We start from the raw sequence: 260,642 nt of genomic DNA, 5'->3' as shown, positions 1-260,642 counted from the left end.
TAAAAAATGAGCAGGAGAAAATGATGTAGAAGGGCCTTCAACTCCAAAATCTACAGCAGAGTTCATCATTTGTGAGAAGATAATGGAAGAGATTTGGAGTTGTGGCACAATATCCAATCTGTACTCATAAGACTGATAAAAAATGTTAAGACAGCAGTCACCATTTGAGTGCTATTGCCTCTAACAGTGGCCGCTCATAAGTGAAGCTATGGTCACTTTGCATTGCTACAGCCCTATGTCCCCATTTTCCACAGCCGGGCACTCTGCTGTTTTTCACATTAGCTAAACCAGTAAACAAATATGCCCCGATGTATTTAAAAAAGCAGCAATACATGTCAGATGCATAATTCTGAACTGTAATTCTTCAGTTATGATTAATAATGCTCTTTGTCAAAAGTGCAATTATAATTGCTGTTCTGCCTCTCCTGGCAGCTCCTTGCCTCACCTCTTAGCTCAATTTAATGTATAAATAAGCAAAGCAGTGAGTCAGTACACCTGGAATTTTGCTTTCTTTCATCCCTGCATATGTAGTAAGTAGTATTTGTTCCTTTGATTCCAGACCAACATAAAATCTAGTGATTAACAACTATTTCTTGTTGTCTTTCAGATGTTGCCAGACATAAGGAGGTTGTTTAAAAAAAGATTTAGGGCCAAGTTCATTCCTAGTGTCCAATCACGGACTCCCAATTGTTTTTCTGTTGAGGCATTTTACTGAACATTTTTCTGTGAATCCACAAAAATGTGACCCAGCTATTGTGAAAGTAAGCTTGAGTATAAAATCAGATGCCTTCTAGAATGTTTACTTATAGAAGAATTGAATAGGACACACATCATATTGATATTCCTAATTTCCAATATATCTGAACTCTATAAAATCACCATTTGGGATAGTCCTGCCACTCTCAATAAAATAAAAATAAAACATTGGTTCACTTGCAGTATAAAAAGTTTAAGACTCTTTATTCCATATAATGAAAGAAGAGAAACGGTACTACGAAAAATGGGATTTGCATATTTTGCATATCTTCACTAATATCCAAGCTGAGCATAAAGAACCTGGGTTAAGCTCTTTGCACATTTATTAATTAACATTGGTTAGTTAGCTATCCTTTAGCATTAAATAAAAAATCAACATATGAGGGTTATGTGAATCAAACAGTACACAATTTCTTCCCATCTCCCCCTCTTTTTCTCTTCTGTCTCATGTTATTTTTCAGCAGGGTTTTGTCTCTTTTTGTGTTTATTAATATATACTGTCTGTTATGATAACTTAATACCAAATAATAAACACCACAAGCATAGTAGCTAATGTGCATACATCATGCCTAGTGTTGGTTTCACCTTTCTCCTTTTGGGATGGGGATTCTGCAATCACAGATGAGGACATCATTTCTTGTTTGATTTATATGTTGATTCTTAATCCAATAAAAAGTGCGTGTTTGCAGGAGGTGGGAGGAAGGAATCCTTTACTATGTAACTGATGTAACCATTCAGTTTCTAACAGATTACAATACCGATTTCAGAGTTTTAGTAGTTTTTAATGTTCTCAGAAGAAAATGCACCAGTTGGGGCTCAAATCAGAAAGGTACTGATCACCTTCTATCCTATGAGCACCCTCATCTCCGAATGTCAGTGAGACGTGACACACCTCACATATAACATGTGCAGTAAATACTCAGCATTTGAGGGCTGAATCCTAGATTTCTATGAAAAATTAAGTACCATTATTTACCAAACCTGATAAGAGCAATAAATACAGAACTTTATATTCCACATCTAGAAAACAGAACTTTATCTACCTTAAACCTTCAACATAAATTAAGTGGTAAACATGTTGCCGAGTCTTCCTTATTTTATGGTACATGAATGTCATTTGAATACATACCACTGTTTGTTATACCACCTGGTTTTATTTTACAGGCCCAAGCTGTCCTAGGAAAACTCCTAATGAAAAAGGGCCTGCAAATATCTGGAACATAGTAGGGCAATTGTTAAACTAAAAAGCCTGGCACACTTTGGGGGAGTTTTGTGCCACAGAACAGTATTATGCTTATTGTCACAATAAGACAATAAGAGAACAGGAAATGAGCTCAACTTCACAACAATAATTTGCTTTTCCCCTCCCAGACAGGTTGTTGGATGAGCAATTCACATATTGTTGTTAGAGTTAAGGAAGACGGAATCATTACATGTTTTGACACAGATGCTGGTGCCATTGATTTCAAGAGGAACAACATCAAGCCTTTACAAATATTTTGTATACTTTTCTTTTAATTTATACATTACACAGGGAGGATTATGTCAAAGAAGCAGCTCTAGTGTCATTTTTTTTAATTACTCTTTTGAAATCATTACGCAAATATCTTTTACTATGATCCTTTTGAATGTACCTCAAACTTTAAAAGCTGGACAAAACTACCAGAATGACGTAAACAAACAAACATCTAAGGTGTTATTTTTATGTAATTTTGCTTTTTATTTTCCCAATAAGTGGAAAGAATGGCTTAAAATACTTATTTTACATGCTTCTCTATACTACTGCATTCACATGATTCAACACTACAAAATCAACATGGTCCTATATAACAGATAGTAGTCATTTAAAATCACAACAGTAGAATTAATGGGCCAGATCCTCCATTGATATAAATCAACTAATTTACAACATCTGAGGATCTGGCCCAATATATTAAACAGATTACGGGCTATAGTAAGTATACATATATCTGTTATAAAAGTTATAGAAATGATTTATTTTCAAATAGTGCTTCCCACTTGGAGTTGCATCAACTTTGTTGTATTCCTTTATCTTGTATATCTAATGCTTTTTAAAAAAACAGCTTATGTAAGATCGTTTATGCAATTCTGTTTATCTTTAATGTTTCAGTCATTAATTTTATTGTACTGAATGTTTTTCCAGGGTATATACTTTTTCATTCTCATATTTAACTGTTAAAAGTAAACTAATATATTTTGGCAAATAATGGAGACATTTTTGTAGTAAATTTTCAGAGACCAAAATTCACTCATTTTGTTCTATAATTCAACAAGAATTAGGGGTAAATTCATTAAATTCTCTAATTAAAAATAAATCTTTGCCCTTTCCTACCATCTGGGGGTGAGGGGAAGAGAAAGCTCAGATTTAGGGTCAGTGGCTGATTGAGGACACAAGAAACAAGGGACCAACTCTTGTTAGTCTATAGTTAAACTACAAAGAGAAGGCAGAAGATGCAGTACTCATCATGATGAGTGTCTAATCCTCCCACTTTAATACACATCTGTTTCATCAGCTGATTGAAATTAAGATCTACTGCAACAGAACACAGTTTTGGCATATGGGAGTTGCTTCAGCCAACACCCTTTAGTTGGGGAAGAACTTTATGCAAGATTAGCAACTTGACATCATAAACAACACAAAAAAAGAGGACCTGACATTTTGTTTATGAAAGTTCCTATCTGACGGAAGAATTTATGGCCTTGAAAAAGCCTTTAAGAAGTCTAGGTTTTTGTACCTTTTAAATTATCTTTGCAGCAGGGAATCTATCTCCATATGTGTTTGTGCATCACCTAGGACAATGAAGTCCTGATCCTAACTAGACTTTAAAATAATAAACTAATGATAGCGGATAATGTAGCATTCTCCCAGATCGAGTGACAGGTTTTGTATATGAAATCTGCAGAAGAGTCTCCTGTTTTTAACTATTTTTCCCAGCCCCAAAATACTTTAGGCCTTTCAACTTGTTTTGAGTTTCAAAAAATCAGGTGTGCTGCTGCTTGCACAGTTTGCAGATGCAATTACCACAAGTTCACATGCAAATTGGTATTTGCATGCACAGTGTAACTGCCTGCACAGAATTATTAACAGTAGTACTACTTCTGTAGCACCAAGGGCCTCCCATCAGGGCCCCATAAATGAATTGGCTGCCCTCATACCACCTTGTGACTGGAGTGCCTCTGCACTGCCCTGACCTTTATTCTGTCCTCCAGGCTCTTTTACAGATGCCACATGCTTGCTCATCCAATCACCACCCTTAGTGGGGACTGGGTTTATTAGACAAAATGAACTCAAAAGTCAGGCCATGTCTACACTACAAAATTAAGTCAACCTAACTTAGGTCAGCATACTGCCAGCACAGTAATTACTTCACTTGTGTCTACACTTTGCTCCTTGTGTTAGCCATGAGCATCCTCACCAGGAGCACTTGTATCAATTGTACTGTTAGTGTGGGGCATTGTGGGAAGGCTTTTGAAAGTCAGTAACAATCAACATAAGCAATGCAGTGTCTACACTGACAGTGCATCAACCTAACTACATTGACCTTGAATCTATGCCACTCAAGGAGGTGGAGTTAAGTTGCTGTAGCAGGGCAGTTACATCGGCAGGAGCAAAATTGAAGTGTAGACACTTCCATAGGTTGATGTAAGCTTCCTTGTGTTAACCTAACTCTGTAGCATAAACCAAGCCTAAAACTCAAAGTTTCAAAAGTCTGTCCTGGGGCATGGCTCTGACCTCAGGGCCTGGGTGAGTGAAAGAGATTCTTCACAGGCTCCTTTTATCAGTCCGTCAGAGGTGATCCATTCTGGGTTCAGCATGCAGCTGCCCTACTCAGAGCTGACTCCCTGACAGACTTCCCAGAGTCAGCCCTCTTCAAGAACTGCTTCTGCTGTCTTATAAGGTACCAGCTGCTTGAGGTTCCCTCCTTGAACGAAGTGTCTCTGGTTAACTCATTTAGCAAACCTGCTCCAAGCTTCAAGACTTCTATAGGTAGCTCCCTCACTCCCTCTGCTCTTTCATCATATGTCTACACTGCAATTAGAAGCCCATGGCTGGCCTGTGCCAGCTGACTTGGGCTCACAGGGCTCAGGCTGTGGGGCTGTTTAATAGTAGTGCTGTCTTGGCTTGTGCTGGAGCCCAGGCTCTAGAACCGTAGGAAGGGGAGGTTGTCACAGAGCTTGGGCTACAGCCCAAGCAGGAACATCTACACTACAGTTAAGCAGCCCCACAGCCAGAGCCACACAAGTCTGAGTCATCAGGCATGGGCCAGCTGCAGGTATCTAATTGCAGTGTAGACATACCCTCTCACATACTGATTCTGCTCTGCGCAGGCCTCTCAGGGAACTCACTGTGTGGCTCGCCATCTTCGTTCATCCTGGACAGAAAGTGGTTCTTGCCGGGACTATGCTCTGTATGAAAGCAATAGTGCTTGAAGGCAAGGTACATTACAGGTAACCCAGACATTTGAATTTTTCATTAACTGGAGCCATTGGAGCATTGCGTGGTAATTGACAAGAAGAAAGGAAGTCCCAAACAAATAATAGTGCAGGGCTTTCACCACCCACTGTATTTCTAGACACTCCTTCTGGAGGACCAAATACCAGGTTTCACAGTCTAGGAATTTCCTACTCATATTCAGAATAGGATGTTCTTGAATGTGGAATTACTGGGACAGTACCACCCCCAGGACCTGGTGTAGGGCATCCATTTGTAAAATAAATTCTTGTGAAAAATCACGGCTACGCAGTACTGGTTTATTACAGAGAATCCTTTCAATGTCTTGGAATGCCTGGTCACATTGGAGAGATCAAGTGACCTGCCGAGGAGCTGCTTTGTTAACAAGATCTGTAAGGGAAGCCACTAGAGATGTAAACTTGGGTACAAAATCACCAATACCACCGCGCCAGCCCCAGAAGTGCCCAAACTTGCTTTTTTGTTTTCAGAATGGATGTGTTGGCTAGGGTTGCACTTTGACGGCAAACGGTTGCACTTTATCATTTCCCAAAAGATACCTTAAGTATGTGTTAGCTTACTTCACTAATGTGCATTTCTTTTGGTTTGTTGTTAAATTGGCATCCTGTAGGGCCTAAAGGACTGTTACTAAGTCCCTGAGGTGGGTTGGCCAATCCCAACTATAGCCTACCATGTCTTCCAGGTAGGCCACTGCGTAGGATTGATGTGGCTGCAACCTGGTCCATTAGTCTTTGAAAGATGGCTGGGGCTCCACATAAACAAGAGGGCGTATTAATAAACTGAAAAAGGCTATGCGGGACAAGAAGGCTGTCTGAGCCTAGGAATTAGAGGAGAGCAGATTTGACAATAGCCCTTAGTTAAGTCTAATGCAGAGATATGTTGGCCTTAGCTGAGCTGATCAAACAGGTCATTAACTCAGGACATCTGGTAGGCACTGAAGTTAGTTTGCACTGATTTGGTGGAAGTCTATGCAGAACTGAATAGTCCCCTTCGGTTCAGGGATGAGGATCTCTGGACTACACCAGGGACTTCTCAATCCTGCAATCATGCCGAGTTTTAACATCTTCTCCTGCGTGAACTGGGACTTCAACCCCTCCAGGATTGGATGGATCTTTTAACTGGACTTGGTTCTAGGTTTTATATGAATTTGGTGGGTCACTAGGGAGGTTTGTCCTGGAAATGGGAAAAAATACATCCTGATATGCTCACACGAGGGTCTCTAATTGACCTCTCTGGCCTATGGACAGCCCCTCCCTAAGTGGGACCCCTTTATCTCCTACCTCAACCAGTTCCAGGAGTAGGGTCCCAAATCTTTGTCTTCTCCTTCTGGATGGATAAAGTTTAGGCTTTAGCAGCTTTACACAGTAGATCTGCCTTGTTCATCACTGCTTTGGGCAGTAAACACCATAATCAACTGGACCTACCCTCTGAACGACTTCACAGGAACCCCGTCACTTGGCTAGACATTTTTCTCTGAGCTAGGATGCAATAGGACAACTTGGTTACCCAGCTGGAATACCCTCATCCTAACTCCCTGATTATACAGCTAGGCCTGGCTCTATTTGGCCTGGAATAGGTTGGCGCAGACGAAGTGACCGAGACAATCCAGCCTCTCCCTCATTTGCAGGACTTATTGGAGGACATTCAATGAGTTGGTAGGCTAGGTGTCCCATGACACCTTGACCAGATTAAAATATCCTGGGGTTGTCTCCTGTAGAGAAGTTCAAAAAAGGAGAAGCCAGTAGATGCCTGCAGTACTTCTTGTACCGTAAATAAAAGGTACAGCACCAATTGATCCAGTCTCTGACTTCTGTCCTAACAAACTTTCACAGCATTGACTTAAGGGTTTTAATAAACCATTTGACTAGGCCATTGGTCTGAGGATGACAGACTGAGATCCAGAGTGGTCAAACCTTTAAGAGGAACCAGACCCGTTGAAGCAGTTGGGACAAAGTTTGCCCCCGATCAGTGATCAGTTCTGAGGGGAGACCACGTGAGGGTGGGCATGAAGGTGTTCCATAAGTAAACAGCCACTGAGTGCTTTGTGGCATAGTCAACTGGTACTAAAATAAGTGTGGCCCCAAGCACTCTTCTCAAAGGGTCCTATGATGTCAGTCCCCACTCTTTCAAGCAGGGTTGTTATGAGGGGGAGAGAAATCAAGGGACCCCGGCCTTTGTCCTTTAGGGGCTACATTCTTGCAGTCTGAGCAGGACTGGCAAAAATCTACTTCCCAAAACATTCCTAGCAAAAGGAATTGGGCCAGTAGACTCTCAAGGATCTTTGCCTTACCCCGATGTCTGGCTATCGGACAGAATGTGCTAGTCTCAACGGTTCTCGTCTAGCAGGCTTGGGAACGTGGAACTGGATTCTGACTCTTTCGCATAAGGTTGTTACTCCACCCAGTAAGTAATTTCATTGCATAACTCAAAATGGGGAAATTGTTGGGTGGAGTGTTCCAAGGTGGCTTCCCCATAGATTACAGAGACCTGCTTGAAGCATTCCTGGAGGTCTGATCCTCATACTGATCAAAGATGTCATCTGGAGCAGGGTTTCTCAATCCGTGGGTTGGGACCCAAAAATGGGTCACCAGAATGTTTCAAAGGGTCACGTGGCAGTTCCTGTGGTTCCTGTCCCATGGGGCTGGCTGGGCTCACCTCCCTGCTCCAGGTACGGGAACCTCTGGGGTCCAAGCACCACTTAGGTTTGGCTCAGCCTTTTTGATGACAGCAGTCCAGATAGGCCAAATTTTGAGTGAGTGGCACTGCAATCCCGTGAGCCAGGTCACAACTCCACTCGCAAAGTTTGGTCCAATCAGGGAGGTAGAGCCAAACCTGAGCAGCACTGTAACCCAGGAGGTTGCAATGCCTGGAGCGGAGAGCCAAGTCTCTTCTGACCCCATGGGGGCACCCCCAGCACAGGCCCAAAACAGACTCAGCCCTTGACAGTTGCCTTTTGAAAAAAATTCAAGCCTTTAAACAAATACATCAGTAGTAACAACACTGAGTCAGGTGTAACTAGTCAGTACAGGAACTTTCTGATTAAAACAGTTATTAAAAAAAAATCTCAAAATAGGGGAACAAATATAGTCCATATAAATACATTAAACAGGTTAATGTAACTATAATATGGACCATGATACTCAGACAAAACGGTTGTAATATAAACAGATATTTTAAAACAACTATGGTATACAGCAAACACTAGGATGTGATAGATAAATGAATGCTTTTTGTAAAATCTCTAGCCAAGACAAACCTCAGTGCCTAGAATTAGGCACCTAAATCCATGTATAAACCTATGGCCTGAACCAGCCCCTGCTGAGGTCAATGGAAAGAGTTCCTTTATTACTTTTTTGGAACAGAATGTTTGATTTTCAATTTCAAAATGACATTTAATTTCAATTTTTTAAAATGTATATTATGATACAATATAAAATTAGGTCAAAATCAGAATGAAATATTCTGACCAACCTGAAATACTTTTTATCTAAAAATTTGCTTCACAGAAAACATTCAAATTTGTTTTCATGCCATTCCAGAACAGAAGTTATTTTTTAAATCATTGAATTTCTCATGCGACAGAAAATCCGTTTCCTGCCCTGCTCTGCCTATTTACTATTCTTAGGTTTAGTTTGTTCATGGCAGGCTCCTGCATTTTCTGTTGCTACATCTGTGACCTTTTATTTTGCCACTCTAAACATACCAGAATTCAAGAATGAATAATGGTCAAGACAAAACTAATCCCACACCAGGTTTGGTATAAAACTAGTTATTGCCTCTGGCCATTAATTTGTATCCATTGTTAAAGATACAGCTTTATGAGGTAGGTGGAAGGCTTAAAACCCAAATACTAGCATTCTATCTTGCTTCATTTTTTCCTCAGTATCTTGCCTTCAGCATGAGCTTGTGAAAATGAAGATCAAAGGCAGGATGATTAATTACTGTAGTGACAATATCGATTAGAGATGTAAACACGTGTATCACAGAAGAAAGAATCAAAGCATCCTCAAGAGAAAGGCAAGAATCTATTCTGCTATGATACCATGTACCCAAATGTCATAAATTTGTTTTGGTGTTACCACTCTGGGAAGAGCACTAAATTTCAGAATTTATAATAAATTTTACTGGATTATCAAACCTAGTCTGTCCCAGTAACATTTCAGAAATTATGTGGAAGCCCTACATGTTATCAGAGGAGTCACCACTCTGATAGTACTGTAAACCTGACCAAGAGACAATTTGCTAAATTGAAATGTCCTCAATCTGTTCTTGAATTCTATATACTCCCTTGTAGGTCATAGAATGAAATATGTCATACACAATAGCAATACTTATTTAAGACCATAAGTGCTTGCAACTTCCCTCAGATACCTTCTTTTAAATACCTAAATTCAATCTGCTGGTAAATGATGGTCTTAAAAAAATAATCACAAAGGCATGAAGGTTTACTTTTCTATAGAACATGATATTCTATTTCCCTTTGTTAGTCCTATTTCCAAACATATTCATTCCAGTTCCCCCTGCCTCCCCATATTCAGCTGTAGAATATGAACAAAACTCACAAAGCAGTTAAAGGTTATCAGTCATGACGTTTGCCACTGTCATTTCTATTCCCTCGTTTAAAAAAAAAACTGGTTAGCAGATACATTACACATTTACTGAAGTCACTGGTAATAATATTAAACTCTGTAAATACCCATCTAAAGGGGTCTTATGTGGCAAGAGATACTTATAGTTCTGGGATTGCAACCTGACCATAATGATGATCTAATGGATATCTTATGTGCACAATACTAAAAATAAATAGTGTTGTTACTTAGGCCTGTATGAGCTGCTGCTTCTATGGCTATTTCAGATTCTACCAGACCTGCAGAGCTCCAAAATCCATTTTTTCCATATCAACAGAGATGCAGTTATTTATTTTAGATAGATAGATATTCTCTCTTCTACATTCATTTGTTTAGCTACTCCTCTTTTAGCTTCAGTTTCCCTGCTCCTTCTCTGCTCTCAGGCCCATTTCTCCATATGACTATGTTCCTGCCTAATCTCTCTTTTACAAGTATTGTATTTGTGTTTTATAATGTTCTCTGCATCCATTTTACTGCTGCTCATTTTTTAGACTTTAGAAATTTTTGCTTCAGTTTGTGTTCCTTTTTGGTCACAGATTGCATTTTCTTTACAAATTAAACTGAACGGAATTTTTAAGGACAAGGTTTAGTTATGGGACTATTTGCGATGCATGGCACTTTTTGCATACAAAAGTGAAACTAAAATGATAACTGCAACCTGAAAGGAAAGTGATGTAATTTTCTCCCTTTCTTGCCTGAGTCTGCATCAGCTCCACATGCAGAACTCCTACTACAGTACACAGGGGCAGCTTCAGAATCAAGCTCTTAGTTTTATTAGCATACACTACTTAATATGTCCTCTTGCTAAAGCCCATCACATAGAGCATTTTCATTCTGATTTTTCTAACAATGAGCCCCAAAATGGACCTTCATAAGAGATTTACAGCCTTTTCTCTCCACAACAGCAGGACATGTTACTGAGAAGGAACTGGCTAACACGCTGGCTGGTACGCCTGACCTCAAAGGTCTGCCAGTAAGAATGTGTAGCTAGCCCTATGCATCTAGCACACAAGTTGTTTCTTGCTGCTGACACTAGCTAGGAGAGCAATACTGTATGCCCCACCACACATCCCCCAAACCATCTCCTGTGAACCCTGCCAATGTGTGAAAGATCAGAACTGAATTTCCCCCTAGACTATTCATAGAATATAAAACTAGATGGGACCATTATCATCATCTAGTCTAACATCCTGCATAACACAGGTCTTTGGACTTCCCTGAATTAATTCCAGTTTGAACTACAGCATATTTTTTTTAGAAAAACATCCCATCTTGACTTAAAAATTCCCATTGAGGGAGAATCCACCATATCGCTTGGTAAATTGTTCCAAGGGTTAATTACCTTCACTGTAAAAAGTCTGCACCTTATTTCTAGTCTGAATTTATCTAGCTTCAATTTCCAGCCATTGGATCTTGCTATACATCTGCCTGCTAGAGCTAGACTGAAGAGTCAGTTATCAATTATTTGTTCCCCAAATAGGTACTTATGCACTGTGACCCTGTCACCCCTTAATCATCTTCTTGTTAAACTAAACAGATTGAGCTCCTTGAATGCATCCCTATAAGGAAAGTTTCCCCATCTTTTAATCATTCTTGTGGCTGTTCTCTGAACTCTCCCCAATTTATGAATGTATTTCTTGAATTGAGGACACCAGAACTGTACACAGTATTCCAGTAGCTGTTAAACTGGTGCCAAATACAGAGGTAATATAACATCCCTACTCCTACTTGATATTTCCCTGCTTATACATGGATGTCCAGGGAGACAGGCTGACACAAAGGCCAGGTCTACACTACAGACCTATATCAGTATAACTACATCGCTCAGGGGTGTGAAAAATCCACATCCCTAAGCAGCAGTTATACTGACTATCCCCCTGTATCGATAGCGCTATGTTGGCAGGACAGCTTCTCCCGTTGACATAGCTACCACATGTCAGGGAGGTGGATTAACTATGCTGATGGGAGCAGTTCTCCTGTCGGCGTTGGAGTGACTTCACTAAAGCGCTACAGCGGTAGGTGAAGTCAACAGAGTACACCCACTGTGGGAGGAATCTGAAGGAGCTGGGCCTTCCCAGATACAGGGAATGGTAAGCCTTAGGGAACGGCATGCACACATGTAGACTGGTTTATTGTTTTTAAGATTTGTTTTCTCTTAAATGCTTTGATTCTAACTAAGTATTTTGTTTTAAGACGACTGTTTGGTTGTTGGATACCACTGTCACAGCTTCCTGAGGGAACAGAGCTGCAGGGTCTGAGCCTAAGTCAGACCTGCGGCGATAACCACAGTTAGTACCAGGGGGAATGGGAGAATCATGATCCCATCCTAAAACAGGTGATGGCTTGAGACCTTAGGGGTGCGCTTGGAGAGACCAGGAGGGGTCAGAGGTGCAGTTAGCTGCAGTAACTAACTGACAGTGGGAAAACTCTGTTCTTAATTTACAACTTTGAAGCTAGATTTTCAGAATGTTCCAGTACGTGTTTTATCAAATTGATGTGTGATCTTGTTTTTACTAACAGTTTGAAGAATTCAGTATTACAAATGTATCATGATAACCACTCACAGCGTGTAATTAAGAGACTATAATTCTTCAATGTTATAAAATTGAACATTAAAGAATTCACATGTAAGCAGAGACAGGGTGGGCTCCACCCTGACATCTGGTGGTGAGGTGTGGCAAGTTGTGGAAAAGAACTTCAGGGGCTGATCTCATTTGCATAGGCACACCCACCCTGCCTAGAATGAGGCCATAACTGCCCAAATCGTCACTTTGGCTGCTGTGGGATCCCCAGTGTCTCTGTTATTGGGGCGGGAAGAATAAATTGTTAGTACCCTGATTATGGGAACTGTGCTTGGAACTGTACTTGGCCTTTTTGTTATGATGGAGGACTCACCATCAACTGAGTAGCACTCACTAGGCAAGGGACATGGGTTCCAAAACTCTGTGAATTGAGAGAGACTTGAGACAGGTATTAGTGCCTGGTGGTGTAGGCCCCTTTTGTGAGGGCCTGAAGCACCAATTGCACCTCTGTCTCTCTCCACTGTGGAATGTCAGAGCTAATTTTGGGTCTATTAAGAGTTTTGTTACAGGTATTGTGCTGAATTCACTTCAGCCTTATAGTGCACCAGCACTAAGGCTCCCACTACTATGAGCTGAAATCACTGAGAGCTGAAATCACTGAGCACTGTGTCAAGTAGGGGGGAGCCGGAAGTTCTAGTGTGCAGTGGAGCCGGTCGTGAGACAGCAGTGTGTTTGTGAGACGGCGAGCTGAGCGGAGCCGGTCGTGAGACAGCGGTGTGTTCGTGAGACGGCGAGCTGAGCGGAGCCGGTCGTGAGACAGCGGTGTGTTCGTGAGACGGCGAGCTGTCTGGAGCCGGTCGTGAGACAGCGGTGTGTTCGTGAGACGGCGAGCTGAGCGGAGCCGGTCGTGAGACGGTGAGCTGTGCAGAGCGGAGCCGGTCGTGGTGGAGCGGAGCAGAGCCCTGTGGGGCAGTCAGCTTCAGGACACGTAAGGTGCCCCTTACCTCTTTCCCCCACACCCAGGCACATTTTAGCCAGATTGGGGAGTAACACTCTGCAGGTGAACTTTTGAACTCCGGGGCTGGACTTTTTTTGGACTTTGGGCGATTAGTGGATTGCTGGACTCAAGAGACGTTTGGGTTCTGGGACTCAAGAGCCTGAGGGAAAGGATGTGGCCCAAATTTTCTGGGGTGGGTCAGTGTTCATGGTTTGGTTAATGAACACTAGTTGTGGTGTTTCCCCAATTTAATGCTGATGTTGTTTGCCTCATGTTATTAAAGATTCTCTACTACACCAAGACTCTGTGCTTGCGAGAGGGGAAGTATTGCCTCCTTGAGGCGCCCAGGGGGTGGTAAGATTTTCCCAGGTCACTGGGTGGGGGCTCGAGCCAGTTTTGCATTTGCTTTAATGAGAGGGAACCCCTGTGTATTGAACCCGGCCCTTGCTGCTATCAACTTGGCCTGGCAGAAGGGTTACATTTGTGGGGGCTCGTCCGGGATCGAGACTGGGTCAGTACCCCTCGCAAGCACATCTTAGGTGAGTCATTAAATTGGGAGAACCCAGAATCTGGTTGTTGTTGTTTTGATCTGTTATATTTGGGAAAGAAATTACAGTTTGTATAATGGCCCTACATTTGCTAGAGGATTGGTGCAAGGGGATGAATATTAACCCTAGGAACTGTGTCCTGGTGACCGGGGTGCCGGAGGCATTCGATGAAGGCTCAATAGAGCCTACCTTAAGGGCATCCACTGAGTACCTGAGTAAGTGTAAAATGCGTGGGCGCATATTTGTGAGGGAGGATGGAGATTTTGCTGTACTGTGTGAGCTGCCGTCGGCTGTGGACCCTCTACAGGTTCCAGGCACGATAGCAGTGGAAGATGGTGAGTGGAAGGTAATAACTACTGGGAGCCAGCCCTCACCGGCTCCTGCATCTGAAGTGGAGTTTTTAAAGAAAATGTCAGCCTTTTTGGGGAGAGAGGGGAAGACCTTGGCTGATATGCCGGGTCTGTTGGGCCTTGACCCAGGAGTCCCAACCCGGGAGGCTGCTCCATCACCTGATGAGTGGGTGAAGGCTTTGGGGCAAGCATTAGAGAAGGTCGTGCCACCCCACCCTGAGTCAAGCCCCTATCGTAAACTGAGGCTGTTTTCTGGGGGTCCCACCCCAATACCCGGGGAGGAAGCATTTGAACCCTGGCTGGAACACACCACTGAAATGCTGCAGGAGTGGGCAGTACCTGATGCTGAAAAGAGAAGGCGACTAGTAGAGTGCCTCAGGGGGCCAGCCCTAGATGTGATTCGCACCCTGAAGCTCAGTAACCCTGGGGTCAAGGTAAAGGACTGCCTAGAGGCCCTTGATCATGCCTTCGGGAGAACCGAGGGCTCAGAGGATGTTTATTGCAAGTTCCTCAATGCCAGGCAACAAAAGGGAGAGAAAGTTTCTGCCTACATACAGAGGTTGGAGAAATTATTACAGAGAGCCATCATGAGGGGAGCAGTAGCGGTTGAGCAAATGGACCGGACTAGATTGGCTCAGATTGTGAGGGGAATTCAATATCAGAACCCAATCCTTCTCCACCTTCGATTAAGGGAGCGCCAAGACAATCCACCGGGTTACTCTCGACTGATAAAAGAGGTCCGAGAGGAGGAAGAGAGGCAGGCAGCTGGTGAGGTTTGGGAGGTTCAGCCACCCCAGGCAACTGCCACAACATCCATACGAGCGCCCAAGGCGCTGATGGTGAATCCTCAAGAGGAACTTACCCAACGAGTGCAGGTCCTGACACAGAAAGTGGCTGAACTAGAGAATACCATCGATTCAGCAAAGACTTCAGCGTACAAGGAACCCCCTGTTACCACGGTCCAGAAGACTACATTTAGAACCTCTGCCCCACCCCGGCAACACGGGAAAGGGCAATCCTTCTTCTGCTACCGGTGTGGCCAGGATGGGCACATTGCTGCCAGGTGTCAGAATGCAGAGAATCCCCCGCTAGTATACCAAAAGCTGAGGACCACCTGGGGAAAGTCGGGAAACGGCCCCAGGGCCTGGGAAGGGAGCCGCCTAGGCCTGCAGGGTTCGGAGGCTCCCCTGCGAAGAACCATGCCACCCGAATCCCACCAGGATTGATAGGACCTCGAGCTGAGGTCACTGTAAAGGTTGAAGGGACAGAATGTAGAGCAGTGCTTGACACAGGATCCCAAGTGACTATCATATTCCAGTCTTTCTACCAGCAGATGCTTATGCATCTGCCTATACAGCCCTTGACAGGGCTTGGCCTGTGTGGTCTCAGCATGGATGAATACCCGTATCAGGGGTATGTCATTGTACACCTGGAATTCCCAGAAGAGATCGCTGGGGTAAGACAGGAGGTGGACACTGCAGCTTTAATATGCCCTGACCCTAAAGGTGTCTCTGATGTGTCCGTGCTGATAGGGACCAACTCCAGCCTCTTTAAGGTACTTGCAGATTACTGCAGACAGCGAGCAGGGGACCAATACCTGAATACCTTGGTGATACACACACATTGTGCTGCAGCCTACAGAAAAATTGAGGACGCAAAAAGAGTGATGCCTGATTTGCCGGTGGGAGCACTGAGGTACGCAGGCCCGGTCCCCTTAGTGGTGTCTGCAATGACAGAAAAGGAGGTGATTGTCATGAGTACCTGCCTGAAAGGCAATAAGAGAACATTAGCAGTGGTGGAGCAGCCAACTGAGGGAGGGCTCCCTGAAGGAGTGCTGGTTCTTAGTGGAGTCATAACCCTACCTGCTGAAGCCCAGGAAGAGGTGACTATACTGATTGCTAATGGGACAAGTCGTGATATTTTTGTGAGGCGACGACAAAAGATAGCAGACCTCTTTGAACCCGAGTCAATTGTAACCCCCCAGTGTGAAACGCAAGTTCCGACGATAGACCCAGCAAAGTTTGACTTTGGAGATTCACCAGTGTCCGAGGAGTGGAAAGATCGCCTGAGGAAGAAACTTTGTGAAAGATCCAAGGTGTTCTCACTGCATGAGTGGGATGTGGGATGTGCAAAAGGAGTAGAACACAATATCAGACTACATGACTCTCGACCTTTTAGGGAGAGATCTAGGAAGATTGCTCTCTCTGAGATGGAAGATGTGCGACATCATCTTCAGGAGCTGGCTGCGAATGGCATCATTACAGAGTCCCGCAGCCCATACGCCTCGCCCATTGTGGTAGTCCGTAAAAAGAATGGGAAAATCCGGATGTGTATTGACTACCGCACCCTAAACAGCCGTACTGTGGTCGACCAGTACACTATGCCTCGAGTGCAAGATGCCTTAGACTGTCTGCTGGGAAGCCAGTGGTTCTCTGTGTTGGATCTTCGAAGTGGGTACTACCAGATCCCTCTGGGAGAAGAAGATAAGGAGAAGACCGCCTTCATCTGCCCATTAGGGTTTTATCAGTTCGAACGCATGCCCCAAGGGATTTCTGGAGCACCTGCCACCTTTCAACGTCTCATGGAGAGAGTTGTGGGAGACATGAATTTACTGCAAGTGTTAGTTTATTTGGATGACCTGATTGTGTTTGGAAGAACCTTAGAGGAGCATGAAGAAAGACTTCTTAAAGTGCTTGATAGGTTGGAGGATTATGGTCTGAAGCTTTCAATTGACAAATGCCAGTTCTGCAGAACCTCAGTGAAGTATGTGGGTCACATCGTATCCCAAGAGGGTGTGAGTACTGATCCTGATAAAATAGAAGCACTCACTACATGGCCACGTCCAAGTAACTATAGAGAACTCAAGACCTTTCTTGGATTTAGTGGCTACTACCGCAGGTTTGTGAAAAACTATGCTACGATTGTAAAGCCTCTGAATGATCTTACCAGGGGACATCAGTCCAGCAAGAACAAATCTAAGACCAGGAATAAGGGGAGGTTCCCAAAGCCTCCTGTGCAGAGAAACTATGGCCCCTTTGCACCATTTGGGCCACGGTGGGATGAGAGATGTGAAAGGGCTTTTCGAGAAATCATTACTTGCCTAACTCATGCTCCAGTCCTAGTTTTTGCTGACCCAAGCAAACCATTTATCCTGCATACTGATGCCAGTTTGGAGGGTCTGGGAGCAGTCCTGTACCAGGAAGTGGAAGGCAAACATAAACCTGTAGCCTTTGCCAGCCGAGGATTGTCTGATAGTGAAACTCGTTATCCCACCCACAAGCTGGAATTCTTGGCCTTGAAATGGGCCATCACTGAGAAATTTCGAGACTACTTGTATGGTGCTCAGTTCCAGGTGTGGACAGACAACAATCCACTGACCTATGTGTTAACAAGTGCTAAGCTGGATGCTACAGGGCAGAGATGGGTGGCCGCCTTGGCTAGCTATGAGTTTAGCATTCAGTACCGATCAGGGAGAAGCAATGTAGATGCAGATGCATTGTCCAGGCGTCCGCAGGCTCCAGAAGTTGCTGTGATACCTACAGATGGAGTGAGAGCTATTTGCAGTGTGAGTCGTCGAGAGCCAGAGGCCTGTGAGAGCCTTCAGGGATGTATTGCAGAAGCTTTGGGCCTGCCCCCTGAATGCATGCCTTCTGCCTCAGTGAACTATATTGCATTGGACCAATCTCCTTTGCCCATGCTCAATGCGGCTGACTGGCAAGAAGCCCAGCGGCAAGATATTGACATTCGTGATACACTACTTGCCAAAAGGGAGGGGCGAAGCCCAGCTGCAGTTGTCCCACCTAACCCGGAGGGTAAACTACTATTGAGAGAATGGACCAAATTAAAACTGATTCAGGGAGTGCTACACCGAATGACCACCGACTCTTTACAAAAGCAACGAGCACAACTAGTACTGCCAAAAAGGTACAGAGCCCTGGCCATGAGGGCCCTGCATGATGACTTTGGGCATTTAGGGATGGAGAGGACTCTGGAACTTATTCGTAGTAGGTTCTATTGGCCCCGAATGGCTGAAGATGTTCGCAGGAAATGTGAGACTTGTGCTCGATGTGTTCAAAGGAAAACTCTGCCCACGAGGGCTGCATATCTGAAGAACATCACCAGCAACAAACCTTTGGAGTTGGTATGCATTGATTTCTTGTCTGTAGAGGTAGACAAGAGGAATGTTGGGAACATTCTAGTAGTGACTGACCATTTTACACGGTATGCACAGGCATATCCCACACGTGATCAGAGGGCCACCACCGTCGCTCGAGTATTGTGGGACAAATATTTCTCAGTCTATGGATTCCCGGCTCGGATACACTCTGATCAGGGGCGGGATTTTGAGAGTCACCTTCTGAAGGAGGTGCTGAAGATAGCAGGAATTAAAAAGTCTAGGACAACGCCTTATCACCCCCAAGGTGATCCCCAGCCAGAGAGGTTCAACCGAACCCTATTAGATATGTTGGGAACTTTGCGACCAGAGCAGAAGGCAACCTGGAGCCAGCATGTCGCATTTCTGGTGCATGCCTACAATGCCACAAAGAACGATGCTACGGGAGTCACCCCATATCTTTTGATGTTTGGGCGAGAACCAAGATTACCCATAGACTTGTGCTTTGGTGTATCAGAGGATGGAGATAGCTATGAAACTCATCAGCAATACGTATCCCGACTAAGAGAGAGGCTGCAGGATGCTTATCGCTTGGCTACCGCTGCGGCTCGGAAGAACGCAGACCGCAACAAACATCGATATGATGCTAGAGTGCGTTCGCAGGAGCTCCAGCCGGGGGACAGAGTCCTGCTGCGAAATTTGGGTATCGCTGGCAAACACAAGATAGCTGACAGATGGAAGGCAATACCTTACCTGGTGATGGAAAAGCTGGGAGATCTGCCGGTCTACAAGATCAAACCTGAAGACAGTCCAGGGCAAATAAAGACGGTGCATAGAAACCTTTTGCTCCCTGTGGGGGAATTGGTAAGCACCCCTTATGAGATGGGCCATGACAGGGCAGCCGGGCAGAACAGAAGTGCTAGACCAAAGCTGCCATCCAACACAGACAGTGAGCCTCCTGCAGCTAACTTACCCCTATTCTGCACATCTGAGAGTGAGTCTGAGGAGGAAGACACAACCCTGGTGTATCCTGGGATGGAGACAAGATTTCAGTCTCGACCAGCTGAACCGAATGAGAGTTCTCCCTTTTCCACCCTAAACCCTATGGCGGAATTATTTAGGCCCCTTTCTGACACCCCTGTGCCGCTGATGAGACCCCCGTGTGATGACACACACAGGTTATTGGCCAGTGGAGACACTCAGGTAGAGGATGTCCTGGGCACCTTGGACCCTCCCGCGTTAGAACTAGGAGTGCAGGGGCCTACGCCAGTAGCCAAGAGACCCTCAAAGGAAGCCTCTCCATCCATCAATCAAGAGGACGTTCCCCTTACCTCAGCAACAGAGATTCTCAATAGACGAGACAGGGTGATAAGACCAGTAAAACGGTTAACTTATGATGCACCTGGGGTGACTAGTGAGGAGCCAATACATTTAGCACACAGGATTGTGGAAGCCAAAGTGGGCTTTCTGAGGCCTTTTGGAGGAAATCAATGAGTTGGTATAAAGGGAGTATGATTTGTCGGGACGCCAAATTCTCGGCTGGGGGGAGGATGTAAGCAGAGACAGGGTGGGCTCCACCCTGACATCTGGTGGTGAGGTGTGGCAAGTTGTGGAAAAGAACTTCAGGGGCTGATCTCATTTGCATAGGCACACCCACCCTGCCTAGAATGAGGCCATAACTGCCCAAATCGTCACTTTGGCTGCTGTGGGATCCCCAGTGTCTCTGTTATTGGGGCGGGAAGAATAAATTGTTAGTACCCTGATTATGGGAACTGTGCTTGGAACTGTACTTGGCCTTTTTGTTATGATGGAGGACTCACCATCAACTGAGTAGCACTCACTAGGCAAGGGACATGGGTTCCAAAACTCTGTGAATTGAGAGAGACTTGAGACAGGTATTAGTGCCTGGTGGTGTAGGCCCCTTTTGTGAGGGCCTGAAGCACCAATTGCACCTCTGTCTCTCTCCACTGTGGAATGTCAGAGCTAATTTTGGGTCTATTAAGAGTTTTGTTACAGGTATTGTGCTGAATTCACTTCAGCCTTATAGTGCACCAGCACTAAGGCTCCCACTACTATGAGCTGAAATCACTGAGAGCTGAAATCACTGAGCACTGTGTCAAGTAGGGGGGAGCCGGAAGTTCTAGTGTGCAGTGGAGCCGGTCGTGAGACAGCAGTGTGTTCGTGAGACGGCGAGCTGAGCGGAGCCGGTCGTGAGACAGCAGTGTGTTTGTGAGACGGCGAGCTGAGCGGAGCCGGTCGTGAGACAGCGGTGTGTTCGTGAGACGGCGAGCTGAGCGGAGCCGGTCGTGAGACAGCGGTGTGTTCGTGAGACGGCGAGCTGTCTGGAGCCGGTCGTGAGACAGCGGTGTGTTCGTGAGACGGCGAGCTGAGCGGAGCCGGTCGTGAGACGGTGAGCTGTGCAGAGCGGAGCCGGTCGTGGTGGAGCGGAGCAGAGCCCTGTGGGGCAGTCAGCTTCAGGACACGTAAGGTGCCCCTTACCTCTTTCCCCCACACCCAGGCACATTTTAGCCAGATTGGGGAGTAACACTCTGCAGGTGAACTTTTGAACTCCGGGGCTGGACTTTTTTTGGACTTTGGGCGATTAGTGGATTGCTGGACTCAAGAGACGTTTGGGTTCTGGGACTCAAGAGCCTGAGGGAAAGGATGTGGCCCAAATTTTCTGGGGTGGGTCAGTGTTCATGGTTTGGTTAATGAACACTAGTTGTGGTGTTTCCCCAATTTAATGCTGATGTTGTTTGCCTCATGTTATTAAAGATTCTCTACTACACCAAGACTCTGTGCTTGCGAGAGGGGAAGTATTGCCTCCTTGAGGCGCCCAGGGGGTGGTAAGATTTTCCCAGGTCACTGGGTGGGGGCTCGAGCCAGTTTTGCATTTGCTTTAATGAGAGGGAACCCCTGTGTATTGAACCCGGCCCTTGCTGCTATCAACTTGGCCTGGCAGAAGGGTTACACACAAGAAAAAAGAAAGGAGTACTTGTGGCACCTTAGAGACTAACAAATAAGGTGCCGCAAGTACTCCTTTTCTTTTTACGGATACAGACTAGCACGGCTGCTACTCTGAAACCTGACAAGAAAAAGGGGAGCTGATGGGCTGAGGACTAAACTAAGGAGCATTCCCACCACATGACCCATAGGTATTGCTGATCTCAACACAATAAGGTTCCACATTCTTTCAACTGCCTCTGTCCTGACTTAACAAATATAAACATAATTCTTCACACTATAAGCACTATAACAGCACTACAAGAACATCATACAGCCTGTACTTCTCATACAAAAGGTCTTTAATCTGTGTAAGATTTGCTGGAAAATATCTATACTCAAAAGAATACAAATTTTTAAACCAGCCTACATTTGATTAGTCCAAATTTTGCTTAGTGATGCAAGTTCCAAAGAATCTGGGCCTTTGTCTACTTTCAGTTTCTTTTTCCCCACAGTTACAGACACAAATAGGTAATGCTCTCATTCAAATGTATCAGAATAAAACAGTTAAAGAGCTTCAGAAGCCTACTGCGTGTAAGATAACACTTCTTGAAATGCACTTGCAGTACTCAAAGTGAAATTTGACTCTTGAATCTTACACTCACAGAAGTTCACACACAGCTAATAAATAATAAATCTCTTAGACTTTATAAACAATCTAATTTGGTTAACCAATCCTAACTCCAACATGGAAACAAGGCAAACCCTGGTTTGACTGTTAATACCAATGTTCTGAACAGTGTTTAATCCAGTAAATAAATGATAAGGAGTATTTCAACTGACTTCGTTAAGTTTTGGATAAACCCATGTGAGCTTCTGTGCAACTTTTGGCTACAAATGTCTCAGAAGAAGGTCTGAGAGATGTCAGTATGGACAGCTAGTATTTGTTCATTGCAATAAGGAGATCATTGACCAAGAAACCAGCACCTTCTCTGTACCATATACAGGTTTTAAACCAGATTGAAAAGGATGATGTCCAAGGAAATCTGAAGACCTCAGATAATACCTGATGTGATTCACCAAAAAAGGACTGCCAGACAAGCTGATATTTGATGAGTTTATCAGTAAAAGAGAGAGCTAATTTCCTGCTCATGAAATTATCAGTTTCTCTTTTGAGAGATGCTGGGTCTTTCTTCTTCTCAAGGGAAGCAGTGGTGATCTTCAGCCATAAAGGGATTCATTCTAGAACTCTGCATGGAGATGCAAACCTATTTTGCAAACTAATCCTAGCAGCTGGACCAGGGTATGTCTCAGAGAATAAAAAAGCAGAGTGTCTGTAAAGCAGGAGCGAAGCTGGGGGGTGAAACAGCTCATTTTCCAAGAAAAACAGTTGAACAGTCATTTTAGGAGAAAGCTAAAGTCACAGGGCTAGATCTCCAGTTGGTGTAAATTGGCATAGCTCCTTCGAAGTTAATGGAGCTATGCTGATTTACATCAGCTGAGAACCTGATAAAACGTATTTAAACTAAGGTTTAAACTAAGAATACTGGAAAAGTTTGTGTCTTTAAGAATAAAGGAACAAGTTAATAATGAAATGAACACAAACAGGATGTGTGTGCGCGCGCACATGCATGTTTGCTGCATCAGTGGGACAAGGATTCCTCCCATTCCTCCTAGTTATATTTTTCCTGCCATTGACACAATTCCCAGGTTGCATGTTGATGCTCCCGAGTGATACTTGCCAAATTTCTGTTCAAAAAGAGGTCACATTACCCCTCCCTATCACAGAAGAGCAACAACAGAAACAGCCCATTCTCTGAATGTGATCAAGATTCTCCAAAAGTAGAATGAATGTTCTTCATAATGGGACACTCAACTGTATCATAGTGGAGATAATAACCTAGATTATCAACACACAGAATAGCTGATGGAGGTCTTGTAGACATTACAGCAGAGAAGAAGAAAATTTTCTCCCCTTTCACCACAGAGATGACGTATGAATCCACCAACTATTTATACTGCCATCAATCAGATTCATAGTGCCATTTCCAGCATTCTAGCCTTCATTCATGTGCCTCATTTATCAGAGGTCAGCTGAATATCCAGATGACCTATGAGGATGGCACAGAGCAACCTTTCGTCCCCACAGTTGAAGACAAAAGATGATCATGATGTTCCTCAAGCTAGTGTTAGATGGCCCATTGACTGTATAACATTAACATTTTTTCAGAGAGTTTTGAAATCCTAGTGAGTCCATCACCATCCAGGTTAAAGCATATGAGAATCAGGAAGCACATGACACAATCAACAATTGTGTTACTAAGAAGTTTTTCCAACTGTACGAGCAGGAGAAATGTAAACAGGAGTCACCAGCTCAAACTGGTTTCACAGAAACGCCACCCACTAAAGATTAAGGAATAATACTAATTTGCAATCATTATACAGACTAAGGGCCTAAACCTGATCTCAGGTATGTGATGCACGTTTCTTGATTTATATCTAGTAAACTGATTTCTCTACACCCACAAATTAGCTGAATTAACAATATAACAACACACTACTGCGTTGAAATTGAAAAGCAACTCATCTGCTGTAAGTCAGGACAATATTTGGACTGAGTAGGCCGTTTTGCATGTTGCAAACTTAACAGAATGTACTGGTATTTGTATTCCACAAAAGCTGTTCAGTAAACACAGAACAAAGACCTCTGATTTCACTGCTAATTCTGGAGTCTCAGACCTGTGATATACTCAAATATACTTAGCCACGAGAAAAAAAGAAGAAAGCTTCCTCAGTTCAGCAAAAGGTTATGACAGGCTTCATGGGTGAGAAGCTAGAGCTCTGAGGGACAGCCCTAAAATTTACATTTGGAATTAAATAATACAGGGGAAAATATACTTTAGCTCCTTAAAGTCAACAGTTTGTTTTTTTCTTTTAAAGAAGAGAGGTAGGACAGTTTTTGAGGCACAGGACTCGGAGTTAGGACACCTGGGGCTTGCTCCCTGCACTATTACAAGGTTGCTGTGTGACCCCACAGGCAAGTTACTTAACCTCTTTCTGTGTCTATTTTCCCATATGTAAAATAAAGATAATATTTCTTCGTGTCATTGTTTGTAAAATACTTTGCAATTTGTGGACAGAAGGCACTAGAGAAATTCAAAGTATTGTATTATTATTAAAACCCTCTCGGTTCTGTATGATTGCAGTGTCAGCCACTGTGTGCTATACCCAGAAACTGAATGGGAAACAAACCCGAACACAGAATAAAAATAGGTGGACTCAGATCATTGGTTTTGTCTTGATGGCTGGAGGGAATGAAAATTCAGAGCACCCTTACTCAAGGACGGGTGGAGGGGTGGGGGGAAGAGGGAGTGCAGAAGAGATGTGGTGTCTCTTAACATTGTTTCCCGCTTCCGCTAGACCGCGCCGTTAACCCCTCAGCTCTGCAGGACTTGGGATTCACATGTGGGAGACAGTATGTTGCTGCTGTTGGCACATTGCCATTCCCACTCCCGTCGAACCAAATCCTAGGAGAATTCCTTGGCTAAGAGAGTCTTGAAGTTATTAATTTAGGTACCCTCATCTGTGATGCAGACTCCCCCACATACATCTTTAGGGAGGTGCTGAGATGTGTGGATTGGATGGATTGTTTAATTGAAGCCATGTTGCAACAGAAGCAAGGGTGACTTCAGAAGCACTGCATGCCCCAAACCTCTGCACAGATGGCCTTTGCTTCTAGAGGATCCTCAAGTAGAGCTGTGCAAAGAAGAGATATTTTGGTTTGCTGGCAATTCCGATTCATGTTTTAAACTCTATTTTGTGTCGAATGAAAACTGAAATTTTTCCAAATTCTTGGTGACTCAAAAAGTGAAGACAAATTCATTTGGGGTAAATGAAATGTTTTGTTCAATCCAAAGTAAAATTCTTGTGTTCGATTTTGAGCCTTTTAAAAATTTTTTGATTGTTTTAAAAATAAAATGAAAGGAAATTTTGAAACAAGTCATTTCAAACTGAAAAATTTAAACATTTCATTTTTTTAAATATCAAAACCAAAAAGTTTCAATTTCCTTGGATTTTTTTTTTTTATAAAGATTGAAACAAGTTGGCAAACCCAGGACTAATTTACAAAATGTTTCTGTGGCACCACATCTGCATTTTTTGCTAAAAACAAAACAAAAAAAATCAAACAAAAAATTTTGCTCAGCTATACCCCCAAGTTTGATGTGAATCTCAGGAAAGCTGTGTGTCTGGTGGGCCAGATTTCTTGGTTGTTCTGTAGAGGAAATGCAGGGAATGATCCATAAACTGTAAGGGAAGCTAGTGGTGTTTCCTAGCTCCTACATGGGAAATTGGGCACTGGGCAGATTTTGCTTGCTCACTTTTTGCTCCCCTTTAACATGCTACATTCAAAGGGAAGCATTCAGACAAAACTTCTGTTTTAGAAATTGGCTCCAATTTCTTTTTTGATGGACCATAGAGAAAGCGACTATGTTTGTATTCCACATTATATTCCCCTATCTCCTTCCCCGTGATGAGAAAACACAATAGCATTTTCTGGGTGTAACCCCCAATGTTCTGAGAAGCCTGGGTTTACTATTTTCCCTTTCTAACAGATGCTGCCTGGACTCTCCACAGGGCCAGCAGTATTCATGCATACCCTTCACTAAAGGAAAACCAAGCAAACAAAGTTGCCACCAACATGAGTCCTGTTTGAATCAGTTGCTTCATGTCTCCCAGGCACATACAGGTGTGAAATGCAAGATATTTCCTTTACTTCCCCAAAGGCATAGGACTTTCTCCATGCTATGCAAAAGAGATTACAAATAATTAAAATTTACTATTGGTTTCATTGCTATGCACTGCCATAATGAAGCTCATTCTCATGAAGTACAACAGACTAGCTTATTCCTCTGGCCTTGGAAGTAGCCCTGCATTTAAAATGAAGAGTAAGAAAAGAAAACTATCAAGAGCTTTTCTGGAAATATCCTGGAAGAAAGTCTTCCTTATGAAAACATAAGTAGAGGAGGGAAAATAGATAGATAGCAGTTTTGCTGACTGAGTGAGAGGGACAGGGAAAGAGTTTCAGAACTCCTGTTCCATGTTCACACCCATACAGCTATAGTAAGATTTCTCTCTTGCTCTCACACCCATCTCTTTCAGGTGCTTTAACAGTAATGAACGAGAACAGTGTTGCTGCGGCACCAGTTAGTCTTGCCATTTCTTATCCAAGAAGAATAATTAGATACCTTTATGGATATTTAAAACAAAGCCTTTTCCTGCACCTATTGAAATTAATACGAGCAAGAGCAAGCCTATGCTCTGTGAAACTCCGTATAGTTTATAACAAAATACATCTTTCACTTACTAATGCTTATATTTAATGCTGTGCTAACCATGCTATGGCCCACATAACATTTGTCAGCCTGATCTAACTGGTGGGAGGTATACATTTACTGAAAGAGGAATGCTTTTAAAGATAAATCTTAAGAATATCATTATTATAGAACATAGAAGCCATCCCTCCAAAAGTAGTTGAGTCAGTAAAAACTTTAGTCATGCAGTAATTAATAATTTGGCATCTTTATTATAATTTCAACATTTTATAGCTCTGCTTATGTTATTGGTATAACAAAATGAACAACAAAGTATAAAAGCTGTGGATCGCAATGTTCCTTTACGCTCGCTGAACACTACAAATTACAGCTTATGCTTTATGTTCTGGGCCTTATTTCTCTCATTTGGATCAATTTTCCATTACAGTCTTCTGAAATTATCTGGCTTTGTGGTAGCTCAATATAGGGACAAAATTTTAGACAATAATAACATAATTTTTAAAAAAGATCTTCATTCAGAAGTGGTCTTATCACTTCATGTTTTTTATTGCCTATAGCTGACTTGAAGTTACAATATAAGGGGAAAGTAAGTGAACCAAGAGAAGAAATAATAGTAAAGATAAGCACTTTATACAGAAAACAGAACAGTATAATATCTGCAAAATGAGAGAATAACTCAATATGTTGAAAACTGTGTCCAACTGAATAATTTAACCAAGATATTTTAATTTAATTTTGTAATTTCAATTTTATAGCCTAATGACACTGGAATATTAACCAAGTCAAATAATTACATTTATCTTCTTGTTTCCCATGAAAGAATGTTCAATAGCAGGTTATCATGCTTCAAATGTTACTTTGGTATTAATGGTATTAATAAGTAACTAGATAATTTTGGTTTGACTCAGATTGACACAGTTCTGATATGTGGTCTTCTGTTAATTCCCCATTAATTTTGTGCAAATACTTTATAGAGTGATTTATGAGCTTAAGTCAGGAAGAGGGTGCTTTGTAAGGCGGAGCTAAACTTCATTGAAAGCAGAGCATGGCAGAGTATTCTTCTAGAGTACAGTCATCACTACACATAGCCTGAATTTGCTTTATAATTAAACAGAATATTCATTTGCAAGTATTATTATTAGAATACATTAATCAAAATAATTAAGAGGACACACCAAGGTTACACACCTAATATTCAATTTACTTTATTATATGGGAAGTCTTCTGTATTCTGAACACCAAACAAACCATTTTGGTGAGAGGTAGGGTGGTTTCCTGCCTATATAGAACAGCTCACTATGAAATGTTTCCGCTTCTGGCTTATTACCTTTCTTTAATAATGAATAAAACAGTGATGATGAGAAGAATGACATCACTTTGCATTTATACAGCACCTTTTACCCAAGGACCTCAAAGTGCTTTTTTAGAAGCAGCATTTAATTGATTAAGCCTCACAACACCATGCAAAGCTGGCATTATTACACTTTACAGATGGGCAAATTAAGCACTGGAAAGTTACGTAACTAGCCCAATGTCATAAAGCAAACATTGTAGTTGCAGATGCAGAAATGGAATTTATGGCTTTACAGTCCTGAGTCTTATTCTCTCATCACTAGACCAAGTCTCTCTTCTCCACAGACCTTGAGTGGAGTGGAAGGAACGACTAGTGGCTTACATACTGCTTTCTTCTGCATTATAATAGGATTTATTTTGTCATTCTAAAATCCACCCTTAATAAATGGGCATCTAAAATATCTACAATTCCTTTAATTAAAACCCCCTACTAGGAAGTTTTAAAAAGATGAGTAGAAGGCGACTTAGACAAGCACAGCTGCTGTGGAACTGCTGCCAACCAGAGGTCACATATGCAGGAAAACAAATCTAATAAGTACTATAGTTTAGGGTTTTGCCACATGGCCAGTGCTTTAATGGGCCAAATGGAGATCCTTTCCCATCTCCATATTTTATTTTACTTACAAAACATGTGCCTGATTTGCCCTAGGACAAAACACTACTACTATTACCAAACTCAAGCATTCAGACCTCCCCAAGAAAACTCTCATGATTTCTAAACCAATTAATAAACTTGGGGTTCTTATTATTTGCCTCTGCTTTCTGAGCCATGAAGGTGCACACACTTTATATTTTTGAGCTTTTCTGCACAACCACAAGGGCTAGAAATTTACTTTAAAAAGAAAGCTGATATTCTTAGACAATCTCTTGATTCCAGTAGGTGGGGCTTTAAGAAGAATACCGAATATCATGTAACATTATAGAGACTAGTTTAATTTCACAGAAACACTGGGGATCATAAAAATTAGAGATGGAGAAGAGCTATCACAAACCTGAAAGGCTGACCTGGGGTGGTGGTACCAGACTTCTATAGGAGGGACAGGGAAGAGGAGAGGAGCAGAGCAGCAGACACAGGAAAAAACAGGTGCACCTCACTATTCACTGCAAACATGTTGAAAGGTGTTGCTATGCTGGAGGAATCCTTAGCTATCTGTTTGAAGGAGTTTTACGTCCCTTTTTTGCATTGCTGAAGTTGTGTAAAGGGGATTGAGGCAGGGCTACAGATTTGGTCTTTCGAGAGTACATTAGCTGCATTTGAGAAGAGTGGACAATCCTTTAGGCCACTACGGGGAGTTCATGCCTTTGAAAAGAAAGGTCTGACCAGACTTCTTAAGAGGGTGAAGATAATAACTAGGATATCAATCATTAAAAGAAAACAGCCCCTGAACTTTATTGACAAACATGAAGATACAGCATAAGCAGCCTTCTGAATCCTGATAGTTACCTCACAGAGGAGAAAATTCAACCCTAGAAGCAGCAGTGAGTGCAGTCACAGTGAGTTGTATGCACATTCATCTAGACTGAATTTGGCCCAGAAAACCTACCAGAACAGTCTAAGCAGACAGGAAGCTTGCCAGTCAGTTCCAGGGTCACAAAACACCAATTAGTTCAACAACCAGTAAACATTAACTCCTAATCTTAACATTCTTCCTTCCAAAATGGTAAACTCTTATCAGAAAAGATTTTTCTCCTATAAAAGCTAATTAACATCTCCATGGACTGTTCCTGACAAGTGGAATGACAAAGATATTGTCTAGTGAGGCTGGTCTCTTGTCTTTGGGCTACTCAATCAGCCAATTATCACTAGCCCCTTCCTAATCATCTCCAGGTCATTTAGAATTATTTCCTGTTTTATTATGTGCATAACACGCACATGACACTCCATTGATAGAGAACATTTTTGCTGGATGCTATTTCTCACACTTTGCACTGATGCTGTATTTGTTAATTAGAACAAACCTATATTATTCCTGGAATTGTGCCTATAGAAACCAGTGCAGTAGTTTTTTTATGTTACATATAATTATGTGCATGGTGTAACCTGTCCACAGCCACTGCAGAACAAGTTGCAATATCAAAAACATAAATCACCCCCTCAGTTAATCATTCTGTTTGGCATACCTCCCTGTCTTTAGTGGCTAAACCTCTATAGACAGACTGGATGTACAAGGACAGATAGCTAAACTTATATTTAGGTTCCTAAGGGTATGTCTATACTGAAACAAAAGACCCACAGCACAAATGCAGCTGGCCCAGACCAGCTGACTCAGGCCAGCAGGGCTCAAGGCTATAAAATTGCAGTGTAGGCATTTGGCCTTGGGCTGGAGCCTGGGATCTGAGATCCCAGAAGGGTGGGTTGCGGTAGAGTCTGGGCTCCTGCCCAAGCCCAAACGTCTACATTGATATTTTTAGCCCTGAATCCCGAATCAATTGACCCAAGCTCTGAGACTCGGTGCCACAGGTGTTTTTATTGCAGTGTGAACATACCCTAAGTGGCCTGAGATTCAGAGTTACTGAGAGGTTTCAAACCCAGAAGAGACATTTTGCAATTCTGGCTTGGATGTAGCTAACACATCACAAGAATGTTCTCACTGAACTCAGTTAAAGATGGCAGAAAACCTGCAACAACAGATCTCATGAAATTTTGAAGAGAAAGATATATCACCTTGGATCTTCCCTGTCAATCCATTGTGAATGTATTCCTACAACTCTGGGTTTGCAGTTGACTCCTGCTCCCACATAGCTGTCAAGTTCTAAGTTGCTACATAAGTGAATTTTTTGCAGATGTGTGTGAGAAAAGTAAGCTTTTTCTGACTCAGCCTGTCTTCTCTTTTCTAATAGCTCATAAGGGTGCTTTCACCTTGCTGAGAGGTATGTCAGGATTGTCCCCATTTTACAGATGGAGTAAACTGAAGCACAGAGAGGTGAAAGTCACCTAAGATCTCACAGCAAATTGATGCAGCACCGAAAACATACAGGCCTCATTTTGGAAAGGAGGCGGTATGGGGCTTAGGTGGGAGATGTGCTGAAAAAGTGCCTCACCTGGTTAGTCACCACTAGGGAGCGCTGTGGAACCCTATTTGGAATTTAAAACTAGTCTAGGAATTTAAGACTAGGAAATGGAATTCCTAGGGGAGTGTGCCAGCAGTACTCTTGCTTTCCTTCCATGGGAGTGAATCCTCCTCTGGTGCAGAGATCCCAGTGGATGCAGGGGAGTGAGAATCACACTCCCTTGTGCCTGATGGGGTGAATGTAGTCCAGTATCAAAATATTGGAATTTAGATTTAATTTGCAGCTCACTCCTGGAACTCTCATGCAATTTTTATAAATTTAGGACTGTCTAGACTAGGCTAAAAAATACATGCTAATTACAAGTTACCTGAAAGTGTGGTGTAGACAACACTCTGTATAATTTAACAATCTCATCTAATCAAATTAAGACCTGGCTTCCCCCAGACTAGCTTAATACTTGCAGAGAGCAATGTGCATTGCCCATCTTCTTCTTATGTGGCACCTCCATTATTGGACATTTGCAACCATAGTAGCCCATTCTGTATGGTCCTCTGATAACCTCTTTGTAGATGAATAATCCTTTTGATCCATCAGCATACCACATGGTTCATCCAACATCTTCTTTTTCTGCCTCTTGTTCTTCTGCCATCGATTTTCCCTTCCAGTGCCTGTAAACATGCACTGCCCCCTAAACCTCCTAAAAAGTGCCCTGTAAATCAAATTGTTCTTTACATAAGATCCCTGACAAGCATTTGCAGAGTTACAATAATCTCTAATAATTTTTTGTTGGTTAATCAGTCTATCCAGGATATTTTCAAAATTCTGTTACAACACCATAATTTGAAATAATAGAATTCCTTTATTATCAAGTATTTGAATGTCCATATTTCACAGCTGTAACAGACCAAATATAGGACAATATAGACCAAAGGAAAATTTTCAAGAGTTGGAATTTAGTCGTCTTATTTATGTCCCTTCTCATCAGATGTTTATTTTCCAGAATGTCTCTTTTGCCCTAGCTGTTCTGGTGCTGACATCTGTATCCGATCTTCCATAATGATGCTTCCTAAGTAACAATAATTTCTCACTTGCTGAATGGCTGTGCCATTCACTGGAATCTTGCATGTTTTCCCAGGATCCTTACATACCACTACAATTTTTATCTTGTATACATTTAACTCCAGACCATATTTTTTGCCAGGTCTTCAAGAGGTCTGATAAAGTTAGTGGAGTATTGTCAGCATTAGACTTTTACAGTTTGTTAGTTAGCAGGTTAGCTAACATGTGCCAACATCACATCTTTAAATCTTAACGTCAATAAATCTTAAATGTTTCCTCTGCTTAGACCATTATGGTCTGGATTGTCATACCCTAACTCACACTTAGTACCCCACTCTTCAAAGTAGCCCCACTGAAATCAATAGTAAAATACTAATCAACATGAGTAGGGGTCAGCCTACAGTGAATTATTATGGTCAAGCTATAAACCACTGAGTGCTTAAACACTCATCTTCATTGCTTGAATGACACTCTCCTGGAAAGTGGTGCAAATATTCCTCTACTCTGTAAACATATAGGGCTAAATTCATCCCTGATGTCATTCCATTGCCAACCCTCCTCACCCCAGTGACCCGTCAGCTGGACGATGTTTTAAATGTAACGAGCTGGGGCATGTAAAGGCCAACTGCCCCAAGAACCCCAACAGATTACAGTTCATTGCACCGGAATCACACCAGAGGTCCACAGGCCCAGATACCTCCCAGATACCCTTGGAGCGGAGGGAAACTGTGAGTGTGGGCGGGAAGAAGGTCACCGCGTGGAGGGACACCGGAGCACAAGTGTCAGCTATCCATGCTTCCTTAGTGGACCCCAATTTAATCAACCCAGAGATCCAAGTGACGATTCAACCCTTCAAGTCCAACTCTTTCGATTTGCCTACAGCCAAGTTGCCTGTCTAGTACAAGGGCTGGTCAGAAATGTGGACTTTTGCAGTCTATGATGATTATCCCATCCCCATGCTGTTGGGGGAAGACTTGGCCAATCATGTGAAGCAGGCCAAGTGGGTGGGAACGGTCACCCGCAGCCAGGCTAAACAAGCCGTGAGGCCTAGCTCTGTTCCGGAAACTTCTATCAGGACCCGGTCAGAGGTGATGGACCCGGACCCCAGGCCAATGTCTGCAACAGCAGTAGTGGATCCAGTCCCAGAGACCCAGACGGAACCAGTCCCAGAACCGGAACCAGCCGAACAACCAACACCAGACCCATTGTCAGCACTGAATCCAGTACTTGCAACCTCAACACCAGAGGGCCCCACCGACCCTGAACTGGCAGCAGCCGATAACCTGACACAAGAGGCTCAGCCGGAGCCTGAATCCCAACATAGTGCACCAGCGGAGAGCGGTTCACAGTCAACAGAAACAGCTCCATCCCCTATATCGCTTCCAGAGGGACCAAGCCTAGGTCCACAATCCCATGAGGAACTGATGTCTCCAGCATCAAGGGAACAGTTCCAGACCGAACAGGAAGCAGATGAAAGCCTCCAGAGAGCTTGGACGGTGGCACGGAGCAACCCACCGCCTCTCAGCTCTTCTAATCGATCCAGGTTTGTTGTAGAAAGAGGACTTTTATACAAGGAAACTCTTTCTGGTGGACACCAGGAAGACTGGCATCCTCAGAAACAGTTGGTAGTTCCAACTAAATACCGGGCCAAGCTCTTGAGCTTAGCCCACGATCACCCTAGTGGCCATGCTGGGGTGAACAGGACCAAAGACCATTTGGGGGGGTCATTCCACTGGGAGGGAATGGGCAAGGATGTTTCTACCTATGTCCAGTCTTGTGAGGTGTGCCAAAGAGTGGGAAAGCCCCAAGACCAGGTCAAAGCCCCTCTCCAGCCACTCCCCATCATTGAAGTTCCATTTCAGCGAGTAGCTGTGGATATTCTGGGTTCTTTTCCGAAAAAGACAGCCAGAGGAAAGCAGTACATACTAACTTTCATGGATTTTGCCACCCGATGGCCGGAAGCAGTAGCTCTAAGCAACACCAGGGCTAAAAGTGTGTGCCAGGCACTAGCAGACATTTTTGCCAGGGTAGGTTGACCCTCCGACATCCTCACAGATGCAGGGACTAATTTCCTGGCAGGAACTATGGAAAACCTTTGGGACGCTCATAGGGTAAATCACTTGGTTGCCACTCCTTACCACCATCAAACAAATGGCATGGTGGAGAAGTTTAATGGAACTTTGGGGGCCATGATACGTAAATTCGTAAATGAGCACTCCAATGATTGGGACCTAGTGTTGCAGCAGTTGCTCTTTGCCTACAGAGCTGTACCACATCCCAGTTTAGGGTTTTCCCCATTTGAACTTGTATATGGCCGTGAGGTTAAGGGGCCATTGCAGTTGGTGAAGCAGCAATGGGAGGGATTTACACCTTCTCCAGGAACTAACATACTGGACTTTGTAACCAACCTACAAAACACCCTCCGAACCTCTTTAGCCCTTGCTAAAGAAAACTTACAGGATGCTCAAAAAGAGCAAAAAGCCTGGTATGATAAACATGCCAGAGAGCATTTCTTCAAAGTAGGGGACCAGGTCATGGTCTTAAAGGCACTCCAGGCCCATAAAATGGAAGCATCATGGGAAGGGCCATTCACAGTCCAGGAGCGCCTGGGAGCTGTTAATTATCTCATCGCATTCCCCACCTCCAACCGAAAGCCTAAGGTGTACCATATTAATTCTCTGAAGCCCTTTTATTTCAGAGAATTAAAGGTTTGTCAGTTTACAGCCCAGGGAGGAGACGACGCTGAGTGGCCTGAAGATGTCTACTACGAAGGGAAATGTGCTGGTGGTGTGGAAGAGGTGAACCTCTCCATGACCCTTGGGCGTATGCAGCGACAGCAGATCCAGGAGCTGTGCACTAGCTACGCGCCAACGTTCTCAGCCACCCCAGGACTGACTGAACGGGCATACTACTCCATTGACACAGGTAATGCTCACCCAATTAGAGTCCAACCTTACCGGGTGCCTCCTCAAGCTAAAACTGCTATAGAACGAGAGATCCAGGATATGTTACAGATGGGTGTAATCCGCCTCTCTGAAAGTGCATGGGCATCTCCAGTGGTTCTAGTTCCCAAACCAGATGGGGAAATACATTTTTGCGTGGACTACCGTCAGCTAAATGCTGTAACCCACCCAGACAACTATCCAATGCCACGCACAGATGAACTATTAGAGAAACTGGGACGGGTCCAGTTCATCTCTACCTTGGACTTAACCAAGGGGTACTGGCAGGTACCGCTAGATGAATCTGCCAAGGAAAGGTCAGCGTTCACCACACATCTCGGGCTGTATGAATTTAATGTACTCCCTTTCGGGCTGAGAAATGCACCCGCCACTTTCCAAAGACTTGTAGATGGTCTCCTAGCGGGATTAGGAGAATATGCAGTCGCCTACCTTGACAATGTGGCCATATTTTCGGATTCCTGGGCAGACCACCTGGAACATCTACAAAAAGTCCTTGAGCACATAAGGGAGGCAGGACTAACTGTTAAGGCTAAGAAGTGTCAAATAGGCCTAAACAGAGTGACTTACCTTGGACACCAGGTGGGTCAAGGAACTATCAGCCCCCTACAGGCCAAAGTGGATGCTATCCAAAAGTGGCCTGTCCCAAAGTCAAAGAAACAGGTTCAATCCTTCTTAGGCTTGGCCGGTTATTACAGATGATTTGTACCGCACTACAGCCAAATCGCCACCCCACTGACAGACCTAACCAAAAAGAAACAGCCAAATGCTGTTCAGTGGACCGAAAAGTGTCAGAAGGCCTTTAACAAGCTTAAAGCGACACGCATGTCTGACCCTGTACTAAGGGCCCCAGACTTTGACAAACCATTCCTAGTAACCACAGATGCTTCTGAGCGTGGTGTGGGAGCAGTTTTAATGCAGAAAGGACCTGATCAAGAATTCCACCCTGTAGTGTTTCTCAGCAAAAAACTGTCTAAGAGGGAAAGCAACTGGTCAGTCACTGAAAAAGAATGTTACGCCATTGTCTACGCTCTGGAAAAGCTACGCCCATATGTTTGGGGACAGCGTTTCCACCTGCAAACCGACCATGCTGCACTGAAGTGGCTTCACACCGTCAAGGAAACTAACAAAAAACTTCTTCGATGGAGTTTAGCTCTCCAAGATTTTGATTTCGACATCCAACACATCTCAGGAGCTTCTAACAAAGTGGCTGATGCACTCTCCCGTGAAAGTTTCCCAGAATCAACTGGTTAAAATCGTCCTTGAGATGTGGAAAATATTGGTAGTCTTTATATACTTGGTAGTATATTTAGAGATGCATGTGTCTTATTAACTCTGTTTTTCCTAGAGCTCCAGGAAGAAATCCCAGCCAGTGTTTCACCCTAGCTGAGATTTGGGGGGTGTGTCATAAATATAAAGGGAAGGGTAAAACCCTTTGAAATCCCTCCTGGCCAGGGGAAAGCTCCTCTCACCTGTAAAGGGTTAAGAAGCTAAAGGTAACCTCGCTGGCACCTGACCAAAATGACCAATGAGGAGACAAGATACTTTCAAAAGCTGGGAGGAGGGAGAGAAACAAAGGGTCTGTGTGTCTGTCTTATGCTGGTTTCTGCCGGGGATAGACCAGGAATGGAGTCTTAGAACTTTTAGTAAGTAATCTAGCTAAGTATGTGTTAGATTATGATTTCTTTAAATGGCTGAGAAAAGAATTGTGCTGAATAGAATAACTATTTCTGTCTGTGTATCTCTTTTGTAACTTAAGGTTTTGCCTAGAGGGGTTCTCTATGTTTTTGAATCTAATTACCCTGTAAGATATCTACCATCCTGATTTTACAGGGGGGATTTCTTTATTTCTATTTACTTCTATTTTTATTAAAAGTCTTCTTGTAAGAAAACTGAATGCTTTTTCATTGTTCTCAGATCCAAGGGTTTGGGTCTGTGGTCACCTATGCAAATTGGTGAGGCTTTTTATCCAACATTTCCCAGGAAATGGGGGGGGGGGGGTGTGCAAGTGTTGAGAGGATTGTTCATTGTTCTTAAGATCCAAGGGTCTGGGTCTGTAGTCACCTAGGCAAATTGGTGAGGCTTTTTACCAAACCTTGTCCAGGAAGTGGGGTGCAAGGTTTTGGGAAGTATTTTGGGGGGGAAGACGCGTCCAAACAGCTCTTCCCCAGTAACCAGTATTAGTTTGGTGTGGTAGCGGCCAATCCAAGGACAACGGGTGGAATATTTTGTACCTAAGCTGGTAAAGATAAGCTTAGGAGGTTTTTCATGCAGGTCCCCACATCTGTACCCTAGAGTTCAGAGTGGGGGAGGAACCTTGACATGGGTGCTCCTCTCCGCTCCCTCCCCTCTGTGCAACTGATGGGCAGGGCCTCAGGGGAAAGAGGCTGAGTGGGGACAGGGCTTCAGAGTGGTGCATGGGCAGGGCCTTGGGGAGAAGAGGCTGAGCATGGGAGGGGTTTGGGGTAGAGCAGCAGGTGGGGGCAGGGCTTCAAGGGGAAGAGGCCAAGCGGGGGCAGGGCCTCAGGACAGAGTGGTGGGTGGGGCCTCTGCAGGAAGAGGCTGAGAGAGTGGAGCATGTGCAGTGGGGCCACGGTCCAGGCGTCAGGGCTCACAAAAGATTAATCTGGTCTTGGGGGTGGTAAGCACCCACTATTTTTGTCAGTAGGTGCTTGAGCCCCAAAGCACCCAAAGAGTTGGTGCATATGGAGAGGACCAGGCCCTCTCAGAGGTCCAGAGAGGCCGGGGCGAATTCCAGCTTTTGAGGCCCCTAGCTATAATAAAAATAAAAAAATGACAACACATAGTCTAATCTTGTGCCATCAGAACAGATACATTTTAATAAATATTTATTAACATTAACAACTCTTTAATATGACAAAATCTATGTCAGTTAAAAAATCATGTCTTTTACCAAATCACATCTCTTATTTGATTAAATTTGCAGCTCTTAGCTGCGAGCGTGTGTCACATTTTGGTCAGATAGGGATGCGAAAAAGTTGTAAAATGAATAAAATGCCAAAAAATTAACAAGTGTCTACATTTAAGGCCCTCCTTGAGCTTGAGACCCAGGCCAAATGGCCCTCCTGGCCCCCTTCCTACTGGTCCTGGAGAATTGTAAAATTAAATGGCTTGTAAAAGTCCTTGTAAAATTAAATGACTCTTTATTAAGAGAACAATTTACAAAGGTGCTGCTACTGCAGTTAGCATTCAAGCCCTGTGCAAACAAACTAACTTTCTGGTGCCTCCTCCAAACTCTCCTGCAATCTGTACGCCTCTCTACAAGTTCCATGCAGTTGCTACAATAGTTACGGATATAATGTATCTCACTCTGAGAAACCCCTCTTATAAATCACTTTTTAAATTTCACTTTTAATGGGTATGACAACATGGTGTTCCTTTGAAAATAGCTCTCAACTTTCCCATAATTATAGTATATTCCTCACAATGACAACTTATTTAATCTTAAATATGTAGAAAAAATGTAATGTATATACTTTTCACTGGAAAAATGTATTTTTCAAAATTACTCTCAAACATAATATTGTTTGCTAACCTCCTGGGGTGTTTTGAGAATTATTTTTATAGCAATTAAAAATGTAAACACTATGTACTTGCTAAATATTTTTCTGCATATTTTAGGTATAACCAAAACTGTTGGTTTCTTTTGGCACAAATTAGGATTACAAGTAAAAGGTTCCATCTAAAAGGAAATATATTTAATTGAATGTGCAGGTCCTTATGAGGGATAGATCCATTAGTAAAATGATAATGTATATGTGATTCTTTTCCTAGGGTGAAATGGCTATATGTGATGATCCACCTCTCCCACTGAGGTTTTCATTGTTACAAATTTTAGTTTACCCAAAGGCAGACTTTGGGCTTCATTGCCTATATTTTATTGCCAAGATCAGTATTTTGTGTCAAAATGCTTTAAGGTCATATAATTATGTCTCAGGTCAAATACGCACCCTGCATGTATATATAATTCACAAAATAGACTGCAGTTAAATACATTTTCCTGAAGTATTCAAAGGTTACGATCAAAATCACTTACGCCTGGCAGAATCACACATAAAACTCTTCCCCTTATGAGTGAACCATACGGAGGCTTGTACAGCAGCATTTAGTAGTGAAATAGTGTATAGGATGTGCCATATGTTCATTTGAAAATAAATCATCTTAATTTGGCCTTGTATCGCAAGGTTTATTAAGACAGAAGGTAATTCAGGGTAATCATTCTACTTACGAATAAGTAAATAAAAGGCTGTTCCGTTGATTCTACACTTTTCATAATTATATATTAGTTTTAATAAGATGTGTTTCTGGAAGTTATTTTCTTTGATATCTTCACGACTTGTGATTCTACTGTTGATTAAAGCAAGCTAAGATTTGCTAATGAGGACAATACAAGTGTGTACAAATTTGAAACTAGTTAGGTTGGGTGTGTCTAATATCTATGAAAACAGATTTCTTGTAGTTTGCAATTAATTTTTGACCCCAAATTATCTGTAGTTAGGTCCCATATGAAATGAAATTTGTTCCATGTATAATCTGGACTTTCATGGTTTAAAAATCCATTCCATGAAGACTGTGCCGGCACTGGGGTCTCAGAGCATCAGGCAAAGTTTTATAATTTCTGAACAAAAATATCACAAGATTAAGCAGAAGTATGTCTTGACCAGGCCATGTCAATATGTTATCAAATCAGTGTCAGCTTGTCCATACCCTTGGCACAGGTAATGAATGAAGCATATAAGGAAAGTTACCTTACTCTCCTTGCACATACCATGCTAGTACTAGCAACAACATGATTTTTAAAACTTAGTGCTTGTAACTTAATTAGAAACTTTACAAAAAAAAGGCAAGAAGATATTGTAATACAAAAACATAACTACAACTCAAACTCATACATAACTAACTCAAACTGGGAGTCAATTATATTGATACATATTTAGATGGCATCGGTAAAGAAATAGAAAAAAATCTTATTAAAAACTGTTTTCTAACACCACGACCTAAAACATTCCCCTTTAACATATCTTCAAACAATTATGTCCACTTTCTTTAATTAATCTGACAGAAAAATATGCCCACTTCTGAAATAGTAACACTATATAGCAGACGTGGATGTATGTTTGCAAAAGCTGGGATTGGGTGACAGGGCATGGATCCCTTGATGATGACCTGTTCCGTTCATTCCCACTGGGGCACCTGCCATTGGCCACTGTCAGAGGACAAGATACTGGGCTTGATGGACCTTTCATCTGACCCAGTATGGCCGTTCTTATGTTATGTTCTTATATGAAAACAACAAAATAAAATACTAGCTAATTTCACATGCCTAAGTGTACCCATTTACCCACATCATGGTTGGTGCTTCCAGGAGCCAGGCTTCCAGAGCAGTAAAGACAAGAACACTTATAATACTCTTGGATCAGTCTGTCGCCTCTCTCTGAATGTCAGAATGTTCACTGGGGGAGCGGGGCTGGATGGTTCACAAGACTGGAGACAGGATATGGAGCCAATCAGATCAAACCAGTAGTAGTCACCAATAATCAAAAAATATATTATTTAATGGCTGATAATTATCTGTGTGAACTGAGCGGAGCTGTGAAAAAGATGTACCTTTTTCAGGAAATTTCAAGCTGAAATGTTTGTCCTATAACAGATCCATCCTTTCAGTTAATTTAATGCCCGTCATTTAATTCTGAATAATGGTTATTTTTCACTTCAGAACATTTAAAAATGAAAGCAGCCCTCTTTGCTTTTAATGTTATGCTTACAATATTTTGAGTACAAATAGAAATGGTACTATGTAATAACCATTTTCAGAATGTTGGCAAGGCATGGGAAGAGAAAGAGAAACGTATCACACTGCTGGATGATGCTATTGAATCTAACCCCTAACCCTGTCTACGGTTCTTCTCCCAAAGCTGATCTTGTCAGTGTTTACATGCATCACAGGGCTAGCATACATTAGAAAACGTTTGCCAGTATAGCTGCCAGCGTAGATGTAACAGGTACCGTCTTTTGCCAATATAGTTTATACCAGTTCCCATTCAGAATAAGGTATACAGGCAAAAGCATTTTTTTTGCCAGCGTAGCTGCATCTACACTAGGACTTCTACTGGGTTGAAAGTGTTGTTAAAAAAACCACCCACATTCCTAACCCAGCCTTACTATACTGGCAAAACTTTTAAGGGCAGATTTGATCTAAATCAGTGGTCTCATTATTAGCAAACATGTCTGGTGCATGTGTGCATTACCAGCATTTTTGCCAGTTCAGCATTCAGGAAGAGGACCATGGGGTGTATTGTGGAAATTAAGGTAGGCAACGAGAACACAGAAATAAATAACAGTCAACATCAATTACTAGCAGCAAGATAAAAAAAGGCAGAGTTTAAATAAGTATATTCACAACTATATGCAGAGACCATAATCACCAGCAGTAGTAGCAGAAAAGACACAGGGAACCCAAAGCATTACTGATTTATGACCAGTGCACCGGATACTGAAAGTCTTGGGAGTGATAATCCTCATCACCCATAACAGGAAGAGCAGAATGAGACCGACTTCCTGGCTTTGTTTCCTGCTAGGATCCAGTTAACGATTTAAAGTTACAGCACTACTGAATTTGACCTCTATTCTCAGTCATTGATGAGCTGTACTGAACTAACATCTTAAGTACATACTGAAGGTTGAGTAGTTTACATGCTCCACAGAGCTACTTTTATTAGTGCTGGCTTTAATATTTCCTTGCTCAATTTTGAGTTCCATACTGAAACATGATGCTGCTGAATGGCACAAATGCCAATAAAATAAATAATTTTTAATTTTCCTTTTCTCCCTGGTCCCATAGAGGCTCTCACCAGTTCTTTCAGCTTTCCATCCCTTAAAATCTCAGTGCTCTTCCAGAACTCTATGACAGATCTACCTAATGACAACTTCTGTCACCCCTCTGAGTTGTTGTCTTGTTGAGAAGGACCACTGACTGGCCTTTCTTTGGCAAATGGAAAGCCTGCTCATACTTTCAATGTTTCTCCATCTCCCCTCACCCCCCCTCCCCACACACAATCAACCCTCAAGGGCAACACCCAGTTTACAGCATGCCCTGAAAGACAACAAACTCTGCTCTGACAGGACCTATGGAGCAAGAAAATTCCAGAGCATAAAATCCCATACTGAGAATTCTCCAGACATTCAAATATAGGGGCTGTTACTAAAAGCAGTCCAGCTCAGCTCATTGTGTTGTGGACTTCTCAAGATCCTTCTACACTAGAGAGGAAAGCTGTTATTTCCATCAATTTAGGGGCCTTCAACACAGGGAAAACACTTTGGTTCATATGCTAAAGTTATTGGTTTCACAAGCATTGCCAGTCATCTTTTGAATGGATCTTTTTAGACCAAGACTTGACAATGACTCCACCTGTACTGATTCAGGTCACATTAGTGCATGTATGCACCCAAGAACAACAGTCATTGCAACTAAATAATTTCAGCTGTTCACATTCATCCTACAATACTGGGATTCATACCTTTTAGGGGCGTGCACTGTCCCTGCTGCACTCAGCAAATCCCAATTCTCTTCTCCTGCTTAAGCAGAACTGGCACCAACTAAAGCACTCAGTTGTTCAGGTCTCATCTTCAACAGTACTCTAAAAACAGATGTAATGCATGGAATGTAATATAACATAAATGTTAATAAAACATAAACGTGATAGGTAAAGAGATGATTAAAAACTCTGGCCTTGTCGTCTTCTCCAAAGGGAAAAAACAAATTATATAATATATATTAAAAAAATATTATATTAAGAACACCTCACTCAAGAAATATTTTACAAGAGGAATATAGAAGGAAAAATATAATTAATGACAAATCAACTACAAATATATATCCTAGGCCAATCTACCAATCCCCAAAAAAGAAATCTGGAACCTCAAATTTATCAGGTGATGCTCCATCCATCATTAGCTTTCACACAACTTCTGAATAACTGACAAATGTCCTGCAGGAACAACTGCCACTTACATGGCAGGGGAATGTGGAAAACTGGTTGTGTAAAGGCCCTTTCCCAGAAGGACATTTTCCTTCTGGATGCAAATTGATAGTACATAAAAATTGTGTACAATGTGTGCAAATGCAAATACTTATTTGTGTATGCAATTATCTGACTTGTAGAGCATCTGGTTAATGCATGCTTAAATTAAACACTCTTTTGCACACCTAATTTGTCTGAAAATCTAGCCTTGGTGTTTAACCAATAATCCTTGTTTCACCAGGTCACTTGGCAATCAAAGATTGTGGGAATTTCTCTGGTTTCTCTAAATCTGTGAAGTTAATATAATTCAATGTTCTAAATATGATGACACAAGCATCCACTCCCAAAGTGGTACTTTAAGTTCAACAGGAGACTAAGCATGGCCTTCAATCACTCATGGATATTAAAAGCAAAGGGACAACAAGAAGAAAACCCTTTTCTGTACAAACAATACCTTGCACATGCAACCCTTTGCAAGTTTCAGAAAGTTTGCATATTTTTATCCTGGGAAATGCATCACTAACATTTTGCTCTCACAAAATATGAGAGAGATGTGTTCAGATTTGCTCTGACAGATGTATACATCTGAATGTCAATTAGAAATAATTCATAGGGAGTTATTTTTAAATGTGATTGCAGAGTGAAACTTTATGCTGATTTTACATTTTTTGATCTTAAAGAGAATGAGAGGTACATTCATAAAGGAGAGTGGGGTGGGGAGAGATTTTTTCATGCTTTGTGTGTATAAAAAGATCTTCTACACTTTCCACAGTATGCATCCGATGAAGTGAGCTGTAGCTCACGAAAGCTTATGCTCAAATAAATTGGTTAGTCTCTAAGGTGCCACAAGTACTCCTTTTCTTTTTGCGAATACAGACTAACACGGCTGTTACTCTGAAATTCGTAAAGTGGGATTTCTATATCTGCATGTCTAGAAAATAGGTAGGAGCACAAAATCCTATATGTATGTGTTCAAAAACCATTCATATGAGAAGTGATTCCTTTCAGCAAACCACCACTTTATAACTAGGGATAAATATAATAGCAAAATATAGTTTGATGAATAAATCATAGCAGCCTGAAAGAACACTAGCATGGCATCCACTGAAAGAACTAAGCAATGATGATAATCATTTGGTAAATATGTGACTAGAATAAGTACTTCCATAAGAAATCCATTATAATACTATAGACCATTAGTGAGCTACTACAGTTGTTACTGAGTAATTCAGTGAGATACCAATATGACCTAATCTTTTGTGTTAATCTGGAATAAACTGTTTGCCATGATCAGTTACTTGTAAAGAAGAAACTATAATTTTTGTTGAATGAATTTGGAAAATTAAAGATGTAAATGATCAGTTAACAGTCATTCTGTGGAGTGACATTAACACATACTATCTATCTGATTAGAACTCATTTACCTAATCAAAAACCTCGGGCCTTTTTTAGACACCGAAGTTGCACCTGTTTAAGTGGTTTAAAAATGCTTTTGTTAAAATGGTACAAACCCATGTGGGCACTTTTACATTAGCCTAAAACTAGTTTAAATAGTTTGTACTGTAAATGTACAGATTCTGGCTACACAGATATAGGTCAGGCTGAAAAATGATTTAAGAGTGTCAACAGACTTTTACACTGGCTTAAACTAAATCAGTTTAAAAAACAGAACTTTGTAACTAGTGCAATTCTGTGTTTCGACCAGGTCTATGGAAAGGAATTGATATTTCTAATTGTGGATACACTGATAGTTGGTCCATAGTTAAAGTTACATCAATCTTTTTTGCCTTTGATGGGAACTTAAAACCTCTCTGGAGCTGAAACATTAGCTTGATTTAAAAAATGAAAATTGTAGCTACTTTTTAAGAGGCCTGAATTTTATTTTATTTTATTTTTTTTAAAGCGTATTTTGGTTACTGGCAAGTGTTCTTGGAAAACGAAGTAAATGGTCAAAAGTCACTTTTCAGAAATGTTGCATGGTGTATCTCATGAAATTTTGTATCCATTTTACACAAAAACCTAGGCCTAGGCCAGCACTGAGTACTTTTGAAAATCTCACCGTTAATCTATTTCTATTCTGTTGCCCTTAGACAAGATGGCCACTACTTCATCTACAGTGCTTGGACGTGAAAGTGATGCTCCTGCTCCTGAGATGCTATACAGCCTCTTACTGTACCCATTAGGACAGAAGCCAGGTTGCCTCCTATGCTTTCCATTAGAAAACTGAGGGAGAGAAGGAAATACAGAAAGAAGAAGGGAGAGGAGAGAATATGAGTGAGTCTGACTGAGACTGAGGGGGATCACAGAAGTTTCAGAAGTCATGAAGAGGCTGAGAAATGCAGTGGAATGTGAGGGAGGACAGACTGAGAAAGGCAGGTGAATATAAAGGTACAGGGGACAGAGTTGAGGAGAGAACAAGAGGAAATGAGGGATGGGAAATGTGGGGGTGCAAAGCAATGTTGGGAGCAAGGAAATAAGGGTGGGAGAAAGGGGAAATATAGAGGCAGGTTAAAACAGGGGCATGTAGAGGAAGAGATACTGTGGGGGGGTATCAAAAAGAATGTTAGTGGGACAATTGACTGGATAGGACAGAGAAAGAAACAAGGAGGGGAGAGAGACAAGGTAGATATAAGGAAGAGGAATATGATAGCTGACTATATAATAAGGAATAGCAAAAGATAAGCAGAGGAAGGTCTGCATTTTTGTGTATCCTTATAAAGGTTGAACTTGAACCTGAAATAATCTCACATAAATTGAGGGTGAGTGAGTGCATTCTTCCTGGAGTCTCAAAACTAAAAAAGCAGGCCAAAAATACATTTAATAAAATATGATTTTTAAGATAATCTCAGCATGATTTTTAAATGTGTAGAGTTAAAACTATTTTTTTCTTCAGTGTGCACTCACTGTAAGTGACTAGGAAGCAATCCATATTCATATAAATGAATAAAAGTTGAATCTCAGAATATATGCTAAGCATATTTGACACTTTAAACATACACTTTCAACTCATCTGCCTTCAAATATCTCTTAAAATGTAAATAATAAAACAACTGATTGTCTTTAGTTATCCTTCAAATTTTAAGAAAACAAATTATTTTTATATCTGGATATTATAGAGCATTTCTGTTCTACCATGCAAGAAGCAGAGATGTATGAGGCATCATGCTGTAATAACTCTGCAGCTAAAAGTCTACTGGATAACATTTCAGAAACTATTCAGAGAACAATTTCCGTGTGTGTAGGGGAGTGGAGTTTAAGCCCCTCCTAGAGAACATTTTTTTATTTCAATAAGTTACTGTCTATTCAAATTGTGCATTTTTCAGCAATACATAAACAATCATTTTGGTTCCAAGTTTTTAAAATAGCAACAGATAGCAAGAAAGTAAGAAAACAGCTCCCTCTGCTGTTTCTTTTTAGTGTGTTTTCAAAAAGTGCCTTTTAATAATTTTCTCTTGTATTTGCAGCTTTTGACCTAAATGTGTTCAGGGCCACAACAAAGTACTCTACATTGTTCATTTGAAATATGTTAATGGTGAAAGTATGCCTTTTTAAAGCAACAACACATTACAAACGTTCACATCTCAGGGTCATAGGTTAAAGTAAAGTTAGGAAAAAGTGATCATAAAGTGGGTTGAAAAGTGTAGGAGGGAGAAAAAAGATGAACCTCTGAGAAATGGTGAGGAGTGTGTTTGGAATGCATATGTTTATTAACATAGCATAAATAATGGAGATTCCCAGATAAGGCTTCAGTTATCTAGTTTGTATTTTATTTCATTAGTCTCAGCCTTTCCAGACTACGGTAGCCCTTTCAGGAGTCTGATTTGTTTTGTGTACCCCCAAGTTTCACCTCACTTAAAAACTACTTGTTTACAAAATCAGACAAAAATAGAAAGTGTCACAGCATTCTATTACTGAAAAATAGCTTACTTTCTCATTTTTACCATATTATAAAATAAATCAACTGGAATATAAATATTGTATTTACATTTCAGTCTATAATATATAGAGCAGTATAAACAAGTCATTGTCTGTATGAAATTTTTGTTTCTACTGAGTCAGCTAGTGCTTTTTATGTAGACTGTTATAAAACTAGGCAAATATCTAGATGAGTTGATGTAACTCCTAGAAGACCTTTGTGTACCACTAGAGGTACATGTGTGATATTACACCCCATATTCTTCATAGAAATATGGTTATGGTATAAATAGGGCATAACTAAGATATAGTTTATGCAAGATGGCTCATGTAAGGTATCATTGGAAAGGTTATGGTTTGCTAAATGTGATTATCCAATTTATATGCATGTATCATTTCTGTATCTGAAGTTAGGAATATTGACTATGTAACAATTACAACTGTGTGTGTACTTGGGGAAACGTCCACCAGACCGTAAGCAATCAGCCTTAATGGGCCATTAGAAAAAGACAGTGAGTCTTTGAAGATATGGATCTCCCATCTGCCTGGAGTTCCTTCTTATGGACATTGCAAATAAACCTAGTTTCATAGTTGCTTTGACACTGCAAGGTCAGGTGATAAGATCACCTGATACAAAACACCACCTTGGACACTGCGGTATTTTTCCTCTATATGAGAATGGGGATCAAACAAAGATTTCCCGCCGTAGGTAAATCCTTTTTAAGGCTGGAGAGGGGGTTAAATCTGGACTCTCCTCCATTGCCTACCCAAGAAGAAAGACTGCTGAAAGTACCCAAAGGGAAAAAGGAACTAACCTGCGGGGAAAGGCGGGGTGAGTTCAGACTGAAACAGGTCCAGTCTGTAAGAAGAAATAACTGGAACTCTAAGCTACTGAAACTCTGCAGCTTGCTTAAAGTAACATTTAGGATGAGAAATTACTTCTTGAAACCAGTCTCTAAGATCTGAAGCTTAGTATGCAAGTTTTGTTTTATTTGCTCAGTAATCGGCTTTGTTCTGTTTGCTATCCCTTATAATCATTAAAATCTGCCCTTTATAGTTAATACATTTGTTTTGTTTATTATTAAACCCAGTTTGTGCAATTTCTAGCGGGGGGCAAGAAGTTGTGCATCTCTCTCCTCACATTGAGGGAGAAGATGAATTTTTATGAGCTTGTGCTGTGCAGATCTTTCTGTACAGCGCAATACAGTATTATTTTGGGTTTATTCCCCAAAGGGGATGTGCATGTGCATGCTGGGTGAATCCTCTCACACAGAGCTGACTTCAGTCTGTGTCTGCAGCTGGGTGTGGCCCTACCTGTGTGTGTATGCTACAGGAGGCTGGAGAGCCTAATTCAGCAAAACAGGGAGAGGGAATCCAGGCTGGTGGAGCAGGTGGGGCTCAGTGAAACCCCAGTACCTCAGGTGGCATCCCAGATGGGAGGTCTAACCCATCACAACTTGTACCCCCTGAGAACTACTGGATTAGTGCACACCCAGCTAAACTGTTACAATGGTTAAGCACTCTCACTGCTAAAAATTTGCACCTATTTCTAGTCCAAATTTGACTGTCTTCAGATTCCAGCCATTGGATTCTATGGGTCATGTCACCATCTGTACTAGATCACCATGAAAACAATGCTCTAAGAAATAACTAGTTCAATCCCCAGCTGGGTCAGGTGGAAAAGTAGTGTTTACATTGTACCACACAAAAAATAAACCCCACTTATCAAGAGAACACAGGTAGGTGCATGTTGTAATGTTCCTAAACTGAAGATGTCAGGGTTTTTTTTGTTCTTTTTCCTAAACATTTGGAGCAAATTTTATGCCGGTGACAGGTGATGGATAGAAAACTCTGTTTTCTTTATTCATACCCAGAACAGGTATAGGTACTTCAATAGTCTGGTTAAAAAAAGTGTGTTTTGTTCGGTTTTTATTTATTTTATTTTAAATTTCACCTGCCTGAACTTGAGGTATCTCCAGGATATCTGAAATATAAGCTTTTATGGACACATTAATAGAAGCTAAGCCGTTAAGCAATCAAAAATTTTGTTTCAAATTCACAAATTCTTATGTGAATCTGAAATTATTAAATTTTGTCTGAATCCAAATCCAAATTATTAAATTGTTGGAATCCAAATTTATCAGCTAAAATTCAGCTCCTCACTTAAAAGGAAATTAAACCATTCCAAAATCTCCTATCAAAGTTATACAATAGCCTGTTCAAACAACCTTTTGTTAACCAAAACTGCCCATTAAATGAAGGATGATATCCCTTTGATAGCAGTGTTTATTACTGTGTGTTACTCCTCTGTTCATTTCAAACCTAGTTTTCCTTCAGATCTCTTTGGTTAAATAGAACTATACTATTATTAGTAACCTTCCCTTTTCCAAGCATACTGAAACACTTTTACTACTGTAAAACCACTCTGGTGGTGGTAAACTGAAAAACTGATATCACCCGGAGGAGCTAAGTTATAGAATTATGTTGCCCAGCTCAGTTCTGAACACAAACTAAAACTTAAATTTGCTAGTACAGTCTCAGAAAATTCATTCTGTTTTCAAAGAGTTAAGTGTTGTAAGCCCTGTGATGGTAGACGATATTATTCATAAATAACTGAGAGGTCCAAATATATGATTTAAGAGAAAAATCTATGCAACTTTAACTATGGAGCTACTACTGCACATAAGCAATTCAAAAAGAAATACAAACAAGTGAAAGTAATTGGTGCCTAAAGAAAGCACCAGTGAAGAATGTAGCAAGTGTCTACACCATCCAGCACTACGCTGTGCCATGGTAGCACTTGTTGTGTAGACAAACCCTAAGAAACTGGATTGTAACAGTAGCTGCTGACATTTGGGAAGAGGTTTTGGCAGAAGTTTCTCCTTCTGGGATAGCACCTTCACAGGAAGGGTTTCAGTGCTCACCTTGATTTGCTTTATTTATATAATGATCAAAATGTGGACTTGTTGGAAATATGCTGACGGGCAAACCATTTCTGATAAAATGAGAAACTTTTAAAAATATTGGTCATTTCCCTTCCGCCACTCAATACTTCACACACCATTTTTAAATACATCTGCTTGTATCAGAAACAATGAATTTCCTTGAGTGTATTTCTGCTCTCACTAAAAGCAAGTAGTTCCAGAAATCTCAAATAATATAAATCCCAGTTTTATAATCCATTGAAGTCAAAGGAAGTTTTGCCATTGACTTCAGTAAGGCCAGGATGTTATCCCAGAGGTGAAGATAGTTTAAAATAAAGTTTGGATAAAATATCACAATGCTTTGGGTGATTTTCCAAATCAAATTAAAGCTTGAAAAATAAAAAGCTTGAAAAATAAAAATTACAGCAGTAATTTCTCTCTTACTGAAAGACTAGGACATCTATATATCCCATAATCAACGTGGGGCATTTGTTCCTCAAACCAAGATTCAAACATGTAAATTCAGAAAAAACTACCCTACGCACTACTTAATTTCTTGCCTTTCCTGGTGTTAAAATGACCTAATGAAAATTATTTCACATGTAAAACTATATTTTATCTTGAATCACATAAAATATGTAAAAAGACATTCCAGAATTTTACCTGTTATGAAATGGTTTACACATTCCAAAGGGGAAAATTATGTTCCCCCGCAATGCAATTGAAGTTCCTACTCAGGAAAAATTCCCTTTGACTTCAGTGTGAGTTTATCTTGCATTTGGATGGCAGAAACGAGTTTTTAATATTTTACATGTAATGTTATTTTGGAATCCCAGTCTCCAAAGCAAAACTTTGCACATGAGATGAGACAAAAGTGAGTTTCCTAGTCAGCTATCTTCTCTCTTTCCCCCCTTTTAAAAAATGTTGCAAATCCATAAATGCTACACATGCAGGTTTTAGCTCTGAGAGATCTGTATCCAACATGCCTAGCGTGAACGCCACACTTCCATCAGCTGCAATATCTGCAATCACTCAATTATGCTACTAACTAGTACGTCATAAAAGAACAGATTTTGGTTAAACTGAAGTATAAGTATTAAGGTGACATTACTTCCACAAGTGTAAGGAGGCTGATTTTTGCTGCTCTCAATTTTCCTAAAGTAATTTTAAAAAACAAGCACAAAGTCATAGGATTTGCATTGCACATTCAAGGGTGGGAATGACTTATCTGAAGAGACGTATCGGTAGTAGTTATGTAGGTGGTTCTCATTCTGCTCGATAGAAAACTTCACCTCTGGATAGACTCCACCCACTGAAGTCAATGGTAAAACTCTCACTGATCTCAATGGGGACACAGTTAGGCCCATCCTTGATTGCTTTTGAAAATTTCACCTTTAATTTATTTCTTTACATTCAAGAAATATGTTAAAGATTTTCTTTTGCTGCTACACTTTTCCTGTTTTCTTGGCCAAGTTACACAGGGAGTGTATGTCCAATAATCTTTGGATTTATTTGTCCATGAAGCAACAGGGAATCTTTTCCAGCACCATTATGTTCAATGAGTAGCATTCTACAAACGCTTTTTTTTTGGGTCACTTCAAAGCCAGAATCAATCATTGCTGCAATAAGAGCCAAATTCCATCATCACAGGCATGCAGTTCCCACTGACCTCAATAAGAGCTGTATATGTACACCTAAGGGCAGAATTTGGCTCCATTTTGTAAAATACATCCAATACCTTTTACCTGTGATAATTACAGAGAAATCTTAGGCCTAGTCTACACTGGGCCTTTCATGGAGTTGCTAGAACCATTACAAATTCATCTTAAATACAGTTACTGAAAAAACAAAAACAAACAAAAAAACCAAAACATTTAACGCTATCCATACTGGCCAGCTAAACAGTATCAAAACCATTTAGCTGGAACTATATGTAATGTGAGCTTTAAAACAGTGTCTACATTGGTTAGTGTAGACAGTGTGAAATATTCCAGGTTGTTCCTGATCTCCCTAGTGAATTCTGCCAGGTTTTTTTTTAAGAAACTGCCATAACCATAGCAACCAGTCACTCTGATTAAGTGGGATATAATAAAGTTCTTCATGTATCCAGTAACTGGCAAATTGCAAATATAGGTCACTCATAATTAATGAATAATTATCACAACTTTTACACACTGAATTAAAATGTAAACAAACTGATCTATAAAGATTATCCAAAAAAACCCTAAATGCCTCACAAGAACTCTAAAAACTTCATAATCATCAACAAAGTTAAGCCAGCACAGAATTTGCCTCCTATCTGTAAGCCTCCATGATTTTCCATACATATAACACATATAGACTAATGTTTTCTTTCTATTTATTTTATTTCTTTGGACTTTACAGGAGAAGCCAAAAGCTACAAACAGTAATAGAGTCTAAAAGAAAAGATGGCAAAATTCTAGAAAATTCCTGTGTACTTATTCTCCTCTGTCACTGAAAGGGATGTAAAGTAAAGCAGTGGGCTTACAGTAGAAGTTAATAGTATGAGTCATAAACAATCTGTTTACTTAAGACAGGTGCTACAGAATGACCAGACTGTACAATGTATGCAGTGTTGTTGTAGCTGTGTTGGTCCCAGGATATTAGAGAGACAAAGGCGGAGGGGGCAAGATCTTTTACTGGATCAACGTCTGTGGGTGAGCGAGAAGCTCTGAAGCTTACACAAAGCTCTTCTTCAGGTGAAGACTGTACAAAAAAGTTAACATCCAGGCCTTCCCAGCAGGTGTCAGTATAAGGCAGTATAAGGCAGTGCTGGTTAACACAGGAATTAACATTAAAATTAAAATACAAACCTCTGAATCACAAAATGTTTAAAAGCTGCTTTTTGGCAACACACCATGACACTATTAAGGATACAAATGAACAGAGGCATTGCCTAACTGAAGTGGGGGAAAGGAATATAAAGAACTCCTGTAGGAGATTTGCATCTCTAAGTCAAAGATAAGTAGTACAGATCATCCAAAAGATATTGTTCCAAGGATGTATTGAGGGCCAAATTTTCAGAGGGACTCAACCCAGCCTCTATTGTTCTGTGCAGAATTCTCCAAGGAATTCAGTCAGTGAATATTTTATTTATTTTAAAAATAGGAATATGAGGCCCTGAGCACAGGAACACAATTATTAAAAACACACATTATTGGCACATGCCAGCTAAATAGACCCTAGTAATCTAAATGAATGTCACTTGCTCACAGTCAGACCCCTCTTCAGCTTCTTATCTTTGTACCAGAAAAAACAGAGGCAGTTTAGTGACTCCATTTTTGGAAATTAAAGGAGTATAAGCACTAGGCTCCGCTATCCTTGTTCTATATTATATTGCATAGAAAAATATTGAAATAAAGTTAAGCTGCAGCGTCAAGCGCTCAAAAAACAGGAAATATCAGAATGAAGGTTGTACACATGCATCGTCATTCCATCTTTAATTGCACAACCCGTATTATTTTTTCACAGTCCCCCGCCTCATTTAATGCACAGTGATGCTCAGCCAATGAGGTAGCTATTAAATACTTTTATTTTAATCCTCCTCATTCAGTGTGTGGTCCCATTCTTTATTTTCTGCAAACACATACACTGAACTCAACAGATTTAGTCATTTCCTCAGGGTCTTTTCTATGGAGCTCATCACCACATTTTCTACATGTCTCACAAATGATAATGAATCTATCTTCTCAACTCCCACTGGAGATAAAATAGCGTTGTTGTCCCCCATTTTAGAAAAGGGGAAACAAACAGAAACAAAGTGATGTGCCTGAGACCAGAGTGAATAAATTGCAGCGTTAAGATTAGGGGTCAGGATCTCCTACCTTCCAAGCCTGTGATCAACGCTCATTCCAGAAGTGCTGATCATCCATTACTCCTACTGACTTCAGCTGCAGTTTCAAGTGCTCAGCACCTCTGAAAATTCAGCACCATGCATCTTAAGTTAACCAAGAACTGTGTTCCTCTTCCTGGGTGACCACCCACCAAATTTTTGGTTTAAGTGACTTGCTCAGCTTCATATAGGAAGTCCATTGTAGAGGCAAGGCCAAGACTGAGTTCTCTTTTATCTTACCATAGTTCCCTGCCTCATTCTTTACACCCCTTCCAACTCTCAGAGTAAATAAGGCAGGGGTCCGAAAGATAACAGCCTCACTCACTACACAACCCTGATTCATTCCCTGTGCATAGTAAATCTTGTGTGCTGAATGAAACAGGAGTCCTGTGGAAAGTAATATGATCAAGTAATCATTCACAAATGGGCAGATTTAAGGTTGCCTGTGCAACTTAATGCTGGCATTTCTTAACTTTCTAAGCTCAACTATGCAACCTAAATAACTTTTGTTTAACACAATGTAATTTACTACAGGTTTGGGTTTTTCAATTAAGGAAAAAGACAATGCATGCATTATCGGCTCTGCAGCACAGGCTTCAACAACTTTAAACTACGGGACACTAACTACATTAGGAGTAGCAGAAGAAGGCTTTGAGCTTCTGTGAATCAACCACTAGAGGATACATAACACACAAATAGCGAGTAGCCCTATTTTACAATATACCCAAGGTCAAAGCTATGGGCAAGTTCTGTCTGAAAGGCAGTGGGGCTGAGTGATGCAATTTAACTCTGCTTCCCTAATCTCAGAGACCTCGGTTCTATTCCCAGCTTGAGAGAGTGAGAGGAGGCATTGCTTAATAATAAGCAATAATAGTAATGTGTAGAAAGAAAAGGAGTACTTCTGGAACCTTAGAAACTAACAAATTTATAAGAGCATAAGCTTTCGTGAGCTACAGCTCACTTCATCGGATGCATTCAGTGGAAAATACAGTGGGGAGATTTATATACATAGAGAACATGAAACAACGGGTGTTACCATACACACTGTAACGAGAGTGATCACTTAAGGTGAGCCATTACCAGTAGGAGAGCCGGGGGAAAAAAACCTTTTGTAGTGATAATCAAGGTGGGCCATTTCCAGCAGTTGACAAGAACGTCTGAGGAACAGTGGGGAGAGGGAGGGAGGGATAAACATGGGGAAATAGTTTTACTTTGTGTAATGACCCATCCACTCCCAGTCTCTATTCAAGCCCAAGTTAATTATATCCAGTTTGTAAATTAATTCCAATTCAGCAGTCTCTCATTGGAGTCTGTTTTTGAAGTTTTTTTGTTGAAGAATTGCAACTTTTAGGTCTGTAATCGAGTGACCAAAGAGATTGAAGTGTTCTCCAACTGGTTTTCGAATGTTAGAATTCTTGACATCTGATTTGTGTCCATTTATTCTTTTACGTAGAGACTGTCCAGTTTGACCAACGTACATGGCAGAGGGGCATTGCTGGCACATGATGACATATATCACATTGGTAGACATGCAGGTGAATGAGCCTCTGATAGTGCGGCTGATGTTATTAGGCCCTGTGATGGTGTCCCCTGAATAGATATGTGGACACAGTTGGCAACAGGCTTTGTTGCAAGGATAGGTTCCTGGGTTAGTGGTTCTGTTGTGTGGTTGCTGGTTAATATTTGCTTCAGGCTGGGGAGCTGTCTGTAAGCAAGGACTGACCTGTCTCCCAAGATCTGTGAGAGTGATGGGTCGTCCTTCAGAATAGGTTGTAGATCCTCGATGATGTGTTGGAGAGGTTTTAGTTGGGGGCTGAAGGTGATGGCTAGTGGCATTCTGTTATTTTCTTTGTTGGGCCTGTCCTGTAGTAGGTGACTTCTGGGTACTCTTCTGGCTCTGTCAATCTGTTTCTTCACTTCCGCAGGTGGGTATTGTAGTTGTAAGAATGTTTGATAGAGATCTTGTAGGTGTTTGTCTCTGTCTGAGGGGTTGGAGCAAACGTGGTTGTATTGTAGAGCTTGGCTGTAGACAATGGATCGTGTAGTGTGGTCTGGATGAAAGCTGGAGGCATGTAGGTAAGCATAGCGATAAGTAGGTTTCCGGTATAGGGTGGTGTTTATGTGACCATTGCTTATTAGCACCATAGTGTCCATGAAGTGGATCTCTTGTGTGGACTGGTCCAGGCTGAGGTTGATGGTGGGATGGTAATTGTTGAAATCATGGTGGAATTCCTCAAGGGCTTCTTTTCCATGGGTCCAGATGATGAAGATGTCATCAGTGTAGCGCAAGTAGAGTAGGGGCATTAGGGGACGAGAGCTGACGAAGCGTTGTTCTAAGTCAGCCATAAAAATGTTGGCATACTGTGGGGCCATGCGGGTACCCATAGCAGTGCTGCTGATTCGAAGGTATACATTGTCCCCAAATGTGAAATAGTTTTGGGTGAGGACAAAGTCACAAAGTTCAGCCACCAGGTTTGCCATGACATTATCGGGGATACTGTTCCTGACGGCTTGTAGTCCATCTTTGTGTGGAATGTTGGTGTATGATACAGAATATAACATCAGTTAGTAAAAGGAGTCAAGAAATTCACGCTTTCTTGTTTCCCTGCTATCATCATTTGCCTCGGCTCTAGGCACTCTAATTTTGTCCCTGGGAGATGAGGAGGCTTGAGCTCCATGTGATGCCTCCGCAGAGCAGCGAGATTGGTCACTGGGGCTACGTGGTGTGTCTGGGTCTCATCTGGGTTGCCTGCCAGTTCTCTCTCTTCTCCCTTCCCCAAATGCTGTAGCTGCTCAATCAACAGCTGGGCTGGCTCTACTCCTGATCCATAACAACACAGTGTATGCTGCTGATGCTGCGGTGCCAATCCAACTTTACAATGGTTCTGAGATTGACACATTACCACAATTATATTGAGAGATGCAAGTAGGAATTGGGAAACGGTGATATTCAACACCTTATAACTCAGTCAAATCTGAAAAAAAAATCATGGAACAAACAAAAAGCAAGATTCTAAGCCCCAAAGCTATCACCTCAACATATTTGAAAGGCCTGTTGCAAACCACAGAGGTCTGAGAGCTCCTCAAAGAAAAATCACAAGAATCTTTCATAATGGGAAGCATTAGGCAACCTAAATAAAGAGATTGCTACCAGGCCCCCCCATATAATCTGCTTATGAATTTCTAACCTGTCCATCATCATACCTAGGTACCATATTAAAAGGTAAGAGAAACTATTTGTTTGAAAAACAAACATACTTTCTACCCTTCCCTCATTTTATGCTGCTCTCTTAACTGGGCTCATTCTTGGTGGTTGCTTTTTAGTGTATGTCAGGCTTTTTGGCCTGAAGGAAAACGTTCCAAAAAGAAAAAAAAAAAAGAGGCCTAAAGAATTAATAGAAACACACAAATAAGTTATCATCATCTGTCTTTTTTTACCCAAGGCTATGGCCTAAAGTAACTCCCTTACTTGGAACCTGCTCCGTGTTGGGTGAGAGGAGGGTGAAGTACAGAAAGTTGCTTTTCACTACCTGAAAATTTTTGAGAGCAACGCTAGACATTTTTAAAATGAAACAGAACTGAAAACAACAGACATTTCAAAAGGCATCCAGCAGGTTTTGCTACAATGGATGTTCAGTTCAACTAGGGTGACCAGATGTCCTGATAAAATCGGGACTGTCCCAATATTTAGTTGTTTGTTCCGTGTCCCGACCGATGTACAGCGGCACTCCGGCTTTTTTTTTTTTTTTGCTTGGGGCTGCAAAAAACCTAGAGCCGGCCCGGGGGGGGGGGGTGTTGAGCGAGCCTGTGGCTGCCCCCCGATGTGTCCCGATATTTTGTTCTTGTCATCTGGTCACCCTATTCAGTTCAGACGATCCTGTCCAAACCAGCAGTGCAATAATTTCCAACATTATTTGAGGAGGTGCATAGAGAGTTTTTGATCTCAAAGAATATGATTTGAGAGGTTTTTTTGTGCCCTGATTTTTTTTACTGTTAGTACCAAGTGTCGTGGTTGCAGGGCTAGCTGCACCTCTGTCCCTTTCTTGGTCCCTCTGAGTGGACCTCCTCACATGTCCAGCATCATGCATTTATCAACCTTGAGGTGGAATCAGATGATTTTCCCAGTCTTAGAACAGGTTCTGGTCTACAGTACTCTGTATATCAACTGTGCTTACCCAACAGGTCTGCCTGGGTTCAGCCTCCGTAGTGCTTTCCTTCAGCAGTCTGAGAGAACGGGTGCATACAGTGACAGACAGCCCTCTTAAAACAAAACTATTGTTTAATTTTAACAGTAGGAACAAAGCCTTTAGAGAAAAAGGATTTTACAACAAGAAACAGTCTACGCACATCTTGCCATATCTTCTTGTGATTGTGGCCTAAGCAAGTCAAACAACTGCAGACGTCCCAGCAGGTGCCTGGGTCAGTCTGGTTCCCCAGACAGCACTCAAACTATCACTTCCCCACCCTGACCTTCTTTGTTCCTGTCAGTACCCAGGCTTCAACCCCACTGCTCAAAACCAGTTCAGAACTCGAACCAGATCCTCAAAGCCAACGGTTCTTCCATTATCCCATCACCAACTTAACTGTTTGCTGAGGGGTGTCTTGAGTCAGTGTTCTGGCTTTCTGGTTGTTTCTTACAACCCTCCTATTTAACTAAACCAACGTTTTCTTGCAGTAAACATCCCAATAACCAGGTCACATTCAATATTCATAAATTATTACAGAGCAGCTCCACTTAACTTCTGTCACACCAAGTATGGAATTATTTGGCCTGACCTGATATAGCCATATTGATCTATTTATAATATTATGAGATATTGCTATTACCAACTTTACACAGCCCATTGAATTTTACTGAACTTTTACAAGTGATATGCTTTTCAAAAAGCTATTTCAGGTTTATATTAAACTTTTTACATATTATTTTGACAATATAATTTAATTAGTTCACAAATTCTGCATTCTTAAGATCTCATTATGTTCCATGTTAAGGTGATTAGCACTTTGACTAAAGGAAAATTTATTAGCAAATATTTGGAACATCATTTGTAAGCATAGTTTTTAAAATGGTAATATATTAATTATTTTTAAATGAAATCATCATGTGTGTGATGACATTTGGGAAGAAAATTATGACATAGCTGATTTTAGGTATTTTTGTGATATATATCTTTTGTACTTCTCCATGTTAAAGCTATATTTAATACATTGCTCTTGCAATATGAGATTGTGGTGGTGATATTCTAACCTTCATTTTCATGGAAGTGTTGATCATTTTTGCTGAAGCCTGTAAACAAAAATTATTTTTTTTATCTGAAACGTACAGCATATATTAATAACGAACAAAATAATAATGTAATGTTGTGCTCCTCTTTTTTCCACTTAAAAACCTAATTCTATTACTTAAAATTCAGGGCAAATTAAGTTTTACAATGTTATTTTAAATTTATGGAATATGAGCTAACATTACCCACTACTTGCCACAGGTAGCAGATGACAGAGTGAATCTAGTGACACGTTCATTCCTTTAAACCTTATAAAGAGAGCTTGGCTTCTTATTTTAAAATGCCAAGTTTTATGTAACATTTGCAATAACTTGTGTGTAACTGACTGTTTTTGGCATTATACTGCAATAAAAGTCTAGATACACGTTGTAGACCAGACTTTCAGACCAATTAGGCATGCAATTACACATGCAAAAGGCATGCACAATTGTGCAGTTAATTTGTGCATGAAATTACTGTGATTGCACATACTAATTGAGTAAATGTGTGCGCAAATGCCAGTAGTCATTTGTGCTAGCAATTATCCAATTTGCATATACAGTCATGGCACTTACATGAATAAATTAGGCATACTCTTGCACACCAAACGGACCTTGTCTGTTCATTGGTAATCCTTGTTTCATTAGGTCACTTAGCCAACAAATTTTGGGGGAATTCCTTTGATTTTTTGCTTTTCAGACAAAACAATGCAATGTTCTACATAAATGAAGCAGGTCCTTTGATTTCTTAATGAAAGGCACAGGGCAAAGAAGGAGAGAACCCTTTTCTATTATGTACAGCAGTATGGTTTTTCTGTGAATGAAGAGTAAGCTGCAGAAAGTTTGCATATTCTTCATGCTGGAGAATGCATTACTTTAATACCTCTCTCCTATAAAGCATGAGGGAAACTTCCTCAGATACACTGGGACTGAAACACTCATCTGAATATCAATTACAGAGATAATTTATAAGGAGTAGTTTTTAAAAGTGATCATGGACTGAAAAATGATCCTTATTTTACATTATTTGTCTTCATATAAACAGATTTGTGAGGCATCCATAAGGTATGATTTCCACGTTTGTATGCCTAACAGAAAATGAAGCACTTGCATCATAGTTCTCAGTATATTCTGCTTAAAGAGAACCTTTTCTACTTATGGACAACAGGTTTCAGTTAAAATTGGTAGCGGGTCAAATCCTAAACAAAGCAGTTCACAAATCATGTAAATAACGGGTTTTTTAAAAAGCATCAGTTTCTTTGATAATCCCAGCCTAAAGAGATAATGAGCAGGATGAAGAAAGTCAAAGAAGTTCAGGCAAATTAAGAAGTGAAAAGCTATCATTAATACCATACAGAGTGGCTACAGATCAGAGTCAGGAAACTTAAATAGAATTTGTTTCTATGGTAAAACAACTTCTGTTTTGTTATGGGAAAGAAAATTATAATTCTATTATGTACATCAATGGTATACCCTCCCTTGAAAATTCTGTTAAGTTCTGGTAAAAATCTCTCAACAACATACAGCAGAAACCAAAGGGGTCAAGAGAAGAGTAACAAAAATGATCAAGGTGTGAAAAGACACATATGGGGAGAGACCTAAAATAATGGGGCTGTTTGGTTTACAAAGGAAATTAATTAGGGAGGACATGATAAAGGTAGATAAAACAGTGAATGTTCGAAAGAAGGTAAATTCAGTGTTTCTATTTACCTTCTTATAATACAAGGTTGGGGGGCTGTCTGTAAGCAAGGACTGGCCTGTCTCCCAAGATCCACTAACCCAGGAATCTATCCTTGAAACAAAGCCCGTTGCCAACTGTGTCCACATATCTATTCAGGGGACACAATCATAGGGCCTAATCACATCAGCCACACTATCAGAGGCTCGTTCACCCGCACATCTACCAATGTGATATATGCCATCATGTGCCAGCAATGCCCCTCTGCCATGTACATTGGTCAAACTGGATAGTCTCTACGTAAAAGAATAAATGGACACAAATCAGACATCACAAATTATAACATTCAAAAACCAGTTGGAGAACACTTCAATCTCTCTGGTCACTCGATTACAGACCTAAAAGATGCAATTCTTCAACAAAAAAACTTCAAAAACAGACTCCAATGAGAGACTGCTGAACTGGAATTAATTTGCAAACTGGATACAATTAACTTAGGCTTGAATAGAGACTGGGAGTGGATTGGTCATTACACAAAGTAAAACTATTTCCCCATGTTTATCCCCCCCTCACACTCCCCACTGTTCCTCAGACGTTCTTGTCAACTGCTGGAAATGGCTCACCTTGATTATCACTACAAAAGGTCCACCCCCCCCGGCTCTCCTGCTGGTAATAGCTCACCTTACCTGATCACTCTCGTTACAGTGTGTATGGTAACACCCATTGTTTCATGTTCTCTATGTATATAAATCTCCCCACTGTATTTTCCACTGAATGCATCCGATGAAGTGAGCTGTAGCTCACAAAAGCTTATGCTCAGATAAATTTGTTAAGGTGCCACAAGTCCTCCTTTTCCTTTTGCGAATACAGACTAACATGGCTGCTACTCTGAAACTTAGCTAATATAGAATCCCGAAGGCTAAAGGACTCCATATTAGAGGGGAAGGGGCCCAGGTTGTGGGATCTGTGTAGTCAAAGCATCTTGACAAACCAAACAGTTACTATAAGGTAAATAATTTTTATTTCTTTGAGTATTTGTCTACATGGACCCCACTCAAAGTGACTGGCAAGCAGTTGTCTCTCTTTGGTAGTAGATGGCAGCAGTCCTATTTAAACAACTACTGTAAGATTGCCCTGCCAAACTGTCCATCACATCTAGAGGCTGTTACCAGTGAATAATGCTTTATAAAGGTATGCATGGAGCTTTAAGGTCTTGTCTATATGAAGAGTTAAGGTGAGGCAAACTGAGGTAGAAATCTACTTCACGCTAGCCTGCCAAGCACTAACTGTCCATGTGGACCCTGCTGCCATGCACTAGACATTCCCTAATGCACTTAGATCTACTCCCATTTCCAAGCGACGTAGACCAAAGTGCACTAGAAACCTTATAGTGCACAGCAGCAGAGTCATTGACTTATAGACTTTAAGGCCAGAAGGGACCATCATGATCATCTAGTCTGACCTCCTGCACGTCGCAGGCCACACAACCTCACCCACCCACTACTGTTATAGACCCATAACCTCTGGCTGAGTTACTGAAGTCCTCAAATCATGATTTAAAGACTTCAAGTTACAGAGAATTCACCATTTACACTCGTTTAAACCTGCAAGTGACCCGTGTCCATGCTGCAGAGGAAGGAAAAAAAAAAAACTCCAGGGTTTCTACCAATATGACCCAGTGGAAAATTCCTTTCCGACCCCAAATATGGCAATCAGTTAGACCCTGAGCATGTGGGCAAGACACAACAGCCACACACCCGGGAAAGAATTCTCTTTACTTACTTAGAGCTCTCGATATTTTCTGCTAGTAGTCACAGATTGGCTATATTCCACTGTAAGCAGGCCCACTATACCATCCCCTCCATAAACTTACCAAACTCAGTCTTGAAGCCAGTTAGGTTTTTTGTCCTCCTGCCCCCACTTCTCCTTGGAAGACTGTTCCAGAACTTCACTCTTCTGATGGTAAGAAATTTTCATCTTATTTCAAGCATAAACTTGAAGGCCAATTTACATCCATATGTTCTTGTGTCTCCATTGGCACTTAACTTAAATAACTCCTCCACCTCCCTGGTATTTATCCCTCCGAAGTATTTATAGAGAGCAATCGTATCTTCCCTCAGCCTTCTTTTGGTTTGGCTGAACAATCCAAGCTCTTTGAGTCTCCTCTCATAAGGTAGGTTTTCCATTCCTTGGATCATCTGAGTAGTCCTTCCACATGGACAGTTTCTGTACCAAATGACTGGAGGATAGCTAATGTAACGCCAATTTTTAAAAAGGGCTCCAGAGGTGATCCCAGCAATCACAGGCCTGACTTCAGTACTGGGCAAACTGTTTGAAACTATAGTAAAGAACAATATTGTCAGACACATAGATGAACATAATTTGTTGGAGAAGAGTCAACATGGTTTTTGTAAAGGGAAATCATGCCTCCCTAATATACTAGAATTCTTTGAGGGGGTCAACAAGCATATGGACAAGGGAATCCAGTGGATATAGTGTACTTAGATTTCCAGAAAGCCTTTGATAAAGTCCCTCATCAAAGACTCTTAAGCAAGGTAAGCTGTCATGGGATAAGAGGGAAGGTCTTCTCATGGATTGGTAACTGGTTAAAAGATAGGAAACAAAGGGTAGGAATAAATGATCAGTTTTCAGAATGGAGAGAGGTAATTAGTGGAGTCCCCCACAGATCTGTACTGGGACCAGTCCTATTTCAACATATTCATAAATTGTCTAGAAAAAGGGGTGAACAGTGAGGTGGCAAAATTTGCCCATGATACAAAATTACTTGAGATAGTTAAGTCCAAAACTCACTGCGAAGATTCCAAGGGGAGCTCCCAAAACTGGGTGCCTGGGCAACAAAATGGCAGATGAAATTCAGTGTTGATAAATGCGAAGTAATGCGCATTGGAAAACATAATCCCAACTATACATATAAAATGATGGGGTCTAAATTAGCTGTTACCACTCAAAAAAGAGATCTTGGAATCATTGTGGATAGTTCTCTGAAAACATCCATTCAATGTGCAGCGTCAGTCAAAAAAGCGAACGGAATGTTCGGAATCACTAGGAAAGGGATAGATAATAAGACAGAAAATATCATATTGCCTCTATATAAATCCATGGTACACCTACATCTTGAATACTGTATGCAGATGTGGTCGCAGCATCTCAAAAAAGATATATTGGACTTGGAAAAGGTACAGAAAAGGGCAACAGAAATTATTAGGGATACGACTTCCGTAGGAGGAGAGATTAATAAGACTGGGACTTTTCAGCTTGGAAAAGAGACTACTAAGGGGGAATATGATTGAGGTCTATAAAATCATGACTGGTGTGGAGAAAGTAAATAAGGAAGTGTTATTTACTCCTTCTCATAACACAAGAACTAGGGGGTCACCAAATGATATCAATAGACAGCAGATTTTAAACAAAGGGAAGTATTTTTTCACACAACGCACTCTGTGGAACTCTTTGCCAGAGGATATTGTGAAGGCCAAGACTAAAACAGGATTCAAAAAAAGAGCTAGATAAGTTCATGGAGGATAGGTCCATCAATGCCTATTAGCCAGAATGGGCAGGGATGGTGTCCCTAGCCTTGGTTTGCCAGAAGCTGGGAATGGGCGACAGGGGATGGATCCCTTGATGATGACCTGTTCCGTTCATTCCCTCTGGGGCACCTGCCATTGGCCACTGTCAGAGACAGGATCCTGGGCTAGATGAACCTTTGATCTGACCCAGTATGGTCGTTTTATGTGGTCCTGCCATTAGTGCTTGGATTCTCACACAGCATGCAGTGGTTACAGTCACCAAGAATGCTGTCCTAATAGACAAATGATACAAAAACCAGGAGAGATAGGAGGACCACGTTTAAGTCCCAGGAAGGGAAAAATTCTTAACAGGTGGAAAAACATATTAAGCCCCTTCAAAAATCTGGTTCCTGTAGGATGGGGAAAAGTCATGTGTCCTTGAACTGGAGGATGGAAGGCAGATATTGCTGCTAGGTGAACCTTAACAGAACTATTTGAGAGATCTGAATGCTTGAGTAATAACAGGTAATCCAGGATAGTAGGAACACATGTATCTATAGTGTGAACATTATAATGAAAAACCCATATTCAGAACAGTGTCCTGGCTCAGAATGAGAATGTTGTATACCTCAGCAGAACATCTGTCTTCCAGGCTTGCATCCAAGCTGTGATACATAGACAGATACTAGAGGTGGGTGTAGAATTAGATCATTGTCCTGCCGTATATCTGGAGTTATTGACAGCTTGATCTGTGGTTGAATTGATAGGTGCACCATCTCTGAGTACCAAACTACTGTGCCCTCTCCGGGGCTGTTAAGATGACTCAAACTCTCTCCCATCTTATTTTCCTGAGGAATCTAGGCATTAGAGGGATCAAGGGAAAAGTGCAGAGAAGATTCCTGTTCCATCAAATCAGAAATACATCTGAGAGGGAGCCTGGAATTCCTTCCATGAAGGAAAACATGAGACATTTGTGGGTTAGAATCGTCGCAAACAGGTTTATCATTGGGGGAGGGGCACTTCTGAAAAACTGTCTGAATGTTTGAGTCCTTGAGGGATTATTAGTGAAGAGAAAAGCATTTTCTGATGAGTTGAGCTTCTAAATCATTCTGAATCCAGGGTAAGTACAGGCTATTAGATTGATGTGTTGCTGAAAACATCATTCCCAGAAGAGAATAGCCTCTTGCTCTTCCCTATCTGTTGACACAGTGCATCACCATTGTGTTGTCTGTCACAACTTGAACTGTGGTGTCCGGAATTAGAGGCGGATACAGCCTGCAACCTACCCAAATGGCCCTGAGTTCTAGTATGTTTATATTTAGTTGGGATTCTGTCAGTGACCATAAACCTTGTGTCTGCAGATGAGCCAGATGTACTCCCCAGCCTTGTCTGGAGGCAACTGTAATCCAGGTGTTTGAGGGAGGTGGAGACAAATGTTTCCCTGACAGATGTTCTGAGGATCTTTTCCCCAGAGCAGTGAAGAAAGGCTGTTCCTGGGAACAACCATGGGCAGATTCATGCTGCGCCGGGCTGGCTGACTAACTTCAGCCAGCCAGGGAGAAGATGAAGGCAGAATCTGGCATGTTTTGTCACCTAAGTGCAAAGGACAAATGACTCAGCTGAGATACAAAATATAATCTTGGTCAAGTCTGTAGCTCCGATAGAAGATGACTCATGGTGTCTAATGTGTCACAAGGAAGCTATGTTCTTATTGACATTGGCTCTAGAAGCATTTCACTATGAACACTAGGAATAAGGGCTGATTCATTTTGATTTATCTACTGAGGAAAGATGAAGTATTCTCACATGCATCCGATGAAGTGAGCTGTAGCTCACAAAAGCTTATGCTCAAATAAATTTGTTAGTCTCTAAGGTGCCACAAGTACTCCTTTTCTTTTTGCGGATACAGACTAACACGGCTGCTACTCTGAAACCTCTCACTGTTTAGTGACTTATTGCAACAACTCTTCTGATATCAGCAAATTGTTGACTTAGGGATAAATGTGAAGGCCTTGCCTGTGTGGGTGAGCCGCCATGACCAAGAGCCATGTCGTGAACACCCTTGGAGCTGTAGAAAGGCCTAAGTAGAATAGTCTGAATTGATATTGAATTTTTCCCCCTACTATAAATTGCAGATTCGTCCTAGGAGATTAAATAATGGAAATAAGGAAGTATACAACCTGTAAATTGAGGGCTATAAACCAATCCATGGGATGTGGGAGGGGATTATAGAAGCATGGTTGACCATTCGGAACCAGAAATAATGAATGACGTTGTTTAGTTGTCTGAGGTCCAGGATAGATTGCCATCCACCTTTCTTCTTTGGAATAAAGAAGTGGGAATATAAACCTCTGCTCAGGAATCCTGAGGACACCTCACTATTGCACCTATATGAAGGAGAGTCTCTATCTCCCGCTGAAGAATGCTCTCATGAGTGGGGTCACCAAAAGAGATGGCAGAGACTGGAACTGACTCATGCAGTATAGGCGCTGCCTCCACTGGCAGCCAGCTCCCCCTCACGCTCCAGCACCTCCCACCTGCCAACTCCTCTCCCTCCCTCCCACCTCTTCCTGCCTGCCTCGGATCAGCTGTTCCCTGGCATGCAGGAGGTGCTGGTGGGAGGGGAAGGAGCAGGGACGCGGCACGCTCGCAGGAGAGGAGGAACTGGGCAGGAAGAGGTGGGGTGGGAAGGGGTAGAGTGGGGGCGAGGCCTGGGGCTGAGCAGGGGTTGAGCACCCCCAGAAAAAGGAAGATGTCAGCACCTTCAAAACACATATATTGAACAAGGAAGACAAGCATTTGCCAAATGGAGGGAGAAAACTGTATAGATTTGAATGAATTTGTCCAGGACTCTTGTCAATATCAAATCACAGTGGAATGCAGTATTGGGGCAACTGAAAACAGAAGATGACTGTATTGATAGACGTAGAAGTGATAGTAGTAAAGGTGGAATGGTACTGAATTGTTACCAAAGTCATCATTCGATTTAGAAGGCAGAGGCTGCCCTCAGGTAGATTTTCCCTCACTTTTTAGCTGGCGCCAGGGATAGTGATCAGTGCCAGAATAGTTTTAAAACTGTGCTCTTTCCTACTATGGGCAGCAGGAGTCACTGACAGTCCAAAGGGGATCTGTACTGGAGGATCAGCAGCGTTGACAAGATGCTAGGTCTCTTTGAACCCGAGGAGACTGGGGATCCACTAGCGACCTTGCGTGAAGGCACCCTCTCTGCTGCATCTAGAGTTACATAGAAGCTATAGGTACAAGGTCGCAAAGGACAATGACTCAGTTCCTTCTCTCACCACTCATAGCAATGAGATGGAACTAAGTGGCAGCTGGGGAGGCCTCACCATCATAGTCTGAGGGGAGGGGACTGAGGACACACAGTGCCCCAACAGACACTGCTGGTCAAAAAGAATCCAATTCTGTGCAGATGGGGCATATGAGCACCTAGAGTAGGATCCATGTGGACAAGGGGAGCCTCAGAACAACACGTTTAAAATTTCTGAGTGTCAGTTTGGAGCCTGTGTAGACAAAGACAAGTCATGTTTAACATCATGTCAAGTGGACAAGGGGGTTTATCCATAATTATGAAACATGATGTTAAACATAACTTGTCTTGGTTTATGCTGACTGCAAGGTCAGTGGCTGGGTATATCTAAACTAAGAAAATGTGTGTTTAACACGTGATAATTAAAACGTGTTTGCTATCATGTTTCAAAACACCATGTATTATTCCAGTGTACACTGCACCTTAGTTAACACTAGTCTTCATGGTCATGTTCGAACATGACCTTATTTTCTAGTGATGAGAAACCTAGTGATGGAAGCTAGTAAAAAAAAAAGGCTCCTAAATGCCACCCACCTGCCTCAATGGGTGGGGGAACTTGATGGGTCCAGCCATCGGCACTAACTCCGTGGGTGCTCCAGGGCTGGAGCACCCATGGGAAAAAATGGTGGGTGCTAAGCACCCACCAGCAGCCCCCCTCCATCAGCTTCTCCCTCTCTTCCTCAGCACCTCCCACCCACCAGTGGCCACACAGATTAGCTTCTTCCCCCTCTCTCCCAGCACCTTCCACCCACTGCGTATCAGCTGTTCCGTAGCATGCAGGAGGCGCTTTGGGGGAGGGGGAGGAGTGAGGGCGGGACACACTCAGGGGCAGAATGGGGCAGGGCTTGGGGGAAGGAGTGGAATGGGATTGGGAGAGGGGGCTTGGGCAAAGGTTGGAGTGATGGCAGGGCCTGGGGCAGAGCCTGGTGGGGGGTTGAGCACCCCTCGGCACTTTAGTGGGACATTAGGAAGGTGGTGCCTCTGGGTCCAGCAGTGAAAGGGGACAGTCCCAGCAGCAAGGGAGAGAGAGGGAGGGAGACTCACCAAGGGACATGAGAAAGCTCCTCCCCTCAGAAGTCTCTGGCACACATTGTCCAGCTGGGGGAAAGGGGTGCTGATTGGCAGGCATTCCCCAGCTATCAGGATTTAACCCAGCATGGAGGCCATATGGAACCTCTTTTGGCTCCATTCCAGCAGCCCACCCTTACCCACCTGGACTGGAAATGGGAATCTGACCTGACAGATGCTACTGGTCTAGCCAATCGTCTGTTTGAGGGTCAGGAAGGAATTTTTTCTCCCATGGGCCAAGTGGCAGAGGACCAGGGAATTTTCTGCCTTCTTCGCAGTACCTTAAAGCCACAGACTGTTAAGTAGGAATGCGCTTAGTACCTAGCTGAGATACTTGGGTGGAGTTGTTTATTCATTGCAATTGATGGCCAGTTTCCAGTGCAGTTAAAAAGGATAAAATGAACAGTTCCCAGAAGTAAAAGGCCTGGGATTGTGATGATGGGCCTTGGGCCCATGGATGAGACCTTGTGGCCTTCATAGACCAAGGTCCCCACACTTCTGCACCCTCTGTCCCACTCACAGGGAGGATGGTACTAGAACTCAGAGAGATGAGTCCTGGGGAGTAGGCTGAGGAGAGCCTACCCCATGTTATGCGTTATATGGTAAGGAGCCCTGTAACCCTCACACTTGAACCAATTAAATGCCTGGTATAGGAGCGAATGGGTGATGGGCAGGTAGTGCCCATCCCATGTTAAAGTTTAATAAAAGTTGAAGCCTGCCACTTAGTTCTATGCAAGTGTCTGCCCTCATTTTTCCACTATGTGTGCATCAAGGACAGGTTGTTCTATAACTGCCCAATGTGAGGTTTCTTGCCCCGTCCTTGGAAACATCTGGTACTGTCTATTGTTGGAGACAGTATACTGGAGATATGAACTCCTAATGTGGACAGATAAGGTAATTCTAATGGTCTGCTAGCAGTTTCCCTTCCCAGGTTATTCTATTGTACAAGTTCCCTCTTCCATTTTAGAGTTCCCTTTCTGGTCTTGGGATTTTTCTGTGACTTGCCCGGCAGAATCCAATTGTAAGATTTTTTCCTTTGAAAAGGAGATCAGAACATAAAATTTCGCTTTTGGAGCTTCCTCTATGGATGGAAGAGGATCAACAAGAGAATCTAAGAAAGATTAGGTGAGGTTAGCTTGGGTTACACTTGGACATCACAAGATCCTCACAAGACTGGATAGCAAGAATCCTAAAGTTATACCTAATTCTTGTGGCAGTTTCAGAGGGAATAACAAAGGGCAACAGATAGATTATTGTGAATTTGGTATATTCCACCATGATATAAACTATACCTTTGATCATTCACCTTTACTTTAAAGAAGATGGAGATTGATGTGAACTGAAACAAAGTCTTAATCTTCTGCATCTCTCTCACGAAATACAGAGTTTAACTAAAAAGTCCTTTTAGCATTAAGCAAATATGTAGAGTGATTAAAGAGCCTAAGAGTTCCATGTACACACAGAAAGCCTTTGCCTACATGAAATAAATATGCCACTCATCAGGACAGAGTGACTCCTTTGCCACTTGTTGACACTGAACTTCAGAATTTTGTTTTTTTCATAGCCTAGTTTAATAAAATAATGGTGACATCATGCTGGCAGCCACTGAAAAAACAGTGATCAGAATCAATTTGTTTGGTAATCAAGTGGCTGCAATAAATATTTCCAGAAGAAATCCATTATAATGCTATACACCATTAGTGAATTATTACAGTAGCTAGTGGATACTTAAATGAATTAGATACCCTAGTGGCATAATTTTGTGTTAATCTGGAATAACCATGTGTCATAATCAGTTACTTGTAAAGAGGAGACTGTCATTAAATGGATTTGGAAAGTCTGATTAGGTAGTAGTCATTCAGAGAAGTGATATTAAGATATCACTTTATATCTTAACTAAATAGTTAAAACTCAGACTTAATCACAAAGGGTTCCAGTCCTGCACCAAGTGAAGTAAAAGGGAATTTTACAATTGATTTAAATGGAAACAGGTTTGAGTTCCATGATGTCCTTCCCCTTGTACCCTCCATCCCTGCTCCTTCAAAAAAGGTTTTTATATATAAACTTAAACTCCTGATAAAAATTATTTAAAATTTGTTGAAAAGGGAAAAAAAGGGGTATGTTGCTGTCTAGTGTTTCCTTTAGATCATGCCTCAACATTTTATTCCTAAAGGAAAGGATGGCAAGGGGGGAAAAACAGCTAAAAAATAAGAATTAGCAAAATACACAAAATAATCTTTATGGACAACACTCATTTCCAGGTTCAGACAAGAACAGACCAGAAAGACTTAAAAGCCTCTCTGATCATATCCTCTTTCTTGATCTATGAACATAATAGCAGACACTACTTTTCAGGAAAGCTCATTCCAAAAAACATTTTATCCATATGAACTAAATCACACTGACTAGAAATATTTTTTCAGAAGTCAGTATATTTACCTCTATCTAAGAGAGAAAGGATTGGTGGTCTGAGTTTATTGATGGCCCATAAATATATACATCTGTTTTGCAGGCACACAGTAATTTACCTCAATTCTTTATAATTAAAGAACATATTTACAAGACTATATCTCTAAAGCAATAAATCCACAAGTATGAGGTTATAATGTGATCACACTTCCTCAAGATACAACAATATTGTTATTTAGTTGGATAGGTTTAGTTTATCCACATAAAAGACCCCAAATGAAATGATTTGTTGTGTAAATTTTATAAAAAATAAAAGAATCCGTTAATATCTTGCAGAGAGATAAGAACCTCAAGAGGAAGGATGATACAGTGGTTAGCCTGCTAGTCTGGAGACCCAGGTTCAATTCCTGGCTCTGCCATAGGTTTACTGTGTGACAGTATGCCTTAATAACCCACCTGTAAAATGTGAGTAACAGTATGCCCTACCTCACAGCATAGTCATGAGGCTATACTAAAGACTGCAAGGCACAGATCCAGTCATAATGGGAACAATGTAAGTGCTTAAGATAGATAGCAACCTCTATGCTCAGTTTTAGCCAGAAAGGGTTTCCCCCCCGAAGTTATAAATTCCTGATTTTGTAGAGAAGGCAGTGGCAGGTATGTGGATTGAGCAATGCTCTGGGAATCAGAAGATTCTGAGCCCTGATGAGGATTCCTTCTATGACCGTGGGCAAATCACAATCCCCTTGTCCAGTTCTGTAAAATGGGGATAATACTTGCCCTACGTATGGGTCGTGTGTGTACAAATTCTGTCACAGATGTGTACTAGCAATAGTGTTATTAAATGCCCTTGGACAATTTAAGGCCATGGTTTGCAACTAAGCTCCTTGGAGTGAAGGGGATATTTTGATTTTCTATGACAGATTATATATGATAGCTAAAGATGGAGGGACTGTAGTTTTGGTACTTGTTGATTTGTATGGAACTTCAGGATCTCTTGTTATTTCATTGCCTTGCATCTATCACGGCTATTCTCTTCCAGGGCAGAGAAAAATGATTCAGCAGAAATTGAACTTCCTCATTGCTATGCTGCAAGAACTCATACTCATTTTCAGGACTGTTCACAGCTTCAAAGATAGTTATTGTTAGCTTGGACCCTTCTTGAATCCTGACATGCCCTGGTGAGGACACTCCATCAACAAAATCACAGTTGTACTGGTCTCGTGTAAGTGATGCCCTGTTGTCCTCATATCCTATTAGGCTGCTCCAGGAAAATGTGTCCAGTGTCACTTATGCCTTCACACTCTGAATTTTTACTTGTCTGCTGTCTTCAGTTGTAAGAAGTCCCTCTATTTTGCAGATGGCAGTGTTCTCTATGAATAGAGAAGAAGCACCCTAAAATATTCACTCTATTGATTACATCTCCATTTTTAAGAGATAAACATTACTATAAAAAATCCCTTAAGGCTCTTGTCTCTGATTGCCTTGTCTTTTTGTTTTGATCTTTAAAGCAGCATGGCATTAGTCTCTTGGTCCAGCAGAAGTAGTTGATGATGAGAGAGGAGAGACTTTATTGCTCATCTTAGATCACAAGCGACCGGTTGGTTTTCTGCACATTGAGTACTCATACTCAGATTCCTTTTACTGAAATGATGAGCAATAGATACATCTAAAGTAAAAGAGCTCTATTCTAGTGATCATTTACAGCTACAACTGCAGTGAGCGGTTTTCCTGGGAATCTGAACTCTAAAGAGAGTCCTGATAGTTACAGATAAAAGATTTGGACTAACCCCTTAGGCTCAATCAATCTTTTGCTAGGAATTCAATCCTTTGCTTCAGTCAGAGGATACAGAGGTTCCTGCCATAAGGGAATATAGTGGGAACCTGTCATATTTAGAGGGCGGACTGCTCCTCTGTCCCCTTTGTGGTCTCTGAGTGCATCCCCCTCAGAGGTTTGTCATTGTGCCTTTATCTATCCCTGCGTGGAATTTCACTGTTCTCCCACTCCGAGACCAGGGCCTGGACTACAATACCCTGTATATTAATCATTATTAACCAGCGGTCCAACTGAGTTTGGGCACTTATGCATCTTCCCCCTGGGAGTCCGTGATCAGTAGCATGAAGTGATAAAAACAGCCTTCTTAAACATGAGTACTGTTTATTTGAAGTAGAAACAAAGCTTTTAGAGAAAGGATCTTAAAACAGTCTGAGTGTCTGTTTTACCACCCCGAGATGGTAACTTCGGTAAGCCTAACTTCTACAGGCGCTCCCAGTGGGGTCCTGTATCTTAGCATGTTCCCCCCAACCCTCCCAAAAAATGACTACCACCTTTCTCTTTAGAGAGAGTTCCTTTTAATTCTGCCAGAGTTCTTTCATTCTTCTGTGTTCACTGGTCTTTTCCTGTCCTGGCTAAAGTCACTTTTGCAGGTTGGCTGGAAAGCAGACTAAAATCATCAAAGCTAATAGTTCTGATATTGTCCCTTAATAACTGTTAAGTGTTTGCTGAGAGGGGCTATCTTGAGCCATTCCTTTCCTTTCTGATTTCCAAGACAACCCTCTACTGAATCAAACCAATATACTCATATAGTATACATCCCAAAACCAAGTATTCATAAATCATCACAGGGCAGCTTCAAATCTGTAACAGATCCCCACTACCAAATACACCAGGGGTCTCCAAACTACGGCCCGCAGGCCACATCTGGCCCGGGGCTTCCATTTGTCTGGCCCTCCAACCAACAGGGAAGAAGCGAACAGCTGAGTAGGCACGCTGAGCAGGCAGGGGGAGGGGCTGCGGGCAGCAGCTCACATGCGGCAGCTGCACAGCTGAGCTGTGCAGAGGGGCGAGTGCCCCTGGGAGCCAGTGTCCCCACAAAAGGGGAGCCAACTTAGGGGAGAGTCGTTGCTGCAGCTGAGCAGGTACAGGGAGAAGCAAACAGGCAGGCTGCAGCTGAGTAGGCATGCCGAGCAGGCAGCGGGAGGGGCTGCCAGCAGCAGCTTGTGCAGGTGGGGAGCAGGTAGCTCAGCTGAGCTGTGCAGAGGGTGAGTGCCCCTGGGAGCCAGTGTCCCCCCAAAAGGGGAGCCAACTTAGGGGAGAGTTGCTGCTGCAGCCGAGCAGGCACGGACCCCGCCTTAGAGTAAAAATACAAGACAGATGTTTAATTACATCTCCAATAAATGGAGTAAAGAAGATGGAAATTAACAATTTCATAATGGTTAAATTTTAACTACAGCACTAATAGAACCAGTCCCAACCGACTGAGTAGAGTGGTGGTGGTGGTGTTTTTTTAAACGATTTTGCATATATTTTGCATATATTTAATTGCTTTCACAGTCACTTCAGCCCGCAAAGCCCCTTCAAAAATCTAATATAGCCCTCCTCTCAAAGTTTGGAGACCCCTGAAATACACAATCACAAATTAGAAATAGAAGCTAGCAAACAAACAGAAGCTGGTACTTGCATACTATATTAATCACTGGTCAAATACCAAAATTAGGTGATAAAATCAATACATTATTTAAAAAGACAAAATGTACAGAACAATGAATAATATTTAACAAGCTTGTCATGTTGTGGCTACTCACCCCTGCGGTGCCTCCACTTGGTCATTCTGGGAATTAGCTCTTTTGACCCAGAGTGCCCTCTGCAGGCTAGTACCTCACTGCCGCTGGCCCCCATGCCCTTTTATCTGGGGTGCTGCCCCTCCAGGCAATAACCCACAGATCTGGGTCTCCTCTCCCTGGGGAACCCCCACCCTCTATCCCCACCTTGCCTCAGCCTATGGGCTACCGCCAGACACCATCTAGCCCCCTTTCACTGGGGCCGACTGCAGTCTGTACAAGCCAGTCATCATAGGCAAGGGAGGTTCTGACCTACTGCCTTTCCCTGCAGCCTAGTACCTCCAGGAGCCATGAACAGGGCCCTGCAGCCTGTGGAGTTGCCGGCCTAGAGCTCCTCTAGCCTTTCCCCAGCCCTGCTTTACTCCAGTACCCTTAGGCTTCCCAGGCAGCTAGGTCCATCCTCCTCCTCAGCTAGAGGGAGACTGTCTGCTCCTGTCCCACTGCCCTCTTATATGGGCCAGCTGGGCCCTGATTAGGGCATGGCCACAGCTGAGGCTGCTTCCCCAGCAGCAGCCCTCTCCCAGGCTGCTTTTAACCCCTCCAGGCAGGAGCAGGGTGACCACCCCGCTACAAAGCTGTAAATAGCATAGTGATAAAAATGCATTCAAAATACCATAGATTAGAGAGATTAGGTGGGATTAAAGAGAAATGTCACTATGCAAAATACCAATACGTGAAAAGGAAGTACCATTAAAAATTACAAATGACTTCCTGCTAAAAAGTGCAGAAGAAAAACTCTCTATACATTTCAGAAGTATGGAAAGGCATCAGAAACAGGCTCTCAAAAAGCAGTGGCTTGCCACAGAATCAGACACAGACAACAACTGAAATATTGGATCAACCAATAAGAACTGGACACCAATAACAAATGAAATATTGGATCAAAATCTACTTTCAGTCACTCGTGTAAATAAGAAAAGAATTTGAACCTTGATGTATTAATTCTTACTTAACTTGTACACACTCAAAGTAAGGTTATCGTAATTGAAAACAAATTCAACATACTGAGGAAACGCTGCATTATATTTTGAAACAAACCTGTTTCTCTCAACCATACATTTATCCCATTGAGCTACTATTGTTGTTTAAACCGTTTTATGCAATGAAGCAAATTTGTCGATGTGTACTCGGCACTGATGGATGCTGTTTTGGTATTGATGAATAAAATAGTGCATTTGTGTTTGAGGATTGTACAGTATTTTCCTACATTTAAAAATATTTCTTATTCATTTATCAGAATACATATGAAATTTCAGCTGAAAAATGTTGTTAGCCAAACCCCACCAAGATGCCAATAAGCATCCACACATTTTTGTCATTCCCTTTGATGAACACCATGCAGACAACATAGCCATCTGGCCAGGGAGAGAGAAATTGTGTAAAAATGAGATATGCGTGTGTAAATAAAATATGGATGAATGAAGCCCTGGAAACTGAGATGAAAGTGAAGCAGAACAGACAAGTAAATCATTCTGATACTTATGTTCGTGCTGAAATTATGTTCCTTTACTTTGTTTTTTTCTGCTGACAGCAGTGCAGGTGACAATACTTTCAATTTTGCTGCTTGACACAAGTGTTGGGGATTTGCAAACAGTTTTAGTTTTGCTGCTGAGAAAGCAAGCTTCACTCAGGAGAAAATGGAAGAAATTTTGTTACTTCCTTTTTAATTACCAAGGAGGCACTCAAATACCATGGTAATGATATCCCTGTAAGTACAAAGATGAAAAGCTTCAACTGCAGCTTCATTTACAGTGGAATATGGGATGGTTTGTGTTTGAATTGAGTGTAGTTAAAGAGAAAGAAACCAAACTTTCCTACATAACTCAAATGGACATAAACTTTTTTGAACCTCAAAAAGTTCAAGCTAACACTCCCCCTTCCCCTCCATGATGTTGCTATACTTCCTGGTCTTAGGCATGGGGAGACAACAAAGAATCTCATATTTCCAGGCTAAATAAAATCAAGAAGTAGAAATCCCACAAGAAAGCCTTATCATGCAAGATTCCGATCCCTTTTTTACATACCAAGAAGGTATGCTTGTTTCTCAATTTCCTTTTTAGGGGTAGTAGGAAAAACCTTCAAAATCCTTCTATTCTCTTCTTTTATTCCTTCTTCAAATGTCAGTTTGTCTTTTCAGCCAGTTAAGACTGACTTGAGGGAGAAGCTGTAATCAATTTTCATTTTTCCTGTAACATATTTACTGCTGTTTCTGTAACAGAAGTATAAATTCAAAGATAAAGGACGGAAAGATAGAAGAAGAACGGTATAAAATTGTATTGCGAGTTCTCTGGAGAAAAGAACGATACTTTTCCTCGACTTTTTCTGAACAGGTGGATTAACGAAGGGCAGGGTTTATTTAATGGATTGGTAGTACTTTACCAGTGGATATTGGGTTGAGATTCTTTATATGTATTTTTAAAATAAATTTATGTCCACATATAACTAGAAGAGGTAGATTTTACAAATAAAAAATTAAATACAAATAATGTAAACAAAAATGGGATTTTAACAATTGGTAATATCTAACTGTGAAATGTGAAAGTCTCCGAATATGCAGTACCACTGGGTCCATATTTCCCAAAACTCACCCCCACAATTTTCCACATGTAATATCCAAATGAAAATTACATACACAAACTGGTAGTTAGACATTGCACAAACAAGTATATGCTCAAAACTGTGGGCTTATCTATATGGCGAGTTAGAGTGCAGAAAGCCAAGGTGTGAATCTACAGTGCACTGGCTTGCTGTGCGCTAACAGGCCACATGAACCCTGCTTCCGCATTGTCTCGGTACACTGCAAGAAGGACAGGAGACTTGTTATGGGTTTTAATCAGGCCACAACTTTATTATATAGATGTCTGGGACTACCTGGCAGATAAAGTGTACAGTGCAGGCAAATCCATGCTTATTCAAATCAATCCTTCAGGGCTTCCACCAGCCCCCCTTTGTTTCCATTCAGGTCCCTCAGCCAACCCAAGGCTTGGACCTTACCATCCACCAGCCTCGTAAGAGGATTAAGGAGGGCTATGAGAAGGGGTGGGGGGGAGGGAGTTGGCTCCCAGCCGTACCAATCATAGGCGTCCCCAACCTCCTCCCACTTCTGTTCCATTATCCAGTACCTCTTTTTAAGTCCTTTACCAGGCCATTTATCTGGTCACTGGCTGCCCTCCCTAGAGAGTACCTCCACTGAACATACACCATAAGGAGGTGTCAATTTGCTTGGCTGCCTCCCCCACAACCCTGCTGGGTTCCCAAACATCTCCAAATGGTCTGTTGCCTAGCAGCCCTACTGGGGAGAAAGAACCCATTGTTCCATGTGTGATCGTCAATCACACAGCAGCTGCATTGTCCTTGACCCGGTACTGCAACAACCTCCCTCTGCGCATAGGCGACCCATTCTCTGGATCCTGGAATTGACCTTAAAAGAAAACAAAATAAACAACTTGTAAGCTGGAGCCAAAAATCCCTATTCCGCCGACCACATCACATTCCAAGGTTCCAGAGAGCCAGCGGCATCTGCTCGGGTTCACTGCTAGCCCCTGGTGCAAGTTTACGAAATCTGTCAAACTGGAAACGAGACAAGGTGTCTGCTATGCCATTATCCATGCCGGCACGTGCTTTGAAGAAGAACAAATGCTGAAGGTTAAGCATTGGAGAACAAACATCCTTACCACCTTCATAACCCTGGGCGATCTGGAAGTTTGGAGACTGATAACCTGTACCATTGCCATGTTGTCGCACCAGAAGCACACCCTTTTATTATCCAGCTCCGATCCCCAAATTGCCACTGCAACTAAAATGGGGAAAAATTCCAAGGTGGTCATGTCACGCACAACCCCGTTGTGTGTCCAAGTGGTGGGTCAGTTTGGTGCACACCATTTGCCTTGATAAAACACCCCAAAACCTATGCTGCCTGCTGCATCTGAGTGGATTTTTAATCCCCCCTTTTAATAATCATTCCTCCCTCCACAATGATACCCCATTAAATCAACTCAGAAAACTTTCCCACACCCCCAAGTCTTCCTTCATCTCTCTAGTGACTTGTATGTAATGGTGTGGACTGGCTATGCCAGCCGTTACCACAGCCAGCAGTGCACCAAACGCCCGCCACAGGGCAACAATCCTGCAAGCAAAGTTCAGGTACCCCAAAATAGACTGAGGTTTTTTTTAGCCCCCAGTGCTCTCTGGAGCAACCCCGATAGCTTCTGAAGTTTATCCTGAGGGAGTCGAGATATTCCCTCCCTGGTGTCCAGCTCAATGCCCAGGTAGGTCAATGTAGTGGAAGGGCCTTCTGTTTTCTCCTCCACTAGGGCTACCCCCAACTTTTCAGCCAGGGCTTCAAATGCGTCCAACCAGTGAACACACTCATTTGACCTGGCTTGCTCTGCGAACAAAAAATCATCCAAATAACGCACCACTTGGTTTAGTCCCGCTGACCGCACCACTGCTCAGTGCAACATTGTACTGAAGTTCTCAAAAGCTGCACAGGATACTGAACAGCCCATGGGCATAGCCTTGTCGAAATAAAATTGCCCCTCAAAACGGAAACCCAACAGGTCAAAGTCCAATGGGTCCACCAGCAGGAGTCAGAAAGCAGACCTGATATCACATTTAGCCATTAGCGCTCCAGGGCCACACACCCGAATGATACGAACAACTTCATCAATGGAGGAATAGCGTACAAAACATAGTGCCAGGTCTATCCCATCATAAGCAGAGCCACCTTGTGGGTATGACAGGTGAGGAATTAATCGGTATATCCCTGGGGTCTTCTAGGGGACCAACCCCAGAGGAAACTGTCAAATGTGCTATAGGCAATTGATTAAATGGCCCAGCTATCCTGCCCTCCTTTAATTCTTGAGCAATGTTTTTCTGAACAATATGTCCCATCCCAGCTACTGACTTTAAATTTTTTGACATCAAATGAAGGGATCCAAAATCCTGCTGTAAACCCCTTCCACAAATATGCCCCATCTGCCCTGTTAGGGTAATCCCATAGGAGAACCCTTAACACATCCGGCCTAATTGGCGTTGGTGCCCGTGCCCATTGTACCACCCTCAGCACGTCCCCCTCCCCAGCTTGTGCTCTGTGTCCCAGACCCTGTTCCACCCACGCCAAACCAGCAGTTGATGCTTGCGCCACTCCCACTCCTGTTTGCTTCCAGCGATCTTCCCTTTCTTCTCTGGCAAGAATGGGGTGAATGGGTCCCAAAACATGTTTAGCAAACATGCCTGCATCTACAGGGGTTGTGAAAACAACCATCATCATTAAATGCTCAGCAAATACTATTACGTGCCTGGGGTCCCTCCCGAGCTTGTTGCAGTATGAACAAACCACTGCCTCAGCCCACGCCGCTTCCTGCAGCCCCCATTGGCCTGGAGTGGCGAACCTCAGCCAGTGGGAGAGGTGATCAGCCGAACCTGTGGATGCGGCAGGTAAACAAACTGGCCCGGCCCGCCAGGGGCTTTCCCTGAACAAGTGGCGGCCCTAGTTTGAGAACCACTGCATTACACTATAGTTTTAGGAGGAGATTTTCAATGGCAGTAATAGGAATTAGGTGCCAACTCCACTTTCAATAGGAGTTGGGGCACCTAACTCTTTTGGGCTTTGGGGGGAAAAAAATCTCTCCCCTTCAATGTGTATGTGTTAAATGATCCATTCACCTATTAGATTATTAAACTACAGTCTCACTTGGACTTTGATCACGATGTTACAAACCAGTACCAGGAGCAAAGCTAAAAGTAGATCTGAGGGAAAAAGCCCACTGAGCAATACCACATACCAACGAAGAATAGAGTCAGTGTCCCTTGTGGTCAGGAAGAGACAGTACACTGTTGTGAACACAGAATATTCCTAATAGAGGAAACTGAAGACAGAATTGTTATCCCTGGATAACATTACTGACTTAATATAGCCTGTCACCAAACAAGGTGACTAAGTTGTTAGGAAAGGGATAGCTTTATACAATAACCAAGATAAGTATTTGCCAGTTGAAGAAATACACCAGATTTATCTGTAAGATAAATCTATGTATCAAAATATCAATGTCTTAGCTATGTAATATCAATGTATGTTCACATCTTACGTAGAGAGAGGAGACATAACTGCTAAAAAATTCTAGGTGAAGAGAGATAATTTGGCATGTTGATGGCAGGTGTTTAAAAGAAATTATGGAGATAGGTAGAAGCAATAAGAGATTTTGACAGAGTGCAAAGCAGCCATGCAGTAATAGCAGACATTTTGTATGGGAGACGAGGCCCATTTTGGGAGTTTACCAATATACTTGTTGTAGGTGGAGAATCAAATCAGGAAAGCACAATAGATGGACCATCGAACATGGCAGATGAAGTGATGGACATCAGGTGGTTTAAGATGTAGGTCAAATCCAAAACACATTCATGTGTCTCTAGAAAGTAATATGAACTTGGCTGTAGCCTGAATCAAATTGTCATCTGTGGCATTACCTATCAAAGAGAGAACATTGCATAATCCTGGAGCAGTAAAAACTAGCGATAGGAAAGTGGACCTGATGCAGTACCGTTGCTACTGATAGGAAAGCCTGGACTGCAAGGTTCAGATATGAATAAAAATGTAAGTTTAGCAGAACTTGGGAATGTTCAGATCTGGGATTTAGGCTGACTCAAAATGTAGACATGGGAGTTAACTGTTAAGTTTGCATGTGGTTGCAAAACTTTCCAGAAATTTGAAGGTGCTCTGTGCCAGGATTTTGGTTCATACCCATTTTTAGTAAGGAGAATTCTACCAGTATTAGAAGAAATAATTTAAGATTTTGGCCAGAAATTGGGAAACAAACTAAACTACTGCAAGTTAGAGATACTATGCCGTGGCTCAAAAAGATACCCAATAAATGACAAATGCCCACATGAAAGCGTGGATAATAAAATTAGATATTTAGGCATCATTGTATCACCTAGATTGGGGGAGATGTTTAACTTAAATATTGAGCCACTAATACAATTATTTACAGTAACCTAGAAAAGTAGACCTTATTGTCATTGACTTTGATGGGTAGAATTTCTGTATTTAAAATAAAAAGAAAAGGAGTATTTGTGGCACCTTAGAGACTAACAAATTTATTTGAGCATAAGCTTTCGTGAGCATCCGATGAAGTGAGCTGTAGCTCACGAAAGCTTATGCTCAAATAAATTTGTTAGTCTCTAAGGTGCCACAAGTACTCCTTTTCTTTTTGCAGATACAGACTAAGACAGCTGCTACTCTGAAACCTGTATTTAAAATGAATATCCTGCCAACGGCTTTGTATGCTATTTCTGTGATTCCCTTTACATGTCCCAAAAAATTCTTCAATAAATTAAAAAGTTAGTCAAATATTCTTATGGTCAAATCAGAAGCCAACTATCAGAACAGAATGGCTGCAACATCCAGTGCAGATGGGATGTCTGGTGCTACCAGACTTCAAGAGTTTTGTTACTATAGGGCAGCACAAATTAGAGTGGTACTGGAATGGATTGCTAATACAGAGAATCCCTCATGGATATTGATAGAACAGAAACTGGTAAACCAAATATCATTCTATAATTCTGTGCTTGATTCATACCCCCAAAAATCTGGCACCCATGAAACATCACCGGCTACATAAAACTGGTTTCATTAATTGGGCATCCATGAGGCACCTGACCAAACAAAAAGAGCAGATCCTGGTAATATAAAAATTAACAGTAGTACTTTCAAACCAGGGCTGAATAAGGAAGTCTTTAGATGTTGTGGCAAATATCATTATAAGCAGAAGAATTTCTTTAGGGATGGATAACCCTTAAAACAAACAGATGTAGCTAACCCCCAAAGAAAAGTATGCTCAATGTGAGTTTACACAGATCGCTTAATTTATTTAAAAACGCTGGAAAGGAACAAACAAAGCTATCAAGATTCCATCTAGAATGTATAATCTTGTGACTGTTTTTAAAGGACAAACTGCATAAAGCTATTAAGTTTCAGCACACAGACTGTAGATAACAGCCAAAAAATGGAATCAGACAATGCAGACAATAAATACCGGCTCCAAGACTAATTAAATAGTGCAAGTTTAGTACTATTTAGTTCACAGAATGTAGGTTTCTCCATCTTTACATAATAAAATAGATAATATTGCCCTGGATATCTGTATGAAATTTAAACAGCCAGGACATCCTTTATACGTGTGATATGGACTGCTGGATAGCAAATGAAAAAATGGAAAATTTATACTATTTATAAGTCAATTTATAATATGGATAAATACATCCTAAGATCAATGAACTTGTGTTTCATCCACTTCAGTTTACTGAATCCTCCGTGTAGATTAGCGAGGTTCAGAGAATGTATCAGTGTTTAGGGATAGGTTTGATAGTTATCAGGGAATATAAATTGACACAGGCTACTAAGCACACCTAACTCCCAAGCCATCACCTTTTTATACAGCAACTTAAATTATACACAATTAAATTTTAGGATCCACAGCTGTAAATCTTTCCACTTTTGTAGCTTCTTTTACTTGGATACTCACTAGACATCAATGTATTACATTTACAGAATGGCATATGGTTAAATTGTTTTGAAATATAGACTAGTGGACAGAATTAGTAACTTTCAAGATCTTACAATTTATAATATTGGTATATTTGTTAACAATAAGTAGAATTAATGTGATCAAAGTCACAAATGCACTGTTGCAGCAAAAATGGTGGATTCATAATAAGACTACCTGGAGGATCTCATGATTTTGTCATGAAACCATGACAAAATAATTTAATTATTTTTATGTGCCCAAATTGGACCAAGAACACCAAAAAGAAATATTGTATATATAAAGGAGGATTAACTAAGCATGTTTTCAACATAGCAATTCCAGTTGCATCCATTATAAAGTAGGTGCACTATATTACACACTTCTTGTGACAAAGCATAAACTTCAAGACTTCAATCTAGTATTTCAGTCTATCCTAACTCAAGCTATTTTTGAACCAGTCAACTGTATGCTAAAATAATTAAATTTGAAATTACTGTTGGCCTATAGGATAGCCAGTGCTCTGGATTACACACCATCTTTGCCCTGTTGAACTCTGCAGAAGCCGAGAACAAAGTGTTTAGAGTGCTTAACTATAGAGTCCACTGTGTGCACACAAATTAATAGGAATCACATTTCCTTACTGTGATATTCAGACAATGCAAAGGACTCGCATAAGACCCAGTATTAGATCTTAAATAGTGCATGTAGCCTTACTCAGGGACCTCACCACTGGAGTGAATTCCATCCTTAAATAGAATTACAGTAACTCTTAATTATGAACAGTTCCTTATGAGTCAATGAAATCACAACGTACAGAAGCTTTGCTGAATAATTTTACTCTACAGAATAGTGAATCAAAGCCATCATATCATATAACTGACACATACAGCAGATAGTTGTGGATGACATCAATAGAATGCATCTGCTGAAGTGAGCTGTAGCTCACGAAAGCTTATGCTCAAATAAATTTGTTAGTCTCTAAGGTGCCACAAGTACTCCTTTTTTTTTTATCAATAGAATTAGTTTACCAATGCGTGAAATGCCGGATCCACAAAAGAAAAATGACTTGAGCAGATGTCTGTCAGTTATTCTGTCTGCTCATTTGTATATTCTTCTTTGGATATTTGTGTATCCACAATGCTACATTACAGTAAATATCAAATATTCCTTTTTGGATGCTACATGCATATTCCATTTATACTGCAAAGTGTTACTAGAGAACACATGTAGAACATGGCAAGGTGATCATTAGAAAAGAAACTTGTGTCCTCATGAAAATTGTCATCTCAGAAATTGAGGATGGACAGCTATCAGGTGTGAGAGAAGTCTAAGCCATTTTTGTCAAAATTCTTTACTAAGTTCTTTAGTTCTTTATGTATATCTAGGACAGAGGAAGTGTGCACTCATCCACATGCTCTCCCTACCCAATGACAGACACTTGGAAAACCAAAGTGCTATACTTTGTTTCCTATTGCCTCCACAATCCTTATACATCATTTTTTTAATAAGCCTGTGAGGTAGAAGAACTAGATTCTATTCCCAGCTGTCTCTCATATTGTGAGAGAGATTTGGGCAACTGCTAATTCTCTCTGTGCTGAAGTTTCCCCATCTGTAAAAATAGGATAACGATACTTCTCTATCTCACAGGGTGTTAGGAGGATAAACTATTAGTGTTTGTAAAGTGCATCATAAAAATTATAGAATCACAGAACTGGAAGGGACCTAGGGAGGTCATCTAGTCCAGTCCCCTTCACTTATCACAGGAATAAGTATTATAGACCATCTCTGAGAGGTTCTTGTCTAACCTGCTCTTAAAAATCTCCAGCGATGGAGATTCCACAACCTCCCTAGGACATTTATTCCGGTGCTTAACAACCCTGACAGTTAGGAAGTTTTTCCTAATGTCCAACCTAAATCCTCCCTTGCTGCAATTTAAGCCCATTGCTTCTTGTCCTGTCCTCAGTGATTAAGAACAATAATTTTTCTCCCTCCTCCTTGTAACAACCTTTTATGTACTTGAAAACTGTTATGTACCCTCTCAGTCTTCTCTTTTCCAGAATAAACAAACCCAGTTGTTTCAATCTTCCCTTATCAGTCATGTTTTCTAGACCTTTAATCATTTTTGTTCCTCTTCGCTGGACTTTCGTCAGTTTGCCCACATCTTTCCTGAAATGTGGCACCCAGAACTGGACACAATACTCCAATTAAGGCCTACTCAGCGTGGAATAGAGCAGAAAAATTACTTCTTGTGTCTTGCTTACAACACTCCTGCTAATACATTCCAGAATGATGTTCAGTTTTTTTGCAACAGTGTTACACTGTTGACTCATATTTAGCTTGTGGTCCACTATGACCCCCAGATCCCTTTCTGCGGTACTCCTTCCTAGGCAGTAATTTCCCATGTTGTATGTGTGCAACTGATTGTTCCTTCCTAAGTGGAGTACTTTGCATTTGTTCTTATTGAATTTCATCCTATTTACTTCAGACCATTTCTCCAGTTTGTCCAGATCATTTTGAATTACAAATCCTATCCTCCAAAGCACTTGCAACCCCTCCCAGCTTGGTATCAGCCACAAAAATATTGTTCATTGTATATAAAAATAATTACTACAAAAGGCCTTCAAATATTCAGCAGCACTAGATGTTTACTGTGTTGGCCATCCCTGTGCTCCTTCCAGCTATGTCTCAGCATTCAGATCAGTACAGGGTCCAGCAGAGAGGCAGCCAACTTTCTAACTTCAGAAGGAAGGACAGCGCGGTCTTCTGGGGTGAACAAATTCAAGAATGTTTTAATGCGCGCTAGCACATATTCCTTCTGACCTTGGTGAAGTCAACTAACCTCCTTTCCTTGTTTTATGTGAATACTTGTGCTGACTACACGGAGGCAAATTAGATAATGATAAATGTAGACAGCAAATAGTAGCATTATTAATCTGGTAAAATGAGAAAGGAAGAGAGCACTCCCTAATACCACAAAACAGGTATAAAAAGGATCATTTCCTTAGAGAAATGAAGTGACAAGGTGTGCCCTTGGCTGGCCTGTGATTAGCTGTATGAAGAACGTAAGGCATATATTATTATTTATCACACTACCCAAAACTTTGCTGGACACTACCAAAACAGAAAAGGATATGATCCCTTCCTTGAAGAGCTCACAAGCTATTATCAGACATGATGTAAGAAAGAACTAACAAGACAGAAGGCAGGGTGAGAATGGGATTGGAATGACAGGGTAATATCCATAAAACAACAAAGTTACTTAGTGAAGGTTTGAACATAGCATGGAGGAGTAGAGAAGTCTTTTTTTCTGTTTGAAAATGAAATAAAAATAAAGTTTTAGTTGGCTAATTTATTGGTTCTGGAATGGGGGGAAAAAAAGCATAGCAGCCTTGCAAAGTAGCTCTGGAAGGGTGTTCCATGTATAGGAATCTGCATGGAAGAAAGCTCAGAGATAGTGTGGAAGAAATGGACAGAGTAGCAAGCTGCTGTCATTAGCAGAGAGGCAAGAACATGGAAAAAAAACAGAGAAGAAAGGGAAGGGAAAAGTTGCGAAGGGTCTACAAGGGAAGTATAAGTAGTTTGAACTTAATGCAGTGAAGAGCAGGAGCCAGTGGAAGGACTGAGAGAGGGTAATGATATTAGATCAATGGGCAAGGAATATGACCTGTTTTGCTTGGACTGCAGTGAGTGACCTGGGCATTGGGGAGGCCAGAGAGGAGGAAAAGGTTAAGTGATCAATCTGAGCAATGATGAGGGCACTGATATTGTTTTTTACTGTTTGGACAGAAAGAACAAGTCAGATCTAAAACTTGGAAGGAAATGTGGCCATTTTAACACATCCTGGATGTGAAGGGCAAGGTTCATGTTCATGTTCTTGTAGCACTTGAGGTCTCAGTGTGCTGGATGCTGAACAAGCATACAGAAGGACATGTGGTCACAACCCAAAACCTATTAGCATCTATGTGGGCCTACAGCTTATGAGAAGGGAAGGGTAACCACATTTCTGTATACAGAACTATAAAATCCCTCCTGGCCAGAGGCAAAACCCTTTCACCTTTAAAGTGTTAAGAAGCTAAGATAACCTCGCTGGCACCTGACCAAAATGACCAATGAGGAGACAAGATACTTTCAAAGCTGGAGCGGAGGGGGGAGACAAAGGGTCTATCTGTCTGATGCTTTTGCTGGGAACAGATCAGGAATGCAGCTCAGAACTCCTGTATGAAGTTAGTAAGTAATCTAGCTAGAAATGCATTAGATTTCTGTTGGTTCATGGCTGGTAAAATAGCTGTGCTGAATGGAATGTATATTCCTGTTTTTGTGTCTTTTTGTAACTTAAGGTTTTGCCTAGAGGGATTCTCTATGTTTTGAATCTGATTACACAATAAGATATTTACCATCCTGATTTTACAGAGGTGATTCTTTTACCTTTTCTTTAATTAAAATTCTTCTTTTAAGAACCTGATTGATTTTTCATTGTTCTTAAGATCCAAGGGTTTGGGTCTGTGTTCACCTATGCAAATTAGTGAGGATTTTTAATCAAGCCTTCCCCAGGAAAGGGGGTGTAGGGCTTGGGGGGATATTTTGGGGGGGAAGACATTTCCAAGTGGGCTCTTTCCCTGTTCTTTGTTTAACACGCTTGGTGGTGGCAGCATAGGGTTCAAGGACAAGGCAAAGTTTGTACCTTGAGGAAGTTTTTAACCTAAGCTGGTAAGAATAAGCGTACGGGGTCTTTCATGCAGGTCCCCAAATCTGTACCCTAGAATTCAGAGTGGGGAAGGAACCTTGACAGCATCTATGTGGGCCAACAGCTTATGAGCCTGAATAATTGGGAGGATGGTGATAGACAGTGAAGGGAATGCATGGAAAGGATTTTTGAAGGAAGACTTGGAATTCAGTTTTGGTCATATTAAGTCTGAGCTGATGGAAGATGTCCAGGAGCAAATATTGGAGAGACAGGCTGATATGTAAGACTGGATAGAGGAAGACAAAAAAAATTAATGGAGACTTAGCCTTTTTAAAAGTCATCATGCGATATCACATCTTGTTATAAAATCATGTACAATAGTGAGAAATATTGAAAAATGGAACCACAGTTATTTGAATCATAGGTATAACATCCCCCTCTCAAATGGTGTATGTAAAAAAAACTAGTGTAGTGAATGAGATGTAAATAAAGGACATGAAAAAGGAAGGAAAGCATGGTTTGAACAGACAAGCTGCAAACAGATTATTATTATGGGAAAAAGCATGTAGGTTATCATGGCAATAAAATATTTTAAATTTAACACTGATATGAGAAAGCAAACATGCATTTAAGTAAGCAGAAAATTTGGTCTTGTTTGCTTACTGGGATATCTTTTTCCTCCAAATAACAATTAGCTCATGTGCAAATCTTTGATGCCATAGAACTTCTCAAACCACATTTTTTTTTGTTCAAAGAGACTTTCCTTACTATTCTTTTAACTTGTGGGCAGTCATGAAAATCTGACAGAATACCTGTACGAATCAGGCCTTTCATCTCTTTAGTGTGTGAAAAGTATATAGCTATGTTTGAGGCAGAAGAGGAATGAATTAAGTCTGGTGGACTAGTGGGCAGAAGACCAAATAAGGAGATGAAATCACTGACTTTCACTTCACTGGACCAAATAACAAAAACTAAACAATTAGTCTGACACCACACATCACACTGTTAGATACATGTTTTGCTGACTTCAGGAAATTGCTCTAAATTAAAATGCATAGCTGCAAAGGAGATTGTAGAAATATAACATTTTACATTGAAAGGTTTTGTGAATTTATTTATTCTAAAAACTGAGAAGTTTGGCCTCTGCTTCCTTTCTTTCCTTCTCTTTCTTCATAGTTATTATTGCCCTATTATACAGTCATTTGTACAATGTTTTGGCAGACGTTTACTACTGCATAAATTAAACTCACTGAATCTAGTTTTGCCTACAGGTCTTTATGAAAATAACAGCAGCATTTTTATTTGAATGTCAGAGTTTGTCAACCATTAAACGGATTGATTTTTCATTATACAATTCACAGAAAAGGCAATCTCCAGTCTGTATGCAACATTACTCTGAGAAAAAATACTCATCTTTGTAAAATCCTTCCTGCTTACACTTAAAAAATTATATTCCCTTCGCAGAAGAGCTACATGTTTTTAATCTATCTTTACACATTAATTGTTCTGTTAATATGCCAGAGAAAAGAACAATCCTGTAAGTCAATGAAAATGAATGAATTCACATGGTATAGGCCGAAAATTCACTTGTCCTTTAAAATACTTTTTATGGGGTTTTAAAGGTAAAATGTCTACTGACTTCAATAGGTACAGGATCAGGCCCTTAAACTAAATATACCATTGTGCTCATAAAATGAGCCAAACTAACAGCTCCAAAGAATTATGTTCTCTCTTTTTCACAGAAACAGCATGGACATCAACAAAGTTTTCCCCTCAGTGATAGTTTGTCTCAAAATCCTGACCTGCCAAGTTGAGAAGATAATTTAAAATTCCATGTGTATTTAGTTCTCCGCCTCTTTACTGATACTGCCAATAAGGAAGGCAGTAATGGTGGTGTTTTGAGATATTGATAAAAGTCCTCTAGAAAACACACTAAGATCAAACAAATTTAACAGCTTCCTCCAAACATTCATCTGATGCCAAAAAAGTGACCACTAACTGACATCGGCCAGATTCAAGCCTCGATGCTCTTTAATGCTGCCTTGAGCTAGGCCTGACAGCAACCATGAATTTCTGGAAACAAGTTCCACATTTCTAGCTTTTTAATTGTAAGCATTTGCAAACCCACAGGAACATTTCTGGTAAGTGACATCTGTCTGTTTTTGAAATATGTCCCTTCTCTTCATGATTTAAAAAAAAGTTTTACTGTGCCAACCCTGCTACTTTCCAGCAACACTTTATGCTGCCACAAGGAGATCCACCAATGGTGTCCCAAACTCACTCCTGGCTCTCTGGAATAGAAGCATTGCAGAGGCCATACCTCACATTTAGGCCATACCTCCCACCTTGCCAGTATTTGACTGGCCTGGCCAAGTTTTTTGATGGATTTGCCAGTTGCCAGAAAAATAATTTAATCTGCGGAGTTTTTTTTTTAAACATGGATCTAAAGATTTGTATTATCACCACAATTAACTGGGATAGTTAACATTAAAAGTGTGTCCAGATAAAGACGCTGCAGTGTTCCCATTTCCACAGTTTAAGCAATAACAGATCAAAACTATTGAAAATATAGAAGCTGTCTGCCCACCAATGCACAAGCGCACCGTGCATGTATGTGAGATAGGGTTTAAGTCACACAAGAGTGAGGAGACATGCGATATTATCAATCTTATCTATAAGTGGCAGTTGCAGAGTTGCCTTGTGGTTGGGGTTGTGGTGGGCTTGCCTTTTGGGGGAGGGGGCGGTTGGATGTTTTGCATTTCAAAGGTGGTAACCCTACTCACAATGAACCTCAATAATTCTCCATGTCCAGAAGGGGCATAGACAATTTTTATATGGGAGCACGGGGGAGCAACATCTGTTCAATAACTCTGGGCTTATAACTTTCTTTTTCGTGTATAAAAGACTCAGGAGGACAAAATGAAGTAATAATGGAGGAAGAGCCTAAGGGAGTTTTATGTTTGATAAGTTCTCTCTTACCTACTGCTTTTTCATAGTTGCCTGATAAAGAACTTATGGAAACCGCGGCATATCAAGTTCAAACCTATAAATAATGTGAGAAGCTCAAGTATTCTTTAAAGTATTCCTATACTTACAAGTAAAATAAAGACTCATCTTCTGAAAAATGTGTTTCTGCACATCGTTGTGGTTGGAACTACCATAGTTCCAAAACTAAATAGCTACAAAGAAATAACCATTTTAAAACTACTAGTGGTTATCTTTTACCTGTACTTGATAGCATTCGGTAATTTCTAAAGCTACTGAAAACTGTTTTCCAATTAAACTAAAGTATCCTACATCAAAAGCTGCCATCATTTGTAAGGTTCATGTAATTTAAAGAATATTCATGGGATTTATAAATGGCAAAAAACTCATTTCAGCCAGTCTTCTACAGAGTAGGAACACATTTATTCAGAAGCAATAGTGTTTTAATCTTTATTTATGTGCTCTGATTAGGAGGTTCATGAAAAATAAAGGGAAACTGTAAAAGAGAAAGTGTGTGTAAATGTATTTCCAATACAAAAAGAACAAACTGTGCACAAGCACTTGTCAGTCTGATTTATGGATTTGAACATTTATAAGCAAGCATAGCCCAATCTAACATGTAACCATTTTTTTGTAAATTCTGCTAAGATATAGCTGTTAAATATTTGTTTCTTGGCAATACAAATAAGTTTGTATTAAGGAGAGCATGTATTACAATGAAGGGTAAAATCTGGCTACATGATCCAGTGGATAAGGTACTGCACTGGGAACCAGATCTGAGTTCTGTTCCTGGCTTGGCCACTAACCTGATGTGTCATCTTGGGCAAGTCACTTTTCCTATTTATTGTCTGTTTAGCTTGCAAGGTCTTTGGGACAGGAATGGCCTCTTACTATGTGTTTGCAGAGCACCTAAGACACTGGGATTCCATTGTCAGGGTCTCTAGATGCTACTTAAATACAAACAAATAGTTGCCATGCATACAGTTACTTGTACAAAGTCAGCTCTGTTTAAGAAACAGTGCTATATACAGCTTCTCCCCTGAAGAGTTCACAATCAAAAGGAAGGCAAAAAGAAGAAAGGAGAAGAGAAATATCTGTTAGACCTGTGCAACCCATTGGCTTAGTAAAGCAGAGTGTTAGACCTACAGTGTGCACTGCACACGTTATCTGCATGGACAAAGCAACTGTACTTTGTGAAACTCAGTGTTCATGATTTTTATTAATAAGTCTGTTCAAAGGTGCAAGACAGCAGGTATCAGTTTGTGGGCAAACTAAGCACTTTGACTGTGGGACCAGTGTCTTTGGCTGTGAAATATTTACAGAGTAAATTACTATAAAGATGGATGTCACAGCCAAAAAATGAAGAAGTCAATATGTTGTTAAGAGTTTCTCCCAGTCCTCTTCCCTTTTCCTTCCTCCCTCGTTCCCCGGCTAGTGTCTATGGAATTGCCTCTGTGACCCCAAGCAGATGAAACCATAAGTGCGCTATCCCTCACCACTCTCGAAGGTCAAACCTCTCCCTTCTCCAAACAGGGTCTCTCCCCCTACCCTCACCTTTGGCAGATTCTGCAGTTCAGTGGCAGCCCTGCTCCTGGCTTGGGTTTAGGGCATCCAGGAGCTGTGAAGCAAGCAGCAGAAAAAATGTCCAGATGGCGCTCTCCCTGTACATGCCCAGGTCACATCCCCCCTCTGCCTCTTAGCACAGGCTCTCTGAAATAAAGTCTGAAGCATTCCAGCAGCTATATTCTGCAAACTCTGAACAAAGCAGCTCACAGGCAAGACTGCTTTGCTCTGACACAACCACCACCCTATCCAAAAAATTCCCTCCTCCCTCATAGCCCCCTGCCTGAAGTCTTTTCTCTTTTCCTTTTATTCCCACCCCCCATGCTATTCCTCTCTCCTCTCGCTCCTGAAAGCTGCTCCCTCTCCCTCTTATTTCTTCCTCTCACTCTCTTCCATGAAAACTGTCTCCTCATCTCACTCCGTTCTCCCGCTCATTTTCAATTCTCCAGCTGCCTGCGTGTAGCAGAGTGCTGCTCCAAAAGCACCTAATTAGCCCCTGCTCAGCCAGCTGCAGAAGTTGGTGAGTCCTGCAGGGGGAGAGGGCACTCGGGCCCCGGGCCTCAGCCTTTGTAAGATGGCCCCAGCCAACGACCCAGATGCCTTTTGGGCACCTTCGAGTGGGTGGCCTTGGGCACAGGATGGGACAGGGCAACCTGGGCCCTGCGGCTGGCCCCCATCTGGCTGGGGAGGCACAGCCAGTGTACATGGCCCTGACGGAGGCCCAAACTAGGGACTACGATGCAGTGAAGGCAGCGATCCTGGATCGCCTCGGACTTTCGGCCGAGAAATATCGGCAAAAGTTTCAGGCAGCCCAGTGGGCGGGGTCATGCAGCCCTGGGCCTTTGCCCAAAGGTTAACAGACTGGGCAACGAGGTGGTTGAGGCCCGCTGCCCACACCGTGCTGCAGATAATGGATCAAGTGGTCCTTAAACAGTTTGTACAGCGTCTACCCGATAGCATGCGGGTTTGGGTGAGGCGACATCAGCTGGCCACCCTAGAAGCCGCCGTGTAAAGAACGGAAGAATGTGCAGAGGCCGACTTCCAGCAGAGGGAGCATCGGGCCCTGCAGGACACAGAGGGGGGCAGGAAAACCCACGAGCACCCCAGGGTGAAGCCGGTAGACAAGCGGCAGGAGGAGCCCAAAGGGACCCCTCGCTGCTCGGCGCAGCTCATATGCTGGCGGTGTGGACAGCCAGGACATAAGAGCTGGGACTGCCCGGTGATGGAATGTGGGGCTGCTGAATTTTGTGGTTTGACTAAGATTAGGGGGCGGAAAAAGAACCATGGGCTGGCCACTATCCCAGTGCAGGTTGGAAAAAGACCCCAGAGGCGTCTAGTAGATACAGCCTCCACTTGCTCCCTTATACAGCGGTGCTTAGTGAAGCCACATTGGCTTATCCCTGGGGCAATGATGCTAGTGGAATGCATCCATGGGGATAAGGAGTATTGTCCCGTGGCCCAGATACCCCTGGAGGTGCAGGGGAGGTTTGCCTGGAAGCGGGTGGAGGTAATAGGGGGGTTGGCCTACCCTGTGGTCCTGGAGGTGGACTGGAACCCTCCCCAAAGGGGAGAGGGGGCCCGAGGAGGAGATCCCCAAAACAGGAAAGAGAGAGCGCCCTGGAGACGGGGATGAGGCCTGTATGGAGGTGGGCCCTGGGAGGGCGGAGTCCCCACAACGTCCAGGGGAAGAAATTGAGACTTCTAGACAACATACCCAAGGTGGGGATCCTACGGGAGTCCCCAAGGAGGGGATGGAGCTTCCTGGGCAGGACCCATCAGGGGAGGGGATCCCGCAGATTGAGATGGAGGGGGGAAACCCAAAGGGGGGACACCCAAACTCCAAGGAGTGGAGGGCTCGATCCTGAGATTGGGGCCAGACTCAGGGTAGGGGGCTCTGACCCGTCTCCCCCACCAGAGAACAAAAGGGAGTGTCTGGGGCGGTCAGCCCAACCGTGCAACTGGTGTGAAGATCTCTGGGTGACGTAGACCTGTGGGGTGCCCCGCCCTCTACCCAATGCGCCTTTTGTGGAGGGGGCATGCCAAAACCCCACGAGACAGGGGGCTAAACCCCAGAGTAAACCCCCGGCCGAGGGAAGCGGGGTCAAGGAAGACCAGGCCTGGCATCAGCTTAAAGGGGGAGGTGTGTAGCAGGGTGCTGCTGCAAAAGCACCTTATTAGCCCTTGCTCAGTCAGCTCCAATCAAGAGAAATAGATTGGGGCTGGTGTAGCAGGCATGGATTGGCTCCACCTGTGGGCCTGACACACCAGCAGTTATAAGGGCTGGGAGCCAGTATGAAGGGGGCTGCCAGGAGAAAGTGCAGTCTCCTGGCTGTGGGCTGACTGCTAGCCAAAGAGGGAACTAACCCTGTAAGCCTTGTAAATAGCTCAACACTGGTGGTGGGAGAACTGTGTGTGTAAATAAAGCCACGGGTGCTGCATAACAGGAAGCCTCTCTGAGCTTTATTGGGGCAGTCAGCGGGCCCCAGGAAGAGGGGCGGGCAGAGTACCCTGTTACACTGCCCATTATGTGTCCTGATCCCACATAGTCTCCTGGAATTTCATATTGCAGTGAGCTCTCTTGAAATTCCTGCACTGCAGCTGAGAGGGGAATGAGGGACAGCAAGCACTTAAGTAATAAGAGAACCAGTAAAAATAATTTTGTTGAAATTTTTACTGAAGTATTATTATTTGTAGGTTGCCTGGTATCATTAGACAACCCCCTTGATCATCTTCTGTCTGAATCTGAAAAATTAAAGACTCGTGGAACACGCAATCAAAGCACATGTTTAATCAAGCTGGGTCATGTTACAATGTGTAGAAAGTAAAGTCTTAAAACAAAAATTTATTCAGGACATAAGAAATATGAATTATGAAGAGAGCTACAAAAATTTGACCACTCTGTGGGAAGAGGTCAGGAAAGTAAGGATGTCAGAGATAAACCACTATTAACAACAGGCTCCTAACAGAGCTTCAAACACCTTGTAAATTTCAGTTATTTTATTAATAGGCATATCCATCCTGCTCATGACCACAGTTACAGAGTTAGCAATGTTTTACAGCCTTCAAGATATTAGTTTAAAATACTTGCTAAAAAGAAAACAAATGATATATGCAAATAAGATGTTTACAAAGGTTACTCATTTTAAACCATGCTCAGGAAACAATTGTGTAGAAATAGTAGAAGAAAGTCCAGGCAGAATGTCTTTACAGAGATGTGCCTAAGACAGGGAACAAAGTCAGCAACAGAAGCAAACTCTGCAAGTCAATTCCAAACAGATATCCATGCTTGTAGTGCGGGATTGAATGAAGGGGCACAGATATTAATTCAGAATGCATGGTTTAGATCAGCGGTTCTCAAATGTTAGCAACCCGATTTTGATTTAAAATTTTTCGCAGACCCCCCCAGCCAGCTTTTAATTTTCCAAGGGGGGTGCTCAATGCCTGCTCAGCCTCACGCTCCACCCCTTCCCCCGCCCGGTCCCTGCCCTTCCTCTTTCCCACCTCTTTCCACCCCTCACTGCTCCTCCCTCTTCCTCCCAGCGACTCCTGTACAATGCTGAACATACAGGAGGCCTTGGGAGTGAAGGGGAGGAGTTGATCAGCAGGGCCGGTGGCCCCGGACATGACTCGCAAACCCCCTGGAGTATCTCCGCAGACCCCAGTTTGAAAACTGCTGGTTTAGATGATTAAATATTGGTTGATGGGTATTATCTGGATTTATAAGCACTATCCTAGAATAGTATGCATTGGATTAAATCCTCATTCTAGAGAACTCAATGGCAAAACTCCCACTGATTTCACTGGTGCTAGGATATTATCCTTTGGTTCTCAGTTTTCTGAGATTTCTGTGTAATGCAATCCATTTCCCTATTCTTCTTTGAGGAGAAGTTTTACAGAAATAAAAAAAAGGATTTAGTGCAAATGGCAATAATTTTCAGGAAAACATTTGGCCGCATTTAACACAGATAAAAATGAATATATCAGGTTAGAACAACTTTAATATTTTTAATTAATTTACAGTCAGAAGTTCTTGCTACAAAAAATGATTTTCTTTGTTACCTTGCCATAAGTAGGCGACTTTATGGATTATCACACAGAATGTTAATGACTTTAGCATTAAGTCGTAACTAAACAATGAAGCAATACACATTGCAATCTGTCAGCAAAATATACCCACAAGCAAGACATGTTTCAATAAGATGCCATTTTGTTACACTTAAATTACTTCTGTTTTTATTAAGCACCAAAGTAGAGTTTCAGGAGGTCAGTGAAAGCTACTATTAAGTACAGAACACGTTAATATTAGAAAATGGAACTCAGCTTGCTGAACATCTGCTATCCCATCACATAATACAGTTATATTTGATTTTCCACACAGAAAATTGTTTGCACCTGTCCTCATCTGTTTACCGTAAATATTTGCAGGATATCAATAGCACTTACTCTCCTAAACAACACTTCATGCTGTTGAATTGGTGCTGCTATTTATGTCAGAAGAAGTACTTTCTACCATTTATCACTGTTTTAGAAGAGTACATATACCCAGTGATGAGCTGCCAAAATCTTAACAATGGGTTCCCTCCTCACCCCCGCCACCCAGGATCCCTGCCCCATCCACCCCTGTCCCGACTGCCCCCAGAACCAGGCAGGAGGGTCTCGTGGACCACCGTAGTGGGTGCCCACCCCACCCCTAAGAGCCAGAAGGACCTGCCGGGGGGGCGAGGTGCGGAGTCCCGGCGGTGCTTACCTGGGGCAGCTCCCAGGAAGCATCTGGCAGGTCCCTCTGGCTCTTAGGGGCAGGGGAGTGTAGCTAGGAGGGCAGCAGCCACTCCCCCACTAATCACATCAAAAGTGGCACCTTAGGCGCCAACTCCCTGGGTGCTCCGGGGCTGGAGCACCCACGGGGAAAAACTGGTGGGTGCAGAGCACCCACCGGCAGCTCTCCGCCCCGCGCCCGGCCCCAGCTCACCTCCACTCCACCTCCTCCCCTGAACCCACCGCCCCGCTCTGCTTCTCCGCGCCCGCCCCCCACTTCCTGCGAATCAGCTGTTTGGCGGGAAGCCAGGGAGGACTGAGAAGCAGGCCACGGCTTCCTGCTCAGGCAGAGGGTGGCGGAGGTGAGCTGGGGCGGGGAGCGGTTCCCCTGCGCGCACACCTTCCCCCCCCCGGAGTTACCTGCTGCGGCGCGGGCGGCCCTCCTCGCACCCCCCCCCTCGCCCCCCGCCCGAGCTCACCTCCACTCTGCCTCCCTGGGCCTGAGTGTGAAGCCTACGCCTGCTTCTCAGCCTGCCCCGGCTTCCCATGCGAACAGCTGAAAAAAGAACAGCTTCTTTGTGGGAAGCTGGGGGGGGGGTGGAGAAGCAGAGCCGGGCGGCACATTCAGGGGAGGAGGCGGAGGCAGAGCAGAGGTGAGGTGGGGCTGGGGGTGAGGCGGGGAGCTGCCGGTGGGTGCTCTGCACCCACCAAATTTTCCCCTTGGGTGCTTCAGGGCTGGAGCACCTGTGGAGTCTGTGCCTAAGGCGCCACTTTTGGCCGGTTAAATTTAGAAGCCCTTTTAGAACCGGTTGTCCCTCGTGGAAGAACCGGTTCTAAAAGGGCTTCTAAATTTAACAACCGGTTCTCGCGAACCAGTGCGAACCGGCGCGAACTGGCTCCAGCTCACCACTGCATATACCTACGTTCAGGTATCATTCAAAAATAACATTGGAGAATGCTACCTGGACTAACTGTTGTCAGCTAGATTTTTGAATTATGCTAAGTATTGTCAACATTCTGGAGCTCACCCTGAGATCCTAACACAGCTGAATATGCCATCTGCAGATTCCCAGTCAGGAGACCTGAGGTTCTTTTTCCCACTTTTCCAGTCACTCACAGTATGATCTTGGACAAGGCACTTGAGCTATCTTGGCCCCAGTGTACCCATCTTCAAGTAAGGGTTAATGGTACTTACTCACCTTTGTAAAAACCTTGAGATCTTCAGGTCAAAGTGGAAGAAATATTGAAGTAATATTTTAAAACCTTTGTAACAAGTATAATCATGGTTTTTTTTTTCAGAAGAGACCATACAATTTCAAAAACTAGTTGTGCATTATTTTGCTTGTACAACTAATTTATTGTATCATACACATACACACACACACACGCACAATTTTCTTCTTTCACTCATTTTTAATTTGCCCCTCATGGCTCTTCTGGGTGAAATTGCCATTGCAATACAGTAATATCAGGTCATTGAACACAACAGGTTTTCAAACTCTGCACAGAAAAAAGTCTAGCATCTACAACATTATAATAATTCAGAGAGTATCATTTATGAAAGCTTTACATGGGCTTTTGGTAAGGTATTTCATTCAGAAAAAGGCTTCATTTATGCATGATTTATTGATATTATTACTATATTTTTTTCTGCTGACCTCATCTACCCAATAAATGCACAGTTTCTCCCAACTCATGATCTCAGAGGAAGGTGGCCAAAAACAGCATTCCCATTCTAAAAGGCATTTCATGCCTACTGCAAATAATTTACAAAAACAGAAGAGTAGCATTTGCAGCATACTGTTGCCTTGTGCAGCCATGCATACATTTTACTGTGGCAGGGAGAATAAGTATTGGAAGCTTCAATTTGTGTTTATGGAAGGGCTATTCTGCTGATTAGAGATTTTAAGAAGGTTGTCTTACTTCCCCTGAAGAGCTGTCATGCCTAAATGTTTACCAGATGCAGGAAGTGGATTAGATTTTCAAATTCAATCATTGCCATGATGAAACAGCAGTTCAGAAGTCACAGATTTCCATATTCTTACAAATTCTACAGAGAGACAGGTTTCAGAGTAGCAGCCGTGTTAGTCTATATCCGCAAAAAGAAAAGGAGTACTTGTGGCACCTTAGAGACTAACAAATTTATTTGAGCATAAGCTTTCGTGAGCTACAAGCTGTAGCTCACGAAAGCTTATGCTCAGATAAATTTGTTACTCTCTGAAGTGCCACAAGTACTCCTTTTCTTTTTACAGAGAGACAGTATACCATAGCCTACAAATGCCAAATCCAATTCTTCTGCTATGGCTCCTTTAATGGAAACAAACATGACCTCTATCAACCATAAAAGCATTTTCTCTACCCTTTTGTCATTAAAATTATTCAGACTATACCTAGTAAGTAAAACAATAGAATAATATTGTTTTGTACTGTGACAACCTTTAATCCCTAGCCATACATCAACAGAAAAGTAATAAGGATAATTTAGTAATAACAAAAATGTAAATTTAAAAGTTTACATTTTCCAGTTATCACCCTGGATCCCTCTTGTTATATTGGATGATATGCTTAAAAGGTGGTCATATCAGACTATTCCTACTTTTTAGCATATTACTACTGTTATCTTTAATGAAGTAAATAAACTTCCATCCATTGTAAGGGAAATCAGCCTGTGATTCTTATATAAATTTTATTTTTCTTTCAGACTGGTTTACTTTAGAAAAAGCTAAAATAAATCCGGCTGAAAGAAAAATAAAATGTATATAAGAATCACAATTTAAGCGTATAAAGGGGGAAAACCCCTAAAATGTTAATTGGTAATCAGGTCCTTAAATAAATATTAACTCCTCTCTCTTATCCAATGTCTGCTTTAAGAATTGGAGTGTCTATTTGTAGTCTCAGTCAAGCCTACAGCCTAACTTGAGTTTCCTTAGCATCGGCATGTGACCAACAAAATGTTTTCTGACACCTGCCTATTAAAACTTCTGATGCACACAGTACCATAATACAATAACTATAACAACCAATAATAAGGGAACACACAGGCAAATGAAATAGATATGTTTGTTTAACCCAAAAGTAGGAGTCCTGAGAGCTGAATTTCAGTTCAGACTCTGACACTGACTTGAAAGACACTAAGGTCTGGGCAAATCATTTAACCTTTCTCAAGTCTAGTTTCCACATTTATAGAATACATATCCACAAAGCATTTCAAGATTTTTGGAAGAAAGATGTTACGTATGGGTAAAGAATAATTACTAATGATTTCAGAAGAGGAAAGAGGGAAAGCACAAACCAAAAATATTATTAGTCATTCCCCTATTCATCCCTAAATCCTAGAATAGAAAGATCATGTAAAATGTGATGTTCAATTAAAGGGAAAACCATCCCAGATTTTCTTCTTTATTAATGTTAATTATAACAGGTACTAGAGCTGGTGGTTTAGTGCCAAAACAGAAATCACAAACATTTGTTTCTACTCCAGACCACTGTCTAGTTCCACCATTTTTTTTCCTTTTATTAGTGAGACATTTTTGTTCACACAAATGTTTGGAGAATGGCTGTTCTCCATAGGAATACTCGTATTTACATATCAAAACAATTTCTGTACAAACATTCTCTATTCATTATTTACTATATGTTTTTCCACTATTCTTTATTCATTCTATGTCTACTTAAACTTTTAAGCAGGCCAGGTACAGCAGAGAAAACAACAACACGAGAGTCAACTAACCAATCAGGTGCAACGAACAACAGTCATAGCAAACAGTCTATGATTAATCTATAGGCTAAAAATTATCTGCCCAGTCTATTCAGCAAATGCTTATGAGTACACACATCTACAGAAATAAACAGAAAATAACCTGGCTAAATTCACTGTCTAGTTTATTCACAATAAATGATTCAACCACGACTAGCAGTGATTTTCACCCTGCTGAAAAGTTCCCAGTGCCGAAAAATATGTTTAGCTACAATGATCTGTCAGCAGGCATCTCGTCATAATTAACTAGTCTTTTCCAGAGTGAAGTCAAGGAATGCTTGGGCTGGAAGCAGTACAGCATTTAAATCTTACAGTGGCCACTATGGAGCATCTAAGGCAATGGTTCTTGACATTTTGGGGCTCAGAACCCATTAGTAAACCTTGATGGCCTGTTGTGGCACAGTTAATAGCTTTAGTGCAAAAAACATTTGCCTTACTACATATTTCTTACCAACAGTATCCACATCAATGTAATAGGCACTAAATAAGTACACTGCACACTGTAGCGGGGGCTTCTGCAGCTCCTGTCCTGTGGAGCTGGCTGGGTTCAGTTTCCTGCTTTAAACATTGAGACTACCTGAGTTGCAGCACTGCTCAGGTTTGGCCTGGCTCTCCTGAGGGGGAGTTGGCCAAGCCAAATTTGTGAGAGTGGCATTCCAATTTGGCGGATGGGGACGCAGAGCTTCTTATTCAAATTTGGCCCAGTCAGCATTCCCATGACATCATGACAAAGGATGCTGCACCCTCGTGCACCAGGTTGCAATGACCGGGGCTGGGAGTCAAACCCTAGCCAGCCTCACAGGAACAGATTGCAGGATGGGTTTTGCAACACACATGCCCTAGGGCCTCCCACGCAACCCTTGGACACATTCCCATAACCCAAATTTGTGTCACAACCCAAAGGTTGAGCAACCCTCATCTGAGGGGTCATTGAGCCTAGAGAAAAGTCTAGACAGGACCAATGCAGAAATAATTACTTACCTGTAACTCTGCTTTCTGCATATGATCTCTCACAAGTTTCTCCCTCTTGGGATCTCAAATGTCCGGCACGAGACTCACCAGAACTGAGGCATCTATGCAGCAAGATAGGGACTTGACTGAGGTATTGCACCAAGTTGGCATTCTCACAGCGTAACTAGTTGACGGCCTCTGAGCATGGTCTTGAGACATCAAGGCACACAACTATCCAGATGCTCTGTCGCTGCACCAATAGGTTGTACTGAAGTGGTGGATCACAGGACACAGGGTTAGACACACAGATTGCATCTGACACTAGGGTGACCAGATGTCCCGATTTTATACGGACAGACCTGATTTTTGGGTCTTTTTCTTATATAGGCTCTTATTACCAACAACCACCTGTCCCGATTTTTCACATTTGCTGTCTGGTCACCCTGTCTGACACAGTATCATTAACTGGCCTAACTCCATGTTCAGGAAATCTAGAGTGATAGAGCAGAACATAAATGTAAATCTGTGTGATGCTCCCAGGCAACAACAAAATGAAACCTTATGTCTCTAGGGAGTTGGAGCTGCACGGACTGGAAGTCTGTAGCTGAAAAACATGCACATTCTGGCATCTGGGAAAAATTACTACCATTTGTACTAGTAAATGAAACCTGGTCTCCTGGCTCTCCCCATCCCTGCTTTAATCACTAGTCTATGCTGACTCTAATGGAAGTATTAGTTTCCGCCTATCCTTTATTTTAATAACTTTAAATAAATATTTGCATATTAAGAGAAAAACAGACCAGGTAAAAACTAGAAATCCTAATAAATTAACCAGTTTAAAAGAAATGAAATGTCTGTAAACAGTTTCTCCCAAAGATTGAGAAGGCATCTCCATAAAGTCATCATTTGAGCATCATTATAAGCACTAAGAGTCAGCCATTGTCTTGAAAAATGTTTACATAAATACATACAGTTGGGTTTGATATACATTCAGGATGATATCTTCCATCTTTTTTGTCAGTGTATGCAACTAGCTTAAAATTTGTCTGTTAGAATTATGACATGAGGAGTATTTTCTATTAAAGTCTCCTTTGATTAGTCCTCCCATGCAGTGAACAAGTGTATCTTCTTGATACTTCACTGTCAATTTTTTAAATCTCAAATGCTACTGAGATTTACAATATACTTGCAGGCTCCCCATGAAGATTTGGAAGAACCTGACCCTGTTATAAATAGGGACTGGCAGTCTGTAAATAAAAAGGATAATGGAATTGCTAACAAGCTCTACTTCCACCAAATGTAATGTTATTGCTCGATCTGAAGCTGGATTCATGAATTCCATATGGTTGACAATTTCCTACTTCTTATAATACAAGTTGGAGGTGTCTAAAATTTGTTTGCAATAAAAAAAGTTGGTTTTGAAATCTGCTCATAAATAATTGAGCATTTAGTTTCTATATCACATTTTCCCCCTGATCATTAAACCACCATTAAGAAGGGTTGGAAAATATTAACCAATTTCTCATGTTGGTCAGCCACATTTTCAGTGTCACAGATGCTCCCACTTTTCAGTAAAAAGGCCTATTACTACCTTTTTAAATGAAAACACAAACATTTTCCCACTCCAAATATATTTCACAGTTTTGGTGATGAGAAGAACTCCTTGTCTTTAAACCTTTAACAGATTGCTGCATTTTACCGATTGCGATATTTTTTCTTTAAATTATTTAATAAACTTTCATGAGGACCCAAATGATGAAAGACAAACGACTAAAACTAAAATCAGTACACATATTGATGTAAGCAGGGTCTGAATAAGTGACGAATTTGGGGAGAAGAACTGACCTTGTTTGCATAAACACATCTACTCTGCCTAGGTGCGCAGCATAATGGAGTTGCAAGTCACTTTGTTATCAGGTGCAGGGCAACTAAAGTGGTGTAATCTTTGTTGTATGAATAAAGGGCAGCAGATCTTTTCTTGGCATGGCCTGGTTGAGGAGTTCACCCTCAATTGAACTGTGCTCGCTAAGGAGGGACTTGTAGGGGTGCCAAAGTCCAGTGGAGACGAGAGAAAGTGAAGACAGGTGTTGCTATCTCATGGTGTGGGCTCTAGTAAGAGCCCTAGATGCCATTTGACCCTTCTTCCCTCTACTGTTTAATGGCAAAGCTGATTAGACTCATTTGAGAGTCTTTTGTTATGGATCACTAGAGTTGAAATCACTGGTAACTAGGGCCTTGGCTATACTTGCAAGTTAGAGCACATTAAATCAGCCCCGGGCGCCCTAACTCCTGAGGTGTCCACACTGACCAGGCACTTAGAGTGCCTGGACTCTGTGGCTGGAGCGCTCCTGGTAATCCACCTCCACGAGAAGTATAGAGCTTTCAGCGCCCTGGCTGAAATGCCGGGGTGTCAGTGTGGACGACGTGTTGCATTACTCCGCTGTGATTGGCCTCCGGAAACATCCCATAATCCCTTGAAGTCAAGTGGTTATTGTTAACCACGCTGGTTATTGTTTTGAACTCGGCTGCAGGCATGCAGATATCCCCTTTCAATGCTCCCTTTCTGACAGCCGGCTGCTTAGCTGCTCCGGGACACAAAGCAAACCATCACTGTGGGATGCTCCTGCTGCAGAGGCAGGCGTTTGTGCGTGTTGTGAGAGAGAGAGAGAGAGGCGGGGGTGGGGGCTGATGTTGGGGTTTCCCCCTTCACGCTGCCACTGTCTGAACTTACAAGAGAGCCTGCTGACACACTCTGCCCCCCAAAACAGTGCCTCTCCCCCCACATACTCACAACACACTCCGTCACACTCCGTCCCCCCTCCCCATTTGGGAAACACGCTGCAGCCACTTGCACTCTGGGATAGCTACCACAATGCACGGCTCTCGGTGTTGTCGCAAGAGCCGCTAGTGTGGCCACGCCCGTGCACTTGCAGCTGACAGCGTGAACACACGGCAGCGTTTTCCCTGCTGTGGTCTCCAAGGGCTGGTTTAACTCCCGGCGCTCTACAGCTGCAAGTGTAGCCGTGCCCTAGGTCTAAGTGCTAAGCCTTAGGCCTGCTGTGGGACAGCCTCTCTGGTGAAAAAGAATGTCCAGCCTGCACTAGCAGAGAGGCTCCCCCACGGAGAGCTGTGGTGGGACCTAAAAGCATCCCAGAGGTTGCAGTAGAGGGCAGCGGTGGAGTGAATGACAGTAGAGCAGCTGGCAGCAGAGTGCGCACCAGCGGAGCGGCCTGCGGCAAAGCAAACCGCAGCGGAACAAGAGCGAGTGACGGCAGAGACGCAGAATGAACAGCACAGCAGCCCCTGACGCACTGCTCAGTGCTCCCTCCCCAGGTTAGGAGGTGAACTCACAAGAATGCACGGTGCACCTCCAAGTCTTTGCTGACCAAGGACAACAACTGTGAGTGGGGTGGGGGGAAGGGAGAGGGGAGCGGCATGTTAAACAGACATTTGGTTTTCAGACTTTCACACCGCAAGGCAAGAGACTGAGGAAAAGAACAATGCCCACAATCCTCTAGAGTCCAAAAGCACTTGTGTAAGTCAGTCTATGAAAGCTCAAACTGTTCAGCCACCTTGGGTAGGGAATGGGTTTGAATACAACTTGGAGACAGGAAACTCTTTTGCCTCAGAGTAAGTCGACATGGGACCCTCTCCTGGGTAGTAGCCTGGATAACTCTCAGAGACTGAGGTCATTGTCAAGGGTAGAGAATGGGAATCAGGCACAACAAGAAAGGAAAAGAACCAAATGGCAAGAGGAAACAGGAGCCTCTCCTGGTAAATCCCAGAATAAATATTATCATAGCCCACAGCCAGAAGATAGATTGCAAGAGAATTGCTCATGTAAATGCATTTAAAATCCTGTGGCCAGCCCAGGACTAAGGAGAAAATCATGCAAACAGCTGAGCAGAGAGGACTGCTTGCAGCAGCACTCACACAGGGAGCTCACCTCAGCAGCAGATAGCTGCTCTCTCTGTTTGTTTCTGGATGGTATCTGGTTGTACCACTCACACGTTAGGGTTGGAATGTTCCACCTCCTGATGCTAGAGGAGAAGGTGCAGCCTTCCAGTCATCTCTAGGAAGTTGGAGTTGTGTCCTGTTTTACGTTGGAGTGAGATTGAGAACCCTGTAATAGTCTCTCTTGAAAGAGCCTGTTACTTTTTACAGGTAACAGCACACTGCCGCAGCCAGCCCCGATTAGTAACAGACAATTTCTGTTTGGATAATTAGGTATTAACAAACAAAGCGTCCTGTAAATTGCTGCATGCCAACAATGATTGAAGTCCTGGATACTCTCAGACACTTGCAAGGACAGCTCTTTCACCCACTTAGAAAAATACGATGCATTAACTCATTTTTCAATTTCCCCCATATATGCTAGTAAATCCTTCCTTCCAAGACCAAAACTTTCCAGAAAAATGCTCCTGACATGTCTTGAATGCATACCAGTACTAACAAGACGAAAGATGCAAAAATCATGAGTCAGACCCCCCCCCACCCCATCATGAATTTCTTTTCTAAAAATTATAATTTTTTTGGTAGGTTTTGTGGTTTTTGTACTCCTGCCATCTCCATGTGTATGCATGGGACAATTACTGTTGCCCACTTTCCCATATTTATTTTGTAAGGTGATTCTGACACCTGTTGCAGGAGCTCTCAGCCCCACTGTTCAACGTATAGCAAGTAATCTTAAAACTGCAAAGGAAATGGGAGAAGTTATGGTCATTAAGAATAAATAGGAGGTCTAAAAAGGACAGGTAGAAGCATGCCCATTATTACCCATTCCAGTTTTTAGTCTCTCCTTTTCAGGTAGTACTAAAATAGTCACCCAAAGAGTATAGGTTGATATATGGATTCCATACTCAGGAGGTCAAATTCGATGATCACTGTAGCCTTTTCTAGAATCTGTGACTCATCTTTCACATCCTCAGGTTAGTTCTGAGAACAACCTGTTTAAATCTGGCACCAGTTGTATTTAGGTTGTTATAAAGGTAAGAAAGCACAGGCTAGGGGTCTAGAGAGCCCAATGAAAAATCAGACTGGCCTTCTTAACACTTGTTAACATTAGACATTTTGAATGTATGCATCTTTCCTTCTATTGTAAATCCTACTTTACTAATGTGTTGCTCCATCTCAGACAGTGCATTTGAGAGCTTCTGCACATTCCTGGAATGAGCATTGGTCAGTTTGACATTGGTCACTCTCAAATTACATAAAAAAATTATGTTACTAGAATGTTATTTAGGTTGCAAAGTCAAGCACCTGAAAGTTGCCCTGTGCAAATTATTCTGCCCACTTGTGCATCTATCCTGTGGCACTGAATGAGACTAGGATCCTGTGGAAAAATAGCATGCGTTCATAAAATTAAAGACGATTACAATACATACACACAAGGGGGCAGTTTAAAGGTTGTATGGACATGCATAAAACTAGCATTTCTTAACTTTTGAGTGACTGATGATGGAACCTGAATATTATTCTTTTAATGTATTTTAATGTAATTTCTTAATATTTTTAAATGAAAAAAGGTAAAAAACAAAGTTATGTACAACTAACAGCCCCCTCCATTCACACATCGTCATCAGAGTTCAAATCCTGATCCTCCAGCACCACAGCGTAGGCTGATGCTACTTGAGCTACATGATGAACTGCTTTAGCTGGCAGCAGCAAAGGGCTATTATCCCAGAGTGGAGATTGACTGCTGGGTCCTGGTGGTGTCCTACACCTGTCAGCTCTCTCCTCCCGCAACCTGGGAGTTGTGGTAGCATTAGTTCCATGGTGTGGGGAGAGAACAACTGCTGGGTCAGGGAGGCGTTCGCAGAACGTCGATCAGACCCAGTTTCTGCTCATGTGTTATACCCAGAGAGGGTGCAGGCCATGGGGGCCAGATGCTAGATTGGAGGAGGGGAACTCAGCCCAGCTCCCTTTCGCTTCCCACACTACAGGTTCTCTGATGGCTCCCAGACATTCCCCCTACATGGCTGCTGCTGCAGGAGCAGTGGTTGTGAGCTCAGCGTTAGAATGTTGGTAATCAAGTTATTTTGGAATGGTGACAAAATTTTCCTGATGAACACAAACCAGAGAAATAGTAATTGTTAACAGTTTATATCTCAGCAAAAGCTGAACAAAATTTCATAGTAAAAGGGCACTTGTATATTTATTCCCCCTGTTGAATATGAAAGGCCTATTGTAAGCTATTTCTGTATTAGCTGAATTTCTGAAAGGAAAGATTTATATATAATAGAAAGAGTTAGGCAATCTAAATATAGGATTTGGTAGTACCTTCTCCTACAACTACTTCCTTTATGGGGGCACAATGTACCAATGACTGGAGGGCATTCACTAGCTGTTGGACCAGCTCAGAAATTCCACTTATTCCTGTGAAAACAGAAAGTCCAGGTAAGAGCCCTGATATTCCTCAGAATTAAGTAGAACACTGCAGCATGTCAAGTCTGTCTCCCCATGGCTAATGTGAAGGATATAAGAGTGTCATGGATTCCCAAAAACTATGAAAAAGCTGCAATATTTAGGAAATTACTTTTTCTTAGTTGAGGGATTCACTTATTTAAATTGTCCATTTTGTTAGCCCAGTTCCATAGCTCCACTTGCTTCCACACACACTTCTGAAATGCTGGACTAGTTGAGATACTATATCCTCTTAAAAATAAATTGTGAGCCTTGGCCTTTTATGCCTACTTAAATATAAAATCAGGTTTAAAATGTCCATATATAAAGAGACCAAATATTTTGAATAGCTAGCTCTAATTTTTTTTTCTTTTTTTTTTTTTTTTTTTTTTTAAGATCACTGCACTCCTGATCATTTGGAAAAACAAAATGGCCAAAACTTCTGTAGATTCTACAAAAACAATATTTAGTGCTCCTTGTGCTTGCTAGTCAATGGATTACTTACACACTATTCCTAAAGCTCTTTTTACACAAATGACATTGCTCAGGTACAAAGATATTTTGGCAGGATATAAAGCACCATGAAAGTTGAAGCTGTTAACTAAAACCAGGAATTTTAAGATGCATAGAACAAAATCAATGTTAGCTACATGGAAAAAAGACAAAATTGTTAGAGGAAATCTGTCAGTATGCTACAAAAGTATAACGGAAAATTAAAAGTAAACACACAACATTCGAAATTCCTTACAAGCGTCTTAATTCCCCACTTCCTACTCATGGCATTCCTCTAAGAAGGCAGAGTGGTGGCACATGTCTCAAACATAAGAACTTCATCCAGGAACTGGTAATTCTTGAACACTTCTGCATCAGCAAGTCTAATACAAAGGGGATTTCTTTTAGGGGTCAATTTTCCCATTGATACAAGAAAGATTTACATATGCAAGGACATTAGCATTAATGGGAGTTACCCACATAAATCCCCTTGCAATGATAGGAGGAAAGACCCCATAGTCTGCAAAGATCCAAGTTCTAATGATTACCTGTCAAATGGCCCTAAGCATCATCATCACCAAAAAAAGCAGACACAGCAGCTTCTTGGCGGAAAATACTTCCCAGGAAAGGGTAACTGATTGCTGTCAGAGATCAAGCAATACAACATCAGGAAGGAAAAGTGGCATCAAATTGCATGTTTGAATATTAAGGGTTAATCCAATTAACCAAAGTTAAAAAGAAAGTACTCATTAAAAAAGGAATTCAAACATATCAAAGCACTTGTTAGAAAAAAAGGTGTGAATATTGTATGAGCTCCAAGGTGCTTGAAGGATAATACAGCCACTTGTTTAAAAATTCAATTAACCTTATCTTTCTTTAACTTGATTTATTAATAATCCCATAGATAAATTGCTGGTTCTTAAAAAGTCATGTTATCTTTTGAATACGTCCTGTCTGACAAGCCGTAAAAACTACTTCAAATAAACCTAACCCTCACTTTGTAGGCTTAAATCATTTAATTTGAGAACAAACCACAGTTCAATACATGATTTCCATATAATAAAAGATCAACAGTCTCGTCTATTCCTATTCCAAGTGAGCTATTGGGTACTCAACTACCACAGGAAAAAACATTTAAGATTTCATTCACTATATGAAGACGACATGAAAAGAGTTTTTAGCCAATCAATGTAGTGGAAAATCATAGTTTATGACTTGTAAGTTGCACAGCCCTTGTTTGATCTAAAAATCAAATGTGTAACATTACAAACCTTTTACTTTACATTGACATGAATGCATGAAATATATTTATTAAATATATATTATTAAGTAAATTTCTTGGGATGTACGTAAATTTTAATCACATTACAAATAGCAATGTGACAATAAACTGACATTAACAAACAGTACAGCAAAAGTTTAGAAGCTAGCAGTAAAGTGCTTTTCTTGCACAACTGAAAGAAAATACAGAAAGAAATGCATGTGCAAGCAAACCTTTAATTTTAAAACAACAAATGTAATTTCCTTGTAAACAGAAAAGATGAAAACTCAAACATGATTCCTGTTACTGAAAGGCAAATAGAAACCAGGTTCTTGTCTTAGTTCCTTTACAGATCTGTAGATGTTAACTATAATTAACCTACATTCATGCTTTTTGGTATATACACAGCAATGGTAGCTGAGAATGAAAAGGCAGGCAGGCAGGCAATTTGTTACCATCTGTAATTAGCTGCTTAATTGCAAGCATACCAAAGATCACTATTATTTAGCAATCAAAATGGATTTCATCTACATTTTTTCTGAGGACTTTAAGATTACACAGCACGATGCCTATCTAGCAGAAACAAATGTGACAGAATGTAAACATTAACACACATTTAATAAATGCAATTTGGATATTGTATGATGATGCATGACAGAAAATAATGTTCTACATTGTGTTAGCTGTGTTGTAAAAAAATAAATAAATCGACCTTTATGGCACAAAGCCATCTCCAAGGCAGGCACATTTACTGAAAAACTGTAGAAAATCCTAGCTGTGTCAATAATTTCAGTCAATACCAGACATCAATTATTTGATGGCATTATTTGTATTGATGTACGGTATTAAAAAAACAGTACTATAATTTGCTGTATAATGGTATAATCATATCTAAGCTTATGTAGCAGTTTAAACTCTGACCGTCATCAACATTTGTTCACCATGTATATGTATAAATATTGGTGATTTATACTATATATATTTGACTTCAGGTAATTTTTTAGATTTTATGGTAAAACTTCCACCACTCAAATTTCAGTTTTTTGTAATTAAAAGTCCATATGTACTTATTTCTTTCTTTAGCTAGAGTGTATAATTTCAAAATATTATTTAGAAGAGAGGTGAGAGCCTATTTACTATCATTAACCTTTTCAAGATTTTTCTGGTTTTGTAATTCTGTACACAAACCAAGTTTATAAATACATTTACAAATTCTCTTGTATAAATATGCTTTATGATTTATCATTACAAAATGCATAATTTACAGCTATCTCACGACTTTTAGATGCATTATCTGGGATGAAGACAATTGTAATTATAACCAGTCCAACATTTTCCCTCCAAAACTATGGCCAAAATTTTCTATTTTAACTATTTAAATTTTTCAGACCCTCGTCCTGCAAATCCTTATGTATGTGCAAGTTTGGGGCCTTAATCTTGTTTAAACAAAATATTTACAGGGACTCAAAACATGCTTATTTCTGGTAGTTCTTAATTATGTAAACAAATCCAGCAGTAATTATATTTTCTTCCTGACTAGACTGTGAAAGTCACTGGCAAATATAGTTAAATTCATGACACCAATCAAAAAAGGAGTGTATTAAATGTTTATAATGTTTTAAGTCCTACTATACATGGTTTCAATTGAGACCAGTATATTTATTACATACAGTTTATTTCTGCTTACTATGAATAATGAACTTATGACACCAATTTCAAAAACTAGTATAGAATATTTTTCATAAGCAAAGTAAATGTGATATTAGCTATTCTAAAAGCAGCATTCAAATGAAAAACTTTTATGTTTGCTGATACAAGTCCATCTGCTTGAACACCCTAGAACTGTCAATACTGTCTAATGTTCCCTCCTTATATGCAATTTGGAGGGAAAGATTTTGGGGCAGATCCTCAACTGGTGTAAACTGAAGTCAATTTAGCAATTACAATTTACATCAGCGGATGATTTGTCCCATTGTCAATTATATTTAACTAACTCACAAGTTTTGTTGCTATTGATAATCTTCAAGTGTGTCTCTGTTTGTAAGGTGGAGGAATCATTACTAAAAACCAAAGTCTTCTCAAGGAAATTAAAATCAGATTTGAAAACGAAATGTTTTATTTTATGATTCTGGATCCAGCTCTCTGACAGGTTGAGTATTACTCAATTATAAGCGGTCTCACCGAAATCAAATGAGGCTACTTAAAGAGTAAGATACTTATTCAGCCTAAGTAAGGAGATCATATATAATAAATACAACTGTTTGTACTCCCCCACCACCAGGTCAGTCAAACTCTTTCACTGAAATGATAGTAATACTGGGTTCAATCTCAGTACGTTCTATTCTTCATGATGTTCTTCTGAAACTTTACAGCTATCTCCATCACTGCTTTCCTCAGGCGAGGGCTCTGTTTTTGCATTGGATGAACTACTGAATCCAGGGTCTTCTGGCTGAGTCCCATCTCCATCATAGATAATATCTTCTGGATTTGGTGGTGGTGGACAGAATTCCTCCTTAGGAAACATTTCTTGAAAAAGTGTCTCAGCCTATTCAAGGAAAACACAAAAAGTTAACTTTAGGTTGAGGTTTAATATATTGCAGAAATATTTTACTGATATTTAAGATTAAAATTCTATCATTGCAAAAAACTATAATGATCATTTGACAGAATTACTAAAAACAGATCAAAATCTGAAAGAAAACCAATTCAGATTGGTCAGATTCTGTAGTTTTTAGAGTTTCTCAGCAATTGTTGGTGCATTCTACAGTATACTGCAAATGTAGCTTTCATTTACAAAAATGTATGAATCTTTTTCCATTGAGAAGACACACGTGGTTCCAGTTCAACAACAGAAGCGGCAAAGGAAGGAAGTAATCTCTTCCCTCTCAGAAGGTATAAACTTCACAGGGCCATTGGAGCCATTAAAATGTTAACATTTAACATAGATCATCTATCCCCGAAATACCTCCTTTTTAAATTAAAAACCGCAAAAAAATCATAGCTGTATTGCTTGTATGTAGTATTTACTACTGATGTTTTTCTCATTAAAGGCATAGCTCAATATTCATTACTATTCCTGTAAAATGTACTATTTTTGTTGACAAATGTATATGTATTTTTGCATGATTTATTTTTATATTTTACAAAACCAGTTATAAATGCTTATATAGCTATAAAGTTTGTGTTTGCACGCATGTGTACCCAAACACACAGACCACTTCTCTGAAAAAGGTGTCTATATACATAATACATTATATCTGAATAAGAATAAAGTAGCTATAAGAAGTAACACATTGATTTCATTAAATAATTTATTCCAGACACTGTTAAGGTTCAGTAATTAAGCACTTAAAAGTGACAGTGTTAAGCTGAAAGAAAAGGAGTACTTGTGGCACCTTAGAGACTAACCAATTTATTTGAGCATGAGCTTTCGTGAGCTACAGCTCACTTCATCGGATGCATACCGTGGAAACTGCAGCAGACTTTATATATACACAGAGAATATGAAACAATACCTCCTCCCACCCCACTGTCCTGCTGGTAATAGCTTATCTAAAGTGATCATCAGGTTGGGCCATTTCCAGCACAAATCCAGGTTTTCTCACCCTCCACCCCCCCACACAAATTCACTCTCCTGCTGGTGATAGCCCATCCAAAGTGACAACTCTTTACACAATGTGCATGATAATCAAGTTGAGCTATTTCCTGCACAAATCCAGGTGGACACAAATCAGATGTCAAGAATTATAACATTCATAAACCAGTCGGAGAACACTTCAATCTCTCTGGTCACGCAATCACAGACATGAAGGTCGCTATCTTAAAAAAAAAAACTTCAAATCCAGACTCCAGCGAGAAACTGCTGAATTGGAATTCATTTGCAAATTGGATACTATTAATTTAGGCTTAAATAGAGACTGGGAGTGGCTAAGTCATTATGCAAGGTAGCCTATTTCCTCTTGTTTTTTCCTACCCCCCCCCCCCAGATGTTCTGGTTTAACTTGGATTTAAACTTGGAGAGTGGTCAGTTTGGATGAGCTATTACCAGCAGGAGAGTGAGTTTGTGTGTGTATGGGGGTGGGGGGGATGTGAGAAAACCTGGATTTGTGCAGGAAATAGCCCAACTTGATTATCATGCACATTGTGTAAAGAGTTGTCACTTTGGATGGGCTATCACCAGCAGGAGAGTGAATTTGTGTGGGGGGGTGGAGGGTGAGAAAACCTGGATTTGTGCTGGAAATGGCCCAACCTGATGATCACTTTAGATAAGCTATTACCAGCAGGACAGTGGGGTGGGAGGAGGTATTGTTTCATATTCTCTGTGTATATATAAAGTCTGCTGCAGTTTCCACGGTATGCATCCGATGAAGTGAGCTGTAGCTCACGAAAGCTCATGCTCAAATAAATTGGTTAGTCTCTAAGGTGCCACAAGTACTCCTTTTCTTTTTGCGAATACAGACTAACACGGCTGTTACTCTGAAACCAGTGTTAAGCTGGCGACTGTCACAGTGATTTATGTTAAAAAAATGCTTACTGTAGGACGAATCAGGACAGATGCTATTATAATGCATGGAGTACAACTGTAAATACACTACATTCTGGGTAAGCATGGAACTGCAAAGGAACAATAATTCCTGCAAATCATACATTTTGCATAGATTCAAGATCTCGGGGACCAGAGGCAAAATCCCGGATAGCCATAGCTATGTAAAGGTGTCATTACTTACCTTATTCAATTTAAACAGCTTTTCCCAAATTAAGCAATCTCCTTTTATAGGCCATTTAATGATTCTGATTTACAAGGAGAGCTAAGGAGTCTTACAGTTTGGGGATTATTACGTAGAGAACACCAAATGATACCCACTGTACAGACAAACTGAAGACAAGTTTCCTGTCCCTAAGAGCTTACACTCTAAGGCAAGTGGATCTGGAACTAGTACACAGCCCCACAGAAGTCAATGGGACTCTACAAGAGCACAGGGATCCACCTGAGTGCATCTCTTTGCAGGATCAGGGTCTAAATAAAGTCTGAAATGAGATGAGATTTGTACTCTCCACTCCCACTTCCCACCTCCACGTGTGAAATTAGGGGTACTCAAAGGAGCTGGATTTTCAGCTTGGAAATGGAGACTGAATGGGTCTATTTATTCACAGAACAGATACAGCATGGACAGCGGCAACAGAAGATTCCCCCAGTCTCTCCTTTCAATATACCTCATCCTGACGTGGAGGTATCACTTCAAGAGATTAGAGGATAAACTTAGTTTCTGTGCCCATCCAATCACTGGCATTTGCACTGGCCAACAATGAGGTCAATTAGTACCAATTGCAGACGTGGGTTTTGTGGTGGGGGTGCCTGTCCACTCAGGAACTGTTCTGAGCTTAACAAGTTCACATTAACCAAAGAGTATTCTAATGATGAACTTCACTCATCTCTGACCACCAATGAATTTGAACTGAGATTCCGAGGATGAAGGATTCCATTAGTAAGCTTCTATCGAAGTGACACAGACTCATTTCCCTATCTTTGTAAAATTCTGGTTTCCCTAATTTACATTTTTTCTCCTCTTTCAAAACTGTTTTCAGTTCCCAATCAGGAATATAGCATATCTAATACACAAATTCTATTTTACAATACAAACCATGCCTTTTCAATTTGAAAATCAGCCAAATTGATTTTTTGATTGGGGGAAGAAAGAAAAAAAGGCCCCAACTCTTTATATCAAGTCTCAAAGGAAAATTTTAAAGATAATGTAAGAAAAAAATCCCCAACATTTCTATTTTAACCCACAGCAAAATTTTATCAACAGTTACTCTGGTGACATTGCTATGATGAAGAAAATGCAATGGCATCTTACATTTAAAGAAAAGCACCATCTAAAACAGACCAACATTTGCAGTGCATCTGCCTTTGATAGTCAGTATCAAATTAGCCAGCAAATACCCACTCCAAAACTTGGTCAGATAATTATGAGATTGAACATGGACAGCATTTCTCAGTATGCTACGTAGGACAGCATGACTTTGATTGTAATTGAACAATAGTACAGAGTGCTTTCACGTCTACCAATTAAAAGTTAACCGTATTCCGTTGAAATCATGCAGAATAACCAACAATAATTTAACAGCCTCTTCATTATAACACTTTGGTATTCATGGTAAGTAACTGATATATAGTAAATAGTTTCTTTGATATTTAGTGGTTACAGGTAACAGAAATTTACAGACTGGAACGCTAAGTTAAGCGCCATACACTATTGTGTAGAGAAACTACAGAGATATTCCACTGAATGCATCCGATGAAGTAAGCTGTAGCTCACGAAAGCTTATGCTCAAATAAATTGATTAGTCTCTAAGGTGCCACAAGTACTCCTTTTCTTTTTGCGAATACAGACTAACACGGCTGCTACTCTGAAATCTACAGAGATATTGTAGTTTAACAACCATTACACTGTTTTAAAAAAAAATTAAAATGACAATGTACTTTATAGTGTTTTTCTGTATTCTGGACATCTACCTTTAATAGCTTGCACAGAAGCCATATAACCCCTTTCTATTTAACACGTATACAGAATCCTGTTGAACTAACAATCGGATGAAATACAAAATGGCCAATACATTTCATAAATCTCAATACTTCCAAATACCACCAGATAATGGGGAAAAGGCATGCAATGCCACAAATGTTGACAGGATCTTTAGTGCATACTATTAACTTGAGATGAATAATATCTTACACATTTTAAATACAGTGCAGGTATATTATACTAAATATGAAACCTTGAATTCAACCAATACACTGACGTACTACATTATAATTCATCTATAAACAGGTTATGCTGTTGAACAAATACATTTGGGAGCCAAATTCTGCCCTTGATTTAAACTCAGAGCTCCTGTTGTCTTTAGAGAGAGCTCCAAATAGCACTAATTCCTCTCTTTAGCCTTATCCCAGAGGAAATTAAAACATCACATCAGATTAAAACCCAATATGATACACTAGAAAATTAACCAATTAAAATTGAGGTTAAATAGCCTGTTTACTGGATTTTTGGCAGTAAAATCATCTGCAAAGAAACTGTGGTACTGTCCTATAGACCATACTACTAGTTATACAAAAATCAGACCACAAGATTCACAAGAACTGGTAATCCTCAAAAGTAGTGCAAGTGGAACTCATGGAAAGCAACACTAAGAGCAAACATGGAATCAATCACCTATGTTAGAGAGAGATCATCCAGATCATCACCATGCTAATATAGCATGTTCCCTACAGTAAATTTTCTAGTGGTTTTTGTCCTATGCAGTTTAAAAGTATCCTAAGTGAGGGAACTTCCACCACATTCCTAGGAAGATTAATCCATAGCCTCATTTTAAGGAAGTCTGCCTTATGTTCAGCCTACATTTTCCCAGTCTTAATTTAATCCCATTACTATTTCTAGTAACATCCCTGTGTTTCATACTAAAATGTTCCTCTCTCTCCTTGCTGTTTAAATCCTTTTTGTATTTGCGAACTATGTTCCACTGAAAGCTAGTCATTGCTTAGGTAAACTGAATATATTATTTCCCTAAATCAACCCCTCCAGCTCCTGGTCATTTCTTCGGCTCTTCCTCTGAGCTCAATGCAGTTTACAAATAGCTTTTTCAGTGGTCACTTGCCCAGAAGAGAATACATAATTTTAGCTGCAGTCATTTCAGAGCCATATAGAGAAACAACAACAATCTGAATTTTTAAATTTAAAGAACAGGAGTAGCTTCCATTTACAGTAATATCACTCATATTGAAATGAAATTGAGGGGAAAACAATGATGGTCCTAGAAAAGGTGGTGGATAAGAGGGTGTGGACAGAATGGTGTGAACATGGTATACCACAGCTCATCACTGGGTAAAAAGTGTACTGTAAATATGCCCAAAATTAACTTTTAAATGTAATTTAAGCAGCTTTTAATTTGCACTCAGTTTAAAATGGTAAAACAGTTTAAAATGATCTTTTAAACAAATCATTGACAATGTAACAGTGCTACCCTAATGTTTTTCACTATTTCTCTCTGTATAATCCTTTATCCTCATAGTTTATCATCTTGGGAAGCAAATTATTGCCTTGTAAAACAAAGTGAAGGATACTATTAGCCCTTAATTATACTGTTCTGACACTACAGTTCAGGCTGTGTCACCCATTCCATTATAAAACCCTATTTTAAGGAGTTTATGCTTGGCCATAAAAAACTGCAGCTGGATAAAAGTTTTCCACTCATGTTCTCTGGCCAGAGCCACTTAAAAAACCCTCAACTTTTAAAAAATACTATAGTCACTTAACATTATGTAGGTGTAAAAAGAGTTCATGTGTGCTAGCATTGAAAGCACTCATAACATGGTGATAAGTGCAGTATATAGGTCTGAACTGCCAACAGATCTTACTAGGGTGGATGCTTGAAGGGAACAGCAAAGAAGAGACACCTCTGAGGGTCTTTTTTTTGGGTGAGTCAGGGCCTGGACACAGTAAGATCCATTCTTCCTCTGCTGCACAGTAGTAGGGAGCGCAGACAAAGATGAACTAGGTGATATAGTAGTACTGGAGGGGCATCCTACCTGCAGCCTGGATGATTGGGCTGCTGTTTATTCCACCCATAGTTAAGGTTATTTCCACACCTCTCTGCTGCTCTGATAGGCAAGTAACTTTTTTTTGGTCTTCTCCAAAGCATTGGGAGGCCATGTCTTCAGTTGAGCATCGCTGTCTTATAGCTTTTCATAACGCAAACAGAAGTTGCATGATTACATTCCATTGTACTTTGAAAATTTACTCTGCAGTGTGAACTCTACTTTTAATTTTTCTGGCTTTTCTTGGTTAGTGTTGCTTTCTTCTCTACAAAGACACCAGAATTCACCTTATTCTCTTTATCCCCACTGCCAAAAAATTGCCTGTTCTCTGGTTATTTCCTATGTGATTAAATCTATCCTGTGTTCTTTGGTCTTCCCATCTTTCACCTGTAATATAGCCAAAAATCTTGATACTGTACAAGGATCATCCTTTTCAGTTATGTCTGCTGCCTTGATTCTATAACTTCCCTTCACCACCCCCATTAAGTTTTAACTTTCCCTCTATTGTCAATTCACATCAGAGCTCTGTCCATGTCTAAATTATGCCCCTATCTTCTGTTATAACCCAGTGTTCCACCACAGTGTCTTCTAATGATCCCTTTCTTTTTATCCCACTCCTACTTTCAAGTCTTCCATATTGCATCTTATTAGCTGACTTCTCTATGAGCCTCAAATTTTCAACTTCTTCTCTTCCAAAAAATTTCTCAACAGTCACCAGTTCTATGAAGCACATTACAGCTATATTGCCAATGCACTCTGCTCTGTTTTATAACGAACTGTTTTATACTCAGCACCAGCTGAGGTCTTTAAACTGAAAGCTCTTCAACCACAAAGTTGAAAAACAGGAGTTCCCTTACCTGTTTGACAGCATAGTCATTTCCTAATGCACAATCTGGCCCAGAACAGACATAGACGTTTGAGGGTAAACAGTCATATGAATTCCTGTCAATGCCTGAAGAATCTCTCATGTTGAAGTATACTGCCCACAGGACTCTGGGCTTTTCCAGTCCTCCTCCATTTTCGGACTCTAAATGTCAAGAAATATTTTCAGTGACCAGCATTCAAATATAATAAGAGACTTGTATAATTCAGAATAATAAAACAGTCAATTCAGTTATTAGCATGAAATTGCTGTAATAGAGTATAAATATATACATTTTAAAAGGCACTAAAGCATACTGATAGTACTTTTAATGCATTCTTATTCTAAGGTTTCAAGAAAGAAATTTCCTAATTCGCCAATTAACATTTTAAATCTTGCTGGATTATTACAATTTTTAACTTTTGAATAAAGTTTTCAGTGTTAAAGTAAAAAAATTAAGTTAATTTGCATCCAACAAGCCTTATATTGCTCCTGATAGACCCCAGCAGGGTCCTATTACAGTATGTGCTAAACTGACCACCTCATTCTGGGGTTGTGGATTTTGACGTTCAATACATTTTCCAACCCTTTTCACTAACTGGTATTACCCTCAGTGTTCCCTTTTTAATTTCAAGAACAAATCACATTAAATGTTTTTCCATGACTGGTTTAGAAAAGGGCTTCTCTGTGGGAAAAGAAGTGTAGTTATGGACTGTACATTCTCCTATGCCTAAAAACCAAAAGCCAAATTTTACATTGATATGACATGGTACATCACAAGACAGGTGTAAGTAGTAAAACAGTCTATCTAGCCACCCCCTTATTTCATCTGACCTTATAACCACCTCTTAGTTGCTTTTTCTGTTTCACTTCCCTTTTCCATCCCTTCAGTATGTATGACCGTTACACTTGTTTTGTACATCAACCAAATGCCAAATAAATGCAAATTACGCTGCTTTTCCATTTAGACCTATTGTTTTGACCAACTGATAAAGACATATCACTGATGAGTTTCATTCAGTGATTTACATAGGAAATATACATGCTTGTAGAAGCTCTGAATTTGGCTCCCAAGTGCCTTTTCACCTTACCCCATTTGTGTCCACTGACCAGGGGAATGAGAGCATGGAATTTGTTCCTGAACACAGGTCCTCTGTATAACAACCTGCTGCTATCAAGCAACAGTGTCCATCTCAAATGTTGCTTCAAAATATACATTTTATTTTGTCATTTCCCATTTAACAATGACTTAGCAGTTATACAGCCTCTTTCAGAGGATAAAAGAGAGTGTTTGACAAACCATAAAGGGTGAGATTTTTAAAAGGGACCTACAGAAATAAGGTGCCTAACTCCCAAAACAAAAGGGAGTTCTTATGAAAGAATTGGGAACAAATACAGAAAATAAACTACAACCACCATGGATAATGGAGAACAACAAAAATAATAAATACTCCAAATCAGATAGCTTAGTCATTCTATTTTTGTCTTTTTTGTTGTGTCGTTAAATGGAAACCAAAGGTGAATGTCTATTTATGTCTGCTTATCAAAGAGTGCACGTTATTCTTAATGCACGAGAAACTACCATAAACTAATTCTTCCTCATTCCACTATCTGTATCTTGTTCCTGTTACTCAGTATATGGTTTGTCAACCTGCACAAATCCAGCAACACATCTTTGAAGACGGGGGTAGCTGATTTCGATAGTGCAGCAATGCAAAACCAGAATATATAATACTGATACTGAGATTTTTTAGATGTTATTTTGTTTGGCAAATTCATTCTGTCCCTTTTTGGTATTCTACATCCTCTATAATAATTGCTGCCAGCATTATCATCCTGCATAAAACTTTACTCCTTATAAAATAATGTTAGATTTATTCTTTTTCAAAGAACCAACTGTCCTGCCAGATAATGCTGACATTCAGAAAAACATAAGCAACATAGTACTGTAAACAAAACAGCAAGAACATAAGGATAAACCTATATTATTCCATCAGCATCTATTTTTTATGACTATCAAACAATATATTTTAAAAAATAGGTGTTAACCCTACTGAATAATTTGAAAACAAATTAAATCCATCAGCCTGTGAAAGCATGAACCTTAATACAGAACAAGATGCATTTTAATATATTAAAAAGTTCATACTGCTCATAAAAGTTACTTCTTCCTTATTTAGGCAGGAAAATAAATGGAGTTCTCTTCTCCAGGTGACTTTCCCTCTTTGACCTGCCATGGCCCAGTGCTCCCTTTATCTAGTGATTCATTTTCAATAACTCCAACAGTATTTGTTCTGACATTTTAATTAAAATACGACCACTACCTCATCCTGATGATAAAAAGGCCTATGTGTCAGTGAAAACTAGCTTTTCAGTGCCTCAGTGCACCTGAGGACCCCTTCTGATCAGAGTTCTTATAGAAGAATTTCAGTCAGGTTCTAAATAATACATCATTTCAAAAATGGATCACTTTAAACATTAAGATTAATGTAAAAAAAGACACTGAACTGCAGGCTAATCATTTATTTACCATTTGATACTCTAAGAGGCATACAACACTGCTTTTTAAAATGCAAGCTACAGATATGTTTAAGCTTAGCTCTCTAGCATACAACTTTGTGGGCTTTAACTGAATGAGCACATTAGTAACAAAATATCTGATTGAAAGAAATAAAACACACAGGTAACTCCCTATTTTACACACTTGTATTTACAACCCCCCTTTTTTGTCCAAAATCTGTCTTCCAAAGTCCAATAGGTAGGTAAATGCATTTTCCTCAAATTTTACAAAAACCTGATTTTTCAACTTCTGCTGTTCTCCTTTTGTAAAAATGAGATTTGCCTGTACTGTAAACTGAAAAGAAAGAAAAAATATTTTTTGAAGATATATGTGCTCCTCAAACCAAATCAGACTTTCTGATGAAGGCAATAATAGCTTTCCCTCTTTTTATTATCAAAAAGAAAGTTTATCAATGAGCCTTGAAGTTGGAAAAGAGAAGAAACAGGAAAAGAGTGAAAAGTTAAATATCAACTAACTATTCACAAAACATGGCAAATAGGCTGTGAATCCTTAGCTACACAGTCAGCATTTTGCAAGTTAGTAGGTTATCAACAATGGCTATTAGAATGATCTTCACTAGCTAAAAGAAAAGAAGTACTTGTGGCACCTCAGAGACTAACCAATTTATTTGAGCACAAGCTTTCGTGAGCTACAGCTCACTTCACTAGCTAGTTTGTGTGTTTGGTCACAAAGTAATACTCCAGTTGACAAAAGAAGTTCCAAGGTTTTGCTATGAGAAGGCAATTCACTATAGTTGAGTACAAGTACTCCAACATTAAAAAAAGCTTTAATTCCTTCAGAACACAGCAACCACCAAGAGTACCTTACCCTGCTGCTCCACTCTCCACACTGCCTCCACATAAAATACAAGGTTAAATTCAAAATTCTGCTATTGATTTTTGAGGACCTTCATTGAACTGGCTTAAGATACCTCAGAGACCAATCCTCTCTTTGCAACAACCACTTTCTTCAACAGCTAATTCCCCAGGCACTATGAAGCTGTCCATGTCAAGGGCGAAGCTCACGAAAACATCTACCAGGGCTTTCTCAGAAATAGGGTCAAGGCTTTGGGACTCATTACTGGGAATAACAGTGACTAGAAATCTCATTATCTTCAGGATGAAGTGTACAATTCACTTCAACTTCGAGTTTGACAACTGCAGTTACAAACAGCAAACAAGAGGAGAAGTGGAGGAAAAAGATGAAGATGAGAAAGACAAGAAACAATGTAAGAGGAAGGATAAGAAAAAGGAAAAGAACACCACAAAAAAAGCACACAGCCCTGACTGCTCTCGGGAATCAGACTGGAAAAGTAAATCGTCAGCCTATTGGGATTTTATTTTATCTTGGGAGTGCCAATACTAAAATGATGTGCAGCAGTATAAGAAATAAGGAAGGATAAGAAAAAGATGGGATACAAGTAATGCATTGGTAATTGCATTCATGTTTCAGCAGTAGTGTCTAAGTGCTTTTGAACAAACGTTTCCCATGTAAGGAAACATTTGTTAGAAATGAAAACACCAGAAAATGCTTTCTGGCCTCCCATGCTTTCTTCATTGCTGGACATTTATAGCCAGTCTTATTCTGCTTATTCAGAACTGCTGGACCTAAACCATGTCTGAAGCTCTACCCAAGACCATTACATCATAGTCAAGGAAAGAGATAAGGGACCTTTATCTAATTATGTTCTCTCATTTTTTTAAAAATATATTGAATCCATTCCTTTACTTTAGAACATGGATACCCAAACAGCCGACCAAGCGGAAATCACTGTGTTTTCATCTTGATGGTGGATTCAGATGGTCTATAGAAGAAATGTTAAAATTCAAAAGGTAAACATATTTGTAAAATTTTTCCATAATACTTTTCATCTATTTTTCTTACCCCTCTCTGTTTCAGCATTTAGGGAGAACAGCTTCTGTACAACAGGCTCTAAATCTTCTTTAGCAGTTTTAGTTGATGAGCAGGTAAAATGGACCAAGTCTGTTGGAAGAGGAAACAGATTGATTATGATTATTACCACTCCCTTACATACAAATATTGATTACTTTAAAAAACTTTAAAAAAACACCAGCACCAAGAAATGACTTCTCTAAACAGATGTCACTTCTCTCAACTAAGAGAAGAGCTGCATTTTTGGAGCAGAGAAGTTCAGTTTAAAGAGTAATGATAAATTTCTGAGAAAGATCCCCAAACAAAGTGAAACTGTTTGAGGGTAGGCTACATTTTTATAAACATTACTGGAACCAGTAACTTTGCTATCCACGTCTGATCCTTACAGTGAAAAAAATTAGCTTTCTCCAATTCTTATACAGCAAGTCAATTAAACATTTAATATCTGCTTTTTAAAAACTTAAATTATACAGCATATAAAAATCTACCTTACACAACATGTACATTTCCTTTTCTAGATCTTTATGAATAATTTTCAAGCTCTTCATTCAGACAGATTGGTATTTGTACCGGAGAGCCTTTAACTCCCAATTTCCTCCCTTTCCTAAACTTAACAAAATAGCCTGCAAACTGCCTGCAAAACCTCAAAAGGAGTTCAGAGAGTGAATGTGTTTTCAAGCAATTTAATCTAAAGCCCAAGGCAATGTTTCCATTCAACACTGAACTTAAAACTATTGGATCATTTTCTTAACAAAGCAATACCGAGATAGTAGTTCACTATGCAGGTGTATGTGTAGCTCAGTCACATGTTGAACAAAGAGGTGGGACTACAATCATTAGCCCAGCACTGCCTGTAATAGGTTTAACTTGCCTCTTGAGTAACAGTCTTACCAGCATGAGTGGAAGTTGCAGACAAACAACTTTAAATATGTTTCTGATATAATAGTTTAATATCCAGAATTGTCTTAAGAGTTCTGTCTGTAGCAACCTGCAGGGAGTTTGAAGGGAGGAGCACAGGCTACAGGAGGAAAGAGCTTGCAAGAGGCACCAGACAAATCAGCCTGCATAGAAGGCTAGAACTCTACCACAAGTTGCAGCACCTCTGTAAACTATCCTCTTTAAAAAAAAAAAAAGACCACTTTCGTTTTATGATCTTGGAGTCCTTTCAAATTATTACCTAGCACATGAAACACTGTCCATTCCAAAAGAAGCCAATATTAATTTTAGAGGCAAATTCCCTCTCAGATTATGTGACATATCTGTGCACTGTAATCTGTCCTGTTTACATTCACAGATGTCATGTTCATGTCAGTAAATTCTCTGTGTATATTGGGAGAGCAGAATATCATTTGACATTCATGGGGTAGATATAGAGAAGAGATTTTACACCTACAGAAAAGGCTTCCAATATCAGGATGTGGCCACATAAAAAAAGCAGCAACAAGAAAAAGTGATGCAAATACTTGTACACAATGTCAACTATGGTGTTGCTCCAGTTACGAAAAATACATCACACCAGCTTGTAAAAGTGGAGGATGGATCAGAACATGCATCTGAAGCTTACTGAAACTTCCAGTAAAAAGATCTGTGTCAGAGTTTTCAACTTTTAGAGTAACTGATGTCAACAAAAATATATTCACAACCCAATAATTTTGGACCGGATTTTCAGAAGAGCTCACACCCCCAACAGGTTCTTTTTAAGTATCTACATAATGTTCTGTCTAAACTATTGCGTCAGGTTATATTTGAAAACACTTGCTAGCCAACACTTTAAACAAGACCTATTTCCCCTTGTCCATGACTTCAATGACTGCTTTGTCCCTATGCTTCCCAAAGAGATTACCAACAGAATATTTGGGAAGGACGTCATCAGATGTTAGTCTGCAAGTCCGAATTCCACAGATGGAGCTGCCGTTCCTCCAGGATTGAACAGCAAATCTTAGTCAGGTGAAATATCACTCCTGAAAGATGCTGCGAGGGAAAATCTATTTTAAAGTAGATTTTATGTAGGTCTTTGTTTGATTTTGTACTCCTAATGGCCCCCCAATTGAGAATAGCCATGCAAAAGACATTGCAGACAATACTCTCAGAGCTGAGGTGACTATCCAAGTTTTGTCTCAGTGAAGATCCTATTCTCTTGCCTGTGAGGTCACCACCCTGTTTGTTTGTTTTTTAAAAGCACAAAAGCATGTGAAATTAGATCTCTTCCATCTTCTTTGATTCCAGTCTGTCAGTTCAATGGCAACAATGGGGCTGAATAAAGTCTTTCCACCACTTTCTGTTTTGTACCAGCTTCATTCATCTTTAAACCTTTTTGTTCTGTGTCATTATTTACTGTGTCTATCCAACACATCCCTGGTATTCCTCTGCTTTTAGTTCCTTGCACAGTGGCATGTGTTGCTCTGTATGGTATCCTTTCTAGGTCCATTCCTGATATGTCTCCAAGCCATCACAGAGATCTTTCTTTAGTTTTCTATGACAGTGTTAATTCTTGCCTTAGACTTTTTCTTATCTCTTCAATTTTTATTTTCTGCAGTCTTGAAACTTTCGGTATTCCACTGAGCCAGTTCATTTCTGCAGTCAAAATCTTTTGTTCATTGGCTGTCTTCGTAACTCCAGCATTTCAAAAACAGTACCAGCATGAAAGTTGTCTCATTTATGTTGACTTTTGTTTTCATGAAATGTCTTATCCTTCCAGATCTTGCACTTTTCTGAACCCAGCAGCAATAAGTCTGATACTTCTTTTTATGTCATCTTCACAATTCTTATTCTTCGATAACAGTCCTCCAAGGTACACAATTTTTCCACTTGTTCTAATTATTTGCCAGAGTTTGATTTTACCTCTCATTTCTTCCAGTTGCTATAATTTGTGTCTTCTACATGCAGTTCTTCAATCAATTTTTCTGCTTTCCCATCTACATTGTCAGTTATTCTCTGTAAATCCTCATTGGTCAATGGTGTGATGTCAAAATCATCTGCAAATCTAAAGCTGTGCACTGTCCTACCACATAACGAGTCTTATGGTTTCATCTCAGTGCCACAGACATTACTTCTTCCAGTACCAAGCTGAACAAATCTGGTGACAGTGTGCATCCCTGTCTCACTCCTATGGTCATTCTGAATCATTCCATCAGCTTTCTGTCTATGATCATTGTACTTATCTTGCTACTATCATTGCTCTTGCTGTAGATTTTTTTTCTTATGAGCTTTGTCAATTCTATGGGGACACCATATATTCTCATAACTTGCCATAACCTTTGCATCAAATGCGATCACAAGCCTGTTTGAAAATTTTGTAAGTCAATTCAAGTTTAATTCTGAGGTTTGAGTCTGAGCTATCTTGCTCAAAACTCCAGCTTTAGAGTTTTCTCCTTATCTTTAGAGGCTCTGTGAGGGGACACTATCTCCCAAGAGGTTTTAAAGACTTCAAGAGGAGTTCTGAAGGCAGTGGGATAGCCTGTTTACAGGTGGTCTGGAAATTCTATTGCTTCTTTAAGAGCAAGCTGTAAGCAATCCCTGGGCAATCTCCTGAGAGAAGTGGGGCTCTATAATAGAGAAGGAGCATTACTAGGGAAACAACAAGGACAGAGGGTGACATGTATCCTGCACACCTCGTAAGTGATTTTGGGCTATGGAGAGGACTTACAGATCAGAGAGAGGCCTCTTTATGGGCACTGGTGGAATTTAGATTGTAAGTAATTCTGGGCAACTCAAATTTGAGGTGCCACATTTCAGGGTACAATCCAGACAAGTGAGGGGCTGTGTCATCACCTGCCCTGCAACCTTGGGTGCTTCACAATGTTTTGGTGCTGTAGCTCCAGCCAGGCCCACTCACAGACAACCTAACAGCATGCAGATCACATCCTGAGTGTCTGTGTATAGCTGCAGCCCTGGTCCAGCAGCACTCTAGTCACACACTGGCTTTCACCAGCTTTGGTAACTACTTGCAGGGTGACCCCAACACACTCCCAGTACTGAATTTTCCCAAAAACATATATTCTGCACTGTCCTGCCCTCTCACTGACAGTTCAGAAATTAAAGGTTCATTGCCCATGTAAAGGGTCAATAATCAACAGTTTGCTATTTTAGCTGGAGTTACCCAAACAGTTCAAGTTTAAACACAAACACTTGATTAGTTTAGATTAAAAATAAAACAAGTTTATTTAAATACCTACAGATAGATTTGAAGTGACTAGAAGCATAAGGTGTTAAAGGCAGGAATGGTTACAAGAAAAACCAAAGGTAAAAATTCATAGTAGCTAACTTCACAAGTTAGGCTAGGTTCAAGGTAAAATCTTGATCACGGGATCCCAGCAACATGGCTGACCAAATTCTCAGGTTAGGTTCTCCCGCCAGAGTCAAAGGGCTGGTTCCTAAACAGTAAAGGCGGCAACATGGAGTCAAGTGGTGAAGGACACTCCATGTTCTTTCTTCTCACCAGTGTTTGCTGAAATGCAAATGTGCTTTGTCTCCAGACATCTCATCTCCCTACTGTCTCAAGGACCTGTTTACTACTTGTATGTAAATTGAGGTAAACACAAATGCCTTTGTTTAGCATAGACCTGTTTAACAACTTTTGCCTAGTCAGAGATGGGTGGTTTTGAACATGGGCTATCATCATCACACAGGGAGACTTCATAACTTTACATATAATGTTGCTACATACATATCACCATGATATTATTGATAAGTGAGTTATTAGTTTTCAAATGATACCACACAAGGCATCTTTTGTACAAAAGTTTATTACAACAGTATGTAGGGTGTGAATACATGGGTGCTTTCAGTCACAGGAGGGAATTCATAGAAGAACACCAAACTGTTAAGGATGAGAGGAACTGGCTTTTGATTCAAGTTTACAAGAACTAAATACATACATATATGTGATTAAATATCACATATTGCACTGCAAAAATTTGCCCATTTTTTAACATGTGAGTAAAATATCATAAGTTGCCATCAATCATCATGATAAAGTGGGTGTGTGGGGACAAACAGATTTTGCTTGCAGTCTGGTAAATATTCATGACAATTTTCAAGGCTGTACTATGGGGATAGCAAGATTTCAAGTATCTAAAAAAGAGACTGTACGAAGCTCTGAGAAATACACTGTAGAAAGCTATCTGACATTGATAGTGGAAGGATTTGACTGTTAGAGATTTTTTCCCATGTGGAAAGTATATATTTATGGTCCTGTATAACTAATCAAAACAGAAAATGCTACATACTGTATGGGCGAGTCAATCTTGCTACTGAACACAAAACTATACACTTCCTGCGTGTGATCAAATTTGCAACCTTACTGTATGAATATAGGTTTAGCATTTAATTTTCTTGGTTGCTGGATATTTGTTTATGAAAAAAGGGCTGGATTTTTTCACTGATCTCCCATGGGGCAGCTATGTGGTCTCTTGCTCTGCTCCCCAGGGTCTTCTTTTTGGATGGAGCCAGGCATTGTACTATATTGTCCCTATTGGACTCCACAGATCTCTGTTCAGTATTAAAGATCTTGAAGCAAGCATTAGCTCCTGCTGGACCGGACCCCTCCACTGGTAAGCAGTTACAGGGCAACTCATGGATCACACAGTTCTCAAAGAAGCAGTGTTGTTATGACTGGAAGCCTTTTAGTGGTACAAGACTTTTGCAGCAATGGATGGAGAGGATATGCACTCTGTTCACTATCTCCAATTCTTCCTACCCAAGTGGATAGTTACCTCGAACTCTCAACCACACAGTATTTTCTGGCCCTTTTGCCCTCCCAGTTTCATCAGAGGACAGGACAATTTTTCTCAAGGTAGGATAGGGAGCAGGTGGAAAGGAAAATGCTAGTTGCAGCACTGTGGAGATGCACAACTGTGCTGTGAGCATCTCCACAGATTTTCAACTCAAACCGAATAGGTTTTCGACTTACCATTCTCATGTCACTATACATTACATACAATTTTGATCAAACAGTGCGAAAGGCAATTACTTAAAATTGAATAAAAATGCTACTGCACATACACAAACCTTATTTTAAGACATCTGTATACAGCTTTGTAATTTTAAACAGTTTTTTAAAAAACACTCATGGCACTTTTTTTTTTTTTTAAGGCTGCAGTCCAGGACAGCATTAAACTTAAGTTATTTCATTTACAAGTGTATCAAAAACATTTTCAGTGAACTCATAGCCCCACCGAAGTCAATGAGAGTTTTAAAAAAAAAAGTACATCTTTTCTTGGGTAACAAAAACCAAAAAACCCAACATTTTCTTGAATATAAAAAAATAATGTATCCTTTGGCTCAACCAAGAATGGAATCTTTCAGCCCCAAAAGACACTATATCACAAAGTAAATTAAAACATGTGGTGACAATGAAAGTCATCTTGCAACTTTAACTAAAATGTTTTACTATCTCAAATGTTGTAATACAATTAATTTTTCTAAAAAAACCCCCCAGCTATAAATCACTGAAGTTCACATCATTTACTTTCTATAAAATCATTTTTATTACCTTTGAGGTTATGGTTATGAGTCATGAAGTCTCATCAGTATACATTTTGATTATGTTTGATTTACTCAGGTATAACTGCATTAGTTACAGTGGTTGCCAACATTTGTCTTCAAGTAATTCTTCTAGTAGGAAGAACGATGAGTTTAGTTCATGATTTCATCATTACAGTCTCAATTTTTAGGGCAAGTGAAGGAGTTTGGTTCCACTCAGCTGGCAATACCGATTATGTGCCTGTCATTTATGCACTATGATCAAAGACTAGATATATTTGTATACTTATCTTAAGTAATTGTTTGAGGGAGAAATCAGTCAGGTTAAAACCCATTTACAGATAATGATGTAAAAATAAAATAAGAGATTTATGAAATGTGCTCTGCTACTAGAATTTAGCTCTACCCAAATGCCACCACGTTATTTCAACACTCTGATAAAAAAAATTACCAGTTTATCACTAATTGAGTATAAGAACAAAATAAGTAAAGTATCAAAGTGTGCAATTTAAATCCATCAAAACAAGTACATTCTGAGGAAAAGCTAAAGAAATCCTGTGTGAAGTGGAAGTAATATGGAGGGGAGAGATGGAGGAAATGGTTTAAGATTCCATCATGCTCTTGTGCTAGATTTTAGCTCAATTTAGAATATTGCTTGCATGTGGGTTTATACCCCACTCTGAACATTAAATGGTTTCTAGGTTTGACTTCCTGTTGTGTTTCATAATATATTGAAGAAACCAAGGCAAAAAATCTATCATTTAAATGAATGAGCATTAGCAACACAACTGACCTAAAGTATTCTGTTGTATAAATACATAACATGATTTTAAAATGAATTTTATTTATTCTATACTGTAAACAGTTTTAAGGGACTAGGTGGCTCAGCGGATAAGCTCACCATCCTTTCCCTTCTGAAGACCTGAGTTCAGATGTAGGTTACAGTGCATGAGCTGGTTATTATTCAGTATCATTCTACTTATCTCCTTGAAGGGTCTCAAACTGGTAAACCCTTACAACAGAATCTATAAAAGACCAATGGATTACTGAGAGATTCAATAGGAACAATTTGTTCACTTTTTCAGACCACATCAAATGTTAACAGTTCAGATATAAACCCTTGTAAATAGGAAATTTTAATGGAAACACTGGAAGGCCCCTTCTAGTCATTTAACTCACACACATATATAAAAAAATTAAAGGCTAATGCAGAAATATTTAATATAGCAATAAAATTCTGATAAAAATCTCATTTCCTTTATAATGTTATTATGATGAAAAATCCTATTATCTAATATTGGAGCTGCAATCTTTAGCTACTAAGAGAAAAACTATGTGCTGGACACAATATTTTTGCCATAGCAATTTGTCCTTTCAAGAACAAACTCCAAAAAGAGGTGACAGATGAGATTCAGATGATTAGTGCTTTATTGACTGACAGAAGGAAGTTTGTTATGCTGGATTAATTGTATATATGAAAATAAATCGAATAGAATTATATTAATTGCACAGTATACAAAGGAATAAAGGAAACAGATGGAGATCAACAGGACCACATATTTAAAAAACAACAAAGATTGTTTCCAAAATATTCTGTGAATAAAATCCCTCCTCCTAAGTATATTTGCTACTTATGCTGAAAAGCTGTGCTTATGAAATGAAATATTTGTAATCCTGTGTAGAGTACAACATATTGCAGTATAGGATGGGATTTATGTTGTTAGGCTTAAAGATAATCTAAAAGGGAAAAAAAGTTACACTTGTGCCATTCCTTGCATCTTTATGATGTATGAAGAAGCACTGAATTTCATGTCTGGTCTTCCTATTTTGCTGGAGGATTGCTTAGATGAGTCAGAAGAGGCTACCGGAAGCAGTTTCAGATTTAAAATCAAGGGTCCAGGGTGCTTAATTCTTAAAAATTTTCTTCCAAGTTTTAATTGTAATGCACACACATCTCTGGAGACTAAACCTAACTATTTGTTATTGAGTTTTAATAACAGTGTGTAAGTCTAAAGTGGCAAACAAACAGATCCATTATTCTACTAAAGATAAACTTGTATTGTTTTTATAGTTCAACTGCCCCCTTTACAATGGAAAGATGCCCCCAAAATTTTTCCTCATTTTTTCTCATCTTATTTGTTAACTCAGAAATATCAGGTTCTGACTTTCTCATTTGACAGAGGACTTTGGCAATAATTTAGCACCTTGAAAGTTACATCATAGCTTCAGGCTGAAATTGAAATGCGGCTCTCCCAACTCCAATTGGGAGCACAGTAGGTCAGAGAGCTAATTAGTGACTTTCACTGAATCGGTGACAGCAGCTGTACCCTCAATAAATTACCAAGTGCTGGAGTATGCAATGGTATTTACATTACACCATTCCTTGGTGGTGGTGGGTGCCCATTAGTGGAGGACAACTAAGTTGCAAAAGGAGCTCCCGAGCTGCATCAGTGGCAAAAGCTGAATCAACACACCCTGACCATGTCCCATCTTTGGCCAAACCTGGCCACATTTACAGCAGTGCTAGCTGGCTGTTGTGCCACTTGGGGAGCAGGAATTGCAGATGCATTACCCCAGAACACTGGCCTAGTAAAGGCTGGTTACAAAACAAAAGTCAGGACTAGAGCTTGTTGAACAGTTTGCATCGGAACGATTACCCTATTAAGGATGCCCTTTTTGCAAAACTGAAATTTTCCTTAAAAAAATTTCAGGTTTTATCCACAAGTTTGATTTTCCCTCAGTAAAAATCAAAGTGATGCCTTCCTGGCTGCCATTCTGAAAAAGCTTTTTTCAGTTTTACTTTCTGCCAGTACTCTCTGCCTCACACAGCTCCGGGGACAGAGAGGCAGAGCACCTGGGCTCTGTCTCCTGAAGCTGCGGGGGCAAGCTAAATACCAGGGAGCTCTGCTCCTCTGGCAGTCAGGCTGGAAGGCTCTCACAATTTAACAAGTAATTTGATGACAGCCTTCTCAGTGGGCAACCGGCAAGCCGCAAAATTCCATTTTGATGCTTCTGAAATGGATTTTTTTTTTTAATTCCCTTCCATGAAAAAAATTCACATTTTTGGCATTTCATCCCAATATGGGACAATTTTAAAAAAAAGCAAAATTTTTCCTTAGAAGGGGATTCCCTTTTTTCAGCCATCTCCATTCAGGACCTGATATTTCTGAGAGAGAAAAAGAAAAGTTAGGAAAAGGGGGATTTTGGGAACATCTTTATATCATGAAGTAGTCATGCAACATTTTAAATATTGTAATTTACTTTTAAAATCTCCTAGTACATAAAAGTAGAATATTTTCACTAACTGTGTTAAAGAAATAGGCAAGCACTATTTTATAATTAAACCGTCGAGGCAAAATCCTGCTTGCCTTATTCACACACCATCAGTGACATCAAACTTAGTGATAGTAATTATATGAGTCAGAAGACAAGATTTGGTCTTGAGTATTTTCTGTAGCAGAAAATACACTATAATGTACTACACTACATTTTGTTAGTTAAATGGGATAAAACAATATGTGGTCCTAACTGCAACTGGATGTGAGAACTATACCTGCCTGCTCTGCTCTCCCCAGGGACTCTTCTGGAAATAAGGAGCATTATAGCAAGACAGGTTTCAGAGGAACAGCCGTGTTAGTCTGTATTCGCAAAAAGAAAAGGAGTACTTGTGGCACCTTAGAGACTAACCAATTTATTTGAGCATGAGCTTTCGTGAGCTACAGCTCACTTCATCAGATGTTTACCGTGGAAACTGCAGCAGACTTTATATACACACAGAAATCATGAAACAATACCTCCTCCCACCCCACTGTCCTGCTGGTAATAGCTTATCTAAAGTGATCAACAGGTGGGACATTTCCAGCACAAATCCAGGTTTTCTCACCCTCCACCCCCCCACACAAATTCACTCTCCTGCTGGTGCTAGCCCATCCAAAGTGACAACTCTTTACATAATCAAGTCGGGCTATTTCCTGCATAGATCAAGGTTCTCTCACATCCCCCCCACCCCCATACACACACAAACTCACTCTCCTGCTGGTAATAGCTCATCTAAACTGACCATTCTCCAGGTTTAAATCCAAGTTAAACCAGAACATCTGGGGGGGGGGTAGGAAAAAACAAGAGGAAACAGGCTACCTTGCATAATGACTTAGCCACTCCCAGTCTCTATTTAAGCCTAAATTAATAGTATCCAATTTGCAAATGAATTCCAATTCAGCAGTTTCTCGCTGGAGTCTGGATTTGAAGTTTTTTTGTTTTAAGATAGCGACCTTCATGTCTGTGATTGCGTGACCAGAGAGATTGAAGTGTTCTCCGACTGGTTTATGAATGTTATAATTCTTGACATCTGATTTGTGTCCATTTATTCTTTTACGTAGAGACTGTCCAGTTTGACCAATGTACATGGCAGAGGGGCATTGCTGGCACATGATGGCATAGATCACATTGGTGGATGTGCAGGTGAACGAGCCTCTGATAGTGTGGCTGATGTTATTAGGCCCTGTGATGGTGTCCCCTGAATAGATATGTGGGCACAATTGGCAACGGGTTTTGTTGCAAGGATAAGTTCCTGGGTTAGTGGTTCTGTTGTGTGGTATGTGGTTGTTGGTGAGTATTTGCTTCAGGTTGCGGGGCTGTCTGTAGGCAAGGACTGGCCTGTCTCCCAAGACTTGTGAGAGTGTTGGGTCATCCTTTAGGATAGGTTGTAGATCCTTAATAATGCGTTGGAGGGGTTTTAGTTGGGGGCTGAAGGTGACGGCTAGTGGCGTTCTGTTATTTTCTTTGTTAGGCCTGTCCTGTAGTAGGTAACTTCTGGGAACTCTTCTGGCTCTATCAATCTGTTTCTTTACTTCTGCAGGTGGGTATTGTAGTTGTAAGAAAGCTTGACAGAGATCTTGTAGGTGTTTGTCTCTGTCTGAGGGGTTGGAGCAAATGCGGTTGTATCGCAGAGCTTGGCTGTAGACGATGGATCGTGTGGTGTGGTCAGGGTGAAAGCTGGAGGCATGCAGGTAGGAATAGCGGTCAGTAGGTTTACGGTATAGGGTGGTGTTTATGTGGCCATTGTTTATTAGCACTGTAGTGTCCAGGAAGTGGATCTCTTGTGTGGACTGGACCAGGCTGAGGTTGGTGGTGGGATGGAAATTGTTGAAATCATGGTGGAATTCCTCAAGGGCTTCTTTTCCATGGGTCCAGATGATGAAGATGTCATCAATATAGCGCAAGTAGAGTAGGGGCTTTAGGGGACGAGAGCTGAGGAAGCGTTGTTCTAAATCAGCCATAAAAATGTTGGCATACTGTGGGGCCATGCGGGTACCCATAGCAGTGCCGCTGATCTGAAGGTATACATTGTCCCCAAATGTGAAATAGTTATGGGTAAGGACAAAGTCACAAAGTTCAGTCACCAGGTTAGCCGTGACATTATCGGGGATAGTGTTCTTGACGGCTTGTAGTCCATCTTTGTGTGGAATGTTGGTGTAGAGGGCTTCTACATCCATAGTAGCCAGGATGGTGTTATCAGGAAGATCACCGATGGATTGAAGTTTCCTCAGGAAGTCAGTGGTGTCTCGAAGGTAGCTGGGAGTGCTGGTAGCGTAGGGCCTGAGGAGGGAGTCTACATAGCCAGACAATCCTGCTGTCAGGGTGCCAATGCCTGAGATGATGGGGCGCCCAGGATTTCCAGGTTTATGGATCTTGGGTAGTAGATAGAATATCCCAGGTCGGGGTTCCAGGGGTGTGTCTGTGCGGATTTGATCTTGTGCTTTTTCAGGAAGTTTCTTGAGCAAATGCTGTAGTTGCTTTTGGTAACTCTCAGTGGGATCATAGGGTAATGGCTTGTAGAAACTCGTGTTGGAGAGCTGCCGAGCAGCCTCTTGTTCATATTCCGACCTATTCATGATGACAACAGCACCTCCTTTGTCAGCCTTTTTGATTATGATGTCAGAGTTGTTTCTGAGGCTGTGGATGGCATTGCGTTCCGCATGGCTGAGGTTATGGGGCAAGTGATGCTGCTTTTCCACAATTTCAGCCCGTGCACGTCGGCGGAAGCACTCTATGTAGAAGTCCAGTCTGCTGTTTCGACCTTCAGGAGGAGTCCATCTAGAATCCCTCTTTCTGTAGTGTTGGCAGGGAGACCTCTGTGGATTAGTATGTTGTTCAGAGGTATTTTGGAAATATTCCTTGAGACGGAGACGTCGAAAATAGGATTCTAGGTCACCACAGAACTGTATCATGTTCGTGGGGGTGGAGGGGCAGAAGGAGAGGCCCCGAGATAGAACAGCTGCTTCTGCTGGGCTGAGAGTATAGTTGGATAGGTTAACAATATTGCTAGGTGGGGTGAGGGAACCATTGCTGTGGCCCCTTGTAGCATGTAGTAGTTTAGAAAGTTTAGTGTCTTTTTTCTTTTGTAGAGAAGCAAAGTGTGCGTTGTAAATGGCTTGTCTAGTTTTAGTAAAATCCAGCCACGAGGAAGTTTGTGTGGAAGGTTGGTTCTTTATGAGAGTATCCATTTTTGAGAGCTCATTCTTAATCTTTCCCTGTTTGCTGTAGAGGATCTTGATCAGGTGATTCCGCAGTTTCTTTGAGAGCGTGAGGCACAAGCTGTCAGCATAGTCTGTGTGGTATGTAGATTGTAATGGATTTTTGACCTTCAGTCCTTTTGGTACGATGTCCATCTGTTTGCATTTGGAAAGGAAGATGATGTCTGTCTGTATCTGTACAAGTTTCTTCATGCAGTTGATAGATTTCCACTCCATACGGCTAAATGCAGTGCCTTGCATAATGACAGGTTTCAGAGGAACAGCCGTGTTAGTCTGTATTCGCAAAAAGAAAAGGAGTACTTGTGGCACCTTAGAGACTAACCAATTTATTTGAGCATGAGCTTTCGTGAGCTACAGCTCACTTCATCAGATGTTTACCGTGGAAACTGCAGCAGACTTTATATACACACAGAAATCATGAAACAATACCTCCTCCCACCCCACTGTCCTGCTGGTAATAGCTTATCTAAAGTGATCAACAGGTGGGACATTTCCAGCACAAATCCAGGTTTTCTCACCCTCCACCCCCCCACACAAATTCACTCTCCTGCTGGTGCTAGCCCATCCAAAGTGACAACTCTTTACATAATCAAGTCGGGCTATTTCCTGCATAGATCAAGGTTCTCTCACATCCCCCCCACCCCCATACACACACAAACTCACTCTCCTGCTGGTAATAGCTCATCTAAACTGACCATTCTCCAGGTTTAAATCCAAGTTAAACCAGAACATCTGGGGGGGGGGGTAGGAAAAAACAAGAGGAAACAGGCTACCTTGCATAATGACTTAGCCACTCCCAGTCTCTATTTAAGCCTAAATTAATAGTATCCAATTTGCAAATGAATTCCAATTCAGCAGTTTCTCGCTGGAGTCTGGATTTGAAGTTTTTTTGTTTTAAGATAGCGACCTTCATGTCTGTGATTGCGTGACCAGAGAGATTGAAGTGTTCTCCGACTGGTTTATGAATGTTATAATTCTTGACATCTGATTTGTGTCCATTTATTCTTTTACGTAGAGACTGTCCAGTTTGACCAATGTACATGGCAGAGGGGCATTGCTGGCACATGATGGCATAGATCACATTGGTGGATGTGCAGGTGAACGAGCCTCTGATAGTGTGGCTGATGTTATTAGGCCCTGTGATGGTGTCCCCTGAATAGATATGTGGGCACAATTGGCAACGGGTTTTGTTGCAAGGATAAGTTCCTGGGTTAGTGGTTCTGTTGTGTGGTATGTGGTTGTTGGTGAGTATTTGCTTCAGGTTGCGGGGCTGTCTGTAGGCAAGGACTGGCCTGTCTCCCAAGACTTGTGAGAGTGTTGGGTCATCCTTTAGGATAGGTTGTAGATCCTTAATAATGCGTTGGAGGGGTTTTAGTTGGGGGCTGAAGGTGACGGCTAGTGGCGTTCTGTTATTTTCTTTGTTAGGCCTGTCCTGTAGTAGGTAACTTCTGGGAACTCTTCTGGCTCTATCAATCTGTTTCTTTACTTCTGCAGGTGGGTATTGTAGTTGTAAGAAAGCTTGACAGAGATCTTGTAGGTGTTTGTCTCTGTCTGAGGGGTTGGAGCAAATGCGGTTGTATCGCAGAGCTTGGCTGTAGACGATGGATCGTGTGGTGTGGTCAGGGTGAAAGCTGGAGGCATGCAGGTAGGAATAGCGGTCAGTAGGTTTACGGTATAGGGTGGTGTTTATGTGGCCATTGTTTATTAGCACTGTAGTGTCCAGGAAGTGGATCTCTTGTGTGGACTGGACCAGGCTGAGGTTGGTGGTGGGATGGAAATTGTTGAAATCATGGTGGAATTCCTCAAGGGCTTCTTTTCCATGGGTCCAGATGATGAAGATGTCATCAATATAGCGCAAGTAGAGTAGGGGCTTTAGGGGACGAGAGCTGAGGAAGCGTTGTTCTAAATCAGCCATAAAAATGTTGGCATACTGTGGGGCCATGCGGGTACCCATAGCAGTGCCGCTGATCTGAAGGTATACATTGTCCCCAAATGTGAAATAGTTATGGGTAAGGACAAAGTCACAAAGTTCAGTCACCAGGTTAGCCGTGACATTATCGGGGATAGTGTTCTTGACGGCTTGTAGTCCATCTTTGTGTGGAATGTTGGTGTAGAGGGCTTCTACATCCATAGTAGCCAGGATGGTGTTATCAGGAAGATCACCGATGGATTGAAGTTTCCTCAGGAAGTCAGTGGTGTCTCGAAGGTAGCTGGGAGTGCTGGTAGCGTAGGGCCTGAGGAGGGAGTCTACATAGCCAGACAATCCTGCTGTCAGGGTGCCAATGCCTGAGATGATGGGGCGCCCAGGATTTCCAGGTTTATGGATCTTGGGTAGTAGATAGAATATCCCAGGTCGGGGTTCCAGGGGTGTGTCTGTGCGGATTTGATCTTGTGCTTTTTCAGGAAGTTTCTTGAGCAAATGCTGTAGTTGCTTTTGGTAACTCTCAGTGGGATCATAGGGTAATGGCTTGTAGAAACTCGTGTTGGAGAGCTGCCGAGCAGCCTCTTGTTCATATTCCGACCTATTCATGATGACAACAGCACCTCCTTTGTCAGCCTTTTTGATTATGATGTCAGAGTTGTTTCTGAGGCTGTGGATGGCATTGCGTTCCGCATGGCTGAGGTTATGGGGCAAGTGATGCTGCTTTTCCACAATTTCAGCCCGTGCACGTCGGCGGAAGCACTCTATGTAGAAGTCCAGTCTGCTGTTTCGACCTTCAGGAGGAGTCCATCTAGAATCCCTCTTTCTGTAGTGTTGGCAGGGAGACCTCTGTGGATTAGTATGTTGTTCAGAGGTATTTTGGAAATATTCCTTGAGACGGAGACGTCGAAAATAGGATTCTAGGTCACCACAGAACTGTATCATGTTCGTGGGGGTGGAGGGGCAGAAGGAGAGGCCCCGAGATAGAACAGCTGCTTCTGCTGGGCTGAGAGTATAGTTGGATAGGTTAACAATATTGCTAGGTGGGGTGAGGGAACCATTGCTGTGGCCCCTTGTAGCATGTAGTAGTTTAGAAAGTTTAGTGTCTTTTTTCTTTTGTAGAGAAGCAAAGTGTGCGTTGTAAATGGCTTGTCTAGTTTTAGTAAAATCCAGCCACGAGGAAGTTTGTGTGGAAGGTTGGTTCTTTATGAGAGTATCCATTTTTGAGAGCTCATTCTTAATCTTTCCCTGTTTGCTGTAGAGGATCTTGATCAGGTGATTCCGCAGTTTCTTTGAGAGCGTGAGGCACAAGCTGTCAGCATAGTCTGTGTGGTATGTAGATTGTAATGGATTTTTGACCTTCAGTCCTTTTGGTACGATGTCCATCTGTTTGCATTTGGAAAGGAAGATGATGTCTGTCTGTATCTGTACAAGTTTCTTCATGCAGTTGATAGATTTCCACTCCATACGGCTAAATGCAGTGCCTTGCATAATGACAGGTTTCAGAGGAACAGCCGTGTTAGTCTGTATTCGCAAAAAGAAAAGGAGTACTTGTGGCACCTTAGAGACTAACCAATTTATTTGAGCATGAGCTTTCGTGAGCTACAGCTCACTTCATCAGATGTTTACCGTGGAAACTGCAGCAGACTTTATATACACACAGAAATCATGAAACAATACCTCCTCCCACCCCACTGTCCTGCTGGTAATAGCTTATCTAAAGTGATAGCCCGACTTGATTATGTAAAGAGTTGTCACTTTGGATGGGCTAGCACCAGCAGGAGAGTGAATTTGTGTGGGGGGGTGGAGGGTGAGAAAACCTGGATTTGTGCTGGAAATGTCCCACCTGTTGATCACTTTAGATAAGCTATTACCAGCAGGACAGTGGGGTGGGAGGAGGTATTGTTTCATGATTTCTGTGTGTATATAAAGTCTGCTGCAGTTTCCACGGTAAACATCTGATGAAGTGAGCTGTAGCTCACGAAAGCTCATGCTCAAATAAATTGGTTAGTCTCTAAGGTGCCACAAGTACTCCTTTTCTTTTTATTATAGCAAGAGTTTACATAAACAATTCTGGTACCTGAGTTTTTCAAATATATCTTTTTAGATAACTAAAAGCAGCCCACAAAAGCCCATGAAATACTAGGTACAAGGTACTGGAATAAGATACGGGTGAGTGGAATTATTTCTCTTTCCTATTGACAGCAGTGAGATATTCTAGATTATTTTGCTCAAGCAGGAATCTGATAATTGTACAACAGAAGAATGATTCAAACATTTTAACAATTTGTTTTCATAACTGATGGAAGCAAAAGAAAAAGCAGTCAAACTACAACTATTCTGTACTTACAGGTGTTTCTCATGCACGTCATGGTTGAAGAACACAACTCAATGATTCGAACTGCTGGCTGCCCTCGTTCCACTGGTGGCACTGTCAAAATGGAAATCTAACAGAAAGGAATAGAAAATTCTGAATATCAAATTATCCAAAGCAGCAATTTGATCTTTATTTCATTATTCTACATTATAATGGTGAAACTTGTCACACTGTTAACAGACTATTGACTACCTATATAAAAATGCCTACTGCCACAAGGTATCAAAGTGGGAACAAAAATCTTCAAGCACCCAAAAAAGTAAAAAAAAACAAAAAAACACCTAATATTGATATTATCATATATAACTATTTCTTTAATATATACACAACATACAATCTTGAATATATATTACATATTTTAACATTAAATATACACTTGCAAATTCTTATTCAAACCTGATGCTGTTATTGACTACCAACTTTCAAAATAACCGTATTTTCTAAAATAAGATAGCTTGATCCGAGTCCCACAAATAAGTTTTAAGAAGTTCATACTGGAGTATTTATATGGTTACAGAAAGAGCTGTTACAGACTAGTGGGTAAATAAGTATGCAATCTATCAACCCCATAAATATGTATTTATGCAATAGGCTTAGAAAGCTCCAGAGAAGCTGTTGTCAACTCCCATACACACTGTACAGGACAGATTTATTTCCTTTTATGCACTGCTTTAAAAATTCATAAACAAGTCTGTTAAAGTAGAGTAACATGAAGGATCAGACATCCCACAAAATCAAGGCAATTCCCAGTTAAGGTAAAAAGTAATTGGCGACACTTAATACAACTTTCATTTAGTTTTATTTTCTGGTGTACTCTTAAAGCTCCTTTCAGAAAGAAATCTATGAGATCAACCTTAACCTTACTCACATGTATCGTGCCAAAGACTACTTTTGCTAGTAAGGTCTGCAGGAGAAGATGTACAATAATAAAAAAATCTACACTGTAGCCATTTTTAGAAAAATGGTTCTTAACCTTTTCCCACATGGAATCCAACTAACCTAAGTATTTTCTTGCCACAACTGACATAAACACAACCCTTTGAATTTGGAAACTGCCATTGGTTCATGAGGATGGAAATAAGTGGGGAAGTCAATTGTCTAGTGGAGTCTCGATTCTATGTAGGCAGCTGTTTTCGTTTTGAGAGGAGTTGGAAGAACTGGGAGTCTATAAAATAACATGCACACAAAATGAATGATGTAGAGAAAAATGATAGAAACTTTTATTCTCCCCTTCTCATAACAGAAGAACATGTGGACATTTAACTTAATTGGAGGATAAAGGAAATGTTTTAACCACACAGTAGACAGATTGGCAGTAAATTCCACAAAGTACTTATCCATATAAATATACAGTCCTCTATTGTTCTAATAAAAATATTAGAGTTATAATAGTCAACATTTAAAAGTTTTGGAAGGGATATAAAGAAACCTTCATGCTTCATGGCCAGTCATTATTATGGATTAGAATGAGACTTCCCTGAGGGACAGATTATCCCACATCTGTCTACTGCAGGTTCTCTTTCACTTTCCTATGCAGGATTTGGTGCTGGCTGCTGTCACAAATAAGATACTGGACTCTGTGGACCTGGGTCTAATACCTATGTTCCTGTGATTGGAAGTGATAACTGGCTGTTGTGGATGCTTCTCTTCTTTCCTATATTCCACTTATGTAACACTTAACTCTGGGCAGGGCTGCTGCAAGAGACTGTGAAGCTGGCTCCACAGCTTCTAGAATTGTGCTTCACCTTCCCCAGAGCTGACCACAGTACAGGTGAGCTAAAGGCTGCACTGTGATTAGATTTGGGAACAGAGGAGCAGCAGGATGGAGGAGGGAGAAAATCACTCCTTTCTGCCTTCCATTGGGTCCTAGCTACATGGTTCTACCAATTTTGCTTCAACCCTTGGGATTTGATTCAGTGAGCATCCCAGGTGACCAAGTTGCACTCTATGGGCTGCAAGTTGCGCTTTATGGGCAGAGAAGCACTAGTATACAGCATCGGATTTAAACTAAATATATTATGCTATTTAAAATTTTTTTTCCCTTAAACATTAAGGGTATGTCTACACCGCAATTAAAAACCTATGGCTGACTCTGGCTCACAGGGCTCAGGCTGAGGAGCTATTCAAGTGCAGTGTAGACGTTCAGGCTCTAGGACCCTGCGAGGTGGGAGGGTCCTAGATCTTGGACTACAGCCCAAGCTCAAATGTCTGCACTGCAATCAAACAGCCCTGCAGCCTGAGCCCTGCAAGTCCAAGTCAGCAGGCAAAGGCTATCTGCGAGTACTTAACTGCAGTGTAAATATACCCTGAGTGAACAGATCATGAAAGGCACCAGATTAACAGTGCCAAGGACTATGCAAACTTCCTCAAACAGCTCCACAAATAAACACCACTCCTGGCCTAGAGGAACCTCTCGTAGGGATAAGCTTGCTGTTTAGTCTCAATTCTGATTCAATTCTTAGTCTCTCTCAGACTACTAACAAAAGGTGTCAGAGTGTGACTAGCAACAAACACAGAAATATGCCAGTCCCATTGCTAGCTCGTAGTTTTCAATTTTAACCGATTTTACATTTAATTTGCTACTTTAAGGAGGAAAAATGGGATTAAGACAATATCAATAGAACCAATTAACTGGAAAGCTAGATTCAAATAGAAGCAAAAATACAAATTAATTCTTCACAGAAGTTTAATTTGATCATATACAACTCTTTAAAGAGATTATAAATTCAGAATTGATATATACCTGCTGGTCTGAATCTGTCTTTAGTACGGATTGATCTGTAATGAGCACTGCTCTGGAGATCTGCCTGCAATTAAATAAAGCAATTATGGTACTTCACAAAAGAGAAAACATAGCTATTTGGATTCTGGCCTTCTGAAAATAATTTAGTTATAATATTACCACTGTGGCAAATTATTTTTGTTACTTAAATATAAGCTATCATGATTACACATCATTAATTACATATTTCATGTTACGAAGTAGGCCCACTTCTACAACCTCAATTAATGCATTATAGTCATTACCAAAATAAAAGCACTAATGTGAGTAAAAGGCTGCAAGACCAGGGCTTCAGCTTCTATTAAATGAATAAAAATGTTTTGTAACCAGAATAATAATATAGAACTCTACATTTCAGAGATTCTATAACATTCTGGTTACAAAATAAATAGCATTTTGAGGCAATTTTATATTTTTATGCACAAGCACCTATATTACTGACACATTTCATATCCATTCAGTGGGAAAAATGAAATGATCGAGTAATAAAACATTTTTAATTTTAGAAACATGCAACTCATCAAGAATCACATGGCCTCGATGAATCATATTCAATGCCTAAAAACTGTATATTTGAGACATTTCAATTTATTGCCCTTTCTGCAGCATCTGGGTCAAGCTTCCTGGCTCTTGTGCTACTTGGTCAGGCTGGTCAGCAACAAAAGCCATGGTACTTAAAGCAAAAATGGTACAAGAATAATGTTACTTTTAAACACTACACCAGGAGCACCAAAAGGTTCCACGAAACAATGTTGTGACAGAATTTTTTTTGGGGGGGAGGGAGGGAAACGATGCAACAATCATTACCAGCAAGGCTACAGTTCTCCTACTGGCTGCCAGCATCATATGAAGATGCGAGCTAAACAAGAAAAATCTCAAAAGGAAAAACAGCAACTGCATCTACAACGTATTTAGGGCAAAAAAAAACCTAAAAAAGGAAGTAACAACAAACACTGACGTTTTTAAGTTTGTAGAGAAAACTATTGGTGTTTGGATTGGAAGAGTGACCCCAGGTGGGCACTACTGCCTCAAGCTATGTTGTCAATCACTTTTTCAATTTGAAAAGCAAGTTTTCCCGCTATGAACAAACACGTGTCTGTACACAAATACAGAGATAGACATCACTGCACAGGATAGATGGTGCTCAGGGAATGAGGTATTTAATATTTATTGTCAGACTCAAAGCATGCCCCCATTCCTTATTTACTGTACACCATCCAAATGCTGCATGAAACAAAGGGCAATTATTTTTCTCATCTCCTTTCCTATAGTACTAAGTACTGTAATATGTGAGCCTAACGCACATATCTTCACACCTGTATGAGATTGGGAGAGGTTTCACAAATGGAAAACTGATCCATAGGGAAATTAAAGCCAGAATTTGCAAAAAATCTCCACTAATTTGGGGTATGTCAAAAATTATGTGCCCAATTTGAGATACATATGGCCTGATTTTCCAGAGTTCTTAGCAGGGCTGGTCAAAAACTGTCAAATATCTCCCCTCCAGAAAACAGGGTTCAGTCTACATTGTAATTTTGCCCAGGGAAATACAGTTTTTTGACAGAATTTTCCATTGGGAAAATTGAAACAAAAAGTGAAGCATGATGGCAGCTTGACCACAAGGAGAGACGACAGCACATATTGTGAGATATAGTTTGGCCAGGGAACAAGACCCACAAAGGAGAATGGGGGCATCAGAGACCTGGAACTACAATTCCCATGAAACATCATGACAGCTCAGCTGGACATAGAGACAAAACTCAAACAAACAAACAAACCTCAAACAAACCTGAGATGAAAACAAATGTCAAAATATTGGTATTTCCTGTACAACAGAATTTTTTTAATCAAGTCTCGTACTTAGCATTTTTATAGCAATTTATATGTGCAAAATATTCTAGCAAAGACTCCAGCCTAAAGAATGGTGCACTGGGCTGGGAAGCAGGAGATCATGAACTCAAGTCTTAATTCCCCTACTGATTGGTGTCAATAATTCGATATTGTACCTGATACATTTTGCCTGTACCCCATCTGGAACGGACTGAATACACAAAGGCAGTATACGTGCAAGGCTAAGAGAACTTTTTTTTTTTTTGGGGGGGGGGGGGGGGTTTAGCGGAGGTCTGACAAGAAGCCAGTAATGAACTCTGATCAGCAACATGGAAAAAAGTGATGATGTTCAACACTCATCCAAATCTGAACAACAGGCACCTCTCTAAACCAATTAATATCCCCCTAACAAATACTAAATTCCTGCTGCATGAACAGAAATGTTAAGAGTTCTTCAATAAAAACCCTTCAGAAAAAAAAATGTATAATGAAAATACGAGGGGAGCTAAATATAGGGTGCATAGTGTCCTCTATAATATGTACACATAAGAGAAAAAAAACAACACAGGATTAGGCTATATTACCATGAGGCTGACCTCTGCGTCAAGTTGTGAAGTTTCATTTGCAATGTATTTTATATATTGGAGGTTTTAAAAAATAGCACTTACTATGCTTCTTGCTCACTAATTACCTGTAGCACACATTTGTGCATGTTTTCTCTGAAAGGTAACTGTCTTCCACCACAAAATAGTTAGCACTTATTCTTTGCCCAAAATGATCGATGAGTGCTTTACATCTGTAAAAGAAGCATGACACAATAGGAAGAGATTAATTTCATAATATAATTTTTATAAGTAATTCGTTAGGCTCATGAAGTTGAACATTATTTGAGGAATTCAACTGAGTTTCCAACAATTAGTAATAAATGCTATGTATTTTACCTACAAATAGCTAGAAATGACTCCTTAACACAAATCTGATAATTTATAACAAGACCTTCCAAGAAAAGAGAAAACATGTTCTGTAGTGCATGCAATTCTTTGTTCTAAATTATACCGAAAATAGTATTAGAGCATTAGATAATGATTTCACAAACAAAAATCATGTATTACATCCACATTGCTAACCCTCTTCATGACAACTGCAGATAGTGACAACTGAAAAAGTGAAACTTAGAATGATTTCCTATAAGGAACTTCCAGTTCCTACTCCTACCGCGAGTCCAAATCTGTATCACCACGGTATGTTTTCCATTGGTACCCTTTATCAAAGCAAAGACAAGGTTACTGTAATAATAAAGCTTTAATGACAAGTTAGAAAGAAAGTTATTTTGACTGTTGTAAGGGAGTAGTCTTGAGAAATGTGGGGTTATAAGATAAACTGAGTGATCCAAGTGATCTTTTCTGGCCATACTGTCTATGATTCTACCAAGCATTTGTGATTTAACTCTTTAGTTGTATTGATTGTGTTGTTCTAAGAAAGGGGTGGGCAAACTACGACCCGTGGGCCGGATCCAGCCCGTCAGGGCTTTGGATCCGGCCTGCAGGATTGCCACTCCTGTGGCACCGCGGGCCCTGCGCCACTCCCGGAAGCAGCCGGCACCACGTCCCTGTGGCCTCAGGGACATGGTGCCGGCCGCTTCTGGGAGCGGCGTGGGGCCAGGGTGGGTAGGTGGGCGGGCAGGCATGCAGGGAGCCTGCCTGAGCCCCGCTGCGCACTGCTGCCACCCCAGAGCCGCTCAAGGTAAACAGCACCAGGATACGTGGAGCTAAACGCTGCAGTAACAAGCAGGCTGGGTCTACACTGTGGTGTGTACATGCAGCAGTGAAAGGTTCTTGTGGGGGGAAGCAGCAGGATACTACGCTGCTAAAAATAGCAGTATAGACGTGAGAGGCACTGCTGGGGCACGTAAGGTATACACCCTAAGGTTTGGCATGCCTTTAATCATCTAAGCACTGCCTTGTCATTTACACTGCTATTTATAGCTATGCTACAGGAGCCTGCAGTGTATCTACTCTGCACAGCACCCGAAGTGCGAAGTGCCTGCCACCCAGAAAAAGATGGAAAGAATTAAGCGGTATGACAATTCAGACTGTCCCTTACTATGAACATGTTCATAGCCTAGCACTATAAGTTTTGATCTTGACTGTGGCGTGTAGATGCCACTATAATATAAAAATAATGAAAAATTAAATAATAATTTACAACTAAGACCTGGGATCTCTTGGAAGGCACAACACAGATTCAGCCTCTACGAAATATGCTCTAACTACCTTTTTGCAAAATACTTCCATACTAGTTATTTTCTAGGAAATGTCATTGGTGTTATTCTTCACTCATTTACTAAGTAAAAAAAGCTGCTATCTATATAAAAAAATTGTTGGTACTATTGTCTGGCAATATCTGAGGCTATAATAATCCTTCATATCTATTTGTAAAGTATAATGCAACAAAGTCATGTTTCTTTATTTATCAAGGCTGATGATGGAGTCCAAAACCCAAAATATGTAACAAGAATACTAGCGCAGAAAGCTAAAATGGTGGGGAATATGCACTGAAGTTTAGCTATTTTATTGAGATATTATATAAGCAGAGAAAAAGGATCTGGCGCTTATGTACCCATAACTGGAGGGTTTTTGAGATGTGTCGTCGCTATCCGTGTTCCACACATGGGTACACATGCACTGCAAATGCACCACAGCTCTCCTCATGTTCCAAACTGAGCGCATACAGGCTGGTGCAGGCCACTGCCTCTTCAGTTCCCACTCTTACTGCGAGTCCAAACAATCCATGGCAGAGGGGATGGAGGGTGGGTGGAGGCATACAGATAGGGACCACGTATTGAAGAACCTCTGTTTAGAAGTAAGTAACCTCCATTTCTTCTTCGAGTGATGGTCCCTATGTATATTCCACGTGGGGGAGACTAAAAAACAGTGGTCAAACTGATGGTGAGTGCGAGAAAGCGGAAGCGACAGCTGACTGCAGTAATGCAGTCCCCACAGCTGTATACGCAGTAGACAACTGGACCCAAGCATAATGTCTTGTGAAGATATGCAAGGATCTCCAGGTAGCTGCTCTACTTACCTCTACTAAGGGTATGTCTCTCAGAGAAGCAGCACAGCCTGTTTGTGCTCTTCTGGAATGAGCCCTCATGCCCCTTGAGGGGGAATGTGATCTAGCTAGTAAAGGATAATCCAACCAGAAATCTATTTTGAAACTTGACCCTTTGATCTCTCTGCTATGGAAACACGTGGTTTAGGTATCTTTCTAATGCCTCTTGTTCTTTGTAGATAAAAGGCAAAAGCCCTTTGGACATCCAGAGAATGCAGGCTCCTCTCTTCATCTGAGGCATGCGGTTTAGGAAAAAATTCTAGTAAGTTGGTTTGACTCATAAAACTCAGACACTACTTTAGGGATTAATCTGGGGTGGGAGCAAAATCAGGCCTTTTCCTTATAAAAAAGTAGGTATATGAAAGGTCTGCCATGAGCACCCCAAGCTCACTGACACTTATGGATGATGTTATAGTGATTAGAAAGGTCACCTTCCTAGACAGATGGGCCACAGAACACATGACCAGTAGCTCAAAGGGAGGGCTGGTGAGAAACAACGGCATGAAATTAAGATCCCACTAAGGTGTGAATTTAATCAATGGTGGAAAGGATCCAAGAAGTCCCTTGAAAAAATCTAATTGTGACAGGATGACTGAAGATCACATTATACCAGGGGTGGGCAAACTTTCTGGCCTGAGGCCACATCTGGGTATAGAAATTGTATGGAGGGCCATGAATGCTCATGAAATTGGGGGTTGGGGTGCAGGAACGCTCTGGCTGGGGGTACGGGCTCTGGAGGGGGGGTGGAGATAAGGGGTTCAGAGGGCGGGAGGGGGATCAGGGCTGGGTCAGGGGGTTGGGGCACAAGAGAGTGTCCGGGTGGTGCTTACCTCAAGCAGCTCCCAGAAACAGCAGCATGTCCCCCTTCCGGCTCCTATGCGGAGGTGCGGCCAGGTGTCTCTGTGTGCTGCCCTTTCTGCAGCGCTGCCCCTGCAACTCCCATTGGCTGTGGTTCCCAGCCAATGCGAGCTGCGGCGCAGCGCTTGGGGCGGGGGCAGTGTGTGGAGCCCCCTGGCTGCCCCTACACATAGGAGCCAGAGGGGGATCATGCCGCTGCTTCTAGGAGCCGTGCGGAGTGGGGCAAGCCCCAGACACTGCTTCCCAGCAGGAACTCGAAGGCCAGATTAAAATGCCTGGAGGCTCGGATGGGGCCCTTGGGCCGTAGTTTGACCACCCCTGCACTATACTATAAAACCAGGAAAACAAACTATATACAATATATTTACAGAAATGATGCAATAGAAAGGAGCTGAGGGTACCAAAGATTCTAACTCAGACCATGCAGCAGTAAGAAGGAACTGGAGAGGTGTTCTCCTGCATCACCCTTGATGCCCTTGGTTCAGAGCACAAAGAAAGCTATGGTGCATGTATGGGTCAACGGACACTGCCTGTAAAAAAAATTCTGAACTTAAGCTCATGCATATCCAAGTGTGGAATACACATAAGTACCATCACTTGAAGAATAAAAACAAAATAGTTACACTTAGCAACTAAAGATTAAAACATTGTTAGAAACAAATTAAACATGTTTCCTAAGGGCAATAATTAAAACTTGCCACTACTGACCAGCTGACATGCTTTGAAGCCATGTTTGTTTATATTTTCTCAAAGCTGAGAAGCTGAACGTACTGGACAAGACCACAATTTCAGAGGATACCATTCTTAATGATTGCTGTTATTAGCTCAACTTCAAGTAGGATACGCATTCTACAGTTTCTTCCGTTGGGGCTTTTTTTTTTTTAAATGTCAAAAGATCTTTAAGGTTTAACCCTGGATTCTCAAAAGGATTTTTAAGGCTCTTTATAATGTCAGATCGTTTTCTGTATAAAAACATTAAACACTATTTCACTGAACTTTTTGGCTGATGTGCAAAACATCTCCCACTCAGCAGAGTGAAGCCTTTTTGAATCGGCTACCCAAATAAGTGACAACTCAGCTGCCTCAATGGAGCGCACTCCAGAATGTATTACTCATCTACCGATAAAATATCTGATTATAAATTAAGCATAAACAACATTTTCTATAACATTAGTCAGCTTTCATACAGTAAACAAACCTAAAAATCCCACAAAAGATGAAATCCTGGCCCTATTTAAATAGATGATAGACTTGGCACTGTCTTCCGTGAGACCAGGATTTCTCCCCAACTTTCTATGGAAAGTCGGTGCTTGAAATGAGAGAAAGAAGAAAAACACAGACAGAACAGACTCATGACTTAGTCGGAATGGTAGCAAGAACTTAATAGTGACAAGGGTATAAAAGAGTTGTAAAATCTAACAATATTAATTTCATAATGGACAATGTACGATTTGCATACCACCCATCTAACATTCTAACTCTGTCTACATTCAACAGCTTCAGTGCACATCATAGTCCATTTAATTTAAAAATATTAAAATTAAATATTATTTAAAATAAATGTTTAATATTTTTCTTATCAAGTTTAAACATGAAATACCATATACATATAATGTAAATCCTTCTGCTCAAAGTGAATTTCACTTGTTACTTTAATTTTTTTAAATGTGAGCTGAACTAATTTCACTCTAAAGCACTCATTTAAATATGGCTAACAAACAAGCAAGTCAAGCTGGCACAGTGCATATCTACCTATAACCTTTTGTATTGTTTATGAAACAAGTTCCCCCCATTCCCCCTAAATGTTCTGGAGGGGGAAAGGTTGATTAAATACCATGTTGCATCACTCAAAGCCAGCAAAAGCAACTATATAGGCTTTTTATTTTCCTGTTAAGTGTTGTTTTCTCTCCTTTGCTCAGGAATAGTTATCAAGTCATAGGTCTGATAAGGTTTTAAACAGAAAAAAAAGATAGTGCTTCTTTTAATATCAGTTTCCACTTCACTTCAAAGAATGATCATGAGAAGATTTCTTTCCAGTGCTGCTACCAAATAAGGAAAACACTTGTGCACTGACATTATCAGGTCTCTGTCATCTGATATGTGTTGGGACAATGAATCATACAGAACCCTCCATTGACCTTCTTTCAATGTGTCTAGATAAAAGGATGAAAATTAGAATCCATCTCCTTGCAGTGCCATGAGTTATAAATGTACTTTATAGGGCTCATTATCCAAACTAATGGACTAAGGACGACATCCTTGAAATGGACTTACCAGCACTGACAAAGCCACTATGCAATATTTCAGGAAAAATATGTAAATTACTATGTGTTTGCTATATCTTTTTATTATAGAAATATAAATTTACATTTGTCACATCTTTTCAGATTTTGGGGCCAGAATTATTTTAGTAGAAACACATTTAAAGTAGGCTCAACGTAAAGTGTTAGCGATTATTTTTAATGTAACCATACTTGATATAAATTAAAATACCTTAAATCTTATCAAATTAAGCTAAATGAGCAATCTCTACTAAGCATACAGGAATTAAAAGCAAAAAAGACAATAAAAGGATAATAGTAATGAAATTCAATTTGCATTTCCCTTAGGGCAAAAAGCATGATCCTCTTTCAGTTGCTAACACACAACACCAGAGTTGTCAAGTTTACAGTATATAGCAACATGGTAACTTTTTACTAAATTAAACCTTTTTTAAAATTGGTGATTTACATTAGGTTGCTTGTTTATGTAACCTTTTCAGCTTCTTTCCTTCCTTTCTTTGTTTATGTTTAATTGAAGCAGATTTATTTATACAACACCTGTTCAAACAAAGATACATAGCTACAGTGAAAAACCTTTTAGTTGCATTATTCAAGTCTTGGAACAACTACATCTAAAAGATTCCAGCTTTCTATAACCTCTTCTTTGCATATTATTATAATGGTTCATACACGACAAACTACATGTAAAGGGCTATATTTAACAATTACATTCAAGAAAGCCATTCTATTATTGATATGATGGTATGATATATATTGATATATAAGATATGGACAATAATCTAGTGAAGATGGAATTTCATTGGGTACTGTGGAAGGGAGTATTGATCCTTATCTGTCCTGCTCTGGTAAGATGTTAGATGTGCTTCAGAGAAGGTGGGTAGTGGCCTGAGAACTTGTTTTAGTGATAGAGAAGCTCCTCGTGTGTATCCTTAAACCACTGTGACAAACAGGACAAACTTTTATTACAAACTTTGAGCTGTTGGCCATGTCAGATGATAGCCAACCAGCAAATAAAATCACTTTATTAAACTTCAAGGACAAGTCCATTTTATTCCTTGTTCTTTGAGTGGCCACTTTGCTGGTGAACTTGCACTAATTTGTAGGGGAGGTATACAACTTCTCTTGATCAGCTTGTGGCCATTACAAAATCTGCCACACAAATCTAGTGCCTGACTATATTAGAATAAGCCACAGAGTACATTAACAGAAAATAGCTGGAAAACAAAGCTATGATGTCAATGAGCTTTAAAAATTCATTTAAAAAAAAAACGGTGTCTTCCCTAAATTGTAGAAGAATCATAACAGAGAGGTCAAATATGCACCCTGCTGGTTGGATCTAGCCTCTCTGGTGTATTTATGAGCCCTATGGGAAATATAATATTTATCAAATGATAGTTTAAGTTCTGTACAATCTGAATAAATTTCTACTACTCAGGGATGTGGATAAAGCATATGTAACCAATACACTGTCTTCCTGAGCCTGCATGTAGCATGAAACTATGGATGAAAGGTGTAAACTCTTCTGCCCCCTATTACCAACACTGGAACACTGACAGAAAGCCCAGTGATGAAACATCAATATCGACATTAACTATTCCACAGCAGATCATTTAAGTGACTAGAACAGGAAAGAGGTGAAAATGAAGCCATGGAAAAATGGGAAGTAGAGCTTCTGCACAGAAGGAAAAGCACAGTGAAGAAAAGAGGAGGCACAAAGGAAGGAAGAAAAGAAAGGACCAAAACAGTGGTGTTTCTAAAGGAAGAATGTTTTCTCACTGAGCAATACTAAATGTGACAAGAAGTTACTGAAAAGATTATTATATCATCTAAAAAAGAAAAGGAGTACTTGTGGCACCTTAGAGACTAACCAATTTATTTGAGCATAAGCTTTCGTGAGCTACAGCTCACTTCATCAGATGCATATCGTGGAAACGATATGCATCTGATGTGAGCTACAGCTCACTTCATCAGATGCATATCGTGGAAACGATATGCATCTGATGAAGTGAGCTGTAGCTCACGAAAGCTTATGCTCAAATAAATTGGTTAGTCTCTAAGGTGCCCCAAGTACTCCTTTTCTTTTTGCGAATACAGACTAACACGGCTGTTACTCTGAAATATATCATCTAAAAGTTTAGTTCCTACATAAAGGACATATTACACCCTTGATCTCTGTACTAGCTTCCTTAGTGCATCAGTAGGAGATCCGTAGTCCAAATTTATAAAACTAGCCCTCAGATCAAAATTAAATAGACTTTGGCTCTCTGCACCTAATTAGTTGGATGCCACAGCATTAGAGGAAGAAGGGTTTGGATAGTGTGCCTACAGAAGACAAAAAGAGGGGAAAATATGTAAGTGACTCTTGGACTGGATTTGTAGTTGTACTATTTAGATAGGGAACAAACAAAAATGAAGAGGAAATAATGCTGGCATGGGAATTTACATAGACAATATGGAGTATATTGATTAGTGGCTGTCTATTTGCAGCTATGACTCAGTGGAGGATATTCCCTGTGCCCTGACACCAAAAACAGTGAAGAAAAAAATTCAGGAGCTACAGGAACTAAGACCTGGCTGAAAATTAAGAGACTGTTTCTTATGTGATATACAAATTAACATGTAGACAGTTGCTTTGGTTCACATGTTGAAGGTGAAGCACTTCTGGATGTGTGCCTCAAGTGTTAGACTATACTCATTTGGATGAATACAAAGGTGTTTGTATGCTAGTACAGATGTGATCCAAAGGCAATTATTTGAAAATGAAAATACCCGTGAACTATCTGGGTATGCTTGGAATGATAGTAGACGAGAAATGCTGGTACAATACACACTGTATGTTTATATTCAGTGATACTGAAGCCCTAAACTGAACTACTAATAGCAGTGATAGGTAGCTCAAAGTGGAAGACACGTGTAACTCAAATCAAAAGAACAAAAATGCCAAATGTGAAAGTTTAACAAGGAAAAGGGAAATTTCTTGAGGGAGATTCAGAAAGAGGTCCTAGCTTTGAGAGCGGCATTCTTGTTATAGTACAATGGCTCTGTCACAAAGAAAGGCTTTGCACCATTTCCTTTAGATGGTCAGGTTCTGGATTCACCTAACTGTCCCTGGAAGTTTGTTCCATAGCTGTATTCTGCCAACCGAGAAAGCTTTGTCCCCGTCTTTTACACTGTCTCAGTCATTCATAGATTGAAATTTAGGTTTTATTTTTAATATATCCTGGACTTGGTCAACTGATGGCTTTGAAAATTAGGATGAAGACCTTAAAACTGGCATTGGAAGCAGCCTGGTAGCCAGAAAAGGGACTGGAACACGGGCTTAATGTGTTCATGATGGCCCAAACCACGGAAGATGCAGGTAGCAGAATTTTGGAAGCTGGACTTTATGCAATATTTTCATATAAAGGTTCAGATAACACACTAATTAGATAACTGTTCAAAGGTGAACTATTTCAGGAAAAAGGAGTCTGGTAAGACAGTCAGTGAAAATAGGAGCAGATGCCCTAAAATGGCATGAGTCGGCTAGTTAATTATGCAAATGGGCTAATCCAAGCACATATAGGAAGTATGAAGATTCACTGGAACTCTGATGAAGTGAATAGATTATTTATGCACGTTATTTAGGACACACCCAATGGACAAAGAGTGGTAACTTTAAGAGTCACGTTTCTAAGAAGAGTTTGCAATGCTTAGCAGTGTGATGCTGCATGGATTCTCTTTCCATGAAAAAAAAAATAATACAGAGAACAGGAAAGGTGCAACAGCAGAAATAATTGGCAAGACAAATAACTTAGAGGAATGTCGTGGCCATAACAGAGGCAAAGATGGCACCAATGGTGGATAAATTCTGATAATACATAGCATTTGAGCCATACTGGAAAGAACAAACTGCATTGTGTAAAAAGACAAGAGAGAGATGAGGAGAATATATAAAAGATGAGAGGTCAATTGGATAGGAAATGAGGGGGCAAAAATCAGAAAACCGGGAAAAAAATTACTAGGTGACCTGAGCTCAAATAAATGGGTTAAAGAAGAAAGTTTTCCATAGAATGGACCACATCTGAACAGAGGAGTGGAGCAGGAAATGTCTCCCCTCCTACTTGAAACCACATATTACATTTGTTATCACATGTTGCCCAGTCAGCTGTTCTTTGTCTCCCCTGAACACTGCTCTCCTTTTGGTGACAGAGTCATAGCCCCCCGGAGGCTTTGCTCCCCAAAACTGATTTTTGTTTCCTCTTCATTCTCTTGTTTAGCAATAGCTCTGTCAGCTTCTCCTCCTCATTTCCAGCTGCTTCTACATGCACACAAGGCTTGAAAGTTCCTGGAAGCAGGCAGAAGCATCTGGTAGCAAGGAGGAGAATCAGCACCACTGGACCAGTTAGCCCTCTGTGGATTACTAGTGGTCCATGGACTGAAGTCTGGGAACTGCTGTGTTAAGCAAATAGTACTACTGAATCAACTGTGGAGTAGTTAGCACTGAAACTGGCAATTCTGTATGTTCCTAGAATTTCAGTGGTCCACAAAGAATTGGTGTTACGTGCATATCTAAGCACAATATGGTAAGATTCAGTTTCGCTGTGAGAACCATGCAGGTAAGTGAGTTGTGTCAATTTCAATACTAAACAATTATCCTTATTAAAATATTATTGCACAAACCCATCAACATTTTCTAACATAAACAAGAACTGATTTTCAATATCCTCCTTACAGACTCTGAAATATTTGTCAACAGAAACAGAACAACAGTTTAAAAACACAGTTATAAAAGCTCACACAAAGCACCTGGAAACAAAACAAAACAAGAATTCCAAAGAATAAAAACCCCAAAACACAAAAAAACAAGAATTTCCATGTACAGCTTCTTTCATCTGAAAAGAAATCAAAACATTTTACAAACCATTTACTGGAATCACTTCAACCACCACTAAGTTACCGCACCTCTGGGTTAGAAGTCAACAGCTGTTGAATGCTGCACAGCAACTCTAAAGCAGTAACTTACACTAGTTTTTGTTTCCATTCCAATAACTTAAAAATATCCAACTTAGAAAAAATATTCTAACTTTTTTTTTGTTTTGTTTTAAAATTAAGTTCACTCTCAGAACAAGATTTAGATCATCAAGTTTCAGTTTGTGGCATATTTTGACTTTTAAATCCTTGAAAAAAAGACACATAGTGGTAACTATAAAAATTCACAGAGGTGCAACTAATGTCACGGGGGGGGGGGGGGGGGGAAATGTGGGACGATTTTTCTTCACTCAACTTTAAACCTGCCTGCAGGCCTGATACTGCTGTAAAAGAATTTATACTAGGATAAGAGGGCAGCATAGTTTATGACAACAATCTACCTAAAAACTCATTAAAGTCTTTTCTCTTGGAGTGACATGCATTATCAGCAAAGATTAATCTGATGAGTCTTTAGGTGAGCTCCATTTTTAAAAATGCAATAACAGAGGGCTTTGTTGTCATCTGATGAAAATCAATTAGAGTAGGTAAGGCCACAAGGAAAACTAACATCACTCATCACCAGCCCCCCGGCAGCTGAAATGATTTGTCTTCCAAGCTTGGGTGATCAGGAGCTGTAGTAATATCACAGGGAAATTAATTTAGTTTCTATATTCTAGACCCACTTTCCTTGTTCTGGAGGACCTATACACAAATTACTTTTAATCAAGGTTGATGTGTTCTTAATACCAAGGGGGATCTTTGAAGAATAATTTTTTAAAAATCGACTTCAGCATTTTTTAACTGTGTTTTATGTATAAGGGTTACTTGTACAGTATTACCCTTACCGTCCAGATTCTTTGTCCACTACAAGGCACTGTACTGAATGGCGAAGACAATAGATTCCACCAAATACGGCACACATCCTAGAAACATATTAGAAAAAAATAAAAGATTAATTGTGACTGATTGTAAACAACTTCTATATCGTGATAAGGGAAAGTGAATTAAGTTCAGCAATATACCAGAATTTAACATCCTGAGAAACAGAAGTTTGAACCCCAGAATCAGGGAGATCTCTCTGTACCACATGAGCCAGATCACATACTTTCAAAACTGTATTCAGAACCATGCAACTGAATTATTACTAGTGCACAGACACATTAGATCAGAGAGCAGTGTGCGCACACATGCTAGCACAGTCAAAGGGCTTGATCTAGAAGTGAAGGGTGCTAAGCACCTCTTACAACGTGGTCAAAAGTCAGACCATGTTTCAAGCTCTGCTGCAAAAGCCTTGTTTTAGAATATAAGCCATATCTTTTGTTGCGGCTGAACACTTAAAAATGAGTATCAAAAGACTATTATAAAAAAAGACAGAAAATTTAATTTAAAAGATTCCCCCCAGAAACCAGTATCCAAATCCAGATATTCTTTTGACAAACATGAACCTTCCTATCTTGGATCAGAGCACCTGCTATTCTTGAGGTTCTCTCTAGAGGACTTGGAAATGAAAGCTACAATAAAGTATTTGAAGCTGAGAAAGTCCTGGGGAGAAAAATGTTTCTTCTAAGCATTACCAAGAGCTTAATAAGGCTCTTTACAATTCTGCGGCACTCAGCAGGCTCTCTGCTATTGTTATTTAAAAGAAAAAATGCCTATTTCTCTATTATACATGACCAAAGAGTCCCTTCTTTACTGCAAAGATATACCAACTGTCATGTACTTTCTTACAGAGCAACAACAACAACAACAAAATGCTCACACTCTTGTGGTTAATTATGCTTAATCTGAATTGTATTCAATATATTAACCATATAAATTACAAAGGCCAATAAAGAGGATTACATCTTTTTTAATTAAAAGAAAGTTAACGCATATTGCTCATTATATGATAGCCGTATTTATCTTACATTTATGTCAGCTATCTGACTCATAATATGGTAAATTTTTCTCTTAACTTTATTACATTCAATGTAAAACACATTAGATCTCTGTGGGAAGGCACAATGATACTAACATAGAACAGAACTTATGTTTAACTGTTAGTAGGAACAAATGACACATTATGAGGAAAACAGAAAATTATGTAAACTTTAGTTTTGCATTTTATCCAGCCACACAATGGCACAATTTGGTGTTTACTAAGACAAAAGAGTGCCTCCAACTGAATTAACACTTCCCACCACAGACCTTTTTGACACTTTCCTTCCAAGACCCTGCCAGACCTTGCCTAACACATAACTACAAAAGGTGGCATAAATGATCATGGCAAGAATTTTCCCCAAAAGACAAACGGACCTTTTCAAGTGGCCATGGGGATCAATGATTAAATACTACAGAGTTCCAAACAATGCAGAGTTCCAAAAAAGAGGTTTTCCTTTAAAAAAAATGCTACCAATAAAAGCAAGTTAAGAAAATTAAACCACCAAAATCAAAAATATTAAACCAATATTACTAGTCCACTCTAAAACCATGAGAAGTCACAGCTTAGAGAGAAACTCAAACAATTCCAGTACATTTCTAAAAAGTTTCTTAAAATGTGAAGGTCCCAGAATAAGCCTATCTTAAAGCAATGCTCTGTAAAAACTTCAGAGCAATTTGTGATCTTACAGTATCAGTATGTGCGTGATGGAGATTTCTTTGAAGACAGTTTGATGTTACCTATGAATTAAGGTTCCAAAATAAAGAAAGGTTTTAGTTATCACTTTTGCTCATAGTGAATAAACATTTGGTATATATTTGGTATTTGCTTCACAGTAAGGTTGCAAAATATTCATATTTTAGGACGAAGTGTTCCAGGGTCTTGATCTGTGTCACAGAGGAATTAAAAATAATGACCTTTTGATCTTTGAGAGAGAAATGAGCCCCATCTGCAACTGAATTATTGACCTGCATGGCAAAAGATGTGCATACAGAGCAGATGGTGGGGAAGAGGAGACAGGACTGAGGCTTCTTCCTCTTCTTGTGTTTCAGGCAGTTTTGCTCACTCAGACTCTGGAAGCATTCAGAGCTCTAAATTACAACCGGCTATTTGGACTCACATCCTTCTTGGGATATCCAGCATTTCTTAAGAAGACTGTTAGGGCCATGATCAAGAAGCTTTATGTGAGACTGATACCTATTAGGCAGGATGATTATTCTCTTGTTTTTAATCTTCAGTTAAGAAAGAAGTAGAATTCCTTGATCTCTTAATTTGGTTTAAAGATTTGGTTTGCTAGTGTGAACAAACCGATCAATATTTACCTTCAGTAAGTCATGAATCATCTGATTTTTTTTTTTTTAAAAAAAGATCAGCAAATTTTGATATCACTGACTGCAAGGTTCTTTTGACATGCCTGGAAACCACAGCAGGAAAAGCTACATTGTGCTTATGTAGCTCAATCCTTTTCTCTCAAAGAGAACTCAAAGTAATACTGGACAATTACTCTTATGTCACATGGGCTTTCTTCTGTTATATTATTCAGCGGGTACAAAAACCTCTAAGAAAGATCAGACATTTGCATTGCAGTGCAACTGATACTTTGATGACACTCAGGGGTGGGTGGGTGGGAGTGTCAGAATGGCATAGTCAGTGGGTTTTCCCAGTGTCCAGCCTTCAACCAATTCTTGGATGATATATAATAATCTGAGGCTCAATCCAGAAAAGACCAAGAAAACATTGGTAGCATAGGGGAATAGATATTAGAAACAGAAACAACATCTTTCCCTTGATTAAAGCAGTCTGCCCAACCTTTTTGACTTAAAAATTAAAATTTGGGATTTATTAGGTCCTCTACCTCTTCTTCTATATTTCCAGAAAGCAATGGCAAAGAGCTTTCCACCCTCACCTGCTCCTGTCAGGAAAGCTGAGATGTTTCCTTTCTGATACAAGCCTCAACAACCTTACCTTTGTCACCTTCAGCCAGACTCAATTACAGTAATCTGCTTTGTTTGGGGGCAACAACTGAAGAAACATCAGTTGAGACAGAACTGCCTGCATATATAAAAGAGGGTTGGCCCTTCCCGGACAAGCCAAATTATGGGTTGAGTCTGGGGGTGGACTTACACCCCTGGGTGGATGCTGGGACTGTGTCTGACAAGCTGCTTGCCTATATATGAACAGGAGCAGACAGAAGCGGCCTTCTGCAGATTCATTGTCCACAATCACAATTTTTTCTTCTTCTTGGGTTACTGATTGCATATGATACCAATTTGTCACACAATGTGTATGGGTTGTTTGCTGTATATTGGGTTAAGAATTATGGCATTGATTGGAGTTAGGGCAAGGGGACCAGACATCTGGACTTTGTACCAATTATGTTGTTTGTATTGCATCGGCAACTTCAGACTATGAAAGGTCATCACAGCAACATGGTAGAACTCATCTGTCTTCCTCTCTTTTGATAGCTGGTCCTGGCAGTATTAGAAACAAAATTAAATGGGAGGTGGGAGGCAGGAAATTGGTATACCCAACCCCAAAGGTCAAGAGTTAGGAGTTCTCTTTTTCCTCTGAATTTGGCATCAGTCCAGCTTCACCAAGCCCCCCTGTTGCCTCCAAATTTCTAGCATAATGGCCCCTGACACACACAAGCATACAATTCTTGACCAAGAAATAGAAAAGAAAACATCTGGAAAAGCAGTCTTAAACTTGAGGGGTTTTCTATAAGCACATAGGAAACAATGCTAAAAAAAGTAACAAAGCTAAATTTGCAAAATACAGCAATCAAAGAGACAGGCAAGAAGATTAAGGTTGTGTTTCCAGCCTTAACTCTGCCATTTTGAAAGTATAAATTACAATACAGGCAAAATTACATGACCACAGGTTCTAAGTACACATGTAAGTAAGGCAGTAGAGGAAAAACTATATTACATAAGTAAAGAAAGTTTATATTATTCCCTTATTCATATGTTCTCATGACCTTCTACTGCATTACCCTTTTGTGCTGCTTGGTCTCCGACTTCAGGTGAAGTTACCTGCACACTTGGATCAAAAAAATCTTTCATCTAAAGTTTTCAAGTTATAGAAATATTTTTTAAAGAAGTCAAGTTAGTTCAGATTCCTTAATTCACATTGTGTGGTACAATTTTTATAAACAGTATTTCAGTAAAACACTATAGTCATAGCACTATAGTTAAGGTTATGCCGAGTTTCATCAGCTTCTTCTGTTAAAAAAAAAAAAGTCACCAACTCCTAATACCTTCCACTTCATATTGTCCACACCACTTTTCTGTTCTATGTTAAGTTTAATGAATTCATTGTTACACTGTATATTCTAACAATCCTACAGTAATAGTTCCCTTTCTGGAGAATGGGACAGACTGAAGACAGACATATTATATGGGGAATGTGGTATAGAGGCAAAACATTAATAAGGCATACCTAGTATAAGGGATTTGTGGAAGACATTAGTTAAAGTGATTCTCTGTTCAATAAAGGAAACGTGGTGGTTGTGTGGTCTGGTATCCACCCGAGGATTTGAATGGAAGATAAGGATACACATATCTATTAGCCAAATATTGCCTCCAGGTCTAAAGCATCTACGAAGGGGATTAGCATTTTGGCAATGACTTCCTATTCTGAAACCTGCTTTCACCTCCTTTAAAAAAGGTATTTTCTTTACGTACAGTTGAAGAGTCTTTTAAGGGTTTGAAACAAATTCAACTGCTTTCAACCTAAAGAAATACATGGAGGTCTAATTTCCTTTCATGGCTTAGAAGCTAATGCATAGGACTGGGACTCAGGATACCCACCTCTGCCAGTGGCCTATGGGATGACCTTGGGCAAGTCACTTCAACTCCCCATGCCTCATTTTCCCCATCTCTAAGATGGGGACAATGATACTTCTCTCCCTTTGTAAAGTGCTTTGGGGTCTGCAGATGGAAAGTACTATATAAGAGCTAGGTATATTATTAAGAGTCTATACTGTATATTTTCACATATGACCATGCCTACAGCTCCAAGACAGAGGCTTCAATGCCCACTTGGTCTTAAGTATCTATTCCAGCTACAGCAATAATAGCATTGGGAAATTCAAGATAGCAGGCTGCCATGTAGTGTTCTCCAACATTTCTTGGAGGATGGCATCAAACTAGGTTGCTGTTCAGTCAAATATAACTACAGTATAGTTTCAATAAATTAGATGAGTAGATTTAAAAGAATAGTATTTTTCCTTTAACAAGGTTATCGATAAAAAATGGACTACTCCATTTTCCTTTAGATCTACAATAGCCTTTATTTCCTTATTCAATTTATCTTCCTCTTTCGGAGCACCATCCTAAATTAGAATATATGTTATTGAAAAAAAGACTTTGAGATAACTATACAGACAGCATAAAGAATAATTTCTAATTGTTGAACCAACACATTTTAATCTGCTGTTAAAAGATTTCATCTGTCATAAAATCTTCCACATATGTCAAAGTGAAAACAAACTAAAGCATGAGCCTTTGCTTTTGAAATGTTGTATTTATTCTCTTTGCAAATCAAAATTTCTATCCTTCGTAAATTTCAGTATTTGATGTATGGCAGCAACTGACAATGAACAGAATGATTACTGTACGATATATAACTGTGGTTCTTTGAGATATAGTCATTGTGGACCTGAGATTTTGAATAGTTACATCCATATAGGCTACACATGCACCTCCTCATGCTTTCATATGAAGGCGTAAGGGGTGGGGTGGCATGACCCTCCCTCAGTTCCCTCACAATTCAAAGCCCATAGGTACCGAGGACTTCAAAAAGCAGGGACGGAGGGTGGGTCATGGGAGCCACACTAACTACAACATCTAAGAACCATAGTTACAGTAATAGTAAGTAAGTAGTAAGTAATAGTTCAGTCCAAGTATTTGTGTGAATCTCACAATATGGAACTTGTCAGCAGTATCCTCACTGTATGGTGGGAATGAGGCATTCTAGCTGTATTAGTCAAACAACATTTGAAAGCACAGCTCCCCCAAACTTGGCATCTGATCTAGCTGGTAAGTCAAGGGCATAATGTTGGACAAAGGCTAATGAGTTGCTTGCTCCACGTTGATGCTTGCAGATTGAAGATAATCAAAATGTTTTTGAAGGAGGCTAAAGATGTTGCCTGCCTCCTGGTGGAGTGAACCTTGACAGTCAGAAGGACAGGCCTTGCCTGCCACTTGAAAAAGATGGAAATATAGCACGTGATCCACTGAGTGATTCTTTGTGATGAGATGGCCCAGCCTTTTGAAAGGGCAGATATGGCCACAAAGAGGTGAGGAGAAAGCCTAAAGGGCTTGGTCCTGTCAAGAGCAACAGAGTGAGGCTCTGTAGATGTCCAGAGTGTGTAACTTTTCCTCTTGCAGTTTCAGGAGGATGATTAGATTGACTGGTTCTGAGGGAATTCTGAGAACTACCATAGGTTGGAACTTGAGATGCAATGGACCCAGCAACCCTGGGTCTCAATGGAAGAATATACAGGGAGGTTCAACCAGGAGGGCTTGGAGTTCATTGACCCTCCTTGCCAAGATGACAGCAATCAGAAAAAATGTTTTAATGGTTAGATGATGAAATGAGCAGCCTGAAAGTGGCTCAAAGGAGCTTTAGGAGGACAAAGCCTTCGAGGAAGTGGATACTGTCAGGCATAAGAAATGCAATTTCACCACAGTATGACATGCCAATACTGGTATAAATTGGACCCTGAGAGTTGAATGCTCAAGGGCAGCATGTAGTTGAGGATCATGGGTACTGTGAGCTCCACTGGGTCTAGATCATGTTAAGGCAGCCCATAAGGCAAACCTTTTCAATTTTGAGTAGATCTTGCAGATGGCTTTCTGATCTGTGTAAGAATTACCTCAGTATGTCAGGAGAAGTCTGCCAGTATTGTTCAAAAAGCCAACATCCTAGCAGTCAGGTGCAATGACTGTGGATGTGGGTGCAATATCTGACACGATTCTGAGATATTACGTCTGGGAGATGGATGGGGGGGGTGAATGGACATTTGCAATAAGTCTGTTGGCAAGAACTGGAGCTACGAGAATCAGTGTGCCCTTGTTCCATCTGACCTTGACCATCACTGTGGGTATTTGAGGAATAGGTGGAAAGGCACACAGGAGGCCTTGAGCCCACTATAGCAGGAAGGCGGAACAAAAATGAAAACATTTGTCATAGTCATTGGTGGTGAAAAGGGCTATTGTGGGAATCCCTCCATGAATTGAACATTGGCTCTATGGTGGATTGCTGCAGTGAGCACCATGGTTGGTTACTGCATGCCTGCTCAAGAAGTCTGCTAGATAGCTGGTAACATCTGGAAGGTATGAAGCCAGCTGGGTTCTTCTCTGTTGATGTATTCCTGTTCATAGCTTAATGGCTTCCTGGCAGAGGAGTGATAAACAAGCTCCTCCCTGTTTATGTAGTGCACTGCAGAGGTGTTGTCCATCAACATCTACATTGTGGAGTTTTGCAGGACAGGTAGGAATGCCATACAAGACACTCTTATGGCCCTGAATTCCAGGATGTTTACATGGAGTTTCAAATAGACCTGGGACCAAAACCCCTGCATCTGCAGATGGTTTTGGCCCCAGCTTGTTGCTGATGCATCTGTGAAGATTCATTGTTGGAGAAGGGGCACAGAGTTGAACCCCTTTTCATCCATTCGTAGGATCTATCCAGCAACCTAGGTCCCTCGGGACATGAAACAGTACTGTGACCTTCTTGTAGATGTGGTGTTTGGACAAAGAGTACACCAGCCTCAGCTAGAGTTGTGGAGGCCGTAGAAGTATGGTAAAGGATGTCACCTACATGCATACTGACATGTGACCTAGTTGTCCTAGGTAAGTTTGCACCATCATTGTTGGAACTTGACTTGTCATGTATCTACTACAGGATTTAAAACCAGTCCTCCAGTAGGCTTTTGCTGATTGCAATAGCGAATCCTCTGAACTACCATCTGTGATGAGATGTGATACTTTCTTGTAGTTCACAAAAAGGCCTAGTTGGGAGAATAAGGAGAGGTTGTCATGGTCTCCTGCTAGGACCTGCCTCTGACTAGCCAATTGTCCAGGGACAGATAAACATGAGTAGCTCATCTCCTCGAATATACTGCTACCACTGCGAGGCATTTTATGAAGACTCTTGATGGAGTGGATAGTAGTACACAGTACTGTTGTTTGAGCTATCTGTTGGGCTCAACTGTGAATATTAAGTACTTGCTGTGGGCTGAGTGATATCTTTGTGGAAGTATGCATCCTGTAAGTTATAGAGCTTTGAACCAGTCTTAAGCTTAAAGAGATAGTATGATCTAAGCAAGCATTACTGCCCTGAATCTGAGACAGCGTATGTATATGTTCAGAATCCTCTGGTCTAGGACAAATCCACCCTCTCTTCTTTGGAATAAGGACACAGAGTAGAAGCCTCTTACCCTGTGTTCAGGTGGTACTTCCTTGGTGGCTCCTAGACAAAGCAACAAGGCCACTTCCATTTTCAGTAGGCTCTCATGAGAAGGGTCCCTGAAGAGGAGGGAAAAGGAGGGTAGGGGGTAAAAGGATGAAATAGGATGGGGATAGCCATGAGCGATGATTTCCAGCTCCCACCTGTCCGATGTTATGATAGACCACACTTGGTGAAAAAGAGCAAGGGGATTCCCAAAGGTTACATGCTCTAAATGGACTCCTGGCAGTCCTGTCAAATTTGCTGACACTCTCCTTATGCAGGGTGAGTCGCTGAGGAGGACAATAACTGACTGACTAACTTTCCCCTTGTGTTATTCAGACCAGTGATCTGCTAGGTCACTCCGATCCTTGACTCTGGGAGCCAGCCTTACCCTGCTCTGCTGTGAGAATCCCCACTCCTGGGCTGTTCTCACATAGCCTCTGGCACGTAAGCTGCTCCTTGGATTGTGCAACTGAATGACACTAGCCAATATCTCTGGTCCCAGACAGAACTCTAGGAACCTCTGTCTTGTAGTGTCCAGTCATGCCCTCTGGACACTGCAAGCTTATATGAGTTTGTCAATTTAACAAAGAAATTGATACGTACCAGGCTTGTTATCCCAAGGGGAGTCTCTGACATGCTTCAAGTAGAACAAACAAATTTATTAACTACAAGGAGACATTTTAAGTGATTAAGTGATAGGCAAAAAGTCAAAGTGGTTACCAAAAGAAAAGAAAATATAAGCATGCAGTCTAAACTCTCAACCCTATTAGACTGGACAACATCTCGATTAAGCAGTTTTTCTCACTCCACTGGATATTGCAGTCCTTAATATACAGGTTTCTTCCTTAAACCTGGGCCAATCTCCTCTGTTGGAGTCTTTTCTTCTCAATGTCTTAGGGTATGTCTACACTACGAAATTAGGTCGAATTTATAGAAGTCAGTTTTTTAGAAATCGGTTTTATATATTCGAGTGTGTGTGTCCCCACAGAAAATGCTCTAAGTGCATTAAGTGCATTAACTCGGCGGAGCGCTTCCACAGTACCGAGGCAAGCGTCGACTTCCGGAGCGTTGCACTGTGGGTAGCTATCCCACAGTTCCCGCAGTCTCCGCTGCCCATTGGAATTCTGGGTTGAGATCCCAATGCCTAATGGGGCTAAAACATTGTCGCGGGTGGTTCTGGGTACATATCGTCAGGCCCCCGTTCCCTCCCTCCCCCCATGAAAGCAAGGGCAGACAATCATTTCGCGCCTTTTTTCCTGAGTTACCTGTGCAGACACCATACCACAGCAAGCATGGAGCCAGCTCAGGTAACCGTCACCCTATGTCTCCTGGGTGCTGGCAGACGCGGTACGGCTTTGCTGCACAGTAGCAGCAACCCATTGCCTTCTGGCAGCAGACGGTGCAATACGATTGCTAGTCGTCCTCGTCGTGTCCGAGGTGCTCCTGGCCACGTCGGCTGGGAGCGCCTGGGCAGACATGGGCGCAGGGACTAAATTTGGAGTGACTTGACCAGGTCATTCTCTTTAGTCCTGCAGTCCTATTGAACCGTCTTATGGTGAGCGGGCAGGCGATACGGACTGCTAGCAGTCGTACTGTACCATCTTCTGCCAGGCAGGCAAGAGATGAGGATTGCTAGCAGTCGTATTGTACCATCTTATGCCAGGCAGGCAAGAGATGAAGATGGCTAGCAGTCGTACTGTACCATCTTCTGCCAAGCAGCCATGAGATGTGGATGGCATGCAGTCCTTCTGCACCGTCTGCTGCCAGCCAAAGATGTAAAAGTTAGATGGAGTGGGTCAGAACAAGAAATAGACCAGATTTGTTTTGTACTCATTTGCCTCCTCCCCTGTCTAGATCACACTGCAGTCACTCACAGAGAAGGTGCAGCGAGGTAAATCTAGCCATGTATCAATCAGAGGCCAGGCTAACCTCCTTGTTCCAATAACAACGATAACTTAGGTGCACCATTTCTTATTGGAACCCTCCGTGCAGTCCTGCCTGAAATACTCCTTGATGTACAGGCACACCCTTTGTTGATTTTAGTTCCCTGAAGCCAACCCTGTAAGCCATGTCGTCAGTCGCCCCTCCCTCCGTCAGAGCAACGGCAGACAATCGTTCCGCGCCTTTTTTCTGTGCGGACACCATACCAAGGCAAGCATGGATGCCGCTGAGCTCATTTTGGCAATTAGGAGCACATTAACCACCACACGCATTATCCAGCAGTATATGCAGCACCAGAACATGGCAACGCGATACCGGGCGAGGAGGCGATGTCAGCGCGGTCCCGTGAGTGATCAGGACATGGACACAGATTTCTCTGAAAGCATGGGCCCTGACAATGCATGCATCATGGTGCTAATGGGGCAGGTTCATGCTGTGGAACGCCGATTCTGGGCTCGGGAAACAAGCACAGACTGGTGGGACCGCATAGTGTTGCGGGTCTGGGACGATCCCCAGTGGCTGCGAAACTTTCGCATGCGTAAGGGCACTTTCATGGAACTTTGTGACTTGCTTTCCCCTGCCCTGAAGCGCATGAATACCAGGATGAGAGCAGCCCTCACAGTTGAGAAGCGAGTGGCGATAGCCCTGTGGAAGCTTGCAACGCCAGACAGCTACCGGTCAGTTGGGAATCAATTTGGAGTGGGCAAATCTACTGTGGGGGCTGCTGTTATGCAAGTAGCTCACGCAATCAAAGATCTGCTGATATCAAGGGTAGTGACCCTGGGAAATGTGCAGGTCATAGTGCACATAGTCATTGCTGCAATGGGATTCCCTAACTGTGGTGGGGCTATAGACGGAACCCATATCCCTATCTTGGCACCGGAGCACCAAGCCGCCGAGTACATAAACCGCAAGGGGTACTTTTCGATAGTGCTGCAAGCTCTGGTGGATCACAAGGGACGTTTCACCAACATCAACGTGGGATGGCCGGGAAAGGTGCATGATGCTCGCATCTTCAGGAACTCTGGTCTGTTTCAAAAGCTGCAGGAAGGGACTTTATTCCCAGACCAGAAAATAACTGTTGGGGATGTTGAAATGCCTATATGTATCCTTGGGGACCCAGCCTACCCCTTAATGCCATGGCTCATGAAGCCGTACACAGGCAGCCTGGACAGTAGTCAGGAGCTGTTCAACTACAGGCTGAGCAAGTGCAGAATGGTGGTAGAATGTGCATTTGGACGTTTAAAGGCGCGCTGGCGCAGTTTACTGACTCGCTTAGACCTCAGTGAAACCAATATTCCCACTGTTATTACTGCTTGCTGTGTGCTCCACAATATCTGTGAGAGTAAGGGGGAGACGTTTATGGCGGGGTGGGAGGCTGAGGCAAATCGCCTAGCTGCTGGTTACGCGCAGCCAGACACCAGGGCGGTTAGAAGAGCACAGGAGGGCGCGGTACGCATCAGAGAAGCTTTGAAAACCAGTTTCATGACTGGCCAGGCTACGCTGTGAAAGTTCTGTTTGTTTCTCCTTGATGAAACCCCCCGCCCCTTGGTTCACTCTACTTCCCTGTAAGCTAACCACCCTCCCCTCCTCCCTTTAATCACCGCTTGCAGGGGCAATAAAGTCATTGCTGCTTCACAGTCATGCATTCGTTATTCATTCATCACACAAATAGGGAGATGACTACCAAGGTATCCCAGGAGGGGTGGTGGAGGAGGGAAGGAAAATGCCACACAGCACTTTAAGCACAGCACTTTAAAAGTTTACAACTTTAAAATTTATTGAATGACAGCCTTCTTTTTTTTGGGCAATCCTCTGTGGTGGAGTGGCTGGTTGGCCGGAGGCCCCCCCACCGCGTTCTTGGGCGTCTGGGTGTGGAGGCTATGGAACTTGGGGAGGAGGGCGGTTGGTTACAGAGGGGCAGCAGTGGCAGTCTGTGCTCCAGCTGCCTTTGCTGCAGCTCAACCATACACTGGAGCATACTGGTTTGGTCCTGCAGCAGCCTCAGCATTGAATCCTGCCTCCTCTCATCACGCTGCCGCCACATTTGAGCTTCAGCCCTGTCTTCAGCCCGCCACTTACTCTCTTCAGCCCGCCACTTACTCTCTTCAGCCCGCCACCTCTCCTCCCGGTCATTTTGTGCTTTCCTGCACTCTGACATTATTTGCCTCCACGCATTCGTCTGTGCTCTGTCAGTGTGGGAGGACAGCATGAGCTCGGAGAACATTTCATCGCAAGTGCGTTTTTTTTTCTTTCTAAGCTTCACTAGCCTCTGGGAAGGAGAAGATCCTGTGATCATTGAAACACATGCAGCTGGTGGAGAAAAAAAAAGGGACAGCGGTATTTAAAAAGACACATTTTATAAAACAGTGGCTACACTCTTTCAGGGTAAACCTTGCTGTTAACATTACATACATAGCACATGTGCTTTCGTTACAAGGTCGCATTTTGCCTCCTCCCACCGCGTGACTACCCCCTCAACCTTCCCCGCTCCCTGTGGCTAACAGCGGGGAACATTTCTGTTTAGCCACAGACAAACAGCCCAGCAGGAATGGGCTCCTCTGAGTGTCCCCTGAAGAAAAGCACTCTATTTCAACCAGGTGACCATGAATTATATCTCACTCTCCTGAGGATAACAGAGAGATAAAGAACAGATTTTGGTTGAATGCCAGCAAACATACACTGCAATGCTTTGTTCTACAGTGATTCCCGAGTACGTGTTACTGGCCTGGAGTGGTAAAGTGTCCTACCATGAAGGACGAAATAAGGCTGCCCTTCCCAGAAACCTTTTGCAAAGGCTTTAGGACTACATCTAGGAGAACCGCAAATGCTAGGGCAAAGTAATCCTTTCACATGCTTGCTTTTAAACCATGTATAGCATTTTAAAAGGTACACTCACCAGAGGTCCCTTCTCCACCTGCTGGGTCCAGGAGGCAGCCTTGGGTGGGTTCGGGGGGTACTGGCTCCAGGTCTAGGGTGAGAAACAGTTCCTGGCTGTCGGGAAAACCGGTTTCTCCGCTTGCTTGCTGTGAGCTATCTACAACCTCCTCCTCATCATCATCTTCTTCGTCCCCAAAACCTGCTTCCGTATTGCCTCCATCTCCATTGAAGGAGTCAAACAACACGGCTGGGGTAGTGGTGGCTGAACCCCCTAAAATGGCATGCAGCTCATCATAGAAGTGGCATGTTTGGGGCTCTGACCCAGAGCGGCTGTTCGCCTCTCTGGTAGGCTTGCCTCAGCTCCTTCAGTTTCACGCGGCACTGCTTCGGGTCCCTGTTATGGCCTCTGTCCTTCATGCCCTGGGAGATTTTCACAAAGGTTTTGGCATTTCGAAAACTGGAACAGAATTCTGATAGCACGGATTCCTCTCCCCAAACAGCGATCAGATCCCGTACCTCCCGTTCGGTCCATGCTGGAGCTCTTTTGCGATTCTGGGACTCCATCATGGTCACCTGTGCTGATGAGCTCTGCATGGTCACCTGCAGCTTGCCACGCTGGCCAAACAGGAAATGAGATTCAAAAGTTTGTGGTTCTTTTCCTGTCTACCTGGCCAGTGCATCTGAGTTGAGAGTGCTGTCCAGAGCGGTCAGAATGGAGCACTCTGGGATAGCTCCCGGAGGCCAATACCATCGAATTGTGTCCACAGTACCCCAAATTCGAGCCGGGAACGTCGATTTAAGCGCTAATCCACTTGTCAGGGGTGGAGTAAGGAAATCGATTTTAAGAGCCCTTTAAGTCGAAATAAAGGGCTTCACTGTGTGAACGGGTGCAGGTTTAAATCGATTTAACGCTGCTAAATTCGACCTAAAGTCCTAGTGTAGACCAGCGCTCAGTCAGTCCATGTGCTTGGGGAGCACAAGTCTAGGCATGTCTGGGGGGCATTGCAGAATCTCTCCAAGCAAGGTTGAGCAATTCCCCTGGTGTGGCCTCATGCAGGTGAGTCATTGCATTGTAGCTCCCTTGCTGGACAACGGCTGTTGATGGTTTGTTTGACACCCGGCCTGGGCATTGGTTACTTTCCTTGCTGTTCCATCTGGCTGATTCCCCAACTTATAGCATGTTTTAGTGACCACCATACAACACAATTCTCATAACTTCATATGCATTAATGACAGGTTTCAGAGTAACAGCCGTGTTAGTCTGTATTCGCAAAAAGAAAAGGAGTACTTGTGGCACCTTAGAGACTAACCAATTTATTTGAGCATAAGCTTTCGTGAGCTACAGCTCACTTCATCCACAGTATGCATCCGATGAAGTGAGCTGTAGCTCACGAAAGCTTATGCTCAAATAAATTGGTTAGTCTAAGGTGCCACAAGTACTCCTTTTCTATATGCATTAATGATACACATAAATGGATAGAGAAATGACTTTCAGCAGATCATAACCTTTCCCCGATACCTTACAAGGCATGCTTTATGGGTAAGATCACGATTATATGAAAATGAGGAATATGGGGGTTACAGTACACTCCCCCCAGGTATAGACTGTCACACTGACATCTCCTGATATGCATGGCTTTTTACTTAGAAGGATAATTGGGCTTTCTAGTGCGCTATGACTGGTTTCACCTAGGTTGGTAGTGGTATAGTTTGCAGTAATGGGCAAGGATACAGACTCCCATGAAGCGTAAGATAGCTTTTGAGTTCTTAAGGGACTGAAGAGCATTGTCACTGTACTGGCTGAACAAATCCATCCCCTCAAAAGGTAGGTTCTCTCTTGTGAGTTGTACCTCCTTGGGAATTCCTGAAACGTAAGTCACTGCGTGGCAAGCTGTCATGTTGTAAATGTAGATTCACAGCTTGCTGTGCAGTCACTTGCCATGTAGATAGGAAGAACTTTGTCAGGGCCTCTGTGCACTTTACAGGTTTCAAATAAAAAAAAGAAGAGGACACCTGAGCCTTTTCAATGACAATAGAGTTTAATCACTGAGCTGGGCAGTTTGTCATTCTTGTTTTGCCTGAACTTGGTTGGCTGAGTCTGACAGTGAAGAATGAAAGAATTCCAGCCCTAGCATCCCAAAATCCAGGTTTACATTGGAAAAAGAGTGGAGTCAGGCAGGTATCAGTAACATTACTTAGTGCTGGGCCCAAAGTACAAAACACTGGCCTTTTAGGGATCTGATTCTCAGAGGGAGTAAGTTGGGTGAAGAGACAATTTGTACCCCATATCTGTTTGGGAAGTATGCTGACTTAGCGGATACACATTGACTGAAGGATTGTAGGGACCTAGACCACTGGGTTATTAACCCTCACAAGTTTTATTTAACAGTAAAATTGCAACCAGTGACCTTTAACCACTGTAAAGCATGTGTTTTACTTTAGGGCTTTACATGGTGGAGCTTGACAATATTTCTTTCATAAAGGTTCATTTTTGAAATTAGTTACATTTTAACTTAATTAAAATAAAGCTCTCTTTGTAATAAATTACATAATTTTTTTCTTTGACTTCCACCATAACCTGAGGAGTAAAGTGTTTTTTGATAAATGCACCTTATTTTCTAAATATGGCTTGACAGAATTGTGCTGCTTGACTGCACAAAAGTGTGAATGGCTCTTATTTCCAACAGTAGTCTGCTACCCAGAGGAAAAGGACATGACCTGTTTTCAAAGCATGCAGGTGGAAGCCAAATAAAAAAAATGAAAATAGCAAGGAATTGTGTGTGTATCATATTAAACAAGTACAAAGAACTGGAATTCCTATTAAAATAGCCATGCATGAAAAATATGAATTTGGAAGCAGTCCAATATTATTTAAATACAGAAGTTAAATTAAACTAAATGAAGTCCCAATAATTTATGACAAACTCAAGTAAAAATCATCATGCCAACATTACCTTAATACAATACGCTATTCAAGATGATTTGACTATACTAGAAGTACAAGGTAACTCTTTGATACCATTAACCCTAAACGACAGACGTTTAAACTGATATTACTCTAATTAACTGGCTACTGCCTCCACCAATAATTCAAGTTTTGCTGAAAGACAGCACCAACACTGTACTCGACTTCAACTTTGCCCTGGTGACATCAAATCATATTACAGCTAAATTAACAGTTGTGAAAATTTTCGGCCTGGTAGACCCCATCATACATAGCCTTTAAATGCCATTTCAGTTCCTATCAAGGCAGGAATCAGCAGACGTAATTTTTAATACAGCTGCAAAACAATAGGACCCATTAATAGCTGAACTTTTGACAGCATATTCATGATGATTTATGAGTTTGTATATAATTTGATTATTCTATTAATTCTACTGATTACTGTTTCAGCTAATACAGTGAAGGTCACTTCCAAAATAAATCTTCATTACATTTCACAGAAAGTAACTGCCTCCAACTAGCTGTTTTCTTTAATTAAACACTAATGTAACAAGAAAGAAAATAGGCTTTAGGGTTGCTGCATCTGTTGCTACAAGAGGAGTATATTGCTTTGATGTAATGCTCCCTGATCCTAATTTTTTAAAAAATAGAAGGGCTCTTCATCTGACATCTTGATTTTCAACATAGAAATATCAAACCAACACTTACATTTACAGATTTATGTAATTTCAAAATGAACTGAAGGTAAACGACTAAGAAAAATGCAACACAAGATTGCAATGTATCCTTCACCACACAGAAAAGCTTTCATTTATAGTATATGGTCTTTTTTATTTTCTAAAATTTGTGTGTAGTGATTACACAAGAAAAGTCCTCGCCCTAACAGTTTTTCCTATAGCAGGGTACACAATTTTTTCCCTCTTCCTTAAAGATGACTACTCCGTGACCATGAGAGGGAAAGCTTTGGAGAAAGATCTAAGACAAACATGCCAAAGCCCAGAATTAACGTATTATCCTCTTTTAATTTATTTTTTACACACAGGGCAAGCTGTGTCCGGGATCTGATGTTATATTCTTCGTTTCCTCAGAGTCCCTGGAACTTCAACATTTCCTGAAGTATAGTATTATATGTTCTAAGAGAACCCTGGAAAATAGGCTATAGCCAACACAAACATAATTCAAACAAGACCATATCTCCATAAATAGATTGTCTCCATCAGAAAACTTTAGTATACAAAAGAAAACTTTAGTATGCTTACAGGACACCTGGACATTTTAAAAAAAATCTGCTCTTTCAGTGAATAATTCTCTCTAGGAAGACCATCACACCATCTGTAACTCTCTCTTTTGTCAAGGGAATTATTGGGAAGGGTAAGGTATTCAAAGATACCAATCACCTACATAGCAAGCAAATGAATGGCAGAGTCAACTATTTGTATTGTTTTTCTGATTTTTGAAGGATTATGTTGGTCTTGCCAGTAAAATTTTAACTAGGTCTTCAAGGATTGTCTCTAAAACTTGGTGTATTAGCATAAGTAGCAAAATGACAATATTTAGATTTAAAGTATAATCTTACATAACCAGCAAGTGTCAAGGTATACTCATCTGGAGGACTGCTAATTTCCAGGAGAGTGTGATGCAGGATCCACTTATCTTCATCCATCTATGTTCCTACTGCAAGTTATCTTCTTGACCTTTCACTCTCCCATGGAATCAACAAGGAGTGGGAAGCCAGAGGTATACAGATGCGACTAGGTGAAAGGGACATCCTGGCCAAGAGCCAGGAGGAAATCCGTGCTGAAGAATAAGATACTGGATGAAGAGTATTAGCCTCTTCACTCATTTTGGTTTGTGGTGGACTTTTTTTCACAGTAGGGACACAGGGCAAGGAAGAAGCTTAATAGATAGCAAAGGGGGAGAGGGGTGCAAGTTGCACGGCGGCGGGGGGGAGAAGGAGGGATGTCTGGGGGACAAAGTAAGCCAGCAAAAAGCAACACTGAGCAAATTACTACATCTATTCCTCCCCAGGATCCTAAGGGTATTATTATAATCTGATTATAATGGTTAAGAAATAACTCCTCCCCTCTATATAAAACCAAGTCTGCTATTTAGGTAAAAATATATGGTATAGTACTGTGCACTTGATTTTAATTGGGAGCAGGTATGGTTAAAACACAAACCTGGGGGTAAGGCAACTGGGTGCTATGTCTGGCTTTGTCACAGACCCCTTTGTGACAACCTCTGTGCGTCAGTTTCCGCAAGTATAAAATGTGCATAATTCCAACATACCTCCCATGGATAAAAATAATGCATTTCATATTTGTGGTTTAAGATCCTCAGATGGCACAATCTACACCAAAGTGCAACATTTCATTAGGATTTACTAGGATTAGTAAAGAATGATGTAAAATTTTTAACATTTCCAAATTTTAATAAAATGACATCAATTTTAACAGCATAAATATGAAACTCTGGCAACAAAACTGAACAGTTTAACTCCGAAACTTGGATGGCCATGAACTATTTAAATTCCATGTAACTTTTGCTTTTAATGATCAAAAATAAAGTTTTCCAGTTCATAGGATTTTGGCATATTCCTTGGCTCCAATCCTGCAATAAATTCCACACAAGTGTAGGATCTTAGGAGCTATCCCAACACCTAACATTTAGTCAGCAGAGTTGTGTAACACAATGAAAACACTTATGATAAGCTCTGTATTTAGCATCATACACTGTTAGTTCACAAGGGTAATTGAATAATATATTAGTAAGATTATTAATGTATAATGTAACTCCTGCAGAACGTGGCTGATAATTCAGAAGACTTAAGGGGGAAAACGATTAGTTGCATCCATTAGTACACAGTGCTGAAAATATAAATCCCAAAAGATAAAAAAAATCAATATGTATAACTATCCTTTAAAATAGTCATTTAATATAAAAGGTGGCATTGCAGTAACAATTTTCTATACTTAAATGTACCTATTAGGAATGCTTCATTACAAACATTTTAGAATATATTTCCCCCCCAAAATTTAAAATAATTTGATATGCCTAATACACACACGTTGCACGTAGGAAATTAACATTGCATCTGTACATTTAACAGTAACAAGTAAGGTGCAAATGTAACACAAACACTGCTAGTTCTACAGTATGCACAAACACTCATTGTGGGGTCATCTCTTTTTCCAAGTGTATGAATCTCAGCACAAATTCTTGGAAGTCAGAGACAAAATTGACAAACTAGCATCACAGTTCACAATATCACTTTGAAATGTATACAAGAGGAGTTGCTATTTTAGTTTCCTAGAGGGATGTCTGAGCAATAATGATAAGGAAGGAGGAGGGGTCCTCCTAGATTAAAAGGAGGGACAGGCCTGGGATATCCACGGGGAAGCAAGCTTCACTGCAAAAAGGAAATAAGGTCTCCCCTTCAGTAAACTGATGCTTAACCCACATGAATTATGAAAACTACCATCAGGGTGCTTTCGTGTAAATCTATCCTAAGGATTGCCCCTACCATAGGCCTAACTCTGTATGTCTTCCTCCTGAACTGTTTATCAGAAGGCACAGAATAAATGTGACATCCTAGGACTAAAACCATCTAAAGGACAGAGAAAGATGTGTGTTTCAGGATCCCTGAAAGTGATAAAACTCAGGCTCAGAAAAATACGATGACAGAAGCTTGTTCCATAGCTCTGAATACTCCACTAGCTCTGCCCCATACCTGTGAGGTATGTCCTGGAGATTGTTCAAATTATGTGTTCTGTTTTACCACAGCTGCTGTTTAGGCATATAGTAAGTCTCTCTGAAAGCTGGGGTCCAGACCATTTGGAAGCTTTGCATGTTAAATAGAGGACCCTGGTCTCAGTATGTGGCCCATGGAGAAAGTGAAGAAGTTGTGCAATATACCCTTGCTGCTCTGTCTTGCTTAGCAGACAGGCACTGCACATTATACTGGCTTTAATTTCCAAGTGGCCTTTATGGTTAATCTCCAGGTAGAATGTGTTTGAAATAGTCTCTGCAAAAGCAGAAGAGAAAGATTTCTTAATTTTCCTCACTGTTTTACAATAGAATTTATGAGGAATTCACTCAGGTACTGAAGACAATAGAGTTTTCAGACAAACATGGGACACTTAAGTTACAAAGGATTCTGAAAACTTATGGTAAAAACCTACTTGGAGTAAGTCACAAAAATTGCAAGTATTCTGTCATTTGTGTAAGTATAAAGGGATACTAATAATCTAGGCTTTACTTCAAACCAGAAATTTATTTGCATCCATAAATTGCACAGTAAATCAAAACTTGGTGCAGAGGTGACTAAATATGACAGACTCTGCAGCAGCATGAAAGGTCTTTTGAGCACATCTCAAACACCCCAGAGAAAGAATTTTGGAACTGGGCTAAAATCAGTTGTTTAGAGAACACACTGGATTTCTTGGCTGTAGAACTGTCTATCAGCCCCCAATATGAAAACTACTCAGTCTTAAAATAACTTAGGAATAAGAACTGAATTTATCCTATAATAAGGAATGGCATAAAACAGCTCTTTAGCCATTTGGGGGTCTGGACTGCCACTTTACACACCTACATTTAAAAATTCTCCAGAGGACTCCACAGTGCGAAGCACAGGGTGACTAACTCGGATTAGAAGTACACAGCACATTTGGCTGAGTTTTGGGAAAAGACCAGAAACAAATTAGAGAATGATTATTTTAGATATTAATATCTATAACATGTAACATTTTGTAACTGGAGGAAAATTAAGCAGAGTTTCAAAGCAAAAGTTGCTTAAAATAAGCTTGCTAATGGGAAAAAAGATATCCTTCCAATGCCCAAATATAATACATTACGTTCTGTATCAAAATGGATATTGGCTCTTAGATCTCTTCGAATCAGCATCTCTATCTTTAAAATGGTACAACCCTGAAAAATGTCATGACAAAGTAGATCTTTCCCAAACAATGCAAAGCCAAATGCAACAAGAAATGCATTTATTCTTGGTTTTCCTTTGCCTCTTCTGCTCATCTTGATATACCTTTCCCAAGCTCCTCCATATTCTGCTTCAGGATAATATTGTCAATAGTTAGAAAGGTGACAAATTTACTTTAGTTGCACAAATTCTTCTCTAACAGAAAATTCTATTTGGATCAAATGTAGTACTTTTGTAAGCAGATGTAACTAGTAAACTCAACAAGGTTACCCTTGCGACCCAGGGAGTCCTTCAATGCCAACTGACAGAGGGTGCACCATATCATAACTCAGGCATTGCCCCAATACACTTGTCATAATCTGTATCTAAAAGGTGTCTTGTAAGGTATCATATGCAAACCAGTAAAAAGCTGGTCATTAACATTATTGTGTAATGTATGTATGGGCAGTGTATAAAGAATTATAGATGTGTGCCAGAAATATGTTCTAAAAAGGTGTTTTGCAAGCAATGCATGAGCCCAGCCTGTCCTAGACAAAGGAATGTTGTTTCACCTGTGTCTTCAACATAAACTGAGCCAGGTAATACCTCAGAGGACAATGAAAAGCACTTCTACATACAAGGCACACAAAGTTATAAATAAGCATGGCAGAAGACTGCTTAATGATCACAATAGGGGATGGAGCCTGCATCCCTCGGAAGCCTTCCTGGATCTTGAAACAGAGACAATAGACTTTGGAAAACAGAAGCAGAAAGAGCAAGTCATTTTGGCATCCACCAACTGGGGGACAAACAGGGAGCAGTGCCCTTTGAGCTCATGAAAACCAAGAGCAGCTAGAACTGACTACAGGTGAGAAGATGTAACCCAAAGATGGTAACTTGCTGAAGTTACGTTTTAGTCACTAGAAAGCATGTTTTGTTTTACTTGTAACAATGTGTCTTCTGTTCTGTCACTTAAATATCTGTTAATAATAATAATAAAATCAATTTTTTCAGCGAACAATTCTCTCTGTGAAGACCACCACACCACTAAGCTTATTCCTGTTTTAGTATAAAACCATGCTGTGTATTAAACTGAAGGATGAAGTCCTCAACTAAAACAACAGGCTGGTGCGTACTCTGTCTCTTTGGAGGCAGTGAACTTAATTTCTGAGAGTATCCTATGAGAGGAACTGCATGCTGCGTGAGAGACTGTTTTGGAGACTCGGAACTGGAAAGGGTGTTGGTGTCACTCTTCAAAGAGTAACTTGGCTGGTGGAAGCCAAGATGAGGCCTCTGCGCTGTGAGCAGGCTGATGGTATCAGGGCTCTGAGCCAAAGCAGCACAGCACAGAAGCACCCAGGATTGCAGGGCAGACAGTGACAAAACCCCAAAGCATCATACCTTCTTCCAACAGGGATGCATTTGGCCCACTCTCTGTAGCTTGTGCGTTTGTCTGGACACATTATTCTAACTCTTGAGGTTTAATAAACCCTGGAACAAGGAATGAATGCAATGCTGGTTTAAACAAGGTTAGCCTCAAGAGGAGGTGAATATTATCTTCCATTTTCCTTTATCCTTTGAAGTCAGGAGAAACAAATATGGAGTAAAGAAAAGTATTCTGTAAAGCATTTTAAAACAGAGTGGCAAAAATATGGATGCATTCTCCCCACTTTGTCCTTAAAAGAGAATCAATGTAACAAAAAATAGGTTGCATTTTTATTAAGTTACAAGGACTAAAACAATGATATACACTATTTTCACTATGACAAACATGGAAGAGGTAAAACTGTGTTTAAATTAGAAATTAAAAAGAGGGGAAATATGGAGGTCTGTATTCCTCTCTAACTACATGCCCCATTTTCATTATGGGCTATATTAACATATTAAAGATGAAAATAAACACCTTCAAAAGTAAGATTTTCGGGAAAAATCAGAAAACATGAAGGTAAAAGTGGGAGACACTTGGAGCCCCTGACAGCACTTTACTAAACCCAGCTCCAAGAACCCCTACAACTGACTCTGATAAAACCACTACAGTAGTTGATAGCACTATTAATGACTACTAACATAACAGCTTTATCTCATGTCCATCTAGCCTCCCAATAGAGTTTAACATATTGACACACTGTATAGAAATAACTATTGTCCTTGTCAGGAACCACCTAACACTCATGATGCAGATGCTCAACTAACAGAAGCAGCCAGAGAGAGAAGGCGGCTTCACCGATTCTATCCTCCCTCCTGCCACCCTCCCTCCTCAATTGCGTGCGAGAGGGATCAGTCGCCATCCAACAATCCCTTCTAATCCCAGTGGGAAGGAAAAGGAGACACACAGAGCCCCTGGCATGGTGGAGAGAACAGGGACCCTAGTTCAGGGGAGGAGGAGGGAAAGAAGAATAAACAAGAAGGCCCTCGCATGAGGGAAGTAGTGTGGAGTTGCAGGGAGTCCCTGAACAAGAGGGGGACAGAAGGGATGCAAGGAGCTCCTGATGGATGCAATGAACTCAGCCTACAGAAGCAAAGTGTGCAACCTAGTATATTTTTATCATGTTTAATTGAATATTTCAACATTTGGTAGTAATCACAAGATTAACTTCTATGCACAGATAGATTGATGTTGACCTCATAATGGAGAATCCTTTTCCAGGATTTGACCCTTAGGCCTCAAACCTGCAAGCAGTTCTGCCCTCAAAAGGAGCTTGCATGAGTGTCCCCTTGTGGACAAGCTCTTAGTCTTTGCTAATACTATTTTAGAGCCCTATTAATCACTCCAATGGAAATGGGAGTTTTGCAATGGTACTGAATAGGGTCCTTGAAGAGGTGCTGACAAGATAAAAGTAATATTTTAAAAACAAGATAGCACTGTTAATACAAGACAGCCTTAATTATTAAATAAATTGTACTTTTTGCATTTCAGGTTCATTATTTGTATTCAGAGTGGTGAAACTATAACTATTACTATTGTCTGTTTCACTCTGCGTGTCATGCAGTAGAAATGCTATTGGTGTTTCCCATACTGTAGGGAAATATTTAAATCCTCTCTCAGTGCAATAAACTGCTTGCTTTTATTGAAAACATTTCTATTGGGTTACTAAATCTATACACTTTTAGCCTAAACCCCTTGACAACATCCTTATAACCACCCAAAGCAGGATTCCATACTGTATATTCTAGTATGCTGAAGAACACCAAGTATTCAGCCAGTGAAGTAGTTAGTAATTACTTAAATAGCATCAGTGCTTTCAAGTAACTTATTTAAACAGACATACAAATAGCACAGTTTGTGAAGAGAGTTCACTTCTAAGAGGGATACTATTATTCACAAAGGTCTTCATATACTGTACTTAGGATGTATGTTTCAACATAAAGGTTATTTCCAAATTAAAAGTTCTCCTCCTGTCCAAACCTGAGAAATAATGTGGGCAAGGACACAAAAAAGCATTTCATAGCTTTATTAACGACCATGCTCACCGATCTGTGAATAACCTGAAAAAAACGGGGATTATTGAGTTACTTTACCAATCTATCCATCCATCAAAAGAGAACAGGCCTCAAAATGATGGATTATCTCACCTCACTAATGTTTATTCCAAGGAAGACTCTCTCCTCAAGGGAAAAACAAACAGATCATACAAACAATCATGCTAACTACACTTACCCATTTTGCATCCCTATGCCAATATGAACTGTAACTAAAGAAAAATATGTCTTTTTTTTAAATTGCTATGTCGAGAGCCCCATTATTTAAATTAAATGCAAGTAAAAAGTTCAGAAAAGGGGAGCAAGATAAGTATTGTTCAGATTTAGAACTTAAAGAAAATGTGCCTAAGAATTGACTTGATTCATATTTACAGTACTTCCAAGATGAATTTTCAGGTAAAAAAAAATGAAGTTCTCTCAAAAATTGATACAAATCTATACAAATATGCAAATTAAACATTTTAAAATTTAGGACTCAACTCAGATCATAGATATGGATAACATATCCCATTATCTGATAAAATCAGCTGTCCTGTTTTCACAGATATACTCCATAGCTAATTTCACAAAGCTCAATGCTATCTTCCCACGTATCTGACACCATGTTAAGTTAACATGTCTTAATTTTCCATATTTTATTAACATGCCAACTTTTATGCTTGCAAAATTTACACAAAAACTATGCAAGTTGCTCAAATCTGGAGTCAAGGCAGTTATTCTATTCCTTTACAGCTACAAATTTAAAAAAAAAAAAAGACAACATCAAATTCGTTGCAAGTCTTGGGACGAATCCAAAAGTTCTCGGACAAAATCAATCATAAGCATTGTTCTAATCTACAGACCTTGGGAAAAATATAGGCTTTCCAGAAGACATGACACCAACACTATTGGACTCATCCTGGAAGGCTTGAACAAGTCACATGGATGTCTCAAATGCAAGAGCACAACTTCTCTTATCAATCTCTGAACCTTTGGTTTCTTACAAGAAGTTTCTAGATCCATCCTACAAAACCATATATAGTCCATATAACCATATAACCATATAACCATATAACCATATATAGTCTATACCCTAGACTAGATTCTCAGGCTGCATATAGATTTTGGCAATGCATCTTAATCAGAACTTCTCCCTCATCACAAGAGAAACAGCTACTATCATTATTTTCATGATCGGACTCTAATTTTAGTTAAGAGATCCAGGAGAAAATACAGGTGGTCCCTAGGAATCCTAATGACAAACTGAGATCAGAGCCAGAATGAAAAACAGATGGGTGAAGATGAACCCAGATAAGATTAAGTTGATGTTGGTAGAAATAAGATAGCACTTCAAAGAACTCTCCTCCTCCACAGTAACTTCAGCCAGTGTAATCTATCCGCAGATCTACCTTAATCCACAGCCTTGGGGAGCTCTACACTCCACTCTGAAATGCAAATAGCCTTAATGGCAAAAAAACACTCACTACTGTCAGGGGCTGGGCCAGAAAATTGCACCCAAATCCCACTGGTCTCAGGATCTGGCCATAATGATCCATTTATTCTTAACATTTAGGCTTAACCATCACCACTTTCTACAAGCCATTACCCTCTGATCCCACTGAGGGTTACCAAAAGGAACTACATCATTTGCTCAAGAAACTCCCTGAAAAAGCACAAGATCAAATCCGCACAGACACACCCCTAGAACCTCGACCTGGGATATTCTATCTACTACCCAAGATCCATAAACCTGGAAATCCTGGGCGCCCCATCATCTCAGGCATTGGCACCCTGACAGCAGGATTGTCTGGCTTTGTAGACTCCCTCCTCAGGCCCTACGCTACCAGCACTCCCAGCTACCTTCGAGACACCACTGACTTCCTGAGGAAACTACAATCCATCGGTGATCTTCCTGATAACACCATCCTGGCCACTATGGGATGTAGAAGCCCTCTACACCAACATTCCACACAAAGATGGACTACAAGCCGTCAAGAACACTATCCCCGATAATGTCACGGCTAACCTGGTGGCTGAACTTTGTGACTTTGTCCTTACCCATAACTATTTTACATTTGGGGACAATGTATACCTTCAAATCAGCGGCACTGCTATGGGTACCCGCATGATCCCACAGTATGCCAACATATTTATGGCTGACTTAGAACGCTTCCTCAGCTCTTGTCCCCTAATGCCCCTACTCTACTTGCGCTATATTGATGACATCTTCATCATCTGGACCCATGGAAAAGAAGCCCTTGAGGAATTCCACCATGATTTCAACAATTTCCATCCCACCATCAACCTCAGCCTGGTCCAGTTCACACAAGAGATCCACTTCCTGCACACTACAGTGCTAATAAGCAATGGTCACATAACCACCACCCTATACCGGAAACCTACTGACCGCTATTCCTACCTACATGCCTCCAGCTTTCACCCTGACCACCCACACGATCCATTGTCTACAGCCAAGCTCTGCGATACAACCGCATTTGCTCCAACCCCTCAGACAGAGACAAACGCCTACAAGATCTCTATCAAGCATTCTTACAACTACAATACCCACCTCCGGAAGTGAAGAAACAGATTGATAGAGCCAGAAGAGTTCCCAGAAGTCACCTACTACAGGACAGGCCTAACAAAGAAAATAACAGAACGCCACTAGCCGTCACCTTCAGCCCCCAACTAAAACCCCTCCAACGCATTATTAAGGATCTACAACCTATCCTGAAGGATGACCCAACACTCACAAATCTTGGGAGACAGGCCAGTCCTTGCTTACAGACAGCCCCCCAACCTGAAGCAAATACTCACCAGCAACCACATACCACACAACAGAACCACTAACCCAGGAACCTATCCTTGCAACAAAGCCCGTTGCCAACTGCGTCCACGTATCTATTCAGGGGACACCATCACAGGGCCTAATAACATCAGCCACACTATCAGAGGCTCGTTCACCTGCACATCTACCAATGTGATATATGCCATCATGTGCCAGCAATGCCCCTCTGCCATGCACACTGGGCAAACTGGACAGTCTCTACATAAAAGAATAAATGGACACAAATCAGATGTCAAGAATTATAAACATTCATAAACCAGTCGGCGAACACTTCAATCTCTCTGGACGCGCGATTACAGACATGAAAGTTGCGATATTACAACAGAAAAACTTCAAAACCAGACTCCAGCAAGAGACTGTTGAATTGGAATTCATTTGCAAATTGGATACAATTAACTTAGGCTTGAATAGAGACTGGGAGTGGCTAAGTCATTATGCAAGGTAACCTGTTTCCCCTTGTTTTTTCCTCCCCCCCCTTCCTCAGACATTCTTGTTAAACCCTGGATTTGTGCTGGAAATGGCCCACCTTGATTATCATACACATTGTAAGGAGAGTGATCACTTTAGATAAGCTATTACCAACAGGAGAGTGGGGTGGGAGGAGAGAAAACCTTTTGTAGTGGTAAACACCCATTTTTTCATGGTTTGTATGTATAAAAGCATCTTCTGTATTTTCCACAGTATGCATCCGATGAAGTGAGCTGTAGCTCACGAAAGCTTATGCTCAAATAAATTGGTTAGTCTCTAAGGTGCCACAAGTACTCCTTTTCTTTTTATCAGTTCTCTATATCTACAAAATGAAGTCTTATGTCTTGAAACAGTATTCGTTATTTCAAAATGCAAGAGCCCACTTGCTTATCAACACAGCTCATGGGGAACAAATCACTCTAAATTACTGCTTTTTGTACATGTTCCCCATTGAAAATAGGGGTCTTCCTCAATTTTAAAAGCCCTGCACGGAATTCCTCCAGGCTACCTGAAAAAGTCTCTCTCTCCACAACCTCCCATGACAGCTTTGTTCCAAATAGGTCAACCAACAGAGAGTCACAAAACCTTAACAGGAAACAGAGACTGTAGAAGTCACCACCAGAAGTAATAAAAAATCATCAATAGACTCCACTGCATTCAGACGGAATGCAAAACATACCTCTTGCCTAAGCTTTCTAGCAATGGTACTTTTTGCACTCCAACAATCTCACTCTTCTATTTTCAATAATAATTTAAAAGCTCAACCTGGCTTTTGTGGTCAGGAAAAGTGTCACCATTTTTTCCTCTTGGAAGGTGCTCAGATACTTTGGTAATGGGTGCTAATATATGAACGTAACAGGCATAGAAGTACACAATATTTTAATAAAGTTAGCATGAAACAATACAATGCTATTCCTACATTGGGTGTTTCTCTAGGTAATTTTCCTCATTATCTTGTAAGTATTGTAAACTCACTCACTTCCATCCTGTAAGTATAGAATAGAAGCTTTCCGTGAAAGAACACATTTCAGAGTTGCTCGCTTTTATATCAGTTATAGTCAAGGGTGCTGGAACAATTTGTATTGTGGGAGTACTCAGAGCCATTGAACCAAACTGTAAACCCTGTATATGATGGAAACTACTTCAAGCAGGGGTTATAGACGATTATTTCTGAAAAATTTGGGGTTAAAGGGAGGCAGACAAGCTAGAATAGAAGTCTTGAGCAAATTGTTGCTCTGAGCCAAATCTCATGTCTTTCAAAAATGTCTGAAATAGAAAACAGTAAATTACTGGGGAACATGAAAGGCCAAAGTAAGTAAAAATGACTCATCAGGACATTCTTCTAAAAACCTAGGAATCAATGCATACCTCACTCCTCTCTTTATAATATAGTTAGATGTGCTTTCCAATCCTTGTCTTCTCAAAATAAAGTGTCCATCTCTATCAAATCAATTTAAGCCTCCTTCCTTCTATTGCTGCCTTCGCAGTTTAATATTTCAACAACTGTATGTAAAGAAATTCTGCCTGATTCAATTGCAAACTAGCCCCTCACCTCTAAATCATGTTCTCTGGTTCATAAATGAGCTACTACACCAAACGGCTAATTAACATACATTCTGGATTTTAAGATGACCATGAAAATCTCCCATAACCAAGTTACTGTATTGGCCAAGTCAAGCTTTCTTGCAAGTTAAACCTCCCAACCCAGGAAACATTTTGGTTGTCCTTTAATGGTTTCCCTACAATGCAAAGATCAAAATTATACTAAATATTCTGAACGCTCAATCACTAGTGCCTTATATAGTGTAGTGCAAGAATAATTTGTGCTGCATGTTGATTGCAATCTTGGCACTCTCTCTCTGTTTCCCAGAAGATGCTGAAGTGCTGCATTACTTTACGTATTGTATTTCCAAGGTAGCTGAGTTACAAGTAGGCAAAAGCATGCTGGTGCTGTCTTGCTAATAGAGAAGTTTTCCATATCAATTCCCTATTCTTATTGCACATACTTCACATTCAACTGGTTAAGAATATAAACAGAACTCCATTCTAGAGGTGTGAGAGGCTTTTCTTCAAGGTATGGGATATCTTTTTTTTTTGTTCAAGCATAATTCCAGATACTGTCTCAGAAGACAGGAAGAATGATTTTGGTCTCATATCAACATGTTAAAAACAAAAGAAGCTATAATAAAGGCTGGGAAACGTTCCTTTGCTTGTAAGCATGGAACAATGTGAATTCCAATGACCTTTCTTGTAGCACAAATCCAATTTATAGAGATAGAAATCTCACATCTGTACCTTGGCATACTGGAAGGTTCGTAACAGTGACATAAAATAGTTTAGTTTTCTCTATTAAAACATACCTGTTTAAACCAATAAAGAATTAATGCTGTTTTTATTCACTCAAATGTCTTCAGTACTTATAAAGTGTTGTACTGTTTATGCAGAATCCATTTAGAATGCAAGGATGTGACTTACAAATGTCTTTGAATCATTCACATAAATATGCATGTATGCCATTTATAACAGTAGCCTTGATGAGAACACAGTGTAGCTGGCTGCAAGAAATGCTTAAGAGGCTTACATTAAAACAGAATATAGAACGGTGGTTAGAAATCACAGAACAGGTGACACCTTATTCTGATAACCTGGTGATAAAAACTGTAGGATATGATGTATAGGCAGTAGAGTTACAACTTTACTATACAGACTGAACTATATACTTCAGATATTGTTCAGTTTTAGCAAGACAATACCCATGGTAGGTCATCTATAACAGTCAAAATTAATTTAATATAAAAAATGAAGCTGTGACTGCTTTCTAAATTGTTTCAATATTCATTTAAACAAGAAATGTTAAGATTTCAGGTTTTTATTTTTATTACAGTGGTACTTTAAATCTTTTTAAAAATGGATACGCTCACAATTTGACATAAAGCAATTAGTCTCAAGCCTCATAGACAATCTCCTTTCTCTAACTATAAATGTTGACCATTACTTGAAATAAAAGTACCCAAAATAGTGGAATACCATGGGCACAATCAAAGAGTTTGTCCAGTCTGAAGAATTCTTATAGTCCCAGGGATATTAACTAACAATGATAGATAAAAATTTTCCAGAGAGAAGTGTGTTTAAGACTATGCGGTCCCTTTAAACCTATCACTGGTGTAAAACAGAATACTGCCTGTCTGGCCATCGAGCCAGCAACTCCTTAGGTCTTCTGTAAACGTGTGCCAGTGAAATTGTAGTGAGGAAATTCCACCTTTTGATGGGAAATGAAGAAAACATTTATCTCACTGTTTGTTTGAAAATAAAATATCACCTGCTTGAAGGTGGTTAGTGATTTAGAATATCAGAAGACATCACAGTGAGACAGATTAGTAAGCAGAGTATTAGAGTGGCTAAATGGTGAGAAGTCACCATCACCGCGGTCTGATTCCCATGCACAGACCTCTCAGCCCAAGTGAAGTTCTGCTGAAGTAAAGTGAGCATAACAATCCACCCACACTGATGCAGCTATAGGATTGGGGGCCATAATGTCTAAAATACATAAATATTTGCTTAGTTAAGAAGTTGGTGAACTGTGTATTTTGTCATCCAAGATTATCAGAAATTAAGAATAAGCCATTTTGTTAAGAAAGGCCTAAAAGCCTATTGCATTCATTAAGTTACTGAATTCTCATCCGCAATTCAGAATTGGATACGTGCTCAAGACATCTGATGAAAGAAACAAATTGCAAAAAAACAGCTGACAACAGTAAGCCCCATAAACAAAATTTTACTGACACAAATCATTGTATTGAAATCAAAATCAGAATTTAGAAATTAGGCAGAGGGCTGTTACTCCTAAAGTATACAGACATGCTCCTGAGGAACTCAACCCAGAAATGGTACAATGGAACTTATTTTTCATATTCAGTGTTTATCCTGGCACCTGTAAAGAAGTACACCGTTTTGCCTGTAATGGCTGCTGCCTTTTTGTCCATGCATTTAACCACCTGTCAAGGCAAATCCACAGGGTTTTCACATTTTACCACCATGTTCTTTCTCTAAGAGAAGAGGGCCCTTCAATTCAAAGCAATGGTTGTGGCAATGTATATTCAGAGAGAATACACCTCCCTATACCCCCACCACTGTGGTACTGAGAGATCATGTCCACCCTCTAGACAGCCAAATTTGGACCCTATGCTGCTAGGATGACCCTTCCAGCTGCGAGTGGCCTAAAAGCTGGAATCCTCTTATCAGAGAAGAGAAATTAAGAGTCCATTGTTGAGATTAGAAAGGAGGAAAGTGATTATTGAACACACAAAGGAAACAATGGCAAAGCACATGTAAAAATGACCACACTCACTGCAGTCTAAACAACCCCCCACATCAGACCTTGTAACGACATTTATAGAAAACCCACTCTCAGATACCATCACAGATCAAAGCATCCTGTTGGTCCTATACTAATAATTACAATACACATAATTTTTCCTTCAAGTGCACAAGTTAGCACCTGCAAAGGGTGGGTGAGAAAGTGACTTACCAGCCATGTAAGAGGAGATTCCTCTATAATGTCATGCTTCCAAAGGCTATCTGAACTATCAGGGGGAGGGAGTAATCTGGTGCTCAGTGGTGCCCATTTAAGAACATAACGGCCATACTGGGTCAGACCAAAAGGTCCATCTGGCCCAGTATCCTGTCTTCCAAGAGTGGTCAATGCCAGGTGCCCCAGAGGAAATGAACAGAACAGGTAATCACCAGATGATCCATCCCCTGTAACCCATTCCCAGCTTCTGGCAAAGAGAGGCTAGGGACACCATCCCTGCTCATCCAGGCTAACAGCCATTGATGGACCTATCCTACGGGAGCTTATCTAGTTCTTTTTTTAGTCTTGGCCTTCACAACATCCTCTGGCAAGGAGTTTCACAGACTGACTGTGCGTTGTGTGACCCCTACTTCTTGTGTTATGAGAAGGAGCAAATAACAACACTTCCTTATTTACTTTCTCCGCAACAGTCATGCTTTTATAGATCTATCCTATCCCACCGTAGTTGTCTCTTTTCTAAGCTGGAAAGTCTCAGTCTTATTAATCTTTCCTCATATGGAAGCCGCTCCAAACCCCGTATCATTTCTGTTGCCCTTTTCTGAACATTTTCCAATTCTAATTCATCTTTTTTGAGATGGGGTGACAACATCTACACACCGTATTCAAGATATGGGTGTCCCATGGATTTATATAGAAGCAATACGATATTTTCAGTCTTATTATCTATCCCTTTCTTGATGATTCCCAATATTCTGTTCTCTTTCTTTTTTAACTGCTGCTGCACATTGTGGATAGTTCCAAGAACTATCCACAATGATTCCAAGATCTTTCTTGCGTGGTAACAGCCTATTTAGGCCCCATCATTTTAGATTTATAATTGGGATTATGTTTTCCAATGTGCATTATTTTACATTTATCAACATTGAATTTCATCTGCCATTTTGTTGCCCAGTCACCCAGTTTTGAGAGATCCGTTTGTAGCTCTTTGCAGTCTGCCTAAGACTTCAGAATTTTTGAGTCTGCAAATCTTGCCACCTCACTGTTTAACCCCTTTTTCCAGATCATTTATGAATAAATTGAATCTGACTAGGCCCAGAACAGACAGCACTATTTACCACACCTGGGGGACACAACTATTTTCCTCTCTCCATTCTGAAAACTGGCCATTTATTCCTACCCTTTGTTTCCCATCTTTTAAACAGTTACCAATCCATGAGAGGACCTTCCCTCTTATCCCATGACAGTTTACTTTGCTTAAGAGCCTTTGCTCTAGTCTGACTCCCTGGCCCCTCTAGAAACACGTACTCTAGTGTCATACATATAAAGGGAAGGGTAACAACCTTTATTTATGCAGTGATATCAAATCCCTCCTGGCCAGAGGTACAGAATCACTTACCTGTAAGGGGTTAATCAATTCCATTAACCTAGTTGGCACCTGACCAGAAGGACCAATGGGGAAAAGATACTTTCAAAATCAGGGGATGAGGGGGGCAAGGTTTTGTCTGTGCTTTTTGTGCATTCCCTCTCGAGACAAAGAGAGACCAAGCAAGTAATCCAGCTTCTACTGAAATAATACATCTAAAATTACAGAAATTGTAAGCAATAGCAAGGAAATGCGTTCGATTATTTTTTGTTTTAGCTTGTGAATTTTCCCTATGCTAAGAGGGAGGTTTATTCCTGTTTTTTGTAACTTTGAAGTTTTGCCTAGAGGGGAATCCTCTGTGTTTTAAATCTTATTACCCTGTAAAATTACCTTCCATCCTGATTTTACAGAGGTGCTTATTTTACTTTCTTCCTTTATAATAAAGTTCTGCTTTTAAGAACCTGATTGGTTTTTAGTGTCCTAAAAACCCCAGGGTCTGGTCTGTGCTCACCTTGTTTACCTATTTGGTTGGCATATTATTCTCAAGCCTCCCCAGGAAAGGGGGTGAAGGGGTTTGGGGGGATATTTTGGGGAACCAGGAACTCCAAGTGGTCATTTTCCTGAATCTTTGGCTAACTCACTTGGTGGTGGCAGCAGTACCATCCAAGGGCAAGGAAGGATTTGTGCCTTGGGGAAGTTTTTAACCTAAGCTGGTAGAAATAAACTTAGGGGGTCTTTCATGCGAGTCCCCATATATGTACCCCAGAGTTCAGAGTGGGGAGGGAACCCTGACATAGTAAGATGATTAACCATCCTATTAGCCAGACTTTGGAGCTGAGGAAATGAGTGTCACTGTCATGGCCCCAGCAATGTTACTAGAACAAGAGGACTGCTGTGTATTGTCAGAGAAGTATGATCAACAAGTTTTTATTTTAGAATCAATGCCTCTCCTTATCTTAATTATTTTCAGGGACTGGGTGTAGTACAGAAGTATGAGTATTTTTGAAGTAAGAACCCAGAACTGCAGTACTTGTACATTCTGTGAACAATGTAGTATCAGGACTCAGAAAACTGTCACTTGATACTGGAATCCATCCTAATCCTTGTACTTTTCCATTGATGAGGCGGGGGTGGGGACAAGCACAGACAAAAGATTCCCGTCTTGTGCCAAAGTTATGGGCGTGGGGGGCGGGGGTGAAGGCGGCCAGTCAAGAAAAAAACCCTGCTTACGACCTAAGATATCTGCTGGAACAAGGACTGTACCAGAGGAAAGGACTGGGCCCAGACTAGGAAGGACTCTAATCTGTGAAAGAAGCTTATTGGAACATCTTTGAGGGTGAGATATTACCTGTAATCAGTTTCTTAATGTATTAGGCTTAGACTTGCGTGTTTGGTTTTATTTTGTTTTGTGACTTACTCTGTTCTGGCTGTTATTCCTTGAAATCACTTAAATCCTACTTTTCATACTTAATAAAATCACTTTTGTTTATTAATAAACCCAGAGTAAGTGATAAATAACTGTGGGAGTAAACAGCTGTGCATTTCTCTCTATCAGTATTATAGAGGGCAGACAATTTATGTATAAGCTTTCTACAGAGTCAAACAGATTTATTTGGGGTTTGGATCCCATTGGGAACTGGATATTTGGGTGTTGTAGACAGGTAACCTGCTGAGCTGTTTGCAGTTAAGACTGCAGCTTTGGAAGCGTGGACTAGACTCTGGGTCTGTGTTGCAGCAGGCTAACATGTCTAGTTCAACAAGACAGGGTTCAGGAGTCCAAAACTGGTAGGCAAAACAGGCTCAGAGGTAATTTCAGCACATCAGGTGACAGTCCCAAGGGGGTCTCTGTGACCGAACCCGTCACACTACCAACAAGTGCAATGGGATCCCTTTTAGGAAGGCAGTGTTTTAAGTGACTTAATACTGTTCTGAAAAGGTAATGTAGCACATTTACAATGTAGCAATGTATTATTGCCATGACTGCCCATCATTGATAGCCAGTCAAAAAGTTCTACTTATAGTCAGTCATCGTTAAATTTATGCCATATTATTTAAGTTAACAGAATCTTAAAATTTCTGCTTTTTAAAATTAAAACAGATGAACTTTTACCCCCTTCTTCTAAACAGTCACACTGAAATGGCCAGTTGAATGCTACACTGCTCTAAAAGCAATCTCTTTTCTAAAAACTGTAAGAACGAGTTGAAAATTTTCTAATCTACAAAAATACAAGCCAAACAAAAGTGATGTTATTACAAGTCTACAGAAATGTGTTAGCATAAGGTTATCAAATATTTCCACTTACTATTAAAAAAAATATAAAAAGTCCTGCTTACCTGCAGAAGCATTGTGGGATCTCTCCTTGACCATACAAAGGAAACAAAAAGGGTGTATTGCCATAGCGGCCAAGACACTGAAGAAAGTGCTTTGTTGCCTTCAGCCCATCTATGGTGCCACTGTCAGCCTCCGACACCATTGAAATAGAATGCAGAATAAAGTGCTGCAAGTTAGATGTTAATTTCTGGGTTTTCAAGTATTCTGAAAATTTACGTTCCTTGTAATCTGTTACAGAAAAAAAAAAAATAGAATTCAAGTAAAGGATGCAATTTAACACGGCAATTTTTCCCCATTAGAATTCCAATTAAAAATATTTAAATGTAAGAATGTTTCTTTTAAAGGTGAACACAAAAGAAAATATTACAGTTTAGTAATGACAACTTAATTTTTCAATGTGTCTAATTGGAAATGGGTAAGCCAAAGAGACAGAAGTTAAAAATGGACGGTCAGCCTTGACTTTGAATTAAAAAAAGAATCTCAAAAAATTTACTTTTAAGAATGACAGAAATCCACTGCCTGTGAAGAGACTCCAGTAGTCTGGCAGGTTTTAGGAGAACAGAGTAGTAGTGACACATCTAAAAATGTTTTCATCTATTCAGTGAGTTAGGCCTGATCTAAATATAATTTTTGTACAATTTAGCTATTTCTATTAGGGATGCAATTTTCTACCAAAATAGTGACATCCCCTAGTGTGGACAGTTATATCAGCATAAAGGTGCCTTTATACTAGTATAGCTTACTCCCAGAAGGGAAAAGGATAAGTTCAAGTGGGATGAGGCATCTTGAAACAGGTTGCATCACTTGGGAGACACGTATGTTGTAACATTTTAATTATATGGGTGTAGTTAAAGCATACAAGCTCTTAGAACAGCATCCTGAATGCTGAACACTTGGAATATACAGACTCTCCCCAGGTGTATGTAAATTCGCACTTACGGAAAAAGTTCCACAAGCCAGAAACGGGATTTTCGAGTTGCGGAAATTTTTGCATACTGTACGGGTATACATTTCTGACTCACACAAAATTCGAGAAATGAAAGGCTTTCCGGAACAGAATGATTGCGTAAGTTGGGGGGCGTCTGTATTGTAAATGGCTGACTTATTATTAATAAAAAAACAACAACTGAGTGGAGATGGGATGTACCAGGGAATGAAGAGCAGATGATTAGGATTTCCCTTCCTTTTTTTAATATTATTGTTGATGCACTTGTAGATACATAAATCCTTAAGAAGCTCTCTCAATGCAGATATTGCATGTCTGCAACACTTCACATACTTAAAGAAAATTCAAATATTGTGTTAAATTTAATTACCATGGTTAATAAATTTTTCTTTTTCATTTAAATGGCAACTGCTGTATTTCAGCTACTCATGTCATTCTATATAATTAAGAAGTCTCTTTTCTTAGGCTTATTCTGGTCATTTCAAAACTCAGGACTATAATTCAGACATTTCCTATACTGCAATGACAAATATTACAAAAGTATATTTTCTATCTGAACTTCAGCCACTGTTTTATTACAAATATATTTTACTACCTATGTACAGCCATGCAGCAAATCATAAAATACACTACATTTTCTTTTATTGTATTGTCTTTATAAAAAAGGTAGCTCAGCCTTTCTCCATTTTAGGCTTTCTATATAATATTACATTTTAGAGAAAAAGCTTTTGAAAAAATTCACTGCCATGCACTCCCCATTAGAAATCTGCCCTCCCAAATGAATATAATGGTCTCAAGAGGAGCAGCTTTAAAGTTCTGAAAAATTTCAATTAGTTAAACTTAACTAAAAATATATTTAATTATTTCAAGGGTGGCTTTAAATCTGGTAACAAAGTCTGTGTAACTATCTCTGGAAGTAAAATAAATCTACTGTCATGCTAGTATATGAATCAATGAATTGCATCTAAAATTGATGTGGTGTCTCTTTTTTGGTACCTAATAAATTTTCTAAATACCACCTTATATTCTTTCTCTGAGTACCTCTATTTCTTCCACCAGCAGCAAACCTGAAATTGCCTGTAATCTATAAAGCACTTTGGCCTAATGAGTTTTTACCTTCAGGATCTCTCAGAGTTCATCACTAGTCCGTCACATACTTCCCTCTGCTAGTTTTATCATTTCATTATCTATATTGACCAATTCTCTTTTCTGACACGTGCTTGGCATCTTGCCTGCTATTATTTCAGCCATCCAATCCAACGGTCACATTCAGCCAAAGCAACTCCAAATTCACTTACAATAACTAATGTACTCAAATACATCCTTTGCTCAAAAGCAAAGCCATTTTACATTTTCTGTCATCTATTAAGGCACCTGGATTCTTCAGTCTCTGAAATCTTTGTAACGTCTTAACTTCCTCTCCTCAGTGTGTTGCCATTTTATTTTCCACGTATTTTCTAACTCAGACCCTAAATTTTAGAGGGCAGAGAATGCCTCAGGCAAACTACTCTCTCATTCTAGGATTGGAGAGCACATCACTACATCCTTTGACACCTTCAGTAGCTTCCAAATAGTCACAAAATCCAATCCAAAATAGCCTTGATTTTCATAGATTTCCTTGGGCTCGACTCCTTTTTCTTTGACTACTGTCCACCTATTCCTGCAGCTCCTGGTTCAACTCTACTCAGATCTGGTTTTCTTTCTCCCCTCCATGCAACTCTAGAGAGTGTGGGGGGGTGGGGGGGCAGGGGGTATTACTCTATGCCTGCCCAGAGGAACTGCTTCCAAGTATAGAATTAAAACACCTTTTTTAAAGGTATAAGACGGACTCATTGTACATGAGTACTCATTGTACATGTACATGGTTTACAGCAACATCTGTTAAGGGTATCAAAAATAAGATGTATTCACTATCCAAAAGAGAAAAAAACATGTATATCATATCAAATTAGCAAATACTTCAGTAAAAAATAGTTACTTTATAACAACATTTTGCAAACCAGCAGCAATATACTATGGAAACAAGGGGTGGGGGGGTGAAATTGAGAAAAATAAAGGAGTGGGAGTTTGAGAAGCAGAATTTAATATCGAAGTGAAAAGGTCAGGAAACGGTTAAGACATACTTTGAAACTGAATCGATAAAAGTAAATAGGGTGAAAACAGAGGAGCACTATTAAAACTACAGGTAACTGAATGAACACATGGCTGTGCAACATTTCAGTGAAATGCACTACCTTGGTATTCCTCGGGATGTTGTTCATAGTCCAAACAAAATGTCAAAAATTTCATTAGCATTCTCTTTTCCACCATAGTGAGCTGTTTGCTATTGAAGACATCCGCTCTGGAACAAGGTACCTGGAAAATAATATTTTAGTAGTTTTTCAAAGGGAAGAAAGGAAAAAGATTTGTTATACTGATTACCTGCTGAGCATTTTAATATTCATCTATTCCCAATAGCCAGAATATCCTGATACTTTGTTTTTGTTTTTCTTTATTTTCCATCAGCTTCAAGAGCATCTTTGCTGACTGCAGAGATAGTTAAATATGAACAACTTTTCTTAGCTTTGCCAAATAACTCCTGTTGCCATTGGCCTAATAATGGCATTTCCTTCCTAACCAGGAGCAAATGACAGATCAAGTCTACCTCTGTCGTCTGAAAACTACAAAATTAGCTTTTTTTTTTAGATTTAAAAAATTGCTTAAAAATTGCTGAGTCAACAGTAGTTTGACATGACCTTAAGGTCTAAGGCAGTAGTCTACTTAGTTCCACATGCTTCTTTCAGCAGAACAATATCCTAACATTTAATTTATGAAGTGAGACAGTAGAATTACCTGCTTATCACGTCAGAGAGCAAATAGTATTTTTCCTGGAAAATGTCTCTAACAAACAACTGCAAAACGTCTCATGAATATCAATTTCAACTCATTTATATTTCAGAATCAATTCAACTTATATAGTGCATTCTTCTACAGTACCTGTTCCACTCTTCCTTCTTGAAATGCAAGAATCCTGGTGACATTTTTGAACTCCGCATATCGGCTAACATTAGACTTAGTTAGGAGGTCAATTAACAGTCCCTGGGAATAGAGTAGCTGTAGAAATCAAGAAAATAAAATAATTGAGGATAAAGAAAAGCCAAGTACTTACACAAAATGAAACAGTTACCTTAGTCGTATCAGATTTATAGGCTCTTTCCCATAATTGCTTATAAATAAGTACTGTGAAATAGGAGGATATGAAGAAATACAAAGATTCCAGAATAAGATAACATTTGGTTAGTGAGAGGGATGACACACAAAATAGCTGAAGGATGGCATCCCATAAGAAAATATGTTCCTACCCATCAGTGATATGGTTTTATTGGTTTGGCAAAATCAGCATATTAGGTTCAGTGTATGGGGAAGAGGTGAAGCTCTCATCTGTACTACACAGGGACTGCTGGCTATCAGATAACACTGCTGTATGATTTCAATAAAAGTTCTGTACATTCCTTTGTATTTTGTTTGCCTTTCTACATCCTCAGAATGGTTACAGAAACAGTCTTCTGCTCTAGTCACTTGAGATTTGAAAGATATACGAGGCTCTGTCCAAGACCACCTCTTTTTCTCCCTTTATAGCCTCTCCCTGGGAGATCTTATCCACTTATAGAGTTATCTGTATACTGGTTAACAAAACAACCCTTTTTCTGGCTCCAAGTCCATCTTCTTCTGTCCAGCCCTGCATTTCAGGCTCACCTTTCTAATATCTAATGAATGGCCAGTGAGCAGCGCAAAAATCAACATGGCCAAACATGAGCACCTGTTTTTTCTCCCTTTAAGCTCTCCCTTCTCTCCTACCACCATGACCAAAAACGTGCTCCACAGCACTCAGACCTGTAACTTGGGTGTCATCTTTAATTTAACACTCTCTCTCAACCCACACACCAAGACCATGTTTTATATGTCTGTATAGCACCTAGCACAATGGGCCCACTTTCTATTAGGACCTCTACTAACACAATACAAATAATTAGCAATTTAGTACTGCATTGCTTCTTTCTGTAGAAGAGGCTATGCTCTCATTTGATGCTGACCACACATTTGTCCTGATTTACTTGTATTTTCAAGCTGTTAAAATATCGTAAAAACCTGATGCCTAAATTAAAGTTACATTTCTGTAGGTGTAAATTGTAAAATGATAAAAAAGTTTGTTTCTTTCCTTTTCCTCCTCTTCTGAAGATGGACAGCCACAGTTATCTTGCTTTATGTAGGTATTATTTTCCCCTTATATCAGGAATTATCAAAGAGCCATGAGAATTTTTTCAGTCTTAATCCTGTTGGTGATATTGAGTCAGGAGTCAGTTAGTATAAGGGTGAATTTTCGTTTATATGTAGGACATATAGACCCATAGTAATGCAGACATTAAACTTGTTTAAAAATGGCAAATTAAAGTTATGTTAACAGGATTTACAAGTAGCTTTTGAGGCAGCTTTGAGCTTTGATAGAACAAAATAACCTTTCACACAATTCCCCAGAAAGGACAGATCTGTAATTTTTTTATTGTGGTCATGAGATCTCATAGGTCTTGAGAAAGGGTAATCATGAAATATGTGAATGGATAATGAACAACTTTTCTAAGTCAAAGTTATGACCAGGAAAGTGGCCAGGCCTTAATCGTCAAAAAAGCCATACAGGAGCCCTGACTGTTCACCAGAATTACCTCAATTCCCCTTACCTGGGTCAAGTCATCTTCTTTTGTTATTCCCCTGTTATTGGTTGCTTGGGAAAAATATACAGATTTGTGGACGTGATAAAGAAGCAGTATCGTAGAAAGGAGGGCCACAAGATGGACCAAGGTCAGAATGACCTCACTTGACCAGGATTAGATAATGCAATTGGGGTTTGAAATATCTGATACACAGAGGTCTTGTGGGATGATACCAGCCTGAATTTCACCCTTAAAAGACTAACTAAACAAGGAAGAAGTGTGCTTTCCAAGGTCACCATAATGATAACCAGATGGCTTATTTCCCTTCTTTCCCTCAAAAAAAAAAAAAAAAAAAAAAAACAGACAGACAATATCATAGGCCAGCCAGTTGACCAGAGGAGGATGCCCACAAGCATGATTGTACCCGAGTGAAAAGACAGGTCCCCAAAACTGCAGTTCCTAACTGACCCTGAAGCTCCACAAAGCAAGTGAGCTGAAGAGAAGACCCCTTTCTCCCCCTGCCCTCCAAGTAACTTATCTTTTTGTTTCCTTAACTGGATACACTAATACCTATGCAGGAATGCCTGCCAGGAAAGACCTGTCAACTGTTTTTTGGGGGGAATGGGGTGGAGAATGTATGTGTGGCCAGTAAGAGTATGTCTACACAGCATAGTTATCCTCAGACTGTTTTAAGCCCAAGCCCCCTATCATCCACACACAAATCAATCTGACTCAGGCCAAAAAGCCTTTAAGACTCAGGCCTGCAGCCCCAATGCAACTCGGGTCCAAGCGCTGTCATTTTGCAGTGTCAACGAAGTTTAAGCAGCAGACCCGAGACAGACTTTCTGTATAGTGCTCTATGAACATGTTTGCATGGTTATGAGACCTGGGTCCAGCAACTCTAAACCTAGGTTTACAATGCAGTGTAGATGCCCAAGTGTAGGCTTGGCAACAGAGTCCACAAATATGGGCCCTATAGACTCAGTTTACAATACAGAACAGCATGAACATTGTCAAGGTTCCTCCCCCACTCTGAACTCTAGGGTACAGATGTGGGGACCTGCATGAAAAACCTCCTAAGCTTATCTTTACCAGCTTAGGTCAAAACTTCCCCAAGGTACAAAATATTCCACCCGTCATCCTTGGATTGGCCGCTACCACCACCAAACTAATACTGGTTACTGGGGAAGAGCTGTTTGGATGCGTCTTTCCCCCCAAAATACTTCCCAAAACCTTGCATCCCACTTCCTGGACAAGGTTTGGTAAAAAGCCTCACCAATTTGCCTAGGTGACTACAGACCCAGACCCTTGGATCTTAAGAACAATGAACAATCCTCTCAACACTTGCACCCCCCCTTTCCTGGGAAATGTTGGATAAAAAGCCTCACCAATTTGCATAGGTGACCACAGACCCAAACCCTTGGATCTGAGAACAATGAAAAAGCATTCAGTTTTCTTACAAGAAGACTTAATAAAAATAGAAGTAAATAGAAATAAAGAAATCCCCCCTGTAAAATCAGGATGGTAGATATCTTACAGGGTAATTAGATTCAAAAACATAGAGAACCCCTCTAGGCAAAACCTTAAGTTACAAAAAAGATACACAGACAGAAATAGTTATTCTATTCAGCACAATTCTTTTCTCAGCCATTTAAAGAAATCATAATCTAACACATACCTAGCTAGATTACTTACTAAAAGTTCTAAGACTCCATTCCTGGTCTATCCCCGACAAAGACCAGCATATAGACAGAGACACAGACCCTTTGTTTCTCTCCCTCCTCCCAGCTTTTGAAAGTATCTTGTCTCCTCATTGGTCATTTTGGTCAGGTGCCAGCGAGGTTACCTTTAGCTTCTTAACCCTTTACAGGTGAGAGGAGCTTCCCCTGGCCAGGAAGGATTTCAAAGGGGTTTACCCTTCCCTTTATATTTATGACAAACATATAATCCTATAGTACAACCTAGGCTGAAAGCAAATCTTCTCACATCTCAGGCAACCTCTAGTAATTTGTGGTAAGATTCCAACCTTAGCCTCTATTGTATCCCCAAGAGAAAGTAAGCTGCTAAATAAACTGCATAGAGATTGAACAATTTACTTAGCTTATCCTTGGTGTTATCTTAATTTTGTGATTTTATTACTGATTATGCACATGCAATGATTTGACACATGCAATAATATCCAATTATTGTTCTCAAATTGTTTTCTTTTAAATTAAAGAATTTTAATTTGTATTATGGTTAACTCCTTGATTTGACTAATTTGATTTACATTGTACTATTAATCTGTTTCTCATATTATTTACTGCTTTAGGGAAGTATTATAAATCAGTTAACTTTACAGTTCCTTATGTTCTTGAAGTAAAAAAAATATGAAATTGGTTTTCTCTGATCAAATGTTGATTAGGTAAATACAACCTTAAAGGAATTTTTAAGTAAACATTATTAAAACATTTGACTCAGGTTCTGAAAAGCCTATTATTACTACATCGAGAATGTGCATTCTCTGTATCATGCTTCCCTAAAACTTTATTTAACAATCTATTTCCAAACATAATTTGGCTTTTCTTCCTTTTCTTCAGTAAACAATTGTTATTTGTGTGTCTCTTCTCTATGAGTTAAATACCATTACGTCATATTCCCTAAAATGCATGTCCCCTCTAATTAAAAAATTCCTGGAAGTTTTTCAAAAGCTTAGTTCCTGCTTTTATTGCATTCAACTGGTGAATGAAACTAGCCATATTTAGCCATAAAACCTTATAATCCGCTTTGTTTTACTCTTTGTATAACCTAGAAATTTATTGCACACTGTTGGGAGGACATGAACGTAACCACTAGCACAAGATGGATTACTGAATTTAAAAGTAATGCCTCACTGGAGAAAATTACCTATATAGTGCTATCATTCTAAAAGTTGTCTGTCCCAGAGTGCAGAAATTTGTCAAGTTCCATAGGAGATGCAAAATCCTGGCTGCCATCTCAGATTTCAAGTTCTGAAGAGCCACGCCTCTGAAGTGAGTTTTAATGATTCCTTTTCAAGACAAAGGTCTACTGGAACACTACCTAGGGCAGCATGGATCAGTCTTAAAAAGTCTCAATTCCAGACGTGAACAGCTGTGATTTACTGTAGCCTTTTGTTGCTCTTACCCCTTATGTCTCCCTCTGCCAGACCATTTCTTCTACCTTTGTTCTGCCCCTTCCATTCTACTTTCATTTGTCCTACACTGTATCCTAGCTTTAGATCATTATTGAGGAGTTATCTGTTCAGGTGTTTCTCCCTTGCCTGTGTACGTCCCCCTAGAGATCCAATTGAGACAGTTGGGTGCTCTGGTGTGCCCACTGCCCGTCAACTAAGAGCTCTGGAATTTTGTGGAATTAGCATTATCTGCAATATAATTGCCAATATTGGTCTAGGCATTGGGATATGTGACATAAAATGTGCTCTATAACACAATATTCTCTATTTTAGCTACTGTAAATTGTTAATCATAGAACCTTAAATATCATTGTGACAGCACATAATTGGAAAATCTGTATTTGAAGTGCTGAGAATCTAGCAAAAATGGTTTTTTTGTAATTTTAACTCTAAGCTTTTAATATGTTATTGAAGAAATTGCTTATTTTCCAGCTCCCGATAATAAAGTTCAGTTTCTGAATTTGAAAACATCTGTTACACACGCTATGGATGTGATCCAAAGCTCACTGAAGTCAACATAGAAGCAGACATTTTTCCATAGCTTTTGGGACAAAGCTCCAACCTCCACTCCACTCCCACTCCAACCAGTGGGTCCCGTGCTTCCTAGAGGATTTTGCTAGCCTCAGAGGCCCACTGTGACCCTCCACATAGGCCTTCTCTCTCTAGAGGCAAGGGTCACAGCCTACTGAGCCATTTTCATTATAAGCCAGCAAGGGAGGTGAGGAGAACCTATCCTCCCTCGCACAGTCCCTGTTGTCTCCCATTCTCAGTGATTAGTCAGGGAGAGGAGCGGGAGGAGCCCGGGCCGCCCTCTACTCTGGGCTCCAGCCTATGAACCCTGATAGTAGCAGCTCTTGATAGATGAATTTTTGGAAACAGGACGAGTACGATTCCCTGGGCCACTTCCCCACAGCAGCCCCTACTTCCTCAATATCTACGTCACCCTTACCTCAGGGCCTCATTTCTTGTACCTGATAGGGTTTGTACTGCTCCATGTCTCCAGCGGCGTGGCTTCCTCTTACAGCTCCTGACAAACGCCCTCCACCTGACTAAGTGGGAGGCTTTTAACTAGTTTCAGCCAGCCCCTGATTGGCTTCAGGTGTCCCAATCAACCTAGCTGTCTCCACTGCTTTCTGGAAGGATCTTAATTGGCCCCAGGTGTCTTGATTAACCTGGAGCAACTGCCATTTGGTTACCATGGTAACAGGAATATGTTTAACCTGGGGCTAACGTACCTGTTTCTCACTACTTTCCTGTAGCCATCTGGCCTTGCCCCCCTCACACTTTATGTATACTGTACATATACTGTGAAGTAGCCAAAGAGCAAAGAACCTGGTTTTGAGAAGTAACTCTGTGCTCTAATTAAAAACAGCACAAGAGTAGGAATTCAGAACAACGAACACACACACACACACACACAGCTTCAATCAGCTTAATTGTTATATTAAGGACTAATTGCCTCTGATATTTTTCAATAGGCAAGTTATTACAATCCACTGTGTCAATGACACGGAAACTAAAAATTCTCTAATAAATACTTGTTAATGAAGAACCATGACTGCTTCAAAGGAGCAATTTCTTGGGTTCAGGAAAGTGTGCTTAAAAGAACTCCCTAAATAGATATATGGTTGATATGAAAAATACTCTGCATCTTGAAAAAAATCTGAAGTTTTCATTTAGATGAACTTCTGTTGCTAAATATAGTTTTGTTCCATTTTATCTTAAATATTGCAGTCAGAAAAGAGTTTTAGACCTCTGAATGAAGCTTTCAATTGCAGGGAAATATGCTATTACAACTGTACTTCTGAGCTGATATTTTTTGGTTTCTTTAGTTTAAAACACCCAGGCCTTCAAGACCACACATTGTGTTGTGATGCTGAACAGACATTTTAAAAAGTATAACATGCACACCACTTTAGAGCACAATTTTTTTTCCCCAGTCAGGTTATGACCGCCTTGTTAAACCCTTAAACGTCCACAAGGTATTTTCAATTTTTTTTAATGAAGTAAATTTTTTTTTTTTTTATGAACAAAGTCAACTAGTTCCTACCTTGGAAATTAAATCAATATTAAATCTCCTGCCTTCTTTAACAATTTGCGTGTAAGTAATTTTCTTTGGTTTCAAGGCAGCAGCTTCTGCAGTTGATACATTTTCTGTTTTTCCTGTTTCCAAAGCAGATTGGTCAGAAGTTGCATCACAGAGGTTCTCTCTCTCAGAGGTCATTTCTGCATCCTTCCTTTCTGTCATACTCTCTGGATCATTGCACGTAACACTTTCTGGAGATATTTCACAGTTCTCGGTCCCTAATGACTGGCTTTGCACCGGCAGGCTCTCTTTTTCAGACTCCTGAGCAGCCTCACGAGTATCAGAAGCTTCAAAGGCTGGCAGCTTTGGCAATGCACCAGCTTCTTTAACGTCTTCAGCTAAATCCTGACTGATTAAAAAGAGAGTCTTTAAAATAGCCTTAAAACTGAACTTATTTCAAGCAACATTATGAGTTACTACAAAGAATGGGAAATATCTGCAGCCCTTTCATGAAAGGTGTTAGATTCATCTGCCTGGTCCAAATCAGGTGTCTTATTTGGATCAGCTGAACTACTCTGGTTCTCTGACTATAAAGCTATTACTCATGTGGGTTACTTTAATATATAAAATAGTAGACTTGCAAACTCCATATCTGTATTTTTATTTTCCATTAAAAAAACATGAGACCAGGCAAATTAACAGAACAAGTAACTCTTAAAACTCAACATGATAAACAATGCAGCAGATGTTAGTTGCCAAAATAGAACAACAAGGAGTGTGATATTAAAAATAAACAGATACTAAAAGGTCATTTGAAATGTTTTTTATATGGATACAAAAACCTGTTGGAAAGCCTAAATCATTAAGTCACTGAAGATATTTGAAAAGCAAGTAATTTAAGACAAAGGGACTACTCTCAGAATAAGGAATACTTGATTTGAATAAGAATATTATGACTATGAGTCTATCAATTGTTCAAGAGAAATACAAAATTGTGAACTGAAGTTTTGGCACATAAGAGCTTTCAATATATCTTTTGGTCTTAATCCTGCAATCTGATTTACGTAAACCAGCCCTTATTCCAGTGTGGAGTCTCACTGAAGACCCATGTGGTTCAGATTTCAGTATTCAGGGCTTATGTACGTACAATTCAGTCACTTTGTAAATAAATTTATAAATGAGACTTTAATATACAGGATTAATGAATAAATAGTTAATCAATTGTCAGATTCTTATGGAATCCAATAAATTGCTTATAATCGTGATTTATAATAATCTATTACCATTTTTGATGTGCTTATAACCATCTATAATACACACTACTTGTGTATGTTACACATTTATAACATCTATTAATAATTTATTAACCCTTTAATAACCACGAGACCCATATAACCATGTAATTTTCAGGATGTGTGTATTCTGTAAACCTATAGGGCCCTAAGGAAAAGTTTTACTCTTGCTTCATGCATACCTTGGGCCCCTGTACTTCCTGCAAAATGTGGCTCATCCCCACCTCCACAAGAGTTTTCTCCCTGTTAGCACGTGCTTTGATCTTCTGAAGGGCCACCACCCATCCAAGCAAGCATAGAGCCTCATTCTCCCAGCCTCCCTGCTTTCAGCTGTTGGCTACTGCTAATGTTAGATTTAACCCACCATGACCCTGGCTCCTACTGCAAGCTCATTCTGCTCACTACTACTTTATGGGTTGAGGATAAGGTGGGACCTAGAAACAGAACAGGAGAGACTCACTAAGAACACCAGTGACCAGCAACAAGAAGGTTCCTGGCAGAGCAGAAGCATGATTAAGTAGGACTCACTGCAAGCAGACTCCCAACCTGCTCCTTGCCTCCCAGCAGCCATAGATTCTTCCTCCTCAACATCTCCTTAACAAAACCCTGGAAATTAGCCACTTAGGTGATATGAACATGGAAAATGGCCAGTCTCCTCAAGTATCAAAAACTTTTTTTTTTAAAGCAGTATAGTTCACTTGTTAACCAAATACAAACATACACCCAGAATGCCATTAAACGTAGGTTGTATCTAATCATCAGGAAATAAGCTTAAGTAAAATATTATAATGAAGGCATGTCTTTGTGCAGTTCTGATTAATCTGTAATATGCCTACACTAAAGGCTACCTGGTCAGAGAAGGGAGGTCACCCTAAGTAGCAAGTATTTTGCTCAGTCCTCCTCATTTTCATAATGAAAAAATTCTTTAAAATTCCCCTTATAAAGCAGAACTCCACATTTAATCTCATCTGTCTTTTTCATCTTGGACTTCAATGAAGTCTACCTCAGCAACTAGTACTTTTGAACTTGAAATTTTAGTTTATGCTACCAACTGAGATGAATCAAATCAATGTCATTATAAGTGAAAGCAATTCAGCAACAATTTTGCATTATCTTTTTATCTTTCTACCACAAGCCATTAAGGCACTGAATAAACATTTTAAGCTCAGCTGAAAACTAATGAACTGTGATTTTAAAGGTGATCTGCAAGGGTACAGTTTATAATTCCAGGGGCTATCAGTACATATAAAATTCTCCTAACAACAGTGTTACCAAAATGCAACCCTTTCCTCAGAGGCAGGGGCACTTTGTCAGAGTCATCATTGGAAGAAAACCCTAGATGCCTTTAAGGATTGCAATACCCCACCCTACAGGCTTGATGAGGGTTCTGTGTCTGATTGGTTGTACAGAAGTGCAGCATAAACCTACTGGCTCCTGCATACGTAAGGGGATGGATAATAAGCCCTTCCCCAAACCAGGGGTGCCATTCTGGATTGGGAAGAAAAGGCTACTACAAGGAAGCAGCAGGCAGAGGAGTTGGCATGGTTACATGTGGTTGCATCTCTCCTGACTCCCCACCTCTGGGTTTGGGAGTGCCCAGGAACCTCATAGAGACCCCAGTGACCCAAACCATAAGGACTGACTCACAATCATCCCCAGCATAGCAGCAAAGGCAGCAGTGGCGAGCACATTAGCAGTGGGGTTACCAACTTTCTACTCGCACAAAACCGAACACCCTTGCCCCATTCCTTGCCCTGCCTCTTCTGCGAGGCCCATGCCCTGCCCCTTGTCTGAGGCCCCACCCCCACTCACTCCATCCCTCCCTCTATGGTTCACTCTCCCCACCCTCACGGGCTGGCTCAGAGGGCTGGGGTGCAGGAGGGGGTGAGGGCTCCGACTGGAGGTGTGGGCTCTGGGATGGGACTGGGGATGACTGATTTAGGGGTGCAGAGGATGCTGTGGGATGGTATTGAGGGATTCACAGGGTGGGGGGAGGGGAATAAGGGCCGGGATTCGGGAGGAGGTCAGGCTCTGGGCAGTGCTTACTTGAAGCAGCTCCCGGAAGGAGCTGGCATGTCCCCCCTCAGGCTCCTACATGGAGGCACAGCCAGGTGGCTCTGCACGCTGCCCCATCTACAGGCACCGCCCCCGCAGCTCCCATTGGCAACGGTTCCCAGCCAATGGGAGCTGCGGGGGCAGCACTTGGGGTGGGGGCAGCATGCAGAGCCCACTGGCTGCTACTATATGTAGGAAGTGGGGGGGCGGGGGGCATGATGGCTGCTTCCCGGAAGCCATGCAGCACAGAGGTGCTGCCAACCAGACAGTTAACAGCCCGGTCAGCAGTGCTGACCGGAGCCTCCAGGATCCTTTTTCAACCACATGTTCCAGTCGCAAACCGGACACCTGGTCATCCTAGTTGGCAGGGGAAGGGGAGGTAGCCCCTTACACACAGCAGGAACCAGAACTTTTCCCTTGTGGAAGTGACATGGACCTAGTTTGCCACAAGCATAAGGAGAGGAAGATGGGAGCATCTGTGAGTGTTCACTTATTTACTTATGCTTTATTTTCAGACCCTCCTAGTGCCATCCCTGCTGTAGCTGGCCAGATCATACTGAAAAGGGATATGCCAGCAAGCACCGTGCGGAGATCTTTATCTGTTTAACCCTGTTGAACCCTGATCTTTAACCCTGTTGAAGCCAGTCCACAGGCAGTTGAGTAAATTGGCATTTCAGTATAGAGTATATTATTAAATTTTTATTACTATTCATTTATATTCTAAATGGAGTTTGCTTCAGATGGGATAGAGGCTGTGGAACCTGAAAGAAAAGAAGTTTAAGGATAATATGCTGAATATTACAGTTAAAATTACTACAATTTAGTACTTTGCTTTTGTTGGTCCCGTGTAGATTTTTTCCAAGTATAGTACACCCACTTCTCCCACCCAAAGTAGAGTTGGCTAAGTGACACTGCAGAACCTTGTGGTATATTATTACATACACCTTTGAATAACTCATGCTAAAAATCTGAGCAGATTTCAAGCTGTCATTTTTATTTAAAATTGCTACACAAACATTCACCCTCCTCCCGCCCCAGGCCATCATGGAAATTTTCCCCAAAGTTACACAATGGAGCATGATAGCGAATATTCAGTCCTGGACCCATAGACAGGTTTATGGTTCCATAAACATAGGAACAGTCAGTTCTAGAACTAGGTTCTGGAAAGATGGGAATACCTCTCCCTCTGAAATAATAACTGAGGCTTCATGACAATTTTATAGATTATGTAATTTTAGAAATTTCTGATTTACTTTTCTGTCTGATATCTATACAGTTGGTATGGTATTAAGGTGCCTTATGGTATTAAATCACGTAACTTTGGTAAAAACAACAGCTAATCACATTGGAAACTCCCCAAAATTTGTAAAAGTTTTTCTAGTAAATGGGGCATAATAAACACCAGTATGGTTTGGTAGAAAGGCACTCATTCTGGTCCATTTGTAAAAGTCACATATGACTCTAGTGCACACGAGCAATGCAGCTATTCTCAACCTATGTCAATAAAACTTTTATACCATAGCATTACATATTCAGAATCCATCATAAACCTACAATTTACATAAATATTTATACATACACTTATACTGGAACAGTCCAATGAAAAATAATTCACACATACGTGTTCACACAAAAAAGCTGAAATGATCACGGTTTTGCTGTGTCATTTTTATTTTGATTTATATTAACTTTTTATAAATTAATGTTCTCTATATAGTGTTAATGTCTAGCTACAATATCTTAAATGACATAGTATGACTACTTTTTTCCTTAGAAAATATTTTGAAAATTAATTTCGGCTAACCTGTACAATTAAAAATCAATTCAATATTGTGGTGGTATTTATTTGTATAATAGGATATTGTGTTTGTGTAAACTTAATGTATAAGCTATACATATTTATTTAAACATTAAAATGAAGGTCTTACTTCACCCTGGCTGTATCCTTACATACAAAGTTCTTCTCTGTCAAAATGCAGACATTGTGGAAGCCTCAAGTTGAATTCACAGAACTATTTCACTTTACGCAGAAATTCATTACAACCCGAGTTCAATTTGGACTTTGCAAAGCATTCCACCTCACTCTAAATGGAAGTTTATTTTATCAAACTTTCACTATATAAGGAAGTTCCACTGTACTAATTTATTTCTATTCAATTCCCCCTTCATGAACATCTCAATTTGTATGATTTTCAGGTCTACTCATTTTATAGTAGAAGTCCAGCCCCTTTTTAAAACCAAAGTCATGACATCTTTCCTATAGGAATAACCATCCCTGAATAATGTAACAACTGTGTCTATAAAAAAAGAAAATTCACTCAAATTAAACCTTTGGACAGACAATTTTCTACTAATTCACAAAAAGGATACATCTGCAGGCAAATTGTTGTGTAAATTTTGAATATTATCTACCACCATTCATCAATTAATGGTAGTAACAAAGGAATATCTCAAAGTGAATGTGTCTTATTAATGCCTTGTAACAGCCACCCCTTCAGATAGGTCAAATGAAAAATTGCCAACCAGCTGGTTAATTTATTCAGCACAGGTGTTCACTATTTATTTTTCAGCCATTTGCCTTTTTTCAATACAGCTTGTTGCAGAAACAGTATTCTTCTCCTTTGATGGATGCACTTTGTTCTGAGGCCATTCATTTCAAATTTGCACAGTATATATTATACTGCTACCCAGCTGTTTATTCTTTCAAAATAAATGTTTAATGGTTACTTCATAGGCGTTATAAAGTTAAGAAACAACAACAACAAAATCCAGACAGAACATGTAAGCTGTCAGAAGTACCATGATCAACTCTCTCAAAAAAAGTTTTAAGTTGTTTAGGCAAACTTTTTGTTTGCTACTTTTATCCAACTACCAGTTTTTTTTGGTGGCAGAAAGCGGAGCAAACATGATGTTATTAAATGACCTAGACTTATTTGGGTGCTTAAAAGAAAACTAGAACTAATTTGTAAATTCAGATTAAGACTCTCTTGTACAAATTGTAAAATATTTGAAAATATTTTTAGTTAACCCATTTTTGAGTCTGCTTTTGGTCAGAGCCATTTTTCAGCATGCAACCCCTTTGGCAATTAGTTATATCTGAGAGAGACTAAAACTTTTAATCCTACTTCAGTACTGGTTTTGAACATTTATTACGATAAAGTTATGGCAGTGATTATATACGCAGGATTAGCCACAGTAGTTTTAAAAGACAAATGGAACCTTTAAATTTTATCTGCATCATAACCTAGTGTGCAAACCTCAACTTTTGAATATCCTGATTTCTGTCACCTACAGGGTGCATAAAGCTATTTTTTACATTCAGCTAACTTGTTTCCACATTTATTTACAAAAAACGAATGAATATTCTTTTAATGCTTTGTCTAGTCAGAAGTCAGAAATTGAGGCTAAAGTTGAGGTGTGTATCCACTATGATATCTTAATAAAAAAAAATTATATTTTGTAGCTTTTGCATTGAATTCAAGATTAAATGCACGTAAGTTACCCAGTTTTGAAACTGAGGTTTGCTAATGTTCACTCTGCATTGCTGTGCTTCTGTACCACATAGCATTGCTGTTTACCACCATTATGTTTAGATTTTATTTTATATCAGCAGTTTTGCTGAAACTGTTAGTTTTTGAACTGCATGATTTGTGTATTTAACCAATATTGTATTAATATAGGATTTTGAAATAATTGTATTGGTTTTAAACTAAGGCTTATCCTGTTAAACATTTTATCACCTTTCAATGCTGAACCAGTATTAAAGAGGTACATATCGACTGGTTTCTGATACTTACATTAGGCACCCAAATTCACAAAGTAGATATACCACAGGAATGCTTAGCTGAATTTACCCTACATTAAAAGGGACCCTTCATTCATGACAATTCAATCTAAAATATCACTCCAATCTTTAATTTGTTTATTGTCTGAATTGTTAAGAACTGAAATTGGTTATCACTCTTGCAATTTTTATATCAATGTTAATTATATTACTGAAGTACTGTTTGGACACACTCATTTTACCTATGTTCTTCTATTTACAACTACCATAAAATGGGAGAGATTTTAGTTAAGAGTGTAAAGATAATTCTCTAGGGCATCTTCCTGGTCTGCATTCAGGTAAACTACAACAAATATAGTAGTTCACAGCACCTCTAAACACCCCTTATTGCTGGTTTCCAATCAGAAATGAAATATTAGCCTTTTATTCACTAAGTTGCCCAAAATGTTTATTATATCAAATCTGAAGCAAAGTCAGTAAAGGATCAGCCAGCTTCAACTAAGTACAGGAGACTTAAGTACGGGATTTTCGGAAAGCAATTTATAACGCTACATTTTTTCGTTAACCCAAAAGGATATAGATGAAAGAGGAAAAAAATCACTTTTACTGATATTACAATGTAATTAATTCGCAATATAAAAAGCTATACCAAGGAATTGTGTTTATATATCTTCCATACTACTTATAGTTACCAGGCATAGCAGACATCTTCTACATGCTGAATGGTGTTATCCTGCTTGTTAAGAGAAATAGCTTCTTCTGTTTTAAGGATCAATTTTCTCCAATCTTCACCATCCTCTCTGACATCAGTCTTTTCCTTACAAAAAAAATATAAGATAGGAAATTTTCTGAACTCTGCTTCACGAGAAGAGTGCTTTAATTTTTTAAACTTAAAATGTTACCAACTTGGATGCTATTGTAAATTGAAATAAACTTTAGTTCCATCAAATCTAACTTTCTAGTGATGTTTTTGAGGAACATTTCCTTTTTATGCCACTGTACAGCTTAAAATGTATAGTTTTCCATAGCTAGATATTCATTCAGTTTAGATAGGAGCACAGGTGTGCACTAATAAAAGTATTTAAAATGAGAGCTGGCATTTATAATTCATGGTGAAATACAAGACTTCAAAGTCCGATAATACATCTTTTGACTGATGTAGTATTTGATGACTTTCTACTGGAAGTTTATCAAGCAAGTTAAGGTAAAAACAGAGACTATTCGTGCATTTTCTTTTTCAAATTTGTAGACCTATTTATGTCAGGCAGATGTTGACATGGTACGTTAAAGTGAAAATTCACTTAGCTTGCAAGCAATATCAAATAGGCTATTTAAAAAAGAAACTAGTATTACATCTGACAAGTTAGTTCCCATAACTGTAACTCAGTCCAAGGCGGGATTGCAGAATGGGTTGGCATATCCACACTAGCTTAAATCTAGCTAGTAGAGGTAAAAATAGCCATGAAGATACAGCAGCACAGGTTTCAGTGTGGGCTGTACAGGCATGATGGGAACCTTAAGTATGTACTCATGTTGCTAGCCTACGCTGAAGCCTGTCCTATAGCAGTGAAGACGCAGTTTTTGGCCATGTTAGCTAGATTAAAGCAAGCACTGCAGCACAGGTTGGCACACCAATCACACCCTAAGAGTCTGATTCCTCAATTCTGGCTGAGAACTCCTGTATTAGAGACCACACTGTGGAATGAAGTGATTTGAGAATTAGCTAGTCAGGCTAGAAATTTACCTAGGTCAAATGATGAGATTTTAGGAAGAAACCTCTCTCTGGAAAGAAAATGAGTGCTACAGTCAATTCCCAAGAGGTTAGCTCTTGCTAACATCCTGCTTGTTTAAGTACAAGAGCCATTAGATTATTTTTGGAAGAGCACCTGAAACAAAGAACATTTGTCAAATGCCTCAGTGGCAAACAGACACAAACTACTCAGAGAATAAGGAAGATTCCTCTTGATCTTCAATCTGGGCACGTACAAGTTCTCTTTTAGCATCACAGAGAAGGAAGAAACTCATCTTTCTATACAATTACCAAAAAGTGGTTAAGAAACGTACAAAAAACATTTGTCTTACTGTTAACTGAGCCCCTATGTGACATCTTTCATCACTCCCCCTAACTGCTATTAATAGGTTATGAAAGATCTAAGATATGACAAAGCATCTTCACAAAACTAAAGAACCCCTTATTGGCCTTTCTAGTGCAAAGTACTCACTCAATCTACACCAATGATTTTCAACCTGTGGTCTGCGAACAGCTGGGGGTTTAAGTCTAAGATTTCCAAAGGGGTCCACACCTCCATTCAAAATTTTTTTTTTAGGGATCCACAACTGAAAAAAGGTTGAAATCACCGGTCTGCACAATTGTCTCCAGCATAATAGTAAAACAGGTACGATATACTGCTGATTGTTTAGCATGCTGTTATCCTCACAGTCGTGCTGGCTGTTTTGGTGATCTCATTATAAGAAACAGTGCTACCATTTCCTTTCAAGTCTTGGTAACTCATTTACTTTGTGCAGTTTGTATGTATATGTCAATTTATTTATAAAGTGGAGCTCTTGGAGAGAGCACTGTGGCTTCTGTCGCTTTATTTGGGGGGGAGGGGGAGGTCATCTGATCTGTTGATGTAGCATATTTATGTACTTTGGAGGAGAGGTAGGGTGTTTTCTTATAGGAGTACCACCCCACCCTCCTTCTAAGAGAAGCATTATTGTGGGACAGTATTTAAAAAAGAACCTACCTGCTCTAGACACTTTGTAAAGCTTGCTTTTGTCAAATAATTAAGAGTTTACTCATCTTACAAACAGCTTTGTGAAACAAAGAATTTGAACAATCACATAGTTAAAGTGAAAGGTAATGGAGAAATAGACTGTGCTGTCTGTGCAAAAAGATATGGCCAGTACAACAACAGAGAATGGGGCAACATGGTCTTGTGCATAAAATGGGAGTTGAGATCAGCCATCTCTTCCTAGCTGTGCCATGGACTTCCTGGACGACCCTGAGCAACAGACTTTTCTCCAAATGTAACTGGGTGCAATAAGAGTGACACAGAATTTGGGGTCTTTTCTTGTATTCAAGGTTTTAGATAAAAGGAAATCAAGTAGCAGCTATGGATCCACAATGCTTGAACCACAATTCTTGAGCCACACTGTTTAGAAGAAAGAGATGCTGGCAGGGCCTTCTCTCATGGGGACATGACCTTTAGAATTAACTCCAAACCCTTGGTCTAAATGAGCCCCAAACCACTGAACTTTAGCAAATGCTGAAAGGCCATCTTGATCCACATGCTTTTGTAGAAGGAAGGGTGTTCCAGTGTCTGTAATGTGTACATTGAGGACTGAGATTTGCTGCTCATGCCCTCCCCCAACTTAGTCTGATTGTAGGGCAGAGGTATCTACAGACTATGTCTGATTGAGGTGTGGGAAGAGAGCTAGCTCAGAAATAAAAGAAAGTGCTCCAACAGTCATGCTCACCGTAAATAAGGTAGGTTGCAGAGGAGATTCAGAAAGGACTGAAAGAGTGTAAAAGGAAAGGAAAATATACAATTATGCTTCTCAATTTCTTAAGCCTGATGGAGAATGCATGTAAGTAGTGATTGCATTCTTACACAAAACCCAAAGCATTTGGGACAGTTTTTTCAGTGATTTGATGCTGTAGCTCTGCACAAAGTGCAATTCTTAATTTTTTTTCAAAAATACGGAAAGCACAGAACAAATAAAAAATGATAGTCTCTCAAGTTAGTCACAAATCTGGGTAACCTGTGTAACTTTTTCAGTGCCTGTTGGATAAAATGCAGTGTCACAAGGGGGCAGTCTTGCAGAAGTTCTTGCAGCTACAAGTAGTATCTAGTCTGTAGTTGCCAAGTAGGGGGCAAGTGAAAGAAAGTGGATAGCAAACATTGTTAAAAAGCAAATGTATTAAGATACTTGAAGTCATAAGGATAAAATTTTGAACAGATTTCCATATTAAAATAAGGATATTTTTACATTTCCTGATAACCCATGCATACCAACTGCCTTATCTATTTGATGTGTAATTTTATTTGTTACTTTAAAACATCGTGTAAAATAAACTGGCATTTGATTCCAACATATTAAGAATTACTGAAACATTACAATTTCAAGTTTATTTAGAATTAAAGAAAAAAGCTACTACATATAATTTCTACTAATATCTGCTAATGTTAGAGGGTACTAGAGTCAGGGACACTTAAAGAGCAAAATGTCAAGTAAAAAGTGATTGTATTTGTACCTCATCAAACATGAAAAAAGTGAAAGGGCATTGTCTGTTTTCCAAATTAATGCATCAAAATTCCCAAATAGGACTTTAACTACAGTAATATTAAATAACAGATTTAGTCCAAAGATATTACCTCACCCACCTTGTCACCCTGATTGAAAGCAGAGCATTATGGAAAGTTTTAATATTTAGGATCTCTTATTGTTCAATGTACACTTCCTCTAGAGAGCTCCTGCAAGAACTGAATGAATGGGAAGATTTTAGGATTTGCTAGGTAGGTTAGATAAAGCTAAAACTTAGCTAAAATGGTTATGCTCTCCGATATCTATAGTACTTACTCAAAATCACAATGTACTGTAAGTAGATTGAAGTTTGAGTTAGTTTGTGCACTGTTATGACTGGGTTTGGGTGAAACCTAACTGAAACTAGTGGACATAAAAGTCACCATGAGATTCATATCTCTACAAAATAATTAAGCTCCTTTATGGGATTAGAAAGCTGAAACAATAGAAGCCACCAGCTAAAACACAGGCCACATGCAAGAATCTAATCCAGAGTGGAGTGATATCAATGAATGCAAACCCAGGGTGGCTGGATATTGTTAAAATTGAGGTATGCATGCATGTACAAATGAGACAAGCTATAGAAACAGACAGAGAAGGCAAAATGGAAGCACCTAAAACAGTCAAGAGGAAGACTTGTAGCATGGCCCTGAGAAAAATTTAAGAGAACTTTGAGAGAGAGAGAGAGAGAGAGAGAGAGTTGGCTGGAAAGAGGCTTGGAACTGCGAGGAAAGAAACTACTCCTGCAGTTTAACTCCTCCTGTGTTAAGGGAAACAGGACTTTGTACGATCTTTGTAAATAGACACGACTGGACTTAAATACCTGACTCATCATCAGTTTCTCCCCCTAATGGAAACAACCTGCTAGATCCTGAATTTTGGCTAACTGCTTGGTTCAAAAGGAGTAAGTGTTCAGGAAGAAAACCAGGAAACAGACAACTGTGTGACATATATGAAAGTGGTGATCTCACTTCCAATTTTAAGTTCTGATATTGAGCAGCCCTATTCCTTTTAGTATAAATCAATATAAATAGGCACACGTGACTAAACTGGAGCGGTTATTTCCTATGGATTAGCTGGCTTCACAACACTTCAGTAGATAATCCCAACAGGAATTTAAAAGCAATAAAGCAGTAACTGTGCATATCCATTTGCTAAAATAGTTCAAATGCCCCCTTGTTCTAAGTGAATGCCCTCTTTAAAAAGCTTTGAATGGACGGTCATGAATTACATAAGCCTTGGTTATAGAAAAATGCATTATCTGCATTAAAATTGAAGTGTTTGTCTTGGCTACGTGACAACTTTCAGAGGCAGGATCTGATAACTACACCAAAACCATGGCAATCTGTCCAGAAATAAATTATACCAACAACTGGGATTACACAGTTTATTTGTGTGTATACATTAATATACATATACACCCCTCACCCACCCTCCTTATCACACACAGGATACAGAATGAGCATAAAGAGCTATGTTCCCACAGGACCCCCAAAAGCAGATGTGGACTGTGTTCTTAGCTCTGCCACAGCTTGTCTATATGGTGGTTTTATCTGCATCAGAGGAGTATAAGATTTTTAATCCGTGGTAACGTTGCACACTAACTGGCCCGTGCAAACCCTGCTGGAGCACACTAAAAGTCTTACAGCGAGCATTAACGTAGTCCGGTTTCAAGCTACGTAAGCATATAAAATAGTTCTGATATTCTGTAAAATACTGATAACACTTTTCTTCACTGCGGTGATGTGAGGCATAATTCATTAGTATCAATAAAGTGCTTTGAGGTTCTCACTTGGAATATTCCATGTAAGTGCAAATTAGTATTTTTTTAATCCATTAATGACACTGAAATGGAACAGAACACTTCTTACAAACAGATACAATGAATTCAGACTATATCCATGATGGGTGAAGTCTATAAAAGCTCATTTAATAAAGTATACCTATTATGTGGCTGTATAGTCTCATTTATACTCCTAAAAGAGAATTCAGTATTACTGAAAACTAAGGTACTGACATTAAATATAAAACAGTACTATCTTATTTTAAGATATACCTCAGATGTCTTTTTTGATAATGTGTACTATAATCAACAGTTATAATACTGAGATTACCAGATGTTTAGTTTAGGAGCAATGGTGCAAGTGGAATCCATTTCTTACTGGTACGGGGGGCGGCAAGGGGGGACACTGTGACCTCCTCATGTGATCCTCCACAGGATTCCTCCCCGCCCCGCCCCCAGCCCGAAGCCCCCATGCTCTCGCCACACCCTGCCCATGATCCACACACCCCTTACCTTGTGGGGGCTGGAGGGAGAAGGACTCTGTCCTCCCGCTGCGCCGGAGACTTCGGAACTGCAGCGATGAAAGGAGCAGAACGTGGGGCTGCTGGGTGGCCCTACGCCAGCAGCTCCTCTGTCGTGGCTCTACTGCCCCAGCCCTTCCACACAGCTGGGTCCATCTGGGGTCTGTACAGCAGCCCCGCCAGAGGACAGGGGTGGAGGCGGGGCTGGGACGGTACAGGCACACGGAGGAGCTGCCAGCATGGGGCCACCCAGCAGCCCCACATTCTGCTCCACCTGTGTCTTTCAGGTACGCCATACCAGCTATAAATATGCTGGTATGGCATACTGGACCAGACTGCCCTACTTGCACTGCTGTTTAAGAGTTATCTATTTTAAATAAAATGTTCCAGTTTTGTCCATGTATAAAAATGAGATGCATGGTAGTTCTGTTTTTCTGGCTTTAATATTTATTAAATATGTACTACCCAAAGAGTACTAGGCACTTCCTAAGTTATTTGTTATGTATGAATGTTTTCACAAAAAATAGAATACTAGAAACCTGACAAGAGAGAGAAAAAAAGTCATTATAGTTCCTTACCTGGTTTTCCTTAATCCAGGACAATAATCCTGAAAAGCTAAAACTGGCCCAGTTTCCTCCATAGTAACTTCTCCTGCAATGAAAAAAAAAAAAACAAAAAAAAAACACCTTGGTTGAAAAAACTAAAAATATAGCTACTGGATACCTATAATACTGCTTATGGGACTCTACAGAACTTCAGGAAAATTATTTTTTATACACAGAATTACATATTCTATATTCTGAACCAAAAGAACCAATTTCTGCTGATTTGTCACTACTCACTGAATGCTTTCCAGTATATTTGCTCTTTCCCACTTGAAATGGAGGTTGTCAATTTACTAATTTCAGCACAAAAGTCAGTTAATAGTTGTGCTTTTTTCCTTTTAAGTAGCTGGTCCTCTGGCTTCCCTTTTTAAGTTTTTCCTATTGACACTTCTCTAAACAACACACTAACGAGTGAGCTTTTCCATTATATGGATAAGAGATTAAGTAAAACTTAAATATTACTTTTATGGGAAGGAAGCAAGAAAGCAAACATAATATAAACATACTGATAAAATGAAAGGATTCTACCACACCTAGAAAAAACAAAGAGATGCTACCTCACAGGATTGAACACTAATACCAATTATCTAAAGTATGTTGGGACTTTTCAAAAGTGATCAAAGCCAGAATGTGTTCTTCAATGGACTGGTAAATTTACATGATAAATTAAAGACTCATGTTTGGGAAGAAAGATAGGGTTTAAGCTTAGAATATTGCCAAAGTTGTTAAATCAAGCAAAGGGAAAACTATTACCTATACAAACCTGAAGTCTGTTTCTTTAATTGCACTTCACAAAAGAAATGAATATATTTTTTTTTGCCATGTTGGAGTATTTTAAAAATTTCTGTAACAGAAGCTTAAAAACACTGAGTAATAATTATTTAAACTTTTCAGAAAGATAAGAAAAAAAGGCAGGTTGCATTTTGCACCAGATGGGAAAAAAATCATAATTCCTCCTTGATTGAATTCAGAAATGGAAAAGTTTAAGATGAGGGTTTGAGTTCAACTCATGTTTATAGGAGGATGTTTTTCACAAGAGTTATATGTACTGACAAAGACTTCATTAGAACCAGAGGGAGATGCTCTACTCTGTTGCTTAGTTAACACATGAAAGACAGAGGTCTTCTAAACAATGTCTAATTGTTCATGACTAGAAACTGACCTACAAAATTCCTTCAGTTACTTCAGGGAAATAGTAAGGAACATAAATAGGACATTTTCCCTCAAGATAACAGAAAATCCTGCTATCAGTGAATTAAAGTTGCCCTCATTTAACAGAATCTAAAGTTTAAGATTTTATGGCCCAAGTGGACTAGGTCTTTTCTCTAAGAGACCTCACAGTGCTGTACAATTCCTCCACCACGGTTTTCATTTTAACTAGAGGAAAGAGCTGCAGTGCTGTCACCATTAGCACTCATTAGGAAAGCCAACACATCTGTAAAAGGGAGCAAATATTTTATTTGCCTCACTGGGGTATAGAGAGAATTCATAATCATAGAAAGCTTTAAAAAAGTGAAAACTTAAGTGTATTTATTATTATCTGGAATCAATAGAATATAAGCGTGAAAGATGCTTACTTGATTCAGTCCGTCAAAAAGCAGTTTGACTCAGATCTCAGCCCTTTATCAAGTTATCAATCAAGTATGCCCCCCCATACACATTTCCAATGGTGCAGAGATAAACTGGTTACTTTTGTTTTGTTCTTTCCTGAGATACCAGAGAAACAAATACCTGAAAATGATTTAATCAGCCTCTTCTGGGATTATAAAAAAAATGTAGCCACCAAGATTTATTTTGCCAAGGGAACCTGCCACCTTAGCTGTAAGTTTCCCTGAATATGGAATGCAGTCTGGCTGTCAGAACAAGCAAGGGCAGCGGTCACAAGAAATGTGCAAAACAAACCCACCTATGTAAAACTGAGTAAGACTGGCCTTCCTAAATTTGAAACTATTCTAACTTTATGCGTCCTTTATTTTAAATACATTTTCAGCAAGAACTACTAGCAGTATTAACATGCTGTGATAAAATGATGGGACATTCTGTGAAAAATTGACAGCAGTGGTCTAATCTTTCTCAGTAGGGTACACCTTTGACACATCTAAAACTAAGATAAAGCTTCCTCTTTTTATTGCCAGTACTGTGCCTTTTATTTTAATCAAAAGTCTCTATAATGGTCTCTTATGTCCCAAACAATGTTTACAGGAGCGTACGATTTCTTTAAGTATGCATGCCACTATTTCTAAATGAATCACAATAGTCTTGTCCTCTGATATGCCTTTCCCAAGATCCTATCACCTGAAGTCGGGATCTTTTCTAAAAGCATGAATATGCTCCTTTCAGAATTTATAATACATCTATGTATGACTTGCATTATGTGACAGTAGAAACCTGTCAATTCTTCACTCAAAATACTCTGAAAAGAATGTTGTCCAGATACAGGTAGGGATGTAATTTCAGCTGTGACAAAGATAGCAAAATTCTTGATAAAAACCCACGAAGAAGTAGACAGTCTGAAAGGAAGAGCATTAACTATCAGGATTTTAATAAATTTAAAAAATGGTCATATCAGATAGAGATATTCATGTATTATTTTGTAGAGCAATCAAAATTAGGAAATTCTCTGGGATTAGTTTCAGAGTAACAGCCGTGTTAGTCTGTATTCGCAAAAAGAAAAGGAGTACTTGTGGCACCTTAGAGACTAACCAATTTATTTGAGCATGAGCTTTCGTGAGCTACAGCTCACTTCATCGGATGCATGCATGTATGCATGCATGTATACATGTATACAGCATGCAAGCTGTAGCTCACGAAAGCTCATGCTCAAATAAATTGGTTAGTCTCTAAGGTGCCACAAGTACTCCTTTTCTTTCTGGGATTAGTGTTGATCGCTCAATGCCAGAGGTCCAATCCTGTGTAGTACACTACTCTTAAATTCTCAAGGACTAGAATCTTCCCCTTTTACAGCTGTCCTAGCAGTCTACAAAAAAAGATGGATTGATAATGGGGAAGTCTGTACAGTATTGGAATAAGTTGAATTATCTTCTGGATATGGACCTGAAACATTACATATATACTACCTGCTTGTTTCAATATATATTTTGTTGTTACAGATTTAATTTTCTAAATCAAAACTGAAGACCGGAATAACTTTACTTCTAGAAGCAATTTCATCTGTTGTCTGAATGCCATTTGCTCACAGCTCCTGCTATGGAATCTGGAATTCTGGGTAAAGCCTTCAAGTAGTCAAACGAAATTTCTGTCTGAGGCTAAGGGAAAAATCTGAACAAAAGTCTGGTCTTCAAACTCTTGAATTTGAAGCCATGATTACTAGTAGAAAAACCCAGAATATCTTCTTTAAATAATAGGTGATCAAGCCTGGCAAAGGAATGCTTTGGCTCTGGAAAGGGTTTGAACTCTCATCTGCTAAACCATGTATAGGATATTTTCTTGGTCTGCCAACTACCATTTTATCTAGGGTCTCTATGAACAGTTTTAACAAATCCCAGACCAAAGACACCCCCCAACCTGAAGCAAATACTCACATGCAACCGCACACCACACAACAAAAACATTAACCCAGGAACCTATCCTTGCAACAAAGCCCGTTGCCAACTGTGTCCACATATCTATTCAGGGGACACCATCATAGTACGTAATCACATCAGCCACACTATCAGAGGCTTGTTCACCTGCACATCTACCAATGTGATATATGCCATCATGTGTCAGCAATGCCCCTCTGCCATGTACATTGGCCAAACCGGACAGTCTCTACGTAAAAGAATAAATGGACACACATCAGACGTCAATAATTATAACATTAAAAAACCAGTTGGAGAACACTTCAATCTCACTGGTCACTCGATTACAGACAAAAAAACTTCAAAAAACAGACTCCAACAAGAGACTAATGAATTGGAATTAATTTACAAATTGGACACCATTAAATTAGGCTTGCATAAAGATGGGAATGGATGGGTCATTACACAAAGTAAAACTATTTCTCCATGCTTATTTCCCCCCCCACACACACACTTTCTTGTCAACTGTTGGAAATGGGCCATCCTGATTATCACTACAAAAGGTTTTTTTCTCCTGCTGATAATAGCTCACCTTAATTGATCACTCTCGTTCTAGTGTGTATGGCAACACCCATTTTTTCATGTTGTGTGTGTGCGCGCGCGCGCATCTTCCTACTGTATTTTCCACTGCGTGCATCTGATGAAGTGGGTTTTAGCCCACGAAAGCTTATGCTCAAATAAATTTGTTAGTCTCTAAGGTGCCACAAGTACTCCTCGTTCTTTTTGCTGATACAGACTAACACAGCTACCACTCTGAAACCTGCCACTGAGAATGTAAATGATTTCCTGCTGATCAGCTTTCCTGGGCCTCAATCTAAAGGTAACACCAAGCAGCATCATTCCAGGAGATGGATCAACTCAAGAAACTCAAAGCACCTATGAATGCACGCAATACAAAAGCAGCAGCAGGTAACATCTTTGGTAGAAGATATCTCTGTTAGGCTGGCTGCCTTTCTGAATGTCATGCCACAATAGCTGAGGTAAAATAAGTCAAAGCTGCTGATGTCTGAAGAGAAGCTGCTGATGCTTCATGATTTCTCCTGAGAGCCTGTATGTGACTATCCTTTATTTGACTTCTCAGGGAAAAAAAGTCTCCTTCCATTAAAATAGTTGTCTTTTGCAAGGGAAGCTACTGCCACATTGATTTTAAGGAGCTGATTATAAAATGACTTATTTCATGTATTACCTGTTGAAACTCTTGTGTTTATTAGTTCCGATTCTGCCATAGTTACATGCTCCAAAACACAGTTAAATAGAACAGACTCCTCCTTGGTTCCCAGAACCACTCATCATTAACCAGAACCACTCATCATTTCTTTTGGTAAAATTCTTGCCATTTAGTCTTAATTATCAAGGTTAAAAAGATATTTGAATTAAATCTTTTGACCCAGAGAACAAATTTCCTCACTTTTCTTGGAGGGGAATCAAAAGACCAATGCATTACTGAAGAGTCCTTTTGCCTCTCTGGTTTACTATTAAATATTTATTAGCTTCATAACATCACATAAGTGAAAGGGTAAAGAGGAAGGATGGGAGTTAAACACAAATAATGTAAGTTGTATTATAAAAAACTTACCCGTTCTGATAAATTTAGATAAAGAGGCAGGACAAACTGTAGAGATTCAGATGGCAGAAGTGTACAGGGGCCTACCACACTTCGGGTGGTCATATAAAATAGGAATTTTAAGGAGAGGGGATACTGAGTTCTTGACACTTGGAGCAAGGAGAAAAGTGAATCAAGATGAAAGCAGGAGGCGGAGACAGAAGTGCAACAACATGTGAAAAGAGGACAGCGTAAATTGCGGCATGGAGGAATCTGATGGGAAATACAATGAACATAAGAACAACCATACTGGGTCAGACCAAAGGTCCATCTAGCCCAGTATCCGGTCTTCTGACAGTGGCCAATGCCAGGTGCCCTACAGGGAATGAACAGAACAGGTAATCATCAAGTGATCCATATCTTGTCACCCATTCCCAGCTTCTAGCAAACAGAGCCTAGGGAGACCATGCCTAGCAGAATTCCAAGGCAGAGCATTAGGTGTGAGGTTGAAAGGTTTAAATTTTATGTGGAAAGATTCAGGAAATCAGTGAATGATCACGTCACACACCTTTCACCCTCACACTGGCAGGAAAGAACTTTAGGTGCAGAATGTTGGATGAGTTGAAAAAAGGAGAGGTGACAGTACAGGAGTCTAAAAAGAGGAATGTTACAGGCGAAAGAATTAGAGCATGAAGCAGGATTTTAAGCATTGGGGATAGAGGGGAAGGGGTAGATTTTAGAAATATAACAGAAGCAACAAGTTTTGGCATAAGCTCAGATGTGAAGAATCAGAGTTCTCAAGTTTTGTGCTTAAAAAGGAAGGATGGTTTTCAAAAGTACTGCAGAAAATAGGGAGAAAAATTCATTTTCTGTTACTGACGGGGTTGGATTAAACTTCTTTAAAAGTAGGGGGTGTATCGGGTGCCATTCATTTAAGAGTTGCAAGAAGCCCTTATGCTCCTTTATAGGATAAAAGAGCTAAAATAATATGGCCCTTCACCTCCAAAACAGGTGCATGTTGCCATCTGAAACAAAGGCACATGCAAGGCACAGGTATAGAGGTTTTGCTGGCTATTGTTTTGTGTAGGTTTGTACAACTCAGAGAAAGAGCAGAAAAAACAGAGAAGCCAGGAGAGTGGGCAGCAAGAAACCTGTAAGCCAGAGAAGGATTTGTAGCATGACCTTGTAAAAAAGTTGAGACACAACTTTTGGGTCAAGTACTGCCTGGAAAGGGGCTTGGAAGTGTTAACAAAGAAACTGTCACCTGCTGTTTGAATCCTCCTGTGTTCAGGGAAACAGGACTTATATATATATATTTTAAAGAAACAATATTTCATCAAAGTATCTATTATAACTTCCTCTTAACAAAACAACCAGCAGGGCATCAAACTTCAGCTAAACACGTGGGTCAAAAACAGATAACTTGTTTAGTTTAAGAAACATGCAGGAAGACATATCAGAGAGATAAGATAAGACCTAAGTCTGGACAGAGGGGCAAACAAAGGAGAAGGAAACTAATGTAATATATTGAGGAAGGTGGAGTTTCTGCGCGTGCTTGACTGACACTTATACTTTTGAGAAACAAGGTGGGTGAGGTAATATCTTTTACTGGACCAACTTCTCTTGGTGAAAGAAACAAGCTTTTGAGCTACACATCATTTATTGTTAAGGCAGAGGTAGAGAAGACAGCACCTTAAGAGTTCAGAGCATAGTCTAATATTTCTCTTTGCTCTGTAAAAAAGAGACGCCCTCCAAAAAGAATTTAAAGTAACTAATACTGCTAATATGCACAGAGTCACTAGAACAAACAAAATAGGAGCATTTGAGATGATTATCACAGTCCCTTTACAAAGGTAGAACATTTTTGGTATGTTCCTTTACCTTTACCTATCCTTGACTGACAGCTTTAGAACTGCCTCTAAATCTCAACAGGAAGAGCAGCAGCATCTTATCTCTTACTCCAGCCTCTTACTCCACTTTTTCATGTTCTCTGTATGTATAAATATATCTTCTTACTACATGTTCCATTCTATGCATCCGATGAATTGGGTTGTAGCCTATGAAAGCTTATGCTCAAAGAAATCTGTTAGTCTCTAAGGTGTCACAAGTACTCCTGTTCTTTTTATCTCCAGTGTGTGTGAAGTGGTGCAAACGAATATTAAAAAGCTGAAATTTTAGACAACCCTTTCTGTGAAAGACAAGGGAGAAATTTAAATTGAATCTTCATTCCAGAAACAGAAACAAAGCTAGTTTGAAGAAAGTTTCCCCCTCAAGACTTCTATCTCCACCATCCACCCCAACATGCTCAAAAATTAAACATAAAATAAGTAGTACAGTAAAAATAGAACACAGCACATGCTAAGAAAAAAAGTCCCATATGCATGAACATTTATTGTGGGAGATACATTCAGTTCACAAAGTAATCAACTTTTAGTCTTGATATACCTCTCTTTAGCAACTTCAAGTTTAAACTAAATGCCGATCTCCTCATTTTGAATTGCAAATTACTTTTCTAAATCACTTAACATCTATCCTTGAAATTTCACATGTCAACAGCTCATTAATATCTACAGTAAATGTAGCTCTCTGAAAAGAGCCACAAATTTTACATTTATTGAGACAGATAGCTGGCACACAGAAATAGGGCTCCTTCAATTACACTTTGGCAGAAGCTAACTTGAGTTTAAAATCTGTCTACAGGAATTTATGGCAACACTGCAATGACGTGACTATTTTGAATAAGATTAGCTGCCATTGATGGTGATGCTTGGACAGTGTTTATAAATCAACAGAGGCGAGTATTTAGGATTTTATAATAGTCCACTTCAGAACCATCTACCATTATCACCTATGCAATATAGTATGATCAATACAAACAGTGGTTGGAGATTAAAAGTGGTACAGTGATCAACACATGGTAACGAATGCAAGCAACACACACAAAATACTTCAAAATTTTACTTACACCTATTCCATATTTTATATCTAACTTCTTTAAACATTTGCAGAGAAAGGCAGACAGACATTCATCATAATAGTGTAGATGATACAAATAAGCATTTCAGTAGGCTCAAATTCCCATCTTTAGAAATAATTTAATCCATAATCCTCAAAGCATTAACCCAAGATACAAAATACAACATTTTGAACATAGCAGATTTGAATAAGATTAAATAATTTGTAAATTCATCTAGAAATGAAGATCATAGAATATTGCACCAGAATAAAATAAGAATATTCCTATTATTTCAAGTCAGAAAAAATCTTGAAAAGTTTAGCAGAACTATAACTACTCCCAAATAAAATCTATAATGCCCTTGACAATGGCTTTTTACAGTAGTACTTAATTTAAGATTAAATAGCAGATGACCATTGTAAAATTTGCCTATTAATTTTTTTTTGACAGTATAAATATGTCAGATTCTCCTTTCCCCCAATATATGAATTCTAGTTTATGATGCATTGTGATCTGGCAAGCCTTTAGCTTGTACAAGATTTGGAAAATCTACTCCACAGCAGAAGAGTATCATTAGATGTGGAAATTCTCATTTTCATCATTAAAATGAAAGCAAAATCATGTATGAATGTAACTGAACAATTAAGGAAACAGTAATAAAAATATGCATTCCACAGATCTAATTGCTGCCTACTTATGTGAGATTGTAGGCTGTATTTGCAGGTCTTTTACCATTACCAAAAAGACATGGATACTCTAAATCGAAGCTACAGTAGCCAGCTATTATTACATAGCTTAATAGACCCCTGTATACTAAAGTAGGAGAAATAAGGTGAGAAGCAATTACCAAATTCAACAAAGAACCGAATAGTAAATTCAGAATATTGTGTTTCTGTGGGAGGTGAAATCTAAAGTCCAAAATTAACTGATCATAATTTAGTAATTCTAGGTCTTAAAAGGTGCTTATTAATGGTCAAGTTTATTTTTTTAAAATACATAACATATTCCCCTACAAATTTAGCATTTTACTATTCTTCAAACATTGCATTTTTCCATGCTTCAAGTACTGTTTGTAATTAACATGGCTCCTGTTTAAAGTATTTATGGATGCCTCATGCACAGTAATGAGATTTGCAGGATTCAGCACCTCTTAGGATTCTACCCGCTCTTTCCTGGCGCTGTTGCAGATTCTCTACCACATACTTCTTGATGAAGTACTTCAAGATTCTTAAAGAAAAAGATATTTTCTATCTACAGGACATTCTCCACTCAACTCAGTTTCAGAATTACATTAAACTTGGAGCCTGAAGTATTGAACTGTGATGTCCTATAATCTTATAATGTAAAACACTTTTGGATTAACCAATTTCGGGACTGGCCAGTTCCCAGAGTTTTTGGGATACCCTAGGGGATGGTCTCTGGTCACCGTAACAAGGGCCAGGTTGATGCACATCACCTCCCACTGCTGAACAACCCTATTCTGTTCATGAACTGTCCCATCTCCCCTCACTGCACGGTACGGTCCCCTTTTGCTGCTACTGACTGAGGCAAGTTTTGTGCATCTCCATGTGGCATGTTTAATAAACTATTTTTGAATATTTTCATATAATTTGCATATGACCATACATTTCAGTTTATGGACAATACACACTTCCTCAACTAGCTATGGGCAGGGGGGAGGATGAGGACAGGGAGCTCTACAAGCTTGGCAGCTACATGGCTAGGGCAGGAAGGGAGGAAAATAAGCATCTAAGAGTGCTGGATTAGGTGGAGGTGCTGGCAGATGTCTGGGACTGCTAAATTAGGGGAGTGCTGGAAGGTCTCTCAGGTAACTGGGAAGGCTCAAATACCTCAACGTTGCCTGGGGTAGTTGGATGGAGAGCTGGGATGTCTGAGGATCTGAAATAGCTGGGTGGGTGCTAGTTTTTGTCTGGGCCCTGGTAGCTGGGGAACTCGTGGATGTGAGCCCTGGTAGCTGGGGAACTCGTGGATGTGGTCTCCATGGAGGGGAAAGAACTGGAATCTGGCTGAGGTTTCAGGAAGATAGAGAGCTAGGGTATGGCTATGAAGCAGTGGGTCTTCTTGGGGGGCAGAGGTCTGGCTGCAGATACAAAGGGTCTTACTGGGGGTTGTGGTGCACAGTGTGGAGCCAGGGCATGTGCTAATACTGAGCCCACCAGCAGACCTACTCCTATGAGTTTTCACAATTTTTAGTATCATCTTTAAACCCCAACTGCTGGAATCACATTGCATGAGAATCTCAGCTTTCATTTAAAAAACAAAACAAAACAAAAAACACGCATCTAGCCCTAATGGTTGCAGAGAAAAGTTTGCAAAATGTGAACCATATGCACTCTCAAGACGCAAAAGCTAGAAGGCAAATAAACCCAACATTCATTATTTTAAATGTGTGATTTTTAAGCCAATTTTATGATTTTTGGTGGATAGATTTATGATTTGAACTTTTGGAATTTGCAGTAGTGCTGTTCGCACTTCCCCCCCTGCTCTCACTGCGGGCTGCTATTTCGCTGCATGAATTCAGGAGCAAAGCAGTCAAAGGAGAAACAGAACTGAAATCATTTTAGTGGCACTTTTGGATGATCTCCTGTCAATGGATATCATCCTCCAGGACCTCTCTGCAGTATGCAACACTGTCAACCATGAGATACTGCTGTCTGACCAGAAAGAGGTGGTATGGATCGAGGATAATGCACTAAAACAATCCGAGTCTTTTCTAAAGGGACATACCCAATAAGTAGTGATGGGAAACTACATCTTTCCTATCAGACCCCACACTTGTGAAGTCACACAAGGATCAATTCTCTCTCCAATTCTTTTCAACATGTACGTGCAGCAACTAGATGAACTGGTCAGATGACATGGACTCGATGCCAGATAACACATAGCTCTACCTATCCTTCACCACCTACCACCTCAGTACTACCACCAAAATGGCCTACTGCTTGAATGAGATTAGCTCATGGATAAACAGCTAGGTGAAAATGAACCCAAGCAGGACAAGTGATACTGGTGGGCAGAGGATGAGCGAACACATACAACAGATGTTAGTCATAGTCATGTTGCTTAATGTACTATCAGAAGGCATTCAGATACTACAATGATGAGCTTGGTATGAGAACCTATCCACTAGAAGCCTGCCTCCGCAGCAGCCTTCAGTGTCCACAGGTGGAATTAAACCTTCTAGATGAGCGAGGCTGAACTGTAGGTGGCAGGGCTACCAAATACACATCACAGTAAATTCATGACACTTGGAAGCTCTTGGACAAATGACAGCAGGGAAGAGAAAACAACAGAAGGCTGGAAACTAGGGAGGCTGTGATAAATGAAGGGGGGAAGGAGGAAGAGCTCCCTTTTATGAACCCAGCCAGCCAGTTAGCTATAAAATCCCTCTTAGTAGCTGTTCTCTACTTGCTTTACCTGTAAAGGGTTAAAAAGTCTCACTGCTATGCATAGGTAAAGGGAAGTGAGTGGGCACCTGGCCAAAAGAGCCAATGGGAAGGCTAGAACTTTTTAAAATTGAAACAAGACTCCCCTTTTGTCTGTCTGTCTGTTGTTCTCGGGGAGAGGCAGACAGGGAGCAATTATGCTGTGAGAAGCTTGAAAAATTATCAGGATCATACCTAGAAACCACTCATTTAAAACCCCAGACATTTAAGTAGATCAACAAATGTTTAGGAAGATGCAATTAGGTTTATCCCTTTTATTTCTTTATGGCTTGTGGATTCCTCTGTGCTAACTCCAGGTGCTTTTGTTTCGCTTTAAGCTGGACCTCAAGAGAGCTATTCTTGATGTTTAATCCTTGTAATTTTTTTTTTTAAATCTAGCAAAAGCCTAAATCCCAGATCTATTTTTTTCTTATTAATAAAATTTACCTTTTTTAAAAACAGAATTGGATGTGTGTGTCCTAAGAGGTTTGTGCTCTTGTTTAATTAGCTGGTGACAACAGCTGATTTCCTTTGTTCTTCTTCTCAGCTCTTTCCAGGCTGGGAGGGTGGGGGAGAGGGCTTGAGGGTAACCCATGAGAAGGAATTCCCAAGTGTGCCTTCCTGGGTTCTCAAAGGGGTTTTGCACTTGGGTGGTGGCAGCATCTACCAATCCAAGGTCAGAGAAAAGCTGTAACCTTGGGAGTTTAATACAAGCCTGGATTGGCAAGTATTAATTGTTAGAGTCCTTGCGGGCCCCCACCTTCTGCACTTGGAGTGCCAGAGTGGGGAAATCAGCCTAGACAGAGACCAAGTGGAGAGTAATAAAAAAAGTGGATGAAAGGTAAGAAAAGGCAACTTGCTGTAGAGAGTTTTCAGGATAGTTTGACCAAAATTTTCCAGCTTGGGTATCTAATGGTAGTCACCTAAAATGTGACCTGGCGTTTCAGGCTGGGCACTCAACTCCCATTAAAGTCAACAACAGCAATCTGTGCTCGGCACTCTGAAAACCAAGTCACTTTAATTTAGGACCTGGTGTACACTAGGAAATTAGGTCAGTTTAACTAGGTCATTCAGAGGTGTGAAAGGTCCACAACCACGAGCGATGCAGTTAAACCGACCAACCACCACTGTAGACAATGCTAGGTCAACAGGAGGATTCTCCCCTCGACCTAGCTACCGCCCCTCGGGGAGATGGATTACTCACACCAATGGGAGAACCCCTTCCATTAGCATAGGTAGCATCTTCACTGAAGTGCTACAGCAGCACAGATGAGACAGTGCCACTGTAGCAGTGTGTGTGTATACAGGCCCTGAGTGTCTAAATCTGGGCTCCTACATTTGTGCTCAGTTCAGCAACTCATACTGGAATCCAGACACTATCTTTTGCCCCATAAGATTTGTAGCTGGGTAACGGTTCATGTTGAGATTCTCACAAAGCTCTCCCTCACCCCTGCCCCCCAAAAGCGGATTTGCAACAGTAACTTTGGCTACACGTTTTAGAATCATAGAACCAGTCCAAGTCAGAGATTGTAATCTATTTCCGCACACTTAAATGATCAATGAAGTATATCACTGGAGTAACTTACGAGTCAACATGTAGAACCCTCTGGCCACTTCTTGAGCATGCAGATGCAATGATAGATTCTGGCAAACCTATAAAATAATTTTATTAACAGTTAACAGTTTATAAAGTACATGCACTAAATAGAATAAGGGTTACTAGGTCAGTGCCGTACAGTTTAGCCAAAAAGACTCACATCTTTTTAGATTAAGCCTTTACACATTCATGCTAAAATATCAAATACAAAATTTTAGAGTCAATAAGAGGTTTTTTTAATATTATCCTAAGGAACTTACAGAACATAGCCACAGAATTTATTTATTTATTTTTAGATTACACAGCATTTTGTCTTTGTAAATGCTATTAGCGTCTCTTTGTGGAATCTTGTCACCAGCCTCTCTCTTAGATGTTTTGATATCAGCATTTCCTACGTGATACTGCCTGAAGATTTATGGGATGCTCAGAAGCATCTACCTCACTGATACAAACACTGATATATTTGAAAATAAAGTTATTTTTACTATACTTCAGCCCAGAAATCAAAGTTGATAAATGGCAGTAGAGTTCTACTAAATACCCTGCCTACATGAGACGCCACTTACGGCAGATTAGGTAGATGTTTAAAATAGGACTATGCATGTTCTCTAGACTCTTCTCCCCATTCAGCAGGTACTCTGTACGTAGCTAGATTCCTTTGAGCACCCAAGTCAGCACTAATTGAAATGAATGGGGCAGTTCACACCTCTTACAGCTATTCTTCCAGGTTTTTCAAAAGCAGGAAGATGTAATTGCAACAGTTAGCTTCAAAAATAAACTGAGGCCATGTCTTCACTAGCAACGTTAAAGTGCTGCGGCAGCAGTGCTTTAATGTGGCTGTGTAGTCATGGCACCAGTGCCGGCAGTCCCCACACCAGCGCAGCTCTCCCAGCGCTAAAAAAAAAAACATTACACCACACACACACACACCCCCATGAGGGGAATAGCTCCCAGCGCTAGTGCATGGTCTACACTGCCACTTTACTGCGCTGTAACTTGCAGTGCTCGGGGGGGTGTTTTTCACACCCCTGAGTGAGAAAGTTGCAGTGTAGACAAGACCTGAGTGCATCTCAGCCATAATAGCTATAGACTTAAAAATTAAAGTTAAAGCTTTGGAGAGCAAAGTGGTAGCACAAAAGACACTGGTATACCATACTGCCAATACCAGCCCAATCAAACTCTTTCAAATATTTTGATTGCCTAGTTACAGGGGACGCAATAAGAATGGGTGACAGTAAATCTTAGGAATCATGACCTGACTTCTGTTAGAGCTGCCTAAACTATATATTCAGCTAGAGAGAGAAACTAAGGAGAACTATAGGTTCTCTATCTTCTCTGTTTCCTCAGGCACAATACCACTTCTACTCTTACTAAAGGACACAGTAAGGTCTCTTCATCTTGCCAACCTGATAATTCACTTCAAATACATCATGTAGCATCTTAAAAGGTTCTAAGGACACGTAGTTACTAACTTTAAAAGTGTGCTAAGAAAATTAACATCAGTCCTCCTTGAACTCGTGTGAGGAACTCTCATGTCTACACTACAAAATTAAGTTGACTTAAGAAGTTAGCTGTAGCTCACGAAAGCTTATGCTCAAATAAATTGGTTAGTCTCTAAGGTGCCACAAGTACTCCTTTTCTTTTTGCAAATACAGACTAACATGGCTGTTACTCTGAAACCTGTCATTAAGAAGTTAGATCGATCTGCAGCCACCACAGTAATTAAATAGGCTCTTTGTGTCCACACTGTATTCCTTCTGTTGTCTGTGCACATCCTCACCAGGAGTGCCTGCACTGACTTAAGCTGGACACTGTAAGGCACTGACAATCCTGGGGCACGAGGGCTCCAGCTGTCAGCCCCGGGACAGCGGGACTCCAGCTGTCAAAGGCAGCAACAAATGATGTAAGCATCACAGTGTCTGTACGGATGCTACGTCAACCTAACTACATTGATCTAAGCACTATGCCTCTTGGGGAGGTGGAGTTATTAGGTCAGTATAGCAGGTGAGTTAAATCCGCAGGAAGAACTCTACAAGAGGCTCCCCGTATATAGTGGGGTTGCGTTCTTGAAAAAGGTAATGGATACCAAAACGACAAACTGGGGAATTTTTCCCTATAAGGGATAATGTAATAAGGGGAGGATACGTTCACCACACTCACTTATGACAATGCTCTTTTCACCTACAGTGTACCTTTTTATAATGAGAGATTATATAGTACACATTTTAAACATAAAACATTGAATAAAATAATGTAGAACCTGTGACGTTATAGGATTAAAATATGACCATGTAGATCATTGTTGCTACAACTGTTATATAATTGCAACAAATATTGTACAAAGGTTGTCAAGTAAGGTGTCTATGGAAAGGTTAGGATTTGTTGAATATGATTATGCTATTTGTATGCATGTATCATTTTTGTATTTGAAGTTATGAGTATTGGCTCTAAACCTGGATTTCAAATGTTTGCTCCTGGGCTAACACCCACAAGCTAGCTAGCCAGCACATCTTGGAAGGACTATTCAAATTGAGTGGCCCATCAAAAGAACATTTAACTCACAATGGAAGACTCTTTATCTCGGGGGAACACCCTGCACCCTCACTTTCATCCTTATAATATGATTGTGTGGTATCCAATACAAAGTTTGTCATGTCCGGTGTCTTTGGAAGGCTCATGATGCACTGAACATTGTTATAATAATGTTGAAGGTTGTAATTTACTGTATATAGTTATGAGGCTGAAAATGTGTCCTCTAGGCTTAAAACAAGCCCAGGCAAAACTTTCCAGGAACAGAGGGGCAGTTCACACCTCATCAGCACATGTATGGGACAAACCCAGCCCAGCCCAGCCCAGCCTCACAAGGCAGCAACAAAGGAGCTCTTGGACTCCTGAGAGAGTCACCCCTCTTCCCTTATCAGTCAGGGACTACAAGGAGGTAATGCTCACCTGACCCTGACGGGGGGCGGGAGGGAGGGCAAAACCAAGAGGGAAGAACATGATAAAAGGGAAGAGACATTTGCCTTGCTCTGCCTTTCTCCTCCACCTCCATCTACAGACATCACCACCAAGCAACTGAAGCGACCTGGGATATTCTATCTATTACCCAAGATCCATAAACCTGGAAATCCTGGGCGCCCCATCATCTCAGGCATTGGCACCCTGACAGCAGGATTGTCTGGCTACGTAGACTCCCTCCTCAGGCCCTATGCTACCAGCGCTCCCAGCTACCTTCGAGACACCACTGACTTCCTGAGGAAACTTCAATCCATCGGTGATCTTCCTGATAACACCATCCTGGCCACTATGGATGTAGAAGCCCTCTACACCAACATTCCACACAAAGATGGACTACAAGCCGTCAAGAACACTATCCCCGATAATGTCACGGCTAACCTGGTGGCTGAACTTTGTGACTTTGTCCTTACCCATAACTATTTTACATTTGGGGACAATGTATACCTTCAGATCAGCAGGACTGCTATGGGTACCCGCATGGTACCACAGTATGCCAACATTTTTATGGCCGATTTAGAACAACGCTTCCTCAGCTCTCGTCCCCTAAAGCCCCTACTCTACTTGTGCTATATTGATGACATCATCATCTGGACCCATGGAAAAGCAGCCCTTGAGGAATTCCACCATGATTTCAACAACTTCCATCCCACCATCAACCTCAGCCTGGTCCAGTCCACACAAGAGATCCACTTCCTGCACACTACAGTGCTAATACACAATGGTCACATAACCACCACCCTATACCGGAAACCTACTGACCGCTATTCCTACCTACATGCCTCCAGCTTTCACCCTGACCACACCACACGATCCATCGTCTGCAGCCAAGCTCTGCGATACAACCGCATTTGCTCCAACCCCTCAGACAGAGACAAACACCTACAAGATCTCTGTCAAGCTTTCTTACAACTACAATACCCACCTGCGGAAGGGAAGAAACAGATTGATAGAGCCAGAAGAGTTCCCAGAAGTCACCTACTATGGGACAGGCCTAACAAAGAAAATAACAGAACGCCACTAGCCGTCACCTTCAGCCCCCAACTAAAACCCCTCCAACACATTATTAAGGATCTACAACCTATCCTAAAGGATGACCCAACACTCTCACAAATCTTGGGAGACAGGCCAGTCCTTGCCTACAGACAGCCCCGCAACCTGAAGCAAATACTCACCAACAACCACATACCACAAAACAGAACCACTAACCCAGGAACTTATCCTTGCAACAAAGCCCGTTGCCAACTGTGCCCACATATCTATTCAGGGGACACCATCACAGGGCCTAATAACATCAGCCACACTATCAGAGGCTCGTTCGCCTGCACATCCACCAATGTGATATATGCCATCATGTGCCAGCAATGCCCCTCTGCCATTTACATTGGTCAAACTGGACAGTCTCTACATAAAACAATAAATGGACACAAATCAGATGTCAAGAATTATAACATTCATAAACCAGTCGGAGAACACTTCAATCTCTCTGGTCACGCAATCAGACATGAAGGTCGCTATCTTAAAACAAAAAAACTTCAAATCCAGACTCCAGCGAGAAACTGCTGAATTGGAATTCATTTGCAAATTGGACACTATTAATTTAGGCTTAAATAGAGACTGGGAGTGGCTAAGTCATTATGCAAGGTAGCCTATTTCCCCTTGTTTTTTTCCTACCACCCCCCCCCCAGACGTTCTGGTTAAACTTGGATTTAAACTTGGAGAGTGGTCAGTTTGGATGAGCTATTGCCAGCAGGAGAGTGAGTTTGTGTGTGTATGGGGGTGGGGGGGGGGGTGAGAAAACCTGGATTTGTGCTGGAAATGGCCCAACTTGATGATTACTTTAGATAAGCTATTACCAGCAGGACAGTGGGGTGGGAGGAGGTATTGTTTCATGATCTCTGTGTGTATATAATATCTGCTGCAGTTTCCACGGTATGCATCCGATGAAGTGAGCTGTAGCTCACGAAAGCTCATGCTCAAATAAATTGGTTAGTCTCTAAGGTGCCACAAGTACTCCTTTTCTTTAAGTTTTTAAGGGCACTGAAAGCGTTAAGATCATCTTCGAATGTATTTTGCTTTTATTTCATTTGGCCAAATCCAACTTCTTGTGCTTTGACTTATAATCACTTAAAATTTCTTTGTAGTTAATAAATTCTAAATTCTACCTGAAACAGTGCTTTTGGTTTGAAGCATGTCAGAACCTGCCCTTGGGATAACAAGCCTGGTGCATATCAATTTCTTTGTTAAATTGACACACTCATATAAGCTTGCAACATCCAGCGGGCATAACTGGACACTGCAAGATGGAGGTTCCTAGGGCTGTGTCTTGGACCAAAGATATTGGCTAGTGTCATTTGGTTGCACAATCCAAGAAGCTGACTTGCTAGAGGCTGTGCATGAACAGCTCAGGAGTGCGGGTTCTCACAGCAGATCAGGGTAAGGCTGGCTCTCAGAATTGAGGTGTAGTGGAGTAACCTAGCAGTGGAGTGGTGCAGATAACACCAGGGGAACGTCACACATACCTACCCTGAAGGGACTTTCTTGTGAATGTACTGTTTGAGATATAGATAATGATTTTCTGCTGTGACTAGGCGAATTCATGCATGGACATATGACTTGCCCATGTAACTCCAAACTCCATCTTTTTCCTGCAATTTTCCACTACCTGTGCTGAGGGCTTTGTTTGAAAACAGTGAATTTCCCTCCACATGGCAGAAGCTATAAAAGGCCCTGGAAACATCTCTATTTTGCTTCTTTCCTGCTCAAACCTCTGGACTATGGACTTATATTAATGGGAGCATTCTAACCAAGGGACTGAGGTCCTTCCAATTATTAGGAAGCAACCAGAGACTTATCAAGCCAGCAGTTTATTCCATCACTGCAACCCTGAACCAAGAACTTTGCAATTACTGTATGTATTTGATTCTTTAACCAATTTTAACTTCCACCTTTCTTTTTTGTAAATAAAGCTTTAGATTTTAGATCTGAAGGATTGGCATCAGTGTGTTTTTGGGTAAGATCTGAGTTATATATTGACCTGGGTGTGTGGCTGGTCCTCTGGGATCAGAAGAACCTTTTGTTTGATGAGATTGGTTTCAAGGAACAACTCATCTTTAAATCCAGTGTTTTTGGTGGTGATACAAGGACTGGAATAGCTACAGAAACTGCTTACCTGACTTCTTGTTAGCCAATGTGGTGAGACTGAAGTTTACTTTGTGCTGGTACAGCTTATGGAGGAATAACAACTAGTTTGGGGTGTGTTTGCACTCTCTCAGCAGTTTGTCCTGAATTTGGTATTGTCAGTTGTGACCCACATAGGCACGGTTACAGAACCCTACTAACACCATCCAAACACATAGAACATTTTAATACAATAAATACAGTGTCAATTACACTAAACTTAGGTATGGGTGGTGGCTGGGTTTTCTTCGGCTGGGTTTTCGGTTTCAGAAGTCTTAAAGGATTTTGACATCTGCTCTCCTGCATGAATCTTTGAACTATAGATCTCCCTGTAGCAAGCCATTGTACCAAGAGCCCTGGAGACTTTGGCAAACGGTTCACAAAATGGATCCCCACTCTGTATGATTTCCGTTATCTCATCCAGCAATCCAAAGAAATGGGAGAGATTCTTTGTCATCAGACTCCTGGCTTCCAGCCCTACATCATCATCATGATCATCCTTGCTTTCTTCAGATATCCTGTCAGCTGCTCAGCATGAGACTCCAACAACTCCTGTACATCCTCCTCCTCCTCGAAGCCAACATCCTTCGCCAACTTGACATTTTCTTGCTCGGGAGCAGGAACAGCATCAAATCCCATGAAGCTGTGGACAGCATCTGGCCATGCACAGTGCCAAATGCTGTTCATCCATTGCAAAGTGACCTCTTCCCACTACGCAACAATGTTTTCCACACCATTCAAGATGTTGTAGGACTTCCAAAACTCCTTTACAATGGGCTTTCCTTCACCTGCCATCTCCTTAATCAGCATAGAGAATGTCCTCTATAGGTAATAAGCCTTGAATATGGTCAGCGGATGCAAGTACAGTACTGTACAATAGAGGAACGTGTTCCAATTCACGTCAGTCCCGATCCGTGCAAACAACGGATATGCAGATCAGGACCAACGTAAATTGGAACATGTTCCCCTATTGATGAGTGATGGATATCTGTAACAACGGATAAGGGGGAGATGTATACCGGGGACTCCCTGTAGAGCGAAGACGCTTACACAGTTAGGTAGACGTAAGGCAGTTTGTCGACTTAACTCTGTAGTATAGACTAGGTCTCAGACTATCAAGTGATCATTTGTTTAGCTCAAACCCTAGGAAAAACTGAAGACTTGTACTAATTAAAAAAATGCTAAAATATTAAGTATGTTTAAAAATGTTTTGCCTAGTCCTGGTTAACCCTAGAACCCAAGACTAGATAACACCAGGAGGATCCAGACATCAAATGCCATATTCTAATGTCTTGAACTCAAGAAAGTCCACACTTAAAATCTACACTCAAACACCATGGCTATGCCAACCTAACCCTCAATATAGAAGCAGCTAAATCAACAGGAGAATGCTTCCGTTGACCTAGCTACTTTCGCTCAGGAAGGTGGTGCTCCTACACCAATGGAAAAACCTCTTTCGTCACTGCAGGCTGCATCCACATTATGGGGTGGTGTCATAGCTATGCCACTATACTCCCCAAAGTGTAGCCATGGCCTCACGTTCTTATTTAGGGCTCGTTCACATTAAAGTCAACAAATTATTTGCCAGAATAAAAACTGCTGGATTTAGAATGCAAACTCAATTGCTTCCTTTCCCCTGGGTCCTAAGACTTTGATCGGAACAACTCTTCTACCCAGCTCAGGTTCTCTAGGGCAGTTAAAAATTCCTCCCCCTTTCCCCCCAGAATTAAATTAGCATTATCATCCACTTTATTCACATAAAATTACAAAAATCAGATTACAAAAAAAAAGCAGAGAGAAAAAGCATGACAAAATATTTAGCCAACCTAAATAGAAAAATACTTACCTTTCAAACCGCTTCATTTTCCTTGAAAAGTTTCCTTTGTCCAGTACAGTTAAGTACTCAACAGTATGCTGCCTGTAACTTTTAAAATACTCAGTTGCAAACAAATGCCTACACCAAGCCTTAAAGATGATCAAATTAATGACTTTTGTACAATGTCAACAAAATATGAGTGTCTTCCTTATTCAGGAATCAGCATCACCCATGGGCTATTCTATTTCAAATCATCATATGCACTAAGGTAAAATTTCAGATTTTCTTGCAACTTTCATTTTTAAGACCTACCACTTTGAGGGATCGTGAAAATGGTCATCTCAACTAGCAAAATACAAAAAGTTATGAAGATTCAGTGCAACTTTGCTGTGTCACTGACTACTTTACTACGACGAAATACCATGCTATACATGGCTTTTATCTTAAAAAAAAAAAAAGAACAATTGCATCCATTCTGGGAAAGTTCATTCTGTTTGCTAGACAATTCCATAGGGCAAAGGGCACTTCAAATAGGCACTGCGCTTCCCTGTAGCAGTGTTTCAAACTTTCAAGAAATGTTCCATTTCTATGTGCACATTGAGCCAATTGATGTTCATTTATGAATCATATTACGCATAGACTTCCAGCTCTTTTTCACTGATATACCATGCAATGTACCAGAATATCTTATTTCAACAGACAACACCTCTAGTTTGTGCCATTTGGCCCCACCACCAGTTTCAGAAGCCTCTAAATCTTAAAGCAATACATACAAAGATTTCAAAACCAACATTTGCAATCTAATAATCTTATTTTATGTTTATTACCTTACACAAACACCCCAAACATCCAAAAACCATTTTACAAACTATAAACATGCCGGGTCACCACTGAAGTGCAGCAGCCTCTAAGGATGAAAGTAACAGCAATACTAGGTAACTATTTAGCACAGCAGATGACTACTGTATTCAATTGAAAATGCAGGGCTAGTTTTTGATAGACAGAATGTAATTACCCACATGAAATTTGGCTAGAACAGCTGTCCTAAATTGATCTTGAGCAAAATGCACAGGGTTTTTTCATAATTACAAGTGGTCAAGACCTTGGTTTTACATCTTATCCGAAAGATGCTACACCTCCAGAAACAGTGCACCTAATGCAATACCAGGGGAACCTCTTCAGCGTTTAATCAAAAGAAGAAGTACCATCTAAAGAATCATGAACCAAGCATAAATCTAAAAGAGTGAAATTTCCCATCCTACTACCCACTAAGCCTGAAGAGTTTTCAAGATTTGACAAGATTATAATTTGAGGAGGTATGGCAGGAGTGTTTGTTCTGTAAGAAAATCTAATTACGGTAATATACCCTAAAGATGCCAGGATCCAAGCCTCCTAAGTATCAGTTATCATGGCTACTTTCATAAACAATTTAGGATTCCAATTCAAGTACTTAACACCTTAAATTACATGACTATGTCACATCATGTGTTTAAACTGTTTTAAACACACTGACAAACTTGAACGACATAACTGACAAATATGCTGTTTTAAATAATTGGTAGTAGTAAGTATATTTTATTCCTAATTAGTAACACACGTGTAGATTAAAAAATTTTTCCTACTTCTTTTGTCCGTTTTACATCATTTAAGTGTCTTTTCTCTTTGGTTTCCAGTTAACTAAACAATTTATGTAACTTTTCCATGCCAGCTGTGCAATTTATGGATAGCCAAAGTGTATCTCATAAATCATCTACTGTCCTGTTACTGCATTTAACACTGTCCGACCTAGATATAGTCTCAAAAACTTCTCTCTATCAGCTATTCCAGGGTGCTGCAGTTAAGCATCCAATCCACCTATTGCTACATACTAGTAGTGACAGAAGATGAGGTCAGCACACGGCTTCATGTTTTGCTTCAAGAGACAAAGTGCTATAAGTAGATAATTTCTGGGAAAGAGTAGTTGCCTGTGGACAGTTGTGGAAAAGATCAAGTTACAAGGGATGCAAACCCACATGAAAAAAGAATTAAGACATATTCTGTTAAATATTGATTGCTTAGCTCTTTTTAAAATTCTCTCCTTATGAAATGGTGGATTTTGTCAAAGATGACACTTCTATATACAAATGGACACAACAGAAAAGATAGCTCATGATGTATCTTTTTCTTCACTATGAAATATTTGAAAATAGCATTGGTAGATTATTAAATGTATATTTAGCAAGATCTCAGAGGTTAGGATTACTCCCCATGCAGCGCTTTAGGTTTTAGAAGTATTCTCTCCAATTTCTGTGCGCATCATTGGCCTCATCCAAATCCTGTTGAAGCTAATAAAAAGATTCCAGTTGACTTCAATGGGCTTGGGATCAGGATCCATGTGACAGGGAGATCAGCTGAGATACTTCCCATACTCCCAAGAGTCCCTAGATCTCCCCTCTTGAGAATCACTAAGTTAATTTTTGATGGAGTGTCTCTAGCTGTGGAACTTGCACCTTCTGTTGTTAAGACAGAAATAGAGGTTTACTTTGAGTACAGCACACAACACATCTGTTTGATCAAGCATTTGTTTAACTGTGAAGTATTTGTCTCACTGAGATTTTAGTTGTACTGCACTGGAGCTACACATAAAAGTGGAATGGTTATTTGTACTGTCTAATGCATGAAACAATGTGATATTGTTTTTGTTTGTCATATACCTAAATGTCGGTACTGGCCACACACAAAAAAATAATTAAATGAATAAACAGTTGCAAAGGAAACAACCTTGAACTCTGAGGAAATTATTTTCAGCTTTTTAAAATGTATTTACCTATAAAACTTAAGTCTTACACAAACTCTGTTAATGATTTGGTAATATACTATTTAATGTATTTTTAACAAGCTTTTCAATTTAATCTTTAATACTACATTTCAGATCTACAGATTTTAAAATTTGAAATCTGCCTACTTTTCAGGGCCATTTATACCTTTCCACTTCAAATTTAAGTAAAAAGCATTGCTTCCTTGTAAACTATTCTGCAATGAAATTCTAGAATTAAAAATAGTGAAAATAAGAAATTTTCACATAAGTTAAGATGACCATTTTCTTTATTATAGGAGAAAAGTTTGCAGATCCATTACAGCAAGTTTTTCCCCAGCTTGCAGCGCCTTGGAGGCAGAACCAAACGTGTCAATCACAGCAGGCGGAGAGCAGCCATATCAAAGAAGATCCAGACAGTTCAAGGCACTTCCAAAGTTGCTTCAGCAAGCTAATTCTTTTAAACTTTAATCTACACATTACTGAATAGAAGAAATTCATATAAACACTTTATTCCTGGGGGGATTCTGCAGGACTGCACACCCGCAGAAAACAGCCTCCACCCCTCCAACCTCCCACAGATTTCCTGTGTTTCCCTGCAGAAAACAGCAGAGAAGCAAAGGGAAGCCACTTATGGGGGGGCAGTGGGGAGGGCAGCAGGGGGCAACCATGGTGCAGTTCTTTGGGGGCAAGGCCTGGGGGGCACACAGGGTTACATGCCACTGCCCCGTCATTCTGCAAGCAGAGCTGCCCAGGAGGCTGCATCTCTGCTCTGCTGACTTTGTGGCTAAATACCGTCTCCTGGTCCTAGTGCCAGTCGTGTTCCCCTTCTGTGTGCAGGGAGCCCTCCTTTTTTCTGTACAACAGTGAGTACCCGCGGTGGCCCTTGGTAAGGGGAGTGGAATAGGGCAAGGGGAGGGGAATGTGGGAGTGGTGGAAATGGAGAGTAAAAGGGGACAGGGGAATCACAGGGGGGAGCGGGAGCCAAGAATGCAGCATCCCCTCAGCAGCAACTGGGCTTCCCTGTTAAGCAGGCCCATTGAACTCTCACTCTGACAAGTCATAGCCACCTACACCTGGACCCCTCTGACAAGCCCCCCACACCACTGATCCCCCAACCAGCTGCACCTGGACCCTCACCCCATCAAGCCCCACTAAGTCCCCCACACCCAGACCCTCCCACACCAAGCCCCATCTCCCCGGACCCAGACCTCCACCACCTTCACCTGGATCCCGAGTCCCATTGCCGTGCCCCAGCACCCGGAACCCCACCAACGAGCATCTGTGCATCCAGATCTCTCACTGAGCTATCCGCACCCAGATTGCCCCACACAGAAACCTCTCACCCCACACCTGGATCCTGCTGGGCTGAGCCTGCCCATCCAAACTTGATGCACCTGGCATGAAGCGGGAGGGCCCCAGGGTATTTCTAGGGCAGGCCCAGTCCTTGCAGTGTGTCAGGGGCAGTTCGGGGGAAGTGGGGACTTCAGGGTGATCTCCCAGCTCAATGCAGCCAGTGGCCTGTGCTCCCCACTGCCATGCTGGAGCCACATTTATTTATTGACAAAATTTGTAGAATTTTTAAAAAATTGTGCACATAATTTTTAGGTGCAGAATTCCCTCAGAAGTAATACTTCCTTACTTCAGAGCAACTTTGACTTTCATTCCAACCACAGGAAGACTGATTTAGATTATAAACTCTTTTGGAGCAGGGACTGTCCTTGTTCTGTGTTTGTACAGGGCACAAAGCAGGGTTACATAAGGGCTGACTCAGACCTTGTCAAAGAGGATAGGCGCAAAATAGTCTGAAATAAATTGTGGACCTTATGCCCTTCTTGCTCCTACTTACATCCTTCCAAAGCGGATTGTTTGGAGCAGAGAGAGAAAATGATGGGACATGGCCAAGTTGCAGCAATTGAGCAAGTTAGTCCAGATGCCATGGCATGGCTGACCAACGGGCAAGTGGGTTTGGGCCAGCCCAGACAGGTGTGTGCTTTTCTGACAACTGCTAGTAATGCTTGTTATCCATTAAGCCAAATACTAAGAAGAAGAATCTCTTTTCGGTTTTGTTTTCTTTTGCTCTGAGCAGGAGGACTGGTAAAGCCTCCTGCAGCTCCTGGACACTGATTCATCTTGCTGAGTCTTCAAAGGTATGGCCACACCCAGCCTGCCTAGATTGGAGGCAGAAGCAGACTAACCAATCACCTGCAAGCAGGGATTCAGATTTATTGTAAGTGTTTTGGAAACTTTTCCTGAAAGAATCAGCCTAAACTTCATTAATGGTAAAGTAAAAATACAACAAATATACAGGTATTATGTTACTAGATTGCCTCAAAATTATGTATTAAATATGGCATGGTCATTAAGGTGCCAATATCAACTGTAGTTCCACTTACATGAAGAAATAAAAGTTAGGTATGACTAAATTTCAATTCAGCGAGCTCTCACAGGTCAATTTTCAAAGCTGGCCAGTCAAAATCTAGTGCTTCAAAGAGGGGAAAAATTAGGGCTGTCAACTGCAGTTAAGTCACGTGATTAAATAAAATTAATCGCAATTAATCAGTTTTAATCAGACTGTTAAACAATAGAATACCAATTGAAATGTATTAAATATTGTGGATATTTTCTACAGTTTCAAATATATCAATTTTAATTACAACACAGAATACAAAGTGTACAGTGCTCACTTTATATTTTTATTACAAATTTGCACTGTAAAAATTATAAAAAAATCTTATTTCTCAGTTCACCTCATACAAGTACTGTAGTGCAATCTTCATCGTGAAAGTGCAACTTACAAATAGATTTCTTTTTGAATACATAACTGCACTCAAAAACAAAACAGTGTAAAACTTCAAAGCCTACAAATCCACTCAGTCCTACTTCTTATTCAGCAAGCCACTAAGACAAACAAGTCTGTTTACATTTACGGGAAATAATGCTGCCTGCTTCTTATTTATGTCACCAGAAAGTGAGAACAGGTGTTCAACATGGCACTTTTGTAGCCAGCATTGCAAAGTATTTACATTCGTACGCCCCTTCATGCTTCAGCCACCATTCCAGAGAACATGCTTCCATGCTGACGACGCATGTTAAAAAAACAGTATTAATTAAATTTGTGATTGAAATCCTTGAGGGAGAATTGTATGCCTCCTGCTCTGTTTTACCTCCATTCTGCTATATATTTCATGTTATGGCAGTCTCGGAGGATGACCCAGCACATGTTTGTTTTAAGAACTCTTTCACTGCAGATTTGACAAAACCCAAAAATGGTACCAATGGGAGATTTCTCATGACAGATACAGCACTCGACCCAAGGTTTAAGAATCTGAAGTGCCTTCCAAAATCTCAGAGGGACTAGGTGTGGAGCATGCTTTCAGAGGTCTTAAAAGAGCAACACTCCAATGTGGAAGCTACAGAACCCGAACCATCAAAAAAGAAAATCAACCTTGCGCCGGTGGCATCTGACTCAGATGATGAAAATGAACATGCAAGGTCCGCACTGTTTTGGATCATTATCGAGCAGAACCCATCATCAGCATGGACACGTGTCCTCTGGAATGGTGGCTGAAGCATAAAGGACATATGAATCTTTAGCACATCTGGCATGTAAATATCTTGCAATGCTGGCTACGACAGTGCCATGTGAATGCCTATTCTCACTTTCAGGTGACACTGTAAACAAGAACCAAGCAGAATTATCTCCTGCAAATGTAAACAAACTTGTTTGTCTGAGCAACTGGCTGAACAAGAAGTAGGACACAGTGGACTTGTTGGCTCTAAAGTTTTACACTGTTTTGTTTTTGAGGGCAGTTTGTTTTTTTACACATAATTCTACATTTGTAGGTTCAAATTTCATGATAAAGAGATTACACTACAGTACTTGTATTGGGGGAATTGAAAAATATTTCTTGTGTTTTTTACAGTACAAATATTTATAATAAAAAAATATAAAACGAGCACTGTACATTTTGTATTGTGTTGTAATTGAAATCAATATATTTGAAAATGAGGAAACATCCAAAAATATTTAAATAAATGGTATTCTATTGTTTAACAGCCCAATTAGTCGAGATTAATTATTTTAGTCACCTGACAGCCCTAAAAATAATTCTACAGCAAAAATATATAATTGACCTTAATATAATCCAAAATTTACTTTTAGCTTTTCCACTTCACTGTTTGATTAGCAACTATTTATTATTACGCAATGCCCCACATGTGCAAGGCTCTTTCCAGTAATTACGATGGACAAGTTTCCTGATCCAAGCAGCTTATATAACATACAGCTGCAACTGTTTGTAGGAAGTGTCTTCGTTCCTGAATTACTCAATGGAAATTGGATCTTTCCACTGTACAACTAATATTCTTGTGGCAAATTACATAGGACTTTTGTAGCAAAAGGTTTAAAACATTTAATTCAGTTAAATATATCTATTAAACAAGCCATGAGAGGCACTTAATAAAAAAAGTGTTGGAGGGAACCATTGAGCAAAGGAATGCAGGAAGCAAGCAGGCACTTTCAATACAGCAGTCTTCTGTAATCACACAGCTGACCCACTGTAGTAAGTTTTACTTGTATTTAAACACAGTAACTGCTAATTCTGGGGGAGTTCACTGGATAGTCCTAATAGCAAGATCCCTGCAATAGTTAGAACTTGTAAGGCATTCATGTATTGTGGTGACAAGCAATGCATGAATGCCTAGATTCAAAGTGTAACTAGCTTGTGGATTTTACCAAAAATATATATAAAGCAGGGATCGGCAACCTTTGGCATGCAGCCCTTCAGGGAAATCCGCTCGCGGGCCGGGGCAGTTTATTTACCCGCAGCGTCCGCAGGTTCAGCCAATCGCGGCTCCAACTGGCTGCTGTTCGCTGATCCAGGCCAACGGGGGCTGCGGAAAGCGGCGGCCAGCACATCCCTCAGCCCACACTGCTTCCCGCAGCCCCCATTGGCCTGGAACGGCAAACCGCAGCCTGTGGGAGCTATGATCAGCTGAACCTGCCGATGCTGCAGGTAAATAAACCTTACTGACCCACCAGCAGATTTCCCTAACGGTCCTAAAGGTTTCCGATCCCGGATATAAAGTAGCAAAAAGGTTTAGGTTTTTTGTTTGTTTGGGGTTTTTTGGTGGTAGGTGGTGCTACAGAACACTAAAGCAAGATATTTCTGGTGCTACAGCAGCCGCAAACTGAGTAATTGAATGTAGTATTTAGAAAGGAAAGACTATTCTTGAATTTAAACAAGATGTTCTGATTGTTCAAAGGAAGAAGCAGCACCACATGCCTTTTTAGCTTTTTACCTGATTAAACAGAATCAATCAGCCTCACCAAAGGCTCTTACGCAAAGTAAGCTGCCACCAGAAAAGAGGGAAGGTGTTCTCATGAATTGGTAACTGATTAAAAGACAGAAAACAAAGGGTAGGTATAAATGGTCAGTTTTCAGAATGGGGAGAGGTAAATAGTGGTGTTCCCCAGGGGTCTGTTCTGGGACCAGTCCTATTCATAAATGATCTGGAAAAGGGTAAACAGTGAGGTGGCAAAATTGCAGATGATATAAAATTACTAAAGATAGTTAAGACCCAGGCAGACTAAGAAAAGCTACAAAACGATCTCTCAAAACTGGGTGACCGGACAACAAAATGGCAGATGAAATTTAATGTTGATAAATGCAAAGAAATGCACATTGAAGCACAATCCCAACTATACATATAAAATGATGGGGGTCTAAATTAGCTGTTACCATTCAAGAAAGATCTTGGAGCCATTGTGGATAGTTCTCTGAAAACATCCACTCAATGTGCAGCGGCAGTCAAAAAAGCGAACGGAATGTTGGGAATCATTAAGAAAGGGATAGATAATAGGACAGAAAATATCATGTTGCCTCTATATAAATCCATGGTACTCCCACACCTTGAATACTGCATGCAGATGTGGTTGCCCCATTGCAAAAAAGATAGTTTGGAATTGGAAAAGGTTCAGAAAAGGACAACAAAAATTATTAGGGGCATGGAACGGCTTCCATATGAGGAGAGATTAATAACACTGGGACTTTTCAGCTTGGAAAAGAGGCGACTGAGGGGGGATAATGATGGAGGTCTATAAAATCATGACTGGTGTAGAGAAAGTAGATAAGTGTTGTGTACTCCTTCTCATAACACAAGAACTAGGGGTCACCAAATGAAATTAATTGGCAGCAGGTTTAAAACAAATAAAAGGAAGTATTTCTCCACACAGTGTATAGTCAACCTGTGGAACTCCTTGCCAGAGGATGTTATGAAGGCCAAGATCATAACAGGGTTCAAAAGAGAACTAGATAAATTCATGGAGGACAGGTCCATCAATGGCTATTAGCCAGGACGGGCAGGGGTGGTGTCCCTAGCCTCTGTTTGCCAGAAGCTGGAAATGAGTGACAGGGGATGGATCACTTGATTCCCTGTTAGGTTCACTCCCTCTGGGGCACCTGGCACTGGCCACTGTCGGAAGACAGGATACTGGACTAGATGGACCTTTGGTCTGACCCAGTAGGGACATTTTTATGTTCTTAATGTCATGGAACTATCAATCAGGAACATCAGAGGGAAAAATATACAGACAGAGGTTTTGTTTGAAAGTGACTAAGATGAATACACATGCAGGGTAGAACAGCCTCACACCCAACTTCAGTTCATAGATCAGATAACCTGGCAGGGTAACATGAGGGAAAACTCCACAGCTTCAGTAATTTGCTCTTTTGTTCCCAATGTCTGATCTATTAAACTTTAAAACTGAAGTGAGAAACAGTCCAAGTATTCAGAAATATACATATATCAGCTTTCAAACAAAAAACAAAAAACAAAAATCAAGTGTCAGACTGATGACTGAAATCATGATCAAGTATTATGCAAGGTTCTCCCTCAAGCAGTATCATAAAAACTTATTTTACAGTGATCATAATAAGCATATTTGTCCATTCCACTCCTCTTTTAGAAGAGTCTCTGGGCCCATTTACCCTTTACCCAACAAGCATGGTTCAGTTCCACTAAAATACTACTCATAACTTAATTTTATTTTAATGATTTCTTCTTAAGTATGATTTAATTCTATTGCTGAATAAATACTTATTCTCTTAGCAGTACCACTTTTTAAAAACTCACTAGCAATTTATAACATTTTAACATGTCGTCTCTGCATACAACTTTTCGGTCTTTTGTGTAGTTCCAAAATTATTTCTCCTGTGATTTACATTATTAGGTTTTATCCAAATAACTCACCAGAGCATATTATAATTTCAAAGAAGTCGGGGAGATGAGCCACTATGACATATACACATGCCCCACACACAGAAAACTATCAATATATACAGTTTTAACTATACTAAAAACTTTTGCATAAACAATTTGATATCACATAGATTAATGATGCTGAAATTGTCTTGAATGGCCAGTTCTCTGAGTACTTACAACTACAAGAGATTAACAGTACTATTTATACACCAAGGACCGGAGGGGTTTGATTAAGGACAAAAATGTCCTGGGAACACTGGATTTGTAGGGATTCTATATAAAGCATAATAAAAACAAATACAAACAATATTAAACCAACATTTCCCAAGATATGAAAAGAAAAGTCATACTGGACAAAATCCACAAAGACAGTTTAGGAGAACAAAAAGATGCAGCTGGTTCTGTTTGACTGATATCTGAGTCTTCCAAGACCTCTCTCCCTCCTTTTTCTTGTTTCCTTGCAGAAAGGTGGTCTAATCCTCCACTATTAATGAAGTTATGTGTTCATCCTGCCGCTAATATAGACATCTTTATATAATTCACAAAAAAGGACTTAATTACACAACACTGCCACATTTTTAGGCACAGGCAATGCATCAGTGACTTTAAAGCGGACAAGTTCTTGGTAATCTGTCCTGTTTCAAACTTTAAATCCTCTTCCTATTGGAATCAAATTTTCTACACAAAAACTACAGAGACATATCTTTCAGATTAGACATACTCAGATGACCAGATAGGTGTCTCCCAATACTCTACACTGGGATTTTTCTCATAATGCTCAAAGCGATTTCAAAATAAAGGCAAACAGGAGTTTAAATAAAACCTGACAGGCTCCCCATTATGCTGGACAGGAGATCTAACATTTGACCTCGAGAGGGGAGGTCTTCTCAACAGAATAACCAATCCATTCAAAATACTCAGCACAGAACTTTGCTCTGGTGTCTGAGAATCTCTGATGTGTGGTAGTCTACCAACCACATTCCATGGGGCTGGAAGCAGGGTTGCAGATTACTAGAGCCTTTATTTTTACCCCACTTCAGTATTGGTAGCATCAGGATCCTAAGCAAGATGATCTGAGAAGTGAAGGGTTCACAGAATTGCAAAACACTCATACTTTACATGAGGCAAGTAGAAGGAGCAGTGCAGAATACCTGTGATGGTGTCTTGTGCTAAAGACATCTGGAGCAGAATCCTGTCAGTTTTAAAAGGACTCTGAAAAGGTTTCAATAGCAGTTGCATTGTCTGAGCAGCTTTTCGATTTGACGTCCAAACTAAACAGGAATTAAATCAGTAAGGACAAGCACTTACTCCAAGCAGAGAAAACACTTGAAAGGCAGAAAGAATGACACCTCCAAGGCAATCAGGTGAAAAAGTCACGGAGATACCAAAAACTTTAGGTGTGGCAGTGAAAATCAGCTTTGCTCACTTGATACTTAAAAGGATAGGGGATTACCCATTCACAAAAAATGTAGCTCTGTTCCCTCATTTATAAACATTAATCCTACAAGTCAATGCCACTCTGCTAGCCTATGAGAGTAAACAAATATCTTTAGTTACATTTATTTACAAAGATGTCATCATGAAACATACATAATATTTCAGAAGCTCACAGGAATATCATATGGTCTTATAACAAACTAACCCTGTCCAGCTTTTCCCTATCATGTGCCTAAATATTTGTGTAAAATGAGACTGCTTATTTATGAAAAGGAGAGTAACCAAAATATAACCAGAGAAAGCAAAAGAGAAAAATTCCTGAGGTACATCCAAAAATATCTTGCAGCAACATTAGGAATTATTCATTTTTCAAAATTCTCTTTTAGATCAGAATCGCTAATGTTCTGCTTCATAATTCACATCTATAATTTTTAGGTTAGTTTTCCAGGATATATCTTAAAAACTGTATTAGTATCTGGAATTGATTTTTTCTAACACTATACTTACATAAGATAAACATAAAATAAAGTACTTACACCACTCCCAGCATATCGAACAATAAATAATAGATTCCCCTGACAGGACTTTGATGACCTGGCAAAGCCCGAGTGCTTTCAGCCAAAATCATATGAAACCATAAATCACTCTTTATTTTATAGAATATTTCAAAATGGATTCCTGCTTTCTACCTTGAAAGTCATTTCATGTGTTATTTATAACCAGTGAAGACCAGAATGGAAAGAAAATTGCATAGAACTAGAAAATTTACTGTGACTGCTTTTATAAAGAATAAACTTTTTTAAAAAAATTAGAATTACTAGCAGACAAAACATGTGAATACAACCACCTTTTAGAGAACAACATCCTTTATTTTACAGCTTAAATAGAAGCTAACACAGGCCTTCTACAATATCAGACAAGTTTAAGCAATGTTAATATTACAGTATATTCCAACCGAACAAGGCAATTCAATTTAGGGCGGACACGGCATCCTTAACCTGTGCTGTTACAATATAAAGGCACTACATTAGAGATAGCATCAGTCTTAACTCAGAATGGTTTCTACCGTGACTTCAAAGTTATTAAATTGGTTTGTCTATGATTTTCTCTTTTTAATCACCATTTGAAAAGAAGCGTATGAGCCTGAATACTTGACAGTGCCATTCTACCATGTAAATCAAGTAAACAACCTTTTTCTGAAAAGCTGCAATTTTATCTAAGAGCTCATAATGTCCTCCCCCAAGTCTAATAAGTATAACCAGTATTTTAATGTGTCTTAATTCAAAGACTGATCCTGAAAACACATATTAATGTGAATAAATTTACTCAATGGATAATCCCATGGCCTTCAATGTATTACTCAAGTGAGTAAAGTGTTTGCAAGATCAGGTCCTCTGAAATTGGATATTACTTTTCTCAGACAGATTAGGAATTCCTACTCGTTCATTTAAAATACATTTTTTTAAAAAGCAAAGACTGACCAAATTGGCAGTGATGGCTTATGGAATTAATGACATGTATTATATCTGTTAAACAAATCAGGTTTTTCAATTACTAGATATTTTAACCAAAATAAAACTATATACTGTATTCAAAATATAATGATATATGAGAGGCTCTGATAGGATGTTAAAAAGCCTGACTTCTGAAATGTTATGACTAAAAAAACAGAACTCTCAAAAAAGATGTTGCTATAGCAGGACAAGCTTGCTTATCATATCTTAATTTCAAACCTGGGAAATTCAAGATGCGGTTAGCAGTTTTGTATTCTATTATATCTGTTGTTCTAAGGAAAGGGGGATTAAGTTTACTTTCACTATGATCATGAAAGTTTTGTTGCTGATTTAGACCTACAATACAGCCAAAAATAGAGCATACATTCTTATACTACACAGCTAATTTATTACCGGTATATAATTTCCTTTAAAAAAATGAAATTATCTTTCCATTGTATCAGGACAAAACCCCCGCTCTATTTAACTGGTGATCAGGGAAGCCAGTTCCTTCAGTAAATGCAACAACATTTCTCTTTATTTATGAGTATCACGGTATTAATTCAGAAGCTATGAGGAGGAGGAAGAAAAGAAGTGAAGTATTAGATGGAGAACTGATGACCAGAATTTAGCTTAAGGTTCCATTTTAATTAAGTTCACCGTAGGGAAAACAGTTAAATGAACCTGAAATAAGAACAAATTCAAATCTAATGTCACCACTTAATTGAATCACTAAAATTACCGGATGCACAAATTATATAATCAAAAACAGGAAGAGACCATGCAAGGGTAAAAGGTCTTAATTACTAATATGCATTAAAAAGTCAGCATAAATATTTTAATGTTTTACAAAAATCATGTTTGACAATGAAATACCAATGGCTACACATTAAAAAGTTAACATTAAGTCAACACCAAAAAGCAGAGAAACCCAGAACTGAGGCAATATACTAAAACTGACTACCCACAACAGCCTCTCTCTTTTGTATCTTTTGAACAAGAGCATTTTGGTTTGATAATGTTTAGTCATACTGCTATTGCAAAGATTTGTAGATTCATATGCTGCAAGGTTAATAGGGATTTTTTTATCTAATCTGGTTTCCTACATAATACTGGCCATAGAATTTCACCCTGAAATTTGTGCATCAAGTCCAGTAACTTGTGATTGAATTACAGCAGTGGTTTTCAACCAGGGACTCCTGGGAGTCCACAGACTATGTCTAAGATTTCCAAAGATGTCCGCACCTCCATATGAAATTTTTGAGGGGTCTGCAAATGAAAAAAGGTAGAAACCACTGAACCAGTGTATCTTTTTTAGAAAGACTTTTACTTTTGATTTAAAGATTAAGTGATGGAGAATCCACCACATTTCTTGTCAGTTTTTCCAGATGTCTTATTACCCTGTTAAAAATAGGTCGGTCTTCCAATATGAATGTGTTTAGCTAATTAAAATACAATGTGCAATATCTGATTGCTTCTAAAGTACAAGGAAAAGGTAACTAAAATAAAACACACCCCCTCCAAGCCATACAAAATGCAGCTGCTAATATCTTCCTTGTCTTTTGCCCTGCCATAAGGCTCACCTCACTGAATCCTTCCACTGACTCCCTGCTTTCCACCACAACAAACTGCACATCTCTTCAAGGCCCTTCACAACTCTGCCCCTTCCTACTAACCTCTTGTTTCTTACTGTTTGCCCCAGCATGAAAGATGCCTGCCTCCAGCACCCATTTTGTCTGCCTCTCACTAAATGCCACTGTGAGAAGTGAGCTGTAGCTCACGAAAGCTTATGCTCTAATAAATTGGTTAGTCTCTAAGGTGCCACAAGTCCTCCTTTTCTTTTTGCGAATACAGACTAACACGGCTGTTACTCTGAAACCTGTACATTCTTCAGTCCACCCTCATGCATATACTCTTTCTCCTTCTAACCCCTCTTCAAACCCCCATTTCTTCAAGCAGTCGGCCAACTAACAAGTATGGTGAGGGGGCACTTAGGGATAGATTATGGTTCTGAACTACTTAAATATTTTATTGGAAATAAAAATAAGTTTTACAGAGCTAATCTAAGTAATTTATCTCAGTCCCCTTATCTTCCCCTATCTCCATGTTTGCTAGACTATAAACTATTCAGGATAGGGACTGAGTCTCTGAGTGTTTGTAGGGTGCCTAGTACGCTATGGCCCTAACCCTACTTCGAGTCTTTGGGCACTAGAAATATACAGGCAAATAAGATGACCTTGATTTGCTTTGAAAAGCCCATGAAATTCTATTCCTACATAATATCTAAACTTCTGTATTTTGATTGTTATTTTAATTTTTGTATAAATGCCTATGGCTAAGGCTCTTTTATAAATTGAAATAGATAAGATCCAGCATAAACCCTCAGTTTAGAAGATGAACAGAGTGTAACTCCTCCTTAATGGCAGATCTATTATATCACTAATTACAGGTAAAAGCTTCCATGCAGCAAGGACTAACCATTCCAAAGGGCATAGCCTTTGTCTTAGAGCACGTCAATTCCTAATTCACAAAGCTTAACCTTCACAACATCAAGGTATTACAAAGATAAAAAATCCCTATTTACCCAGTAATATAGCAAAACTGTAGCTACACTGTCCTCAGGCAGTCTTCATCTTTTAATAATTTCCAGCATTAAAAATAATCTCCCTTGTACAACCACAAGTGAAAGAAATCGAGACACCTTAATATTTCAGTCTAGACATGGCAAATTGTAAAACAAATTATTTGCCATGTACAGCAAGTCAATCATAAGGTTTATACTTGTATCTGTGTACTGGGATTTTATGTTAAACATGAGAACGTGATGGTGAGCAGCCATACTTGATTTTAATTACTGAAACCTGAGTTATCTGAAACATCACAGAGTCACATGAGAAAATGACATGAAGCTTGGGAGATCATCATGATGATGTGGAGGAAACTGCAGAAGGGCTGTCTGGAACTTGTGATTTATGGGCAGGAGCTAGCCGCTCCCTGAAGTCGTAACTCTGCTCTTCTGGGGTCTGAGAACAGAAAAAACAGACTTCCCCTTCAATGCCAAGCTTTAGAAAGCATTTTTCAGAGCTATACAACATTCTAGACTTCTTGCATTTTTCTGGCCTTTGCTCAGACAGAGGAAAGAACTTGTTACTTGTAACCTAACTAAGAAGAGTTGATAGGTTAAAACCTGTCAGCAACACTTTCTTCAGAAAGTAAATTCACCTCTGCATATTTCCCTAACAAACTGGAAATTCTGAAGCAACATGAGATGAATGGGAAAATATTTGGAAAATGAATACATACAGGAATATTGATTATGCGTGTAATTTTATTTACTATGAACCTATAGACAATGACAAATTTAATTTTTTATTATTACTATTACTATACCATTTTTTTTTCTACCTACATCATTTAGGCAGACATTTAGTCTATGTATTTCTTTTTAAAATATTATATTTATACTATGAGATTTTTAAAGTCAATAGTGCACATACACTTGCATGTGCCTAACCTAAGGGTGAGAGAGATACCTAAAGCAAATAGCATCCAACTGGCTGTATTCATGCACATTGGGTATCTGTAAGTTAGTCACAACAGAGTAAGAAAAATAAGAGAAACCCTTAGGCTTCAGAGTATAAATCAGCCAATAACTTACTAGAGTCAGGAAGTCTTTCCCTATGGGAAGATTATTCCATAGTTGGCAATTATAAGGTATTTTTGCACCTTTCATCAGAAGCATCAAGTACTGGCCACCACTGGAAACAGGACATTGTCGTAGACAGACAATTGATCTGAAACAGTGAGGCAATTGCTTTCTATGTATTTTATGTGACCATGAAAAGCAATAAAACTCCATCATAGGTTTATACTCTGTCCTATTTAGTTTCTTATACCACCCTCAGTACTCTGGTAATCCGAGAGGCAAGATGGGTTAGCTTGGTCAAACACTGATTTGACTTTCAGAAAGGGTTTTTTTGTTATGTTTTGTTTTTTTAATTGTTTATACGTCACAGATATGCAATTAATAAGATTAAGCTTTTTCACTATATGTAAAGAAGTGTGTAAAGTGAAACTGAGGCTTGGCTGCTTTTTAATCACTAAATTTTAACAAGATGGAATTTTGATATAGCCTGACTACCACTCCCTCTCATTCTTCTTCACACTATCTGACAACCAAGAATTGAATGGCCAGGGAAACTATTACAGTTTCTTCATTAGGGCCTCAATCCTGCTACTGATCTACACGAATAGCCCATAGGCGTCTCTTGGTTCACCCAAGGATCTTGATTTGGTACCTATAATAGCAGTTATGTTCTCAAATGGAAAAATAGCCAGCTTTTACTATTTTTTGCTAGCCCCTATATTAACTAAGAAATCTTTTGAATAATGCACACACTACAGGAATGTGTTTTTTCAACTAAACCTTTTAAAGAGAAAGTATTCCCAGAATATGCCATTTAGATATGTCTATCAATACAAATCTCTGATTCTCTCATACCCCCAGTTTAAAGGTTCAGAAGACTGCAAGTTAATTTGAATGGCACACAAGAATTTAATAAAAACAGAATGGATAGAAAAAATTGTTTTAAAAAAAATCTGATTTTTTTAATTTAAATTAAATAGAGGCTTATTTTTAAAAAATAAAACATTTAAAATTAAATTGGAAATTGACAGCGTATGTTAAGGCCTAAATTTATTATGGTCTATTAAAATAATGTAAATTAAATAAAAATAATACTAAGGAGTATGTGTTTGCTGCAAAGTTTTAAAGAAAGTCAAATCCTGAACTGGTGGAAGTCACTAGCTAAGCACTTGGAACCAGAATTTGTTAAATAACTAAACCAGTTTGATAGCAATAGCCTCTTCTGCGTGTGCAGAAAATATTTTCTTCATTTCAGTTTATTCAACTAGTTCAGTTCAATCATTAATTCATTTAAAGTTAAGAAACCACTGTAAGTTGAAAAAGCAGTAGAGCTTGTTCTCTTCCAATCTATGAATAAAAACTAGATGCGAAAAGATGAGTTTTTCTAGTTCTAAAATCCTGAAAGGCACAGTTTCTGGTCACTATCAGTTCAATTCACTAACTACAGTTAAATAGTTTAGATAAAACATATTTTGTGTATTAAAACTGTTTAATAAAACTTTTTTTAAACTTATCCAAAGCATTTAAGTTAGTTTTTTTAAATGCTGTTAATTGAATTTGAATTTCAATCCAAACAAGAACATGACAAATTTAAAGTAAAAAATTAATCTTCTAGTAAATAAGAAAAGATCATTCACCAGTAACATAAGAAATGTAAAAAATATGAATCTGAATAGATGTAAGTCAAGCTATGTACTTGGTTAATAAATATGCATAGATATAGTGTATCCTCCTGTTTAGCAAAAAGAGGCACCAAGTTTAGTATAAAGTCCATATTTAGCTGCAAATCAACATGTTTTAATGCTTACCGACCTAGGAGAGTCAATTTTAAGTACAAATGCAAAACTTTATTAAAAATTTATTTAAATCAATGGTTCCTGTTGGCTCCTTTAAATAACTGTTCAAAAAATCAGTTGTTGCTCCGATTTAAATCACTCCTCCCCGATAAAAAAAAACACAAACATGATTGCTTACATCAAAAGAGAGAGAAAAATTACAGAGATAGAGAGTTCTGATTGAAGAACTGGGGTCAGAGCAGACCCCAAGAAGCTCCACCAAGGTGCCTGGATCCACCCAGCCAGACTTGATTGCATGATTGGGCTCAAAAGCTGGTGACTCTCAAGTAAAGAGGATATATGGGATGGGAATAATCTTAGTTTTGTACAAGATACAGGAACCACCACAATAGTTCAAGGTTTTCTATAATAAGAGCTGTTTCAGCTAGGCCAAAATTAGCATGGAGTTCTATGAAACAACAAATATTTAAACACACCTGCCTGCTCTCAGTTCAGTTATTTGGGCAGAAAATCCTCTTCAAAATGAATACAAAAGGAGAAAATTTTAAGTTTGTTTTCCTGGTAAATAATTTGCTGTGTTTCAATCAGATATTTTAAAACTACCATAAATGGCCTCCAACTAAAACATCTACTCTTGTTTATGTGAGTGAAATTTAGAGAGATTGTCAATATCTACCACATACACTACCTAAGAAGATCCTGTCACCTAAGATTAATTTTTTAAAAGCTTAAGGATAATATTTTAACTCAACCAGGAGGAACACCACTTCATATAGGTCTGGTCACAGGAGTATGAGAGTCTATAAAGGCTATAGATACCAAAGGAATACCTGGCCCTAACACCAAGACTTTAGCTCCCCTCTTCCTAGGCACAATTCATGCCTTTTGATTCCCGGTCGCTGGCTCCAACCCATGCCTCAGATCCACAGTCCACTTCCTTCTCCACCTTCTTGTTAAAATCGCAGTCCCATCCTTACCTCAGCAACATGTCCACAGCCTCATTCCCTTGATCTCTGTTCCTTAGCAGCAGCACCAGTCCTTGGTCCCAGCACTACAGTGTCTAATTCTCACCTTGCTTCATGATCCTCTCCAGCCACCTGCTCAACCCCCCTACTTCAGCCTCGTTGCTCTGATTCCCACCCCATAAGTACAGACCTGGCACCCAGTCCTCCCTCCCCCGTAGCCTCAACTCCTCCGACCGTGCCGGCACAACTTCTGTCTCCTACCACCGGCCTCAGTCCCCCGAGCCTCCACGCACAGCTCCCGCCTCCCCGGCGCCACCTCGCCCCTGCAGCTCCACACAGCCCTTCCGACCCCCTGCCTAGCCCCCACCTCTACTGCCCCGCCCACACAGCTCTGCCCCCGCGTCCCAGAGCGCTACAGGCCAAAGCCACAGCCCAGATCCGACCCGAGGGTGCGACTCTCATACCAGTTCCTATCACCACCACATCAAACTCCGAGGGCAGATTGTCCGCCATCTTGGAAGGGGATCGATCACGTGACCTACGCTGGCGGAAATAAGCCCGCAATTCAAGGCGGACTGCTGGCGGAAGCTGCTGCGGCCGCCGCTACGGCTTCGTGCGCTTTGCATTATGGGGAGTGTAGTTCTCGCGGGAGCGAGGCTTCCCTTAAAGGGACGCTGGCGATTTAACGTTCGGGCTCCTGGCTCGCGGATGTGCAGCTGCTGGACAAAGCAGGGCAGCG

General features: G+C 40.4%; 1 protein-coding gene across 6 annotated transcripts; it reads right to left on the bottom strand.

Annotated features, from left to right (window-relative positions):
- Nucleotides 1-109,809: 109,809 nt before the first annotated feature.
- On the bottom strand, nucleotides 109,810-260,442 carry CHM (CHM Rab escort protein). 6 transcript variants are annotated; one of them, XM_073360879.1, is made up of 15 exons: nucleotides 260,368-260,442; nucleotides 232,485-232,551; nucleotides 219,346-219,418; nucleotides 212,848-212,972; nucleotides 205,049-205,433; nucleotides 198,094-198,210; nucleotides 197,352-197,472; nucleotides 194,174-194,399; nucleotides 157,960-158,037; nucleotides 146,608-146,712; nucleotides 144,048-144,111; nucleotides 141,278-141,374; nucleotides 123,979-124,077; nucleotides 119,530-119,699; nucleotides 109,810-112,618 (listed from the first exon to the last, which is right to left on the bottom strand). In XM_073360879.1, the coding sequence occupies exons 1-15, from the start codon at nucleotides 260,414-260,416 to the stop codon at nucleotides 112,412-112,414; spliced, it is 1,983 nt and encodes a 660-aa protein (XP_073216980.1). In that variant the 5' UTR covers nucleotides 260,417-260,442; the 3' UTR covers nucleotides 109,810-112,411. The 6 variants fall into 6 exon arrangements, with proteins under 6 accessions (XP_073216980.1, XP_073216982.1, XP_073216983.1 ...); XM_073360881.1 differs by lacking the exon at nucleotides 157,960-158,037; XM_073360882.2 differs by lacking the exons at nucleotides 232,485-232,551; nucleotides 260,368-260,442 and adding an exon at nucleotides 259,916-260,218.
- Nucleotides 260,443-260,642: the final 200 nt, after the last annotated feature.

The sequence above is a fragment of the Lepidochelys kempii genome, chromosome 9 (assembly GCF_965140285.1).
Source record: "Lepidochelys kempii isolate rLepKem1 chromosome 9, rLepKem1.hap1, whole genome shotgun sequence".
Taxonomy (NCBI): domain Eukaryota; kingdom Metazoa; phylum Chordata; order Testudines; family Cheloniidae; genus Lepidochelys; species Lepidochelys kempii.
This window is presented reverse-complemented; position numbering and strand designations above follow the sequence as displayed.

What these genes read in the sequence shown, in the direction of transcription:
- CHM (XM_073360879.1), bottom strand. Translation starts at nt 260,416, where the DNA reads ATGGCGGACAATCTGCCCTCGGAGTTTGATGTGGTGGTGATAGGAACT. An exon ending in ATATTGATTTAATTTCCAAG is followed by an intron (nt 198,211 to 205,048) that starts GTAGGAACTAGT and finishes TGATTTCTACAG; the next exon opens with CTACTCTATTCCCAGGGACT. An exon ending in GTGGACAAAGAATCTGGACG is followed by an intron (nt 146,713 to 157,959) that starts GTAAGGGTAATA and finishes CTTCTTTTACAG; the next exon opens with ATGTAAAGCACTCATCGATC.